At 43.3% G+C, this 282,369-nt stretch overlaps 1 protein-coding gene and 1 long non-coding RNA gene across 2 annotated transcripts; one reads left to right on the forward strand and one right to left on the reverse strand.

Moving 5' to 3' along the window:
* Nucleotides 1–28,200: 28,200 nt before the first annotated feature.
* grin2da (glutamate receptor, ionotropic, N-methyl D-aspartate 2D, a) lies at nt 28,201–223,560 on the reverse strand. The gene is made up of 19 exons (XM_037094042.1): nt 223,184–223,560; nt 147,662–148,331; nt 145,182–145,319; nt 139,897–140,163; nt 131,761–131,948; nt 126,881–127,021; nt 95,042–95,156; nt 86,806–87,011; nt 82,569–82,737; nt 77,129–77,282; nt 63,186–63,311; nt 61,022–61,134; nt 57,904–58,020; nt 57,102–57,262; nt 52,806–52,875; nt 52,037–52,154; nt 41,428–41,489; nt 39,363–39,533; nt 28,201–32,908 (listed from the first exon to the last, which is right to left on the reverse strand). The coding sequence occupies exons 2-19, from the start codon at nt 148,166–148,168 to the stop codon at nt 29,735–29,737; spliced, it is 5,997 nt and encodes a 1,998-aa protein (XP_036949937.1). The 5' UTR covers nt 148,169–148,331; nt 223,184–223,560; the 3' UTR covers nt 28,201–29,734.
* LOC119017377 lies at nt 185,084–186,366 on the forward strand. Its single transcript, XR_005074412.1, has 3 exons — nt 185,084–185,262; nt 185,363–185,499; nt 186,190–186,366. It is a non-coding gene; the product is annotated as an uncharacterized LOC119017377 (long non-coding RNA).
* Nucleotides 223,561–282,369: the final 58,809 nt, after the last annotated feature.

Here is a 282,369-nt window from a genome sequence, read left to right on the forward strand (position 1 = left end):
ACACATTCATTCAGGAGAGGAAGCAGAGGTGAGAATTACAGCCGGCTCGGTCTGTAAACAGCCGCGACTCCAGCTGCAATAAACAGTAATCTTGCTTTAACCCCTCCGTGACTCATCTCTACCCGTCTGAGGATCTCCGTCTGTCTGTCCGTCTGTCTGTCTGTCGGTGTGTGACTCAGCTGAGTGTTCGCTGCAGAATGAAGCTGACAGAGTCGTATACTAAACGCTGTGGCGACGCCGCGCTGCGGGAAAGTTTAAGTTAGATCTGTGAATTAAGTTAGAAGTTCAAGGACGCCGACACAGTTCTCTTCTCTTCCCCTGCACCCTCTTCCCCTTTCCAAACTTCTGTATCTGACCAAGACTGAGGGGGAAACTGAAGCTTAAAGACACGGAAACTAACCAACAAACATAACGCAGGTGTGCGGAATGGGAAGGTGGAAAGTCACAAGAAGACGGACGGTACGAGGATGAACCTACAAAATAAAACAGGAAACCAGAAGAGACGACCGCTGTCGTCGGTCCATCATCCATCCATCAACCCAGAATCCATCCATCCTCCATCTCATCCAAAATACACAACAACAATTCTACTTACATGATTTTATGACTGATTTTTATCGTCAGTGAGTAAGTAATTCATTAAGAAAAGGATATTTTTTCAGGGGAATCAGTCGTTTGAGTCTTGATTATGAAGTTGCAGGATATTTGTCGATAAATAATAATCTGTGGTTGCAAACTGTAGAAATGATGTTGAGTAGAAACTGTTGAATATAAAACATGTAAATGTTTAAAAAGATGTTCTTTAACTTGTCGGGCAGAAGTTGGAAGATTTCTGGAAATGTACTAAACAAATATTAATTAACTGCTTACTGGAAAACAGAAGAATGATTTTAAAATGTTATCACTTTTGAGGTAATTACTGTGATATTTTGGGAGTTATTTCAAAGATATTTGATGAAAATGTTCCTAATTACTGCCGACTAATCATGAAATTCGTTGACCTGTAAAATTAAGTGTCACCTGAAGCATCTCTGTAGGTTAAATATCAGGTATGAACACATTTACAAAAGGCCCATTTTCATTGGGTGACGTATGATGCTGCACGTCACACACACACACACACACACACACACACACACACACACACACCTCATTCTCTCTTCATTGTGACAAACCTGCATCCTGCTTCAGTTCGCTCCATCGGATTTCTGTCCGTTCCACTCGGCCGCGTCTCTCCTGCAGTCAGTCCGGTCCGCTCAGTCCGGCCCAGAGTAAAAAAAAAACAAAAAAAAAGAGAAAGCGAGGCGCGACAGCTGGCCAGTAATTACACTGCTGGCCCCGGTAATGTGATTTATTAGGTCAAGCTGCAGCAGTGAGTAAGTCACTCAGGCAGGTAGTCAGACAGAATCCTCCAGCCTCCGTCTACTGGATCTGAAAAAAAAAAATCACTGCAGCTGGCTCCCTCTGGTGGAGGGAACGCTGCAGTGCAACTAGCTGCACAAAACACAGTGTATTACATCAGTGCCTGTAAGTGAGATGGTGCCTTATAGCCACGGTGGTGACATATTGATTACTGATCTGAGTGAGGAGGCTGAGTTGTTACAGCAGGAAACATCTGACATGACGGACGGATAACAGTAGAAAAAAAGGTGCACACGGCATCATCAGCACCGTTATTTCTTGTGAGTTATTCTCTTGGGTGTTACTGACAGATGAAACTTAAGTGTTCGTTAAGGATTCCTGTAAGTCAAGAGAGGAAGACTTTACTGATGCAAACAAAGTGAAACGATGAAGTTCTGCAGCTTGTGAAGCAGCAGTACTCATGCGTTGCTCACCTGTCTCTGATTATAACTCTCTACAAGGTCTCAGCTTTGAAGTATATAGGAAGAGAGATGTTTATATCAAGGGTTTCTACCCAGGAGACCTCAGACTGAGTCCTAAAAACTTATGTTATGCAAATTTTCATCCTGATTTTACCCAAACGTGATGTTTTTCTAAACCTAACCAGGTTTGTGTGTTTGTCGCTCTCCTGTTAGACGTGATGATGATCAAACAAAGCGGCTGTGTTAAGAAGTGGTTTTCCGCAGTTTGATGTGGAGGAACTTGACCTCAACCTCCTCCAGCTCCTCTGGAACGGACTGTGAGCCGGAGCTGTTAGCGTTGGACGTCGGCGGCGCTCTCGCGGATCAAACCATCTGGTGGAAAGCGTGGCGGCACCGAGGGAGAGCAGATTAATGCTCGTGCTGATTCGTCCCGAGTCTCTATTTTTCCCCTTATTGTTTTGTTTCCCTCTCCATCATCGCGCGTTCGTTTCGCTGTAATTAGAGACGGATCGCTCGCGGTACATTTGCCGAACATCTCAGGCCACCACACCCCCATCGGCCGCCCGATACTTCAATCAATGTTAAATCAGCTGGCGGCTTTCAGAGGAGCGGCCGGGGTCGGAGGTCACGCTGAGCTCGCCGCCTGTACGAGGTTTTCAATCACAGGTGTGTGATCGGCGGCGGCGTGTGATGAAGATAAGTATGAAGCGCGGGAGGCTGTTAGTCATGTGCGCCCCGCGTGTGGAGGTGCATCACGAGAGGATTTCAATTACAGGTTTGACGGAGGATGTCTCATGAGGTTTTTCATCAGCAGGTGTGTGTGTCTGTGTGTGTGTGGTGAATCTGTCACTAGATGCTCTTCTTCATTTCACATCCTCGGCTGCAGCTGCGCGCCGTCACCCGCAGGCCAGCGAGGAGCTGATGGGGATCATGAACTCGGACCACGCCGGCCTCCGCTGGTCAGCGCGGGGGACGATTATCGGAGTTGTGAGGTCTTTACTGGACCGTAGCTCACAATGTGCGGCGGCCTGATAGCTTTATTGATCACTACAAATGAGTGAGCCTCTTTGAAATTGCACAGCGTGGTTTACTGTCCGTGTCGGCGATAAAAACAGAACTGCTGTCATGAAATTTCTTTACGGTTCATTCCTATTAGCTGCCTGCTTATAATGGGATTCATTAGTTTTAGCCATCTGTCATCTCAGACACTGTTTGTGTTTTGAAGTATAACTTTATTTCTTCTGTCTTCTTCAACAGTTTTAAAACGGCAAGAAAATATAAGTCAGTTTGCACGAAGCTGCGGGAGCCTCAAACGTCTGCTGCTCCACATTCAAGACTTTCAGTGGAAAACTCTAAATTGGGCTCAGGGACGGAGCAGGTTGAGGTCAAATTCAAGGTGGAGGCAGACAATCAGAAAGAGCAAACACACCCAGAGAGGGGAACAGATATAATCTAAAAAACAACCAACAGGCAAACAAGAGCAGAAGCTGGAGCACGATGGCTAACAAACAGCTGAAAAAGGTGCTTGTGAGAGACGGCAGGGAACAAACTGAGAGCTGCAGCCGGCTGAGAAGATACGAGATGTTGGAGAAAACCTGGAATTCTTCTAGGAGACAGGAAAAAAAAAAAGGATGTAAGGAAAGTGAAGAGTCAGAAAGTTTAGTCGAGTTGTAGATGAAGTTATTCTTCATCACATTAGAGGAATTATCGCCTTCACACGGAGGGAGAGCAGCTTGATGTTGTCGAGGAAGGAAAGAGCGCAGAGAAACCGACAAAGCCGACAACTTTCACTCCAAAACGAGCGATCCCACTATTTAACGACGGTAACACCTGCGGGTGCTGCCGGAGTCGTCTCGAGGTGTTTGCTGATTAAATGCTCGGAAGCAAACCTGTGCCGTCAACGTGAGAAGAAGAATTTCCTCACACTGTTTTTTAATTGTTAGAAACTGTTTGTATCTGAACTTTAAATAGTCTTCAATTTACAATTTCTTGTACTTCAACTTTAGACCATCTGATCCCTCATAAAGACATAAAACCACCTTGAAACACTTTGACTGTTTTTGACTTTTTGGCTTTCAAACAGGAAATTAAACACAATTACACACTTCTGTCCGGTTCATACAGCGTCAGGTTAAAGTGTTAATGATACAGCTTGGGAAATATTTCTGCCATTAACAAAGATCAATAAAATGTTAACAAGTTGAAACCAGCAGTGAGATGAGGGTCTTCAACGCCCACGAAGAGCCGAGGCTGGAAAATCTAATTTACCGACATGACGGAGCGTCTGTCTGATGAAGATACGGATTCTACTGACTTCTGTGGGACTGATTTATCCACCAGTTCATGCTAACATGCTAAACTGAGGCTAACGAGGAAGATACAGGCTACAATAATATGATTGCTAATAACCTGGATGTTTTCTTTTTGGGTGACACTTTCTTGCAGCGGCACCATCACTGCATCCTGTATCCTGTCCATCGTCATCCTGTCCCTCACGTCGCCCAAGATGATTCGTTTTAAGAAATTCAAACACAATCCAGAGTCTTTTTTCCTCCTCATACCAGATGTAGTGGGCGTCCGCCTCATTAGCGACTAATCTTACCCTCATTTAGCATCCGTGTGTTAGCATTGTCATTGCCAGCATTAGTATGCAACCATTAGCATTTAGCTTAAAGCAACGCGGTGCCAATGTGCAGCCTCGCAGAGCAGCTAGCATGGCGGCTGCTCTTATCTCGTTAATTAACTCCCAACCCGTCAGATTTATCTCCCGACCTCGGGGAGCGCGAGTCTGTATTATATATACATGGAGACTGATCAACTTTAGGTTCTGTCTTTAGGGACGAATTAACGGGAACGTCAGGGATAAAATGAATTAAGGAATTATTATCTGCACAAGTCTGGTGATCAATCTGACCGTCGTGGTGCACATTTAATTATATATCATTTCAACAAACCTTTGTAATGATTTAAAGACACAACCGGTGTGGTGTGGGATAATGTTGAAGCACACACCTCTTTATTTGAAGGATACGGAAGCCAAACATTTTAATAAACTGTGTCTTAAATGGTCAGAAAACAGACGGACACTCGCTCCGTGCTTTGTGTGAAATGTTTCTAAGTGCTGAGGTTATCAGGAGTTTGTCTCTGGAGTCTGAATTTATAAAACTTCTCTGAGAGCGTCCAGAAAAGCAAACCTGCACCGAGCTCCGACTACAGCGCTCTCCCGACACCATTAGTATTATCAGGAGAGGTCAGCCATTCGGTTCAAGCCGCGCACATTAAAAATTACAAACTGTCACGCAGAAGATGAAATAATTTTAGCGGACGGACGCAGTAAACCGGCGACGAGAGGTCGCGTCCCCTTTTTAAATTTATATGACTTGTGTAATCACGCCGGGTGATCAAGTGCACGAAACAGCAGATGTTTATCCAGCCCGGAACTAACTCTGAATTACTGAAGGTCACCGGTGAGTCAGAACACTGGAGGCAACGCGCCGTAAATATCATCCAGGTGTAAATCAGTGCTGCGGAGTTTAAGAGGAATAAAAACAACAATCAAAAACACGTCGTCTACTAGAAGTGGAGTCAAGACAAGGTTAAAGAGAAAAACACAACACGCTGAATAACCAGAATGCTCTCTGGTATCTGGGTGTGGTGTCAGGTTTCTTTAAATACAGTCCATCCATGAGCCATGTGACTTTTTAATCACTGTAATTACTTTTAATCAGACGTCTCCTTGCTAATTTCCCTTCTCTCTAAAGGAAAGAAACTGCATGCTTCACATCTGTGAACGGCGGCGCCACCGAACAGATCTTTACTTCTGTGTTCTGCGATTCTTTGCTGGATGGACGAAACGAATAAAACTAAAACTTCAGTTCTCCGGTGAAGGACAACAAGGTCTCGACAAACAAACGGTGACGAAGTAAAATAAAACAAAATCAGGTTTTCAGCTCATTTCCGGACAGATGCCGCAGAGGATTAACAGACTAAATAGCCTAAAGGTCAAACATCTGTTCTGTCCTGCACCTGAATATTCTGCCTGGACGTCGAACACACATGGTAACGAATAAAGAATGAAACAGTCCTCACACAGTCGTTGCTAGTACATCATATAAACAGGAGCAGAGGCGTGAAGGTTTTGGCTTTGCTTTCCGATCCAGGATGAAGTTTTTCTTTTCTACCCTGCAGAATTTCACACAAACATTCAGGGATTCAATCACTGGAACGTGTTTTCTCGACCCCCACGCATAATAATTCCACCAGAATCATTACCGGACTGACAGAACGACACAGAACAACAGAGACGTCAATTTTGATTTAACGTCTTCTCTCAGCTCTGGACGTCTCGGCCCCTCCAGGTACCCAGAGAAACCCACAGAGTGACAGCACCTTTACTCCTGCTCGCTGTTTGATTTATGATCTCCTCTGCTTATCGTCGGCCGGCCGCCCCGACGTGAAGTCCTGTCACCTCCTCACCGCGAGTCACCGCGTTCTGCTCTCTGCTGTCGGATCACTGATGTGTCGCTGGTTGTTCAGACCTCAGACGAGCTTCGGCACAGAGACTTCGAAGATTGCAAATCTTTTTCTTTTTTTTTAAGCCCGATAATTTCATAGCCATTACTTCAGGTGGAAAATAGTGTCCAGAAGATGAAAATTTAAATTGTGCTGCAGCAGAGAACTGGAGCTCAATATGTATTCGGTGTTGGTGAGCGAGGCGGTGCTGTTTGTTCGGCTCTGAATTTTAAAAGAAGAGGAGAAAAAAAAAGAGAAGAACTGAATAATCTTTAGCTCGGACGTTTCCTCTTTTATACTCTCCATTCATAAAAGATCTCAACATGCAGCGAGTGCTCCATGAAACGTGACACAGCCGAACATGTCATTATGGCCACTAGAATAGAAAGTAAAAAAAATAAATAAAGTGACAGAAAATTCAGTTATTACGAACAACACGGCCAGCAGCAGGTCGAGTCGCACAGCGGATCATATTTTCAGCTCTTTGTGGCATCAAAGTGTTTTTGAAGGAGAGCTGCCGACACGCTCAGGTGTGGGTTTTTTTCTTTGTGGCAACAGAACCGAGTTATTTTTCACAGGAAGTCCGACCATCCTCGAGCATGTTGTTAGTACCATGTTGACAATATGTGTCATGTCATGTTGACATTATATGTGCAGTATATGAGCAGCCACGTTTCTGGGGGACAAAATCAGGTATTGGAAGACGAGCAACATCTTTTCCAAACTCCTAACCACAAGTTTTTGTGCCTGAACTACAGATAACCACGTCAAACTGAAACGTAACACGTGATTTGTAGAAAACGCAGAATGCCAACATTTATTCTGCAGATTGGTAGCCGGGTCTTCTTGTTGCAGCCGTCTTCTTCGTGCACCTTCGACACCTGATGCTTTCAACTGAGCTTTTACCTCATCTGAACCGAATGTTTTAGCTCCTGAACTGAACCAGATCAGATTGATTAGTATCTCAGCATCCTCACTGGAAATAAAGTCCAGGAAGTGTTTTGATTTCCTGTTGATATTAAAAATACATCTTGATAAATGATTCAATGATCTTAATCGCCTGCATTCGTTATCCTACTGTAAATGTTCTGTATAGTTTAGGACATTCAGATACGATTATTTAAAGTCCTGCATGTTCGCTTTCAGAATTTCCTCAGTCAGACTTCTGATGTTTGTCGCTGCCTGTCTGTGGTTCTGTTTAATGTTCAGATCAGGTTCTGGTTCAACAGAGTTACCATAGAGACTAATAGCAGAAAAAAAAGAAAAAGAAAGATGAAACTCCAATGTGTCTGAAAGAGTGCATCCAGCCCATCTCTCTCTCTCTCTCTCTTTCTCTGAGTCTTCACCTTTTCACTCTCGCTCCTCCTTTCATCTCGTCCAGTTTTCTGTCCTACATTCATCTTTGGATCCGAACCCGGCACTCTCCGACCCCCGGCGCCGTCTCATCTCCGCTGCTGCAATAAGCTCGGTTCATTTTCCAGCTCTTACCGCTTTAGCTGAAAACTGCTTTGAGGAGCACTTTACTTCCTCGATCGCTACGTGTTTTGCTCCGCCGGTCCAACTCAATTGTGCATTTATGCGACGGCGGGTCGAGTCGAGTGATTGCTGACGACTTGGAATCGTATAAAAAAAAAGAGTTTGAAAAGATTTGAGCTGCATGAAAAATATTATTCTGACAGAAAAAAAACACGGATTATCTTGAATGTTTGCACCAAATGTGACATCAGCTGTACTCAGAGCGTGGATTTACTGTGACACTGACCAGAGTTCACAGAAAAGAAAACTACTGAACCCAAAAGTTCTGTTGTTGCATGAGACCCAGCAGATGTTTGACATACTACAGTAGTTAAGTTTCCAAGAATTTTGTCTCTATATCTTCCGTCTTCTCAAGCTTATTCATCAGATGGCAGCACTCGTTTCTCTGGGCAGTGCAAAATGTTTCTGTCTTGTTCAGGGACGGGTTTTTCCACAGCAGACTTCATGACATCTCCAACATTTAGTGTTGAGACTGAGACGAAGCCTCTCAAGCAGGACTGGTGACAGGTCCTCCAGTTCAGGTGGGTCCAGGACGTCTCGACCTTCAGCCTCCCTGAGACCTGCCGACCGGCCCGGCACTCGCCGCTGACACCTGTTTTTCTTGTAAGTGGTATTTTTTTTTGGATGGAGCACATCATGTTTCTGCAGTGTTATGACGACTGTGCACATTTTTAGTGACCTATGAAATGTTTTTTTAAAGGTGCCATTTGTGAGGAAAGTTGATTCTGTGAGCCTCATTCCCAACTCTATCACTTTGTACACTGAAATGTTCTGATTGGAAGCGGAGGGAGAGGAACCTTTCTTTTTGTTCTGACCTTCCTCTGTAAACAAATTAAATCCCTTCACATTCCTGAGATCCGAGGCCCGCGGCGACGTCTGTTCAATCACGTCTCGAGATGAACATTTCCTTTTGTTGCTGCGAGCGCGCCGTGGAAACACGAGCAGCTGCAGATGTTTTAGTGAATGATTCATGACGTGACGACAGGACGAGTGGCTGCTCGGGATGCAGGGACATGTATGCGCATTACGCCGACGCTCGGATAATTACTGTGAAAATAAAGCCGACACGTGTGTGTGCTCGCAGGTATATAACCTCAAGTTACACCTCCGAAAGTTCAATTGGTTTTTTTTGACACCTAAAACAGAAAAAATGTCTCCTGGCTCACTGTCACAACACACATACATCAAATAGAGGACAACATGGAGGACAGTTAAGGTGGAACTTCTGTCTTCCAGCAACAACTAACCACATGAGATCTCACGTAACTTTTCCAGCATTTGACTTTAGTATTGTTTCTTACATGAGGCTCCTTTTTCAACTTCAAGGTCAATATTGTTTTTCGCTAACAACAAAACAACACATTTTCCGCATTTATATGGAACTAAGCTTTAGGAGCGTTCCACCTTAACTGTCCTCCAGAGATCGACAGGCGGCAAGCGGAACAAGCTACTGCTAACATGAGCTGTTCAGAAACTTTCTTTTTAGTAACTCTGTGTACACAAACGATGTTGTCAGTGCTGGTGTTCATGTGTAGAGACCCTGGTGATGCTACCAGCAAAGTTTCATGTTGTGTCGAGACTTCTTACTGTTTTAAAAATGGAGATTTTGATGCTATTGTAAAAGTGCCCGTAGCACTCCCACTGAAAATGAGTTTGAGCCGAAAACGAAAACACGGTAAATGTTAAAAGTGCCTCTTTCGTCGTAATTATGCTTTTACACAAAGCCTAGGTTGCATTTTAGCGAGAGTTTCGCTTTAAGTACATTTCAGCAGAACCACAGATCAGTTAGAACAACATTTTTGGACGTCTGGTCAGGTTTTTACACCAAAAACCGCCTGGTTATCTTCCGACTTCCCCTGAAAATATCCTTTGAAAATATCAAGTTGTGTGACTCAGACTTGGATCAGCTGTTTGGTGGCGCTGTAACAACGCCGACACCGTCTCCTCCACCTCCTGATTTAAGACACTTCGGATGAATTCCCACATGATAATAATCAACTATATGAAATCCACGTTAGATTTAAAGTTTCCAACTCTTTCGTCATTAGATGGACACAAACAGCGGATACTTTCAAAGTCAACGCTGACATTTCATTGATAATAAAAGATAAAGAAATAAAAGAAACGCTGTGACACAAATAGACGGAGACGTGAGGGTGAAGATGAGAGGAAGGGCAAGGATGAGGACAAATAATAGCAATAGTTGGAAAAAAGGGTTTTTAAGAGAAGATGAGGAGAAAATACACGTCTCAATCTATCAGCCTCCTCCTTTTTCTTTCTCCCGCGTCTCGCTCTACCTCTCGTCCTTCTCACTTTGCCTCGGCCTATCTGTCCATCAGCCATTTCTCACAATCAAAAATATCTCTTTTCACTTCCCCTCCAACTCTCCGGGTCTATCTCGGTCTCTTTATTTCTGCTATTCCCTTTCCTCCCGTCGCTCTGTGACTCCGTCGATCTATCTCAGTCTCTGCCGTGGCCTGATTTCCTCTCCACTTTGTCTCGCAGCCGTCGAAAAACAAAGAACAGCATGTTTTCTTTTGTGTTGTTTTAACTCTTCGCTGTGGCACAGAACCGTACCCCCTCCCCCTCCCCCTCAAAAAAAGAATACATAAATATATCTTTGCCAGCAATGCATAATCTCAGAACGTCATTCATACGCTCAGCGAGGAAAAACAAGTGCAGCACAGTGGCTGTCGTCTGTTTTTAGCTGCACATGTTGTCGTTGGCAGGCAGAGTCTCAGAGAGGATGTGACAAAACTGACAATCACATTTTAAAAGTGGTAAATAAAGCCATCGTCACGTCTTGTGCACTGTATGTGCTGAGGAAGCTGTGGGCAGGAACAGTCGAGCGGCGTTAGTTAGACAAACATTTGTAGAGGCAGAACTAAAGAGCTGCAGTTTCTTGTTTCTGTCTCTGTGATTCAGCACAAAGTTGCTCTGTGATCCGAAACAAAACATGCTTTTTTTTTTTTTTTTTTTTTTGTCTCTTTCTTCCCGAGACCGCAATTATTTCCTGCTGACTGCAGAATAGATTTTCAACTCAGGATCACATTTTTAAAAATCTTTTTGGCTTTTCATCAGAAAGGAGCAGAGACAGAAGATGCAGGAGATGCTGATTTTTCTTCATGATTGCAGAGAAGAAAAACACGTTTGTGTCCATTCTGAGCTTCTGCACGGAGGTAGACCACTACTACCTTCAGATAACACAGTTTTTTTTCAATTAAGCGTCTGTATGAGAGTGTTGTAAACTAGTTTACCAACAATATGACGCAATCAGACCAACTTCTTCACCGCCAGAGGACGGTTGAGTGTTGGTTCACATCCAAGACCTTCATCCAGAAGACTGAGGTTCAGTGACCTTTTCCTAAACTTTCTTACACTGAGACCCGGTCACAGTCATATTTGATGACATCTGTTGCTGGCAGGAAGGCTTTGCACGTTGCTCACGGACTCTAAAGGCGCCTCATGTGTCCGTACGACGCTGAGGGTTTGTAAAGGTATTTGAAAACCTGTTGGAGTTCGACACTTTTCAGAGAATTTATCAACGAAGCAAGCTAACCAGTGAACTTCAACCAACGTCAGAGACGAGAGAGAAACAATCTATTACTTCTTAACTGAATCATCCATCTGGCGTGCATGTTTTTGAAAACTCACCAGGATATCTGCTGTATAAGCTCAGTGTCCATATATCCTAAAGTCTGGCAGTTAGCTGAAATGCACCAACTCAAACATTTCTCTCAGACAGGTTCGAGGTGAGACACTGATCCTCCTCCATGTCTGAATGAATGTGACTGACACCTGTAGATGGATCAGGATCAGTCACTTCTCCCAGCGGTCGTCGTCGTCCTGTGATCGCTGCATCCTCACGCTAAACATCTGATGCACCTGGAAACTACTTAAACCTATGGAGAACGGATGATTGCTTCTCCTGACATCCTCGTATTTTCATCTTGAAGGCTGGAAATGAACACAGATTGGACAAACCGAGAAGAAAACAGAGGCAACACGCCGAGCGATAAGTAGTCTATGATTGCAGCGGCTTCACTCGGCAGGCGAGCGTGAAAAAACCTGTCGGGACATAAAAATTCATACATCCCACGAAAACTCATAGAGACACAGGATTGCCAATTTTCTGTGTGTTAAAGGGGAAGAAACAGAGAAAATATCCTCTGAACAGACAGATGGACTGTGACACTCTGTCAGTCACAGCAGATCACAGCAACAAGTTTCCATTTGCCTCTAACTGTGTTTATTCACTTCTGCCATCGTTAAATCTGCAGAATCCTGCAGGACTTGATCTGATTAGTCATCATGATCCAATCATGTTTATAGTCTAATCAGCTCAACATGACGAGCTTTAACTGCATCAGGATGGATACCAGAGTTCATTGTTTGACTTTAGTTCATTATGAAGCATCTTTAATCTTTAATTTGTCAAGTGAGATTCAAACAAACCAAACAAAGTAGATTTTGCCTTCAGAGCGTCTGGACGTGTGTGAACCCTCGATGGTCAACACATCCGGACGGTGACAGTGAAGACACGCTGCAACTCAGAGATGTGATCCGTCCTAATGAGTCTGAACTTATAATGAACTAGAACTTATCTGTTTAATATTTAACTCTACACTTAATTTAATATTCAGGTCCACGAGCACCTGTGGAACCGTAGAGGTTCCGAGATCTCAATGACGAGATATGAAATCTGGTCACTCGCTCCTGAGTGATGGTTTTTAATGAACCTGTAACGACTCGATCATAAAAAAAGTGTTTTCTCAGGTTTCAAATTTATGAGTTAATATCACTTTGAATATATTAAGGGAGAATTTTGGAAGAAGTGCTACAACATGTGAAAGAGGAGGGAGGTAACGTCTTTAATGATTAACTGCTGTTGAGGTAAAATGCATGCAGGGAACATTATACCTACATTATAATTAACACATGAACACTTCTGTTTTTACACCAAACACTTCTTAACTAGACCTCCAGCAACTTTATATCTGTCTGTTTCCTCAATAAAAAAAGTTTTACTCCAACTTTTCTGCCTCTAGAGTTTTTTTTGTCGCCTGTGTGCATCTAAAACTGAACCTGCTGTTACAGCTGCTCTCATCAAACGTCTCCATCAACAGAATATAACATTTGAACACATTTAGAGAATGAAGCCAACACGGAAGAGACGTCAGGCTTCACTGATCTTCACCTCTTGTGTGTTCTGTTGGTACCAGAGTAATAATGTGGTTTGCTGAGCGGTTAGTTGTGCTAACAGACAGCAGCGGAGGGACGAGACGCTGTTGTTTTTGATTAAAATGAATTAATTGCTTTTGAGGCTGAGAGCAAAGAAGGTAGATGCAAATGCAAAAAGACAACAGTTTGCAAACTTAATCCTGCAAAAAACCACAGAAGCAGGTTAACAGAACAGCAGGGAGACGAGTCAGCAAAGACCGAGCTAAAGAGCGCATGCATGTACAAACTAAACTAAACTAAACAAGGGGATGAGGAGGTGATAACCTGGGGAAAACATTAGGAACATGATGTGGAACACAGGTGAGCAGGAAACAGGGAGGGAAAAGAGACAAAGACAGGAAGTTGAAAGTTCAACATGACCCGTGAGGAGAAACCACAAACTTAAACTGGAAACAACTGAACTGAAAAACACAAAACTTGACGCCCTGTTAGCATAAACCAGCAGCTGCAAAAGGGATTCAGGATTCAAAACATGAACATCCAGAGATGAGATGAGGGAATAAGAAGAGACACTGGAGGATAAAAGAACGTACGTCTCTGGTGAGCGCCGGCTTTGGTCAGAAAATGGTCAAACTTCCGTGAGAAACTTGAATAAACATGAATTATCCTGCAATCAAAAGGTGATGAATAATGCAACACGGAGAGTTTGTTTGAGCCTTGGCCGGCTGGGCAGATCGGAGCTGAAGGTGGGCAGGTTTTCAGCGGCTTCATTGGACTCGTCTCAGCTCCTGCCGCCTCTTTTCCCATTTTTTGATTACCCGAGAGTCGTGCGGGAGGTTCAGGCCAAAATGGCAACGACCAGAACCATCAACTGTGAGCATCATTCTGGATCTGGAAACTGTTACCATGAGGGAATTATTCCTGGAATTGGGTCAAATTAACGTGAACTTTCAAAAAAGTCTTTCCTTCTTCCGTCATCCCTCGTTCCGCTGCGCTCATTACTCCCACTCTTCTGCGCATCGCGGCAGCAAACAAGGTCAGATCTTCCCAAACAATCCAAACAGTTCCTGAAAAACTTCCTCCTCCGTCCTCCTCAGCTGTCAGGACGGCAAACAACAGGACATCAATTTACCAGAAAGTAGGACGCAGCGGAGGGACAGAAGAGGGATTTGTGGAGCTTTCAGACACACCCAATGGGTTCTCATTCGTCAAGTTGATCCAGCTCGTGTCCTCCGAGTATGAAGCGTGGTAGTAGTAGCACCTCGGCCCACATTTGTCAACCCTGTGACAGCAGGGGGGTGTTTTGGGAGTTCGGTAACAAAATGAGACGTACTCCATGTCAAACAGTTAAAACTGACTTTAAGGGTGACTTCTAAAATACTGGTTGGTACTTTTTAAAGTCACCTTATATCTTGATCACATGGAATAAATTTGTTATAGCTGCGTCACCTTTCCTCGTGTTCCTGTTGTTGATGGAAGTCTTTATCTGCAGATGGAACCTGATGGAACCTTGATGGGTTTGTACAAACTCATCGTAGTCTTTCCTGGAGGCAGATGGTCCACCTGAGATGAATTTGAATGCATTCAAATAATTAGCACGTCTGATTTTGGCACAGAAAGACAGTTTGTTGATAGCGTTCCCCGAGAGCCTGCAGACCTTCAGATCCACCGTTTGAGCACGAAACATGAATCAGTTCTCAAAATAAAGTTTGGGGATCAACGAGAAATGCAACATTTCAGCCTGAGCTAAAACTAATCTGTTTAATCAGAAAATTTAAAGTAGAGTGCTCCCTGTTTGAACATTTTATACATTATATCATGTTCACCTCAATATAAAACTTAGGCAAAGATAAAATTGACACCATTCTAAAGAGTTTTTAAATTAAATGACCGTATCTGAACTATTCTTCACACAAAACTGGAGTAAACCTCCCTCGTATCTCGTTTTGATGAATGAGATTTGATATCTTGGGCGACCGAGAACAAAACAAAACGCAAATGTTGTGAGATGCGTTTCAGACGACCTCTGGGACGCAGCGGAGGAACAGGATGCTGCAGTAAATCAGCTGGTATCACAGAACGCCTGATGTGTTTGTAAAAACACAGAAGTGGAACTTGTTCCGTCTGAACGCCACCCAGATGTAAATTTAAACGGCAGTCAGTTTCGAGGAGCTTATATTGAGCTGTAACGTGACGCAGTGATGTGTTCTGTCTTCAGAAAGCTCTCGGTACATTTCAGGAAAGAAAGAAAGAAAAATGTCTGGTCCGGTTCACTTGGGGTCAATAATTACTTTTTCTGTTCCCTTGAAAATTTAACTAATGAGCTTCCAGATGAAGGTAAAAAAATGTAATTTAAGAGACGAGGATGAAAAGACGGAGAGGAACAATCGAATACATTTTTCATTTGAGGACGATTCCAACTGTTTTGTGCATCAAAGAAGAAGAAGAAGAAGAGGAAGAAGAAGAAGAAATTCTGAGGACGAGTTCCTGTTCTGATGATTAGAGGAGAAACTGTATTAATCCTCAGGTTGTCTGAAACAGCTTCAGTGTTACGTGATTGACTTGGAGGGTGGAACACCTGACGGGTCCTTAACAGAGTCTCTTTAGTGACAAACCAAACACACTCTGTTGTTTATTTCTGGTTCATTTTGTCAAAGTGTGAGTTTTTTTCCTACATTGATTAAATCTATCGTTACCTCCGTCCTGTTGGAATTCAATTACTGCAATTCTGTGCACTACTTTCACATTTCAGCACCATGTTTGTATGTTTCTTTTAAACCTGCAGATCACTGCGGACTGGAACGCCGTCAGTCCTGCAGGAGGGAAAGAGTTTGTGTTGGGGGAGAACCGCGACCAATTTATGGAACTGTGTTCATTACGCCGTTGTTTATGATCGGGCAATCATGCGTCGCAAAGTGACAGAAATCCTCAGCTTTTTAAACTCCCGACTAATCAGACCACCAGGTGATTTCACTGATTAACGCATCGCCAACCAGACAGGATGAACTAATCAGTGAAATCAGCCTCCAGTGTGTGTGTGTGTGTGTGTGTTTGCACGTGGGGTGAAAACCTGTGTGCAGACACCGTGGTCGCCTTGATTTTTATGTAAATCTGGCAGACAAATGAACCTTTTCATTACGTGTGTGATGCAATGTGTTTTCACAAAGCTGTCGGGGCTGCTGAAGTCTTCCAGCGCGTCCCGAGGCTTAACGAACGCTGCAGCCAGTCGTCACCGACGCTTATCCTCCTGTTACCTGCGTTGCCCCTGGATACGGGAGAGGATCTCTTTTCTTCTCCTCCCATCATGCCCTGCCTCGTATTCCAGGCACGCAAGAGTGTGTGTGTGTGTGTGTGTGTGTGTGTGTGGCAAGTCGAGGGTGCGCGCACACAAACACATAGACAGTACAGTCACAGACACACAAGGCTTTAAATACACACACTCACCTGAACACAAAGACACACACACAGAAAAGGGAACAAAAAAAGCACACAGAGCCGAGACTGTCAGGTTGTTGCATCAGAACAGAGAAACACCCCCTCCTGCAACTCCTGCTGCTGAACTTAACTACATTCAGATGAGGAAAATGTGTGTGTGTGTGTGTGTGTAACTGCTGAAAGCCCAGAACATGAATACTTGATGGGCACACACACATCACACATGTGTGTGAAGTTCTGGGTTGTGGTTGAAATCCCAAACCGCGGGGCACGAGTGCACGCAGCAGCTGGCTCGGCTGACACTCAGCTGAAGTTGAAAGAGCAGAAACACGAGCGCGTTAAAAACATAGACGTCATCGATTCAAGATGTCATGCTGCGTGTCGGAGGGTTAAAAGCAAACAGCATATTCAGAGCTCATTATTTTCCTTCCTCGCGTGAAACAATGCTGAATAATTCAACTCCTTCTCATTCCCAGCTCGTCGGATACGCACAGTGTTTTGATACGCCCTCCCTCGGCGTCTCATGAGGGCGAACACGATACGAGACGTTCACATGAAACAGTCAGCAGTTTGTTTAGGTTTAGGAGAATATCGAGGTTTAGGTTCTTACATCCAACTCATCAAATACAGCAGCTCGGTCAACGGCCCTCTGCATCGAAAACCTTCCCGAATAGCAACAGTTTCTCAAGCGACGAGCTCTGAAGTCTCGTTAGTAAAACACGTAATATTTATCTGTTAGTCTTTCAAAATAAAGCTTGCAAATTAAGAGTTCACATGTGATGACATTGAAGACTTTTGGACTGTTACCAAACTTCACAGTTCAGGAAAAGATCGTACTAACTGCAAAACTTAAGCAAGTCCAAAAGTTACAAGTGATGCTAAGTACATCACTCACATATGTAAGGTAGTCATCTACGTACGTTAGCTAAATTGTGTAACAAAACTTTAAAAACATGAACTCTCCAGTGGGTAATTCCAAGACCTCCAAGACCAATCGAATGATCCCAGTTTCCCCTGACTTAGACTTTTATCGCTCTTTATACTACCAAACTCGAGAAGGCGCTTCAAGAAGTGACTGTAGAGGGAAAACTGCAGCATCAATCATCGACTGGCCAGGCTGCTGTATTTGACGCGTTAGGAGTGAGGATGGCCTGAAGTTTCTAGCAAAAGCAGATGAGAGTGGTCTAAACTTATTTACTTAAAGTGGGTGAAAGTAGATTAAAATATCAATAGAACACACTTTGACTTCAACCATATGTTTTGTAACTCATGTTCAGAGATTCATTTTCATCTAATTCTTCTCAGCACTTTCTATCTTCAGCAGGATTTTCTTAGATATCAGCTTCATAGGAGGAGTTTGTGGTTTGGTGATCAGACAACGTTAAATATGCAGAAGCTAAATATCGTTTTGGCAACTCTTGATGCAATGTTACACATACCGCAGCATTTGGAGGCACATGTGAGCCCAGCATCAACTCTCTTTTAGCTCCGTTTTTGTTCTCCGCTAACTCCTGAGGGAGCTCTCTGGCTCTTTAGCTGCTAAATGCTGCACCATATGTTCACTGTCTGGATGCTAACTTTGTCTGTCTGCTGGTTTCTGCTGTCTGCCTGCTGCGTCTCTGTACATACACTGATATGGATGAACTGAATATTGCACTGACCTCAATAACAAACTTTACAGAGAGAGGTATCACCTTTCTGACAGTGTCAACGTTAAACTGCTGTGGCATTAGATTGTACCTAATCACGTTCCCAGTGAGAGTTTATTGACTCAGTGCTTTCACACAGAAATGATATACGTTTCAAGCCAATCACCAGAATAAATGTTGGTTGTTAAACACACAGAAATGTTAAGTGGCTCATGCTCTGGTTAGCTTTAGGCACAAAAAACACTTGGTTAGAGTTTAAAAAACACATTTTGGTCGCCAATATCATGGACAGAGATTCTCCAACTTCCCATGAAAAATAGCCAGTTTTGGTCACCACAAAAATCCTTGAAAAAACACACGCTTATGATGCAACAAAAATGGATGTAAGTGTCCTCAGGTGTCCTTAAAAATACATCCAGTGGCTGTTTGGCAGACGTGTTGGCTGGAGAACTGAATCGAGTTGTGCTGGTTTGGACAGCATTTGGCCGCACAGCGTGATTTTAAAGACCGTCAGCAGGTCAGGGAGGATTAAAATCTGGTCATTTTATCTGTAAAATGATCATCAGCTGCAGCACACTGGAATGGAAATTGTATAGTAGAAGTCAGAGCATCGACTGTGTCGCTGTGAATGCCTGTGAGAATGTGCAAAGGAAAGAAATACAGAGAATGGATGCATTCACGAACATTTAATGAGCTCAAGACGTTTCCAAACAGCTGGCGACACAGTGGCAATATAATTCAACATGTGCTGTTTTCATCAAGCAGTGTGTGCTCTTATTGTGATTGCACCTATTGAGAGAAGATGGCAGTTTTTTTTTTAAGCCCCTTGGGCACATCACGCAAAATGCATATAAAAAGGACGAGACATGTTAAAAAACAGATTTTAAGTGTTGTGTGTGTGTGTGTGTGTGTGTGTGTGTGCAGACATTCAGATAATTATCACATATGTTTGTGAGAAGGTGCAAAGAAAAGAGAAACAATAGATTATGAATGCATATGCAGACGTTTAACGAGACGGCTACATTTGCAAACAGCTGGCGCCACAGTGGGATTATAATGTGACATACGCTTTTACCGTCACACAAATAATAAGTGAGTGCCGTTATTGTGATTGCAGCTATTAAGAGAATATAGCCGTTTATTTGCCCCGCGGGGATGAAGGGGGAAGAGCAGAGATTTTTAAAGGTAATGCATGTCATTGTTTTAACATCCATTCATCATTATAACAATAATTGTGGTGTTAGTATGATTAAAAAGAGCACATTAAACCATCGTCACAAACACTATCAGCCTCAGCCAACGACCACTGTACTGCATTACAGCACAGAAATTGTCTCCTATTTAAGAGGAAAGGCAAATATACAGGACTATTAGCTTGATTTTATTTCTGAACAGACCACACTGACCACCACGCTTTGTTTCCATCAAACATTCATTAAATATTCTTGACTGTGCTTCTCAAAGTCTTCACTAGGACCATTCAGACACTGGTAGAGTCGAGCATGCAAGGTGCCACCTGCTCATAAAGAACAATAACCATTCATACACACACTCAGGCATCGATGGAGGAGCCAGCTGAAGTAGTTTGGATTCAGTATCTCACCCAGGGACACTTCAACATCCAGGTGGGCGACCACGCAACGTCCTGAGCCACAGCTGCCCCACTAACACCAGAGCTACGTTTAATGGTGGAGTGGTGAGGATGAAACCAGGAGTCTTGTAGTCAGCTGGTCTGGTGCGTCTATAAAGCAAAGTTTATTTACTTTGATTTGTCTACTGAGGCCACAAGAATCAACAGAAACAGACACGACCATGTAGCAGCTTACTGTAGCTTACTGTCATGTACATACTTTAAGTTACTTTATCTGAATCTAACCAAACTGAAGATTGTGAGGTGGTGGACCTCGAGTTGAGAATATTTTATGGCATTTCCCTGGTCAAGAATGAACTCTCATGCCTTCATGTCCATAACTAGATGACTGAACATGCTTAGCTACATCTTTGTCGCGGTAGTAATTACAGTAAGTGCAGTCTTGACTTTGAGGACCAAACATGGACACTCAGAGTGTATTTATCTCTATTTCCTGACAAACTTCAGCCATTATAAAGCCTTTATTAATATAAATCATTAATGTAACACAGAGTATCATCTGTCTTGATGATATAACCCCAGTAATTACATGAAGGGGCTGGTGTTACAGGTTCAGGTCATATCTCTGTCCTCAGAGAACTGGACCTGAACTGACCACACACAGCAGTAAATCAATACGACGCCGAGCTTTCACCTGTAAATCAGACACATACACTCCTGCTAATGCATGATGCTCCGAGAGGTGTTTCATACATCAGGTTAGTGTGTGTCTGTGTGTATGTGCGAGGCCATTTCTCAGAGAGCTTCTTCTGTACCGGAGTCTATCACTCTAACTTACACTGTAATAACAGACCCCTCCTGACACTGATGGCAGATGGGAAAAACGTCCTCTTTATGAGTGTGAGTACATATGGTGTGGAACTGCTGGTGAGTCAAGGTCGATGCAGGAATACAACACGTGTTCCTGAGTGTGTGTTGCTGTCAGAAACCTTTGATATCCACCATAACGCCCCAAAAACACATGCATTAATCAGCCACTCCAACGGCTTCGTGGCCTTGTGATTTGAGACTCTTGGCTGCAGGGATTTGTTCCCAGCATCAGTTCGGTTGGCCACCGATGTTGGCTGATAATGTGTGGCGTGTAATTGGCGTCCCGTTCATCCCAAAGGTGTTTGATTGGACTGAGATCAGACTTTCGGTGCAGGGCAGTAAATTTGTTCACAGTAAACTTGGAAAACCATATTTTACTGGAGCTGCTTTGTGCATGGAGGTGTTGTCATATTGAAAAAGGGTCTTCAGACTTGGAAGGTAAACATTCTTGCATGCTGAGGCTTTTCTTTATCTAAGTTAACGCTGCTAGTGCAAACAATGATAAGTGACAACGACAAGGAACGTTCAGTTTTTGTTGTTTATAGTGGCGCCTTTGGACAAAAGTGGTACGAGATCTTTGCCAGCACGTGTTGCTATGATGTAATGTATTTACATGTGAGTTTATATGTTATATGTGATCAGACCTGAGCACAGATGTTCACTGATGGTCTTTTTTGCATTTCCAGGTCTTTTATAATCATCAGAGGAATCACCAGACTGTTCAAAAAAAGTGTTTGTTTCTAAAATGTTTACGTTCTTTTTTATTGATTTCTGCAGGACCAAAGTCACCCATAAAAAGTATTCGACCACCTTCAGAAGTTTTACAGTACAACACAATAGTGTCACTTCTAAAACCAAGTGGCTGCAGCAATGCTGGTTTAATTATGTCTAATTTATACTTATACAAACATTTATTTAGTGTTTTATGTTTGTAGTTCACTTAGATTTACCCTGAGTTAATGAGCGTGTGCTGTTACTGTGATTGCTTGTATTAAGAGCAGGTAGCAGCTGATTGAGCCCTTTGGGGGATGCAAGGTGCTGCATGGCTCGTTTTAACAACAATTCATCTTTACGGCTATAATTTTGGCGTTCTTATGATTAAAGAGAGCATTAAACCATCATCACCAACACTATCAGCCTCTAATGACCGCTATATCCCATTTACAACACTTAAAGTGGACAAGTAGATGGCAGCAGAAAATCTCTCATAGCGACGGTTGACTCGATTTATCTCTGATTGTTTCAGGAGCCTGAAAATAAATTAACAGTCTTGCAGTTATGTAGCCTGACTGAGTTACTAATATCTCCCCCCTCGACTAATTGTTACTATTTGTTTTCATGAAACGATCTTCAGATATTCTTGAAAGACAAAAAAAAAATCATCCAGTCGCTTCCGCTCACAAAACAGCCGTATGTTGGCCGTCCATCCAAGCAGCAGAACGTAGCTCATATTTCAGTTTATTGTTAGTCTGTGACCTCTGGTGTCTCTGGTAATTATGACGGGAGCAAAGGAGGAATTCAGGTGACTTTGTATAAAGATGGACAAAGTCAGAATTGGAGTAAATAGATGCTGATTGTTTCCTGTGTGAAACCTGAAGTCAGTGTTCCTAGTTTAACATACTGACTGTCGCTGTCCAGTGAAAACCACGTCTCCAAATTTGGTGTTTTTGAATTCTTGAGGTAAGCCAATTGACGCCAAATAAACAAAAGTAATTTAATCATATGAACAAATGCATTGCCACTAGTCTGAAAACATGGCTGTTCTTCTGAGCTCATGGAAAGTTTACATTTTGGAGATGAGCTTGTTTTGACCCGACAGCTACGACACGTTTGGATTTACTTCCGCGCTTTACTTTTTCTTGTAGTTTAACCGAACTATGATCATTTCCTGAACTTAGCCGAGTAGTTTTGCTGCCTAAACCTAACCTGACTACAAGAAAATAATAACATTAAGCACGTGTTTAAAGCTGGGACCAGTTCACAGTGTTAAATAGTAGTTAGAGGGTTAGTTTGACATGAAAGTATGAGGGGGTTGAATACGCCATAAGTGCGATATCTCCAAAAGTACATTACGTAAAGCTTTTGGTCCAGGTTTGGTCCAACATCTGCTGAGGTCAGCAGGGACTGCATTATCTCAGGGTGGCGTTTTCTTGTGTGTGTTGTATAAATGACAGTCACAACACGTCCATTAAGCAGTTTAACGGTGTCGCCTTGTAAAAACATGACACTGAGTGCTCCGGGGAAGGAGCTCCCATCCTGACAGACTGTAACCGTGACATTTTACTACCCTTCACATGAGAATGCAGAGAGTGCTGCAGGTTGTAGCCACACATGAACACAGGTGTGTATAACACCCCGGGAGAGACATTAGTGGGGACATTAATCAAAGAGATCAGGACAGCAGGGACACAGCGAGTCGCCTTTCATAAAGTGCGCTTTGTGGTAAAAGCTCATTCGGAGTTAACGCGTTTGAACTCCTGAACCTGCCGTCTAATTATAGGACTGTAAACCGGCAAGCAGAAGGAGTATTAGAAGGTAATTCCTGCTGTGTGAGACGGAGAAATCATGTGTGTGTGGCTGATTATGTGGCCGCAAGATGTTGGAGTGAGGGAGTGCAAGTGAGAGAAAAGCGAGGAAATAAAGGAAAGTGTGTGTGTGTGTGTGTGAGATTTATCCATATCTGCAGTGTTCCTGATACAGGCGGTGCTCAGCGGTGGCCCATTGTTGGCAGAAATGACAACCGGCTCTATCTCACCCTGCAGACGGCATGAAAACTGAGCTCTGTCTACCCTCTTTCTTTCTTTCCTCCTCCATACCTTTCTTTCTTTCTTTCTTTTCTCTGTCTGTCTCTTCTCAGGACTATCAGTGATTCTTCCCTCCTCGATTCTCTTACTTTCTCTTTTCTGCCTTTTTGTCCTCGTCTTTGTTAACCGTCTTGTTTAGCAGCTCGAGCCTTTTATTTCCTCTCCTTCAGCCACTTGATTTTCAGACTCATCATCATTTGTTGTCTTGGATTTTAAAGAGTTTTTATTAAGTACACTGTACAAATACATCAGCTTCTAAAACAGATCTCATTAAGTCTAATGAAGCCACCATTCACTGTAATTGGGCTAAATAAACGTTAATTAACAAGTAATTGAATGATAACCTTTGTCTAGTTCAGAAGTTAAAACAGGTCTGTGTACTTCGGACAGGCGGACAAAAACTTCTGTAACATTGTAGAGAAAATAAATAAATAAATAAATAAATAAATAAAACTCAAATTATCACTTGATTTTGGATGAATTCAACAACTATGGAACCAGCTTTTGTTCACAGCTACAAAAACAATTTGCTGCAGCACTGAGCCGCTCCTCTGTCAGACTGAAAGATAAATATTAAACATTAAGTAACTAAAACTGGTGGTCAGAACACAAACACAAATGATTGTTTCATAATCCACGAGACAACATTAAAGCAAACATTTGAAAATGGGGGGGAAAAAAAATCACTTTTAGAACCTGCAGCTCTTCACACCCCAGTTTTTATTGTGGTAAAATTTTAAACCAAAATAAATGTAATTACCACGATCAGTGGATTTGCTCGAGGAGTTAATACATGCAGATCTTTTTCAGACTAAACTTGATTAACTCTGACACCAAAGTCTCAGCTTTGACCACTTGCAGTGTTGACCTTTGAGGGAACAGAGTTATTCATAGTTCAAAATCCAGGAATTTTGGACATTCAACATTTTTAAATGTTGTGGCACATTTCAGCAAACCACAGTTACATGTTGAAAATTTAGCGTTTACTTTACCTACGGTTCAGTTTTTCAGTGTTATGTTGTGACAACGCTATGGTTCTGGTTGGGTTAAGGCGCAAAACCAGTTTAGTTGGGATCAGGAAAAGATCATGTCACGGTTTAAATATCTGGTTCTGTCCCCACAAACATGGCTGAAAAATGTCCCGACATCTCGTCAGAAATATCCAGAGTGCTGACATTTACAAACACTGAACAGAACCGTGGTCACTGTCATGGCGCCACCAGTCGCCACAACCTTCCGACATGAGAGCATCCTCATAGACATGGAATATGAACCTTACAAGACACATGTTGTAGAAATACCGATATGGTACATATGACGCTTCCAAATTTGGACGTATCGGAAACAACAACATCCAGACATTTTGTTCTGGTGGCATGACCAGGCACTTCAGTTCATTTCCTTTCCATCCTGGTGTTTTTTTTTAATATCCTTCTTTTAATCTTATTTCAATATTCAGCATTAACCTGCAGAGAGTTGCAATAACAACTATCATCATTCTACTTCCTGATATTGTGCTGCCCCTGACTTCAGCTTTAAACCTGTCTGATTCTTTGAAATGACCCTGATTAACAAACTGAACCCTAATCTGCAAGTGCATCCATCACCAGTCACTCAAACAGCAAAATAAAACTCCAACATTTGTTTCAGTTCTTTATTAAAATCATCTTTTTATTTCTGTCCTGCTTGCAGTACAGCACAGTATTGTCACGTCCTCACTGGTGGTCACATTGTCTTACCTGTGTGTGTGTGTGTATGTGTGTGTAATTGTGTGAATCTGTCAGTGTGTGCGTGGGTGTGAGGTGCTGACAATAAAGTGTAGCACGACTAGCCATTATCTCGTACAGTCAATACAGCAGTATTAATACAAGGCCTTGAGACATTGTTCAGAGGTGTACAGGCAGAAACTGTGAATGTGTTTCCACTGGAGGCTAAAATTGGGCTCGGGGCCGCTAAATGCTTCGTATATTCCCTAAAGGCTTCGCTGGAAAAGACTGACCCTTCTCACCTTACCGACTTACACAGAAATATCACCAGAACGTAAAAGTGTGAGCTGGCCAAGGAGTTCCTGTCTCAGGCTGTGTTGTCTCCATGTTCTACTCCACGATGCGTGCAGGGTCACTGTTGCACATTCAGGCAAAAAAAAGAAAGAGGGGATGCCCACTTTTATTTGTTTCATGTGATTATCAAAAAAACAAACAAAAACAAAGCCCAGTTTTGGCCTCAGTGGAACCCACACTAGCGAGCAGATTTAGCCCTGCCCCTGACATGTGTCATATTAGCTTTACCAGTTTTTGTAAAATTAAGAAAGAAACAGTGTGTTTGTTGTGTATAATTTTTTTTTTCTCTTTTTTGTTTTACAGCACAGCAGCTTGGCAGATACAACACACTATGTACGTATATCAAAGTCCTTATATATACCGTATAGGTTGGTTGGCAGGGGTAGCTGTGCATGTTTTTGTATAGTAATACAGCTACTAAGAGATGCAAAAAAAGGAAAGAAAGAAAAGCCTGTGCTGCTCGCTACATTGTGTTTCAAAGAGGTCACCGTACTCTTCACTGCGGTATAAACTCCAGGGTCCGATATGAACCTGAAACAGGGTCGAGAGTGTGACCCCGACACAAGTGAGAGTTGTGATAAAAGCTGCTGTATCCATAAAAGGTTTAATTAGTCGTTGATCTGTAGCCCAAACCAAAAATAAAGGCCCCTCTGGGTAGACAAACACACGCCACCACTGCTACAGTGACATGGTCGTAAGACACTCGCACGCCCCTCCACGTTGTCACTCGGTTGAAATCTTAGCGTTAGCTACAGTAGATAGCTAATGGAGGCGGATGGTTGGTCTTAAGTGAGCAAAAACACAGTTACATACTGGTCTCTGTTTTCGCTGGGGGGGGTGGGGAGTTGGGCAGGAGGTTCGAGACAAGGAGAGACAGACAAACGGACAAAAAAGACATATTCATTGAGATAAATAGCGAAAATTCAGTAGACAAACTTATATAACATAGATCTTAGCGCCTTGAAATATACTATCATATATATTTAGATATGCTTTTTTTTCTTTTTAAGATGAAATAAATATATCCACAAATACTCTTCTTTTTTAAAAACAGACCAGCTTTACAATAGCAGACACGCACCAACACAATGGATAGACATGAGGAAAAAAAGGCGAGGGAAGAGAAGGAGAGAACGGTGGCTCATTTCTCTGATGAAACACCCAAGCTTTGTGTTCACACCGCTAGCAGCTGCTGTGCTGCACGAATGTACAATTACCTGTTTATGCCAGCTCACTGATGCTGCTGTGTTCAGGGAGGGAACAGGTTCAACACACAGCAAGACAACTGGGCCCAAATGGTTTAACTGCAGCCAAGTTTTCAATGGCAAAAGCATCATTTTCTTACGTCACGGAGATTGTTTTTGGGGCAACAGACTTGAGTTGCTTGCGGTGTGAATGCACATAAACATGTCACACTTCACGCTTTTACTGGTTTTATTGAAATCTGTATAAACTCTTGATTGCTGATTGTGAAAAGAAAAGCACTGACCTGCCTCCAACTTGGCTTAATCCAGTCAATCGTATTTAAAGTATATTTGAACAAAATAGTTCCCCTGTTGTCGTGGATATGAGGGAATAAGTGTTTTAAACACATACTGTCATACTTATTATTACTGTAATGGACTTGGAATGAGAAAATATATCCCCAAATATCAAGATGCTAAACAACAATTTTTTTCTAACGCTACCCACCGCCACAAATATATATATATGATATATATATATATATATATATATATATGTATATATATATATATATATATACTGTATATAGAATTTTTCATAATGAAAGGCAAACAAACTTTACACAACAAGTTAATGTTAAAAACCTAAGTTCTCTTTTTGTTTTCTTCAGCTGAAGTAAATTATGGCTCAGATGCAGTTCCAGGCAAACAACAAGAGCTGACCAGACTGTTATGGGAAGGATGGCTCAGGCTTTATGACCGACTGAATCACACAAACTGTGTTGTGCCAGCCGTTCTTGCCTCTTCTCCGAAACTCCACTGATGTCCAGTGTCCTGATGCTAGATTCTAATGTCGATGGATAAAACTAGCTATTCTAGCTAAGTGCTTGACATCTGAGTGTAACTGCTGGTGTCAGCTCGGTCATGGATTAAAAAGCTATAGCTCTTGGTTACACATTTACAAGGTGAGAAATACCTTTTAAAAAACAAGATTGCACTGGATGTGCTACTATGTCTTTCACACACCATCACTCAGATCCAGAACTTTTTCCAAACTGTCTCATCTGCTAGCTAGCATCCAACACAGGCACAGTCTCTTTGACATCAAAACGGCACTCGCACTAGATCTAATTTCACTCCAATCAAAATCACGCCATTCTGATCATACTGTCTCGTTAGCATGAAGCCAACCTTAGGCATGTTGATTCAAATACATACTCATACTTTACACCAGACATATGGCAGGAGCAATTAGCATAAGGCTTTAAAATGTATTTCCCTGCAACAATCATTTTCACTTTCACTTTGTCTAACTGTATAGCTCCACCTAGCATGTTAGACACGCATCTCCTGCTTAACAGCAAGCAAACCTGGGTTGATTAGTTTTAGTTTTATTCAACGGTATTCTCGTCTTGGCACCAATTAGATCACTTGAGAAAAAATTAATAAAATAATTTAAACTGTATCCCATTACAGACCTTATTCTTTACTTAGCTTACCCTGCAAGGGTAGCATACCTCTGCTTACGTCAGGCTACATAAACAATGGACTAAAGTTAACTCTCTTCAAAGGCCTTTATGTTGTTACACATGCTAACCATCAGAAATGCTACAATTTCCATCTCCAAGTGTCTTAATTGGTGTTGCAGCGCACTTGTTCGGCAGCTGACTTTACATTCAGTCAAATACAGGAAGGGAAAAGACACTGCCTTCGTTGTTGTAGTTAGGTAGTTGAGAGAACGTTTCATGTGCAGCTCGAGTAGAATGGCACAGTGCTTACATTGTATTAGACTTAATACATGTTTTGATATATAGAACACCATCAATAACAACAAGAACAACTACAACACAGAAGTAAAATAAAGGTTTCAAAGTATAAAATTGTAACATGAACAGAGGGCGAATAATGTATGGCTCAAGAAAGAGAACAGGTGAATGGATTGTATGCAGGTTTTTTGTGTGCACTTTTATGTGTGTGTATATATATATTAGAATGTGCGCATATTTGGGAGGTGACTGCGAGAAAACAGGAAACACAGCGGCTAATGTTGTACAGATTGATGTCGAGCTCTACTTAAGTTTGGCACTCAGCTTTTCATTAAGCCAGTAGAATATCAGTCACAGTTGACTTACCCTGTTGTCAAGAATACAAACACAGAAAAGCACAGACACACAGAATAATCACATCAAGGAGAGGAGCCAAGAGGGGAAGGACAGGAGAGGAGATGACACGGGAAATGACAAGAAGATAGAGATGTGAATAAGGTGGGAAATGAGGTAGAAAAGGAGAAAAAAAGCAGGAGAGAAAAAAGAAGAGTTAGGGAAGGTGAGAAGAAAGAATAAAGAAGGTAAATAAGATGAGAACTAAACAGAAGAAAACAAGATAGGGTGCATGGATAGCAGAGAAAACAAGGTTGTTATCACCTTCCTCTCCCTCAAAACAAGAAGGTATTGATCATACACAACAAACGTGCCTCGGGTGGGCGTCACAGTTCTGCGGGGGTGTAAACAGTTTGTTAAGGGAATAAAGGAAAGTAGGGGTAAGCGATTTGTTCAAGGGAAAGAAAATAAGAACACTGTTCTGTGTTAAAGGCTTCTGAGAGCAGCAGGCATACAGTACTACAAAGTTCCTGAGCCCTCAGTAAGCATTAAGAATCATCTGAATACAAACTACGGCTCTGCTTCAACATCCAAAGCCCTTTACTGTCTATAGCAAAGGAGTCTCCTTCGGTTGTACCACGTTTAATGTCTGATTTGCTTTTAGTGTATTGGTTAACCCAGTTCAGAATGCAAGTTGTTGCTGTTGTGGTAGTCTTTCACATACTGAGAGGAATCGAAGGAAACAGTAAGCACAAGGTTGCTCCTGTTTTCCCTTGACCTGCCTCATTGGGTTTGTTTGGCTTTCTGGTTTGTTTGTTTGTTTGTTTGTCTGTTTGTTTGTGCAGAACTTTAGGAAAGGGCTCAGTGCGTATACTGTACTGACTTGGCTGTGCAGCTATATGATTGCTGCCAGACAGATTCAGATCCAGATCATCTGCTCAGGGTCAGCCTTGCAGGGCTCTCTTATGACTTTTGTTACCTTGTTGAACTTCAGACCTCACTCTCCACACTGGAAAAGTGGGCTGAGCCCCTTCGCGAGCAAAGGCTCTTGGCTTTTAGGGGTAAGTGAGGAGACTGAGGAAACCTCTGGGGCTGAGGTACAGAGCGCAATCTCTGGTACTGTAGTTTAGCACTTGCCGAAGCCATGGAGGAGGGCTGGGGAGCTCCTGGAGTGGACGAGACCACGGAGGGAGAGGATACAGAAGAGGAAGAGGTAGGGGGAGGAATGTGGATTGGATGAGATGAGGACGGAGGGGCTGGTAGGGCAGGAAGCGGGGGTGGCAAATTAGGTATGAGGGTCGGAGGTGGGGATGATTGCCGTCCTCGATCGCGATCCCTATCTGTTCTCTGTGTCCGCTGCTGGATACTGAGGTTTGACTGGCTGCCAGATTTGGATGGATTTTGTGAGCGATCAGGTTTGGAGGACGACGAGGAGTCATGTTTGGGCTTGAGGGGACCACCAAAACTCTGGCAGTGTTGGTACAGCTCTTCCTGGCTTCGAGATGTTATACGTGCCCATTTGGAAGAATGGGAGTGCAGATGGTGTCTGGGGGAATGACAGGAGGAACAAGCCGTGTGCCCTCTTCCCTTGTCCTTTGACTTGCGTTTACTCTTCTTCTCATCTTGTATGTGGAGTTTGTCCACCGACCAGTATCGTCGAGGAGGTGGTGGCGTGAGAGGAGGCGGGGGCCAGTGTGATCCTGAGCCCCAACCTCTCTCTCCATCTCCTCTTCCTCCTCCACCACCACCTCCGCTAGACCCCCATCCACTTTCTGCTGTCCCCCACCTCTCTCCCCGCTCCAGGAACAGGTCATCTCGACTGTTGATGCTGCCGGCTTTATCTCTGGAGGGGTAGGTGCTGAAAAACCAACCTCCCCCTCCAATTCCTCCGACTGCCCTTCCTTCATGATCCTCCCAGTACCTCTCAAACTTCCCAAACTCTCCTGAAGAAGCATCATCATCAGAATATATCCCAACTACCTTATCACGTTCCCGCTCCTCATCGGACATTGTCCTTCCTCCTGCACGCCTCTTTCCACGCTCTGCTTTCCTTCTCTCAAGTTCAGAATCCTCTTCCTCACGCTCTACTTCAGACTCCCATTCATGGAAGGACAATCCCTCCTTGGAGAGCATCTCACCTCTCCCACTCCGTCCCAGCAATGGCCTCCTCTCTCCTTCCATTCCTACAGCATCTCTGTCTGAACTTTTACTCTTCCTCCTTTTAGAGGAGACAGGCAACAAGGGCAGAAAGGCAGATGGAATAGTGTCAGAGGAAGGGTTGCCCCCTCCCCAGAACTTGACAGATGAAGAGGGCTTACTGCTGGAGCTTTGATAGTGCTTACTGTTCCTTCGCCTGTGGTGTCTTTCTTTCCCTCTGCTGTCTTCCCCATCATCCCTCTCTTTTTCTTCTCTTTCCTTCCTATCGTCTTCACCCGGGATGTTCCATCCATAGCTTCTGATTGAGCTTTCGCTCTTTTTCCGAAAAGACTCTCGTCTCAGGGGTGGGTATGAAGGGTAGTCTGGTGTCCCTGACTTGAGTTCCTCTCTCTTTTCAGCATCACCTCCCTCCTGCTCAGACCTCTTCCGCTCTCTCTTCCTTGTCTTATCCTCTTTTTTCCGTTTCTTCTTTGTTTTGCGACGCTTTCGCTCCCTCTCTCTTTCCCTTTCTTCCCTTTTCTTCTTCTTTCGACCCTTCTTCCTCCTCTTCCTCTCACGCTCCCTCTCTTTGTTGTGCCTTTTCTCCTCTCTGCCCACTGCTCCATCTGCCCGGCTTGATGTTCCTCCTCTCACTCGTTCTCTATCACCCCATGATGCCCACCACTCCTGTAGTTGGGCAAGCTGGCTGCCTGTTCTCTCTCTGCCAAGATCTCTCTGAGGGCGTGGCTTTCGGGGTGGGACTGGCGGAGGCGGTGGGCTGCATGGCAGTGAGCGTGATGACATCCGGCGTGAACGAATCTTCCGCCGTGACCCCAGGAGGAGGCTGGACTCCTCTGTAAGCAGATCTGAGTCATAATCATCATCCACCGTAAAATCCCTATCGCCTGGTCGATACCGGAAACTCAGTGAAGAGTTGCAGGAGCTGTCACTGGAGCAAGAGGAGGGGGAATTTGACCTAGAGAGTGAGACGGATGATGAAGAAGAGGATGAGGACGATGTAGATGATGAGGAAGAGGACGAGGCACTGGAGCAGGAGGAGTAGAAACGGCATGGGGAGGAGGGTGTGGTAGGGGTGTGTGTTGGGGAGGAAAGGGGGACAGGCAGAGGAGGAGGTGGAGGAGGACGTCGCCCTCTCCTTCCACCTCCATCGCCTGCTCCATACCTCCCACCTCCTCGCCTCCCTAAGGGGAGTATATTTTCATACAGGGGACCTCCTGAGCCTTTTCTCCTTGCCTGAACCAGGCTTCCTCGTCGCCAGAAAGGAGGCCTTCGTGGGGAGGATGGGAGCGGTGGAGGTGGCTTTGGGATTAAGTGCCCTGGGCCTGGTGGGGGGCCTTTTGGAGGCAGACGTGGCATGCCTGAGGCTTTGGGGCCTCGAGAATTAGCTTTGGGAGTCTGCTGGGGGCCAGCTGCCTGTTGGTCTGAGTTAGCTCCTAGCCCCTCTGGATCTATGGGACCATAGTAGCGCTTATATTCATCTAGTCCTGTGTCACCTGCTCCACCTGCAACACCTCCTTGCATGTTCCAGTGCTGTCCAAGGTTTTGCTGATACTGCTGCTGGGCCTGGAGTTCAGTGATACCTCCTGCTATCCCCCCAATACCCACTCCTCCAGCACTGCCTGCCGTCATGACTTTCTCTGGCTTTGGCCTGTTCCAGCGATCAACCACAGCAAGTCTGCGGTCATGCCGTGGCAAGAAAGTGGAGCAGGGCATGGGGCCTTCTAGCAAGGGGCTGTTTGAGGGTCCCAGAGCCATTGCTGAATGTCCTGTAGTTGGTGGCGTTCCAGGTAGCATGGTTGTATAAGTCTGCCCCTGTTGCTGTTGTTGGTGGTGCTTCTGCTGCTGTTGCTGCTGCACCATGGCAATGGCAGTCGTGTTATTTATCGTGGCTGTGACGAGGTGTTGTTGGGGTGCCGTAGGCATGCTGGTCATTGTGTGGTACTGGGGCAAAGTGCTGCTTCCCCCTGGTCCTGTCTCATCCTCAAACTGGCAGCAACTGTACATCCCCTGGGTGGAGAGATAAAAGAAAGATTGTAATTAGACCAGCAGGCTGCCAAGTATGATAAGCAGGAACTGTGTATGTGAGAGACAGAGACACAGAAAGAGAATGTCCAACATCCTCAATGTTGAAAAGGAAATCTAAAAAGCCGTTTCGTTCTGATACTAAAGCTATCTTCAGAGAATTGCATGTGTGGTAAGTAGAGTACATAAGCATCACTGCATCTGCTTTCACCAGTTTTGTCAATCAAAAATCACAATCTTTTGAAAGTAGCAGCTCCATTTAAACACTCATTTTCACTGCTTTTATTATGATTTCCACCAAAAAATACGGTAATAAAGCAAAGTTTCAACATATCCACGGTTTACAGAAACATACATTGACAACATTTATGCTGACGATTGGGTAGGCAAATAATATTTGGAGTCACACTGTTGAGAAACAAAAACAATTATGAATGCTATGCTCAAGGAAGTCTGCTTCACAGCTACGATAGTTACAGTTGACCATCCAGACAGAGGGACTTAACATTTGTCTGGACTACAACTTGTGTATTCATATTTTTCTTTATTCAGTGCATTGCATAACCATTGACTGCACAGCTTGTCTACTCAATATGTTTAACAAAAAACATTTTGAAAAGAAGAAAATAATCTACCTTTACTCTCTGTCAGCATGCTGGGAAATAGCTCTAGGTGGTTTCCCCCTACTTCAGGTTCTCTGAGTCACCACATCTCCAATGAAGACAAACTACAGGAGGACTGACCATTAAATATTGATGAGACTTTTGGAGAAACTTTGGACTGAGTTTACTAAGGTGCTTGGAGTGTCAGTTTTCACACTATCAAACCAAACAAAGCTTTCAGCAAACAAAGCATCTCTCAGCTTGAGCACGACTAGGTTTCCAAAAACACTGTGAAAAACAACTGTTGAGAGCACAAGGAGGATAAAGCTTCTGGAGCAGAGTCAAAACAATGGGGGAGCAAAGCAACAGAACCTGTTTTGTCACTGTGCAAATAAAACAACTGGTGACAGATAGTGCATTTTAAAAGAAGCACCTCTCCTCCTAGCTGCCATCTTACTTACTTCAATGTCTTGCTTCAACGTCTCCGTGGACTGTCTTTCCCAATGCACACATAACAAATGAAATAATGAACGATGATCTAAACTAAAGTCAAGTTTCTCCCCATCACATGAGGTTAGAGATTTTAGTGACAGCGAAAAAAAACAGTCCCATTTTCAGGTAGGCTGCACCATTCCTCACTGGTGATCATGGCATATGTGTCAAACTGATCCAGTAAAGGGCCATGTGGCTGCAGGTTTTCATTCCAACCAAGCAAGAACACACCTGATTTGGATCAGCCAACCAATCAGCCAACCAAGCAAGAACACACCTGATTTGGATCAGCCAACCAATCAGCCAACCAAGCAAGAACACACCTGATTTGGATCAGGTGTGTTCTTGCTTGGTTGGAATGAAAACCTGCAGCCACATGGCCCTTTACTGGATCAGTTTGACACCACTGAGAGAAACACTTTTCTGAAAGTCTTGTTTGCCAGTCAAGAAAGAATATTCAGCACTCAAAACATTTGAAACCAAAATTCTGGCCTTATCTTCATATCTGCCCCTATAACAGCCATGCAGTCCTTGCAGGGCAATTTCTGTAGTGACAGAAAGACCTAATGATGCAGAGGAAACTACTGTTTATCTGATGCAAAGATGTTTTTTCCAGCAGTTGGTTCTGATGAGGACATATCAGGACAGAAACTCTCATTTTCACATTCATGTTTCATGTTTTGGTGTTGTTGCTTGTTGCCACTTGAGTTTTAATATGATCACTCTCACTTGGATTTAATGAACTGCTCCAACCAAGCTCCTGTTGCGCTTTATACATCTCAGCTTTCAACAGTGTTTGCTATGAATAAAACATGAGCTGAAAGATTCGGGAAAAAAAGTAGATTGCTACCTTCTTGTGACATCATTTTATGTTTTAAACCCCAGGCAGAAGCAGTTAATTTAAAATCGTGTCACATAAGCAAATCTGTCTCTGCAATGCTGCTTACCTTTGTATATTTACACCTCCCTGTAGATAGATGGGACTCAATTAGTGGTACTGAGGAGAGCCATGTAAATCACAAAGACTCTATTATTCCTCATACGTGAAGATGATTCATAATATCCATCGATATCTGTCACATCTTAATGACTAAATGTGTGGGGCCTCCTCTAAATCTCTGTTCCCAGGCCGTGACACAGATCTGATGGAGAGACTGTAATAATGGCCCTTCCGGACACATGAATCAGCAGTCCCAGTGGCAGAAATGCTATCACAGCCCTCAGAGCATGGGGTGCAGCACACTGTGAAATTGAAACTTGGGTCAGTCGCTGATTGGGTTAAAGCAAGCCACAGAGGTTAGCTGCAGAGGCTTTAAGGCAAGCACAGCATATAGCTTGGGAGATAGAAGCTAACTGGTCTTGGGAGTGCCCTTTCCATGGAACTGATGTTTTTATTCTGCGAATGGGGAAGGCTACAGATAAGAGTTGTGCTTGCTCATGCAAAAAAAAAAAAGAAGTATGCTCTGAATGTGTGAAGAGAAGTGAAGATGCACTTAAAAGTGTCTACAGGGGAGCCAGTCGGGGAATCTCTGGATATCAGACACTGCAGGGGCAACAATAGGTTTTCATCCACATGAGCCATACAAATTATACAGTAGAGTGCATTGATGATGTGACTGAAATAAATATTTGGAAGAAAACCTGCTGCGCTAAAACATTTAGTGACTTCAGCTTGAACCATTAGCTTTTTCTTTGGTGAAGTCAATTCTTAACTGAACTTGAGGAAATGTGAAATATTACAGTTTTTAATATATTAAGTTGATTTCCTATCACATCTTCTGAGTTTGAAAACAAACAGGGAACAGTCGCAATACTTTGCTCCACCACTTGCACAAAAAGACAATTTGTAAAACTGCTCCCAGCTTTTCAGTTTTAAGCACAAGGGGTCCAGACTGACACTGACATGTCATTATTATTGTGAAAACAAACAACCATCATTTATCTTAAGTTTCCTCTCAAACAACTCTGACCAACTTTCAAACTTGCTTCATAAAATTAATGAGTTGATTGAATTCTGCACAGGGTTAGGGTTGTATTCATCCTACTCATCATTTCACAACAAACAAACTCAAGTTAGAACTCCTGTCTGTACATTCTGAAGTGGTCTGATGATACGAAAAATGTGTTGATTTTGCTAAATTCAGTATGATTTATACAGCGAACTCTGTCTGTCTGAGGATAGAAGTGCTTCTGAAAGAAAAACTTGTTTTTTGTCTTCGAGGCCACTTGACAAACATGTTGTCTATGAACTTAATTTCGTGACTGCCCTCTACTGACGTCAAAGAAATTGACTCTTTAGACAACCAAAGCCACAGTAAACCAAGGGTAACACTGTTTCTTGCAGTATTTCCTGCAGGTTCACTTTTTATGTAACGCATCACAGACATTCAGCTTTAAGCTATCCACCAGTTCATCATGAACAATGTACTTAGCAACAAAGACAGGCATAACAACAGTGTGTTTTCATATGAAATTATAGGCTTGGACTTGGTTTCTTCATATAAATGTTGTTAGCTGTTTGGCAAGACTCTGAATTAATTGGTCTTTGTTGGCCTCAGGCCAAACTTTCAGGCCTGTGATGGATTATAACAACCATGTGTCCACAGATACACACAGAAATAATCCTTAGTTATCACTGAGGACCTACAGAAGTTCCTGGTGGTAGCTTTAACTGCTGTGCCATCTGCCTACATTTTCATTTATTGTTCAGTATTTTGCTGTGTTCACAAGGTATCTAGGCATCTACGTTGGGGCAGTGGTGTGATATCCCCAACCAATAACAGCACAAGGTCTGGACTCTAGTGACCAGGTTGTTATCTTCTGTTCCTTGTCTTTCATGAAGAGATGAAGGTCTGTTTGACCGGGAGCAGAGGCTGAATTTTGTATTCACACAAACTCCAGCCATGTGACACCTGTAGTGTTGTGCTCCATCAAATAACCATTCAAATACAGCTCAATGAGCAGACAAACAGTAACATATCCTGCATTTTATACCTTTAATTGATTCATTTTACCCACTTTGTGCCAATTATACATTCATCTCAGACTTGAATTAACTTGTATTGAAATTAATGTCTTATATCAACTATAGAAATAATTAGAAACACTAAAATGTGCTTTAAGATTGATAGCTGAGGTTCTATATAGTGCATAGTTTGAACTGTTAGAATTTTCTCTTTGCAATAATTCTGTTTTTGTGGGTAAATTTACAGTTTTTCATTTAGTTGTACTGGAGTAAATTTCCTCATACGTTGGAAGCATAAAGTCAGAAGTAAGAGCTGTAATGTTACTTCCTCTCACTCCCTTTTTTTATAGTGCAATTAGAGCACTCTTCCGTTGTACATAAATTAGCCATTTTCCCTGCTTTGTCAGGCAGGAAGAGGTAATAAATCACAATCTTCTGTCGTCATTACAAAGTGATGGTGTTCCTCTCACAGCTACTCACTTTAGTTTTATAACACAGCGCCTGCTGACAAACAAGAATATCTCCCCACTGCTCTGTGAGGTTTGTTTTCTACTTCAACAGTCTCCTCGCCCCTCCACCTCGCCTCCATCCTCCCTCCTCCTATCTGTTCCTGTCACTCCTTTCCCCCTTCACCTCCTTCTGGCCTCTCCCCCAACACCTGCTATGGTCCACTGCCTCCACCCATCCAAACCCACAGCTGTCTCCTCAGCCAGTTCTCCTCTCTTCTTATCACAAAGTTTCCCTCCCCTATACCTTCCTACTTCTCCTTACTTTCCCTCCCCAATCACAGCATTCATCTCCTTTCTTGGTACTTCCACTTCTTACTTTGTTCCATCCCCACACCTTACTCTCCTCTTTGTTCCTATAAACCCTCCTCTTTTTGATGTCAACCTCTGTAAGTCTGTCTTTGTACCAGTACTTAATTATCCAGGACCCCGAGCCAAACTTTCAGAAACTGTTGTTACTCTAAAAGGGAACAGCTGTGCGTCAGCCAAGTGTTAAGTCTCCTCTGCAGCCTTTGGCCTTCTCTTGGTGTGATGCCAAGGATACCACTGATGTTCCTCTTTTTGGCTCTACTTCCTTGTCCCCAGCTGAGTGCCAGAAACGAATACCAATACCGAGTGTCACTTTCTCTTGTGCAATCCATACCTTGATTGTATCTGAAAAAGGTTCATCATTATCCATCTTTATTTTCCTTGATGAAGTGGCCCTCTTAGCAGCAATCAGTGAGGCGTCACCTTTTTGGGTTTTTCAATTTAATTCCACACAGGAAATGGGAGATCCTAAAAAACTTTTCAGTCAATCATAACATCTGCTCCGGCATAAATAGTTTACCAACGCTCCTCAACCACTGCATGTTATTTCGCTGATTGCTTCTCAGGTTGAGAGAGTGCAAATCAGGGAGATCAGCTGCTGTAGTGTTTGGTTGAAGTGAAAATGAAAATGTAAAATCTGTCATGCCTCAGAGTTCACTTCCTCCAACTCTCACATCCTCTTGCAGAACTTATAATTGTTTTATCTCTTTTGTATATTCCTTGTGTACATTTTGTTGTTCTCTCTTGAGGATAAATGCTTTTTTGTGGTGCACCACATGGCTAATTTCTTGTCCCCATTCTTTTCTGGTTCCATAGGCTGCGATTTACTTTGTGCATTTGCATTTGTTTCTATGCAGATGACATACAATTCTACATTTCTTTTCACCTCGGACTGTGACAGTGTCTGAATGGATAGCTTGTATTCTACATATGAGTGATGACAAAACAGAGATGTTGCAGTATTTAAACGCCAAATTATTCGGGAAAGATTAAAAGCATGAACCTCCATTTAAACCTCTTGTTTTCATTTTATCTGATTAGATTTTTTTTCTGTATTTCAGTTTGTTTTTTTTCTTATTCTTTTTTACAAGGTCAAATTGATTTCTACAAAGCTGCAGGCACGTTTGAGAGTTATGTTTTCTTTTAAAAATATCCATAAACTGCTAAAAAATTCAAAAAGTTCATTGGCCCTTGAACAAACTATGTACATGTACTACAAGTGTTGTGTATATTTGATTTTTCATTTTTTATTTTTATATTTTTTTAAAGAAACTCAACTTGTGATCTTCTTTGACTGCACAAAAGACACTTTTGAGCTCTTCTTTACTTCTAGATATGATCGTGCTGTTTCCACAGAGCTTATGTGATTCCTGTTTGGGATTCTTGGGGTTTGTTAGCAACTTTGTGATGCACCTACATGCATTAAACCTCCTGCCATTGTTCAGACCATCAAATCTAGAATTATATCGTTGCATGTTCTGTTCTTTGATGTGTTATCCAATCGCTAACAAATACACCATGTGGTTCGTGAAGGTGTATGTGGGGTATTTGCTGCCTTCACCCACCCTGCTGAGAGCCAAGAGGAAGTCCATCCCACCGGATCGCTTCACACAGTGCCGCAGTTTCCAATACACCAGGTGCTCCCAGGCGAACACCAGGAGGCTGAGGCCCATGGCCACCAGCAGCATGTAGAAGACCCCGGCCATGTTGTCTATGTCCAGCTTACTGCTCATCACCTGGAGGGGAGAGTGGATAAATAGGGGGAGACAGGAGGGAAGGAGAGTAATGGGAAACATTATAGGAGGTGAGAGCAAAGAGAAGAGGCGAGGAAAAAGAAGCGTGAAAGTGAAAAGCAGAAGAGGTAAAAGAAAGCATATGAGACGGGAGGCGAAGAGACGAGACAGCAGAGTGTATTTATTACTAACGAGGGACAATTTGTCTCCTAGACAGCAGATAAAAAGTTAATTACAACCAGCAGTAGGATAGAGAATCCTTTGCTGTCAGTGGATGTCAGAGCACCCATCTGTGATATTTTAGAGCCCCTGCACTCAGAACACCGATGCAAAGACCAAAACATGTCAGTCACCACAAAATATCTGGCTGGCATCAAACAAAAAGCTTTTCAGGCAATTTAATTAATTCAGTTTTCAACATAAATAGCTCTCATCTGCAGCCAGGCGGCATTCCCACTTGAATCAATAACTATTATTGTTTTGTATCAAGGGCTTTGGCTCCTGTTGGGGTATTTGAACCCAATATGTGTGCAGACATTAATTCTGAGATGTGTACTGCTTTAGTTTGATTTTGTTTCTACAAATGGCACCCCTCGACAAGCCCTGCAGTGCAGTTTTGTACAGTTTGTCACTGAAATCAATTTCACAAAACAACCCTCAAAATGCAGGGTGATGTTTGAGAGGCAGCAGTGTTTTGTGTTTGGAAACCTGAAAAAAAAACCCCAAAAATATTAAGTGATCGGTGGCAGGAGCGAGGATATAGAACAAAAACACAACTCAAACCTGGAGAGGTGACTACTGTTTGATTGCATGTATCTACTGCTGACAAGCTGTGGTTTGCGCTGGACTGTGTGACAACTATTTTCCACAGGAGAAATCATCCTCACGTTTGTCACTGAGGTTTGTTAATAAGCTGTCAGACGAGAATGATAAAATTCATCCCGCAACCGTGAACTGAAATGCGGCTTCATACACTGAAGTACGATCGCTTTAAGACTGAGGATAACAAAGAAGAGTATAATCTGGTAAATTGGTCGAAAAATGTTTCTCATCTCATCCAATCAGCCTCTTCAGCTGTAACACTCTGCTGAGGATTCTCAGGTACTTCATGTCAGTGGTTTTGTTATCGAGGTCATTCATGCCACCTGGCTCATTAGTGCTCCTGCCTGTCGCAACAGCAGTCGTCAGCGTCGCCTGAGGTGAAGTGTTAAAACGCCGACTGTGAATGGTTGTTACAGGGATAAAATAACAGAACTGTAGGTGAAGGAGAGACCACGTACGTATCCCCCTTTATTCACATTTGGCCTCATGTCACAACTCCAGTGATTGTTCACTTGGGTCCAAGTGTGAACAAGTAGACTTGTCCTAGATTCAGCCACCCCTGGACAACCGTTACGCCACTACTCATGGTAACGGCAGACCTGTTGATTGTGTGTCATCGCCCTGATACAAGCAGCTGAGCCTCGGTAACTGCGTCATTACTTTTCCCAACATGTTTTCAATCCCAAACTGTCAAATTCGGCAGCGTGGTCGGTTCCCTTCAGCCTCACAGCCACTACCTATCACTCGTTTAATGTTTTGCACATTAAGGGCTCGATGGTGAAGTTCACAACAACATGCCATGTCCTGTTACTTTCAAAATAAAGCATGCTGTCAAACAAGTATGTCACAGTAATACTTTTTGTTGTCAAATGGTTTCAGTTTGGTTGGGATTAGGCATCAAAACTACTTTGTTAAGTTTAGGAGAGGATTGTACTTGTGACACCAGTTTGGCTGGACAACTATCCAACTTAAGACTTTAATAACTAGCTGATAAACATTAAAGTTAGCTTATTCCAGGAGCTGACTGTGTGACAGGTTGATGAAGAAAAGCAGAGAAAGGTGTCAGATGCCATACCTCGATTTTATCATTGTGGCAGATACCCGACAGCCAGAGACGCTCCAACATATCGATCTCATCTGCGAGAGAAAAGATGGGGGGGGGAAAGGAGGTCAAAAAGTGGAGAAGCTGAAAGAAATAGAGAAATATGTCAGAGAGAAGCAAGTTTGTGAGGTAATCAAGAAAGAGAGAGCAAGATGATGGGTGATAGGAACAGATGAGACAAAAGAAAGACAATGAGGGAGAAGGAGTAAAAATAATACAGCACTGGAGGAGAATATAAAAAAGAACAATTTTTAAAAAGGGGATTACCGCCCCCTTTGTTATGAGAGCGAGGTTCCTGATCCCCCGAGGGAGAAGAAAGAAGCAGGAGAAGGAAAGCTTAGGAGGTGAAGAAAGGAGGAGGAGACGGGCTGAATCTGTTGTGTTACACCGAAAAAAGAGAGGGACAGATGATGAAATGCAGCGAGGGGGAGAGAAATGAGCGAAGAGGGTGAAACCTAATTTGTAAGATGTTAAAATAGAGGAGAAAATTAGATTGTTGTGAGGGAGCACAGCCAAAAAAAATCGATACAGCAGAGCCAGAGATATCACCATTTTTATTCGACGTGTTATCCTTCAGCTTCCTCTGAAGCCACAGAAGGCTTTATACTACTTTCCTCAAATACTCAGTCGAACTTCCACAGACCTGTAAACACACTGTAATGTGTGCAATTGGTGGAGTTATCCTTTAAAATGAAAGAGCAGCGCAAAGTCTTACAGATGCCGTAAGTTACAAGCACAGAAATATTGTGTTTGAATGGAAAAGTAAGAACTGCAACACCAGAGAGAGGAAGAGGATGCATGAGACAGAATAAGAGGCCATTTGCAGAGAAAGTTGTGAAACGGGGAGTTATCGGCGGCGACTGGGAGCGACAGCAGCTCTTTGATGCCGTTTGTGAAATGGCGTGGCATCTGAGGCGGGCACGCTGAGGACAGAGCGTCGCGACAGCGTCGGGGAGATGAAAGTGAAGGGGGACGCACACAAATATTACTCTTTGCTCTCAGACTTTCAGAATCAGGCGCACACATCTGATACACACTCTGAGCTGCGGCGTAATGGGACTCTCAGCGCTGCCCATTAATGCACTAATCACAAAGAATGAGTCAGTGGGAAGGAAAAGCAGGATCAAATGTACGGGGAGGCTGATGTAGACAGATGTGCACCGGCCTGGCTGCAGACGTCTTCTAACACCAGCACACACACACTCTGAAGATGTCGCCGTCAAAGGAAGTTTCCAGTTCCCACAGCTCGCAGTTACAATATTAATCGACCTCTGGGTTAATTATTGCAGTCTGGAATCCCCTCCGTGAAGCCCCGCCACACGGATTAGGCCACCGCGACTTGGCCGCGTTGACTTGAAACGTCAAATCGGTTCACGGTGAACACAGCTCTGACTCCAGCATGAATCACTGAGTGCCACATTTCACTTCCTCAACAGTCATGTGTGGGAATTCAAACGTTCCTTGACAGCTGAATTATACCAGGCTGCACCCCCCCTCGCTCCCAGCTCAGATCCTGACAATAGACGCTAAATACGCATGTTCCTTCGGCGTGCTGCTCACTCACATAATCTAATTCATCTGGTTTTAAATGAGCACTCAGTTGATTTCTCTCTCCCTGTCCGGCTCTCTGCCTCTCTCCCTTTATCTCCCTGTAAATACGTTAATCATGGCAGTCAGTGGCGCGTAAAGCTGCTCTTTGGGACAAATCTTTCCCCACAAAGAGCTGACAGACAGGCAGAATTTCAGCTATATCCTCTCTCACCTGCTCCGAGGAGCTAAAATGCCATGGAGTAAAGGCGGAACGATATGCACAAATGAAAGGAGCAGACGTGCAAACAGGGAGAGGGAAAAAAAAAAAAAAGTCAGAGCTTCCAGTTCAATTTATATTCCATTCTGTTGATTTCTGACAGTTTAGTAGAGATTTGGGAACATTTCTTTCAGGTCTATTGTAACCTCGAGAATGCGCCTGTCAGACCTTAATAGCTTTACATTGGTCAGCAGTGAGGATTTAAGGCCCTTCAATCTTCAGTCCTCTCAGTGGCATTATAAATAACGTCTCCTTTATCCAATCTGTGTGGAAAAAAAGCAATAAGGGAAAAGGTATTACGACCTACATCACCTGGAATACCTCCACATGCAGGCAAACAGATAAGCAGATGGCAGAAGCACCTCAACGGCTGAACGGAACGTAAAGCAGCGTTTGTAATTTGTTCAGAAGATTGAAACCGTCTTTCCCCTCGCCAACAACAGGAGCATAATGTTGTTATACCGCTGCATGCAAATCTCTCACCATGGAGTCACTGTGGATGGTTTTCCATGACAAAGCATGTGACTGCAAAACCAGACAGCTGTTAAAGTCTGCTCCTGTTCCAGCAGTGAACGATGTGTTCTTCCAACCAGGATCTTTAACTCAAACACAGTTTGTTTTAGTTGAACAAACTTAACTAAATCCAACCCATCCTCATCAGAAAAACAACCATACAGGACGACTGTGAAAGGATCTTATTGCATCCAATACTTGTGTTCACTGTTAGGCAGCGACCTCTACTGTTAATAGAATTTACTACGGAAGCAAAGGGAGCAATCAAGTGAAGCAGTACGAGGAGCAGATAAGGTGGCCTTGGTGGGATGTGGGGCTGGATGAATGGCTCAAACAAACACTGGACCTTCACCTGGAAGACATTCCACTCAAAACCACAACCTTTCTGATAAAGAATTTATTGACGAATAACGAAGATCATCATCAGCATAGAAGAGAAAGACACGATGGTGTTATCACTGCAAAAGTAGGTTGTCATCTGTTTCAGTTTCTATCAACCAAGATGCACAATCTAATCTACAAATACAAGTCAGGATTAAGCTTTTATTTTACTTTTAACAGGTTTTTATGTGTAATGGAAATGGACGCCGGCTTGTTGAACAACGCGTTGGTCGGGTCCTCTTTCCTTCAGAGTTGTTCAATTTCATATTTCATAAAGTTTATTTTACCTGTCATATTTAAATTGGATTTTTCTCGGTGACACTCTGAACAGCAGCAGTATTCAATACATGAATAACTGTAGATGAAGCAAAACTGAACTTTGCCGGGAGAGAAATATTGGAGGGGACAGAAAACACAGCAAATCATTTAAAGATATTGAGGCAGCTGTTTTGTGAGTGACAGAAGTAAATTATGAGTTTGTTCCAGCTGTCGTGTCGTTGCACAGTTCCCCTATCTCTGAAAGAAATTGCTTTGTTCAAACTGAGACTGTAAAAGCACAAATAATAATTGGACAGCGAGCCGGAGAGACAGCACATGTTTTCACGGTGGGCGAGGTGGTGTGCATGTGTGTGGGAGTCTAATTAATCTGCGAGGAGATGGATCCCTAAAAAATATTAATCTTTTCAAGGGTAGCTCTGCACGGCACTTGGAGTTATGAGGGTTATCAAACCTCCCGCGAGCCAGTGCCAGAATATTTTGTCCAAGTGCCAGAGCAATTTAACTTTAACCGTCCTCCCATCTTTTATTCTGCCCTCTCTTCTTCCAACAAAAAGGCTCTCAGAGAGGACCGGAGTGGAAGAGGGTGACGAAACATTGATGACTTATTAAAATCATGTGTGTCAAATGAGCCGGCGGAGGTTAATGTTTTAAAGGTCTTTGTTGTGTCAGAGGATGTACAAATGTGATAAAACCAGAATAAAAGGAAAAGTAATGTCATCAACAGGCTGAGGGGTCTTTCAAAAGAAAATTTCTCATGTTTGTTTAGGTTTATTTGTTTTTAGATGTTGATCCCAAGTGATCGGTGGATTTTGTTTGACTGTGGAACAAAATTGCAGGTTCAGTGAAATATCCACAGCTTTGTTCTCAGTCTATAAAATTAAAATCAACATCTGGGTCTCTAAAGACTTAAAGCCATCCGGAAAAAAAAAAAAAGCAACCAAAAAACAAAAAAAAGAGGATGTGAAGAAAAATCGATTTCCCGAGGGTTTACTACGCTGCTGCAGTGTGTTCCACCCTCGGCGCCAAAAGCTGTTCGCATTCACATTTTCCTTTTTTTTTTCATCATTCTTTTGTGTGCGAGGTGTTCTATTGGCTTTGCTCAGTCAGCATGAATCAATGTGAGTGACACAAAGGAGTAGTGGAGTGGAGGCAAACTTTGGATCCACGCTGCTGTGGGATTTGAGACCATATGCAACATCAGCAGTTGTATCAGTACTTGTTCCTGCATCTTGGCCCTTTGCAGCGTCACTTTGAAGACGGTTTGTTTCTTGGAAGTCTGCTGGAGCCAAGTGGGAGTTGACACGCCGCTGCCTCTTCTTCAAAAGCTTTCCTTTATCAAGACTACTGCTGTGCGTCTGCTCTCCAACTGGGTCTCTTCTTTATGTTCTAGCAAATAGGGCCAGCAGTGCTCCAAAAAAAGGGAGTTCGACAGGTAGTAATGACTATTACAGCTGTTAACAAGAGAAAAGTAGGGTTCTCATTAGGGAGAATTTACATTTTTGAGGGTAAAAACAACACATCCTCATACCTTCATGACAGAACAGGTTGTTAGCCAATGCAAAGAAGGCCCATAAACCGAGGCAGTGGCCCAACAGAGCCAAACACCTGTGGATTCATGATGGTAGGCATCTCTGGATCAATCCATGCCAGCCCACAATTCAGAACTTTAAAATTCACGCTGTGTCTATGACGCTCCGTTAGCTACGGAGTGAGATATCACATCTCTGTTCAATCTTTGGTGAGGCAGGATGACGCCAATCAGAGGCAGAGTGGGGCGGGTCATGCCAAACGAGGTAGTGTGATCCAAAATAACGCCACTGCAGCTGGTAACTATGGCTGTGGTTAAGCTGTATATGCTAAGTAACAAATAAACATTTATAGTCTCCGCACTCTGCACACAGGTGATCTGAATCCACTGCAATCAGTCCAGAAGGTTTCGGAAATTCAGCCAGTATAGAAAAAAGATAGTGAGGACTCCACAACGGGACTGCTTCAATATGATAAAAATACTTTCAATCAAAACAGAAATAATCCTTATTCGGAAAAACAATTTTCAGCTTCAGCTTTCACGCAGGACCAAATAACTTGTGGCTGTGACAGAACTATATTAATATTTCACAGAATCTAAATTTTCATTGCAAGAAAGTGAAAAACTGGAGGAGATATTACTTTCTGAAAATTAAAGATTCTTTGTTTGGGTAAAAAATGATTGAATTTCATTACTGAAAACATTCTGCAATAACTATTCAAATGAATTCACGTTGCCGAGTATCTTCAGGGTTTTTTTTTTAGGATGTTCAGGACAAAATTCAACCCAATCCAGTGAAAGCTAAGTGATTAGTGAGACACATAAAGATGATGAAACGTAGACCAGAGGGGTCAAACTTCAAAAATAATTACATTTTGCTCGGTCCAATTAAAGTTTAAACCTGATTTTTTTTTTTTTTTTTTTTAACTCTCGGGATGAAACTGATTTGGAATGAGCCTTAAAAATGATAGAAGGTCATTACTATCATTTAGAAATCAGCCCCGAAAATGGTGGAAAAAGGGGAATAAAAAAAAAAAAAATGAAAGGTGGGTTTGCTGCAGGGCCTTCAGCAGAAGCTTGAGTGTCTACGGTGATATTTTGCAGCAGGTGACAGTGAAGCCAGGGAACAAGAGTGAGCGAGAGAATCAGCCGGGAGTCAGTCGAGAGCGAGGGAACGCTGGTCCATGGCAGCCGCTGCTCAGCTTAGTTCTGGTTTGAGAGTATGTCTAGTTAAGACTGATGTAGTGGTGGGTGGTGTTCGACCACTTTTGGGGGGACAGAAAAAGGTGGATGTTCCTCCCAGTCCTTCCCTGAGGAGTGACGTACAACGACACGAGGTTAATGTTGTGAAACAGTTGGAGTTTTGTTGGATTTAAGCAACAAAAACACTTGTGAGGTTGAAGATAAGATCAATATACAGGTTCAAATTAACCACCATGCTTCAGATTAAATAAGTCAGTGGTACTATGGCCCCTAGAGGTCGCCTCCTAACAATAAATGTAAATATGAGTGTTGATGTCTTTTTGTACAAATGATGTGTACATCTGTTGTTGGCGTCACCCTATCAAATAACCAGATGTCTCATTTTGAGGGAGATAAACAAACCTCAGTTTCACAGTTTTCAGTCTGCACAGTGTCAGTACCCGAGCGCCGTCCTCCCCGAGGAGCCGCTGTCACCGCCGCCACTGAGGCATTTTCCACCTCCACTAATTGCGAGCTGACTAAATTGCTCCCCAGAGGAGCCAATTTTGTGACTGACCAGTCGAGCTAAATAAAAAAAAAAGAAAAAAAGAGAGAAAACGACGGTGCTCCGACAAAGAGACGTATTACGAGGAACAATTACAGGACCTGTTGAGGGCCACGGTGCATGTGCTGCACATAATCACTCCATGTGATGTCTTTGGGGCTCGTTGTCGACCGTCAGGGTGAACAATATGGAGAGAGAGCACGATCAAACCCAAAAGTATTAACTGAAAACATAAAATGCAATTTAGAAGATCATTCTGTTTTGTGCAGACAGAATAATTACTTAATTGAGTTTGGGGATTATAACATTGAACGAGGAGTTAATTCACAGCCCTGCATGATGATCTCAACATTATCAACACTTCTGATCACTGTGTGTGTCTGTACAGGTGTGTTTCACTTTTGTTTCAGGGCTGCCTTTCCAAATGTCTCATTTAAAGGAAGAGTTCACTAAAAAGTAAAATCTCAGGTGAAGTTTAATGTTCCACAGAACATTTTTCAGAGCATCACGATGACTTCATGCAGCTCGTCCAGTGTGATCCAAGCTCCCGAACTGAGCTGAAAAAACATTATATACATCAACTTCTTCACTTTAGCTGCTACGCTAAAACTGTTACAGAGCACAACCCAATTCAAGGGCTGTATATAATGTTTTAGACGAGCCGTGCGACACGCTTTAAATGTCCTAAAATCATTAAAAGTCCTGTTCTAAATGTCCTAAAATGGTCCTGGGGCTTAAAAACATACCTCCAGATGTTTAGGAGAATGCTACAACGCTGTTTCGCTGCCCTAGAAATGTTTTGTGGACGATGAAACATGGGTGTGAGTAGATAATGACAAGTTTTCCTTTTTGGAGAAAAGCTTTTCTGAGCCTCAGTTTTTAAAGTAACACACTTTGCAGGTGTTTCGTCCTGGAGATCATCCTGGTCAGACACAGATACTTTTTTGTTTACATTTTGTTTCGACAGAGGTAGTTATACACATGCATTTCTGATCATGTTGCTCTTATTATTCAAAGCTTGTTGACATCAGTGTTGCGAGGTGTCTGATGTTATGAATTTGCTACTAATTTAGTCTCAATGTTTCTTCTTTGAATGCAGATTGATCACAGCTGTTATCGTTACTGAGCACTGATGCTATCAGAGGATAAAAGAGCTGCTGCCTTGACAAAACATGGAGAGTCTGATCCAAACCACATGACTGGACGCTGTCAAGGTCGCCGTGTAAACGTTACTCTCCGTCTCTCTCGTCCTCCTGCTCCAACTCTTCAGTAAGTGCTTCTGGCATGAATGGAGGAAGAGTAAAGGAATAATGCCAAAACATTTCAGTCGATCAAAAAGAAATCATAATGTTCCATTTACTTTAGACGTTGGCAGCAAGAGAGGAACTTAAATCCTTCATTAAAATAACGTTAATTCATTTAATATCTGTGTCTTATTCGACAGGATTTTGAAGGTTTGAGGTTTCTTCCTTCCTTTCAGAAGCAGCATCGTGAGGTGCTCAGAGACGATGATTGACACGAGCCGACGCAAACAGACGGGTGAACAAAGCCGTCTGGTTAATTGTGCTATTAAAGGAACCAGAAGGAGCTGCGAGCACCTTCGCTCTGTCTTTGTCACACCTCCTGCTCTTTGTTTAACCTCCTCTGCCTTCTTTCTCCGACTGATCTGAACCATATTTCTTCATCGTCCCCTCAATTACTCACCACGGCCATTACAGACATGAAAAAAAAATGCGATTTACGTAATTTGGTTCTTTTGAAATGTGGAGAACCACCAGAAGAAACATCCAGGCAGAAACAGAACTGATGTGTCCATGTTAGTGTTACGCATCTAAAGAAGAACCTCTCCATTAGTCCATTATTAGTTTTCTAAAATGTTAAGCTGTTATCTGCGTCTAGCTACACATGAACTACGCAGATTCTATATGAATTAAGGTTTTATGTCCCAGACGTTGCGTGTTGTCTTGCCATGTTTGTGACTGTGTGTTTCTATCATGTTACCAGCTGCAGTTCAGGATCGTCCAGCTGTTTTCTGACGCAGAGACGTCGAGCTGAAAATGATTCTGCAGCTCTGTTGTCAGTTTGTGACTCTTCTCTTCGCTCATCGGTGGTTGAATAATCATCATTTCTGGTCCAAACTTTTGCAGGAATTGTTAAAAAAAAAATCCATCTGACTCCATCAAAGTCTTTTCAGATGATGGATTGTAAATAACGCATTCAACAAATAGACTTTTGTGTCCTCCAATCGAAGAAAGACATTCTTTTGACAGCCATTGTTGTCGGCACTTTGTGGCGTTATGTGATGAAAACAACCATTACTGAGCTGCATTTTCTGTCTCTTCTCAACTCAGTGAATGATAAATAAATGTAACACTTACTTTTGCTGAAGTTTGCTGATGTAGAAAGTGTTTCATACTTCTGCAACATGAAAATACAGCAGCCATGTAAACTTAAAATGAAGAAAATCTGCAGTGGAACGTTAGAACTCGGCTTGCCGGAAAAATCAAACAGCCTCATCTGGAACTGTGCGCAAAATTTGTCAGCTTGAGATGTGACATCAGTCAGAAGATGGAGGAAGTATGAAGCGTGGAGGTGAAACTAAAGACCTCTGAGGAACTTCTAAATAAATCTCACAGCTTCAAGTCGTGACACGAGTGACGTCTGTCAGACGGGAGGCGACAAAAACAGCCACACGCACGAAAAACAAACAAGTTAATTAAATTCAGAGGGAGTCGGGCTGTGTGAGAGCAATCAAAGAGGCACACATGACACCTCTCTTCGTCTATCCTCCCTTTAACCCTTCGTACTGATCCTCACCCCTCCTCCTCACCCTTCACAGCTTCCTCCCTCTTCCTCGTCTTTGACTCCACCCAACTTTGAACCTCGTCCTCTTTTATCCCACCAGCACCTGCATCACACCGCAGGCTGATCAGATCTACCTTTGACCTCGTCCACATTAATGTCAAATGTTTTCTTCCTTCTTCCCACTTGTTTTCCTACAATCCCTAAACAATATGAAGAACGTGGATCTTTCTATCGGCTGGAGGAGACATTAGAGACTTACACCTGATCACAAGACAAGTAAAAATCCTCCTCCGTCTTCCTCCGATCCGCCACTCGCTCTCCAAAACTTTCCCACTCAGCTGATTTGGTCACACTGTCGTTGTGAGACACATGCTCCCACCATAATGTGACAGCCAGACGTATTCTCTATGTAACTGGACGCACCGAACCGTGACGGTACACGCAGCGTTACACCCCTACAGTTATCACCAGCTGAGACAGAGTCGACTGGTAATGCCTTCCTCTTCTGAATGTGTGTGTGTGTGTGTGTGTGTGTGTGTGTCATTGTGGCAAAATGTGGTCTCGTAGAAACCCACTGAAGCGAAAAACCACCACAGAGGCAGTTTTGAGCATTTAGGTGTTTACGTGTCTGTGTGTCACAGCAGCACAAGCGCTGTGCACCTCGTACAATAAGATCTGCTCAGTAATATGCACTGAAAAATCACTTTAAAAAGTGTGTCCAAACTGCAATAAAGAAGAGCAGGAAAAAGCCCTCTGCCTCCACCTCCGCCTCCGCCTCCACCTTCACCTCCACCTCCACCTTCACCTCCACCTTCACCTTCACCTCCGCCTCCACCTCCACCTTCACCTCCACCTTGAGGAAAGGTTCACTTGGAAATAATGCAGAGAGGAAAATAAGGGAAAGGAAATTACTGCGGGTGCCTTTGGAAGATGATTCTGATGAAGTTTAAACACTAACAAAAGAAAATGTTTGTACCGTCTGTGCCAAACATTTCTTGATCACAAAACGTACTTTAAGCCGACGTTGCAGCTCGACGACGTGGAGATTTCAGGGCGCAGAACTGACATATATATTAAAAAAAAAAAAGGTAACGTCTGCACACAAACCTCGCAGCTTCATGATGAGTGTGTAATTACTCCTCTTTGACTGCAGGGGTCACATGACCTTTAACCTCCGACCTCCTTTGTGAGTGATTTTCTGTCTGACGGTATAATAACATCACAGACTGCCTGTTAATGAAAGACTCGGTCTATTCACCGCAGGAACAGGCAGCGCTGTACAGTGACTCATAGGAAGATGAGTCTTTCTTTTCTCTCTTTCAATTCAGATCCTTGATGAATGATTTAATGACACATGACTGAAATCTTCCTTTTCACTTAACCACACTGTTTTACTTGATATGACCTAAAGACCAGGCCGGCTTTATCTAGCAACAAATAGCTGCAACAGTTTACGACGTTCTGAGGAGTTTTCTTCCCAGTGAACTGCTTCATCCTCCTCCTCCACCCTTTTCAGCCTTACCGTCTCCAACCAGCTGCAGCAGAGCCAGATCCAGCGGCCGCTTCCAGCGGGAGTTCTTGTGCAGGGCGATGCCGTAACCCGTGGTGGCGAACACCTTACCGGAGCCGATGGTCATCACCTTGTGGAGTGAAAACGCAAACATGTAAATCACACAAACACACACGTGAATCTCCGGAACAAACTCAACGAGACTATCGGTGATCAAAGTTAGTTTCTTCTTTCCGCGGTCACTGTCGCATACGTGCAAAACCGTCGGCTCGGCTCTAATATCGACGTGGCAGAAAGTCCCCGAGCGGGAGTGCAGGATATTGTTTTGGGATTAATATAGATCCACATCAGTTGTAATAATTACTGCAGCAGTGGCTGTTGTATGAGGCTGCTGGGAGCTCCGGCCTCCCACAGACCTTATTACAAATGATCACTGGGTAGGATTTTCATTCTCGCTGGGGGAGTCGTATCAAATGCAACCTTATAAATAAATCAACACCACGCTGTCCAAAAATGACAATATTAACCAGCTACAGGCCGCGAGGGACAAATGTAAATGCATCAGACGTGTTTGATTCATTTAATGCAGATGTAGACGGGCTCATTTGCGATGCCTGTTGTGCTTCTGCCGCAGTTCCTGCAAGAAGAGGCTGAGCGCGCTGCAGCTGATGGTTTTGTTGCACTCGGTAGCCGCGGGGTGCAGAGACCTCAGCAGCAGCTGCCACTACGTATGAGCGTGTCACTGCACAGAGCTGTGAAATGACAGAGATCTATTTCTTACCTTGCAGCCTTCGTCCTTTCTGGCCATATAGTTCAGCACCGCAGCGTCATAAATGAAGGCATCCAGTTTCCTGCAGGGAGGGAAGAAAGAAAGGAAGGAAGGGGAGAGGAGGGGGGGAAATTACAACAAAGGAATGGAAATCACTGACCTGGAGCTGAATGACAACAGAGGAAGTGCAACTAGTGAACAAAATGACAGAGATGATGGATAAACCAGCGCTGAGACGACGACGGACTGAACAGAACACTGGGAGCAGAGGAGCGTCTTTCTCGACACCATTTCCAACAGTCGCACCGAGAGCAATTCATCACAGAGGAGGCAGAGATGTCAGAGTTCCTCCTGCAGGAGCCTCGATGGACCAGCATGCACTGCAGGAGGAGGAGGTGTGATGCTGGAAAATCTTACAACTTTCTGCCACCGAAAGTTTAAAGACCAGTAATAAATATTCAGGATATTATTCAAATGTCACATCAGCTGATGAACATGTGTTTCATCCCCTCGCTACTCCAGAAACTGAAGAGAGAGAGACGCCGTCACCTCCACCTCCTGATTTCTATGTGTTGGCTGTTTGCAGAAACATTAACCAACATTTTATGCTGACGACTTATTATGTCTCAGAGAGAGATTAAAGAGAGAATGTGAAGCTTTTTATTCTTTTATATCATTGAGAAACTTCTTTTGGGGGTTTGGTTTCTCTTCAGCGATATGAAGACTTGGCTTTGAGCTTTAGGAAACAGTGATGATACATTATACATTTGATGGATGAAAAACAAAACACGATTGAACCATAAAGGAAAAATATATCAAGTCTCATCCGTAGTTTTCATTTTGTGCAGCAGGCGCAGAGGAGGCGGGAGGAGGTTGTACAAAAGTGAGCTGGAACACCTCATCATGAAAGAGTGATGGGCTGAATGTACCAGCTCAGCTCACACTGGTGAAGAATATCTGAAGATACGATGATGAATCTGTAAGTACACCTGCTCGTCCACTTCATGTTCATTTAAATTCACACTTGGGACGCAGCGCTGTACAACCGAAGTCTTCCTAGAAAGAAAAAAAAAAAGGAGCGCGACTGTGAAACATGAAAGATGGAAAAGAGGTGAAGAGGAGGTTAGATGGTGCAGGAGGGGAGGAGGTGGGCGACAGGAGAAAGGAGAGAAAAGGAGGGGCTGGAGATAATGTTAACGCAGGAGGGAGGGAGGGAGGCGCAGAGCAGAAGCAAAAAGGAGTTGATGAGCTAGGAGCGAGGAGTTAATGAGGGAGGGTAGAGAGGATTATGGAGAAAGAGCGAGTTAGGAGAGACGAGACGGAGATGGAGAGGTGATGCTCGATACCTCGACAGCCAAATCAAACAGGGATCTTCCAAACGCTTTGCTTTGTCGGTGTACTAACTAATGTTTCCTCGGTAAATAATGTCAGGATGAGAGGTGGAGGGAGAGAGAGAGAGAGATGTCGATAGACAGCGATAATGAGAGAGAGAGAGGGTGAAGAGACGGAGGGATTGAAACGAGATAGAAACTGATGTGAGAGGAACCGGGATGAGTGAGGACGATAAAAAGGAATGCATCAAGGGAGTTTTAATAACACGGTACGTCAAATCTGCTAAAGACTGCGGTCGCTGCTTATCTGGATGCCAAAGTGTGTGTGTGTGTGTGTGTGTGTGTGTGTGTGTGTGTTTGCTTGTCCCATTAAACATTTGAACTTGGTTGCATCAACTAACATCACCCTCCTCCTCCTCCTCCTCCTCCTCCTCCTCACCTCCCTCTCCCTCCCACTTCAAACTCGATGAGCAAGTGTATATTTAATAGCAAGTGCTTCGTGTACTTTGTGGCCCCACAGGCAGATAATAACCCCCACAAACCCCCCCGGTGAAGACAACAGGCGCCTGAGTGGCAGCCGGTGCTGAGATGGCGGGATATTCTCACCCCCACCTGCACTGCGGGTGCTGCTAGCATGTATTATTTAAAAGTACTTCTTTTTTTCCCCGGTTCCTCTCTCGCCTCGTTCAGCAGCCGTGATCCTAATGGGGCTGCGCAGATTACAGCGGTTAGCCGAGGCTCCAGAGGCGAGGCGGATCAATGAGCTAACAAGTTGAAAAGAGACAAGAGGGTCCTGTAATTGAAACAAGGCGTGGATGACAACGTTGCCTCAAGTAAAAATGGTGATAAATAAATAAAAAGCAGAGGAGAGAGGGTGGGATGTCAGAAATGTGCACATCTGACTGGTGAATTTCAGGAGAAACGTAGCAGAAGGCTGAGGGAGAGTTCAGGAAAGGATTATGTGGCTTTCTCAGACAATAAACCCGTCGGAATAAAGGCCCAAATGTTAGTTTCAGAGCCAGTGAGAGAGCAGCCACCTTCAGATCCCTCCATATTTGTGTGTGAACGACCGCTCCGAGCGCTTTATTATTGAAAATCTCTCTATTTTTCAGATTGGCGGTGGAGTCGTCGCGGTAAGTATTTTTTCAGGCAACCGATACAACATTAGATTGAGTAAGACTATTCACTTGTCGCCCTGGTAACCAAGAAAATGGAGTGTGTGTCTACCCTGAGCGCTATCAGACAGAAACTATCTGAGACACAGAAGCCCGTTTGTTGGCGCAGATCTGCCGCACACCTAATGTTTCCGGTGAGTCACACTTCAGATTGTGAGCTTGTTAATAGCTGTGTGGTCGGCCCTCCGTTACCATAGCGTCCAATCAATCCCAAGCAATGTGCAGCGTTGTTTTCTACCAACGCAGTAGACTCAAAGCAGCGTTCCCACTGCCGACGCTGTTCTGCCGGAAAGAAACAGCATGTGGACGCGAGCACTCGAAGAAAAAGAAAGTGTGTAATCCTCAAAACACTTTGCTGCACGGATAATTGCAATCAGCGGCAAACTTTCGGGTCTTGATCGCACTGATCTTTAACAAACATCTCCTGTGAGTTGGACCCTAACACAAGGCAGATAGGAGCTCCAAGTGATGCTGCTATCATCCAGCTACAGAAGATGACAGTTGAAGTATGTTCTTAGAAACGAGATTTCTGTGGAAACAGCCTCTGGTCGTCTGACTTCTTTCACTTCAAGGGCAATTCCCAGTGTTTGCAACTGTTTTCAGAGTGTTTCAGACATTCGTTATATGTGATGTAGCCTCCATTGCTACTGACCAACTTCAAGAGATACATGTTTCTTTACTCTCCAAGTCTGTTTCATCTGTCGTGTTAGGTTTTTTTTTTTTAGTTGTAATCTCTGTAATAAAAAAAAAAAACTGTTTAAAACACACAAATCTACAAGTGTCTCTTAGTAAGAGACCAGGCAGTGTTGTAGTCATGATCCTGCAAACTGAGACAAAGTCATGACCAAGACCAGCGTGTATCAACATCAACACAACGCCAAGACTCTGAGGGTTTGAGACCAAGTCGAGACCGAGACAGGGCGAGACTGAGTCAAGAGCAAGAACAGATCAGTTCCATACCCACATAAATCTTAACTCACTTAAATCAACCACTGTTTGTGTTTCTTGGTTTTCTGGGTGACTCTTGTCTTCTAGTGAAAACATCTTTAAAGTACAGAATACTTCAGTTATTGAGTTCTCTGCAGTTGCGGTCTCGACCGTTCTTGAAATAAAACAATCCTCAGATTTTCTCCGATCGAGAGAGACCGAGTAAAAATGCAATTGATTCCACTATAAGGGCCAAGACCTTCACCACTACCACTGAGAGCCTCCTGAACAATTTCTATGCTTATTGACGCTGAGAGTCGGTTGAACTCGGGGTTATTATCAGCCAAGAAGAAATTGCTCCCATCGGGGTAGAAACGTTTCACAGCGGAAGACAGATTACTATTCAGGGTAACTTTGCTGCTGATTTGCAGTGACCATTCTCTCTGAAGTAACAAGTGAACCCAGACTGTGTTAATAAATCTGTCTTGCAGTATTGCCCATCTGTATATGTATGATGAACCCAGAGGGCCTCTGCCATCACTAAAACCAGATACTGCAGCGGCAGAGACTATTTTTTTGTCTGTTGAGTTTCTGATGTCAGTCAGCCGGGGCAGTTTGTCTGGAGTGACAGTAAATAGAGTTTGAAGATGATGTGCTGTAGATTGAACGGACCGATGGATTTTTTTTCGGAGCTTTGAGCACCACAATCCGCGGGGCATCTAGTTCCATCATATTCGAGAGCAAGCAGACATCTCCACGGCTGATATGTTCAGAACTCGGCCACCCACACCAAAACAATCAAACCTTTAATTCCTTTTTACTTTTCTTTCCCTTCTTGCTTATCACTGCTGTTCCCTCTCACGTTCTTTCCTTACCCAGTCTTGAGGTTGTCGATGGCCTCCTCCACACCTTTCTGGTTGTTACGGATCATGTACTGGTGCATGTTGGGATAGTTAGAGCGGATGTTTTCCTCTGTGCTGCCGTTTGGCACCGTGCCGAAACGCAGCGGCGGGTACTGCTCCGTCGGCTGCTGGAACTGTAAAAGACGGAAGAGGTGGGTGGAGATTAAAGCAATAGAAGGAGAAAGAAGAAAGTTAAAGAGAAGTAGATGAAAAAGTGGGAGGGGAGCTGATCCTTGCTGCAGGATGAAGTGCGACAAAGACTCAAAGTCTTCACTTTCAAAGAGCGGCCTCTCTTTTTCTGAGGAGCTGATAAAACAGAGGAGGTTTTAAATCGTCACAGCGGCTGCGGCAGGATTCAGGTTTGTGGGTTCTGCTGAAACTGCACTGAGAAATGAAAGCAGACAGCGGGGAGGGAACACTTCGACGGAGTCTATAAAATATTTTAGCTCTTTCGTTTAACTCGAGCTATTCTGAAGTCGGACACTTCATCGAGAGACAAAACAATCTCTGCCTCTCCCTCGTCTGTCTCTGTTTATTGTGAACAAAAGCTTTTCATTTGACACTATGTAAACTAACACGTCATTCTGATTGCTGAGCTACATTTTCTTCCTCATCAGTCCATCTGGCATCCCACCTGTTCATGCATACAAGCATCAGTCACCCCATCCATCCATCCATCCAGCCATCCAGCCAGCCAGCCAGCCAGCCATCCATCCATCCACCCATCCATCCATCCATCCATCCATCCATCCATCCATCCATCCATCCATCGTACCTTTTTATCTGACAGCCCTGACACCGTGTCGATGTACTCCTCCTGGATCATGAAGGCAGCCAGGTTGGCAGTGTAGGAGGCCAAGAAGATGACAGCGAAGAAGGCCCACACCAGCACCTGAAGGAGTGAGCGAGATCACTGAGGCCTCTTTCTGACAGGTGTGGAAGTATTTTAAGGTTCCAGCAACACTGTTTTTTACCTCTTGGCATTTTATTGCCAAAGCCACAGCTGAGGCCCCGTCTTGCCCGGAAGGTAGAGTTGTATTTGTCAGATTGACATCTCACCCTCCACAACCTCGACCTCGACAATTTTCCTTTTCCCACTTGTAATGTTGAAGTGACACATTGTTGAGTTCTGCTCTTATTTGTTTGGCACTTTCTCCTTCCATCATTATATTTGCCATGTATTTATATGAAGAATGGAAAATAAAGAATGTTTACACATGCACTGGATTCATGTACCAGTAACTTTTGGTTTCACACCTTCTGGGTAAAAGTCTTGTGTTTGTTTGATCCTTTTCATCGAACCTAAACTCCTAATGATGAGGCCTTTTTTTACTCTGACGTCCTCCTTTGCTGCGGCAACAATAACTACGGACACTAGAAGTCTCACTGCCTGACAATACATATAAATATGGGTCATTATAAGCCGCTTGCAGTCAACCTACAGTTTTTGTGATGAAGACGTATCATGGACAGGTGTTTTGGAGTATCAGGGTTTCTCTTTGAATCGATCAATTTTTGGTGCTTTTGTTGAATTTGTTGATGATTCTTCATCTAATCTAAGTAATTTCTTCATTTAATACCTTCAGGAGTTTTTGACAGGACCTTTACCTGTAATGGAGCCTTTTGACACTGAACCTTTAAAAAAACAGGTCTGATTGGGATTCCCACCACTGCGTAACACCAGCTGACCCAAATCAATGTAACACAAATAAAACATCCTTTGAAATGTGATTTAAGGACTTGGTGTGGAGACATTCAGCTGATCAGAAGTGCTCCTCTTATTGCTGTAAGATGCTGCACTGTTGACATTCAGCCAAGCAGAGAGTGAGAGATGTGGATTAGCCTTCGCACTGAATGATGAACGGGGCTATTTGCTTCCACAACACTCTGTGTTTATGCCAAAAGTTCATTAGCATAATTTTCTTAATGAATAAGATGAAAAATGTACTCTGGCAACTGAGGCATGATTTAAAAAATAAAGTAATCTCAGTGAATGGGGATTAAGGGTTTGTCTCAATGACGCTGCAGCAGGACGACTTGTCCTAACAGGAGGGTTGAAGGACGGACTCCTCGCTGACGATGACTCACTGGGGAGCTTCATGACTCGTGGGTCAATGCAAAACCTATTAAACCTCCAATGTATTATATCAGTAATATATGGTTGTCGATTATGCATGCAGTGCATGCTTGGATAGACACTGATGACCCTGAATGGGCTTAATAAAGTGTATTAAATAAAAAGATGAATGTGGTTTAGAGAGTAAGCCTTCAATAAATATTACATTGATCTATATTTCCTTCTGTTGTTGCTTACGATCAGTTGTAGTTGACTAATAAGGGAAAATGTGTCTTTTTAGGCTCGTGGATCATCATTTTTGATCTATATGCAAGGTGATGCACAAAATCTACGGCTTAACTAAAAACTACAACATTTGCAAAGAAAAGGGGCTGAAACTCTCTCCTCTGACCGCCTTTTGTAAAGCTTGTTGAGCAGCTAATGAGCGCGTCAGGTGATTGGGGATATTGTGAGAAACACTCGGGCAGAAAAGTGAGGAGAGAAAATACATCTTGAGTTTTTAACCTCCTGTTGCTCTTTACGCTGCAGTATCGGGGGCAAGCCTTTGACTGATTTATTTATTTATTCATTTTTTCATTTCACGCCATGAGAGCAGAAGGTAGGTAACAGCAGGTATTAAGAAGACCACCGTGGTGAAAACAAGTGAAGGGGCACTCTCAAACTGATTGCATCGGCTCATAAAGCTCACAAATTGTCATTTTTTGTTTTTTTTCTTGAAAATGCTAATTTAGGGTGTGTCACTGTGTGAGTAAGAGAGTCTCTATGTAGTTGTAGATAGAGTAGAGGTGTATTTTATTTTCTACATATCAAAGTTATCTACCCTTCTGTTGGCACAGTTTCTGCCCTGGGACTGAGTCAACAAAGAGGGCGGCTAATTAGCTAATAACATTTTTTTTTTTTTTTTGTTAGTTTTCATCAGTTTAGTTACAAAGCTAACAGTATAAGTCCATTAGGAATCTACATAGATGATTTCAGTATTATTGCTGGCTTCCATTGTTCTCTGAGGTTGCACACGGCTACAAATAGTAGCATCTGTTGACATAAACTAAGAACCAGATTCACCCTGGTCAATAAATGAAGTTATAAAGTTGTATTTTTGTAATACAGTAATGAACAGTCCAGACACATCCGACTCTGGCTGCATCCTTCTTTTTATAAATTCATAAGTCATACAAATTAATAGAGCATATGTTGGACTAAGCCCCAAGAGCAGGATGACTCATCAACATTTCATAAAAAATGTTTTCTAGGAAATTACAAACTCTAAAATAGCATAAAAATTTGAAAAGACTGACACTGGAGATCTGGAGTGAAAGTTTTTGTCTTGATTAGACGTCTTTTCAGCGTTGACTATTACTTACAATGGTCAAAATCAAAGTGTTTTATTATTAAATTCTAGACCTCTTTTCAACTTCAGTTACAGATTGTGCCCCAGACTTAATGTTTTTTAAGACAGCCAAATTTTAGTCCATGCAAGAAAAGTCTCGATCTCAGTAGCCTGCATGAAGCATGCACTTTACCTGGTGAGCTAGTTATCATCTTCATTTAATATCATGTTTTGGTCATGCACAATTCATCAGGAAGGTTAATGTTCCAAGACTGGATGACCAAACTTGAGATTCAAATTCTCCATGTGGCTTTTGTTTCATAAAAATAAAAAGTGGCTGTCGTAAAAACTTTAATTTTGAATCACACATAGTTCCTCAGATGTCTGTAACTGAAGCTGACAAGAAGTCACTCGGAAATCACTGGTGAACATTCGAGCAACCAGCCAGTCATCTAATCCATCCTTCAGTGTGTCAGTTCGATTGCTTACCATGATCTTGCTGGTGGTTCCTCTGGGATTCTCCACGGGCACAGAGTTGTTGAAGACCAGCGCCCACAACAGCCAGACGGACTTCCCGATGGTGAACTTAGATCCACCCGACTCTGAATAAAAGAGAGATCTGAAGTTGTTGACAAGAACATACACTGTATGTAACAGCAGCCTCTGTGATTGGTAACTATGTCATATGTTTGTCAAAGTCCAGGACTATCACACCAGGATCCAGAGTACCCATCCAGTCAGTGCTTAGGTTTATGCAAAAAAGCAGGTGCGATGTGTAAGATGGTTGATCTAAAGTCTCATTCCCATGCTTGATGGGTAACTCTGGGCAACAGGATTGAGCTCACAGTTTGTTTTCTATATCATCTTAAAGGTGTTGGACGGGGTTGAGATCGTTGGGAAAACCATTTCTTTCTTTGTGCACAGGAGCGGTGATAAGTTGAAACAGGAACGGACCTGCACCAAACTGTTGCCACGCAGTTGGAAACTTACTGTTGTCTGAAATATTATTGTACGGATGTTGCAGCGATGGCAAGGACAAACTGCCCTTCAGTGATCTGAAAACTGTCTGATGTTCGGAGATCAAACAGGAGTTAAAGAGGAGGCAGAGGAAAGACCTATATGAAATTACTAAAGATTAAACCTGGCAGCTTGTGCTGAGGACAGAATCATCAGAAGGGGGAGAAGGATTAGAGACAAAACTGAACAACCGGAGGAATCTGGGATGAAAGGTGGTGGTGGTGCACTGAAAGTATAGAGCGGTTGAAGAATGAGAGAGTTTTAACACTTTGAGTTGTCGACTGTTTTAAGTGCAGTTAAAGTGAATGTATGAATAAAAAGATGGAGGGGAAATAAATGTGCAGAAGAATCTATTAAAGCCAGTAGCAGAAATAATTTAGCCCAACAGCAAAATTAATAATATAAGTTTGAAACCTAAAGAGAGCTGGATTGATCTACTGTTTCTTTCCAAGAAAGTCGTCACAATTACAACTTCATCAATCCTATTTTGACATTTAATGAAAAATCTGATATATCAAAAATGTTCAGAATACATTTATTTAGAAAATATTACCAAAGAATTACCTTAAATAGAACTCTGCATATATTACTCAATGATGTATTTTTAAAAATAAGGTGTTCCTTTGAATATTTTAACATTTTTAATAATGTGACGATATTTAGAGATATATATATTGGTATATTCATTAATACATTACAAGTAGACATTTTTAAGCTTGTGTCACAGTTCATATCAGTGTATTATGGAATGACAGGTTGTAAATATTGTTGTGTAATTGACACAGATAAAGAAAAGAAACCCCAGAATGCTTTTATTCATGCACGAATCAAATTCCTGTTACCAGTGATATCCCAAAACATGGACAAATGTACCTGTAAATGGCCGACTTGACCTTTAAAAGCTATTTATAACCATGACTAACAGTGCTGAGGTGGTTTCTGATATCTGATCAGCTGTGTCCATCTTGTTACACCCCAACAGATCATGATAAAATGTTAATATGTCAGAACTGATTTTATTCTGTTTAATTCAAAAAGTGCAGGTTTATTTGAGCTGGAGATGAGGACTGGAGTGCTGTATGAACTTCTCCACTTGCTAAAACCAGGTGATCACCTACTTTTGACTCTTTTTAGTAGTTTATTACAATAAGAAGAAAAGGTAATGGTGATCAGAGGAAAATAAGCTACTGACACCAAGTGATGAATAAACACCTACCTGTTACTCCGGTTCAGTTTGACTCCACTTGTGTCAGTTTATTAAAAAGTAATGAATAACATTTCCCAGTGATTATTTGAAATGAATGTGGCAACAGAGAGAGGCAGCGAGGAAACAGTCGAAATAAGTGATGAACTGACAAGTACTGTAGAAATGTCAAAATCACCCAGCACCACCGCGCCGTCAGTGTTTGTTTCATTAAAAATAAATAGGCTGGGTGGTGGGTGTGGAGTGATTGTTTTGACTCGTGTGCGGACAGAAAAAAAAAACTGGGGCACTTTGCATAATTTGAGCAAACACTCTCCTCAAATCAGCCCCCCCTCGCTTACATAACTGACGAACTGACAAGTTGGTAATAATGTCATGAAATGAGCAGCGGGTTGATTGGCGTGCCGGCGCTGGGGTGACTCCGTCTCTTACTCTTGGCGCTCTGCAGGCTGCGGTTGTATCCCACGGGGCTGAAGAACTCGAAGATGAAGACGGTGACAGCCACCACCGACAGGCACATAACGAACATCATCACCCACACCGCCGGGCTGTAGGGCTCTGCAGCACACACAAACACACACACACACACACACACACGTACACAAATATCAGATAAACTTTTCAAGAAAATGTGCCCGTCATCTGTAAAACAGTCACGACTGGACTGCGAACAAAGACACTGTGTCCTGAAAGTAATCCGGAGGAAACATTTGTCATGCGCTGTTCTCTTGGATAATTGTTGGGTAAGAGTCAATCAGCGCTTCCACTCAGCCCTTCCTGGAGACCAATCAAATCAGGGCCTATTGATAAGCCACCTGTTGAACCGTGTTCAAGTGTGCTGCAGGAAAACAGACGTCTCGGGCCATTCTGCTTTGGTCTTTGTAGTACCTTCGTACTAAACGGTGCCACTTAAGCTACGATTGCTAACGTTGCAGTAGCAGTAAATTGCCACGTTTAAGAGACTCAAATAGTGCTTTTTGATGAATTGTACTGAGTTCACACAATCATGCAGTCCCTGTATTTCCGGCCAATTAGCTGCGTTTCAAGCTTTACCACAGGCTGCTGAATGACCCAAATGTTTCCCATCAGAGGTAAGACAAGAATTTAACCAGGAGGGCTCAGAAAGTCCAAGGTGAGTCCAAAGACCAGGTAACAATGAGGAACTGCTTTTTATTATGCCTACTGGCATTTCATGGACAACAACACGCCGCCATTTATCTTAATCAAGTTTAAGCAAGAATATCAAAAATTCAATCAGTGATAAATTGTGCTCTTTCTGGAACTCAGAATCTCAAGTTGATATTTATTTGGGTTTCATAAAGTGAGTCTTAACAGCGGAGGTGAACAGCTCTGTGAGAGGACAGGAGGAGACGTCTCTCCACATCTCAGGCATCTGAAGAAAAAGGCTGCCAGTCTAACTGCCGTCTGAGGAAATGAGCCGATACTTCTGAGATTTGCCAAATTAGTGAGGGATCTTCTGTCGACACTGACAACAGCAGCGGTGGCAGCTGTAACGCTAATCGAACAGCACCGGAGAGACGAGCTGAGCTGCCGGGTCGACTCATCAACACCTTCGTCTCTCAGTGTTACATCCAGAAAGGGACGTAAATCGAGCTCGACTGTGTGCTGATACACCGAAGAGTGGCGGGATCTGTTTACATATGAGGCTTTTTAGCTGCTGCTCCCCTGCAGAGAGACGTACGGTGAGGGCGCAGGTGGAGAGGCTCGGGATTTATCCATTAAACTTACCGTCAGACAGGGTCAATGTGCTTTTAAGGCCGAGCTGTCAAACTGTGGTGCACCGTGAGAACTGAGAGGCTGCAGGTTTTATTTCCACCTACGTCTGTCGCAGTGGACGACGATAAAACAGAACATAAGGCAGAAAATAGTTTCATTCTGTTCACACATCATTGGATTTTATTGTTTTATGATCAATTGTTTTATTTATCTAAGATACATCTTACTTTAAAAAAATGCCCCCCCAAAAAGTTTTAGTTTGAAAAATGCTGACTTCTCGTGAGGATTCATTAAAAACGCGTCATCATTTATGATTAATGACATGGTAAAAAAAATGTCAACAGACACACAAAGAGAGATAAAGTAGAAGAGAAGTCAAGATTTCAGCGACACTTATTGTGGTGCCCCGTGTGAGGGGGCATTGTTGAAACGTGACACAAACTACCTGCTATCCAGTTGTTGATGGAAAGTCTTGTGATGGACTTGACTGCTGACAGACCTTTGGATCAGTCCACCTGACACTGTGACATCAAACAGATTCTTGTCTGATGGGTGGACGAGTGCTGCAGGGGACTAATAATGTCTCGTCAGTATCGCCTGGTGTCATTGTTTGTTTTTTACTTTGTTCCACTCAGTTCTCAAAACCCCAGCAGAACCAGCATGTTGGCATCGGCTGACAATCTCTCAATCAAATCTATCAAACAATTCAGTCTGATATCAGGCAAGTGATGGACGCGACCATCGTTCCTGATACTGATTCTGCTCGATGTGGTTTCAGGTGACTGGAAACAGATATTCTCTTGCTCCATTTTTAAAAATGGTTGATTATTTTCTGCCTTTTCTGTGTCATAGAAACAAGAAATGGGTCGACATCAAAAACAGACACATCAAAAGGCTTTTTCCCGTCTTTGGGCTCCGTCCTCCAGCTCTCACAACTCACGAGCTTTGCACTTCCAGCTTTTGCACCTACAACGTCAGAAGTAGCACATCATTATAATATAATGACCGCACTCAGTGGTGCTGACTGAAAATAGCTGTTTCTATGATGTATTGCTATCCAGCAGAATAAAGCAGTTTCTGACAAGACTTAATTCAACTTGATGTATAAACTAAAGGCTCTATTTTATGTTTGTTCAGCCACTTTTATACAGACGGGGGGGAGTAATTTAAAACACTTGTGCGGTCCAATAAAACATTTCCACAGTCCCAACAATGACCACAGAGTTAAATCAACATCTGTCTCGCACAGTGTGAGCAACACATAAACAGTGTGTGTCTCTCACAGCTTGTGTATTAAATTGTACAAATACAAGAAAATTGTGTGCTGCCAAAAATACGCAACTGCACCACTGTGGCAACGTGTTCAGTGGCTCAATAAATGAGGGAAATCAACGTTTTTGTGGTCTTTGCTTTATTTTATTAGACATTATTGTCATGTTTTTAGATCTGGGACAATATTTGTTGAAATATATAAACTTTATAATCTATCTAAAATGGTCACGTGTGTTTTTTCTGATCTTTTCCTTCCTCAGTTTGTGTAAAACATTAAAGTTTGAGTGCAGTGCCAAGCTTCCTTGTTGCAGTGTAGCCTGAGGGAGGTCATTTAAAAGTGATTTAAAACATCTGATTTTTTGGTTTGAAGCCGTTTTCAACCAAAGATTATAGCAGCTTGCCAAATAACACAACATAAACCAGAGAGCAGCGAAAGAAAACACCCCCAAAAGGTCCTATCTTTCTCATTTCCATTATTCTTTTTATTGAATGTTAATTTCACTGAGGGATGAAGTTTTTTACGGTGCCCCCCAGCTCTGGACACAGCACGGATTTATTGAATTTCTCAGCTCATTCTGATTTGCACTTCATTCAAAATTGCCTTGGCAGAGAGAGAGTGTGTAAATAATTACATTGTGCACTCAAACACTGGAGGTTGGGTTTGATTTATTTGAGGAGTGTAAAGCAGCATCACGTTGTTTTCAGAGTCAGTCTCGTGTCAAGATCTGAGGAGCTTTACTGTTTGATTTCTCGGCGTGTGTCCGTGTTAGGTTTCCAGCAGCTATATATCCATTTTGGACAACAGCGGATCTATTTTTATAGCCACATTTAATCAGGGAGAGTCAAGAGAAGACACATGCTCTTTGTTAGTTTTAAAATTCACACCTGGGAGATGCCCGGTCCAATCGCGGTGTGCATGTACTGGTGCCAGTGGGCAGATTCACTGGAGCAGACAGGGTTAAGGTCGGGGTTAATGAGCTTTATGTGCCCTTCCTCAAGGGCATTTGAGCAGCATTTGCTAAGTAAACTGACAACATTACTTATTCATTGTGCTTGCCAGCATGTTCCCAGCAGGTCCGGGGAATCAAACACTTTGAGTCCAACCTCAGTACTCAGATACAGCGAGTGGAAGTGACCTGGAGAAGTCGACTCATGTTCATACGTCCCTACAGAGAGCCTGAGGCGTGAGGACACAATCTGTATGACATGTCACTACAGCTACAGCCTCATTTACATGAACATACTAATGTGATTATGGACAGTAATTATAATGAGGTTTTCTCCAATTAAGTCGTCACATGAACCCATGGATATACAGTTTCTTTATGGAATGTGACAACGTGATTATTTCCATTCTCCTCCTACTGTCATAACTCCAACATACCGTATGCTTTGAGCGCTTATTATGCAAATTTTATGTGCATATATTACATAATCTAATGCACACCTAGAAGACGTGTGCATAGGAAAATGGATTGTATGACTGCACTTAGGTCACAAGCACTTAATGAGGTGCTGATGAAACCTCTGAAACGTAGCCCCTTGAATGATTTCTTTGCAAACATCGCTGGAAAAGGTATAGTTGTTTGTCTGGTAGTTCTAACACAGTACAACATGTACAAATGCATTCACCCATAGAAAAACACCTCGCTTGTTAAATGTCACCACTGCTGCAAGAGGAGTGTTTTTTTTTTTTTATCACCTACTGAAAACCTTTTTAAATGAGAATTCAGAGGAAGAGGGAGTGAAGCGTTTTATCGTGAGGACAGAAGATCGTCGGCGTGTGTTGGAGTGCCACGCGAAGTGTGAAATGTGGTGATATCATTGTTAGACTGAGTAGTTTTACACAGAGCCCTTCAATAATGTGATTATATCTGAACTCTAACACTATCGTACTTCATGAGCAAATGATGTTTAACTGAGCTTCATTTTATTCAGCAGAGATACACAATAAAATGTTGTCAGTTTCTCTGTCTGCAAACCACAGATACATTTAGATTTGTACCTGTCATACCTACAATATTGATTTTTCAACAATGCATTTAATATCACATTCATATTAGACAGAGCTTTAACATCTATAACATTTTAAACAACATTTTATTTTTTGAGGCGACATCAGGACGTCATCAGCTGTGTTTGATGCACTGACATCTACACATATCCTGGCATGTTTACAGGTATTTTAAGCAAAAACACAATATTTTCCTAACAATAGCCAAGCAGATTTTTTACCTGAACCAGACCCGATATGTTTGACAAGACGTCTTGACATCTCTAGCTGCGTTTGTATTGACAAAAGCAGGTTTTCTACAAGCTCTGAGTAATTTTTCTGCCTAAACCTAACCAGACCGTAAGCATGGCACTGTCACAACATGAAATTGAAAAGTGAACAGAACTTACAGTACAAACCTTTCAACATATCTGTGTGTTGCCACTGCCGACATATATTCTTGCAATTTGGGTGCTTTATTTGATACATTGCCTTAATTGTATGTATGTGTGAACTTTCACTAGGATTTAAAACAGCCCGAGTTGCTCCTGACAGCTTTCAGAGCTAAAAAAAAAACAAAACAAAACACTCTTTTCAGGCGGAAAAACTCACAAAGCTACTGTCACTTCATCAAATAACAATAACGATGTCAGTCACGCTTATCTTAAGATCCATGTTCAGCAGCTGAAGATGTTTTTACCTTCTAACTGCAGGTAAATTAGTCAGCAAAGGTGACAAGATATCAGTTCTATAGACAGTGGTGTCACCGGCTGATTACACCTCTCGGTCTCAAACATTTTATCCCTGACATATCTGCCCTAATTGGAGGGTTAAAAAGGCTGCACAGAATCAGATATTATCTTTAATCCGCAAATCTTCATACCCTGCATGTGTTATATTGTAACACATGTGGGGTATGAAGATTTGGATAAAATGCTGCAAACTGTGACCCGACATCTGAATAGTCCTCTGTTGTGAAGAGAGCTGGCAGCCAATGACAGCGGAGCCGATGGCGAGCCAAGTCTGTTTGTCTGCTTCCTCTGTTGTTCTGATTAGATTCATGTCGAATCACATCAGTTCCTGTGAGATCAGAGGTCCGGCAGAATATTATGTTGTTTTGTTTGATCCTTATTTTACAGGGTGAGTTTATTAACAGCAAATTTGTTTTCACAGTCGCAACATTACAAGAGCCAACACGCGGCTGGATGATGACATGAGGGAATGAAGAGAAAAAAAAAAAACCTAATAAATAGAACAGAATAAACACAAGAAAGGAAATAGACAGAAAGGGTACGGGTGTATTAAGGGTTATAAATCCAGTCTGGCACATTAAGTTTTAAAAGAAAACAAAATACAATCACAGGATTGTCAATAGGTCCTTTTAACAAAAGGCATTTGCACATGTCACAACTGGAATAATAAAACATTGTTCCAGCTGGCTCTCGTTCACACTGTCATGACTTTCTGGGACGCTTGAATAGAACTAAACCATCACTGATGTTGTCAGTAACACCTTTGTTTTTGCAAATGAATACATTTCTGTCCACTAAAGTTGTTGGAAGTTGGTTCATTGAGATAAACAGCTGGGGGCCCTAATTCAGCTGGTGCAAGAAGGCGACTATTTAACGTACTTTAAAGAGTTTTTATCTGGTTATAAAATGGTCTCAGTTTAGTACTGATGCCTCAGTATAAGCAACACAGTGTTTTTTTCTAGTCATTCTTAATACCTGCCGCTGGGTCGGACTCCCAGAGAAATCCCAACATTACTTGGAAATGCAATGCAAATGTAATAACTTGTAATTACTTCTACCAGCAACTGAATCTGTTGGCTGTAGGATTACATGTTATCTAGGTGAATAAATGGCTGAATGACTAAATCAAAGTTTACTTTGTTTAGCCATCATCATATCACAGTAACCTAACACTGGAGTTGAGAACCATCAAATCCTTACTCTTGGTTGACTGAGTGGGTCGATCGTCAATCGCAGTTTGGTTTGGTTGAATGGTTAAGTAGGTTATGTACGTAGCTTCAGTCGCATGACGTGTCACACGTTCACCGTGTTGTTTGACCCAATGGACCTACTCTTCCTGACTTTCTCCTCTGCTGATGTTATAATACAGCCACCAGAGGTCGCCAACAAACAGGAATCCTGAATACGGGGCGTAATAAGTTGCTTTCACAGTCGAACTACATGGTTGTTTTAACTGAAAATGAGCACGACAAAAGGTGAACGGAAGGCCAACCACCTTCTGCTGTGATAAATATGCTCCAGGCCTTAATTTAACGTTAAGAGCACATTTTATCATCCTACCACAGCCTCACTGACCGCTCACTTGCCACACTGACCACAGCTGAATTCAGAGGGGTTCACAGAAACTCTGGTACAAGCACCAGTCGTCGGTTTGGCCTGAGAGGTTTTCGCTACTCTCTTTTGTTGGCGAAGGCTTTTATCTCTGAATTGCCAATATGAGTGACAGCTCTGTCTCCTGCAGCTGACCAGCCCTTCCAACACACACACATGCGCTCTCCCCTTCCTTTTTACTTCTCTGCACTTGTTCAATTTTCACGTCCGTCTTTACTGGGCCCCTTGACAGTTTAAGTGTTTGTTATCATCCAGGCTTACACTTTGTGTCCTGCCTCGCCCGCCAGCTTCGTGCTCTGTCTGGTTCTGTCTCTGCCTCTGTCTCGCTCTGTTTCTCATTCACTGCGTGATCCAGTGTCCTCAAGGCTTGATTGAGCTTGAATTTTGCAGCAAACTTTAAAATATAGAGACGTATAATGTGTCAATACAGCTAGTCTGGACATTTTCAGATGGACACAAAAACACAAAAGCACAGTGTTGGGCAGGAACAAAGTCTGATGAACTTTAAAAGATAGTTCCCTTGGCTTCCACATACATAGCTTGCTCTTGACTATAACTATTCTATTCTGCTGCCACGTCGGCATTTCGCCAGCATGATTCTTCTGCAGGGATACTTCTGTGGTGACGTACTGGTGGAAGTGATGTGGTGTGGATAGATTCTCACAGACAACATCAACACTTTCACTAACATGTTACTGGTCATAGCAACTATCATAATATTACCACCTGATTAGAAAACATGTATTACATGGACTATTAAATAAATTTAGAAAGTGTAGTATCCTGTATGTGAGACTTCTTGTTGTTTAAATTGTACTAAAAGTAAAATGACACAGGACAGACTAGAAACAGTTGACAGTGTGATGATGAAATGGTCCTTTTTAGCTGTGCAACACTGTCTTTGATGTTTTGGAGGAAGTCATTGTGTAACCTGTTTATATATACATGTTAACACTGAACACTATTGTCACTTTGCACATTACTGTGTGTTCCCAGTAAGAAAAGTTCAACCTGCAAGAGTTCATGGAAACTAATATGTTTGACATGAAAAAAAAAAAAAAAAAAATCCTTTGTTAACAAGAGTCCTGACGGCAGAACAAGACCAGACAGAGTCATCAAATGACTATCCATTGGAAAAAAATACAGTGTCACAGGATGTCAAGTAGGAAGACGGGGAGCTGAAAAAGACGGTTAAATATTTAAACAGTCGTGGAAAATGTTTTCATGCTCCGAGAGCTTGACAGGAGAGTATGTGACTGAAATCAGAATCTGGATCAAGGGACAGCGGGTACCAGAGCTGCTCTGCAACTCAGTGTGGACCACTAGGTTTGAGTTTGTCACGGTGAATAGATTATATTTACAGTATGGTAAAAAAAAGAAATGACATGTGGAAAAACATTTAGAATATAAATCTACTTTACCTTTATCTAGGAACAAAGGAAGTGTGTCAGCACTTCACTTCATTGCCACTTGTTGTGAAATAAACCCAGAAAAAAACATGCTGATGTTTCCCACCACTACTTATAGTTTGAAAGGTGATGGGAGAAAAGGTTTCAGCTAGCATAAATTTTGTCAGCCTTATTTAGCAACCTGCCTGCATCTGCAAAAAGCACATGTTGTACAACACTGTCCTCCGCCTCCAGAAACACTGACAGCTGGAGCCAAAATAATGCTCAGACGATGCAGATAAGACTTAGATTTCACCAATGTAAAACTAGATTCTGCAGATTTCTGTCTCATGAACAAAATGTGGTTGAAATGTCTCGTCAAAGGACTAAAATCAAATTCATGTGCAAAAACAACGGTCCAAGCTGAGAATGTAAAGTTGGCCGTGTTGGTTGTCATCATACCTCAGACTGACTGAGGCTCAGAAGATTAACACTGTGATGGCGTGTTGTGAACCAAAAATCAAAGCCGCAAAAAGACTGTGGTTGACCCAGACTAACGTTAAAGTAACAAAATGTTCCTTACTGGTCATCAAATACTGACACTTTCAGTTGGCATCCAACCTGAGCTGCCAACCCAAAGACACAAGTTGCTGCTGGAAGAGTAAAACTTTGTGGCTTTCAGCAGAATTTGTTCCTCCTTGTCTCAGTCTGATGCTTTATGTGTAGCTGATAAATTCCTATGAACAAACTGCTGTATTCACGCTTGTTTTCTTAATATCTCGCCTGTCTTTCTCTTCTTCTTTATAACCAGCTCTAGTTATACTCCTTGGAGGTATTTTTTATTTTTTTTTGGATGCACCTCCATCAGAAACAATTCCTGTTTCCTCTCGTTCTGCACTTCTTCTTTCTCACCTGATTGTTTCTTTCACCTTTAACCTTTCTTTCACATGTTTTGTTGCCTCTCGCCTCTCTCTGGCTGTGCTTCCCCTTTTTTCTTTTCCATCTCAACAAGCCACCCACCCATTCACTCACTCAGACCCACACACACACAATCGAGGCTACAGTACAGAGTCAGTGTCGGCCCCGTGGCCCGGCGGTGTTAGGATAAAGCGGCCTTGGGAGCCCTGCACCTCCGACCAACCATGACGTGTTTCAGATTGTCTCTTAAATCTCCTCTGACAGATGGATAGATGTACTGCTGCAGCTGTGTGAGTATGAAATAAACCCCTTAAGGAGTACGAGGAAAGATCAGGTCCACGAGGTGAGAATATATGTCGGCCACCGACGTGGACTTCGACTCATGTGCCTCAAAGGTATGTTTGGTTAGAGAGGCAAACATGCAGAAAGCTCCAATCGTCTTAGATTGTATGAGGAGCTTTTGGGTTTGAGGCGACTGTTCAGGCAAGAAAACAGCCTTTAAAATGAAATGAACTGACTCCGTTCTTTACCTAATCGTTCTAAACAACAGTCTGACATTTGGGAAGTATTCACAGTTGCTTTCCTGGTGAGGATTTAATGAATAGATCAATATAACTGTCATGTCTATTGAATATCAAGCTACTACAGCAGCCAGATGGCTTAAACACAAGAGCGCCAACAGAGGGGGAACACCGGGTCAGATGTCCGGGTCACTGGGTCATGGGAAGGTCCAAAACGGTCATTTAACCCCTGAACAACACCCCTTCTTTCCAACTGTTTCTCCAAGTTCAACTTTTCATTAACATATACTATAGGAAGAGCAGAAAATACACTCAAACTGTTGAACAGGAGACTTCTAATCACTACACATCTTGTCCATTGGTGGGTTGAAGGTAAATGTCGCTGAACTATTTGAAAGTTTCTCTTCAAAGAAAGCCAACATTGGTTTTTTTCAATTTTCATTAACTGTTACATAATTTAATAGTAGTACAATACATCTGAGCTTTGGGGTATTAATAATGCATGTGGGTTCATTTTCTATGTTAGTTTTTAATCACTTTCTCCTGCTATTTCAGTTTTTCTCCGTGTCTGTTTTGAACAAGTCTGATGTTAAGAGAAGATTTACTTTATTGCTTGTATTACAAATATCTTTCTATTAACTTATTATAAAAGGAAATCGGGTCAACAAGTAAAAACAGAAATGTCGACAGAAATCAGGATTAAGCTCTCCAATTGCAAACTAATCCTGCCGATTTGACAGATCAGCAGGATTGACAGATTTCCTGATGTTTGCCCGTCTTTGATTGACGAATTCAGCATGTTTGAGGTTGTGTAAAAGTTCAAAGAGGCATCCAGCGTGTCACCGATGTGAGCAGGATGCACTCTGCAGTTTATTCACACTGGCAGGTTTATACAGCACAGATGGAGGGTTCAAAAAGTAGTCGCCCGAGACGCTGCTCTGTGCTAACAAGTCATTTTGTTACGGGTTATCGTCTCATCTGTCTGCCACAATACATACGCAGAGAAAACACACACACACACTCACACACACACACACACACACACACACACACACACACACACACACACACACACACACACACACACACAAAGCAGCAGCAGCATGTCAACCAGCCTCTGCTCAGATTAAAACATCTGAGAACGTCTGAAAATATCTGAAGCAGCTCTATCGCTCGCTCTATCAAAGCCACTCAACCTCTCCCCCAGTCCTTTGTGTTTATATTGGTACATAACAAGACTCTCTCTCTCTCTCTCTCTCTCTCTCTCCCTCCAGCCCTCTCTCGCCCTCATCTCACCATCTCTTCATGCTTGGAAAAAGTCTGGAATTAGTCTAAGACGATTTGTAAATTAAGAAGGTGTTATCTTTAGGAGAGGCCAACTTTTTTCTGGAGCATAAAAAAGAAAATGGAAAAAAGAAGAAGAAGAAGAAGCTGCTTCACTGCAGGAGCTCATTTGGATACAGGGAATATTAAATCTAAAGTCCGGGGAGGCAGCACTTTTCTTTGAGATGCAAAGTCAGGAGAGTGAGCCTTTTTCAAGTGGGAGACAAAGCAACGGGGAAAAGGCCTTTTACATAATTTAAGATCATTTACACACACTGTACAGGGTTATGTAATTTATCTGGGCTGCTGCTGTACTACTGTACCCCTTCACAGGCCTACATCTGCAAATTATAGGACCAAGATCGAATCTCTAGCACTTCAACACTGCTGATGAACAGCCAGTGATAACATTTCTTTCATTTTTCTCACAGGTGATGTGTACTGAATGTGTATCTCCACATGTGATACGTTAAAAAGTTATATTTGATGTGAAATGTTAGAGATAACAATAAGTAGTTTTATGTGACAGCAGCTCACACAGATCCATGAGGTTCTTGGACTTCTAGCATTCGTCTCTCTCCTTACAGCTGCAATGTAAAATGTTTTAATGCTATTGAACATGAACAATACAAAGCCACATCCTGAATTTCCACCCTCTGCCGATTCTTTCTGAAAACACACAATTGGGTAGCGTTCAACAAACAGAAATCCGTTGCTGAGACCATTTTCCACAAGTGTAAACTAGAACACAAAAGAACCAAAAGACAAGCTGCATTTTAGGCGAGGGATCCGTTTTTTTAACTCCCTCATTTAACCAGGGACACTAAGCTGAGAACAACACTGTCTGTTTTAAAAAGGTCCCGTTCACACTCAGCTGCACATTTACACCTGGGAGCTGTCCTGTACACCACAATCTGATGTGTTGGCCACTGAGCTGCTCCACTGGAGCTGTTTGGGGTTGAGTGTCTGGCTAAAGGGCATCTTGGTGGTGATAATGGACAAGGGACAAGTGTTGGTTTTACTCTTGCTGGTTCAGGGATCAGGGTCAATTCACAATGCACATTTTAACTTGCTTCTCTGCAGACACGATCCTGCAACCTTTATCTTCACACCTCGCACTGAATTTAAGAACTGAACCCAATAAAACCCAAGGAGAATAAGGTAGCGTTACTCTGTCCGGGGTGGCCGTGGATCAAGAGTTGAGCCAGCATCTTGTTATAAGAAGGTGGCTGGTTCGATTCCCTGGTCTACATATCGAAGTGTCCTTAGGCAAGATGCTGAACCCCAAACTGCTCCTGGTATGCTGGTCGGCACCTTGCACGGCAGCCGACCACCATCAGTGTATGAATGTATGTATAAATTACTGTAAGTGTCTGATAAATGACCTTAATGTAAATGTAAATGCAATCCTACTGTGAACACAAAGTAATAAGAAAAGGGAACAATATGGAACAGCAGCTGCAATAATGTGTCTCTGCTCTGCAGTGGAGTTCAGCACTAATCCGCCAAGACTACACTCACAGCCACAGCATGTAAAAAAGAAACCCAAATAACATTAAAACAAACTCACTACAGTTTGTAACGGAGTTGTGACAGCAGCCATGTTGGGGAATCAGAGCAGGGACTCACTCAAACTACAGACAGGCAACTAAAATGTAACGTGAGATCATTGATCATTCAGGCAATTAATTTAGACTTTAAGCTGCACGTCCCAGTTATAAAAATAGTCATGGGGCCTTAATCCGAGCGCTGTCTGTCTGGGTTTGTGGTGCCACTGCGCACCGATTAGAGGAACAGGAATACAATACGTTTTTATCACTGTCTCTTCAGGATGATTTTTCATTAATAATCAAATCTGTTAAGTCTGAACCACCATGAATGATCATCTCATTTAGACTTTAACGTTTACATAATTTGGTTAAATAGAAAAGACAAAAACCCTCTGCACAACCTGTTGTTTGAGAAATAAATGTAAAACAGGTTGGGAATTGTTTTCCCCCTGAGTTCGAGCTTGTTATACTGTTTTGTATTTAGAAAACTTTAGTTTGTGTGAATACTTGGGAAACAAAGTGGATTTGCAGACAGCAGAATATAACAGTTTGGACGCTGCATTTACTTCAAGATTAGCTTTTAGAAATAGACATCAACTACATCAATGTAAGTTAAAGTTGACTTTGCATACCAGTAAGTATTTGTTCAGTCTCCACTGTGCCAATATATGTGAGATAATCCATATATCACATTATGTTTTTCACATCATGTTAATTCAGTTGAAGAAAGTTTTGACTATATACTAAAGCGACATGAGAAAATTACACAAAAACGATGGAAATAAAACCATGAAATTCTCTTTTGGTTTGATTCAGAAACACAGACACATAAAGTAGGACAGAGAGGAAGAGGACAACATGTGAACCAACTCTTTTTCCTTTATATTGATCATATTGTATAGAACTTCTATTAAACCTTATACTGAACTTTGTACAGTCAATCTCCAAACTCCCAGATTGTTTCACATCCGTCCACAGTTATTATTCCATCCACAGGTGACTGTGACTCTTTCTTTATCCATTAAAGTCCATTTTTACAGAGGCTCATCTTGTCTTAGAGAGCCTGATGGTGGTTGGCAGCAGTTGATGTTGGTCTGTAAATCCATTTTTGGTACTTTGTAAAATTATTTTTTTTTTTGAACTATTAATGACTAATGTTTGACACACAAGCTGCTAAACTAATTATCATAAAGGTGCAATCAGATGTTTTTTTAAAGGGAAGTTGTTTTTTTGTCACTACAAATATCTGCAGATAAACTTGTACTTCATTAAACGGTACAGGGTGAATACAACTCAAGGAAATGACTCACCAAGGAAAGCAGAAGGGGACACGGTGCCATTGCTGCGAGAAACCATGACGCTGATTCCAGTTTCCACGAACGGAACAGAGAACTCTACGACCTCCGACCTCTCTTCATTAATGGTAAGAGAACCGATGGCCATGTCGGCCCTGTTGGACACCACCTGGAAAACAAGACATCTGACGTCAGAGAGATCTTCTGTGACTTGGAGAGCTCAAAACAGAAAGATTAAAAGAGTAAAAGAGTATTTTTACCCAAAAGGACTAAATTTGAATATGATATCTTAATTTGATCTGATGAGTTCATATCCCTGCTATTGCTGTGTCCCTTTTATCTAATCACTGAAAAACATCATGACATCTGTGATCTCTACTCCCTCGCACAAAGCATTGCCTTAAAACTGTTCTGTGCATAGAAGTGGTGAACACAGAGAGAGTCTTTGAAAATAAAAATTCCAAAGTACTCGTTTCAGTGAGGTTTGGAAAAAAAAAATACTTCATAGGCTTTGTCTAAGAGTTGGATGAATGACTGACTGAATAAATCTGAGTGGGTTTCATTTTTATTTTGTCTGGGCATGTGGTGTGAAACTGGGCTGAGTTCCTCCTCAGAGCCCCTCTGACAGCTGTAATTGAGGCTCAGGTGGTCAAGAGGTGAGGACGTGAGGGGATTCACAGCTCTGTCGTGTTTCACCTGGCAGGAAACAGAGGTTACTTGACTGTGGTTGAGGGACTGTGGAGGTTAGAGAAGCTGGCCACAGACCAAAAGTTCATTAGTCTGAGTCCTGGCCTGGCACCAAATCTCTGTGAAGACAAAAGGCTCTGCGGCGCCTCACCGGACACCACTGAGACACCGTTCAGCAGCTCTTAAAGACACAATCCTGTATGTCTTCTTTTTTTCCGTTGACATCTTAAGTGTTCAGCGCTCGTTGATGCATTGTTGTGTTGATGTACTGCACCACGCAGTTATCACTTGTCAATCAAAAACTAGTAGCAGCGTGGTGATGTCTTTAACTTTGGATTTTTTTCTGTTGATGCAATTTGGGATGAAGATGCCACTTTTTTTCCTTTGTTCAGCTATGAAAGACTCTGCGACTCCTCCCGGAGAGCACAAATGAAACCTGTGCAGCCACTCAATAGATCAAATATGTCTGTAATAAGTCTGTAGTGATGGCAGAATACAGGGGGGCAAAATGATGCAGTCATTATCCATAGAGAGTTAGAAAAGTTACAGGACATCAGCAATTGCCCTCTTCTGCTGAAGCCATCGCAATCATTATGTGTGGTGCAAAGCCCAGCATGTAGTGAAGGTGACCCTGCAAAATAGCAATGGGGGACACTTGTTTTGGTCAAAAATGTAAGTTGAGAGGGTAGTTGTTGCATTAAAATATGCTAAATCCCCAGAAAAGTTAATCACAGGTTTTAGTTTTAACATTGGTGATTAAGCTAGGGTTAGGATAACTTGCCATTTTCAAAATTGAAGATTGTAGGTTGTTAATGTTGCTGTTTGCTGCAGCTGCCATTGGCCACGTGAACCAACCAACTAGACTGTTAAGACATCAACATTTAACACTGCACAGATGTTAAACCACTCTGTGCTCCAGACCTCTGAATCCAAGTACAAGTGTGATGACATTGACTTATTACTGGTTGTTATTAGCTGAATTACAGGAAAAACAACAATTAAAGTCAAGAGTAATGTTAACTGCTCCCGACAGCTGCCACTGCAACTTAACGTCAACCGAAAGTAATAGCTGTGTCTCAGATCAAGACAAGAGAAAATAAAATACGTCCCATTCTGAACACGAGATCAGCTAATGGCAACACAACACTGATTTCATCCCGCACTGAAAACTTGTTCGACAGGAATAATTATTTCATGTGAGACATTTAAATCCTGATGGAAATCTCTAAAAGTTAAGTTTCGATCGACTGCCTCTAAAAAGTGTCGCAGTAGCGGGCGATGATGTTGGAAATTATTATGGGGAAAACTTAACCAAGCATGTGAAAATGGATTCAGACCAGTTTCAATCATGTTACATTCCTCTGTGACGCAGAATTGTGTTACATAAATAGATTCTTCAAAGATTCTTAGTAATCGCTGTAAGTTGTATCATTAGATAGAAAGTAAAGGTAAAAGTAGAAAACGGTGCACCTCTCAGGATGTCTAATGAGCTAGAAGGGTATCAAGCTGGAGACTTTTCGAACAAATTCATACTTCCTCGTGCACTTCTATAAAATGACATCATAACGTAATCACATTATATAATTAAATATATGTTCGCAGTGATGGATGGTCTTTATTAAGCAGGTTTCAAGTCTTTGCATGTCATATCATTATTCATTATAATACCACAACATAACACAATCATGGGAATTAATGGCTGGCTGAAAGGCAGGAAAGGAGAAAGCTGTGGAGCCGAAACAATGTGCGCTCAGTTAACCTTCTCTGGATGAGTGGAGGAGGGAACTTTTTGCGTCTACTTTGCAAAATCGATAGTTTGTCTTTGAGGCCTCCAGAGACACTTTGAAGTTTCCACAAGAGTGTGATGAATCACAAGTTTTCACATTTTTGGTACTGTGTTGATTAGTTGCTGTTCTGCCTGTCGAGATCAATCAGTGTATGATAATTATTCCTTTTCATTCAACTGGGTCATTTAAATGATTTCAATACAGTCTGAATGCAACACCTGTGACACATTCAGGAAGTGCTTCATCGCTGCATTTCACACTGGGAACAAAAAATAGAATACCAAGGTGATTCATATCGTAGGGAGAGAAAATGTTAAGGATGGAAGTAATTACAGCCTTATTGGTACGCATTCATGTGATGAAGAAGGACAAAGAGAGCAAGGCTGAATGATAGTCTGAGAAATAGCTGAATGATCATCCAAGCGTAGGGTTTCACTGCGGGTAGAAGGACACGGAACAAGTCGGAGGAAGATGGGCCCATCAGCCTTGGAGAGATTTTACTTTGTCTGGATGAGACGGGAGTTTAGCTAATAGAGAAGAATAAAAACAAACAATGAAGGTAAAAAGAGGAGGGCAGTCAAAGGGAAAAAGGTGCTTCTTTTTTTCTGTTCATAACAATTACTGCCACAGGAAGCAACAACAAAGCAACCAAGGACTAGAAGGATGTGAGATCTCAGCTGTCCATCATGTTTGTCAGCCACCATACCACACACGTGATTTCACACAATGTAAACCTCTAACCCTAAAGCTGCATTTATACTTCAGAGGTTATGTGCTTAGCATTTTCTAATATTAACTATGCTTGTGCTAGCTTACACTCAATCCAATTATAGTACCATCTGGGGTTATGTCAACTAAAACCTCGGAAACTGCCACTGGTCAGCTTGGACTGTGATCTTGTAGTTCTAGTCTTTATAAGCAGATATCTGCATAGGAATGATGAATATGTGGGACAAGAATTTGGTATTGGGAGCATTTTTGTTTCGTTTTGCAGTCAGAGTAGTATTGCCAATCATGTTTGAATACCCTTTGGTTGCATGCTGGCAAACAGTCTGTGTGGACAGCAGAAATGGCATAACCCTCAGAAAATCTTGGTCCAGATATCCGTTATCTACATATCCACTGGCTACATTGGAAGCCCTCAAACACTGGCCGTCAGGAATCAACTTATTGATTTGCCTAATCACTGTCTTAACCTAACTTAAACCATATCTTTTAAACAGAGTCCGAAATCTTGAGTCTTTGAAGAAGTGAGCCCCACCATCACTGTCCTCTCCAATAATGTCTCCTTTGTAAAGGTCAAAAACTGAAACTGGTCTTCACAGTGACAGAGGCACAAGACCACGCACACACGCACCATTTGCATCCCCTGTCTAACCCATGTTAAACCAACTCCATTAATCCAGCCACCAGAGGGGGATTGGCATCATGGAAACAGCAGAGTATCTGCCAACACACACACACAGTCATGTACAAACAGTCTGTGTTGTCCTCTCCCTCTCTCAGTTTCTCCAGCACTAATCTTTCTGACAGCCTCTCTCCATATTTCCTCTCCTCTTCTTCATTTCGGGCCCAATCCTCTCTTGCTGGGTCGCGTTTTAAAGGATTTGAGGCGGGATAAAAAGAATTTCACAGGAGCACTTGGATCAGACCCCCTTTTTGTAAACACAAACGCAATGCCCCCCCCCCCAGCCCCCAAAACAACGAAAGCAGGATGAGGAAAAAGAAAATACTACTGTACAGTAAAAAACAGAGAATTAAAAACATAGCTACAATATCTCACTGAGACATACACACAAAAAAATGTCACGGTGTGTTTGTGGTCTAACCTTATGAATAAACTCCCAGAGGAGATGCAATATGCAAACTGTATCTTCTTTCAAGACCCAACTGAAAACAGTTTTATCAACTTGCGTTTAATCTCTCACCCAAGTTGCTGTCACTGAGATGTTTATTTGTTTGCTGTGAGTTCTGTATTGCTTATTAATGTTTCAAGATGGCAATTTTTTGCATTTTTCTCGAACTTGCCCAACATTCTGGGAAACATACTTGTTATCTCTCTGATAGAGTGAGATGCTTGATGGCAATCTTAGGTGTGTGTGCATTAAGTATGGAGGTGGGGTCAATATGAGGTTAGGCTAGCTTTGCACAACAGGTGGAGGCAGGGATAATGAGTCTTTCATTGTAACTTCAGTGGGCGAGTTGGATCACAGTGTTACATCCATGTTCACTTCAAGATACAAGTTTTCAACACATTGTTATGAGGTAATGAGTTAGCACCTACATTACATGTGACAAATATGCTGTGGGAGGTGCCAGACTGCAATGTTGCTTTGATAGATAGAATTAGAGCTGCAACTACTAACAAATCAATAGATAATTTGTAAGTTATAAGTTGCTAAATGAAATGCCTTGTATTTCGATTATTGATTAATTTGTTCAACACATTTTTTAAAGATGAGAACGTCCAAGTTGTCTGGCTTCTTTTATTTGCCAAATAATTTGCTTAACGCCAGGTAAAACCTACAAAAAAATGATATACAGCCTCATTTTATGTTTACTGAACTGAAAAGATCACAAAAAGAAAGTTGCCAAAATGTTGGTAATTAGAATTTCTGCACATCCCTTACATTCATAAGTGTCATAGGCCTACATATCAAATTTGTACATTTGTAAAATAACTGTCACATCATGTTCAGTTTACATATTTGACCTGACTTTCAAATCAGGAGAGATGGCGAGAAGGCTCCCAAGTCAACAGCTGCAGTTCAACAAACCTTAAATTTGCAATCATGACACCACTGGACATGTTTAAGGATATTTAGAACAGGTATCTCAATCCAAAGCTTGATCTTTTCCTAACCAAGTGGCCTTTGCCCCAAAACCCACCCACGCCAGGTGAACCTAAAGAAGTGTAAAGTTGTATTTATTCTGGGTGTTGATATGTTATTAAAATATCAAAATGTACATGAGATCCTCACCTCTCCGACCATGCCATTCCACTCCCCATCAATGTTCTTTCCATGCCTCCCGTTGGTCACCAGGTAAAGGTCATAGGTGAAACCCACAATTTTTGCCAGTCGCTTGAGAACGTCAATACAGAACCCTTTGCAGCAGTGCTTCATGGGCCCGTTGGCATCCACCACCAAACTGAGGAGACGGTGTGAGAAAAAAGACAGATGTGTGAGGTAGTGAGCAGGAATTTGAAGATGTATTATCAAGTACGCTTTGACCTTGACGGGCTGTTTGTCCGATAGAAGAGATTAAAGCAAACAGACAGATGAGTACAGAAGAGACACAAGCAGAATAGCAAGAAAAGGAAGGTATGAATTATGGGCGAGGGACTGTGAGCGGATCGATACTGACAGTTTGGGCTGTTGGGCTTGGAAATGCAATGCTTGACAGGTCAGAGAGCTCTGGGGGAAAATGGTTGCTTTATTAAAACTGCATTTTGTTCTTTTGGATGCCTTCTAAATTTGAAAAACTTGTACCCTGACCTCTGAACGCCTCTTTCCTCTGAGAATTCATCTGATAAACACTCAGGAACAGGTCACACATGTGAGACATTTAGATCATTATCAGTCAAGTGGCTGCAGTGTCCTCCATCAGCTGTCCATACCAAGTGCCTGTTTGAGACGTAGCTATGGCAACCTCTCGCCTCTGTTACCTAGCAACACAACACACTTGGTCTTTCAGTGAATTGTTTTTCGACTACGAGCCAACGTAACGTCAAACTTATGGCAGTGCGACACTTAAATCATCTGTACTGATTAAACATATTGTTCTGCAAAGTAGACTAGTGTTTTTTCTTTAGCAAAACAAGAGGAAATAAAAGTTTTGTTAATGTGAAATTTAGTTTTTTCATGGTTATGAATTTCTTCAACAATAGACTTGATTCTCTTCTTGGGTGGGTGCAATTAAATTTGCATTATTGGCATAATGTAAGTCTTGTTTTTTCTTGGTTGCTCCTCAGTCATGTTACGTCTCCCTATCTGGTATGCCTGGTTCATTATTTTCTGGGGGGTTTTCAAGCTTTTTCTGTGGGCAGCTGTGAGTTTGTTTCCCTCAATCATACTTTTAGCAATAATTTCTTAATTTTGCTCCCTCATTATAGATAGGTAACTAACCATTTTAAATTTCTGAAGCTGAAAACCACTTTGTTATAGACGTGTGATGCAGAGGCAAAGCCACTTTGACTCCCTGCATTAGGTCAACTCTTAATCTTGAATTCAGAAACACATAGTTATTTCTCTACAATGATGCACATGAAAATGTTTATCATATGCCAATTTGGTAGACAAAGCCCAGCCGTAACAGTAAGCGGATGCATAATGTCATAACATTGTTCACAAGAGAATAGATGAAAGCAGGTAAATAGCTGAACTCACATAGTTAAGTGATTAATAGATTTTGGACAGGTAAAGCAACAACATTATTTTTCTTAGTCACTTAAGAGCAGGTGAACAAATATATTCTCCTGCTGGTTGGTAACTGTCTGTTGCTGAGCAAGTAGTGACTGGTTAATCAGATTTGTTTTCAGTGAAGACAATTAGCTAAAATTAAATGCAAAGTGGATGATAATTTCGTGGTTTTAACTATGAGGGACTCCATTCACAAATAAAAGACTGCTACAAAAACAACTGCTGCTGTGTTACACTGTATTCTCATAAGGGAATTCATTTAATTCCTGCACGTTTGCAGAAGATGGGGGGAAGACTGGATTTAAAAAATATATGAACAGTTACATGGTCATTTTGAAGCCCAAGAGCATAGAGCTTCTTTTTTTGTTATTATGTGGTAAGGGATCGTCTGAGATTAAAACACAGTGCATGCATGTTGTGGTCCTCATCAAAAGTGGTAAATATTTATAGCAAAAGGCACTTAGGTTTAAGTGCTTGGTTGTGTAATAGTAATTTGTATGCATGTTTAATTCAAGCACTGAACAAATAAATCATGACCTTGGTCGTGATGACAGGAGGAAATAATAAAGTCGTTATCTCTCAACATCAGGGGACTCACTCGGTGTGAGGTAAAAAAAAAAAAAAAAAAGACAGTAAATCAATTAAACAGAGCAGTACAAAAAGAGAAAAATTACAAGTCATTTATGATGTGAAATTGAAAAAAAAGATGTCAAAGAAAGACAAGCACCACAGGGAGAAATGCTGGGTCAGAGGCGGTTGATTAACAAGAGACCAAAACTTCTGTCTCAGCCAATAAAATTGATGGAGGATGAACTCGTTATCTTCCTATTGGCCAGGTCATGCGCTGGTAGGAAGGAGGCTTATCTTGGATAGAGCAGGAGCCCAGAGCGCGCGCACACACACACACACACACACACACACACACACACACACAAAACACACTTTGTCTCTCTCTAAACCATATACGAACATAAAACAGGAAAATAATTGATAACAGATTCTAGATACTATATCAGTTATTAGGAATCAGTAATTAATCAGTATCATATTGTTCCTGTGGTTTGGTGACATAATGTGTGAAGTCATAGGAATGCAGCAGGAAGCTCTTGCTGCATGATTAAAAGTATATTGCTATGCTATGATGGTATGGATTAATTAAAATACAATTAACCTTACTTTGCTGTTTGGTTTCAAATTTCTGTTATGACATTATGGGCTATCATGCATGCTTTTAAATTGAAAATAGGATTTTGTCAGAACATACGAGGGCTTGATGGCAGTACTGTCCTTTATGTTTTTTTTTGTTGTTTTTTTTTCAGTTTATTCACTACAAGAGGGATTCGGCACCACAAACTGAGTGATATATGTGAGTTGAACAGCATCTAGTTATCGGAAGTTTGCTGGTTCAGTTCCCCCGGAAGTGCCAAAGTGTCTTTGTGCAAGATACCGAACCCCAAACTGCTCCTGATGTGCTGGTCGGCAACTGCATGGCGGCCACCACCATCAGTGTATGAATGTATGTATGAATTACAGTGAGTTGCTTTGGACAAAAGCATCTGCTAAATGTAAATGTATGCTTTTTAAGTGGCACCAAATGACTTTTTAATGTATAGCTGCTGTGGGGAAATGTTCTCCCTGAGATAATTAAGAAAGTTTGTGATGTTTTAATCTATTGATCCCACATGGTGCGTCTTTCTTTAAACCTACCCCTCTCTGGACACTGCACCCAGAGATGGTAAAGATTTACTGTCTTGGTCATGGATGCTTGGCCAGACATTTCAATTTCACAAAAGATCCAAGCAAGGAAGTTTCGGGTTTCAGGATGTTTTCTATTGAAGCACTTTTTGAAACTTCTTTCCCACTTTCCACTGAGGTTTAAGGGCTGTTAAGGGCTTAAAGGAGAAACCAAGAGGAGACATCAAGGCTAGAAATCACTTGTTATATACAAAACCAACTCCTGTTGTGGATACAACTGCTTCAGTCCATTCTCATACAGTACACATACAGTATATTATTATGTTTCTGTCTGCTTCTGGCCATAGTAAACTACAGGGCATTCTGACCTGTCACTTTTTTGGGGGGAGTTGTTAACACTCACTGCTAAATTCCTTTTTTTGTTATTTCTCTTATTTTTGCTTTTGTAATCCTGAAGAATTTGAAAACTCTCATCATCATCCTCTCAGTGAGTCATATCAAAATGAATTCTAAAGTGTGCTTTGATGGCTATAATGGATAGATAGGCTGTCATTAAAAGCCAAAAAGGTCCAAAGCAAGTGTTGTGAAACTGTCTTTTTGTAACACCAAAGGAGCTCTGCTGTGCAAATCTGAAGGAATATTTTCTGTTACTAAGAATGTTACTAAGAATTTCCTTTGACCATGTGCTGTATGTTTTGGAAGGCACTCAATTTTAACATTGCACAACAGTTTCACCACCAAACAATGGACTGCCAGTCAACTATTGGTAGGTGTGTGACACCCTCGGCACAGCATTAGCAATGGGTAAAAATGACAGGGAAGACAGATGAACGTATTATAAAGAGCTGAAGTCTGAGTCGGGTGGAGTAGGGAGGAGAGTGGCGATTTATTCATAGGACTGTAAAGCTGTACAAGAGTGGAACCTAATATCATTAACACAAAGCTGCTGTGTCAGTGATGGCAGAACCAGGCAAGCCAAAACATGATCTTTTCCTGACTCCTATCATTTGTCAGTATTTAACTAAAATGTGCAGTGTTTGAATACAATAAAAAAAGAAAAAAAAAAAAAACAGAATAGGAGCGAAAACAGCTATATTTTTACCTGGTGTTGATAGGCATTCGACAGGGTACAGAGTCCCGGATGCAGGAGCTGGTGCCCGGGTCAGCCGGTTCCACAATGACAAAGGGCCTCTCTTCCAAAGTGACCACTCGGAGGTGCTGGGCGTCATCCAGTGGCTTCAGGAAGGAGCCATAACGTGACCACGGATGGTAACGCAGACGCAGGTGGCCGTTCTCCCACCAGCCAACCTGAATGGATCCAATGGAAAATTTGGCAGTTTTAATACACATCTACTGCTTAAACATTTTACTTATCACTCACAGCCACCTATGTCATCACAAGTCTATATTTGAAAATACAAAACAGCTGGGGCAACTGGATCCAACACCTTGTCCCCAGATGTGATGTCAGTCCCCATAATGTAATGTGGAAAACAATGTCCCTGCAACGTTACTTATACAAGTACTCACACACACCCACAAAACAACAGACGTGGGCATCAATACTTTACATTTAACCAACAGAAAGACCATCACACATATACACAACTCATGAGAACACATGAACCCACACATTCTGAAAAAATACAATCAGGTGCACGCATGCACACACACACACACACACACACACACACACACACACAAAATTATTCATGTTGGCCACTTTAACACATTAACACAAGGACCACAGAAACAAACAAGGGAGCAGTGTAAATAGCAAATTCACAGCACCTGGCACTTTGGACCAGACCCACTGTATCTTTAATGCACTTTCTGTCTCCCTCTCTTTTTATTTTTTCATACTGTGTTGCTGCTCTCCTCTTTCACTCTCTCTGCTGCATAAATAATAACAGCCAGAACCAACAGTTCATCCCGGAACAATATGATAATTTACTCCTCTATGCTCATCTGTCCTTCAGTTTACCCCTCTAACCTGTTTTGCATTAACCAGGATAAATGCTTTCTGCTGCTCTTTAAACACAAAAAAGACATTTAAATGCACACGCACAAACAGAGACATCCTTGTTTTCATCACATGCAGGGACATTAAATAGACTTACATTCATTTTTCTGGAGCATAGTCCCAACAGTTATTTCCCTAACACTAACTTTTACCCACGTCTGAACCCATAAACTTAATGATATACGTTTTGGGGACCAGCATTTTCGTCCCCACAAAGTTGTTGGTCCCCACAATTTTATTGGACTTTCAAAATTATAGATAACAATACGACACACACACACACACACACACACACACACACACACACACACACACACACACACACTAGACGGGTTGAATCACCAATATTTAATCCATTTTAAAAAATATATAAAAAATGTAAATCATATTAATATATTACAATCAGCAAAGATTCTATTAAATGTTTATGGACCAGTGAAAAACCAACGGCTGTGGCTCGGGTGTAGAGCCAGCGTCTTGTTATCGGTAGGCTGCTGATTCAGTTCCTCTAATCTGCATGTAAAAGTGTCCTTGGGCAAGATACTGAACCCCAAACTGTTCCTGATGAGTTGTTTGGCACCTTGCATGACAGCCACCACCATCAGTGTATGAATGTATGTATGAATTAGTTGCTTGGACAAAAGCTTCTGATAAATGCCCAAGATGTGAATGTAAAAAACAAAGAAATTCCGGCACAATCAAATTGTAACTAACTTTGATCATCCTGTCAAAAATCAATAATACTGAGGTGCTTTCCATTGTGAGGGATTGCAGCATTTGGAAGAATAAATAATTCATTGTCCATTACTTTGTTTCCCAAAATGTTCTGTATGATCAATAATCTGTTCTGCTACCCTCCATCTGTCAATAATTCAATATTAATCATCCCAAATCAACCAATAGCTGCTTTACAGAATCCATCACTTTGAGAGGAGTGTTTGATTTTTCTGTGTATTTGCCTTCTCTGTTCTGCCACAGTGGCTGTGATGGCTCATTGTTACGCAGCTCCTCTTCTGTTTGTTACAAACAAATCACTGCTGCTGCTGCTGCTGCTGCTGCAAAGGTAAAACTCATCACTATCTGAGTGCCAGAGGACCTTTTCATGGGAAGAATAAACACTCAGTGATGAGAATGGCAATAGTAAAAACTGCTTTATCTGAGGAACATGCTGAATTACTATTAGAACAGCTTACTCTGAGGAGGTAGCAGAACGGATTAATCAACAACTTGAAACAGTTTTCTTTAGAAAAGGATTTAATGTCATTTTCAATCAGTGTGAATATGTCTGCCTGTGTAGATGCAACCTTTTATTTGTTAAGTACATATTTTCACAGTATATAGGATTGAAATAATGCATTTATTTCCTTTTTTCCCCCTATTTAATATCTGTGATCCTTGGATTGCTTTTAGTTGAAGTTGAAAACGTAAAAGAAATTAACCCAAGTGATGTCACAGAGATATCATTAATGTGCTATCATTATTTATGTTACAAACTGAAGGCATGGAGTTTGAAAGGCACGTTTACCGGGCAGGAACAATTGATTTGCTGCAGTAGCCCTTTAAATGCTTTACGATGGTCGCATGCAGTAGGCAGACGTGGAAAGCAGAGTTTACTTGATTATAGAGTTTAAAAAAACAAGACACCAGAACCCCCATGTTAGGCTTTTCTTCAGTGTATTCTTTTTTGTTTGTTTTGTAAAAGTTAAATCAACTTCAAAATAATATTCACTTATATTGTGTATCTGGCTGATTCATTGTGCTCATATTTTGCCCTCTTTACCCCTGTGACCTTAATCTTCGAGTAGGAATGGTACATTTTGTTCATTATTATTGGGAGTCTTCGGCTGTCTTTCTGTCTGCCTCTGTCCTTCTCAGTTGTTTCATTTTTCATTTTTCTCAGGCTTGGTGTGTCCTTCTGTTTCCAAGGAAGAATCAAGGCTCTTTAAATACCGATAAGACTAATGTACGTATTCGACCTTGTTGTTTTCCTGAATGCTAAAGTCACTATTAAAATGTCAGCGGGGAGAACCACTGGGAGTTGCGACCAAGAATTCCTTCCATCAGAACGGGCAAAAACAAAGCCGACCTCACCTGTTATAATTACGGTGGGACTGGCATCCATTTTATGGGCGGCTAGGTGTCAATAGGTGTGCATTCATCCGTGTGACTCCTGCCAGCAGTGGATTCATTACTACTTTTAAGGGAATTCTGGCTCTGTTTTCACTCTGCCATTCCATTCTGTGAGTGTAAAACAGCTGCAAATTGTAGGAAACAACTGAAGTACCAAATTGCTTTTAAACTCCTGCTGAAATGGAATAACTCAAACAGCAGGACGAGAAGTAGTGGCAACTGAATCGGAACAAATAAAGTTTGTTTAATAGTTTGATTTTACATTGACCTCAAAAGGGTGATCCTCTAACATCATGGTCAGTTTATCCATACAGCATTCAGAGTCCAGTCTCAGGCATCAACCAGGCTTAGCCAACATCCAGCTAAATTGGCAGCTATTGTATTGTTTTATTCTTGATGAATATGAAAACATGAGCAGCGCTGAATATGGACTTGGGGAGGTATGGGTAGTTTAAAAAACCTAAGGTCACACCTTCCGGCTGAGCTCCAGATTAAAAAATGTGGAGCAACGGACGAGATTTTGTCAAATTAGCATACTCCAAGAAATGCTGTATTATAAGGATTAATTTTTCTCATTTGTCACCAATTTGAAAATCCTTCCCACTCTGCAGCTTTAATGATGTGATATAATGATAAGCTGCTCAATCTAATATATGTGTTTAATATACAGTATGTCTTAGATAATTCCTGATCTCTGCTGATTATGAGTGTTATCATCGATCATTGTTACCATTATCATGCCAGCTCATCTATTTTCCTGTCTTTTTGCCACCTGACTTAATCTGCATGATATTTTAGGTGTTAATATTGATATTGATATATACTTTTTAAACAAAATTGATGATAAAATCTAATACCATGGTCACCCAATGCATCGGTTACCTTCAGAGAAACAGATCAAACAGTAAAATAGTGCAGAAATAATGCTGCTCAGTTACCTTGAGAACAAATTGTTATTTTTTCATGTTATTTGCTTGTAGAAGAGTCTTCTATCGGAAACTACTGTTGTTTGAAAAGTGCAGAGCGAGAATAAATCTTTAAAGCCTCCCTTCCTTGTGAAGTACCTGCTGAATTATTGTAATTGATTAACAACTCGCCATCACATTCTTCCTGAACATCCTTTGTGATTATTCCGTGTTGTTGGGTTGTAAAATACTTTCTGCATTTTCAAACTGAACTGAAATAGGATTCAGCTTTGTGTGCTTTAGGATTCCAGCTCTCTTGTCATGATGATTAAAAAGACGCTGCAGCTCTCTTGTCTTATTCGCTCATTGATCCACTGTGTACTTCTCCGCTTACACTCGAACAACAAACAAACGTAAGACGACTTGCTGTACGGTTGCATCACATAACATCCAACTTAATAAAACTCACAGATGTCAAACAGAAGAAATGAGTTCAAAAGCGTATATGAAGGAAGGCTCAGTTGGAGGCAGAACAACAAAAATCAATGTAATAACAATCCAACAACAACATAATTCGATTCAGGAAAAAAATGGCATCAAATAATATAAACAACATCCCTTTCCAGCCCAATTGCCCGGATATAATGTTAGCAGTTAATGTTTCTGCATACAGGTGACAGGTCAGAGGTTGACATTTGCACCAGATGTGGCACAACACATTCATATTATATGTATATTAGCTGACTTCCACATTTGGAGGTGGAGGGAAGATGAGGCCTTTATCATAAGTCAAAGGCTGCCAAGTGGCGCAGTTTGACCATGGGGATGTTTTCCAGACGTTACCATCTTCAGGTGTTTTTTTAGCCATATGACAAGGTATGTTTTTAAAGGAGATTTTCAGTTCTTTTTGTGGAGACCAAAACAGGCAATATGAAGCCGAACCACAATGTTTTTCTAACCATGTTATTACGTGTTGCTGATAAAGTGTGGATATCTTGGTGACACACACAATTGGTTCCAGCCGTGTATGCTTCTTTACCGAAAGGGTGGCTAGAGTCATTCCAATACCTGGTAGAGGAAGGTAGGGAGGTAGGAGGAAATTACAAAAGTATGCTATTTGCCTAAAGACCAAATTTTTTTGCTAGACCAAACATTCATCTCTCCATGAATTTTCTGCCTCTTGAGAGTCCTGACAATTACAGTACCAGGACTCTCTAAGAGCACTACAGCCAGAGCTTGTTCCACTGCCCTAAAGGTTGCTGTGCTCGGCAAATACACTTCACGATTCAGTTCAAGAGAGGTTAATTCAGCAGATATTTGCCTGGGAAATGGGATGTTCAGATAAATGAGGTTGGAAAGAACCACTGGGCAGTTAGGGTCAAGTGCTGGTCTCTCAGGGAGACGTACCGACGTGGTCTATCCTGTGCTTGGTCATTATCCCTCAGATCAAAAGCAGCTGAATACAACATTCTCTTCAAATTAGCCTAATTAAGGCCTTTGTCCATTAAATATGAGAGTCCTTGGCTCAAGCAAATGGATGGAAAGTTAAATGACATGGTCCAGTCCATTGAATTAGTGCTCTCATCCTTGAAAATTCTAAGAACCAAAGAAATATCCAGAGATGAATCATAAACACTGTAAAACAAGTCTAAATATTATTAAATCCTACAGTAGGATTTCATTTTTGAAACGTGACATGGGTATTCTGATGACTTCCTCCTCGTCTCACCCGAATGTCAGACATAAAAAGAGCAGCACGGGAGCCATGTTTAGAGAACAGCCGTGCAAAGTGAACCCTTATCTGTCACTTTTTCCGCCCGCTGTATCCAATTTTTTTCTCCTCTATCATTCCAAACCTGTGGAGTGCAAGACAGCAACCTATCTCCTCTGTCAGTATCTCAGTCTTTATTCAGTATGAATTCAATACAGTGATGTTGAGGTGCATCAGTATTGTAATTGTAAAATGGTACTATGAATCCCATAGATGGAGTTGTATGTGTTTGCTGCTTCTTGCACCTCTCTACTCTTCTGTAAGGTTAATTACTGCCGGAGGGGTTACAGCCTGGATGTGTTGAACTCAAGGAAAGACTGAGTGAGACATGAATAAAATAGCTGACACACTCCAAAAATAAATGCCCCTTGTTCCGCAATCAAATGATAAGAGGCAGTGCTTTTTTATTTTTCATGAGCACAGCCGATTTGTCAGATTTTAAACTAAGTATCACCAGTAACTTCAATAGTTCCCCTGATCTGAATCTTGCTTCGAGGCGTGTTCATCTTCTGCAAAACAAGATCGGGGTCAATTTGGGATCGTAGCATGCATGATGTATGAAACTTTGCAAACAGCAGCATTCAGTCGAAGGTTTTTTAGATGCAAATTGCCAACAGTAAGTCAGAATTTTATAGAAAGTCCAGAGGGAGAAATATTATGCGGTGCAGTGACAAGTTAATGTGTTTCATCACGGATGTTGACGACTGAAAGAGGAGGATTTAGAGGCCGATTCAGATCAAAGACGCACTGTGTGACACTGAGGAGGATTGAAACTGGTGACAAAAGAATGGCAAAATTAGATTTTTATGTCAAAATTGTCGAGCAAAAGCTGCTGTAATGTTACTCTGATATACAATTTCTTACTACAGCAGTTCCTTTCTGTTTCATTCTTCACTTTATGCATTTTAAGACACTGCAGCTTATCTGATCATGCAATCTGCAAAATTGTAATCAAAGTATGCCATCCTGCTTTTTAAGATTTAATCAAAAGTGGAGAACATTGTGTCAATTTGTGATAATAACCTATCAGTCTGTAACAGTTCCTATACTTGGGGTAATATTTTTTTCAGCAGGGTAAATCTCCCCTGAAGCCACAAGAGCGTTAGTGAGTCAGTGCTCATTCCAAATTTGTTGAGGCAGAGGATGTGGTCGAGGTCAGGCTGGTCAAGCTCCTCCACATCAAATTTAGAGAACCCTTTACTTTATCCACCTGGCCTTGTTAAATTGAAATAAGAAAGCGGCTTCCCCTGTTTTGTTGGCATAATCACTATATCAAAACAGAATATTCAGTTTTTGCCATTACTCTTTCATCCCTTCAACCACCTTCCTGAAAATGTCAGTCATTGTGATAATTATGGATATCCAAATACCTGCTGATGTTCAAGCCTCAGGGTAGGTTGTTCTGATATTTGTTACAATAGTTGGGTTGAGTGAAGTTTGAGAGCTACATGGGCGAGCCATTATTTCTCAGAGGCAGACAAACTAAGTGTTATAATGCCAGCTGACATTATGTTATGCTGTCTTATTTGTCCCTGACAGTCCCACATTTTGATGTATTTAAATTCTGAACCATAGTGTACACATAGTGTGCATGTAAATGTTGCCAATGTTGGAGGGAAATGATTGCCCTAAATACCATTTTAGGATGTAGATGTATGATTTAACTCACTTGAAATTATCCCAAACCATGAAAAACAGCCCTGAAGCGAAGATGCATCGACTGAGGCATCCACATAATTACACAGGTGTAAGAAATCTTGCTTAGATTGCCAGAAGTTGGCAATAATAGAGTTTACTTATTGCTTAAATCCCACTTAACGCACTTTAATCTGTGTCCTTCATCCATCCTTGTCTTCCACAGCTGAGCTGATATACTGTTACGCACTGCACCTTTTAGGAGGAGGTTCAGCTGTGACAAGGAGGTGAAGAACTAACACTTTAAAACTCAAGGACTCACGGTAATGGTGCACGTTTAATGCAGTGCTTTCTTTTTCCTTTTTTGGTTATCATCCTTAAGACGAGAGAGGCCCTAAAATCTGCGCTAACCAGTAAACACACTGAGTCAGGAAAGGTCAGGAGCAAATGGAACACAGCGGGATAGAACAAAAAGGTCTGCTTGTTTTTCTCAGGTCGAACGCAGTCCTGAGGAATTGAAAGTGCCCTCGTAGGGCAGGCCTTGGATCTGGAGCTATTACTGTACAACTGCTACACATGGCCCCTGACAGAGAGAATATTGGACTGTGAGTTAGCGCGGGCTAACAAGGCTGACAAACCCAAACGAAAGAGTAGAGGGTGAAGGAGGGAGGAGGAGGAGGAGTGGAGGAGGCTTTGGGGGAAAGTAATTACAACTGAGAGAGAGAGCGAGACAGAGCGAGAGACAGTGAGATAGCAGAAAAGGTGAAACTGAGCAGTGATGAGTTAGCATGTTTGATGGGCTGTGAAATTGCAGTTAGCCAGTCTAGCCGCTGCGCTGTGATAATTAGTGCCAGTTGCACAGCTGCGTACTGACCTCCTCCCAGCCTCTCCCATTGGTGTAGGAGATGACATCGAGCAGCGGTTTGGACAGGTAGCCGTCGCTGTTGAAGGAATAGTCCCGCCCACCGATGGATATGTTGGTGAAGTACCTGCGAGAGGAGACGGGAGAATTAAGTTATTTCATGGATGGAGTCCATTGAAACAGGTGTGCCTGTATCTCTGCAGGGTTATTAAGTAAAAGTAGTTCCATTTCAGCTGTGGAAGACATTTCTTCTCATATTATTTGTTTGTATGTGACTAAACATCATCAGAGTCGCTGCCGAGCTTGATACTCCGACTGAACCTTCTGTTTTTCCCTCATCTACTCACCCTGATATCATATGCATGTTTTACTTGAATTCTTGTCATTAGGAGGATTTATTCTGTGCTCGTTTCGCCCTCATGACTCAGTTCCACCTACATCAACTTCAGTAAACACAGGAGCTGCATTAGCAGTTCACCTAACACAACAACCCTGTGCAGATATATCCGCAATAATCACCATTTTCCAGATGCTATTTTTGATGGATGTAGCTTAGTGAGGCCATACTGACTGTCCACTGGAGTGTAGCTTATTACTTTCAACTATATGAACTTGGTTGAATGCATTTGGTGTCTTGTATGATTCAGTGTTGGACAAATATTTCTGCATCATAATGTCTAAAATCGACCAAACGTTAGTCATCTTATTGAGCTCTGTATGTACATTATCCCAGGAGATGAAGGTTAAATCCTCCTGATCTACTCATCCCTCACCGATCTTATGAAATAGATGTGCAAAGCATTTTTATCTACTTTACATGCATCCCAAAAGTTTCTGAAATTGTTCCAACACACAGAGAAATCCACAAGTTTCTTGGTCAGAGGGCGAGGAACAAAAGTGGCTGTTTAACAATGAAGAAGAAAAAACTCCCATGATCCCACACTGCTTATATCTGTCTGTTTTGTTTTTGATTGAGAGACCTCGAGCAGCTGAAATGACATGCTGTGTGTTTAAGGTACTCTCATATGATAATACTGCCCATTTTATTATCAACTCAGAGTCAAACGAAGTCTGTCTTTACAGAGGCTGCTAATTTTGACAGCTTTTAGGATGAGAAGAGGTTCGCTAATTATCTCCTTGCTTTGTGTTTAAATCAATAAACTTTTAGAGGAGTTGAATGAAAGCTGAGAGCAGACAGCAGAGGCTGATGGGAGTATGAGCTGAAGCTAAAAAGAAATTAGGGGAAGCTGTTGGACGCTGGGCTAAAACGAACCGAGCTGAGCTAAATTTAGGCTAATGAACGTTTTGCTCAGTCTGATGTCGGTGCATTGAGCTGAGCCTGACAATCTGAGTCCTACAAAAGCCATCAGAACCCAGAGCATTAACCTTGTTTTCTTAAATCATGACAATGAACCTTCACCTTGCTCCCAAACCAATAAACTCTTTTGATTTGAATGACCTCAGGTGGTCTCAGCAGCGCCACCCACAGGACAAAGTACCGTTACTGCTGGGAATCAATAAAACAGCGAGATTTGGGAGTTTTACCAGACGACACTATCAGTAACTCCCATTGGTTTGTTTCATTATAATGTTTCAACATTATGATACTTAATACTTAAATACACCCCATTATTATCCAAATAGAAAAATCAAGCTATGTGTGCCTTTTCAGAACGAATTAAAAAAAAACAACAAAACAGTAAAATATGGGAGGGAATAAAGCTCAGAGAAAAAAGGAAATGGTGTAATCAGAGCTGTGGAGGTAGAGCCGAGACCTTCACTGCAGGGAACAAACATCAGGGACCGAAGACAAAACACATTTCTGTCGATATGAGTGGAAATCACATCGGGGGTGTTGAGACCGAGAGGTGGGAGAAACAAAGAGCTGAGAGGAGGTGGTGCAGGCAGGCGGCCATGAGATAAAGAGCAGGATTCACAAAAAAAATGTTCCTCCGCGTCTTCAGATGCATTCTTGTGCCACACAACAGCGAGAGGAGAGAAAATGCGAGGGGACAGACGCTGATGGAGTGTCAACATCGGAGGACAAATACTTGAGAATATTTTTAAAACCAAGAAAGACAAAAGCAGAGAGGGAGAGACGGAGCTTCATCTTTGATGTCTTTTAATGAAACATCTACCTTAAAAGCATCGGGACGAAAAAGCACATCAAAGCTTCGTAATGAAACCGTCTCAGGCACACAGGCGACGCTGAGAGAGAGAAAAAAACCCTCAACAACATCTGAAATAACACTTAATCCACCGCAATCAGACTTCAGAACTACACACACGGCAGCACCACATTCAAAAAGAAGAGATAAGCTCGAGTTACTGCAGGGAGTAAGCAGCTAAGAGCACAATTAAAGACTTCTGAAGCACTAATATATCACATTTTCATCATCACAAAGAGAGACAGTCATTTAGATTCTGTGTCGAAGTGCTCGGATCTTATCTGCAGGTAAACATCACGACACCTCAGCGTGAGGATACCAGTAAAGATCATGCATCCAACAGTATTAATATAGAACAATGACATCAATCAATATCATTAATGTCTCCAGCACTTTGATGTGGTAGCTTGTAAATGTGGAGTTAATTTAATCTACTGCTGGACAATATAACTTCAATAATCCATCATAAGTATTCAGTAATTATGTAATAATAAATATCTTCTATCTATCGCTGGTTCGATTCCCCTGGTCTGCATGTTAAAGTGTCGGCACCTTGCATGGCAGCCACCACCTTCAGTGTATGAATGTATGAATTACTGTAAGTCACTTTGGACAAAAAAGCATCTGCTAAATGACCTAAAAATGCAAAGTTGTACCTGACGTCATGGCCCAGACACAGTGAAAAGCTCAACACGCTTCATGACGGCTTGTCTTTGAAGCCGCCGTTGCATTACACGTGAAAACGTGGAGAGTTAATTATGCGAAGAATAAAAGAAAAGAGATATTCACAGCGTAGAGATGTTATGAGGGAAAAGTTCCAATAATCAAATCATCTCCAAAATACTTGTAATACCGTTCTACTTTCCTCCTTCTTGTACAAGAGTTGCCAACAAATATACCACAACACCAAATTCATCAACCTGAACACTGCAAAGAAGACAACACTGCTCAACTTGAGCTGATCGATGACGTGATATGACAAATAATGATCCATATTTATGGGTTAAATATGGTAAAGACACCTTGTCTGTTAATGCACCACTGATCATCGAATAAAGAAAATAAAGAAAATAGAATCTAAACCAAAGAGTCGGGACAGTGTGCAACATACAGTGACTCTACTGTATTTAACGTTACGAGTTGAGCCTTTAATCCTCATTGGTCCAGTGAGGAAATTGCAAAAAACTCCCTCCAGTCATATGTTGGCTTGAAGGTATGTATCAAATAATAAAGCCGCTTATGGAAGCTAAAAGTCAGGATATTATATGCGTAACCCAGTTATCATATTCTGCTTACTAATCATAAGAACATTAGCTTATCCCTGCTGCTGTAAATGAAATATGATGTGCAGTATTTTTTTAAATCACATCGGTATTCTGAAAATGTACATTTCTATAGAGCAGAAGGAGTCGCAGAGTGAATAAAGCTGCAGCTGATGGAGAGTCGCAGTCTTTACTGCACAGTTGATTCACTTTGGCTTCAGCTCCCAGAGGGGGAGCCGCCGGGCTCATTCTGAATTCAAAAATAAATGGTCAGCTCGCTAATTGGTTGCGAGAAAGCTAGCTTTCCTTATAGTATGCTAATGTGGCCCCTGCAGTGTGCAGTGAGAGGGAGGACTCACGGCTGATATGCAACAGATTCAGGAGGATGTGAATAGTGAGCGCTGCTGTCAAACAAACAGTCTGATCCTGCAGACACGACGAGGCCGAGAGGCTCAAACTGCAGCACAAATGCAGCGTCGGCAGGAGAGTTGAACCTGAATTGCTTCCAGGTTGTGTTGATGTATGTTTTTCTACTCTATAATCACACTGCGGGTCTGTTCAGCAACCTCCCGTAATCCAGCGATCGAGTGTTTAGAAGGTAAGCAGAGTGATGATAAACACTACAGCAGCCATTATATCGGAAGGTGTGTGTGTGTAATCATCTCGGTCTGCAGCTGAAATACATAAAAATCCAAACGTGTGAGTACAGATGTAACACAACATGCAATCCCCCAGAGCCGCTCTGACAGAAAAGGTACCGGTGCCAGTTCACGTCCACCTCCATCGGGACTGGAAGGAGCTGAACTCTGACCTGTGCACACCAGCGCCTGATGCTGCTGGAGGTCCCGCAGGAGTCCTGAGGGTTTTTCTTTCACCTGGTCTCACCTCTGCAGAGCAGAGAGGAGCATCAGCCCTCGAGGCTCAGAGAGCCTGAAGGCAGAAGTGTCTCCTTCCCCTCGGCCGGGCAGCGCCAATCTGCAGCTGAGCGCCTCCATCCATCCCATCCTCCCTTGTTTCCTCTCACCTCCTCCACCCTTTTATTCCTCATCCACCCTTCTCTGCCTCCCCTGCAGCCTCACATTCTTTTGATTCTCCCCCCTCGGCAGAAAGTAGAGGTCAGTACAGAGAAGGCAGCGAGGCAGAGGCGACAGCAGCCAGGAACTGGAGGAGCAACAGCAGGAGAAGGAGAGAGCAAAAGAGCCGGAGAGAAGGTGGGAAAAGAGAGAGAGAGAGAGAAGCTGCCAGACACGGTGAGACAACGAGCTGCTTCACCGAGAGAGGAGGATTCAAACCACCATCCAACAGACGCACGTCAGAGATCCAACAGCAGACAGCATCATCACGTTAATGCTAAATAATCGATCATGAACACACGAGATCACCAGCTCATTGTCGTTGTTTTGCATTCAGAGGTTTTGTGGGAATCTGACTGAGTTTGTGGTTGCGTGTCGTTTGGCAAACTCCATCTCAGAAACAAAGTGTTACTCCTATAAACACCTAAATCAAAACATCTGTCCACTGTTTGCTCATGTTGCTGTTATCAGACATTCATATATACAGTGAATGTATGATTCAGACTCCGGCCCGGGGCAGCTGCTGGGCACAAATAGGAAAAAAAAACAGGCGCATAAGTGGCAGTAAAGTTGTTTTTCCTTCCTTCTTATCAGGAGGAGGACGGTGGCAGCGCCGTGACAGCTGGTGGTTTGCGGCCGCAAAACCTGTATTTTGATCCAAAATGTCTTTTCCTGAACTATAAACCACCTGATTTATGTCCCGTAAACATAAGCAGAACACAAAATAGAGACTTGGGACATAAAGACTCATAGTTTAAAGTATATCTTCCACAAGTTTTCACATTTTAACACGTCTGTTGTTTGCGAAGTCTGACATTTATTCTGGAGATCGAACACTGAAGTCACCTCTGATCCAACACCAGCGACAGCACAGCCTCTGTGACGGGAAGCAGCAGGAGATTTTAGGAGGTGTTTAATGTTTTGGGGTATTTTTAATTGAAAGCTGTCAAGTGTTTTTCTTCCTGCTAACTTCCCGCCCACTTGTCAAGCAAACAATGAGCCCACTTGTCTTGAGTACTGCGAGTTCCTTGGATCATTTCCATATTAGTATTGAAAGTTTCTGTAAGTGGCTCAGCTGTCAAACACCGACAAGTTCCTCTCCTGCTTTTGCAAAACAAATCATCATGAAGGCCCTGAATAATAACCTCTGTCCTTCTGTTATGATAGAGTTTATTCTCACCTTTTTCTCTGTTCTCGTCCACCGTTGATGGGAAATGAGTCAGTGACTTATTTTTAGCAGGTTTACTCAAGTTCATAAAACCCACATATTTGAAAAAAACACACTTATTTCTGTTTAAAATGTCATTAAATTATCTGTTTCTGACAGCGTGGAGCCGGCTGTTGTTTAAACGTTGGAAGAAATACCCCCCTTTAATTCATGAATGGAGATTGAATTTGACATCGAAATGCTCTCATGTCTGCAGCAGTGTGAAATAAACCCAGCAGTGATGTGGGAGGTTTCAGTCTCATTCAGGCTGCAACACAAACACGAGATGCGAGCCTGAAATCCCGACTCCTCAATTTGCATATCAGCTCCCTGTTTTTCTGTCTGAGGCACGGGCTCGGGATTTAAGAGACCGAGACATCGCTGCAAATTAGAGAGAGATGTGAGCAGCAATTAAAAAAAAAAGAAAAAGGTCTAACTGTTGGAATACATCACAGCAAAGGAAGATGTTTCAGATATTCACTGCTTCCAGTCGCACATGAGAAAGTTTTAACAAGCTGCAGAAAGGTCAAATATCTACGACTGGCTTCATGATCGTTAACTTTACTTCATGTGTTTTTGTTTTTTTGTTTTGTGGAAAATGTCGCCACAGATTATTACTTATTAAACCAACAGGTAGAGGGAGAGAGAGAGATGGAGGGGAGGTAAAGAGAGAGAGATGGAGGGGGAGGTAAAGAGAGAGAGATGGAGGGGGAGGTAAAGAGAGAGAGAGGGAGAAGAGAGAGAGAGATGGTGGGGGAGGTAAAGAGAGAGAGAGAGAGATGGAGGGGGAGGTAAAGAGAGGGAGAGATGGAGGGGGAGGTAAAGAGAGAGAGATAGAGGGGGAGGTAAAGAGAGAGAGATGGAGGGGGAGGTAAAGAGAGAGAGAGATGGAGGGGGAGGTAAAGAGAGAGAGATGGAGGGGGAGGTAAAGAGGGAGAGAGATGGAGGGGGAGGTAAAGAGAGAGAGAGATGGAGGGGGAGGTAAAGAGAGAGAGATGGAGGGGGAGGTAAAGAGGGAGAGAGATGGAGGGGGAGGTAAAGAGAGGGAGAGATGGAGGGGGAGGTAAAGAGGGAGAGATGGAGGGGGAGGTAAAGAGAGAGAGAGATGGAGGGGGAGGTAAAGAGAGAGAGATGGAGGGGGAGGTAAAGAGGGAGAGATGGAGGGGGAGGTAAAGAGAGAGAGATAGAGGGGGAGGTAAAGAGGAGAGAGATAGAGGGGAGGTAAAGAGAGAGAGAGATGGAGGGGGAGGTAAAGAGAGAGAGATGGAGGGGAGGTAAAGAGGGAGAGAGATGGAGGGGAAGTAAAGAGAGAGAGAGAGATGGAGGGGGAGGTAAAGAGGGAGAGAGATGGAGGGGGAGGTAAAGAGGGAGAGAGATGGAGGGGGAGGTAAAGAGAGAAAGAGAGATAGACGGGAAGGTAAAGAGAGAGAGAGATGGAGGGGGAGGTAAAGAGAGAGAGATGGAGGGGGAGGTAAAGAGAGAGAGATAGAGGGGGAGGTAAAGAGAGAGAGATGGAGGGGGAGGTAAAGAGGGAGAGATAGAGGGGGAGGTAAAGAGAGAGAGAGATGGAGGGGAGGTAAAGAGAGAGAGAGATGGAGGGGAGGTAAAGAGAGAGAGAGATGGAGGGGAAGTAAAGAGAGAGAGATGGAGGGGAGGTAAAGAGGGAGAGAGATGGAGGGGGAGGTAAAGAGAGAGAGATGGAGGGGGAGGTAAAGAGAGAGAGAGATGGAGGGGGAGGTAAAGAGAGAGAGAGATGGAGGGGGAGGTAAAGAGGGAGAGAGATGGAGGGGGAGGTAAAGAGAGAGAGAGATGGAGGGGAGGTGCAGAGAGAGAGATGGAGGGGGAGGTAAAGAGGGAGAGAGATGGAGGGGGAGGTAAAGAGAGAGAGAGATGGAGGGGGAGGTAAAGAGAGAGAGAGATGGAGTTGGAGGTGAAGAGAAGCTGCTGCTCTCCGTCTGTGTTCCACCTGCACTACAGCAGAACTCAGGCAGGCTGATTTAATCGATGAATTCATTACCGGGACACGTGGCAGCCGTGCATCAAACGAGGGGGAGTTCCCGGGAGAATCACTACCTGTTTTATTACTTTATAGACCGCAGAAGAAGAGAGAAGGGAGGGAGGTGAATAAACACAGATATCAAGAGGAGAGATAAGGAAGGAGAGAGGTGATAGAGGAGAGGAGAGAGAGAGAGAGAGATGGATGGACACCAACGATACAATCCAGGGTAAAACTCAGCTCACCTCAGTTAATCCTCCTTTTTCATCCGCAGGAATAAAGTTTACCCACACCTCCGTTTGCTGGAGCCCACAAAGGCCTGCTGCAAAAACACTGTGTCACAAAGAGCTGCAGATAATGAGGTCCATGGACGTCAGTGTGGCTGCAGCTGGAAACAACACTTCTGAAGGGGAAGGAATAAGTTCTTCAAACCCTCTTTTTTAAAAATCCCATAACCACAATCTTTCTCTAACACGGAGCACAGTTCACTGGCAGATTTTGAAGAAAGAAAGAGTTGAGTAAAACCAAAACTATGAACTAAAAGAGGCTGAAAAGCTCAGTGGAGAGTTGACCAATCACAGCGAGCGGCCTCTCAGTCGACAGCAGATGCTTCAGCAGATAGGAGGAGATAAAAACCTGGTGCTTTTCATCGTACGAGCAGTCGGTTCATCGATATCTCATCATGTTGTCGCTCGCCCAGATTATTTAGCGATTTCAAAAACACACCAAACGAGGACTGGGCACGTTGATTTATTTATTTGTGCTCGCGCTGATGATGATTAACGACGAGAGCCAGCGACACTGAGCTTGTATGTTGGCAAAAAATTGTTGGCCGGCCACCGTTTTTTATTAGCTCTCATTAATCTGATGTGATAAACAGAAATGGATTCAAACAAACAGACGAACGTCGTGAATTCCCCGCGTTCATACAAGAGCTCAGACGTCATTCAACGTGTGAGTGCTGAATTATTTCAAAGTGCTCAGTTTGGACCAATCAGAGCCGACAAGACGCTGTCCTTCAAATATAAACAGCATTTTTATATGAAAGAGGGAAAAAAAAGCAGATATTTCCATTACCTTTTGTGACAAATTGAAACGTTTCTAGCTATGAAGGATCTACATTAACCAACCGGTGAGGACGGAAATGATTAAATAACATTTTTCCATTAAGAAAAAAAAAAAAAAAATCCATAAAAGACGCCGAGCTGCAGCAGAAATACAGAAATCTGGACGTTGGACTAACAGATAAAAGATCCATTCAGGCAGAGTGTGTGTGTGTGTGTGTGTGTGTGTGTGTGTGTGTGTGTGTGTGTGTGTGTGTGTGTGATTCTCTTCGCCGGCTGCAGCAGGAACGCTTCCTGCGTAACCATGACAACCGCTTGAAAAAGCTGAAGAGAGACGGGAGTTTGAGGGGAGACGATGATGAAGAGGAACGAGAGCGACGGGGAGGGAGAAGTTAGTGCGACTGATCGGGAAACGTTTCACGCTTCTTAAAATGAAAGTGTGGGATTTGTCAGAATTCATCTTCTATCTCTCTTCATCTTTCCATCCTCTCACCTGCCACTTGGTTTTAAATGCAGGAATGCCACATTAAAGTTAAAGTGTTCAGAAATAAAATAAAAAACTGAAACTATATAAAGATAATAAGATTATCCTCATATATTTTACCTGCATTATGCTTTGACTGCAAACACTCGACGTCTTATCGAGAGGAAACTGCAGCGGTATGAAATGAAATCAGACCAGTTCAAATGTGAACGAGTGAAATGTAGAACGTTGGAAAGAGAAAAAAAAAAAAAGGCACGAGAGCAAATCACGGCATGTGAGTGATTTCTCTGAGCTGTGGAAGGAGAATGTGAAGCTCGATGCTGTGTGAAGGTGCGCTGCTTCACCTCAGTGAGACGCCGGTCCACCAGGAAACACGATGGAAATGTCATTTGTTTAAACCAGGTCGAGCAGAAACAGATTGCCTGAATTCGTAGTGGAAAATATCAAGCCAGAGAATAATGATTGTTTCTAGAGTAGAAACGTAGACGTCTGGATTCAGCTAATGTTCACATGAAGGATCGAGCTGACGGCTACGGCTGTCGAACATTCGGACACATTTCTTAGCCGTTCTTGACAAAGATCGTCACAAGATCCAAGTTCGAAAAGTCTGAATGTTTGCGGACACACGTCGCAGGAGCCGCTTACAGTTTATCATCAGGAAACATTTCATTCTTTCAGTTTCTCCATCTGCAGATCGTCTCTGTCTGATACGTCTGTACATCAGATATCTTCTGGTTTCTGACCCCTCCGGACAAAACGAGCCACAACTTGTTTGTTCTTGTACGAAGTGTGCTGCCGGAGTTTTCACCTCTGTGGAATTTATTACTTTTCCATGCACCGCGGTCTTAGCTTAGTAGTGCCATGAGCTCCACACTCCAGTTGGATGAAACAAGAGATTTAGAGATTACCTGGAGAAAGTGGAGAGTAAAATGAAAAATAGTTTGTTTTTTGAATTACGCTACATTTAAGAATGTCCCCACATGAAAGAAACAGACTCTCACATCGGCACTAAATGTTGAAGGAATCCAGTTAATCCGTATCCACTGTGGATATAATTCACTGAGCTTTTCAGGAAGTGGTCGTTTATTTTATATAACACATAACACAACGCCATTTTTTCTGCAAACGCCGTTCAATAGACTGATATCCTTTGACTACCTCGTCTTTATTGTGAGTCACCTCTTCAGCGAGGTTAACAACTGCACTGTGTCCTGCTGCGGTGTGGAGAAGTTGTCACACCGAGCGCAGCAGGAAGTCAGATCGCTGCTGTAATTACTACTGACGGACCTCTTCATTAAAACAACGTCCGAGCGGTCGGCGCCTCTGGAAAAGAGACGCAGCTGCTGTTCTGCGGTAATCCTGACAAAGTAGCCGCGTTTGTGTTCGATGTGGTGTTAAGCTACTTGCTGGTAGCGCGGCAACCGTTGGTGACGCCAAATCAACCGCTGCTGAAATTTAAAGGATTTTAACTTTTGTACAGTTAAGAGCACATTCAGAGCTCCGGTGCGGCACCAGTGTCCTGATGATGACCGTCCACAGACCACAGCGTTCAGGTCTGATCGGCGGTAATTATCGAATTATCTTTCGACTGAAAGGTTTTGTAATCGACACGGAGCCACACAAAGATCTGTGAGTAAACACTGATCGATAGGTTGGGGACCCCTGCAGTGCAGGCAGCGCTACAGACCGACTGAAAATCACAGAACGAAGGAGCACACAGGAGGATAAAGGAGAGCTCTGCTGGGTTTCCTGTTTGCTGCCGGATTTCTGGACATACTTTCGTGCAAGAACTGTCCTCTTAGGTCAGTCTCAAGTCTTCAAGCAGAAACGTTTGTGATCACGTTAGGGGAACTAAAGGAAAAGGCAAATTCAGACCATGTTCAGGGGATCATAAACATTCTGTAAATCATCACCAGGATCCTAAACTGCCTCATCAATCCTCTTCCGACTGATCATCAGGAGGCTGGTTCTGTTTCTGTGACAGGTTTTGCCAAATTCTGCTGACATGATTGTCAACATAGTATTTAAAGTACATTCCTCATGTAACCAGACGCCGAGGTATTTATATTGAGTAACTCTCACAATGTTTGATCCATTCGAGGTGGATACACACACACACACACACACACACACACACACACACACACACACACACTGCTACAATCAATATCTGTGACTCTGGTGAACAGCGTGAAGTTTGTTTAGCATTTAGTGCGAGTTTAAGATTGAACAGAGCATCTTGTATAAAAGGAAAGTGGCTCGTCGTACAGACTGACTCACTGTTGACCGACTGATTCAACAGGCTGTTGTGAAGTAAAACAGCACAGCAACACAAAACAAGACTAAACTACCATTACTGGACATGATTCAGTCGTCCCCAGTCATTGTGAGGACCTCACTGTCACATTTCCATTTATTGTCTTGACATCCTCAGATAGTGGTAGATAAAGACCTGTGTGTTAATATTTCGCTTTACTGGCATGAAACGCAGGTATTTTAAGCCGAACCATGATGTTTTCCTAACCCTAACCGGGTGCTCGTTGTGTGTAAACCTAACCAGCGATTAAGCAAAGCGTTCTGACCAGATCGAATTAGAAAAATCCAAGCTAAACGGACAGAAAATTGCAACATAAATGTGTAGTTTTGCAGAAATGTACTTTGCTGACATGTATTCTGGCGGCTGGGTTGGAGCGTAGGTGCCCCGTAGTGATGGCACTGCTGTAAAGCCGACTCTGAGACTTTTTATTTAAATTAAATCTCTGTGCACAAAGGTAGATAACGACCGCGCCTGCAGCTGCACACAGGTGAATAATCACCATCTGCTACAGGATATTTACATCCAACAACGTTTGTGTCGTGTTGTGGTCACGTCTGTCCAATAAGTCTCGTCTTTGAAACGGTCTGTTGGCGTTTTAAACTGCTGGCTGGTATAATGTGCGTTAACATGACACACGCTCCCACTCCATCTTCACTCCCGCGCTCGCTGTCCACGTTTCAGCCTCCATTTTTAAATTTCCCCCATTTTCCTTCATTTATAACGAGGCTAACCCATTAGAGAGTTAGATAAATAGATGGATGAATGAATAAATAAGAGCCCTCTGCAGCAGATACTCAATGGGCTTTCTGTCAGCGCTCCCCACCCGCCTCGTCTCTTATTGACTATGATGATTCATAGTTCATCACTTTCCCCTGACGGAGCCGCGGCGATTCTGAGGGCCCGTCCACTGGAAGGGAACGCACCGGCAGAGCTGTCTCTGCTCTTACACTGTGAAGAATAATGTTCGTTTCTCTCACACACACACACACACACACACAAACAACGTATGAAAGAGAAAGAGAGGCCTTTGGCTGAATCACACACAACAGAAATGAAAGGCTTGGAACCAGGAACACCACAGGAGGGGGAGGGGAGGCCTGACAGAGATGTAAAGGCTATCATGACTCCTGTGTGACTCATAGATTCTGCAGCTGAGGAGCACAAATCTGCAGTGTGTTTTTAACTTGTCTACATGTGGCGCTTTAATATTCATAAATCCTTACAAGCTCCATCAGGAGACATTTTACGTTTGTCGTTAAGAGGACCGTGTCGGTCCGTCCGAGCCTCAAGTGCTGCATATTTGAAAAGCAAATCAATGGGGGAAGATGTGAGGAGACATTTGTTGGAGGACCACAGGGAAGGACGAGCTCAGTCCAGTCGAAGTTACCAACCAGGCGAACAAGCCAAATAAGTTGTGACTCTTCTGGCCCGTAGAGTGTTTATAGATGAGATATCAGCAGCGTCTACACATGAAACCATCTCTGAGAATGTTTCTGTTTGATTGAACCTGATGACTCAAGTTCTCACGACAACTTTGGCATGTTTGTAAAACTTTACAGTAATCTATTCAGTGTTTTGTTGCTGTTTCTTTGACCATAAAAAGTCATGTGACCGGTAGAAATGTCTTTTGGAGACAGGAAACATCAGAATTTAAGCTTTTATTACATTAATATAAACTAGGGTGTCATTTGCATATTATATGACATGTTTTTTGAAAAAGTGTCAAAGGAGTTGGCAATGATTCAAACAAATGATGGTATAATAGTGCAAATGACATACAGCAGGGGTCATCACCACCCAAGGCCCATTATTCTATGTGGTATGTGGGCCAGAACTGGGTCAGAACAGTCGGGTCAACTAGAATTTCTCACTTTTTTGCCCAAATCAACAGTATCTTTCAGGTCTGGCCCATTAACGTTCACTGATGGACAGTGTGTGTCCACAGTGGTCGATATTAAAAAAAAAGGTTTGAGAGCCTTGACCTTCAGTCAGTTATTCTCCTGAGTCATCAAAGGCCAAAGCAACAGTAACTGCTGGAAAAGGTTACTCAGAAAAAAACATTTTTTTCCTCGAAGAACTGCCCAAGAAAGTCCAACCAAAATTCCCTTTCTAGGAGGATGAAGTACGTATTTCATGATGGACATTCTTTCTCAGAGATGTTGATGAAAGATGTCAGTCTCAGTTGGTTTTAAGACGTTTCGCCTCTAATTCAAGAGACTCCTTCAAGTCGAGTCGCAGGGTTTTAAACTCTGTGTGGGAGTGTCCTGACAGAGTCCATAAGGACACGACTGAGCACTGAGTTTTAGAGTTATTAATTGTGACCCTTGTGATTCTGATTATTAGGAAGTTATTTATAGTTGTTTAGAGTTCAACACAGCCTGTCCTGACAGCATCTCTGCCTCCAAATAACACGTTCTGATCCCTTCAGGCTGTGGAGGTCTCTGTCCAGTCAAATATATAAACCAACATCCACATCTGTCCAGTCTCGCCCTTTTCTGAAGGCAGTAATGGGCAACATGGGTGCAGAAGCAGAACGAGGGAGTCTATCAGAGAAAACAAAAAAATGTGTTTTGTTGTTTTGTTTTGTTTTGGTCTCAGCTCAGAAACCCGATCAATTGAAATGAGGGCGCTCCAGTTTTCAACCGGAGGCTCGTCGAGGCGTGTGATGGTGCAGAAAACATATTCAAGGACGTCCTGCTGACTACAGAAGTATCGACTGGAGTCATTTTTTTTTAGTCGTCATCATCAACAGCCTTCAGTCTCCATCACAGGGTTGGAGAGCTGTTCATTGGACAAAGCACTCTGGGGAGGTATTGCTTTCAAGGCTAAACATTCATCTTTCCAGTAACTTTCAGGGATTTCCAGACCCGTGTGGGCCTTTACGGAATAAATGCACAGTCACCAGTGTAACACTCCGGCATTTAACACGTCTGCAAACTGCAGATGTGTTAAAATTCATCCGTGTGTGAGTTTACTTACATGTAAGGAGGCAGATGGGATGGCAAGGAGACTGTTACTCCTGTGACAACTGGTCAGGTTTTGCATTTCAGTATTTGTAAGTGTGAAACTTGATGTTTATAAAAAGACGTCGGGACATTTCCAGCTGAGCTCGTGTTAACAAAACAGGACGTCTCTCGCTGTTTTTAAGGCAACAAAACTGAATATTTTTGACAAGACATGCAGACATTTCCAGCTGTTTTTTAATGGCAACACGCCCGTGAGTTTCAAGCCTTAGCACGGTCTCTCTGTAACTCTAACCAAGTTGTTGAAGATGCAAAACTAATTTACTCATTGCCAACATTTATTCTGGTGATTTGGTTGAGTGTAGAGCTTGACTTTGCTCAGAGAATGTGTTTCTTCTGCACGTATGATGCATGTTTCTTGTAAGCCCGTGAGAGTTGGGTACTGATGGTGCGTGACGCTGAAATTAAATCAGTATGATCAAAGATGTGCAGTTCGCTGCTGCAGCCCTCGCAGTCTTATGAAAGAGGAGGAGGAGGAGGAGGAGGAGGAGGCGCAGAGGGGAAGCTGTGCTCGAGAAATTAAAGGGAGAGAATAGAGAGGAATGATGAAAAAATAAAAGCGGAGATGTTGAATGAAAGGAATATGCCCTTGGTCTCTGGTCCGTAGCAGAGTAATTATTTCATGCTCTGGACTCAAGAAGAGATGGAGGATAAAAAAAAAAGAAAAGAAAAGAAAAAAATTCCTGCTGACAAATAAGAAATAATTCATCCAGCTGCGGCTTTGATTCCTCTGTGGAGCAGAAACAAAAAAAAAAAAAAAAAAAAACTAAAGAATTTGGCTTTTTTCAAACAGGATGAAAAAGGTGCCGCGTATCAATGGAAGCTCTCAGTTCGGCGTGCTGCTTCCTTATTTGTCTGATTTCCACCTCAGATTCTCTTCTCTACTGTTCACTCTCTCCTCTCTCTGTCTCTGAAACCCTGACTTCTGTAATTTCCCTCGAAGTCAATCCACCTCTTTCTCTCCCCTCCTCGTTGAATTCCTGGTTTCTCTCTCTGCCTCCCTTCCTCCCTCTATCCGAGTCTATCAATCTCCCTCTTTTTTCGCCGCGTCTTTCGTTTCTGTCGCTCTCCCTCGTCCCGGCAGGGTTGTCATGGTGACGCGGGCAGCTTGGCATTACACGTGGTTTTTCATTAACGGCCGTACATGGCCGAGGCCTGCAGGACGCGACAGTGCAGCTCCGTCCTGACGATGTGGTGAAGAGAGGGAAGGTAGGAATAAAGTGAGGAACGGAGGAGGAGAAAGAGACATCAGACGCCTTTGTGAGGTGAACAGGTGATCGTGTGGGGTAAATATTGTAAATATTCCCCTGACAGAGTCGAAGTGCGTCTCCAGCTGCGACAGCTAACAGGCGGATAATCTGTGCAGCCGCGACAGGAGTCACTGCAGTATTTTGCTGATATCAGTGGAGGAAATCCTCAACACCTCGTTTTTTATGATGAGTTATGATCTTTCCTAAAGGAATCACAAAAAGGTAGGAAGGAGGAGCATCAGTATTTCTTAAATAATAATTAAACTATTACACACAAACACTACGGTTATGTCCAGATGTTGTGGTTGTTCTCAGCTCAGCAGAGCGTTTCAGTGTCTTTCAGTGTTTTGTTCTGGTTTTACAGCCATCAGCATTTTCATCAGTGGAGCATTTGGCAGCTAAAGAGCCTCTGAGTTCTTTAAGGAACTCAAGGACACGAACACAACTCCAAATAAATGATCAAGCCGCGTCTCCTGCAGGCAGATGTTCATCAACATATCAACCTAAAAGTTTAAAATATTGGTGGATAATAGCACTGATGCGACAGGTTCTTCTGGGTCATGGTTCGTTTCATTCACTGGCCACAAGCAGACTGACTCATGAGTCTTTCACTTCTCTTACTGAGCCACTGGGAGTAAGTTAGTGTTCAGTATCTTGCCCAAGGACACTTCAGCACAAAGACTGCAGGCGTCGGGGATCGAACCACCGACCATCTGAGCCACAAGTTGGTCTCCATCAGTCTTCAGCTCGGAGCAGAACAAACCTTCAGTCTCAGAGCAGCTGGTGCAAGATTTCAGATTCACGTTTGTTTGTTTCAGGGTTATTGATGAAGACTGTTGATTCCCAAATCCAACATCACAAGTTAAAAAAGCCACTGAAGGCGTAGGAAAGTAAATAGATGGCAGAGGAGACACATTCCTGTCATTTCTACTTAAGCGGCTCAGGATTTATTGTAATTCCGTCTTTCTTTAAAATCCTTCTGGCTTCCAGCTTTGCACCAGCAAATACCACCACACTACATATTGGTATGCAACCAGAGGCCGAAAATATGATAAATGTCAAAAAGTTTCACTACGTAACCTTTAATAAAATGTCAAATACAGGGCTGGGTAATAACTCGACATTTTTAAATAAATCCAATTACCGGGAAAAATAAAAAAACTAAATGAATTAATGGCTGTTAGAACGTCTGTCACTCAGCACAAATTTTTATAATTACCCCATCAAGTGTTTGAAATACAGCAGGGAGAGGATGGAGGGAACGATCAGAAAGTCTGTGAGGGAGAAGAGGATGGAGTGAAGGAGGAGCAAGAACAGTAAAGATGGGGGGATGATTGACGAGAGACAGGGAGAAGGGAAGGATGTGAGCAGAGATGAAGGAGGGCGAGGGAAGGAAGACAGAAGAGGAGAGAGAGAATCTGAGGGGGGGAGAAGCAGCAAAAATGAGAAGTGAGACAGACGGAGGAAACAAGAAGTGATGGAGAGGCAGGAGGAGTGGGGAGACAATTAAAGATGGAGGGGAGGAGGAGGAGGAGGAGGAGGAGGACAGAACAGGCAGGGGAGGGAGGGAGGAGGAGGAGGAGGAGGAGGAGGAGGACAGAGCAGGCAGGGGAGGGAGGGAGGAGGGGGAGAGCGAGCTATTCCCACATCAAAAAGCATCGAGAGGAATTTAATGTTCCTTTTACTGCTCCATTTGCATGTTTATAAGCAGGAGTGGCAGCTCTTGTATTAGACACACATGCACACACACACGCACACACACACACACACACACACACACACACACACACACACACACACACACTCTCATATTAGCACATCACTCCCATCATCACACTGATGTGACTGCCTTCATTAGCACTGATAGGACAGGTCGCAGCGAGGATGCAGGGTGTGTGCAAGTGTGTGAGAAACTGTGTGTGTGTGTGTGTGTGTGTGTGTGTGTGTGTGTGTGTGTGTGTTTCAGAGTTGACAGCTTTCATCGCCGGTTGGCAGCAGAAGTCACGGAGCCCGAGAAGATCTGCTCGCCGGCGCTGACAAACCGTTGATTTGAGCATGCAGCAAATGCAGCGAGTCAGCTGCACATCAGGAGACGCCTGCTGTCTGAACCTGAGACAGCGATTAAACAACGTCCCAGGTAACGTGGGCATCTCCTCGCGCTTCCTCCTCCACGGGGAGGTCGAATTAGGCTGCGTGCGGCTCGAGGTCGCAGGAACGTTGTGAAGTGAGCGTGACAGAAGGAGGCAAACTGTGGAAACGATCGTATGAAACGAGGCGCAGCGGTGAAGAAGCAGCGTGATGGTAAAGTGGAAAGAACGGATGTTTTTAGAGAATAATTTGCCCGATGCCTTACGTTTAGGAAGTTTAGACTCGTTCACTCGCCTAAAAAGTAAGAAAACACTCAGTCAACATTGATCTGCGTATTGCCTCAACCTCATGTGGATCAATCAGTCCTACTAAGCTCTTATTTTGAAGACAAATTCGACCTGCTTCACTGTTCACGCCCAACTTCCTGCTTCACGTCACGTCACATGTTTATGCCTACGCCAGTGGCGGCCAAGTGGCGACTTTTTGGAGAAGGAGGAATATTACCTCTCCCTTTTAAATAGACAAGGCAGCATATTGCAGCCTTTACCGTGCTGCAAATGTTCCACAATCTAAAAAGGGGCCAGTAACGTGGCCTGAACACGACCTCAGACAAAAGCTGTTTTCAGTCGTTCCCTCTGACGCCTCAGGACAGAGCGCTGCGCCCAGCGGCTTTTTTCAGCTCACCACGCATGTTTTCTATGTGGCCGCTGCAGAAAGGCGCTGAAGATGTCACCGTCGCTCTTTTTAAAGCAATCAATCACATATTAGATCGGCTGCCTGGTTTGTCATCCGTCACCCTGGTAACCGAGAAAATGTAATCGGAGCTTGTCCTGGTCGTCCGTCCTGAGCTCCATAAGACAGAAACTGACACAGAGACAGAAAAAGCTTGTTGAAGTGAGCAGATTGCGCTGAATGCAGCTAGCGAGTGTTACATGTGTGTTATTAGCCGTATATTCAGCCACTCTGTTACCAAAGACACAGACACAAGAGGTAAAACTGCACTTTCCAGAAAAACAAAAACAAAAAAAAAAAAAATGTGAATCACTACAGTTTGGAGTTTCTCTTGTCACACATTACCTAAAAAAAAAAAGGGAAACACTTTTGCTGCAGAGTAAGAAAAGGAAAAACCTCCCTAACAACAGATGCTGAGAGTGAACTTAATGCTCACGCACTGAATAAATTGTAGGCTGAGTCACTGTTGGTTCGCTGCTCCTTTCTGAAACTGAAGAAAAACACATCAGATGGAAAAATGGCAAATCATTACTTTCAACAAACGCTTTTACCCGCTGTTTGTGGGAGTGTCTACACCCTGAAACACACACACACACACACACTTGTGAACAGCGTCCATGATCGTAGCCCCTGTTTGGTATTCCCTCGTTGGCATGGTGGTGTGATTCCTGCCCCCTCGACAGAAAGAGAGCACCATCAATCGATTAAGCTTCCGGCGTAGTCAATGCTGGTGATGCATCTGTGTCTTATGGTCTTTGATGTATCGGAGTCTATCTGTGTATTGACGTATTTATGCATTCACATGCCTCCGACTGTGTGAACCTGCAGAAATCTCTGACTCCTCCTGTCGCTCTCGATACCTGCCCTCGCTCCCTCGGTCGCCGCCTTCCTTCCTCTCTCTTTTTTTTCTTCCTGCCTGCCACCGTGCAGTTTAATGCGTCCGAATCCAATTATCCAATTTACATGCAAAACGACACATCGGATGCCTTTGTGACCGCGGCCGAGATGGGAGACAAGGATGGGCAGGAGAGCAGAGCAGAGCCCAGAGGTAGATGGATGGAAGGAGTGCTGGATGGAGTGAAAGGGGAGGATGGTGATGGGGGGGTGATTTAATAAGTGAGGAGGGGGGATGACAAATGAAAGAGATGAAGGGGAAGAGGAGAGCGCGAGCGATGGGGGGAAGATTTGTATATGAATGGAAGCGACGGATGGAAGGAGGGAGCGTGAGAGAGGAATTGATGGAGAATGACAGATTGAAAGACAAATAACCAGCTAACCGACTGAGCTAATGGGTGACGGAATGAACGTATCAATCAAACGGTAACTCAATGAATCCATCAATCAGTGGGAGATTGTGAATACACACGAGTGGGCTTTTCTCTGAGGTTAGTTATAGAGATCTTGAAACGCAGCTACAAGAAAGAAGTGTGACAGTAAGACGATCAGATGAACAATAACCCACAATCATCTGGATTTTACTGTTGGCATTTATTCCTGAATTGATCACAGCTGCGGCAGAAACATGACGTCAGAGTGGAAGCGTTAATTCTCGCTCCTTTTTCCGAGGCGATGCTACGACACTTGTTGCAGCTCTGAAAGCTGCCATGGGAGTATTTTTTATCAGTCTCCATTCGAGCTGATGACAGCTTTGAAAAAGAGAGACTGAAGAGAGGGACGTTGAAAGGCGACCACGGTGACCTCGCTCCTTTCTAACGTTTCCTGCTTCGGTGACACGGTCATTCATGATGTGAATGTGACACACAGGAAGAAAAAAAACAACACGGGGACAAACTTGCAATCTGAAAGGAGTCCATTTCCAGTCGTCAGCCTGCAGATTCATGATTCATTCAGGGTGTGAGATTGTGTTATTCAAAAGAGAAAATGACGGCACGGGGGACATTTCAGTCCACGGCAACTTTTCCAATCCGCGACTTACTCGTCAACTGAACCGTTAATTATATGTGGGGTGAGCGATCCTGGAGAGAGTCTCATCGATCAGACTCAGCGATTGACTGTCTTTCTCCAGAATCTCTCAGCCAACCTTCAAAGGATGTATTCAGATTTTTGCAGAAGCATGACTCAGTCTACCAGTCACACGTCACTGTTGGCTGCAATCACTCTCACTCTGCTTGTGTTCCTCGACCCACATCGTATGTAAGCAGGGAAATTATTTCCAGGGAATCTAAAAAGTGAATTCCACATCAAAAAGTGTAACTTTAGAAGAGAAACCCACTTAACTCAGACTCCCAGAGCCTTCGATTAGCCTCGGCTGGACTTTGAAATACATTTATGCACTGAACAAGGATTTTTGTTTCCCCATGTCTTACATTGGAGCCATGCCTGAAAAACTCACCTCACAGCTAGTATGAAGAAGAGGAGTGATTAAGAAGAAAAGGGGAATGGGATTAGATTTATTGAACTGTGGGAAAAGCCTCAGATTCTCGGAAGAGCGAGCAGGAGAGGCAACTCAGCAAAATCAAGTGAAGAAGGGATGAGCTTTTATGTGGAAATGTGTAACTAGCAGGCATCTCTGCTTAGCATTCATGTTGATCCGACCTGTTTTCTGTATCAGGGCCATAAATTAAACAAAAACATACCCTTGAAAGTTAAAAAAGAGGCCTAAAACTAAAATAATAGAGTAAAAAAAACACCTTAAACCAAATGATAATATCTATAATTTATTAAGAGTGTGTGCGTGCTGCATATTGGACGTAGGAGGACAGGTTGCTACATGTATTCTGGAAGCTCGTCACATAATTGGTCAGAGCGAATGGGTTGGAGGGGGGGAACATTAGAGCGTCCATTACCCTGGGCAGATCCATTAACAAAGTCTTGGCATAATTAGGCAGTAAAGTCAGCCCTCCTTTTTAAAACCCCCAAAGCACACATTACCAAACTCATTGCGAGCCTGCCCTCCCATTGGCTCGTACCAATCTCAATAAATTGTCCTGATTGTTGAGGACACGAGTCATGTAACTTTTACTCGCCTCCCGGGGACGAGCGTCACGTATGTACGCAGCGGAAGGCACGACCCGACAGCTAGAGGAGGACGGAGAGACTAAAAGATGCAAGTCTGTCTGCTCCCGGTACATTAAGGTGTCAGCTCTTCAGGAACATTGTGTGCCAACACTCAACAGCTGTTCGGGTCAGAATCAGAGACGGTAAGAGCAGACGGCTCAGGAGAGCAGCCTGAAAACACGCCGAAGTCAAGGAAGAGCCGAAACACTGGCCGGTACAACACAACCGTTTAAGCTTCCTGCGACTTCATATATTGAATCCAACAAGCTCCCAACGGTACTGCATGTGCTCCTACATGGTATCCTGGGAAATATAGTAAACCAAGAGTAAGAGGCGTGAAAAGCAGAATGTTTTCGGAGCAGCAACAGCAGCTTCAACACTGATGGCTGCTTTTATAACTCTACGGTCATTGTTATGCAACAACCTTGAGCGGCTGTGGTAATAATTACAGCAGCAAATGAGGCAGTCAGGTGAAGAAGATTATTGAGCAACAGAATCTGTATATGAAGAAGGTTGGAGTGGATGAATGGGTCAAACCAGCACAGGACTTTCCCCCAGGAGACCAGCGTTCATATTCAGCATGAAAACTAAAAGTCAGTGTCTTTAACTTGACATTAACTTCCATTAATATGTGTCATTTCAAGTTCACGTTACATGTGTATTAGCTGCCAAGCCACTGACCACTGTTCAAGACAATGTTTAAACCCTTGGGATATTTTCCAGATATGTTTGTGGTGACAAATCCAGTTTTACAAGCAAAATTCTGATTGTTTCCTAACCCCAACCAAGTGTTTTTTGGACCACAAGCATGAAACTGTCATAATATACAATTTAACATCGACCCATTCAGGTTCTGGTTTCAGTGTGAACTGTACTGACTCTGTACTGGACCTTTGTTTGGCTGGTGTAGCTGGTGGCGCAACATGCTGCTCCCATCGCTGGTTCCTTTTGTTTCCATTTGGGTTTGTTTTCACTGAACGCATGTTGGAATGAGGCCAATCATCCTCGGGTCGTATTCGGACCAGTAATGACTCAAGTAATTTTCAGAGTGGGTTCTGCTTTATTGTGTCAGTTAAAGGGAAGGTTTTTCTACAGGTCTATTTTGGATTATGTCCCAAAATGTCTTACTCATACTGCCATACAACAGAAAGATGGTTTTAATAAGCCGAGAGGGCTGCTTTCCATTCGTTGCTCCTCACAGTAAAAGATAATTAATTTGTTCATTTTATTCATATTTGGAAATAAAGAAATTCATGTGAATAGAGGAAGTAAAAAGCTCGACTGAAAGGAAAGGAAACCAAGGTGATTCACTCATAAAGAAGAGAGAGCGAGAGAGGAAACACGACAGATGGGAAGGTGACAAGCAGACATGTTGATGAGCAACATGGGAAGGTGTGAAAACGAGGGAGGGAAAAAAAAAAGAGAGACGTTAAGAAGTCCTGTGACCGGATGTAAAGTCCTGAATCTCCTTGATCAATCTCCCAATCTAACACTGTCATTTAGTTCTTTATAGAACCAACCGATGTTAAAACATTACATGATGCTGAGGGCGATAATGAGCATTTCATCAACGGAAACTGGGAAAAAAAACCTGCATGGGTAAGAATTTGGGGACAGTAAAATAAAGTAAACTTAGTTAAGTGTGATTGCAACTGCTGGTAATACTAATTACCAATTTGCTTTTATGCAGTCTGAGGTCCCAAACTGACTCATGGTCACTCTCAGTGTCCTCAGTCTGAAACACTGGCGGTCCTGACATTCACGACATAATTCTCACCTATATTCTTACATGTATATTTAATGTTTACACCAGAAAAATACGACTGTCAGCTGTTAGCACCGCGGGTTCAAGTGTTGACATGAATATTTAATATTTATGGTTTCGACTGAAATGCATCGTTCAGCACAAACACTGAACACACCGAGTGACTGCAGTGAATGGAAGCAAAAGCCGTCCTGCTGACACGATACGATACGATACCACACAACACAATATGATACGCCACGTCACGATACGATACAACACGACGTGATACGATATGATAGGAAGATCAAAACATAACAGAAAAGGGGGATTTGGGAGATTAAAATTCCCAGCGAAGGACAAAGTGACGCTGTGTCTGAACTTCCAGAGAGCTCAGAGGGAGAATTCAGGCGTTTCTGGTTTGTCCTGGATGAATTTCTGCTGCTGGAGATGACCGTGGTGTGGTTATTAAAAAAAGTGAGACAGAGAGAGCGGGTGGTGCGACACTCCTCCACTCCAGATGAGCAGTCGGTCCCCCGAGGGGTTTGAGGTGACTGGCTGAGCTTCAGTCTGACTCTCCTCCTCTTCCTCGGTCTCTTTCCGCCTTATCTTCTTCCTTCTCTTCCCTTTTACCTCCATCTCCCTCTTCCTCCCCTCTCTCTCCTCACCTTTAACTCTCTTCTCCTCCTCTCCATCTCCTGTTTCTCGCCTTCTTATCCTCATTTCCTCTCCCCACCTCTTCCTCCCTCCTCTGTTCTGTCTGGTTGGGTTTTTACATTAAGCTTTATCATCTGGGTAAAGAAATAAAACGCAATATTCTAATTAACTGTTAATAATAACATCGTCTTTTCTTCCCTGTCCTACATTCTGCATTGTCATTCTTCTATATTTGAGCTAATGCTTCAATCTGGAGAGAGCTACAATATGCAATTTTAAAATACAAATAAAACAGTCAGATACAAAAAGACCAATCCCTTTTTCTAATTCCAGCTATTGGCTGTTCTGTCTTCGTTCTGTCTGATGTGTCGCCTGACTTTCTCTCTGCGTTTTCAACTCATTCAGTTACACTGAACTCAGAGTCTCAGCTGTCTGAGGGCATTAAATCCTCCTTAAATCCGTCTCGCCTCCCTTTTCTGCATGTCTGAGGACTGAAGTAGCTGTAATGATTTCAATCAGGGCGTGACGGAGGCTTTCACCTGGACACGCCTGATCAGTGACTTCGTTGAGTGGTTTTTACCTGATACGTCTTATGGTTTGTTTCACACCTGGAAAGTAGCTGCAGGAAACTGATGGGTAAAGGGCGGGCACTTTCAAAAACTATTTAGCAGGTGATTGGATGAACCATCTGTCTATCATCGTCTATCAAGGGCTAACTTCAACCAATCAGATCGACTGTAGAGCCAGCGGTAAATCAAACTTCTACTTCTTGGTCAAGAGAAGAGCAAAAACATGTTTTCCGCTGGGAAAAGCCTTCTGTTGCTCTTCCTTTTACTAAATATGCTCTCCAGTTGCGATATAACGGAGGCTATAGGAACTATAATAACCTCTTGAGGTGAAGCCATTGATGCCATTGATCTTTGTTTTGGAGGAGGCTGAATCGAAAATGTGGCAAAAGTCTAAAATCAGGAGAAACAATGCTTCATCCTGGAAAACCATCCTGACAGCAGAGTATCGGTGCCCCATGTACGTAAATGCAGTGCCGTAATCACCGGAAAAGCTGTGAAAAGTCGAGCACAAAAGCTCGACACTCGCTCGCTCGTCAGGTTGACTTTGGAGGCTTCAGAGGCAGAGATGGATGATGGATGAATGGATGATTAAAGAAAGTACAGCCGTCCTCAAACCCATACAACGTCCTGAACCTCTTTGGTGGCATAATCTTCCTTCGGTCTGTTTATCTGAATGCTCAGCGCCACTCGGAGTTTCACCAACATGTTGCACCATCACCTGTCATCCAAAGCTCTGGGAGTACAACAGGAAGCAAAACTGCCAAGAACAGGAACATACTGCGACTACAGATAGACTTTGGGGAAGCAGATTTTTAAAGCAGGAGCGCTTTGAGACATTTCTAATGATATTTTGACAGATTTGGGGGTTTTTTCCCCCGTCCATGAATACATGTCACTGCTGGAATCCACCGGAACTGAGTGAATCCAAGCTGCATAAACACACTTAATGTTGCTGGTGCTTTTCTCACAGCTTAACAGTTAACAGGATGCATGTGGGGGGAAAAAAAGCAAACCTCCCTGGGTTTTACAGCTCTGTGTTGGTTGAAAGTCATTGTTATGTGATGCTGCATGTGTTAATTGATTTCATTGCACCGGCTCACATTGTGCTCCGCCGCTGTTGTCTTGTAATCTGATGGCTGGAAGCTGCTAAATTCTCCAAGCAGGCAGCCAAAATCACCGCCATCATCGCCATCATCGTTATCTCCAGCTTCCATTTTACTCTTTCTCTCCATCCTCTCAGCTGTCCTCCAGCTCCGCCTGCCAAAAACCTCCATCTCACACATTTCCTGCCTTCTCCGCGTCCTCACATGCATCCCCCTCCTCCTCCTTCCCCTTCTGTCCACACATCCTGACATTTGTGCTGCCACAGTGTGTAGACGTGAGCAGCTGGTTGTTCAGAGGATTTCTGGCTATTTTTTTTTTTTTCTTTGGTGAATGCAGTCGCGCAGCTATGCTGGTGTTTTTATGTTTGTCTTTGTTAAATACACATCTGTCTCAGCTGTCGGAGGAGGGCACAAAGACTGACTGATGGAGATCATTAGGAGGCTCTAAAATGCGTTTTGTCTCATCTGACTTTTCCCAGTGAGTCGTCGTGTAAAAACACGATCCCTGACGTCTGTGTGAGGTTGTTTTAACTGTACATTACATCTCAGGGTCAAAGATTTATGAGCTGTGACACACAACCAGGTAAAAGCTTTGTCTCGTATCCCAATGTTTCACGTAACGTAAAGTCCATTAATCCACATGATAATTCATAATATCAACTCAGTTTGGCTGTCTGTGGATGATTAATTATTCAGCGGGAGATTTGCTGAGCATGCATTCGCGCTGCCTCCCACTCATTCAGACGAGCACCGCCGGCGAGTGTGTAGCCCCGTTATCCAACACCATTTTACTTCAGTGTGTAAAAAAAAAAAAAAAGGATGTCATGGATTTGAAAGTACTGAATCACTACCTCGTGTTCAAACCAAAAACAAAGAGCTGCATGGAATCGTTTTTTTTCTGTAGAAGCTTCACAACAGGTAACAACATCAATCGCGTGAAGCGTTTAGTTCCATAATAACGAGCTTTATGTGAGCTGGGAAACAGAAGAAGGGTTAAAATCAATCAGCCTTTCAAACAAAACTCTTAAGGAATACACCGCTCGATTTCAAACATGCCGGCAGCGTTAAAAGAAGCCTCTTAAAAAGGATGTATTGGTTTTCTTCCTGGAGGAGAGCGGCCCTGCAGAGAGACGTTATAATGGACTCACAGCACAAAACAACACAAAACATGGATGGGAACTTCTGAAAGCGCTGCAGCAGCATAATCCACTACCACCATGTGTCATTATGCAGGACGTACATGTACAATACCGCAGATCTGTGGACAAACTTCAGCAAGATGCAGGAAGAAGGCGCCCTTAATGTAGAAAGACTCAAATTAAGGTCATTGGAGTCACATCTCTGCAATTAACACTTTCATGTGAACCGTAATCATGAATTTAGTTATGTACGCTCTACCGCTACCCCTTTATGTGCCATAATCACAATCTTTTCATATTCCTATTCATTAACCGCGTTGACCTGCAGAGAGCACAAATTTGTAATGCCGTAGAAACGAAAATAGTTTATGATGAAGTCCATAGTGTTGGTCGGCCGGCTGAAAGGATTCCAAGGCTCTCTGATTATAAGTTACAAAAATGTAACCTCCATGAAGCTACATGAAGTGGAAATTAACATTTTTTGCCAACAGTTTCTGAGCACAACATCGCTCTACGCTGGTACGTTTATAAATGTCACCAGACATTAAAGAGGACGAAAAAAAACCAACAAGGTTTTACAGAACCAGTCTCTCATGACATTTCTCGTCCGGAGGATCAGGATTTGGAACAAAAGTCTGTCGAGTAGAAAGACTAGTAGCAGGAAAGTCGACCTTTCTGTGGATCAGATTCAACTTCTCGGCTCTGAAAGGTTTTTTTTTTTAAACTCGCTTCTTTGTGGCGTAATCCAGAGCCACCGAAGAAAACGTGTCAAAACATCCAGTGACTTCTACAAAACAACAGTCAGAATGTTTCTAACAATCAATACTTCCAGCTGAGGTTCAAGAGGGCGAAAGTTTAACACGTCATGTTCTGAACGAGCTACGAGTGTTTGAAACATACAGATTTTTGGTTTTTAGGGACATAACGTCAATATCTACACTTTCCCGCTTCATGCCCTTTGGCTGTATCAGATATCTGATATCTAAAGTTAAGCATAGATGCCAAGAAGGCTTAGAGATGAACTGACATTCATCTCAAACTGCCTCCTGAGGTGCCACTAAAGGACTGAATGCCACCAACTCACTCCTCTCCAGTTTAACTATGAAGGAGTTACTTGTGGGGACTTTTTTTGTGACGTTAATGCAACAGGGTGAGAGCAGCTCCAGCAAATTTAACACATGTAGTCAAACAGAAGGTGTTAGCTGATCCCTGATCAGTACAAGCACCAGTGAGTGGGTGTTCAGGATGCTGAGCAGATCTTTAGTCTTGCTCTTAGTTTATCTTTGCAAATTATCCAGAAGTTTGTTAGCTAGCATGCTAAATTAAACTGCTTCAGGTGAACCACCACAGATGTTTTATTCAGACTTTTATAAAGGATCCACTCTGAAGGCAGGTTTTCCGTGAAGCAGTCATGACTAATTATGAATTGAGAAGCTCCGACTGTTCCCAGAATAAAAGATGTTTACATGTAAACGAGGCCACACCGTCGTTAATGACACCCACAGATTGATTCTTATTTCTGTGTCAGCTACACTTCAGTCAAGAGACGAGTCATTTCTGCGATGTGCTCATCTCCGCAGAGAGTAAAAAACCCTTCACGTGTTACAGGTGTCATTCATGCTGCGGTAGCGAAGACTATCACTGCCACGCGACGAGACTCCCATGAGCCTCGGCGCCTGTCAGCGTGACAGACAGCCCTGCTGCTGATTGAGAGCATTCAAAAGCCAGATTCTGAAGGGCATGAAATGTTTTGCCGAGTTGAAAATGAACCTCCTCACTTCATTAAAGAGCAGCAGGCAGGCAACCTGCGGTAACCATCCATCTGCAGTCGCACTTGTTGTCTGCGCGGGGAAGATTTCACCGACGCCGCCATCAATCTGTCATATCTGCACCAATCTGTTATTTTCTGGTACTAACTGTTCTAATTGAGCTTCTCTGTTGTGGCTGCTCTCACTCAAACTGCCTCATCTGCAGACATTTCAGGAGGAACTTTGCTACATTTCTCTGAATGTCTTTCAACACCCGTTTAATGAGCGGAGACGGGTGCACAGATCCAGTTTTCTCATCTAACATTAAAGGGAGATTATGTAACATTTTCAAGGAAGAAATACAACTTTCTTCCCATCAGAAATGAAAGTTGAATTCGGAAGATATTAAATGCACATTTGTTCAATTCGATACACCCAGTGATTTCACTGATAGAGCCCTAATGGTTACATTATACCAGTAGCTTATGGTGGATTATGCTAATGTTAGCAAAGTAGCAAATTATCCTGTAATTACCACAAGTCGCCACAGAGGGAGATTTACTTGAAATAGCACATTGGCTGACTTTAAACCTGCAGTGTGGGACTTTTGTTCCGACCTTCAGCTCTGGCGAACCACTAACTGCTGGCCGACGTCACCTGCCAACGTAGGAAAGTCACCACACGCAGCCAACACTTTCAGGTACACTATGAAACTCAGAGAGATTCATCTGGTGGTGAACGGCTGTGTAAACTGATTCTGCTCAAATGTCTTTGATATGTAAATGTCTCACACTGCAGGTTTAAGTGTTAAACTCAGTGGACAGAAGAAGATTTGGATAAAAGAAGAACCAGAAGAATAAACCAGTGTGTTGTCTGTCTACAGGTGTTCAGACTCAACAGGGAGTCGATTTTAAAGCAGAGTATGATCGAGTTTAAAGACACAGTAAATACCTTCAGGCTACAAATGCTCAAACAGAAGAGATACATGCAGTAAGTTTCTTGAGTTTTGAGTTAAGTCTTAATCTGAGCTGTCACACAGAAATACATATTCCAATAATCAGTGCTAACACAAAAATCACTGCAGCATTCAAATCTGTCATGATGGGATCAGTCATGATCTATCTGCAGATGTTTCTGTCTGACTGACCGCCATGCAAACAGATTCCCCTGCAGATTTGTCTTCAACGGGCCAATCACAGCCGTTTATCTTATACAGGTAAAGTATGATTTGATGACGTCATTGCTATTAAGTTTGTGTGAATCAATAAGACAAACACGCAGACGCTCATCATCACCATCATCTGTGCTGCTGCACATGAACAAGTGCAAAGTTCCCAATTTTAGCTTCAGCTGTTTCCCTTTAAATTCCAGATTAAAATGCCAGTTAATGTCACGCTGTTGTTTCACGTCTTATTTGTCCTGAGGGGTTCGGTTCTGTTTTCCTTATCCTTCCAGAAACATCTGTCTTCATATTGAGTTCAGTGTGAGGTCTGTGAGCCAGCACAGCTGCAGTCCTCACAGTTCGCATGAAGCAGTGAGGGATTTAGTGCCTTGCTCAAGGGCATTTTTGACGTCAAGAAAAAAATAAAAAGTGTTTCTCATTCACTTGTGCTTCGGTCTCCTGACACAGACGTTTTTTTTTTTTTTCCCTGAACATCGACGTGACGAAACACATCGCACAAATATATTCTGCATCCCATCCTGCAGATAATTTGTTTGTGAGTGCTATTCGGCACAACGGCACGAGAAAATGTGAGCACAATTCTCCAGAGCCGGTGTAGCAGCAGGTTCCCAGACAGCTCCTGTAACCCTGACAGCTGAGAAGAGAGAGAAACCTGACTCCTCCAAACAGTTCCCACAGGGGGCCGAGCCAAAGAGCAGCAGCAGTCAATCAAGCATGCAGTCAAAACTTCTTCTGCTGCGCTGCTGCTCTGCTCATCGTCCCCGCCGCGTATTTAAAGTCCCCCGAGGTGAATGCGGCAGATTGTCTAAAATGTAAATTGGACGTATCGGTGGTGCTGTACCTGGTTTATAACAGTGACACAGATCGGAAAAAATGTCTGGAGGCTGCAGCAATTTGTGGTTAAATATCTGCTCTGTCTGTATTCAGGCACTGCCTCATGAAACACACTCTAACACAAGCCAGACAAAATAATAAAAGCTCTGATTTTGGACACGACAAGCATTTTATTTATGATCCTCAGTAAACCACAGCTGAAGGCGCCAAAAAAAATGTACATTAATTCACAAAATGAGCCAGTTTGAGTTGAATTTATACTTGAGGAACATCAGAAAACGTTGAGGGTTCTCAGTGCCCCGTGACATCACTGTTGGGTGAGGTTACCACTTTTAATTGGTATTTTTTAATAAGTTAGCACGTAATAATCACGTGATGTCTCGTAACAGTCAACCTGTCAGTCTGAAGAGTCGTGCGTTTTGAATGTTGGTCTGGACGTTTATTTATTTACGAGGATACGTACGGTGTTACGCGGGACTGGGAGGAAATACTTCAATACAATCACGATACTTGGGTGCCCTTTTTTTACAAGAATTGCAATTTCTTGCTTGCTTTTTTAAACACAAAGCCGTGGGGGAAAGATGAATCATGCAGCTCCAGAGACTCTGTGCCATGACTCACAGTTTTAAAACCAGTGCACGTCACGTCGGTCACAGGGGTGCTCCCTGAAAAAGTGTCCAGAAGAGCAACACACGCCAAACATCTTAGAATCTGCATCTGCATTAATTCAGAGACATAGCAGCAACCTGCGGCAGTCCTTTCCTACAGCACTTGAATGCACCACATTGTTGCTGAATGTGACCCTGAACTGTGCTGCTGAGTCGCAGAATCAACAAACTCTCCTGTGTTATGAAATATGTGGCAGTCCGACATGTAACGCCAAAGCAACTGTAAACAGAAATCAGCCCTCTGAATCCAACAGCATCAGCAAGTACAGACAGAAACCCACCAGCAGCCACCATGTGGACTCTCACCTGTATCACACCAGTACAGAAACAGCCTGGCATGACTCAGCGCTCTGGATTTGCTCTGAATGTGGAAGCTTCGTTAAAGCTGCCTGCCACTGTTTACTTTTCCACGCTGCTCACTGTTTGCTCGCTCGCTCTGTCGTCGTGTTTGAAGCCGGCGTGAATGACATCAAAAATTCAAAGTCACCCTCCGTCACCCTTCCTCTTCCCCTCCCCCCTCTCACCTGATTCTGTCTGGCACTCTGTGGGTCTGGTTGCCGTCGCTTTGGCAGTTGCCGGCGTACTGCGAGCGGCTGGTGGATCCCTGGTCCCTCCGCAGTGCCATCGCCCCGTGGGTGAGCACAGAGACACCTTTGGCAATGCGCCTGCAGGATTAAGGAGAGAACAATGTGAGACAGAGACAGTGGGACATTTTCAAAAAAAGGTCTTTTTTCGACACTGCTGATGTCCAGGAAATATTCAGGACCGTCAGGGTTCCTCGCTGCTTGAATGAGTGCATACACAGTGACAATGGAAACGCAACAAGGCTAAAAGTTAACAGCACCGAACTTATGCAGAGAAATGAAAGCGCTCCTCTCCGCGGTACCTTAAAGCTGAACTGGGCAAATTTTAAAAGAACTCTCATCTCTGCAGTTTAAATTATGTGTGACTTCAACAAAATGAAAAGTAATTACGTCTCCACCGACTGAAACACTGTAGAATTGCCCAATTTCTACAAATGAGGTCCTGGTGGTGGGTGTGAGCGCTCCTCTGCTGCTCAGAGAGAGAAAAAAAAAGTGATGAATCGGACTAAAGAGCAGAATCCAAACTGTCTAATCATCGGCTCAAAAGTGGACTCATCAGAACAAGATCTTTCTCCTCTGGTCTTTGCTTCTGTGTGAATCCAGACCAGCTGAGTTGAGTGTGCTGAGAGGATTTCGGGGTATTAAATGGATACTCTAACATTCTGGGAAATGCATTTGTCTGATGTGTTGCTGGGAGTTAGTAGCTTGATGTCTGTGTGGTCCAGTGGAGAGAACAGAGCCACTGAAACAGAAACGAGGGGGGATATAGAAGCGATGGGAAATTCATATCTCCCAAAATCTATAACAGCTAACAGGCTGGTTAGCTATTCGTCCAGGTACCATCTAGGTTTCGATCGACCAGGTGAAGGTTTCGAAGGGTTGAGCAGAGACTTCAAACGTGTACGGAAATGTGAAAGACTTCCTGCGAGCTGATCAACTTGTTAGGGAAGAAGGTTGAGGAGATTTGGATGTCTTACGCTGAAACACTGATCGAGGAGATCAGAAGAACCGTTACAAGTGACAACATCGTAGTGCCAGATGAATTCTGAAGGCCAGGTCCAGATCAGAGAGTACTTAAACCCCACCAGACCCACAAGACTTGGTCGGACAAAGACATTACCACACATTTCTAATATGCCTGTCTTCTGCTGCGGTGATTTCTTGTGTGTTCTCTGGTGGCAGTCCTGGAATGATCACAGTTCCATTTGGACCATGTAACCCAAACTCTTCACCCTGTCCCAACAAGAATCTGGACACCATGCATCCGTACGTGAACCTGCAAAACAGTGAGGTGTGGCTGAGTTGTCATATTTCAGCCACTACCCATTGAAACTCGGGCAAAGGAGGCACTCAAAAACAAAAGGGTTAGGGGTAAAAACTGGTAATGGGGTTGAGCCCAAATGTCCAAACAAGGCTGCTCTTCACGAATCTATACATACGTTAAGATTCTTCTTGGTACTGGAATCTAAACAAGAAACAACCCACCCAAGTACCCGAGTACATAATATCTGTTAGAGACTACTTGTTTTGGGTTCGGGGTCAGATTGAAGACTTAATATTGGACTGGACGACTATAAAATACTTCATACTTGGTGAATTTTTAGGAAGGGGAACTATTTTTTGGCAAAACTCAAATTTTGGGGGCCAACAAGTAGAGAGCTGCAATATGTTGGTAAGAAAATGTCAAGAGTAGGGATGACTTGTATCTGTTCAACCGGTGTCTGTATCCATGTCCATCCCCTCTGTCCCAGCGTTTATTACGACTGAATTTACTCTAGTGAGCCTTAGTGTCTTATATATTGTATATATTGTATATGAGGTTATAAAGGCCACCTTGCACACCTGTATTTATATGATTGGACGTTACTTCTCAGCCGGTGAATGAGCTCCTGATGGAGAGTCATAAATAAAGCAGCTGTTGCCAGTAAACTAATCCGAGCACAACATCAATACAGCGCTGAACATCCCGTTTCAAGACGTATTTATGTGTGAAGCATCTTCCATTTCCAATAAATAAATATTAGCAGACTCTCTTGCTGTCTGTCTCTGAACAACTTAATAATAGATCAGGCTTTGATCTGCAGGAAGCTTTCGCACAAGCAAGAGACCGTTTAAAAGGCACTGCTTCTTAATATGGCAGTAAAAGTCGACTGTGATTTGTTATTCACCGCATAAAAACAAACACCAAACACTCCTCACATCGAATTATATATGTCGCTAAGATTAATTATGTAAAAATACACACTTAAGATCATCAGTATGATTCTTGCCGTAGCTCTGATTATCCGGCCGGCTGCAGCCAGGCAGGAAACGCTGTCTAATGATCTCATATCATAAAGCATTTCAATGGAGTCCTGCTTCCATAATTCAGCGCATTACCACTTCAAACAAGCTAACAGGACAAGACAAGAAGTGAGGCAGGACTGCTGAGAGGAGTTCAAAAGTTCAAAAGTGCCCTGCACTCGAATTCAGGGTGCCAAAAATTCTGTCTTCTTTCACGGGGAATTCATTCACAGTCACGGTGTCTTCAGGAGGAGCGGCAGGAGGTTCACAGCTTCCCACATGTTGCAACCATTTTTAAAAGTTGTGATGCTGCTGGTACCGAACATGAGCTGATGAGGCGGCGCTGCTCTCCAGGAGGGAGAACTAATGAAGGTGAGATGTGAATAAAAATGTTCTCGTGCATGCTCTGATTAATTTAATTTAATTTCACATGTGACCTAAAAAAGCTGACAGTGGTGCAGTGGAGTAAGACTTTACCCTCAACACAGCCAGCATGTCGTTAATAAAAAACTGCTGGTCCACATTATAAAATGTTTCTTGGCTCTCCGGAGATTCAGTCAGCAGCAGCAGCCGTCATAAAGCCCGCAGCAGAGAACACGCTGCTGCTGCAAATCAAACTGACTGTAATATAATATCCCAATAACATCCCTTTCACACTGGGCCTATTTTTAGCACTTTTACATGAACAATGCCTGAATATACATTCATGTTAATTCTGTTTGGAAAATGGCAGGAGGGGAGGCCGGGATCACGACGCCAGACTCATTTAAATACTTAATTGTAGGAATTTGGAGGACACAGCTGTCCTGTCCTCAGTATCCAATAATCACTGTGCGCTTGTCAATTGTGTAATGGTGCGTTCAGGCGATCCTTCATCAACTCAAGTTGGAAAACACCATATGACCAAGAAGAAGAGCCAAAACCAGTCTGTGTTTTGTGGGAATTAATCTGGGACTGGGAATTCAACGTGCAGGAACTGCTCGACTTGACTGTGAGTAAAATGCTCCATCAAAAGTTATTCACAAAAAGTGTTTCATCTCCCATTGAGCACTTATAAAAAGAGCAAAAACAGCTTCAGCTTTCTGCAAAATTATTGCTTTTAATCTTGACATTTCCATGAAAGACTGCACCTCATTCGTCTGGTGACGAGGGACCCATCTGCACCGGTCACATCCCTTTAACTATCCACCCTCGGTGTCCATCTGTGTTTCACAATGAACCGTGACGTTCTGCATGGTAGTGACAAGTATGCTGCTTTATTTGGGCTTTTCCTTACAGAGCATGGACGCCAATTTCACAAGCATAGATGCATTCTTCATGCTGCACCTCAACGAGTACGTGATGGTCAGTCGACAGCGATGGTGTGAAAACAGACTCTGCATGGAGCTGAGTGAGTAGCTTGATTGATTGTATCACCTTTTTGTGGAAAAGCTGAAAACTTGACGAACAAAAACCTAAAAGTCCCCCCGCTGCTTCAGATTTCTGTCGGAATAAAATTCAACAAGTACAAAATGTTCGTCTTCAAGCTGCATTATTGAAGAGTCTTCGTAAAGTGTCAAAAAAAATCTCTTCTAACCTGCCTCCCTCTGTTTTCTGTCATGACAAGGGTTGGATGTAACAGCAAAAATCAATAAATGATTCTACCTTTCACCTGGATTCACACAGTCAGTCTACTTAGATTAGATTAGATGAAAATTTAATGATCCCCGCGGTGAAATCAGGTCATCCCTGCAGCAGAGCACACATCACGGGGAGAGCAGGTGGTCGTAAAATGTTACCGTGCTGCAGGAGAGCCACACAGGAGCTGAACGCAGTGTGTACTACAGGGATGAAATAGAGAATGTGTATTTTCTCTCTGATGCTCATGTATTTTTAAAATCATGAGGTTGGATTTTCTGCAGCTTTAGGGCTCGGCACTGCAGAACTCAATTCAACTGAGAGAGAGAGAGAAAAGAAAGTAACACTGGGAACAGACGGGTTAACAGCTGGAGTAATCACACAGCATCCTGCACACGTGAACATCGATCAAAGTGGGACTATTATTATTATTATTATTATTATTATTATTTTACATTTTCTATGAGAAAAACAAAGGTTCACTGACTGCAGATCTGCAGGCGTCAGACAGACGAGCACTGCAGGTTCGGTGAATGTAGCCGTGAACTTTACGAGAGCGGGTGGAGTTGTAAAAGAGTGAAAAGGCCATTAAATTTACAGCGAGGCTGTGTTATCTTTGATGGAATAAATACTGCTGGCTTCGTTTCAGGGACTTTTCCAGTCAATCAGAAAACAACCCTGGTACTTGTAGGACACTGAGGGGTTTGGTTGCTGTGGCCTTGAGGAGTCCGGCTCATGTTAGCTAATGTTTGCAAACTTACAGAGATACAAAAGGTGGCAGTCGGGCCGGGCCAGCAGTACAGCGGCTTGTCAGCTGCCGAATGCTTGTAACTTTGAGGCTGTTGTTCTGTAGCAGCAGATCCTGAACCCTCTCCAGGCGAATTGTGGTTGCATGAATATAAATAAAAAGCTGTTCATACCGTCGTGGCTCGTCCCTCCAGCCCTGCGGCCGGATGGCGAACAAGGCCTTGGGCAGCCCCTCCAGGCCCAGGCCGGACAGGGCCGGTCCCACGGCGAACCACATGTGACTGGGCCCGGCCTGACCCGCCGCCCAGGCTGCCTTGAAAATCAGCTCAGCCTCCTCCAGAGAGCAGTACAGCAGACGGACCTGCAGGAGGAGAGGGAGGGAAAGGGACAGACGGAGCAGGAGAAGGAGAAGAAGGAATAGACAAGAATAGATTTGGGATCAATCAAAAAGAAATGACAGAGGCATAAACGAATGATTGAGATGTAGAGGAAGAAGGTGTAATTAGCAAAGAACGGATGTGATGGAAGAACAGCAGAGAGAGCAGGAAGAAAAAAAGAGAGGAGGGATGGAGGTGGAGGACAAAAGAGGCAAAAAAGTGAACATCCATCTCATTCCTCACCTCCTTGTTGTACGGTCACGTAATGTTCCCCCATGATTCCTTTACAATTATGGATTATATTCATTTATACATCAAAACACTTGGTGCACTTATAAATTAATGATTCTCTTTATTATTTCTCTTCTCTTTTTTTCTATTTCAACACAGGCAGCTGCACTTGAAAAATGGTGCCTATTGGTCTGTGTGCATTTCCCCTTCATACATTATTAAAAAGGGGGGGATTGAATGTGTGTGTGTGTGTGTGTGTGTGGGGGGGGGGGGGGTTAGATTAAAAAGACAACAAACATGGAGCCAGAGGAGGCTGAGAGGGGAGGAATGAGGCTGCAGTGTGTGTGTGTGTGTGTGTGTGTGTGTGTGTGTGTGTGTGTGTGTGTGTGTGGTTGCTGCTGAGGGTGCTTCAGATGATTGCTCAGAGGAAGCACTTGAGGGAAAATTTGCGCCACAGTTTGTAAGACAATTGCAGAGGTTATAAAACTGAAATTTGTCAAAACGTGAAATGCCTCGCTAACGGCGCTCTGATGGCAGCAGACGTGCCGTGTGTGTGTGTGTGTGTGTGTGTGTGTGTGTGTGTGTGTGTGTGTGTGTGTGTGTCCCGTCTCACGCCGCACATTCACTGGCGTTACTCGCGTCAGAGGGGACGGCGAGATGACGCCGGTGCCTCCCACTCAGCCGACAGCAGATGGAAGCGGGGTCGGCATGAGGTCCGAGCGAGCGCTCGATCCCTGTCAGCCGCGTCCTCTGAGCAGTCAGTATGTTTAGACCTCTTTGCACACAGAGATGCTGTTTGTTTGGCTTGAAGTTTGTCGCTCTATGAAATAAAAAGTGTTCCCCTTCCTCTCATCCTGAGGCAGAGGGAGCTCTGCTTCCCCCTGAAACAGGAGTGATTTGTTATAATTCCGTGCCATCAATCACTTCGTCAGTGCAGGTGACTCATTTCTCAAACGTTGGACGTCTCATTTAGGAAGAAAACATTTCATTTAGATCCTCGCGAGTCTTCATATTTTATCGTGACAGAGCTTAATCGCGTCAGCATCCAGGTTGAAATGACGGAAGTCGAGAACAACTACGATTCAATCTTTGTTTTTGCATGTTTTTAAATAAGAAGATATTTTATTTTCCCACTGGATCACCATGATTTCTACCCTTGACAGCCATCAGTAACAGAGATCTTGGATGTGTTTGTTTAACACACATGAATCCAGAATATTTAAAAACGGTGGACCAGACTCGGACCTGGTGGGATTTGGAGATGAGGTCATTGACCGAGCTGCCGTATGTGAGCAGCTGGGAGTGAGAACGTGTCGACACTACCTGACCAGAACCAAACAACCAACAACAAAACAGACACACAAAGTGAGGAACTTTCAGGTGAATGTATGAGCCAGAGTTAAGTCATTGGACCTGAATGCACCAGGTGGCGTCTGAATCAATGCTAATGTTGCGTTGTGTCTGCTGGATGTGTAAATAAGCCACTGCTCGCTTCCTAACGTATTTGCTTTACAAGGTGACATTATATCACTTTATAAACTCAACATTAATATCAAAGTTTGAATGAAAACGTTACATAAGTAGTCTCTGCACAGCTTGATCTGTCAAACATTTGTCCTCCTGTGATGATGAAGTCAAGTCATTCAGACATGTAGGAGAAAAACAGCACGCCTGCTATCTTGCGTACCAGTTGAGATACGAATCGTCAGCTGACGACTGCCTTATGCTAATTGGTGTAGGCAGACTTTGAAGTAAAATAAATGGCCCATGCAGCACTGCGGCCTCCCCGGTGACTCCCACATTATGCATAAAAGACACGTAAGATTAATAATTCTGCATGAGCCGGGACAGAGAGCCGTCAGGTCGCCCGGGCATGTATATGTTCTGCGAGGAGGTCTTAGGAGGAGCGGTGAAATGTAATTCTAATATCAGCTGTAAATGAAACACAGATTGTTCTGATCCAGACGCTGCTTGTGAGACATGCTAATGTACGATGAGAGAGGGAAGAAAGAGACGACGAGGGGGAGGAAGAGATGGTGAGATCGGGAAAAAAAGTCTCGGCGGGGAAACGGTTCCCTCCGTCTGAATTATAGTCACATCACAGAGCGGCTGAGGCTGAACCAAATTTAATCAATGATTCCAACATCAAGAGTGTGCTTGCGTGTGTGTGAAGAGGGGATTTTAGCATACACTCTTCAGTGCAAAGCTTGTCCAATTCACAAATGTCATTCAGCACTAAACCGACAATATTATGCTTCTACAGATACATTATGAGACTGTATCCTTTGGCTTTTTTCATCAAAGGCCTGAGCATCATGGGAGGATTTATGCAGAAACTGGCATGCAACCCCGCTAGTCTGAAAACAATGACGAGGTGTAAGAAAAACCCCAACAACAACAAGCTGTATCATAGCACAATGGCGGATAATTCACTGTGGAGGTCGCTGGCAGCACATGTGCCGTCCTGCAACCTGAGGAGCAAACACAACGTGTGGATAAAAGTTCTCTCTCGCCGTCAAGAATATAAAACAACTGGGCTCGACGGGACCGGAGAACAGCAGGCCACATCTTATCCGTCTTAAACGTGGTGTAATTTCTGCAGCTAGGTGTCTCTCGACCTGGTGGGGGAGCTGGATTAGCGAGCTCATGTGATTACGTGATCTCGAACATCCTTATCGCCAGGCTTCAAGCTGCGTGGCCGCGGCCGAAAACACAGCGGTGTAACCGATCGGCGTCTCACAAGGAAAGACTGACGAGAGAGGCGACTACTGGTTTGAAAACAACAATGGTGGCTGGTTAGCACATGCTGCTATAACATCAGTGAGAATATACCAAGAACCAGAGCAGAGCTGGAGACTTTTCTCAGATGAAGTGAGAATAACTTGGTTTGGTTTACTGGTAGCATCGCACCTCAACTGTAGATCTGATTGGTTAGAAGTTTGAGGTTATAGACAGATCGCTCGCCCAGTGACCTGCCAGGTATCTGTTTTCATTGTGCTCACCTTTCCCTGATAGTTCTGTGTGGAAAACCATCCGGCACATCAGGTTAGGAGTTAAACAAACAAACCACTGCAGATGAAAGTCTGCCTCACGTTAACTCAGAGAGAAACGTCCACAGATGAGATATTGAAGATTGGTAATGTTTAGGATAATATAGTAATAAGTCTGGTCGTTTTAGGACATTTTACTGTGGAAATGTTACAAAATATACCTTTAATTTTCTCCATTATAGTCTAGGAAGTTCTTTCCATGAAACTTCTGTTGCATGGATGGTTTCTTTTATACTTGGACAGATTTGGGGGATATTGATAATGTTTCCATCTTGAAATTAAAAAAAAAAAAGACAAAAAGAAAAGACGTGAGGATTAAGACAAATGTGGAAAGACATATTTAGTGAAACAAACGTGATGCTTCCTCTCAATCTCTATCAGAGGAAACATCAGCGGTTCTGTTGCTGCAGTTAAATCGCCTGTCAGTTTAACTGCTCCGGAGCACCTCTCGGTCCCTTGGATCCAAAGCTGAAGACGCATTTTTCATTTAATCTGACAAAATATTCTCAGAAAAATGTCAGTCTAGTAGCTGCTCTAAAGCTTTCACAGATGAGATAGAGTCTGACAGGTGTCGCACCGTGGTTTTTTTTATTTATTTGTATTTGTACACATAAAGTGATCTTCTGCCCCGTTCTTATTATCAGGACATGACAAACACGACAACGCTGTCAGTTTCTTTTTATTGAATTTAGCGCACGTGATAAAACAGAATCTGATATACATATATAAGTCTGTTCTTGTTATCATGAAAAATAAACAGTTTGACAAGTGTTAGCAGGCACACAACAAGCTTTTACTCACACTGAGCACCATCAAACACACCTGAGTGTTATTTATATCCATTATTTAATGATACTATAATACAGAAACAGGGAAACAGTGTGTTCTGAAGTCTCTGCTGATGCGGTTTGAAAGCAGCCGGTGCGGGATGTTGATATGATAACAGACTCTTTCATCGGACGCTCTGACACTTCCTCACTGACGCCTGCAGCCTCACTGATCTCTGCACCTACAGAGCAGACTGAGAAACACTGGAACGTGTTTTATGACACAGCAGCGGATCAGATAGATTTTCCCGGATCACCCAAAGATCGAGTGCAGAGACGGAAAATAAAAGCCAGATGAAACCGACTCCAACACTGACTCGGGCTGATTCCAAGGCACGTCTGTCCCGAAGGCAGGAAGCCAACAATGCAATGAGATTTTTTTTTATTTATTTTTTTTTTTCCAAGGACGTTCTCATATATTGTTGTTAAAAAATGCCAAACACAGATAGATGTCACTGACCTCGACCCACAGCGGGCAAAAAAAAAGAAAAAATGCATCTTTGTAGACGGTCCAAAAACTGTGCGTGACTTCCTGTTGTTTACAGTCGCAGATGTGGAATCGGCGAACATTTAATAATAGTTCAGCAGCCGCAGCAGTTCTCGCCTGACAAATGAGTTCTAGCAGCAGCATATTGAGGTAGTTTAAAGCACCACCTGACATTTCCAGTACATGTTGTACCTTCGACAACAATCAGTGTGTTTGGAACATAAAATCTGACACCTGCAGCCGAGTAAGGATTCGATACAGCCTCTCTCTCCCTCTCTCGCTTCAGCACCCCACACCTTTATATTATACACCAATGGCATTACCAATTAAAAACACTCCATGTGATTGAATTCATCTTCAAATTCATTAACAGGCGACCAAACTTAATTGGTTTCTTGATGTGGATTCAGAACACAATCACATTTCGAGCACTCCCTTGCCAATCGGAAGACAGCTCTTCATACGTCATCAGCTGTTGTCAGAGGTGGGAAGTATCAAAGTTCGAACACTTTGCAACTAGATTTTACTTTAGTAGACTGGAACGTGGAGAAAAGGCGTGTTAGTGTCTCGTATCTGCAGAGAGTTTCTGATTTTCGCTTTACCAACCCAACATGTGTCTGTTTGACGTCCTGGGAATGAGACTCAACAATCAACTGTCTTTGTGGTGCGTTCAGGAACAGCTGGGACAAATCCTACTGATTCTACCTTTAACTTTAATAGTCTTTGAATTCTATTAATATGATGTGAGCTTCAGTTAGCTTTGAGCACAAATGTCCTTCAGAGGGAGACTTTTTACTCTGATACTCTGAGTCCATGTCAGAGTCTGAACTCTGTTACTGGACTGGAGGAAACAAGCTGGATCAGAACTTCTACTGTCAGCAGAGTCTGTTTTTACACAAGTCTCTGAACTTCTACTGGAGTAAAAGATGTGTGTAGCTCACATCCTTTACTGGTTGTTGAAGGCCGTTTATCATCCGATACATCATCTTCAACTGTGGTGATTAATCTTGTATTCTCACAATGCCGCTGCCATTTATCTGATGGAGACAGAAGAGTATGGACGCTGAGCTTCGGTGTAAATAATAATATTAATCATGGCTCTGTTAACTGTCCTGGAGTCCAGGAACTGACTCATCAATGATCTGACTGTGCAGCTACAGCTCCTCATCTGAAGCCCAGCAGAGAGTTCGTTCAGTCTTCTCACTGTTCGACATTTCATATCACGTTCATTACATTACATCATGTTCACTCCGGCCCCCTTTTTTTTCTTTTTGCTTTTGGTCCATTCTCTCTCCCCCCTTCATTCTTTCTTCCCTTTCACAGACTTCGTTTTTGACAAAGGTCATTTAAGCTGACAGCCGTAAAATGATGAGAGCAAGGAATGAATACGAATCAAAGGGGAACGGTGTGAGAGAGAGAGACATGCGAAGCAGAGAGACAGAGGAGATATTGTTCATGTACAAAGCCAAAGGGCTGGAGAGAACGAAGAGAGAACAGATCCTGTGGCACCCACAGAAATCCTCTCGTCTCTATCAGATGTGTCAGACCGGATAATAACGCCCGTCCTGCCTGATCCTGCTGGACCACGTTGTTTGTCTGCAGCTTTTATGTTTAACCGCAATTACGAGGAAAAGGAGCCCATTCATTTTTAACCTTTTATGTTGTTAAAGGTTAGAACAAGTTTGCTCTCAGTGGGTCACTGCTCAGTCTGAAGCCTGAGGCTTGTTTCACTTTAAAGCTGCACTTTTAGGTGCTGCTAATCAAAAAAGCCCCCAGAGCTTTATAATGCTCAGCTTAAAAAGGCTTCTGAGGGACGGTACTTCTTTGTGTAAGTGCAGTGGAAAAACCTTAAGAAATACTATCTGCTAACCAAGGAGGTGTATTCACGAGCAGGGACAGTATGAAACAGGGACAAGGGCGACTGAAAACCTAAAAAACTGAAAGAGAATGTGCAGAAAAACTAGTCTTACCTCAGTCTAAACCTTTTCCCTCCTTCACCGTGATTGATGTGATCGTTAGCAAGTCAGAACCGCTCGAAAGAAACGGAGCTGTTCCGATAAAGTTTATTGAAACAGCTTAAAACTGTGTCGGTTTATGTTGCGACGAGCAGGTTTGGCGTCTTAATGTCGTGAAAGCTGCAGAGCTGCAACGGTTAAATGCTGCGATCACACTGCGAAGCTCCCAGGTGTGTCTGATAACTGTGTGTGTGTGTGTGTGTGTGTGTGTGTGTGTGTGTGTGTTTGTGTGTAAGTGGTCCCCCAGGATGTCGTCGTAAATGAATTGTGCGTCCTCAGTCAACCTCCTCTAAACCAGCGAGGGGACAATCTTCCTCCAAACCTTTTCCTCTGGTTAAAACGTCTGAGGGCGTTAAACTTATAAATGTTATAACTGAGTGCAAAGAGGGAACTCCAAATATATCGATCCGACAAAGCAGATTAACCCGGCGTCAAGTTATTTCTAAGAGCCCGACGGAAAATGCATGTTGTCTTTGTGCAACAGTACAAAAAGGGAGGCATTTATATTTACATTTCTTTAGTTTCATGCACTAACCATCAATTCTGTTGAGATGCAAAAAGCACCTAAAGCCTCCTCCAACATTAGCTTTCCTCTTTGTATCTGCAAACATGGACTCATGCGCCTGCGACGCATCTACGACAATCCATTATTTAATCTCAAGACTCGATAACGTGGCTCCTTATACTCCAACACTAACAAACAAAATCCCAAAATTCACTCATTTCGTCAGTGCATCATTATCTTGCCAGTTTTGTTTGAAGACACCAAACCAGTGAAGATTATTAAGATTAACACCAGAGTCTGTCTGTGATCCTGCGAGTAACAACAACTATCTACACCAGAACACGGACTTATAGGCTGTTTGTGTGAGCAGCTTGAGCTGTTTGAACTGCTGAAGTACAAAGAACGACACTTTATAAGTTTGCTGTAACTTACATAATGTAATGTAATGTCTTTTATTGTGTGGTCACTGGTCATATGGTGTTCTGGGAGTCTCTGGCAAACAGGTATCATAATGTGTTGCCTTCAAAAGAGTATGATTATCTCTTCTGTGGGACTTATAATGTACAAGTTGCCACTTTCAAGGTGAAGCCAGCAGCTGAGGGCTGGAGGTCAAGGTAACAGTGGAGAGAAGGGTCTTTGTTTTCACAGTCATGTGGAGCCTTTACAGCTGCTGTTTTGCTGAGCCTCAGGTGTGAAAGAAGATGTCTGAAGGTGAATGGGTGTTGAAATGCTGAGTATTGAATATTCTAACTATTCTAAGAATCATTATAAGAACTGACAGAAGCAGAATGAACTGAAGTGTCTTTGCTCCCCTCACCTGGGCTTCGTTGTCTTTGAGCAGCCGTTTGGTTCGCGCCCCACCAGGGTCGTCGGTCACGTTCAGGATCACCACGCTCTTCTTCTCCCAGCCAATGAACGAACCGTCCGTCATTCCCTCCACCATGGCCAGGAAGTCCTCGTAGCCGTGGTGCCGCGTGGTCACCACGGAGAAGGCGGTCCAGTCGTACTCCTCAAGCACCTCGAAGATGACCTCGAGCTGGAGAGAGGTGGAGCAGGTGAACTGGAGGTAGATGGAGCCGCTTTCCTGAATGCAAAGAGACACACAATGAACTCAGGTTTGAAGATATCAACTCTAAATACAGTTTCTAAAGATTTGGAGAAAGGTAAATCATCAGATCACTGATATCTGTCCACCGGACCTGTTCTTCTCTGTCACATTCTGAGATTTCAGCATTTGCTTTTTCTGGGCTTAAAGCTATCAAAAGCATCAACATGAAATATAAAAATATAATGCAGCTATAATTAACCATAGTTTTGCTTTAAGGTTAGTATAAAAATACAAATCTGGGACAGGAAGCAGACGCCAGTCTGCAGCCTGGAATCCAGACATGCATATATCCACGAGCCCGTCAGAACTGGGGAGAGAATACAGAGTTATAAAGAAATGATATGAAAATGTAACATTTTTATATGACCACGCACTTTTATGTCGCTCTTTCTATCTCGCCTCTTACACAAATCTCTGCACCGGCACTGATTCACTGTTAACGGTCATTAGCGTGATTCAGCGACTGTTTTCTGAATGCTGTAGGACTTCCACTTGTCTTACAGTGTAAGGGCGGATCCATACAGTCGCAGTCTGAACTAGTTCTCACTCAGTTCAGCTCGTCTCGCCTTTGGTGGATGGCTTGACTTCAGTTTTATTGAGAGGGGGAACACTCGGAGGGATAACGCCGTCTGTCTGTCAGAAAAAGTCCTTGGCTCTCTTCTGAATGAGGCTTTCAGTGTCAATGAAAGAAACAATGATCGCCTTCCTCTCCGCTGCTCCAGTCACACTAAATCTGGATAGACGAGCCGCTCACTGTTCGAGAGAGGAATTCATTTCTTTGGGCTCTTCTTTCTTTTGTGTGTGTGGTTTTTTTTTCCTTCTTAAAACTTAAAACAAAAAGGGAACAGGGTGGAATAATCCGTATAGGTTGAGAGCTGGAATGAATACTGAAATGAATGATGGACTTATCTTGACAATGTGCACGCCTCTGCACTTTTTTTTTTTTGACACTGTCCAAAACTTTTCCAGCCCGCGCTGTTAGCGATTAATTATTCAGCTCCTTCTGAGCATAAAACAAAGCGGCAGTGAGCATGTGTTTAAATTAATGATCAAGAGGAAAACTTCAGGGAGTATCGCGCTGCCTTCCCACGTCGACAGGGCTCACCCCGGGTTACGCTGCGCTGAACTAGGTCAAATATCAAACCGGCAGCGGCCTGATTCATGATGTAAGCTCGTCTGCGGTTCTTAGTGCAGGTTACAGAGGAGTGTACAGGGAGCATGCTGGGAGCGATCGTGGTGTCGGCTCAAACATGAAACAGAAATGTTTCTCGTCCCGTTGGAAGTTGGAGCTAAAATACTCTGCAGACGGTCTTCAGGCGAGCACTCACCAGAAACAACGAGCGGCTGACGTCGTGTCCCAGGTCACAGATGTAGAAGCACTATTGACACAAGCTTGATAGATTTTTTTTCTTTGGTGTGTATCAGGAAACAAGCTTTGACTCTACATCCCAAAGGCAATTAAGAACCGATTAGAGTTAATTTATACAAATATTTCTCAAACGCAGAGTGACCCTGGAGGCAAAAATGCCAATTAGTTGTGGTAAACCCCAACGGGCAAGGTCAAACAACCGGAGCGTTGCTTAACAGAACGCAGTGGAAAAGACTAACAATCAACCAAATCACAGCACGCTGCTGGTAAACCATTATTTTTACCCAGAACACCCCTTGATTTCGAGTCTGTTTTCCAGTCCAATAGAGTGAAAGTGACCCTGGATCAAATCTGGATGAAAGCGGTTCTTGTGAAGCACACGGGACAAACAGGTGAAGTTAATACATTTAACTGTCTTTTTGCTGGGACCACCTGACGTGCACGATTCACCCAACAGCTGTGGGGCCTCCCTGCACGACAATCCACCCCGCCACACCACAAAACTGCTCAGTAAAGACCCGAAAGACTGACGTAGTTGACCTGGCCACCAAAGTCTCCTGATCAACCATTGCAGGGATGTGCATCTGACTTGGATCTGACCCATAGACACAAGGACACAAGACCTCTGGGACCATCCTGTGATATCTGGCACCAGGACTTTTGCAGTGGATTCAGCTGGTTGCAATGACGGTCCTTCTAGATCAGATCGAGTTCTTGGGGTCGATGCCTCAAGCGCTTTGCCACATTCCTCGGCTATTTCTGAGCAGGTAGTTTGTGATGTAGCTGGTGTATCGTCCTTCTGGAGAGGCCAAAGACGTTGTTACCAGGCGGTTTACTTGGTTTGCAGCGTTGTTTGGTAGTTCAGTGATTAAGCGTCCTCCACATGAATACCAGCAACCAAAGTTTCCCATTTTATTTGAACATCATTACGTCATCTGTCAGTCGAGCTAGCAAGTAGGTAATTGGCACTATCTCATTCTGGATACGACCCTTTTATCCCTCGCAATCTCTCTTCTGTGATTATGGAACCAAAAATAACCCCGGAGTCTGTAGAGGCAGAGGCACATTGTATAAATGTAATCAAAGGGACTTCACTGAGTCTAAAAGAGCAACTGTGGCTCTGCACCTCAAAGCAAACTCGCTCCATCAACACAGCTGCGTCTGATAATGAATACGTTCGCATGCGGTGACGGTTCAGTTCAGTGTTACATCAACCGTTAGTGTCGCCGAAGTTACAGTTATGAAGAAATCCCCATTAACCGCATCATGCTGTCAACTCCAGGCCACTTAAAAACAAATTGTCCCACTTATTGAACATCGCACCTGTCACGCTAAACTGCTTTGTTAGCTTGATCTACTTACCATTAATGTCTGTCAGCAAAACATTACCTTTTGTCGCACACAGATTAGCCACTCGAAGCGCTGATACCCGTTAATTAGTGCGTAACAATGTGGAGAAGATCGTTTAAAAACGAGGGAGGGGACACATCAGACATTTTGATTAACTGGATTGTGAGTTTTTGACATTGAACTCATCTGAAAAACAAAACAAAAAAAAAAATGATAAAGTTGATGACATGTAAAAATATGTTGATTGCAATTACTATGAGACCTTTTCTGCTACGCTCACAGTGCGAGTTAGAAAACGTCCGGCACGTCTTAGCAGCAGTGACAGAACTAGAGCAGTTCTGACAAAAAAATCATTTTCCTCTTCTTCATTACTGCTTAGCGACGAGGTCAGAGTCACATATTTCCTGATATCTTTAGCATTAAGAAAATGTACTGTATCCTACGAGGGACTTCAGTCTGAAATAAAATATAAGATTCTCCTCTCAGCTCTATTTTCTGGCACCAAAACTATGAGCTTTAGCGCTCCGTGACAGAGAGCGACTGTTTTACATCAATTATACTCATGGACCTAAAGTATGTGTCACATCCAGAGCTGATAAGTTCACTTTTGTGCAGAGTAATGTCTGGAAAAAAGGAGCAGAGTCTGTGCCGAACCTGATGTGTGCAGTTTAGAGTTACTGCTGCTCATTTTCTACTGACAGATATTTGCATTTGAAAGCAGAATCTGTAAGTAAAGGACTTTTGGGATTCTGGTAGTATTGACACGCTCCACTTAACCGAGCTTTGGTTGCATGCAGGTAAACAGTCATTTTGGAGAGCAAAAGAGTGGAAATCCCAAAGAGACTCCAGCTCCACTCCCATGTCTTAAGTTGTAAATCAGACTTGAACAATGGTCGACGCGTGGCAACGCAAACGCCAGAATAAATGTTAGGAACGTGTGTTTCTGCAAACCACAAATATGTTGAAACTTTTCTTTTCTTTAGGTTAAATTTTCAGTTCTATGCTGGGACAATGCTGTGCTGGTTGGGTTCAGGCAACAAAGCCACTTTGTTACGGTTCAGTTAAGATCAGTTTCTGCCTTAAAATACCCAGTTTTGTCGCCACAGACAGAGACAGAATTTCATATGAGTTCTCCTTGAAAATATCCACCGATGTCATGCCTACAAATACTGAAGAGACAGTCTTTAACTGCCTTCTCACTTCACCACACATCCCACCATGAAAGTCAGCTCATATACACGTAAGGTGGATGTTATATAACACATATTGTGGAAATGTGTCAGTGGTTTGCAGCGACTTTACCTGCCAGCGTCTTATTCTTGCAGCTGCACAGATGAAGAAGTTTTCACTGTGTTCACTAGAGGCAACATCAGTGTCAGACGATGGCCGACAGGTTCTGAGAGTGTTTTTCTTCTGCTGGAACAGTCTCACAAAGTTCTGTGTCTTAAAGCTGCTCTAATTGATATTTATATAACGGACCTGATGACTACCTGTAATGTGTCAGGGGTATCACTGTACACTTCCTGCAAGCAGGTGAACATATAGGAGCGTTTAGGATCTAAAGAACCAGATGGAGCTCAGTGAACGATATGGTAAAGTTTGGACCAATAGTGGAGTTTTAAAGACAAATAAAGTACAATGCACAAATATAATTACTGTTCCTGCAGCTCCGTGACTGATAGATCTGTAACCACATCAACTCAAATCCTTATATGTTAATATTGTGTTCACAGAATGTTCCACTGGCCCTAATTGGTCAAATAAATCAATTAATGATGACTTTACCTTTGAAGGAATTGTACTATTCTGGCCTTTGTTTCTCGTTTGAAAATTAAAGCTTAATTATTTATTATTCAAATCAAATATTCATTATAAACATAACCCTGTCAAGAGTGTAATTCTCCTGAGGAATCAGGAAACAGCAGGAAACAGCTTCCCTCCACTACTGGACTCAAGAACACTTGAATTTCTACCCACTTCAGAAGAACTCCAACAGGACAAAATGTTCAGAAATGTACTGATATAATTACACGATTGGGTCGATCGCAGTGTACCCTGTGATTGTAAGCAACATTAGTCATATCCAACCTTCAGAAGCCTTGAAATAGAAGAACAGGTGAACATTTTTCAGTGGAGCTAAATCTTCGAGCGTTTGGCTCATTAATTTCGTACAGTTTGATCCTATAAGCTGCAGATATTCTTGTTTTAGTCCAAGTGAAATGAAATTAAAAATGCTTGATGATGCAACGTTCAGTAATGCGTTTTTATTCTCTACCTGTGGCTCTCGCCCCAGGCTGGCTCCTCCCCCTACGGCCACCACGGGAACCCCCGTCTGGGCGGAGACGAACTCCAGCATGGGGGCCAGGGGGGCGCGGTTCGGCGGCGGCGGTCTCTCCTCCTCAAACACCAAACCCTGGAAGTAAAAAAAAACAGGTCGCACAATGAAACACAAAAGGCGTTACATCAGCCTCATTTCATGAGCTCCTCATCAGACTTCTATTCATCAAAGCTGCAGTTTATTTCATTCTTATGCACCACGAGAATAAATTAAAGGCGGAACGAGTGAGCAGAATGTCCTGGGACCGCGAGCACGTTCACATCCTGTTCACAGTCCTTCGGATAACATCTCATCTCTAGTAAAGACTTTATTTCCTCACCCTGCTAACAAAAATCTGAAGAGACTCTTTCTAAAGAGTTTAATGAAGTAATGAAACAACTGTTGGAGGCTTTTAAAAAACGGGACTGTTGGGCTGCTTTGATTGCCAATCAATGCTCACGGAGATAAAATCGGCCTTAAGTCCCTGCAGCGGACCGCCATCCTGTCGGGAGAGGAGTGTGTGTTGTAGCTGTCCAGCTTAAGCTGCTTTACACCACAGAAACAACAGATAAGCTCCGGGCTTATGGGCCACCTCAGCTCCTACATGGGCTTACTAACGTGCTGGAAACATGCCGAACCGCTGCCACAAACAAGCAGAGTTTTTGGATGAATGTTTTGGTAATTTTGACGTGATTACTCTTCAAGAAAGATCCGTCAGCGGCGGTAATAAATTACGGATAAACGCGTGCAGTTCTGGCAATTGCCATTACTTTTCTGTAATGATACGAGGTGGAGCAACTGTGATTTGAGGCTTGCTTGATGACTTAACGCTTGTTTTCCTGTTTGCAATTCAGAGGGAAGCAAATTGAAGTTAAGTGTGGCTGACAGCTCAATTCTCGCAGGGAAGCATTTCATATGCAAATAGACACGACCTGGAAATAAGACTGCAAGTGTTACTTTAAAGAGTTAACGTCATATATGGTCGTTGATGTTTTAGAGCGAGACTCTTCCACTGTTCTGCTATGAAGACAAATAGACAAAATGAATGAGTGAATGAATGAGCAGTGGTGCGTTTAGTTACCTCTGTCAGCATCACATGCAGCTCTCACAGCTGCGGCTCAGATCTGCTCCTCTTATACGACGAATGAATGAATGAATGAATGAATGAATGAGGGAGTGAGAAGACGAACAAACAGGACAATGAACATGAACATGAATAAATAAAAGGACAGTTTGCATTTTGGCAAAACAGCTGAATTAACAAAAAGAAAGCAAACCTTGGCAACAACAACATGCTGAATCTGTGGAGCAGTGTCCTTCAGTCCTGGCTCACAGGTCACCGCCCTGCAGTTTTAGACGTTAACACACCTGATTCAAATGAATGGGTTGTTATCAGGTGTCAGTAAAGGGAAGTGACGAGCTGATCATTTGAATCAGGTGTGCTGGAGCAGGGAAACATCTAAAACATGCAGGGCAGGTGTCCCGAGGACCAGTGGTGAAGGAGATCCAAACATGGAGAGTTTCTTCAGTGAGCACTAGCATGCTATGTGGCAGAGACAGTCAAGCTGATGTAGCGTCGATGACATCCAAATGCAAACACAGAAGAAAGATGAGAGCGAATCCTCCCACGATGTTTAGATCCAACGTATGGGAGCGTTACAGGTTCCCGATTAGCTACGGCAACAATGGAGAATAATCAAGGGAACAAAACAGTAACTAATGTTGTGAAGTGTTTAACGGTGCAGATATGTGAGCGTACTCAAGTGTACAGAATACAGAATTTAAGCAGCGATGGAAGTGCTTGAACTCTGCTTCCATGTCTCACGTCTGCTTGTTAGTCAGTGTGTTGTGGACGAGCTGCAGCTACCAACAGGGGTGTAATGTGTGTTTTCTTATTGACAATGTGAGCTTGAGTGCCTTAAGATTAATTGCAAGTCTTCATTTTGTCAAAATAAATGACAGAAATGTTGTTTTATTTCCCCTTCAGCACCGAATATGTACAGCAGGGACACACTAAATCAGGACTTTTGTGTTTTGCTGCTGCAGTGATATATAATGATGGGCGACACATCTCCGTGTCCTTTCAAAAATGAAGCCAAACTATAATGGAGACGAGCGCTGTCATATTGTGCTGATGACATATTAAGAAGGCAGAGTGTGTGCAGTAGCGATCAGGGCCGGAGCCAGCTCATTTCACAAGCAGGCCTCGGCCGTCAATCATCATGTTTTAGCCCCTTTTTATAGCATCAAATAACTAAATAAAACCAAACGCATCAGGGAAACTGGATGGCTGAACTTACATAAGCTACTGAAAACGACAGAAACCATCCAGAAATGTTTTGGCTTAGTCTGTTTGTATGTACAGTCAAGTCACCCAGATCTGTAAATGCTGATCCAGCAGTGAGATCTGGGACAGGTGTGGGTAGTTGGAGGTCTACCTGCAGAGGTGTGGTGGCCAGCAGCTCACACAGCTGCAGCAGCAGGCTGCCTGGGCTGCTCTCGTTCACGGTCAGGTAGATGACGTTGGCCTGTCCCGACGGCGTCATCACTGTCTCCCCCACGAGCGCAGCCAGTGACAGGGATGACGAGGAGGAGGAGGAAAACGAGGCCATCGCAGCCACCCCTTCCAGAAAAGCTGAATCTGTTACTCCCTTTCCTCCTCCTCCTCCTCCTCCTCCTCCTCCTCCTCCTGGTCCGTTTCCCGGACCCGGACCCGGCCCCGGACCCGGCCCCGGCCCTGACCCCGGCTCACCAACCCCCGCACCTCCCACCACCGCCGTCTCCGGGAGCAGGGAGGAGCCCGAGTGGACCACCGCGATGTTGACGCCACCAGAGTCCCTCTCTCTCTCCCGGGGCCGGAGCAGCAGGGGGGGCGAGGGGCGTGCGGGCCCCGTGCAGGCCAGGACAGCCAATAGCAGTGAGAGGGCGGGCCTTGGGGCCACCATGGGGTAAAGGGAGGGCCAGTGGCAACTGTCGGATGGGGTTTGGCAGGTGAGGCCAGGTGGGATTCGGGGGATTTTTTTGGGGGGGGTAGTGGGTGACGTCTGTGGGGGAGGAGGGAGGGAGGAGAGGGGCTCACAGTGCTTCACCTGATGAGGACAGGAGACCCTGGAGAGGAAACAGACGAGAGGAGAAACTGTGTCATCATTCCGCCAACATACCTCAGTGAGACAGGTGATTTATGTAGCTGTTTAAAAGCACAGTTCTCCAGTTAACAGTGTAAATAAACGACACAAGCTGCAGCTACTCATCTGTGTATGCTCAGACGTCTTAATTGTGTTTATTTTCCTAATAATTAAATCCGGCTGACATGAAGGATTAAACGGGGCAACTATAAAAGTTAACAGATAAGGATTTGTTGGAGCGCAGTGCACAAACTTCAGAGCGATCGCTGTTTATCAACGAAGACGCTGTCGGAATCAAAATGAGGATCCTGCGGATTAGCACTTTAAACACACGGGTGATACTGTAAATACGAGGCGGGGTCTGAAGTGTCGAGAGGAGCAAGGCGACTCTTTATTCCTTCAGTCTTACCGAGGTGTCAGAATTAACCTTCTGGGATGATCTCAGAAAATGACTGAATGAAAATGTGTGAGTCTTCAGAGCGATGGGAAGATGAAAATGTCCCGGGAAGTGACTCGCATCTTTCCCGTGAACATCCCTCTCCTTTCCATCGATAGCATTAGGGAGGTTTGTCAGATAAAAGTAGTTTCAAACAGTTTCTTATTGTGTGTCAGCTGTAATGAACACTATGCTAGATAAGCTAAATTGCTACGAAACCCCAGTAATCCAACAAATGTTCAGATGGATCGAAAGTCCATTTGTCCAACAACAACCTGTTATCCTGCAAACAAACGGCCATTGCTCTGAAAACAGACACTCTGTTGCCGTGTCTCAGTTCAGGGTCTGCATCCTCTGAAGGACTCGGCCTTTGTGGTCTTCGAAGGCGAGTCCTTCAGAGACCTTGTTAACCTTGTGACAGTCTCGCCTTTGGAGCATTTCCTGGTTGCATCACCAGATGTTTTACCGTTATGTTAAGTCATTTCTGCCGCCCAGGCCTGCGAAAGTGACGATCTACGCTACGCCATGTCGCCATTTTCTCTCTTTCTTTCTTCTTTATCGGGCTCGCAGATAATCTTGGGACATGTGAGGCCACGAAGGATTGTAACGGTGCATCCTCCAAAAAGAGGGCAAAGAAGGAGCATCTGGAGGAGCCTTCAGATCGGGACAGCCTTCACACGGCGTTGTGACGCAATTGGACTTCAAATGCTCCTCTGAAGGATGCAGACGCTGAACTGAGACACAGCAACAGTCTGTGGTGCTGAATCTGCTGGGTTTGATTCCCTTGATAGGCTGTCGTCCTGGTCTTACACAGAACCACAAACCCACACTTAACATTATTATATCAGTGGCAGCAAACAGGATTTTGGAGCATTGGGTTTTGTTTCCTGGATAACAAGATTCTGGGTTTCCGAATAACGGGCCTGAGTAAAAATTTCACTTGAGTCAAACACTCTGTTTAGCAGTCGTTTGCAAAATGGGTGCAGAAATGTATTGTTGTGAAATATGTTTTGGAAAAAACTAAATGTAGGAAATACAAAAGAAGGAATTATACAGAAATTAATACCTGAATAAATATGTTTAAAAGGCAAATAGCAGAACAAAGCTAAATATATACACCCAGTGAAAACAGATATATCTGTTATGTCATTTTTTTATAGGTTGATATAAAATGATTGAAAACTGGTACAACAAGTGGACATTTACTGTGTGTAGTATAGAATTCAGACACAGCGAGTGTCTCTAAAGAAGTCAACAGAAGAGAGAAAGAGGACAGTATGCAGGTCAGGTCACATCCTCTGAGAGATAACATTCAGAATGGTTGTATTCATTTCTTTTTCTTCCACAATCCCGCTCAGCCTGAGGTCTGAGTCGCAGCACGCCGGCGCACAGATGGACCCAGAGGAACCGGCAGGAGCAGGACCGCAGAGAGTGAAGTGGTGAGTACAAGCAGAATGAAGAAGCAGAGAAAGCCCTGCAGGTGACGAGGGGATAGGAGATGAAGAAAGGCGTGGATGGAGTGTAGGTTGAGCTGCAGCCGGAGGACGGATGCAGTGTGTGTTGGTAAGGGAGAGCAAAAGGGAACAAAATGAGACCTGCATATGTATGAGAGTGAGGCTGAGCGAGAGGAAGGTGGAGAGTGTTGGTGTGCAGCAGAGACTAAACAGGACCGGCAGCGTGAGTCTGAACAATGAGACTCACACTACAGTATAAAACCATTCCTCTGGACGGAAAACAGTCTGTGCACAATTTGACATAATCGGCAAGTCCAAACGTTCTGGCTGAGCTCGAGATGCAATGAAAATAAAAATTACTGAAAAGAAATGTTCTGCAACAAATTCTTCTTCCTGTGGAGATTTCATGATTCCCACCTTCATTTCCAACCAGTTGCTTATGATGATGATGTCACCGCAAATGCTGTAAAGTCATTCTTCTTCAGGACGTGAGCTTAAACTGCAGAATGTAAATGTTAGCGGGTCTGTCTTGTTTTGATTATTTGATTTAAAGTCTACATTATTAAAACACAGAGGAGTCGGTGAATATTTTGTAGAAGTGATTTAATTATTCTCAGCCAGCCAGCACTGCCAATTACTTTGGACAATTGTAAAGTATAAAGATTGTTAAGGGAATTAAGTCTCTCTCTTTTTTAAATATAAGTATATATTTTTTGCAATTATACCATCACCACCACCACTAGCAGTAATCCACGATAAAATGAGTCTATACGCTGACGATGTAGCCTTTTACTTGTCTTGTCTCATAGCAGGATGTAAGAATGACACAAATGCTGCTCGATTTAAAAGTGATCTCAGTGATCAGAATTGAAGGCCGATCATCTTGATTGATGAGTCAAATCTCAAAGTTTAGTGACTAACTTTAAATTTGTTGTTGTTTAGTCTAATCAGCTGACATGGAAGAATTAAAGACTGAGTTTTCTTTGATACTTATTTTACTATTTGTAATTACAATGGTTAAAAAAAAAGACAGTGCGGGCTGTTTAATCGTTCTACCATAAATTGTTTGATATCTGTTGTGGTCTGTAATTACATATGAAATGTTTTAATTTCTCTGTGGATGTGAAAATCCACCCAGATCGATTATCAACTTTCAACACGTCCTGAACAGTATCCCTCAGAGGCTGGATGGATATCCAGACTTGGTATTATTAATTTATGGTGTCTTGTAAGTTCATGTCGACTGGACAAACATTAATGACACTCAGTAGAGCACATACCTCCCCCAGTGCCAATCAGCAGCTATTAATTCAATCAAGCCTAATCCAACATTAGATGAAACACGTGAAATCAGCCAGGATTTGTATTTGATTTGCATCACATTGTACTCACTCACAGATACCAGACACCTAAATAAGCAATTTCAGCAATTCATACATTATTAAAGGTCCTATTTGTAAGAAAAGTTGATTTTTCACTCTCAATCCCAACTTGTCAGAAAAAAACTGGCGCCATGGGATTCTGGCCGACCGGTCCTGCAATCCCAAAGCATCAATTTTTGATGAGTTAAAAAACCTACTTTTCTTACAAACAGGACCTTTGAGGAAAATGTTCAAAAGCTCCCATCTTGCACAATAAAAAAAGCCAGAAAATGATAGCTGGATTTGTCCCATTATTACAGATCCACAATAAAAGTTAATTAGGTCTATTTGGGTCGAGACCCATCACTCACCAACAGTCATTGGGGAAAACGTAACAACCGAGGTGGAGGTAATAATGAAAGAGCCATCATCACCACCATCTTTATCATGTAACACCAACCATAACCTGGATGTACCTCTACATCACTTCTACTCAGTGAGAACCACCAGAGGTCTGCAAAAACAAGGTTTCCTGTTAAGTTTACATTACAGTAATCGGGCAAACCTGACCAAGAACACATCTGTGTTGTTGGAAGCTGCAGTAGCCTAAAGGGCTCCACACTCTCACACATCTGGGAGCTGCCCAGCACTCGCACAAACTCCTATTGACTGCTAACAGCTCAGGGTAAACCATCTAGCTTGAGGGCGCTTTATACAGTATACGTTACATTACAGGCTGCAAGAATAGAGCTGTTTTGGTAGCAGCGATATTTGTGAGTCTCGGGCGACGACCTGTTGAGTCGTATGAGGATGTGTTGTTAAAATCTGATTGTGACTCAGAAGGAGGAGGTTGGGGTTATGGAGGGAGCTGGGCAGTAAAAAATGTTAGCATGTGTCAGGCAGTAATGACCATTCGGTACTCAAGCACGCAGATGATTGGACGCTGTTACTCACTCAGCTGAGCAGAGAGACTCTGGTTGTAAAAGCATGAATGGAAACAGCTGATGAAAGCGACTTTCACTGCTGCAGAGCTGGGCTACATTTGTGCTTTTGTCTCATCAGGTGCTGCTGAGTGAGCTCACAGTCACAATGTGGCCACTGAAACTAACTTCAACACACACTCTGCCAGCACAGGGCTGATACAACAACCGACTGATGTCAAGTCATGTCACATCATGTGTCAGAGGAGATTCAGTGGCTGGAAGCGCATACCAACAAGCAACATCATCTAAATACAACACACAGGCAGAGCAGAGCTGTCAGATGTGCTGCGAGATATCTTATCTGGACAGCTTCATCATTAGCTGTCCTGAAGAAGCTCTTTGTCTCTCTCTCTTATCTCTACTTGTACTTTTTCCACCGTTCAAAGGCGTTTAGTTCAGAAACCTTTTGCACCGTTGACAGGAACCTATCGACTTCAACGGAAATTGCCAGTGTACCAAGACAGAATGAAGAGTGCCAAAACACAGAGTCGAGTAAGTAATTCTAAAAGGTGACAAAGTTAATTCTGGAGACAGATCGTTTTCTGATTCGCGGGTTGTCAAATTCCAGCACTTTGGGTTGGTTATTCGGTGTGAATACCAATTTTGGTATTTGAAAACCTTGACTACAGATGTCACACTATTCTGTATTGTTACAGTACACGTATTACTATAAAGTGTACAAACTGAAAAATTACACACTTGAGCATTAGATACTGTTTCAAAGGAAAAGTTCATCCAAAGGAACAGTTTTTGCCTTCTTACCCCCAGGTCGATGGAAAGTCTGGTAGTCCACCAAACATTAAGTAGCTGGGGAGTTTGAAAATGTGAGAGAACACAATAGAAAGAAACAAAAATTACCAACAAAGACAAATTATGTTTCCCTTTGGTAGCTGTAAAGTTTAAAAGCAAGTCCACCTCTATTTTAGGTGCTTGGAAGAACGTTGCATTGTTGTTTTTCCCCCAAAGCTCCAGAAATGTTTTGTGGACTAAGAAAGTTCAACCAACTCTCCATCGCCATACGGGTGAGAAGATGTTTTCATCCTTGGGTTCTTCAACATACCTCAAGAGCACCAATATGAACTCTTGAAATCAAAAACCTTGGTGATCCAGGTCCTAAACATTTTCTCAGTGATTAGAAATGAAAGCAGGAACGTTCCAGTTGTATCTTGAACACTTTCAATCACCATCAGTCTGACACGCTCAGTCCCACAAGGTTCACGTTGTAGTTTGTTTTCCCTCCAAATAACCTCATCTGTGTCAGTGATTTCACCAGTTTCCATCAACATTTTCATCAACCTCCAGAGGAAAAAAAAAAGGTTTGAAATGTCCTTTCAGCTTTAAGCTTGGAATTGTGACGATAACAGCGAGAACAAGACAGTAATCTGGTCCATTATTGTCGAGAGAGAAACTGTGATTTCTGTCGCTGAGGTAAATACAGACTCATGTGAAATAATGTGAAGAACAGTGATGGAAAGAGCAGAATCTAATGGATCATGGAAGTGAATGACAGCTTTAGAAGCAGCCATATGTTTGTCTCAGCTGGAGGAATTGACAGAAGCGAGGGTGAGTCAGCGCTCATTGTTCATGTACAATATGGAGAAAATCAAAAGAAAAAAAAAGACCTGCAGCTCGGCTCAGCTCAGCTCAGCTCAGCTCAGCTCAGCTCAGCTCAGCTCAGGGTAAACAGCTCATGGCTGCCTGTGAAGATACAACGCTGGTTGTTTTAGAAAAACACAAAACATGGCGTGCAGGAAGTCGACCCTTCCGGTGCCAAGAACCTGCCAGCGATAAAGAAACTTTCTCCAAACCATACTTGCCAACTCTCATTGCCTTTCTTCCAGTTTTCTCCAGGGGAATTAATTTTCCTGTATTTGTCCTCATTTGTACATTTTTATTTATTTCTTAGGAGTTATCACAACCTGTTTCTGGCACTGTACAGTGTGTGGTCTACTGTTGCTCCTCAGTGATCCAGACACTGACTGATTAATGGAGAAGAGAATGAAAATACTCAAGTAAATTTCAGATGAACTGGAAAGAAGAACTTGCGTTTCTCTTGGATAGCTTTACAGGGAAAGGGTCAAGCTTTTTGTAAAATCTGTTGCATAATTTTTGATAAACATAGGAGAGTGATGTGGCCTGGATAAAACATCCGTTAATGTTTTAAAACCACAGACAGATCCAACGTTTGTACCAAAACGTGGTGTATCGCGTTCACCTTTAATGCTTAATAGCCACCTTTCTCAGGCGTGGATGGGGCGTTATTACCAGCCAACAAGGTTCCAAATGGTTGACGGCAGTTTGAGTCACACCTGCGGACATTTCCAGCCGTTCAAAACCAATTATTTCTCAGTGGAGGTTGGACCAACTCCATCTTTGCCAAACCATGATGTTTTCCAAACCTAACCAAGTTGCTTTTGTGCCTAAAATCAGAGATGTCACCAGAGAGAAACTGAAAATTCAATCTAAACAAACTGAACATTAAGAACTTATCTTCTTGACTTATTCTTATTATTCTGCATATTCCCTGTCTGTCTGTACTTAACATAAACATGCAGTTGCAGTAGTATTTATTATTTATAAGAATGCAGAAAGTAAAGTTTATGAAACTCAAACAAAAACCCAGCTTTGGTTTCAAGCCTGTTCCTGAGGTTTGATGTTGGGCCAGTTTGCTCCAGACCTGAATGACACTCCAGCATCAGCAGTCAAGTTTTGAATTTCTTTAAAGGTCACTCCTCTGATAAATGTCTTTTCACAGAATAATATCAGGATGAAACCTAAAAGCTTTCTATTCCACAGGCTCCCCAACTATCTGTTCCAGGGTCGCTGAATGAAAAACGCAGCAAAACAAGCAACCGAAGACGTAATGTCCTCCGTAAATAGCTGAACGAGTGCGTTAGGAAATAAGAAGAAAATGGTATTTTTCCATCTTGCAGTCTTGACCTATTTCAAGGATGTTGAAGCTCTTCTGATGCAGAGAAAGAAGGCAGGCTCTAAAAACTGTACGGAGCAGTGTGTTCCTCCTCGGTGGAACAAAACTAAAATACTGCATTTCAGTATTGAATGGGATATTACAGTTTTCTTTCTTTACGTGGAAAAGCATTTCTTGGACACATACATGGCTCATACATGTGTTTGCCATGTAATCAGACACATTCTTTGCAACAAACATAACAACTCAAAACTCGATCCAAGAATTTCAGGAGCGAAGCAGCTGTAGACGTCTGGTGTGATTCAACACAAAGGTGCAACTGAATGTTGAAGAACAGAAGATAAAACAAGAAAAGAGCTGCAGTAATTCCCATAACTGCTCTGCGCCTCAGCTGACCGATGCCGAGGACGATGGATGATTGGATTTTTTTCTTCACCGCTCACCACGAAGTCGCTGAATTTCTCAGAAGAGGTACATTTTTTGGATCGTCGGAGGAGTGGGGGGTATTTCTCTGAGGCCTGCAAAATATGCACTTTAAAGATTCTTCTTCCATTCAGCACGGCGTACCTGAAGGCCTCATTCATGAAACAGACTCCAGATTCAGACTGGTGGTCAGAAAACACCACTCGTACCTGCAGACCTTGGTGCTTTGTCTGTCGAACATTAACATCCTGCAGCTTCAAGTACTTCTGTTATATTTTTCTTCTTCTCCTTTGTGTACTGTTGGCTGTTTTTTCATGGTTTGGACTGCAGTCGGCTCCTCGAGCTCAAATTCATCTTGAACAGAAAAGTTTTGGACAGACTGGGTTAGACTTTCCAGTTTCAGAATGATACTGTGCTTCCTTGATTGATTATTTGATGGTCTGTAGTTGGAGAAGTATCCTTTCATTCATGTACATACAGTAGCTCTAATAACTAAACATTAGTCTTTATATGTATTAAAATACTGTATATATTTATTAATGTACTTGCAATGTGCAATTGAATATGTGCACATTAAATGGTAATTTCTTTATATACTGTATAATCAACAAATATCGACTTTCTCCGTCTTCATACCGACCCTATAATGTTTCCATCTATATGCATGAAATCCACTGAAGTTATGTTGTTGATGTTTTCAAGATAGGAACGTCCATATTTTACCAAGAAACCCCACAAAGAAAAATGGAAATGTAAAGAAAGTTTGCACCGATGTTTCCATGTGTACCTGCGTCAGAGTCAATATAGATGAGAACGTAATGGAGGCTGAAGAGTCGCACACAAAGCCTGCGTGTGAATCATACCTGTTGTGCTACATAGCCTTAATACCAGCCATTAGTCATGCGTTTGGCCTTGGCTGTACGCTCTGTGCAGGCTCAAGCTGTTGACACTCATCAGCCTGGGAGAACGGAGGAGCAGTCTGAGCGCTGCAGGCTGCCAAACAGCAGAGCCAGACAGCTGGCAAGGTGCTGGCATCGCTCTCCGCCTTCAGTGGTCCGACGTCCATTTGGAGGAAACGGTAAATGCTGCAACCAAGAACGTCCAGGTGCCGTTTAGACCCTGTCCTGGTTTCCTGCATGTCACCTATTCATGTATTTTTAATTCTATCCCATAAATACCAGCCTCTAAATGAAATATATTCTGTCAGATATTTTCAGACTGATCAATGATGATAAAGGTTGCTTATTATCTTTTGCTCCAATCCTCAGAGAAACTGTTATCTTCTCTTCAGACCTCGCGGCTGCATTGACCCAGTTTCCCCATCAGCTATTAAAATCTCATCTTGTTGTTTATCTTTTCACAGGACAAGATTATCTTCTCTGTATCGATTAAAGTTTACACATGTGCCGCAGAATGTTTTCTCTGTTTGAGTAGTGAAAGCGCGAAGCTATTGAAACATCTTTTCTGCCTCTAAGCAGACGTTTTTTTTGTTTTTTTTGTTCAGCGTTGCATGGTCCTGAACCTGCTTTCAAACCGACAACAAGTAGCTGCTGGGTTTCCTTTGAGCCGACAAGTTGCGAGTGGTGACAAAAGTAATATAGCAATGACCCCCCACAACCTCAGCATGTTCCACTCTCTAAAAAGAAATCACTTTTCGGACTTTTATCTGTTTTTATCTTGCAAAGAAAGGCTCTACATGAGGCCTGGGATGGTTGTGCTTGTTGACATGTTCACTCTTTCTTTCAGTCACAGCTGATTCTTGTTGTTATCAAGTGTAACTACCGATAGTTTGGTAGAAAGTTAGTAAGATCCTTCATGCGGTCAAGTGTTGAACCTCGCCTCATCCTCGCTTGTGAACAAATCTTTCGAGGATGCCTCTTTCATACCCGAACCCGTTTGCAATCAGGGTTGTACTACAAGTTCCAGAGTTGTATCCAAACATATCAGTACCAAGAACTCAGGACAAACAATTTTTCTTTTCCAATAATTTACGCACTGCATCCATCGTTTCCTGTTCATCTATTTCCTGTATTTTGTTTTCATGAATCAGTTTATGCTCCCTTCACATACAGATCCCTTCTTTTGTAGGAATCTTTCTCTCGGACCTCCAGAAAAAACAATTATCCACAGCAGTTTGAACGTCACCATTACTGCCAAAATGGCAAAATTCTATATGTTGGGGAACAACAGTAGTTCTGAGGCGTCACATCAGGTGTTAGATGAGTTCAAATCTGCATTCCTGGGTGGCAGCCATTTTCTGGGCTGGAGTGTTGCCTCGGAGAGTGCTGACTTGCAATTTTCAAATATCTGAAAACAGCATTACGACAAAAGGTATCAGCTCCAAACTTTCTGCACCATAACTCAAAAAGGTGAAGTGTGTGTGTGTCGAACGAGAGCTGCACGGCTCCTCTCCTTCTGCCTGAAGGTGCCTGAACTTATTGATCACCTCTCGTATGAAGCTTTTCCTATTTAAGACGGTTTGTCAACACGTTTGCAGCCCAAACTAGCTTGTCAAAGCTCACTAAAAATCATGGTGCCATCGAGTCATCTGCTGTACATTGTCTTGGTGTTAGCTGATGAGTTTTGGAGATATCAGCTCTATATATGAACATTACAGCACAACCGAGGAGGACGCCATGTTTGTTGTTCTCAGAGCTTTTTTGTTTGACTAACTGGGTTGTCATTCCTGGAAAAAAGAGATTGTGGTTGAGTTTTTCAGATTGTATTCTTGGTGCCATCTAGTCCCACATCCCTACAGCTGATCCCTCCAAAACTAAAACTAAACTGAGGGGACAAATGATTGATTTTGGGGGTGAACTGTCCCTTTTAATGGTTCTAGCTGAGGCAGAGATGTGATCTCTGAGCCTGATTGTGGCCTGAGGGTTTTTTTTTATAATCTGGTCTGTTGGACTGGCATTGCTTGATGGACCTTAATCAAAAACCCAGTGTGAGGAATCTGAAATGAGCAGCTGTGGTGATGGAGAGCGTGTCAAAAAGCCTTCATGCAAATTAAGCTGTTGCTGGAAAAACAAAATGCATCCTACACAAACAGCCTCCGGAGGGATGAGAGCAAGAAAGCACTGAGAGCACGGCTGCTTGTGGAGTAGATGCTGGAGCATATTGAGAGTTTAGCACGTTGCAGTGCTGGTGAGATGGATTTTTTTTTCTCCCTCTCTGCTTGTGTGAAGGCTGCTAATGCATGATTGATCATCAATCAGTATTCTGCTGCCTGAGACGCACAGGGATGCACCAGACCTGGAGCATTTAAAGCATCTGCAACTGTGAAAGCGAGTTGAAAATCTTTTTTTTTTCTTTTGTAGGTGCTGTCACACGGCGTACACTTAAACGCCTCAAATCCACTGTATAAACAGCTTAACAGCTGCACCAAACAACGCTCTATAGGTGCACGTGTGCCAAGTCGATCCTCTAATGTTCCTGCATGTGATGTGTGGCGCCCGAGTGGTTCGAGTGATTTGTGAAGGAGGGAAGGAAGTAATGGCCTTCATCAACAGTCTCTCAGCAACAAATACGAGGCTTAAAGGTGCAGAAGAAGAAGACGAGGAGGAGGAGGAGTGAGGGATGAGTGGGATGAAGACATGCAGAAATGCAGTGGCAGAGATATTCCTCCAGACGGGGGGTAGATGATGTAAGGGGACGAGGGAGCAGTCGGGAGTCTACACTCCGATCAATCAACATCAATTTAGGTCGGCTTACCCACAAAGCCGAGTACAGTACACATCCTCAGGAGCTTTGAGCCTCCTGCTCGGAGGGCAGAGCGAGCGTGGCCGCTCCCCCGCGTATTAATTACATCTACTTATGGTGCCCAGGAGTTTCACGTTACTGTAGGTTTTTCTTTTTAATGTGTTTTTCTTTTATGGAACCGGCTGCTCTCACGCCGGCACTTCCAGCCCGTCTCCATCCTCCCGCCGAGTTCTGCAGCAACCACGTGAATTACCTTCGCTGTGTTCCGCCTGCTGTTCTTAGGCCCGTCATAATGATTTTTCGAGGGTTGTTCAAGTGAAGCTCTCTGGTGAATCCCTTTCAGAGCTCATTGTGCTGTTCTGTTTGGAAACCCTGAGCCACAAGGTTTGTTTTCTTCATCCTGTTTTTCGCCGTCACGGAACAACCGTCTCTCTCAGATGTAAATGGGCTTTATACTCATAAATGTTGCCTTGGTTATGTTCCCTTGTGCATTACTTTGTAGGATGTGCTTCATTTGTGAACAACAAACTACTCGTGGTGAGGAGGTTGAGGTCGATGGTGGGCGTATGACGTGCAGGACGGCAGGGACAGAAGTTCATGTTGACCGCAGTCCTTTGTGTGGTGAGCTAATTTAATCAACATGTCTTGTGTTTTCATAAATGTCAACTGCATTTTTTCAGCATTTAGTCAAGTACACATCGAGAAAATCTACTTGTTACATGGTTCTGACAAAGAAAATTAAAAGGACAGTTGACAACAACAGGAAGCGACATGGTTCCTCTTCCAGTAACCGGAAGATGGCTCAGTTTATAAAGCGAGCTGTCCACAAACTGTGTCAAACACAAAGGTATGATTTCAACATCTGTGTAGATAAAAGCCGACATCACAAATCTGCTAAAACACCGTCAGTTAAAGACAGAAACATGGCGTCTGTCAACATTCAGACGAGACGATACGACCGTGGTGTAATCACAACACCTCCCTCCAGCTCTGCTGAGGCGCCTCCTCCTTCCTCCGCCTCTCCCGACCGCACATCACTGGATCTGTGTCGCCTCCTGTCAAGTTTGACAAGATCAAGCCGAACTTGACGTTCACCGCGAGGGATTAGACTTCCGTTTCATTTTTCACACGGCAGCTCGGACTAGCGATGAATTAAAAACCAACAGCAGTGAGGAAAAAGGTGAGTAGAACTGAATGAGAGCGTTTCTGAATAGATGCATTCATTCAGGCCGTGTTGCACCTGAACGTCTCATTCATGGTTTTTTATGAAACATGCAGATGTCGTTTTTTTCCGCTCTGACTCAAACACCACTCTCACTTCACGTCTCTGGTGTTTAGAAATACCAGCGACACGAGACAAAGTGGTGTAATGTCCCTTTAAAGAACGAAGCATGTGACTGAATGGTGTTTCTGGCGATCGATCAATGAACCCACAGCTCCGCTCATCGCTCTTCATCTCCACTTTGTCCTTCCTCTTCCTCCCTCTCTCTCTCTTTCCAACCTCTCCTCATAATCCCCTCTCTTCATCCTCCTCTTCTTCTTCCTCGCCTCTTTTTTCTCCTCTTCTCTCCTCTACCTGCTCCTCCAACCTCTCCTTGCCTCTTCCTCCCATCACCCTCTTCTCCCTCTCCTCTTTTTTCACCTCTTCCTCCCTCTCCTCCTCTTCCTCTCCATTTTCTCCTCTTCCTTCTTCTCCTCTACCTCCTCGTCCAACCTCTCCTTCCCTCTTCCTCCCTCTCCTTCTCTTCCTCCCTCTCCTTCCCTCTTCCTCCCTCTCCTCCTCTTCCTCCCTCTCCTCCTCTTCCTCTCCTGTGGGCCATCAGAATTCATTACAGGCTGATCTGATTCATGGCTCAGTCCCACATCATTGGAGAGCATGGAGGCATGCCTATAAATCTGCGGCTACACACTACTGCACACACACACACACACACACACACACACACACACACACATGCACACACACAGAGTGCACCACCAGAAGTACGCTGCCTGCATACATAGCATATCAAAGACATGGATAAATGAACATAGTGTACGAAGCAGAGCATGAAGGTGGACACACATATACACACTGTGCAATTACACCCACACATCACACACACACACACACACACACAGCGTCCACCCTGCGAACCATCATTACAGGCAGCGACCTGCTGTGCGTCCTGCTCTGTGTGTTCGCGGCGAAATGACTCCTGGCTTTATAACGAGCGCAGGAGGGCTGCAGTCCCCTCGCTGTACTGACACTCTGCACATAATGATTCTGTGTGTGTGTGTGTGTGTGTGTGTGTGTGTGTGTGTGTGTGTGTGTGTGTGTGTGTGTGCGTGTGCGTGTCTGTGTGTGTCTGTGTGTGTGTGCCGAGAGATCAGCTGCTTCATTCTGCCACTGTCAGGCTCACGATCATCTGCTCAGCTGGTAACATCCAGTCATATTCATACAGGTGTTCATGTGCAGCCTGACAGCCCTCAACATCACTGCTGCAGCTCCTCCACCAGCTCCTCCACCAGCTCCTCCTCCAGCTCCTCCACCAGATCCTCCACCAGATCCTCCTTCTGCTCCTCCTCCAGCTCCTCCTCCAGCTCCTCCACCAGATCCTCCTCCAGCTCCTCCACCAGCTCCTCCACCAGCTCCTCCTCCAGCTCCTCCACCAGATCCTCCTCCAGCTCCTCCACCAGATCCTCCTCCAGCTCCTCCTTCTGCTCCTCCTTCTGCTCCTCTTCCAGCTCCTCCTCCAGATCCTCCACCAGATCCTCCTCCAGCTCCTCCACCAGCTCCTCCACCAGCTCCTCCTTCTGCTCCTCCTTCTGCTCCTCTTCCAGCTCCTCCACCAGCTCCTCCTCCAGCTCCTCCACCAGCCTCGTCAGGTGTCCAAGCTTCCCTCAACAGATTGAATATTCACTCCCTTTTGATGTCAATTCTCCTTCTCCTCTTTTTTCCTCCCTCTCCTCCTCCTCCTCCCTCTCCTCCTCCTCCTCCTCCTCCTCCCTCTCCTCCTCCTCCTCCCTCTCCTCCTCCTCCTCCTCCTCTTCAGCTCCAGACTATGGTGGTGCCACTGGTATACTGGTTCATCCAAGTCTTCAGAGGAGTTTTTAGCAGTTGTCATCTTCTGAAGTTTATTTTATACGTCAGTGTGACCCAACGTCAACTATCCTGGTGATGTTACCGAGCGGCAGTAAGGACAAAGGTAACGTCATGAGCGAGAGAGAGAGAGAGACAGAGCGTCACTGACAGCATACAGTTCTTAAAAAGGATCTATTTATGTTTCCCGTCCTCGCTGCTGACGGCCCTGAAGGCCGTTTGAATAGGCGCTTAAATGAAAAGTAATCTGCGCTCGAAAAGGAGGCGACCAGAGGTAAAAGTGGTCAAGTGTTGTTTTATATCCGACAACTCAAGTTCACAACATCCGTATTTTAAATGGGTTAGAGTACATACAAAATGTGTTTTTACACTTGGGTCAAATGCGTAGTGACACCTCGCGGTGACGATAGCATTGCTTTCTTTTCAATCTTTGCGGTGTTGCTACGGTCAGTTTCTTTCAGGCGACCAATCACAGATGAGATTGGACGAGGCTTTTCAACCACTCCAGTCAGGAAAATGACGGGGGAGCTTTTTTCACGTCTATTGTGAGCTTTTTCCTGACAGAACCGTGTCGGTGAGCGCGGTGCTTTTATCACCCTAAGCATTGTAAGCTCGTTGTTAGCTGTGTATTCAACCCTCTGTTACCATAGCGCTCGCTAATCAAAACCAACGTGCAGCCAATTTCTTTTCTCTCTCGCGAACACTTTAAATGCATTTCTATGAGCTTGGATCGACGAGACTCGGCTACACAAAGGGCGGTTTCCTTGAAGAAGGCGATACGCACGGTCGCAGTGAACAGAATAATAACCGGAAATTGATGCAGAAGATGTAAAGAGATGAAGAAGGAAAGGAAGGAAGTAAACAAAGAAGAAGAAGAAGAGCAGTCACCTTGACCATCTATGAGGGAATGTGGGGATTAATCTGGGACATTTGTGGGATTATCTTGACTACATCTTCTTCTCTTCTTCTCTCAGAAACTGTTTTTCAACCTTTTTTTTTTCCGATGCGACACCTCGTACACTGCGGCAGCTGACTTACTGGAGACGCGTCGATGGCGGTGACTCATCTTTAATTGTATTAGTTTCCACCTGCGCTCCTCCTGCTGTGGCAAGTCAAAATGTCCTCCACGGGAAACAGTGTAGTGACATTTTTTTTTATTATGAAACCACAGGCCGCTGGATGAAAATGACTATTTACCATCTTTCACTTAAAGGTCAGTCATCCGTCAGCGGATAATGGAAGTGGCCGCATTACTCAAAAAAAAAAAAAAAGAAAAGTGTCAGGCTCTCAAACGGATCATCCTCGGAGACAGGAGGGTGATTTAAGTATCCGTGCTCTTGTCGCTCAGCAGGTAACTTACAAGGATGTTGCGCGTTTTGTGCGTCGTGTTTCTTAAAGACGTGCGTGCATCCATCTCGCCCTGTGAGTGAAATATGGGCGAGGAAAGGAGCCGAGCGACCGAGGCCTTGACTGGGCGAAGAGGAGCGTAAGGAGATGTAAACAGCACCAGTCGATGTATCATCCTCAAGTCACTGTGCTCACACACACACACACACACACACACACACGCTTCTTTAACATTAGCTACACACACACACTCCATCTTTGCTTCCTCTCGCCTCCACTACCCTCCGTTACACACTCCCTCATTCCGCTCACTCTCTTTAATTAACCCCCTCCTCCTCCTCCTCCTCCTCCTCCCTGCTCCCCTCAGGCTCACACAAACGAATGCCAAGGCACTGAAACACACACATTTTCCTTACTAAACACACCACTTGCATCTGTGAACACACACGCACAAGGCAAACACGCTGTACTGCAACAGAAATCTCCAGTAATTAGCAGCACGCTGCTAAAAATCATGTCAAGCACCTCTTATAGATCATTAAATGTTTCAGGGTAACTCGTCCTGGTGTGTCTGGGTCATGTATTTAATGTGTTCTCCAATCAAAGCTGGAAAAAAGACAGCATCGCTAATCATTTTGTCTAGTGGTGGATACTTCTGTAGCTCTTGTCAGACCGGCTGCTCGGTAGACGTGCACAAGGGCGTCAAAGTTAGTTTTGACTTTCTGTTTTTAAAGGTCACGATCTGTCAGCACTGACGGCTCCGCCATCGCTGTCGTCAGTCGCATCAACAGATCGTTGGTTTTTACGGCCTGACATTTTTTTTTTTTGAACAACAGCGTGACTTTATCCAGCCTTCAGGGATTCAACGATAAACAACAGAGGATGGACATTCAGTCGGTCACATATGTCTCAGATAAATCCTCCGTCCCAGACAAATCAAGGATAAATAAACCCTCATCTGCAGCTGCTGGAGTCGCCCATCTGTTGATCGTGTTCATGTATTTTGAAGTGCAGCTTCAGGTTTCCAGAGAGCTTACAGTGCCATCTTTTAGCTGAGGAACATTTAAGTCACATGATTAACGAACCTCATGTTTTTTATCGACGCACCAACTTTCAGTCCAGTCTTTGTCCAACAGGAGTGTGACATCATAAAATACAATCTTCGCTGGGTGTTGGAAGACTTTCACCCAAGTGAACCGTGTTCAAGTCCTGTGATCATTGTCTAAACCTGACCAGGTCCTGTTGGTGCCTTTATTTTGGCCAATATAACCAGATGTTGTCTGGTTGTTATTGCTAGTTAACAGCAGAATGTAAAAGGACCAGACTGAATGTTGTGTGATGGTAGTTTACACAGGTCAGTGTGATACTTGATTCTTTTTTGGGAGGCAATGTTTTGTATATTTTTTACTTTTTTTTTCCAAAGTTTAAGGAACTTTTTCAGTGTATTTAATATAACAATGATTGATAACTGATACGTGATTGATACCTATTCGAATTTCCAGCATTTCAAGTTGATTTTCATGTGCAAATTTAAACTGTGCATGAAAACAGATGAACTGAAATGAAGTCTGAAAACACCTGTCGCACCGTAACATGGTGTAGGGATTATTTACAGGGCAGTACTTGTGGATTCCTGCACTAGAATCGAGCAAAACTTGAATAATTATATATAATCCTTCTGCATTTTTCTTGAACAGAAATAGCCTGACGACACGATGGATACTCTGAAGTGTGAGTCTCAGTCCAACATATACAGAACACCCACCACTGACAAACACAGTCGTATGGAGAGTCTGCACACTCAAACACATGACACACACGCCGACACACACTCCACTCAAAGCTGTCACTCTTTCGCCAGATTGGCTGCTTTTTTCCCAAACACCACTTAGTAATGTCGCCGCTTCGAACCAGAAGGCTTCCTGACGTAACGCTCGCTCTGCCGCCTTCTCTGCTTTTTCTGCCTCTAATTTCATTTCCACTTTTCGCTCCTGCCTGCGAGGAGTCTTAAGAGCGAGGCGAAAACAGATGGGGGAGCGGGATTAAGATGATGAACGCCGCTCATTTTGGGAATGAAGAGAGCTCACCTCAACAGACGAGGAGGAATGGTCTGCAGCTTTGTTGGAAACATAACCATCCACCACCCCCCAGAAACTGAATATACAGAGTGCCTCGGAGCAGGAGAGTGATTGAGTCAGACTGATGGGGAAGCATGAGCACATGGTCTACATTTTCATCCACACCTTCTTGTAGAGAAGAGGGAGTGAGCCCGAGAGCCAGAGGGGGGAGACTCGGGAGTAATAAACTACTGTAAGTGCAGCGTATAATGAGGGGAGCAGCGGGGGGGAGAGAGGGGTGAGATACAGGAAATGGAGGCCAAAGAGAGGAAAAACAAAAAGGGAGAGAAAAGAGATATTAACGGGAAACAGAAGTGGGAGAAAAATAAATATTCCTGATATCTCTCGCTCGGGCTGCAGCAGGCGGAATGAGCCGAGGAACGATTCCCGGTTTGTGAAACGCCGCTGCATAATTCAGGCAGATATTAAAGGGCCCTCACAGCCGTCGGCCATGATGGGAGGTGTGTGTGTGTGTGTGTGTGTGTGTGTGTGTGTGTGTGTGTGTGTGATAGAGTGTGTGTGGAAGGAGGTGGCTTGTCATTTCCTGCCTGGCAAAGACGTTGTTGGCGATTTCGCTTAAATGGAAGCAATTTTCCAGCGACATTTCATCCACAGTGCTGAAGTGCGTTTTATTGGCAGCGTGCTGCGGTGTGATTATTGTGCAGGTTCGAGTAAAGACAAACAGCTTCTGTCTTTTTTCTCTTCACCATACATCATTTGCTTCTTAATGTTTATCAGAGACTCTCCTCCCCTTCAGGTTTGAGCTGCACGATGGATGATCTCGTTGAATATAAATCACTGAGAAAACGCTTATAACGCTGACTTGTGCCGCCAACAGTGTGCAGTCGGAGGGTCATTACAAAAGCTAACTTAATTAGGCAGAACTGCAGTAATTTGATGGATTGCAAATGCAGACTTCCACAACTTGCAGAACCAGAACCCGTCTCAGGTCGTTAAATAATGAGGTTTGGTTGATTTCACACCAATCAGCGTTTCCTGAGCCCCCCTTTTGTAATAGAGACAAAAACCCTCTGACGTCTAGCTTTTGTCCACAATCAGCATTCACTCCCAGGTCAGATGAGTCTGCAGTATCGCGAGTACGACTCCTGTTCCACATGTCCGATACCGATGCCATGACCACCATCATCCGCCTCCACTGAAGCACCACGTGGACACTTTGTCACTCAGAACTGAGTTTAAAAAGAAAGACTGAGACTGTTTCCTGCCACCGAAAACAGGAACAGAAGGCAACAGAAAAAGAGTCAATCGACTATTTTAGCAGGTTTACCAACATTTAACACTTTCATATACATGCTTATATTGATGTAAAATGGCAAACCAGACATACAAGTTAGAAGTTGTTCAAATAACTCCACTGTTAACCCATCAGCAGTAATATTAGACGCTCGCACAGCCATCCATTAGCAACTATATCAACCCGATGAAGTCTGGTCACAGTTGTCTTCTGTCATGACACTGGAGGTCCTGGATGTTTTGGGACTTTCAACCACAAGATTTGTTTGTTTGCCGTCTAAAATCAAGCGTCCACAATCTTTTCCTTAACCTAACCAAGACTTACTGGTTATCTGCGTGTTAGAGAGTCTCTCTGGCAGAGAGTCCTAAAGGCAAACACAACGCAGATGCTTCAGAGTGTTTGTGTGTTTGAGATGATCAGACCGAACATCTGACTTCCACTCCAGACCACCACAGCAGGACCGGCAGCGCTCTCCTGCCGTGCTGTAAACATTTCACTCTGTGGCCATTTTCTTTTCCTGCCGCAGTCGTTCTGTCGACCCTCCGCGCTGTAAATAATAAAACAAACAAGGAGCCCGACTCGTCTTTGTAATCTCTGTTTGCACCGAGGCCACGGAGAATACTTTGTGTTTCCGTTTGAGCCGCCAGGACTCAACAAAAATCATTCTGAATCATTAAACTGTGAGTAACCATGGCAACAGCACTGAGGTTTTAGTTAACGGGAGTCATTACTGCTCATAAAATAAATAATAATAAAATAACAGAAAAATACCCAAAGGTTGAAAGTTTGATTGTTGTTCTTCACAGATCACAGATCATGAATCTCTCCGCGGTGTCCATCCACGTCATGTCAGCGGCTCTTTGAACATTTTCTCTGTTTGTTTTTTTTCCTCCGTTGGCTCCAAAAAAAAAAAGTGGGTCAGCTAATCAATACGGCAACATCCCTTAGGCTGATGAAAGCAATGATAGATGTACCTGCCAAAAACTGATGAGAAACCTGACATAAAGGGGTTTTTTGTTTTTTTTTAACAGGACGCTGGGCGAACGTGAAACCACCCATATGGCCTCAGCGAGTCCTGACAGATGTCGTCTCTGATGGCTGCCTTCAGAAGATGAGCGAGAAGGCCGGAGATCTCACACAGAGCGCTGAATTAAACACCACCAGGACCCAAAACACCTTGTAGGGTTTGTCCCAGGCTGGTACGATGGACTTGAGTTTGTTGATTTCCTTTTCGTTCAGGAGAAAAATGGATATTCTCTTCGTCTTCTAGGCGGGATATGTTGTTCCAGCTGCTCCTGACAAAAACAACTGACTTTATTTTATCCTTTTCATCCTTTTTCATATTGCGAGGAAGTAATGAAATATTTCTTACATTATACTTACTTTTAAATCATTCTAGCACGTGTTGATGCAGAACCACAGACGTTTATTTTGAAGCAGCAGCTGCATTATTAACCTCCCGCTCATATTGGATTTCTCCTCCGATCGTCACACAACGTATCTCCTCTCTCTCTCTGCGTTGATCGTTCAGGAACAAATCTTTATTACTAAGATCTCGAGCTGGGCCGTGTGCACTGAGTCATCAGCGTCACTCGCTCACTGAGTGGGTTCTTCTTGCTCTCGACTCACCGGTGACGCCTGTTCGCCGGCTCAGCTGTGACGTGCAGAGCGTCACTTCTCGGTTGAGGACCGAGCGGTTAAAACACCCGTGATGTGATAATTGCTGCAGACAAACCATCAGCTGATTCTGGTCCAGTCGTTTTATTCACTGGCAGAAACTCTACGAATCCACGTATCGATTTAAAAGCATTTCCCTTTAAAAACATATGAAGGAGCTCCAGATAAATCAGGGTGTTAAGTTGTTCTTTCACTTTAGAGATTGAGCTCATGTGGACCTGTTTAAAGCAACGAGCCGCAACATCACAGTATCATGAATCACTTTCTGATGACTGCATTTAAAAAACAGCTTAGCTCGAAAAAAAAAAAAAAGAAATAACGTACACCTTCAAAAACATGTTGATGACTTCTGATAGATACAAGTTTTGCGCCACACGTCGCTCACAGGACGAAACGAAGGAGAAGCTTCATCATGAAAGAGAAGTGTACTTCAAATTCATTTTATTAAACAAACTCAAGTGCGCTTCCCCACTCTGCTGTGTACTTGTAGCTTACTTGCAAGTGTACTACGTCAAGAGTCAACATGTGAATAGTTTTGAGGAGCTATCGTTGGTTGATGAAGCTTCAAAAAGAGGAAGAGGAGGGAAAATATGATGATGGACTGCAGAGTGAAGACAGGAGGATGAGCGAAAGAGAGAGAAAGGAGGAAAATACCTATTTCTTTTTCTGGTACATGTTTCATCGGTTTTCAGACACAAACATGTGTAAGTGTTCTGTCTCTGGGTCGGGTTGCCAGGTACCACAACAAACATCCCACTATACAACCAAATATTAGACTGAGACCTTCCTGTTTACTTGTCAGTATAAACCGAGTACACTTCAGTAAGAGACTGTTCAATATATGTTAACATTAACATAAAACACAACAATTTATGCCATTTCTGCCAACATGTCCAGTAAATCCTTCACACTGCCTCTTTAAGGCCGACGAGGCAGGCTGAGAAAGTATCTAATGAGTCGTTTAAATCCGCTGCGGGTTTTATGACCTTCCTCTCCAGTGTGCCATCGTACCGCACATGTTGACTCACTTCATTCTCTCGCTGCTGTCGCTCTGCAGCGCGACACAACAAACCCCGAAACCAAAAAAACAGCCAACAGTTACTCGTCTCCTGCTGGCTGTCAACTGCAATCCATCGCACTTTAACTGTGAGGTCTCTCCCCGACTTGCCGGCGTGATGAGACACTGTAAGCAAGTGTGTATGTGTGTGTGTGTGTGTGTGTGTGTGCGTGTGTGTGTGTGTGTGTGTGTGACTGAGGAGTTTGAGCATCATGCTGTGGGTTGTGTGTCTCTGTGTGAGCTGAGATCTGAGCCTGCAGTGAATCCTGATCTGCGCTCGTGACTTCGGTGCTCCTTGAAGGAGGAGCTGCAGCGAGCGGCGAGCCGAGCGCCAGCCGCCGCAGGGGGAGGAAGAAGAGGAGGAGGAGGAGGAGGAAGAGGAGGAGGAGGAGGAGGAGGAGGAGGAGGAAGAGGAGGAGGAAGAGGAGGAAGAGGAGGAGGAGGAGGAGGAGGAGGGGGAGGCGGCTACGATCAGGTCAGGAGCTGAACCTGCGAGCACGCTCTCACACGAACAAACACATCACACTTGTTGAGCGCATAATTAACTGCATTCATCGCTCCAACCTGTGACCACGAGGACTGCAGCTCACAGATTTACCATTTAGTCTCTATCATAACATTTGAACGGCTTAAATCCCCCTAAGTGGATTTAAATGGAGGTACTTGTTTGCCTCGGAGCCACTCTGCGGTAGAATAAGCAAGAAAAGCCGGCATTAAAACAAACAGTGTAGTCTTCTAACGCAGCGACACAGCAGTTCATGTACGAGGAGAACCACTCTGTTCATGTGTCGATTTGTTGAGCCTCTTAATGCAAAACTATGATTCTGCTGCTGTAACAGCCTCCAGTCTTCTGTAAACCTTTGCTCCCATTCAGCCACAGGAGTATTAGTGAAGTCGGGCCCTGATGTTGGTCGATAGGACTCACGGTCGGCGTTCCAGTTCAATCCCAAATTTGCTGGGTTGGGGTGGAGGTCGGGTTTCTGAGCCGACCAGACGAGTTCTTCCACAGCAAACTGAGAAAACAGTCTTACAGCACTGACTTCGTTCATGAAGACTGTCAGACTGAAATGCTGCTCACTACTCTGACAAATGTTGGAAGTCTGTGAAGTGCAATGCTGTGTGACAGCAAAGGAAAAACCTGAGTAAATGAGTGGAGAAACACAGCAGAGTCATCGGGATATAACGGCAGCAGTCAGCGGTTCTGCAAACCACAGATCAGTCCAAGTGAGTACTGTACGTCCCACAGGCTAGCTAAAGGATAGCATAGCATTGTATGATAATGAACTTACTTCCACACTGGGAGGTGGAAGAGATGTGGCTGCCACATGGCTGACCGCAGCACGAGTCTGTGCTTTGGTTTGTACGTGAGAACTCGCTGCATATTTTGACCTCGAGACGTTTCCAGCGGTGTTGGTGGCAACTGAAAGGTATTTTAAGCCAAATCATAATGTTTTCCGAAACCTAACCGGAGCATGAGCACAAGAGACCAATACTGGAGCTGAACAAATGTAGAGTTGCAACAAAATGAAACATACAGCTTGAATGTCTCCGTGATTTTTCAGAAACGTACTAAGCTAACATCTATCCTGGTTATTGTGTGAGAGAAACAACAAACAGTGACTTTGTTAATCTGCTTTGTGGCATTTTGCAGCCGTGTTCTGGGTCCATAAGTCCAGGAAGAGCAAAGAGTCTCAGTAAGTCAGTAAAAAGTGTTCACCTTCATCCTGTGACGAAACTTTTCTATGCTGCTGTATGAGTTCTGCCTTGAACCTCCAGAATGATAAAGCCCTCTTCCACGAGGGCGCGAGGGGTCGCTGATTGTTTGATTGGAAGGAAAACGTTGTGAATCGTACGCTGTGGCCTTCACGGTCACCGAATCTCAACCCAATTGAACGTAACTACCGGAGATTTTGACCGACCTCTTAGACAGAACTCTCAACCACCTTCATCATAACAACACATGAGGAAATGTCTTTTTGGACACTGCAGTGCAGTTGCAGAGAATCAGCGTTACACGTCCAACAAAGCATTTATTATTTATGGATGAATGTTTGTCTGTTGTCAGGCAGATTTGGTTTGCAGGAGAAAGACGAGGCAGACGATGAGAACTCATCTGGCAGCCTGATCCTGAGCACCACCGAGGAGTCCACCTGAGTCGGCTGCCTGATGAGCATCACACCTCACCTCACCAGCCAGCTAGAGTTTCCCTGCTCGAGTTCAGGGGATTCTCTCTCCACGGGGAGTCCGTGACTCTGCCCTTCTCCAAAGAATTAATTCCCCTGGGAGCAGCTAGCGCTTCGGGCCACACAGCTTTCAGGGTCAAAAAGCCACGTAAACCTCTCCACAGTGAATCGGCATCTGAGAGGAAGAACTGCTCCTACAGGACGAGTTTTAAGAAGCTCGTGACTGATGACTGCACAATGTTTCTTTACAATAGTGGGGATATAGTTTAACTATCGTCGGTCAAAGTGTGTGCATCTCATTCTTTCGTTAAAAGACAACAGAAGTAAACAAGCTCTGGCAGCATCGCAGATCTCTGCACCGCAACTCAACCACCAGTCGCCTGCTTTGAAGTGACAGTCCGTCCAACGAGAGGAGACAGCAGGGGAGACCCGGGACAGGAAGCTGGACCCTCGAGCTAAAGTGAAGGCAATTTAGTGATTCACCAGGAAAACCACCCTAATATTTGTCTACAGGAGCGACCAACAACAGCGTCTCTGTTTCAACACTTTGCACAACACTGTAAATGAAAGTGAGGCTCTGTTGGACCTGATAACTGCAGTTTTGATCATCTTATTCTTTACTTTTTCACTGTCGACAAAGTCATACAATATAAAAGATATGAAAGGGTCCCTGTTGTCAAACCTTCTTTCAAACCATCATTGAAAGAAGTTGTAACCATCACTTTTATTTAGTCAGTCTTAACGCAAACTGTACAGGGAAGGTTGGTTTAATAAAAGAGCCAATAAAACGGTAAAGGGCTCAATAACAGAGTCACAGGCAGTCAGAGGATCCTTACGGAGACCAGTGTTTAAGTTTAAAAGAGGTATTTGATATTTTCATGACACGTCCCCAAAGCAGCCTTTCATGAGCGATTAGAGTCCTGGAGCAAATGCTTTTAACTTGAAAATCCCCCTGTGGCAGGAAGTGAGATGATTTTTTTTTAACCTGTGCTTTCAAAACGGATCCTTCAGGACGACCAGATGGTTGTGATGTCACAGCTAAACAGGCTCCGCCCTCCCTCAGCACGCCTGCTCAGGCCTGTGTGAGCCGACCAATCAGAGCAGACTGGGCTTTAAAGAGACAGGCACTAAATACAGGAGCGTTCAGACAGTTTCAAGAGTCGCTGCACCAACAACAAACAACAAATCATGAAAAGTAAGAACCAACAGACGTCATTTTGGACTTTTATCCCAAAACTGCAGGCTTATAATCGCTTTATAGATAAATTAGGTAATAAAAAAAAAATTGCCTGAGACGTCAGTATGAACCGAAATGGCTTTGAAAATAACTTTCTCATTACACCCTGACACAATCGTCTCCAAACGGATTCTCATTAGGATATAAATACTCACACAGCGCCCACAGTTTCACATATTACAATTACCCTTTCGGTTCTGACGCGCGCCACCTCCTCGTCTCTGCCAGGCTGCCAATGACAGCTGAGATATCTTGCCAATATCTTGCCAGCTGTCTGGCTCCGGGCCGTGCCAGCCCGCGGTCCGAGCTTATGAATACATCGCGGGGTTTTGATGAATACCAACATTATGCACATCGTTTGTCACAGTGCTGCACAATTGATTTGTGAAAATGCAAAGTGTACGTTTAGTTTTGCATAATTGGTAATTTCACAATTCCGCCTGATGGAAATAATACTGGATGTGATTTCACTCGACTCACAGCTGCTGCGGTGGAAAGCCGTTGAGATGTCGATGTGAGTGTCACACATTAATGTTGTGATAATTCAGACATGAATAATCATGTTTGGAGCTGCTGCTGCTCAGTTCAGTCATGAATGTGTAACATGAGTTCCAGTAATCAGCTGTTTCCTCCAGAGAGGATCATCATCAGCGTGAAAACCAGTGTGGGATCTGACATTTCATCACGAAGGGCTCCGGTCGGTTTTCTGGTGATTGTAATCAGGTCTGTGAGAGGAAGGTTGCAGGTTCAATTCTCAGACCAGGTGACCTGCTCTCCCAGAACATCAGGTCACGTTCTCCTCTATGAACCGACATGAAAGTCCAGGAACTAAAGACAGAATATTGTTAATTCATCAGCAACTCTGTTCTGAGATTTGGGTTAGATTTCTTCTTTCACACTAGCAGGAATAAATACTCAAAATGTGCATTTAGGGTTTTTTTTTTAAAGCTCAGATTTCATGTCTGGACTTTGATGAATGGTCAGTGCTAACTGACACCAGAACCAGAACATTTCCCAGTTCATGTGATGGATTTTCTTGTAATAATGAATGTGTGAAGTTAATTTAATTAATGGGACATTTCAAAGTCTTATTGCTGTACTCAAATTTCTGTCAGACTGGTGGAAAGTGAAATGTTCAAATGAGTGATAAAAAAAATGCCAACGTGAACAACATTAAATAACACCACCACTCCTATATACAGAATGAATATTACCAGTACAGCCATTTTATGCAATTTTAGGCATTCTTGTAGTTGTTTTTTTTGTCATTTTTCATCTCATGTTGTGTTATTTTTTCCTTCTTTGTGGTTGTACAGATGTTATGATTGATTCAATTGGAATTGCATTACTGTGACCTGTATGTGAATATCTTTCAGGAAACAGACACGGTTACTGTAATGTAATACTGTCTAGTCTCTGTGTATCTGGCAGCAGCAGGTAAATGTCTTCAGATTGTTTACATTCTGTTTGGAAACTGAAGTGTGTGTCGGCTTTATTCTGAGTGGATCAACAGTCAGAGACGTCGGCGCTGAAAGCTGCAGACTCACGTTGACATGACGTGTCTCTGACTGAGAGCTCTGGAATTATATTTTCAGCGCCAGCTTGTGATAAAGAATTATTTTTTCGTTTAACTGATAACAAGTTTAGCGTGTGTGTGTGTGTGTGTGTGTGTGTGTGTGTGTGTGTGTGTGTGTGTGAGTGAGTGCAAGGATGGTTATAATGGATTTTTTTCCATGTGTTTACATTTGTTTACACTCCGGCATAATTGGTTTCGATGATTTGCCCTGAACCTGTTGAGACTCTCCCAGCAGAGCTTTTTTTTTTCTTTTTTTTTTTTCCAACGCCGTCTTTTTGCATCCCGATAATTCGGCCTGATTGTGATAAAAGCGTGTGTTAGTCTCTCGGTGTCCTCCGGGGAGAGACAGCCAGAACTGAACTTTCAGGTGAAATGCAGATCGACGAGGTTGATTGAAAATACCTTCTCAAACCACCGTGACAGCAGCAGCAGGCCAATCAGACCTCTGTCCTGCTCTTTATCTTCAGGTTTTGGACTTGTGGTGGAGTAAAACATCTATCTAAATTATTTTTTTTAGTTAATAACATGTTAGAAAATGTTGCATCCCTCAGCCAGATCGATCTGTAGATCAGGATTGTCTCTCTGACCACCAGGCCGTGCTGCTCCCCAAATATTGACCGCTACACGGATTTGCTCGCGAGCGTTGTGTGGCCGGAGTTAATCTACTCAGCATCCGCCGGCTGTTTGCATATGAGCTTCATCAGCCTGGCAGCGGCCACAACTAAGTTAACAAAAACTGCTGCACAGTTGGGCTCGACACACACACTCCTGCAAGAAACCCAAACAGAGAGCAGGAAACCGTCACCATAAAAACACACACTGGTGCTGATCAAACTATCGGATCTCACTTCCCGGCTTCATATGACAATGAGCTAAAACCCAGGTATCACTGGGACAAGGATAGAACTGGCCGAATACACAAGAAGACCCATATAATAATGATTTTGTCATAGTCAGTGTTTTAAAACATTTATAAAGATCTTCTGGATTGAACAACTTCCAAAATTGTGTGATTTCTTAAGCGAGTCTGGAGACTTTCTCAAAATTATACACGTTTACCATCAATAATACGTATTCTCTCATGAATGTAGTGTAAATGGTGAAATTAGTTGAAACTGTGATCAACAGCTGTGCAGGTCAGATGCACTTTAGACACACGAAGGTAGAAACAACCTGAAGTGTTGAATCGAATGCTGAATGTACGCGACGGCACGACTGATTTAGAATTTTCTGTTGCCATTTCGTGACCTTGTTGATGTGTTTCTCCTCACGCAACAAGTCTTAAAATTGTGCAATTTGTTAAGGGAGTCTGGTGGTATTGCAGGTTCCAGTTCAGTGGTTGGACTGGTTGAATCAGCGCTCCTCCACCGCGGGGACTTCCTCAGGTACACCCCGGCTCCTGGCTGTATTTCACTTAAAACAAGCCTCCACACACACACATTCAATCATCTGACAGCTACTCCACTGTCTCCCAAACACACACACACACACACACACACACACACACAAATGTGACAGTCAGGGAGTCTCTGGAGGACCACTGCCCGGCTATAAACCCAGAACACACCTCAGCAGCAGAATGGATTAGAGCTTAGCAAGCAGCCTGGCCTCCCATACGCTGAGGCAGCTGTTTCTGGATCTGCATGCATTCATGTGTGTGTGTGGAGATTTATAGCAGTGAAAAAACCATAAGTGAAGCTTTATGTTATTGACGAAACAATAAAAAGTGTGTGAGTGTGTGTGTGTGTGTGTGTGTGTGTGTGTGTGTGTGGTAATGTCCGGGGCAGCCGCGAGGAGGAAGAAGCTCCTGTTCGAAGGCGATCATATAGAAATCAATACATCTCTGCACCCTTGACCCCCTGTTACCTGTCAACTGATGGTTCAAAGACGTGTGGACGCTCCTTTAATGTGGGGAAAATCAATTTCCATTTAACCGATTGATTCATATGGACGGTTCGATAAAAACGGTGACGGAGGAACAACGAGGAGAAAGAGAGTGTGAAGGAGAAAAAGTAGCTGCTGACAACACAACAGTCTCACCGACTCCTCTCCGTATGATTATTAATATTATTTCCTCATTTTCATTCAAATGACTTCCCCGTGTAGTCTCATTTGAACGGAAGCCAAAAAACTCTTGCGAGCCAGCCTCCAGGACGCGGCAGGTTTATCATTTCCTGCGTTTGTGTATCGGCAGGGGGAAAGACGGGATCGGCTGTTATTTGGGAAGTTGATCTTGCGTGACAGTTCAATATTAAATCCTCTGAGAGACACATTATTTTTATGGTTGGTTTGGCTCCTGGAGCGAAAGTTGACAAAAAAAATAAATAATAATAATAATAATAATACAGGAGAATTGTTCCAGCGGGAGAAGGATCAGGAGCACCAGGAGGAGACGAGTTCACCGGAGATAATCTGACCGGATCGTCTGAATAATCCGGCAGCTCCGTGTCTCTGAGTCTCTGGAGGTCCGATCGGTACGTTCAGTGTCTCTCCTGACCTTATTGATCTGTTCCTGAAGTATGTGGCTTTCAATAAACCCACGAGAGCTAGTCTCCAAAATGTGGAGCGCTTCAGATGGATCTTGAAAGAATAAACATTGTTATTCAGCCGCCTGCTCCACTGAAAATGGATGAAACTGGTCCCAAGAAGAAAAATATCAGAGGCGTATTGTTGTTGTGTTTTGACAGTCGGTAAAAATATCGATCCTCACTGTGGCTAAGTTTATTGATTTTAATTTCAGTTTAAACATCTACTTGTCAAAGAAGGACTCCATAAACTTTACTGCAAATTTGCCGTATGCAATTTTCCTCTCTGTTATGTAACTTAAAGCCTCCAGTACAGGCAGGTGTTTACACCACAGGGTCGATAACTGCGTCCACTCACGTGTGATGGACGCAGGAAACAGCAGCATCACTAAAACAACCGTCGTTAGTGTCTCGACCGGAGCAGGTGACCCACATACCGACCGGACTGCAGCGTTTCAGGACCGTCTTGGACTCTGAAACAACACCATCATTTTTAACGACCTGAGACTGAGCTGAATTCTTCTGTGATCATCTCCGGACTGTGTTTCTCCTCTTGGTGCTGGGAACGTGCTCGTCCTTCAGCGTCGATGTGTTTGCTGGGGGACGAGCCAGCTGCATCCTTGACCCTCTGCTGCTGCACGACCATCCATCTCTGTCTCCGCCAGCAGCCAGACAGTCGGGCGGCTCCACTGCACGAGCACATGAACACACACACACACACACACACACACACACACACACACTCCAGCACGTTGAGTGTATGCAAACATAAGATCGCTGAGAGGCATATCGCTCTGCAAACGGCTGTCAAATGGTTTCATGTACAGACACACACACACACACAACATGTGTCAAGCTCTAACTAACGAGCCGTCACACTCCACTCGAGGACCTCTCTCCTCCCTGAGGCCGGTGGATGAAGACAGTCGCAAGGATGGAACAGAAAAATGTGTCCACCCTTTAATAAAAAACAAACTGCCGTCTAACGTCTGCTGCCCTGACTGCAGGCGGTTAAACATGCCGAGCCGGAGACACATGACGCCGAGGCCCGAAGCCGACGCACCCGGACGCCGCGATTATATCCAGTATTTCTCCCAGCGAGCCTGTCGACACACTGGCAGACGCTCTGCTCTCGTCCAAAAGAGCAATAGGAGCTGTCTGCCTGACACACACACACACACACACACACAGATGCATGCACACACCCTCAGGCAGGGATGGTTGGCAGTGTTAAAGCACTTCATAATGTGTGTACAAACAAAGATATACACAAGTTCGTGTCCACTCAGTCGTGGACACACAGGTCATGTAACGACCTGCATCATGGAAGTGTCACATATCAGCACCTGCTGGTTACAGAGAACACCGGCTTGTGATTGGCTGCAGGGAATCAATCATAGTAATGAAACCAGAAAGCGCTCTCAAAATGATAGTCATGCCTGCGAGGCTGCTGGGAGGCTGCGTCCTCTTCTACTTGTTGGAGTGATAAACAGTGTTTCCACGCAGGAAGCAGACCGCCTCAACATGTACGACAACAATCCGGATGTCTTGTGCGTACAGAGCGTCCACATGTGACAAACTTGTCTAGTAACAAACAACCTCCACCTGCTCCTCATCTGGAAACTAAAGATGAACTCGCCGAGGCAACTTCCTGCCTAAATGTTGGTAGAAATATTGAGCAATAATGAACACAAACAGAAAAGCAGACACCCAGTTCTTTGCGGTCTTACGTCCAGACGCAATCACACAGCACAGAGCTAGGATTCATTAGCTAGCTCGCAATGCGACTGGGTTATTCATTTCAAGATTCAAATCAAATTCCTCCCTGCTTCATGTCCCAGTTGCCTGTAATCTTTAGGAAATACATCATGACAACACACAAAGAGCTGCACATCCTCCTGAACACAGAAACGTCCTCAACTGACCAGATAATGTCGTCGCTGTTCAACATCAGCGTCAGAAAGTCTCCTGAGCAGGCGCCACGGTAGATGTGCAGGTCTGAACACGTGGAGAAAATCCATCGACATGTGTTCAATTATCATGTTTACAGACCAGATGAGATGTTCGCCTCAAGCTGCAACACACACACACACACACACACACACACACACACACGGCCTGCGACAGTGAAGGGTAGCCATCAGTGCTGTGAGCTGATGAGATGAGAGGACGACGTGTCACGATCCATCATCCACTTCCCCCGACCCACCAAAACGCCAGCGGCCTCCTCTCCGGCCCCGCCTCCTTAATAACGTAGCGAGACGACTCCGAGCCGCCGCCCCTCCCCCTCCCCCGCACACACAATCACACATAACATCACACATGGAAGGTCACACGGTGATTTAAACATCCTCTCTCTCTCACACACACACACACATAAACACACTGACAGACGGAATTCAATTTCGTCACAGCAAACTGCTTTTTCACGGACGTTCGCGGCCCCGCGTCTCCGCCGTAAATGGAAATTTCATGCAGTAGAAGAAGTCTTCCTCCGCTTTCAATAAGACACCTAACCACATTTCTGACCCATTACAGACTTTTTAAAAACCTTCATTTATCCGAGACGGCTGACGGGAAACAGATATACGCCACGTCAGCAGCAAACTATCCCCGAACACCACAGCGTGTGTGTGGGGGATGTTTAGTGCTTGGCTCAGAGGCACATTGGCAGCTTTAACCACAGGAGGAAAGAGCATGTTTGAAGCATGTTTCCTGGGGAGTCTTACTTTCTTAGTTGCATTGTGGGTAATGTAGGCACTAGGTTTTGAAATAGAAGGAAGAACGAGTGGAATCGAACAGCTGATATTTTGATATTTTTGGTTTTCTGCTTCATCATTTGTTTTTCAGACTGTCCATGATGAGCCAACAGTCTTAAATTACCCACAATGCCACTTAGCGACTGAGTGACATCACTGAAGGCATCAGTATCGACTCGAGACGGCGTCGTAATCAGCAGATGTTCCTCGTGATGTGATTAGATATTAAATAATGATGTTGCAGTTTGTCCAGTGCTTCCTAATCAGCCTCAGCTGTCACTTGTTTTGGTGCTAATCAGCTAGCGTTAGCATGCTAACATGCTAAACCGATCCCGGTAGCATAGCAAACATCACACCTGCACCTGTCTTAGTGAAGTAGCTCGACAACATGTGGACTCGCAGAAGACAATATGTCATCATCTACATCTCGGCAACGAGCCACGGCGTCTCTGCTTGCTGTGATTGGATTAATTACACATCTCTTCCACAGTCAGCAATAATTAACGCACCGACTCCATCACTTCCATCACTCAAATCATCCTGCGCTTGATTGCTTCCTACACACAACGTATCGTCAAGAAACAGCTAATGAGCCTGTCACCCGCTGATCCGCACCTCCAGGCTAATTACAAAGTGCAGACAGTGTTTTACTTCTGCGCATCAGGTCAGAGGTTTTCTCTCAGACTGTAGAAACAACAGCTGAATGTTTGCGTAGCCCTCTTGACCTCATCGCCATGAGTACCGATCATATTCATTAAACATCTCCTCAGGCGCTGTTTCAACATCATCGCTTCCTCCTTTTCCTCAAAGGTTTCCCTTCAGTCACTGGAGCAAAATGTTGGTATTTTACATTTCTGCAAACCAAATCTGTATAATTTGAACAATCTGATCTGTACATGTGCAGATTTTCATATCAGTAGGTTGGTGATGTCAGAGAGAGATGGAGTTCCACTATTTGTAAAGGTGATACGACTGGACATTTTTCCAGCTGTATTTCAAGCCAAACACGATCTTTTCCTCAAACTAACAGAGAGACTTTTGTGCCTAAACTTAACCAGACCATAAACACACAGTTGTCAAAAGATAAAGAATAAAAATGTAGATTTATTTCTGGTTTGCTGTAACATAAATGTTCAATTCTATGCTGGCAACTGGACAAAATGTACTTTAGAAAAATAAAAAGATCAAGGCTTTTAACTTGTCACATGTCTGAGAGTTTTATCGCTATAATATTTAGCCCAGACAATAAAGACGCTCTGTCCTTCATCTCACTCTAATCTTACGACTCATCATAATTACAAAGTCTGGATACAAACAGGAGTCTCTTCCCAGTCGTGATTTGCTTCTGTAATGTGTGACACCTGAAACTGATTGGCTTCCAGTAGCTTCAAAACGAACCAATGGCTGCATGTAACCCCCCCACTGACAAAACCACAGAAGAAGACAGCGACACCAACACTTGATTTATTACCAGAGAAGCACTGGAGGCTGCAAATGCTCATTATTTGACAAGCAAACAGGGGTTTTTTTCCCCCCCACAAAGGATATGAGCGCATATGAGAAATGTAATTTTTCACATTCATTAAACAATCTTTCGACCACACAAAAACCATTTAGTGTCTGCGGGGTGTGTCGAAAAGCCCGGCGAGGAACCACAGCCAGTCTTTTCTCATTACAACATACTGTATATACACACACTGTGTCTGTATTATTGCAGATAGCGATGATAACAAGATACTCTACACGGTGAGAAGCTCTGAATCATAAAAAACATTAACATGCAGCGTCGTCTCGATCTCGTACAACCGCTGAAAATCTGCACAAGCAACGACAGAAACGAAACATGACGAACAGCGTGTGGGAAACACTTGCCCCATTGACTCATTCGGCAAACTGATGCTCAACAAACTGAACATCCATCGCTATCTCTTCTGTCGTCCCTGTGGAGGCTGCAGGCTGACGTATTCTCCCCCCTTCCAGACACCTGTGACTTGTCTTCACCCGCCTGAGCTTCACTGGGAGGTCGTGACACATGAGGGAACATGATATCTCCTGCAGTTACACCCCTCACTGTGCAGGTGACATGAGCAATCAGACGGAGGTGGCGGCACGGAGACAAATATGTCCGAGCATCTGCTACGTAGAACAAACTGCTCCTGCACTTCATTTATGTACTTGGATAAGCAGGATGTGGGATTTCTTAGAGGTCTAAGAGGCTTTTCTTCAAACTGAGGGGACCGTACACGACTGTTTTTGGGAACTTTCCTCAACAGATAATCTGGCAAAATGTGACTCTTTCTAATGACACAGATGGAAACACAACAGAGTTCTTGGAGAGAGATCAGTGAGATGCCAGCAGGAGGAGGAGGAGGAGGCTTTTCTGTCCCGCGTTCCAGCGTCGCGACTCAGATTATGTATTAAAAGTTTGGCCTTCAGACGTGGTTGGAAGACACATTGTACAGAGTGTTGGCGTCAGTGCAAACACTTATATACAATTATGTTCCTGTTACAGTCTGCAGATTATGTCCCTGTAACCTGAGCATCCGTGGAGGTGAAACACCTCAGATTATTTAAGTTGTACATTATTTACAGTGGGTGAAACCAGCAGGAAAACATAATCTATAACCACATTTACAAAGAATGGAACCACAGCACACCCACAAGAGCTACAGCCGAAGTCCTAAACGCTCTTAATAAGATCATAAATCACAGAGAAGTGCTGATAAAAGATGTAGAATCTGCGCGGCTGGACACTGCAGATATTAAACCACCAGTCTTTCATCTGCGCGCGGACCTCCCGTTATTTCACATCGCTTACGTTCAAACTGCTGACGGAGGCCAAGAGCTGCGTGCCCGAGAGGCATAAAAAAGGCTTTTAGCAGTGAAGGACAGTTTAAACACATATCACCTCCTCGTTCATGGCTACTCTGACCGCTCGCTGCTTTGCTGATGCGTGCAGTTTCGGCTTTCGGCTGCGAGATCTCATCACGTCTTTAAACACAGTCGTCTCTTCAGCGTCGTCGTCGCCCTGAAACCTTCCACAGAGCCGTCGGTTCATCAGCTCAATGCGGCCTCTCCTCTCACGTAGAGAACCCTTCCAGCGCCTCACATGCAGGGCAATTAGGTAATTATGTCATTTCTTCTTAAGTAGAGACACTGCAGGTGAAAAAAAATCACCACTTATTCCAATTCACCGGTTAATGTTGAGAGTTGGGGCCACAAAATGTCTTCGTTCTTCCAGACGGGTGGAATCAAAACGTCACATGAAGGTGTTTGTTTTAGTCCAGATTTCATTTATGCAGATTGCTTATATTTAATTGGATTTGGCTCATTTGCACATTTAAAAAGAGATAAACACCCAGAGACACACTGACATGAAGCGCAGTGTTACCTTGAGTTAACTTGTGGGTTAGAACATTGTTGAAAGTATTTAAAATCATTTATCAAGCGATGAAAAGAGAAAGAACGTCCCTCAGGAAAAACCTTTGACTGGAACATGTCGCCGAAATGAGTATTTTGAACCTGATTTATCGTCTGTTCGGTGTTGTCGTCGTCTCCGTAGTGTTGGTCTTTGCTTTCTGGGATAAAAGCCTGAAATTCGGCTCAGGTGCTTTTGCAGATCCCAAAAATACTCTGAAAAGAAAAAGTCAGAAAAGCAGTGAAGACCAGCAGGCTGAGCTGCAATTTTCATGTCAAAATACGATAAATCGACTCTGCAGCGCCGCAGACAGAAGAGGAGGACAGAGGATTCACCCGTGATGGCTGCTGTTGTCCTGAAACACGGCGCTGCGTGGAACAAAGGCGGCGGGGTCGACAGTGAACACGCTTCAACACATTTCATTTCCCCACAAAAGCCGCGTTTTCCCCAATCGGACCGGTCCATGAACGCATCAAACTCAGTCCAGAGGTAGAAACACCGACACGTTTGACGGCGATATAAAGACGAGAACACGCCCCGACTCGGTTGCGACATCTTCAATTTGCAAAATTGATGCTGAAATCATGTTTTTACAAGTTGTCAGACGAGAACGGAGCTGATTGTTGTTAATGAGACATTCAGGGAGCGACTGTTGTTGAATAAAACATTCAGAGAAGATCTCGTGTGGTTTGACTCCAAGAGGTCAGCTCTGAAATACACCCGGTGTCTTTCATTCCATCCGTTTCTTTACAGGGAACTTTAAATCAAAGCTCGTATGAATAAAAAAAGGTTTCCTTCATTTTGGGATGCGAGTGACAGCCGGACTCAACAAGGTCGTGTGCTCTCCGATAAATATTCACAAGCAACAACCGCAGGCGACAAACGCATTCAGATTCAGAAATAAAGCCGAGTCATGTCGACGGATGAGGAGAATATTTCGATGTTTCTGCTCCTCCTGCTCCTCCTGCTCATCACCTGTGTTGGTTCACCTGACTGCTCCGGCTTTAATGACTCATTACTTCTCTCCAGTTTTAAACGCGGGATCAATTTCCATTGTGTCGCTGCTACCCGACCGTGTCTCCTGCAAATTAAGTTTGAATACGACTAATTTAAAAAGAGAGCAAATCCATTTTGTGAGAAACTTACTGCTCAGCTGAAGTGTGATGAAGATACCGAGTCTGAGAAACTAAAGCACGACCGGGACAAACGCGGTTCTGACTCGGGTCTGTACGTACGTGTCGGACTTTCCCTCAGCGCAGCATGCTGGGTGACTACAGGTGCAGCTAGTCAGCCATAATTAAACCCACATGAAGCTAATTACCAGCAGGTCGTTACAAACACAACCACTGACGCGGTCGAGGCGATGAGACGAGTCACAGTCGAGACGTTTCAGGTTTAGTTTAGCGTTTAATGTAAAAGATGCTCCATATTTTCACCACAGTGAGTCTATCAGCAGCTGGTGGCACGTTGTGTTTCTGTGCTTTGTGTTCCAGAGTTCTGGGCGTGGCTCTGCTGCTGGACTGAGCGGTGCCGGTCCACAACACCTGCAGCGCGTTGGATGTAATCAGCACCTGCGGTCACACCTGGATCTTCCCTCCACACGGGGCCAGATTCTTGCCAACAGTGTCAAGTTCGTACTCGTTCTTAGTTGCAAAGGTGTTTTTTTTTGCAATCATACGGAGCAGCGAGGGAGAATTCATTTTATTTTTATTTCTGCTGCTCCATTTTGTTAGTTCTAAATTTAGTTTTTAATGTGTGTCAGAGTGGAGAAAAGAAAGTTTTTTGAAGAAGAAGAGGAAAAAAAGTGAAAATGCACCACCAAAAACAACAAAAAAAAGTCTCAAACGTCCCTCTGGGCTCCTGCACAATCAGAACACACAGAACAGTTTTCTGGCAGGAAAAATAGTTTGGACACAAATATGTGATACTTTTCACGTTTAGGCACAAACGAACGAACGATCTCTCACCAACATAAAGACACGAAGGACTCAGGATCAAACCCACCTGTGACTGAACCATCCTGTCTCTGAGAAATGTGGCTTTTATATCATCTTCTATACTATATGATGTGTTTTTGAATCAAACATGGCAACTGGTTTTCCAAAAACATGATCAAATGTTTAAAATGTTCCCTGCCAGATCATTAATTTTCCAGCTGTTGCAGAACAACATCCTCTCTTAGCGACTCCGAATCAAATCTAAATCAGTTTGTATCTTTAAATTAACTTTCTGAATAATATCATCTTTAGTCACCATCTTTCCTAACCTTTAATCAAAGTGTTTACTTTTTTAATCAGCGGGAGCGTTTTTGTTCTTCCAGGATCACGACGCTGCACAAACCTCGTTCTTCATATACGAGACAAAATATCCCCAGAGAACATGATCCAAGCTGCAGTTACGAACCCCTCCCACAGAGACAAATCAGCACGAGGCTTTTTAAATGTAATGTTCTGCTAGATGAAGTTGTTCTCACCTACAGAAGTTAAATTAAACTGCACTTCCCTCGTTACATTTCCAGGTTTCTCTCTTTCTTTTCAGACTGAGGATTAGTGGATGTTTTACATGCTTCTTCAGCACGTCACAGAATAAAATAATAATAATAAATAAAATAATAAATATTTACTTTTTTTTTAATGCTGTAATCAGCGGAGGATTGTTGCCGACGACTCATTCTGGCTGTTGTCAAATAAACAGGCGGCCTCGGGACAACGTGTCGCAGCAAATAAAACTGATTATGAAACATGAGTTCATTTGCTGTTACAGACAGTCGCCTACATTATTAAATATCTGGTGAATATTTAACATGGTGCCCTGTGGTGCCGTGTCGTAGGTGTGAGCTTCTGCAGCAGCTGCAGCGCTCGAACATCATTTTCTCACATATCTGATCAAGTTTTAACGACGTGGACGATGTTTCATGTGCAGTGCAGCGTCACGGTTTGAATTATCATCCAGAGGTAATGTAACTGTACTGAAGATGAGGGGAGGAGCTGTACGTTGCTTTCTTCTGCTCCTGTAGGTGCAGAAATCTCCCCGTTCCAACTTTTGTAAAGGTCACCCGACTGGAGTTTATTTCAGGTAACTCTGCGGGGGGCGCTCAGTGTTTGGTGCCTGGAGACGTCTCCAGGGGACGTTACTGAGTGTTTTTGGGACAATTTTTAGCTCCATTGGTAGCAACAAAAACTGATATTTCTGACAGGAAATCAGCACATCTCCTCCAGCCACGATGTTGGGGATGTAAAAATATATATTTCTGGCAGGAAGTTGGGACGTCTCCAGCTGTGTCTGTTGTGACAAATCCAGGTGTTTGTAACAAGACCTGCGGACAATTTCCAGCTGAGCTTGTAGCGACAAAAGCTGATATCTTTGACAGGAAGTCGGGACACATCCAACTCTGTTTGTGTTGACAAAAACTGAATAATTTTTTGATTTTTTGACAATTTCCATCTGTCATGATGAGAGCAGACGAGGTGGACCCACATGCAGGAGACTACTGGCAGATCGATTCCAGGATGAATCACAGGAACTGTCGAAAACAATATCAAGACAGAGGAAACAGAAACAGGTGACGCGACAGAAACTGAACTAAAGATCGGGCTTAAAGTCAAACTAATCTGAGGAGGGGATGAGGTGGAGGAACCAAGAGAACTGAGAAGGAGCTGAAAGGAAACAGCAAAAACAGATAAAACACAAATGAACTGTAACTGAATTGAAACCAGCCTCGCTTGTGGAGACAAAAGCATGTTGAGTTTGTGATGCCTCGTGTTTCTAGACGTTTGTGGTGACCGAGAGACAAAGATTTGAATCCCAAACATCATCTTTTCCTGGTGGTTTCGTGTCTAAACCTGACCGGATCACAAACACGGCATTGTCACGAGAATCAATCCTAAAAATAAACGTCACGTTGAAGCACACAGATGTTTCATCAAATCTGTGGTTTGCAGAAATGTGCATTGCCATCAATTCATTCTGGCGAGTGGGTTGGAATGATGATATCGCTCTCGTGCTCTGAAGGATGGATGACAAAACATTATGCTGCAGCTGCAGGAAATACCTGCAAGTGACGCAAGAAAAACACTCAGAATCGCTTCTGATTTTACTTGAAAGACGAGGAAACGCCAAAAGTCTTGTGAAGAGAAAGTAAATATTTGTGGATTCTGGACTTTATTCTCACTTTGTCCTCACCAAAGATCAAGAAGAAGATGGGAACTAAAGGAAGTCGGTCTTCAATCTGAGGGATGAACGGACAATATCTGTAATTCACTCACGAGGTCGAATGATTTCTAATCCTCTCCATCAGCAGCCGCTGCCATGCAGAGGCCTACTTTCAGCCATTTAAGCGTAAATGTCACCCAAATTCATCTTGATGACAGGCGATCATTAGTTTACGGGCTGAGACTCCCTGCAGGTGTGTTTCACCCGCTGACTTAAACACCTCGGCTTCCTCCGTCTTCTCCTTCCATCTCTGCGCTGATAATTCTCCAGCGGGGGAAACGCCACATTTCCTATTTCTCTTCAGATAAATGCGCTCAGCCTTTCATGTTTTCAACATATTTGCATGAAACCAATTTTGGTGCCGGAGCCATCGCCGCCGCCGCCGCCGCCGCCGCCGCCGTGCACAGACAGGCATGTATGTATCAATCAGATTAGTAATTGGCTGAGTCTGAATACACGGCTGACAGCGAGGGTCAGCCAGAGATTCTTTATTTTCTGGTTTGCAGACAACAAGGCCGTCCGGCTGATTGCAGCTAAATTGATCTGAAAATGAAGTGTAGAGGCTAACACACACACACACACACACACACACACACACACACACATTGACAGCTCCGCCTTATGAAACAGCCTCGTCGCTGCTGATACAGTTCGTGTGTTTATTACTTTGGAGAAGTTTCCACACGCTGCATCACATGAATCCTAAGTCGTTAAAACTGTTGTTACAAACGTAAGAATGACACAAAACAACTGAGATTAACTGAGTTCATTCACAAATACACAACCAGAAACACACACACACACACACACACAGTTTCATTCATATAATTTCGTACTGAATTAACCTGATGTTAATTTTCTCTCTCTCTCTCTCATGTTTTGTTACTGGCAGCATTTGGAAACTGTTGTAATCACATCAGAGATTCAAAAGATTCTTGACGAGGAAAGTGATTAATTCAAACACACGTTCTTTCATGTTTCTCTCTTATTATGCTCCTGAATTTACTTTTAAGGTGTTCTCACTCCGTCAGACCTCCAACAGGAACCATCAAACTGCAGAACCGCCTCGTAATCAGGCCCGAACGAGTCGGGACGCGTCGAGAACAGAATGCAAATCCAACAGATTGTGCGAGGAGAGAGCGATGAGATTAATGAGACGCTCAGAGCACTTCGGCCTCCCGCAAAGTAATTAACAAAGGCTCGTCACTGACCTTACAGGTGCCATTTTCAATGGTCATTACCTTAATTGTGTTTTAAGAGACGGTGCCGTGGATGGAGGAGGCGGGCGGAGAGGAGAGGGGAGCGAAGTCAAGGTGAGAAAATGTCACCCTGCTTCATTTGGAGGAGAGAAAACGAAGGAACAGCGGAGGGAGGAAGGTGTTTAACCGCTTTTCACTTCCTGCTTCTTAATGACTCGTGGGTACGCGGCTCAGGATGCTGAACTTTGACCTCGAGGGAGTCGAGATCACAGGTCGCAGAGAGCCTCCGACCTCGGCGTGTTTGGTTTAAATCCCCGACTCCAGAGAGCTCCGCTGTTAATGAGCCGCACTGGAGAGGTTATACAGTAACGACAGTCGTCACAACTAATTATTCCACAATTACAGTCTCTTATTTGCGGGACCAGGCTGCTGTTTAAGCTCCAGTATCCATCTGCTTCTTTATATTACATGACAAAAAGAACAATAAATATAATTTATTATCACGCTTTGGTGCTGAGTGAGGCGGGAAAAGAAATAAGTGACACAAACAGGAAGAAATGAAGCAGGAAGACGAGTAGAAAGGAAGGAAATATGGGAAGTGTGGAGGAACGGATGAGAGAAAGGGACAGAGTTTAGATTGAAATATGGAGAAAGGAAGCAGGAAGGAAGGAAGGACGTTTGGTTTTGAGCTGTTGAGCAACCATGAAACTCGTTATAAAAGTCAAACACCTAGTTTGAAGTGAGTCATTACTGGTGTTAAATTCATCGAGTGGGTCTCAACACGACTCTGATGTGTTGTCGGCCTGTTCCACCGGCTTCACTCGTCTCTGGAAACAACTTAGACCTTCTTTTTTTTATACCTGCTGGTGATGCCAACGTCAGAGGAACTATCTTCTCTGTTTCGTTCGTCTTCAGAGCTGCAGCCAAGTCAAACACAGAACCAACCTTCAACCCCTCGTAACTTTAGTTTGTGTTGCTGCGCGGTCGTTGTCGAGTCACCTGTTGTGTTTCCTGCTGCCTTTTCCACTGATCTTCCTTCCTCCTGCGTCTGGATCCTCCTCGTCTGCTCATCTCATCTCATCTCATCACATCTGCAGTACAGATTTATTCTGCGTGTATTCATATATTACAGACTTCAGGTTCGCCTAGAACACATTTGCTACCAGGCACACAGAAGTACTTGAACTGTGCACAGTCTCGTTTCCCCCGAGTGATGCTCAGATGTTGATTATCGACATTGGTATGCAGAAAAGGAAAAAGGTGATTAAAATGTTAACTGACAGAGAGATCAGCTGATTGGTTTGGGATGCTGGCTGACGGGGTTAAAATCCTTAAAGAATAACCCGATAAATAAATAATAAATAACTAAAGCACATGCCCTGCAGCGCTGGAATAAATATTCACGACTCCTCGCAGCCGTCACGTTGCCTCGTTCCTCCGCAGGAGATTAAACACCTGTTGCATCACAATGAAACGATCCCAGTGTGAGGTGAGCGTGTCAGCGCTCTTATCGACTCCGCTTTCATTTCTCACAAAAAGAAAAAAAAACAGCCGTGTCTGTGTGTTTGTGTTGCATGTTTCGGGACAGAAAAAAAAAGAGAAAAGTATGAATTGCAAATATCTGCTGAGCTGGTATTAAAAGACGGTGAAGTGAAGCAACGTGTGCACGGCCGGGCGCGTTTGTGCTGCAGCGAGGAGGCGCGTCGATACAGAACGCGGCTGTAAACACACGAGAGCCTGGAATAATTTCTACATCTCTGACATCCACTGCAGAGAGAGGGAAGGAAAGAGGGAGGGAGGAGAAGAAGTGAAAGAAAGGGAGAAAGAAAGGAAAGATGTGAAATGTGGCTGAGAGAGGACGACATAGCTTGAAGGAAAGGAGGAGGAAATAAAGCAAGAGTGAAAGGTCGGAGGGAAGGGAAAGAAATGGAGAAAGGAAGCAGGAAGAAGAGAGGAAATATAGGAAATGTGGAGGAAAGGATAAAAGAAAGGGAAAGAGGTAAGTTGATTGAAATATGGAGAAATTAAACAGGAAGGGAGGGGAAAGAAAGGAAACAGATGGAGGGATCGAGGAAAGGAAATGAAATGGTAAAGTTAAGACAAAGGAGTAGGAGGAGTAGAGACAGGAAGGGAGGAAGTTACAGGAGTTACAAAGGGAAGGAAGTAAGATGACAGTTAAGGAAGGAAGGAAAAACAGCAAGTAAGAAGGATGGAAGTAAGGGAGGCAGGAAGGACAGCAGGTAGGAAGGAGGAAAAAGATGCAGATGCTATTGGAATTCATCCACATGAGCAATACCATAGAAGATGTAGTGTGAGTGAGGACAGAGGACAGAAGGAAGCAAAGGAAGCATAGACAAGATGAAGAGATGAAGGAAGGAGGAGACGAGACGAAAGGACACATAGAGGGAGTGTTTCAAACAGAGAGGTTAGGAAGGATGGAAGAAGAGCAGTTAGGAGAGAGGACAGGAAGGAAACAAAGTGAGGATGGAAGGAAGTGTGCAGAGAGCGACGGAGAGGACGAAAGAAGAGGAAAAAGCAAAAATAATCTCGAGGGGGAAAACAACAGCTTTGCTATTTCGGTCTGTGTGATACAGTCGCTGCTTCGCTCCTGTCACGCCACCTCGACGTGCCGCTGCTCGTCTGTCTTTCAGGTCGAGGAAAGAGAAGACGAAGAAGAAGAAGGAGGATAAAAAAAAAAAAAACAGCAACAGACTGATTCATCATTCAACACTATTCATCGTCCTGCTGTCAGATTTGCCCGCGAGGCTGCCAGTCAAGAAACAGGCAGCCAATAAACCACCTGGCACTCGGCAGAGGAGGAAGAAAGAAAAAGAAAAGAAAAAAAAAAAAAGGAAGCCGGCGTGCCATAACAAACTGCTCTCAACTCTTCTTCATGTCGGAGGAAACCGGCAGTTGATCCGGGAGGAAGAGCGATGAGACAGCTGCGGTGGCGCCTCGCAGAAGGTCGAGTCAAACGCGAGCATCTGCCAACGGAAAGTGATGCTGCTCTTTTTCCTCTTTCTGCCTTTGACTGCAAAAAGGGGGGGAGAGGAAAAAAAAAAAAAAAAAAAAGCCATCTTTACACCATCGACTACCAATGTCACCAAACACCAAAAGGTCGTTTTAAATGTGGGAAGAGACGAGCTGCCGGAGGAGGAGGAGGAGGAGGAGGAGAGGCTGTTTACAGTCTCCAGCCAAATGTTCAAACTGTGGCTCCGATAAGCAATTTACAGCCCTCGATTAAAGCGCAGCGTTCAAACAGAGGAGGGGAGCCATCTGCTCGCCGCTCTCCAGACCTCTTATGTTCACATGTGTCAGAGAACAAGGCCATTAGAGGCCATACGCTGCCAATCTCTGGCACAGACGAGCAACTCCAAGCTGATTGTTTGAATTGGAGCAGTGGGTTGGTGTGTTTTTTCGGCCGGTGCCGGTGATGGAAGCGCTGTTGGTTTGAGTCCCTGGATGGATCTGAGCAAACACGCGCGAAGAGGCGGCGCCGTCCAATCATGCAACTTCAGAAATGTAAGTAAAGAGGAGCGCAAGTGGGAGATGGGCCCTCTCATCTGAAGAGTTCCTATAAGATCCCGTCTGTTTACAGCTAGAAGTTAATCAAATATCTGTACTGAGGTTTGGATCCGCTCCTCAGTACAGCCTCTCTGCTGTCAGTCGATGCTCGCGTCCGTGATAGAAAAGGAAAATGGTTCTGACTTGAAACTGTTCCCAGTGAGGTCCGTGGATTATCTCGAGGAACCAGGTCATGATTTCAGGCCAGAGACAGACTGTTGAGCTCTTAAAATATATATTTTCTTGCCACCACAAGCGAGAGTGTCTTCCATTAAACTGGAGAGAGGGAAGACATCTCTGCAGCTACAGGAAGGAGGAAGGAAGGAGGAAGGAAGGAGGAAGGAGGAAGGAAGGAAATTCCTTCCTTGCAAATTACTCCTGAAACACCATAGATCAACTTCATCGCAACAACACAAAAACTACAAAATATGTCTGTCTAACTACTCAGTGAGGTTTATGTAAAGATCATCGTCTGGGTTGAAATAAGTGAGATATGTGAGTAAAACATACGTTCAAGTTACAAGAGCTCACTGATGAAGGTCGGCAGCCTCCTGGGTAAAACTCCTGCAGGAGTTGTCTTGTTTCTCCGTCTGCCGCTTACATACGTAACCTGATTTCCTCCTTTGCTGCCATCATAATAACTACAGCCACTAGAGGTCGCCGCCTAACAGTAAACATGAATATTGATCTACACTAAGCCGTCACTTGTCACTCCGTCTGTGGAAAAAGCCATAAATGACGAGTGAAAACAGACTCAGACTGTTCAGATTCTCTTTCGTGGACATTATAAACACCGGACTCGGGCCTTTTCTTTTCGAGCAGCTGTGCATCTGGATGCACTTCCTGCCCTCACATCCTCCACCGACTCGTGGAGGGAGGAGGAGGGTTAAAGCTTCACGAGTCCCTGAAGGCTGCAGCAGGAACCATCAACCACATCCTTGAAGATTGTCCAGCCGCCGTGGTGGCAGCCGGCTGGCTCGCCATCACAGCTGAACCAGATGGTAAAGGTGACAATAGGTGCCAGAGGGGATTATGCTGTGTGTGTGTGTGTGTGTGTGTGTGTGTGTGTGTGTGTGTGTGTGCGTGCAGGGAGGACGAGGGCATATTTTCACAATGTGTTTTGTGTTTGCTCCCGTATGTGACACCTGCTTTAACAACATAATATCCATTCTCTATGTGACCCATCTGTCCACCTGTGGCGAGGGGGAATTTCATTTTGGTCACACAGAGGCGCACGCACCGAAAGTAACGCCGACCTCAATGCAGTAATTTGCAGGATGTTGCATTTGCATACAAACAAGTAGAACGCGGCCTCGATCCTCCCGGAAAATTAACGGCAGACAGCAGCTGAATATTCTGCAGCTGTGCTCCGCTGGTAAATAAGGCTAATCTAGCAGCCGCCACGACACCTCGCCATCCATCATCTACTCGTTCTGTTGTAATAATCAAGTCAGAGGGCAGAATAATAAAAACAAGACGGCACGAATCTCCATTGTATCGACTTCATTTGCCCCAAAGTTTGTTAGTTTTTTTGTCTCAAAACAAGCGTGAGAAATCGTGCGAGCAGTGAAGTAATTTACCGCAAATCGAGCTGTTTTAAGACATTTACAGAATCTGGTGTCAATGTTTTGTTTTATTCCGGTGCTTCCCTGCAGGCAGAGACGCACATCAGGACCGCTGGGCTGATTTTTAAATATATTTGTGCGTGAGGAACAAAAGTTGCGTCGCGTCAGATCCAGATACTCAGTGGGACGTCTCGGGAGTTAAAACTTGACGCTGAATCTGGACCAAATCTGGCAACGCGGCGTAAACTCAGGTCCTCCCATTCACTCGAATGAGGGGACGTGTTCTGGCCGCGGTGGTGCAGACAAACGTGTGTAATTATGAGTAAAACCTCATGAAACAAACGTCAAATAAGAAACCCTACATGTAGTTTCAGCCGTGGTGCTGAGAACACGGGTCAGCAGCCTGCAGACGTGATTGGAGGCAGAGCAGGTTCGAACTCGCTGTGATACGACGGGGTCACAGTCCAGCGGTTCTCTTCCACACATGGAAACACAGCGACATGAAAACATGATATTGGTTGTTGGACTGGAACCGAAACACGGGAGGGAAGCAGGTGAGAAGCAGCTCGGCTCTCATTTAATTTGTTTTTCCCGCTACTGCAGAAGCACGTCGAGTCTTAGAGGATGAAGATGATGTTTTTCAGCACATTGTTGGTGGATTTATACTTAATAAAACTACTCAGGCAGTTTTTTTTTTCTTTTTTTTTCTGGCTGATGGGAGGCTGTCACATTTTCTGAGCTCAGTCCCCTCAGGAAAATTACCCATGAGGCCGCTGCCTCCAATGTTATTTCACACAAAACGACTGCATTCAGCCGCCCTCGCACAGGAAAGAAAACACAGCATCGAGGGTGTTACTGTGTGTTCAGCTGTCATATACATGCTTAACTTCTTCTTGTAGACTCACTCTTTTGTATCCCTGTAGCCCCTGGTGGTCTTACTAATGCATGTCAGTGTAGAAACAGAAATATTGAAATGATCCTAAAACAGATCATGATGTAAAGAATACTCAGACCTCAGGAATAAATAAAAGAATGAAACGACTGGAGCGAGAACAGCTGGAAGTGAAAAAAAGGCTGAACTAAGATGTCAAATTGCCCTGAGGATTAAAAATGAGGTGAGCTTTAGATTGTTCTGTATGATATTCACAGGCTGCAGGTGCACTATAGACGCAGCTGCGACACAATCACACTCGTCAATAAGAGCCCGCATTAAAAACAGGCTGTTCTACTGGTACTTTACCTCATCGGGTCACTAGTGGAGCAGAACCATCTGGGATTTTCCATATTTGTTCTTTCTTTTATATTTATTGCAGAAAGTCTTGTGTGTGTTTGTGAAATGATTATAAGTTTGCCTCTTCTGTATTGATAAGAGCCTGCACATGATGGATGGCGATGGTCTGTATGTATGAGCAGCGGTCTGCAGAACAGCCTCAGGCGTTCGACGTGATGCAGCAAATAAAAGTCCTTCAAACGGGAGCTTTTTTCACTGGGTGGACGTCTCTCTTTCTTTTTTCAGAACGTTGCCAGTCCGCAGTGGCGCTCAAACACCTGAATATTTGACAACAGGTTTAAATAAATTACGAAGCACGAAGCGGCCCTGACTTCGCTTTTCATTTCACTTGGATTTATTAACTTTCGATGGCACTTTGGGTCAGAGCGTCGATCTAATTTCCGACTTTCAGAGCATCATGACGAACCAGTATCAAAGAGACTTGATATATAAGAAACATTATGAATTTAAGAGATAACATCAGGACATCAAAACATTTGTATCTCTGGCTCCAGACCAATCGGTGGACTGACTGTAGATATGATGCAGCTTTATGTTTCTCCTGGTTACAACACTGTGCTCAGCCTCTGGTTACATTTAGGCACAAAATGACTTGATTGCCATTTGATTAGGGTTGAAAAAGATCCGATTTTGGCTTAAAACATCTGTTTTTTTTACCACAAACACAGCTGGAAATGTTCCGAAAGTCTCTCTTCAGAATCACAGTTGGAGGTGTCCTGAGGTCTGGTTAAAAAAACCTGCTTCCGTCACCACAAACACACCTGCTGATGTGCCGACTTCCTGCCAAAATATCCTGGAAATTGTCCCGAGGAAACATTTTGTCACTAAAAACATGTCTGAAGACGTCCTGAGATCCAGAGGTCAGCTCCACCATCATCCCCTTCACCGCCCGGATATGAAAGTCAGGTCACAAACACACAACGTGCACATGATATACTGCGCTGACACGAGATTATTTACACATGAGGAACCACAGCAGATGTAATGTAACCTTTATTGCAGTGGTCCTCTCGTGGACCCTTCCTGTCTCGGTATAATATCTTTCTCAGCCCAACACGAAGCGCTTCTATCCAGGTGTTTGCACAAGACTTTAGAAGAAAAAAAAATCAATAAGCAGCAAGGTTATTTGTTCTGGGTGAGGACGGAGGCCTGTGTGTGCCGTCAGACAGCCAGATCAACCCCAGTAGGAAGTGAAAACCATGAATGTGGCGACATGGAGTCGTACTGTAAAGCTCCACAGTGTCTGGATCTACGACCAGGAGGTGACGAAGGTGTGAACTGTAAATTTAAACACAGCTGACTGTGAGACAAACTCCAGGAGCACCAAGAAAGTCATATAGGGGGAAATATATAAATATATATATAAAAATAAAAAAGTGAGTGCGTGCTTTTGTGTATGCATGTTCTGCCTCCGAGCCGGTTATCATCACAAAGTCCTCCTGCATTATTTACGAGCCTGTCAAAGGACGTGCAGAGCGGATAAGACAACACAGAAAAACAGCTCGGGGTACTTCAGTGCATTTGCGGAGTTAATCTGAGCTCGCCCGCCCGCTCGATGCTGACTGAGACCAGCCAGGCCGCTCAGACGATTGCAGCGATTGAGAAAGATAGGAGGCGGCGGAGCCCTGTTTGATTAGTGTCACTGTTGTTAATAACAGTAAAAGTACGGCGCTTCTCTCTGGAAGCTGCTTCTTTAGTTTCATTCATTACGGTGAGAGCAGTGTCACTCAAACTCACCATGGCACCAATATATATATATATATATATACATATATATGAATATATAAACAGTAAGATCTCCTCCCTGCAGAGAAGCTGAGTGGCTTCTGCTTCTATCTGCGACGTATATCCAATCTAACGCGCCCCTGCGGTGCATTTAGGCTCTTAATGCTTCACTGTGCCCGCTGATGCACTGCTTACCTGAAAAAACTCTGCCGTACCTGCTGGAAACACTGCTGATGCTCTTCATGTGGCATTTCATATTACACCCCTGCATGCACATGTAGATGAGAAGTTATTACTGTCACTCCTCAGCCTCCGCTGTGTGCCAGGCACGATGCATCCGTGGAGCCTATAGACGATCAATTCTGTGCATATTCTACATTAATCGGCTCAGTAAACAATGAGATCGACTGTGATGAAGACACATGGCGTCCAAACGTCTATATCGGACGTTTTCGTGTTCCTCGAACACACCGTGAAGACTCAGACGTTCTGCACCCGCCTGAGTTCAACTTTAAACTCCTCACTGCGGTTGAACACTGGAGGAGGTGACTTACAGCAGAGAGCAAACAGAGAACTACTTCATTTGTTTCCACTCTCCCCTTCGCCACCAAACTCTGTAACCTGGCAGGACATCAGGTCACCAAACTGTGTCCGGTACACAGGAGAGTTACTGTGAGTGTGGTTCACTGGTCCCAGGTCTGTTTGTGATCAGACAGTGTGGACCTTAACAAGCCAAACATAGAAATAAAGCAAAGTCGACTCTCTTTGTTCTGTTTGGACCCAAGAAAACAACATGTAGGTGTAGAGTTCACTCTCAAACTAGGAGGAAGTTTTCTCTCTGCTCCTGAAAGTTTTGAGGTCAAGTCCGTTATGATCCTACAGATCAGTGTAGGCTGTCCCGGCTGTCTGACACGGAGTGACGTTCAGGTGCAGATTCCAGGCCCAGACTGCACAATTAATACCTCAACAAGACTGTAAAAAAAAAAAGGAAAGAAAAACTCGGAAACTAAAGCAGGCAACATGTTTCATTAAACTTTAAAAGGTCTGTCTGAACAAGAGCCAAAACTGTCAAACGGCCTTGATATCACAGAGCCGCCATGGGGGGCATCCACAGTGAAAGCTGAGCTGTTTGAAGTCGGCCGCTGAGTTGTCGTCTAAACTTCCCCTGCACACCGAGACCTGTCCAGTCGCTGCAGCACTTTCAAACCGGCTCTCATTTGGCCATTTTTTTTTATTCTTTTTTTTAAAAGGAAGTGTGGACGGCTCCTCCGGGGTTCAGCCAGTACTCAGCTGAAACAAGCATCCAGCACAGATAATGTACTTTTTTATGGGTATACCGACTGATAAAATGTGATATAATAATGACACATTTCTGATTGAGACATCAATTTCAGGACTTGGATTAGAAAATTCTGGATGTCAGTCAATAACAAGAACTTCTAACAAGATCCTAGAAACGTTTAGCACCTTAACAATACAATAAGTGTTTGATTTTGGCCCCTTGGCACTGGATTTCAGTTTTAGACCTCCTTAGGAAAACTAGTTGGGCCCCGAAACCCGGGGGGAAAGTTAGCAATGCTCTGTTAGCCAGCTGCTAATCAAGAGCAATTTGGAGTATCGGTATCTTTGACATGCAGCCGGGGGGAGCCGGGGATTCGAACCAGCGGCCCTTACCGATTATTGGACGACCCACTCTACCTCCCAAGCTCCAAGCCAACTGTTTAATGAATGATAACACTGAGAAAACCCAAATATAGGAAGACAAATCTGCAGGAAAAGAGAAGAAAAGCAAGAAACAAAAGGAGACTGCAAATCACAGTCGGCCTGTTAGCTTCAGTCGCGTCGGAGCGCCGCCAACGTCGCTGCTTCTGAGCATGTTAAGGCGACAGAGTTCACCTGCGACTCCGAAGAGACGAGTAAACAAACCCCAAACAATTATCCAAAGTCTTATAGGACTCTTTACTCTGCAACACCTTTGAATAGTGTGGAGTAAGCAACGGGGGAAACTAAATGCTAATTGTCTTTTGTCTGGCCCAGTCATTTTCAATAAGGGTTGTTTAACTCCCCCCGTCCCGACCTCCCCCTGAAGAGAAGCCGCTTCCCCGCAGTACAACCATTCATTGATTTGCAGCACCGTTCCACTAATTAGGACAACACACTGAATCTGGGATGGTTCGGGCTTGACATTCACAAAGAGACGCCACCAACACTGGCGGGGACTTGTGCGGGAGCCGAGGTAATTAGCAATATAACAAGGTTTGGGACTGGAAACCTTATCAGCGCCACTTTGTTAATGCATAAGGTGACAAAACATTGGAAAGCTTCTCTTCTGATCAAGCCCTCAAAGGCTCGCGGCGCCTTTAGCTTTTCATGCCAGGTATTCAGCTCACATGTTCTGGTCGAGTGTTACAGACGAAGGTCCAGTTCTTACATCAGCGGCACTACAAGCATCGAGAAGAAAAGGGAGTGGGTAAAGGTCAAAGCCACAAGAACATGATAATATTCCTGCTGCCATGAAATGATCTGCGAGTAAAAATAGTCCCAGAAAGAAGCCGTCTGAAGGTTTCGACCGTGTAAAGACGAGACACGAGAGGAGAGCGTTACAGGTTTTGTTTTATTGTGCCCATAAACAAAAAAAAACGTATCTGAAACTCCTGAACAGAACTGGGAAATAAATATACGCACTCACTTCATGCCTGAATAAAACAGGCAATTTTGGGCAAATTTGAATGATGGAAGCTGGTGCACGATCTGTTAAATTGCTTGAGCGCGAGTTTGTGGATGTTGCTGCCACTACTGAAACAGACTTCTTTTAAAGGCACCTGAGCACCAGGTATGACATATGAAGTGTTTTGTGTTTGTGTCTCTAAATAAACAACTTTATTGGACAAATTGGAGAAATATTATCTGTTGCTTTGAGCTCACAAACAATTCTCGATTCCACATTGTATCTCTGATCTTCTGACAACGATGTGATGAAGTTTGGCTCGTTCGGCCATCTCTGGTCTATAGACAGATAGATAGAAAAGCCTTGTTTATCTGAAAGGGAGGCGTAATATTCCTTCTTTTCCAAAAAGCATGTGACGTGACGTTTAGCTTGACATTGCACCCCGCTGGAGTTTAGAACTGGGTTCTTAGTGGGGGGCTTTTAATTTGAAAAAATTAGTAGCTTGCCGCTACAACATCAAGTGGACAACGAAGACAGCTACAGAGACCGAGGAGGCGCTGCTCATCTTGACGTCTGTGGATGAAGTGATGGACTGACTGCTGTGATCAGCTGTTTCCTGGTTTTAGAATAAAACTCCCCGGCTGTGGGTCGCACAACAGTGCAGGTCATCGACACCTCCGTCCACCTCACGCAACTGCCGACACATCGACGGCATTTGGGGACCAAAACAGACCCCCAATTTACCGTCTTCTGTCTAAATCCACGGACCTAGCAGCAAAAAGGACGGCCACATTGGCAGCTTGCTGCCCAGTATAAAAACGGCTTATGCAACAGTTGGTGGTGGAGCCTCCAAGACCTTGTGGGGCCCAGAGGCCTTAGATTTTAAGTCAGTGCCTGGTGGCAACAGAAACAGGATTTATTTATTCTTCCCCTAATCCTACACAAGTGGTCTCTACGCCTAAACCGAGCCATCAACAACGTGTTGTTCCAACATAAAAATAGGAAATTACACCGAACGCAACATAGAGAAATGTTAAGTTTACACATATCTGTGGTTTGCAGACACTTGTTGTGGTGATCAGGTTGGAATCCTGTGTGAAATAATCTGGCAGATGATTCCTTGAGTTCTTGCTCATGTCACTGCAATTAGTTGGGAGCTGATTGGGGGAAAAAAAGTCTTTCAGGGCCTTTAACTCTGCACAGATGAAATGCATAAGAAGCGATCTGTTCAGTCAGCTACTGCTGAGCTTTTGTACCCTTGAGCAATGCGTCAAACCTTCAGCTGCTCTTCGCTCTACAGGAGAGGACTGTGCAGACACGAGGAAGCGGGTTGTTGCTGTTAAAGAGCGCGATCGCTCTGCAGAACTTCCTCCGGACACGCGAGTCTTTAGAGCACCTGAGTGTCGCTGTCATCCGACGTATTCTAACACCGGTTCTGTCGGGCCTCGGGCTGACAAACGCTGATGATTACAAACCTCCTGCATGCTCATTTCGTAGTCGAGACAAATGGATAACACATGCATGTTGCCTTGGTTATGAGCCCACAGCACAGCCCACACTGCTCCGCTTGAATCTGAATCTCACGTCTTTGAGTCGAGCATGAGTCAGCAGACTTACATTAGCTGAGCAGAAACATATAGCCTGACATTTCCAAACATGAACCTCTCAAACAACAACAGCATTCCTCTGTTTTTATTCATGGAGCAGCAGTAGAACGATATATCAAAAGCATTTTCTATTTAACAGCACATCAGTATAATTAAGCCGAATGTCCCCCGAAAGCAAAAGTAGGTCGACTTCTACTATTTGATATTAATGTTTTCATTACGATGAAATATAAAAAAAAAGAACAACAGTTTCAGCTCTGAAACACACAACTGGGACCAGAACTGACAGAGATGTGGGAGAGAAACAGGAAATACCCGCAAGCAGCATAAATACTCCACACAGAGCAGCGATCAGTCCTCTGCAGCCGAGCTTCCACATACATGCACCGAGTCATTTTTCACATCACTTCAGGGAATGTTAACAAAGAGGTCCGGGCCGCCTGCGAGGACAAGAGCCAAACAAATTACTCTGTCTCTGGCAATCAAGTCGTGTCGTCTTTTAGCGTGACCTTGCAGCCGGACGCCGCCAAAGCCCGGGCCGACGTTTGAAGCTGACTCGGATGAGTCGCCGCCGTTCTCATTGTCTCCCGTCTCGTCTCAGAAAGCGGGATGAACATCCTCCCTGGCAGGTAGTTTGGGCTTTTTATTTATCATTCATTAAATCTGAGAATAGGGTCTCACCCCCGAGCCAAAAATACTTTAAAGTCAAGAAGACATTTGCCAGCGAGTTTGACAAGACGAGACGAAACACAAGCTCAACACTGCTCCAACGTCCTCTGAAGCACTTTGAGGCCTTCTCAGCTTAGATTTAGAGCAAAGTCACTCCTGACCTTGGAAATATCACTTCGAGTTTAAGGTCCATTTGCTGACAAGTTTAAGGTGTACTTCGAATTCAGGGACGGGTTTTGTAGTTTCTCCACGAAAGTCAAAGAAACTTTGCTCCGCATGTAAAAACTCCTGAACCGAAGGTCAACACATAAATAAAGTATCGCCCTTCTTGTTAAAAGTCAGGTCTTTCTCTCTTATTCCAATGTGCTATCAACATTTTCGACCCGGTGCCGAGGTCACAGAGGACGTCCGATAGATGAATAATGTTTCTATTAAAAGGAAAACGATTTCTTCGGGGACGTGAATGTGTCGGGGATGTGTACAAAACAGCAGTGTTGACCTCTCTCCCCTTTAAAAGTATCTCGTCTGACATTCAGCACTTCAGTGACTTTAAACACTGTGGAGGACAAACTGCTGCTGCTACATGCTTAATACAGTGATGTTTAATTCCTGTAATGTTCCAATCGAGCGCAAATTTATGAAGTTAGCATAAAAAAAATCCACGGGGAGCCTCCTGCTTTGGTCTGTAACTGATGAGTTCATCACAAGGATGCGTTTTAGAGACGTATCGATTAGCTCATAAGTTATGATCTACTTATGCTAAAAACTGAGTGACATCGAAGGAGCTCTTCAGCAGTTTAAATACTTGAGAGTGTAGTTAAAAATACATAGATATAAAACCGGAGGAACGAGGCTGCACAGAGACGGTTTGAGGATTTCAAGACAAAACTGAAGAGGAGTGTTTCAGGACCAGCAGGCGGACGACGGAGGTCGTCTGTGCATCTGGAGGTGGAGTAAGAAGTCGGGAGGGCGAGGACAGTCTGGTGTTTGTTTGCTCTGTAGTAAACACGAGGAGAGGCTGGATGTTAGAGGAAGGGAAAGGTGAAGACGACGTCTTACTGCAAAACCGACAGAGACGAGATAAGGCATACAGAGAAGTCAGAGGAGCGAGATACAGACGGCTGACATTTTGAGTTATAGCGGGTTATTTCTGTCCGGCAGACAGATCTGCAGCAGTCAGCTGCTCGCCTTGTTTTCATGAAGTGGCAGTATTTTTTTTTTTTTTTTTTTTTTTGCCATTTGTTTGCTGGAATCAGAGGTGCACAGGTGGCGCCGACTTACTGGGCTGTTTTACAGAGAATGACCGCAGGCTCGATGTTAACAGTGTGCAGGAAATGAGACCGAAGTTGAAACAAGACCTGCAGATTTTATACTAGAAAGAAAGAGTAAACAGTTCAGGGTGTCAGGTGGTTTCCCAGGACGAGGGAAACAGGTTATAGGTTGACTGATAAATCAATCGTGTAGTAAAAGATTTGGGGGAAGATTGCATTTCCACGAGGATCTGGCATTTCCTATATTTTTCTCACTGTCAGCAAATCCCATGAAAAAGATCCGATCCTGCAGCGAGTTTCTCTCTCAGCACTTTCCAACTTCCCAACTCTGTCTGCGGCTCCCAGTTCAAGACAGTAATCTTCAAAACACCTCACAAATATATAATTTTTTTTTTTTTTTTTTTTTTTTACATGTCCTGACACTGTATTTTCTTTTTTAAACATTTCTCTAAAGATCCCACGTACACAAATCCTGCTGCCACTCACCAAAGCGCTGAATGTGGATTAATACGACGCTGAAAATAGTCCCTCTATTTTAGGAGCTGTTGGACAACAGTGGAGCTCGGTGGTATTTACGAAGGTTTCATTTCTTAAATAGGATTTGTTGACAATAAGAAAAAATAGAATATAACCTGCCCTGACTGTTGTTGATGTTCGCCTGGCAAGAACAGATGCAGGAGGTTCAGAGAAACTTCTCAGCAATATAACCACTGTTGTGATATGTGTTTATTTAAAGGTAATCAGGCCGTGTGTCCTCTATAAGATGTTTATTAACATTAATAGAACAATATAAATGTTAGTAATAGCATCTTAGGAGACATTTATAGGCAATTAAACATCCTTGTAAAGAGGAAGCATAGTTAACTGCTAATAAATGAATAATACAGTAAGTATTAATCCAAACTAGGCAACAAGAGAAACTTGGTAAAGGTTCATAAAGGACATTACTGAGCAATCTATGAAATTAATCATTTATAAAAGGGCTCATAAATGTCTCCTAATTTAACATAAATGTGTTTATGAAGCTCTTAATATGTTTATCTGGGGTTATTAATAATATCTATAGGCCTTATTATTTATTAATGCTTTTCACAGCAGCCTTTATAAAAAGTGAAAATGAAAATACGTTCAATCTTAAAAGTGCCTCTTTCACTGTAATTATGCTTTTACATGAAGGTTTGACTAATATACATTCATTAAAAAAAAAGCTTAGGTTCCTTTTTGGTGAGAATTTCACTTTAATGTCTGAACTCATCAGCCACACTGAATGTATCACCGATATTACAACATGGACTCAGGAGCATTTAAAAAAAACTTCCAGCGTTCCAGCTTTTCATGGATCAAAGTTGGAAAACAGAGTAAGATTGTTTCGCAGAGAGCCTCCTGACTGCAACAACACACCTCTCAGTGGTAGTTTTTGTGTCAGGAGTAACAGTAAAGCTGAATCCTACAGAGAAAATAGACCCAGTTCACCAGAAATAAACTGCTATGTTGCTCGTGATGCACTGAAAGTTACTCCAACATGTTTTTAGGTCAACGCATCCAAATTCTGCTCAGGAGTTACAGGGGGAAAAAAATTAAAAAATCCCCAAAAATACAAGAGAAGCATCATCAGAGGGGAGCGAGGAGAAGCGGTGGTACTGGTAGGGGGGGACATGCTGAATAGATCATACACATTTCATACACTTATTTCTTCCATCTGCTTAATATTCACAGCTGGTCTCGACTCGTGGCGATGATTAAACCTAAAAACCAGCGTTTGCCCCCCCTTCCAACACGCAGGAGCCAATTAGCTGCAGCTGTGGCATGTTGCTCGGGATGCTGACCACCACTCTGCAGGCCAAGACATGATGCCAGCCAGATTAACACTAATGATGACCAAGCTGTTAGCGGATGTTACCGGACCTGTTATTGGGTCACATCGTCCAAACATCCACAAACTGATGATCTCCAGATTGAAATTCCAGTGAGGAAAACAGTAAACAGTCTCTATCCTTACTCGACACTGACTACAACCAAAAGTATGAATGTTCCTGCTTGCAAAGTGAAATTACTCATCGTGGAGAATATTAAACAGTGTTATATTATTCATGTGTTAACCCGCAGGCTGTGTTTTAATACTGTAGCCAGTCCAGGTGGACTCGCTGCTTTATACTTTCAAGGGGTTAAGACCAGAAACCCTCCATCACTGGCTGTATCTCAATTCAGGGGCTGAATCCTTCGAAGGACCAGGACTTCGAAGGCGAGTCCTTCGGAGAAACTACCGCCAAATACCGTCTCCGAAGGACGACTTGCTGTGTCCCAATTTAGAGACTGCATCCTTCGAAGGACGAGCCTTCATGGAGCCTTCGAATTGGGTCATCCTTCGCGTGGCATTGTGACATAATTGGCCTTCAAATTCTGCCTCTGAAGGATGCAGATCCTGAATTGGGATACAGCCGCCATCTTGGTTTTCTGGAGGCCAGGCATGACCATATTTAGAAGAGGAGGAGGCTCCTGATTGGATCTTACGTGGTAGCATCTTATAATTCACAAGGTGGCAAAGCCTTAAATCATACTGCGCTTTATAGTCTATTTCATGGCAGGGATCTAACCTGAGTAGCATATTAACACCATGATATAAAAACACAAAAGGTGTTTCCTGCTAAAAATATCTTGAAACCACAATACTAAGAGTCATTGTTGCCTCCAGTTCAATAACTTGCCACGGGGTGTTTAACGTCACCGAAAAACACTTGATTTCTTCAGTGGAATCACTGAAAATCCACAGAGGGACGAATGAAACCAAAGGATGCCATGAAAAATGTGCAACTATTTGAATGTGAAACAGTGCGTTGCTTAAAACAGAGCTTGCAAGCTCAGCGAAAAAAACCCTCCCATGGATAAATAAAGGCTAAAAAGAAAAAGAAAAAGAAAAATCAGTGAGCCAGATTCAGACTTGAAGACGGAAAGTTAGAAGACAGGGAGGCAGGTACAGGCAGAATAAGGAGAGAGATTTGCCACGGGTGATTCTGGGACTGAGATCTCCTTCATGCCGTCTGTTGTTGTCATGCGGCGTCTCTCGCTGTCAGAAGACAGAGGAGGAACAGTCACAGACGTGAAGCTTTGAATAACAAGTCTCAGAAAAATAGAGCACCAACCGAAAACTGCTCTAAAACCCGACACTGGGAACACGCTTCATACGACACTGACATCATGAATATCACGCTAACGTCACTTCAACTTGCGTATACGGTTGCATACATGCCGACTTCCTCATTTAAGCTCGGAGGGATATTGGTGGGCATCCATGTTTGTTGGACGGGCTTTTCAAACTAAACCTTACTGGTTGTTTATTCAAGTAAAGTCAGAAAAAAGCTTCTTTTTTTTTGAGTCTTTATATCGCTAATTGCGTTATTCAAATTCCTGTCAGAGATGTTTCTGTGGTTGGTAAAGAAACAAAAATGACTTTGACTTCAAATGCAAAACCCTGCTTGATCTCATCAAATAAGTACCGTATGAATTAATTTAAGAATAATCGTGCTTAACTCTCATTCTATCTCAGTTGGTGCGGTACATTAAATTACACACCTACTTAGATTTCTCTCTACAGGAGCATCAGAAGCAGTTGTTTAATTTCAGAGTGCTATCTGGCATCGACTGTTCCTTCCTCTGCAGCGTGGTCTCGCTGACGAGCTGCCCTACAGCCGCCGAGCTCCTCCGCCGGACCGAGAACGTGAATTATTTACCTCGCGCGCCAGATAATCACACCGGATCCTCCCTAATCAGGACGCAGGACACGTCGTGAATGCACACAAACTCGCAAGGTCATTTTTATCTGAGGTTACAAAATGGGAGCTGTCGGCCGAGGAACCTTGAAAACAAACACTGAGGAGAAAATGGAGGCGAGGAAATAAAAGCTTTGATATGCATTTTAGCTTTTTTTGCTCAAGTGGAATGTTTTTATTGTCACAGTGATGAATGTACCGTCTGTTTGCTCCCAACCTTTTCTATCCATGGTATGTTTCCTGGATCTAATACTGGCCGTCTGGTGGTGTATCTGCTCTCCACAGGATATATTATTCATACCTGTAGGTATAGTCCTGTGGTGTATATTACTGGGCTGGTAGTTGTCAGGTCAGATGAGTAAACTTTGAAGACCTTCCACTCGTCACCTGTCCACTATCTGTTGAGTTTTTCCATCTAAGCCCATCACTTGTCCACCCAGCTTCTTCTAAATCCCAGCTCAGAGGTCTGCAGGATTATTTACTTCTGGTTCACCTCAGCTGTTTATGTCCGTACTGTATGTTTGTGCTGCCCTGCCTTTCTATAAGCCGGTCACGCCAAGTCATCTCTCGTTAGGTCCTACGGGGTACGGGCATTTCCATCCACCTTTCACTCATGTCCACTTCCATTCAAGGGAGTGATGATGAATGAGGAAGCTCTTTAATTGGGCATTAAAACCCGCAAACTGCTGGCCATGCACACGGTTGGCCGCCCCTGGTGTAGTGGACTCATCAAATTATATCAGGAATCAATCGCAGGGGGGAAAGGGAGAGAGTGAAAGTGGATCTTAAGACATCTTTTAAAGGAGCTGGAGGAGGCTGCTGTGGATTTGACAACAGTGTTCACTTGTTCATCAGATTTGAACAGTGAAAGAGATACAGTGGTCATAACTAACACAAACTCTTTGACTTAGAATACAGTGAAACGTTAGCGTACATAGATACTGTTGTACCCAATTATCTTTTTTGTTGCCATCGCTCAACATGTGTCCGATATATAGACCGATCAGCCATAACATTAAAACCACCTGCCAAATATTGTATAGGTCACCAATACAGCTTTGACCCATCGAGACATGGACTCCACAAGACCTCTATCTTTCCTTTAAGTCCTGTAAGTTGCGAGGTTGGTTGGGCCTCCATGGATCGGACTTGTTTGTCCAGCACCATCCACAGATGCTCGATTGGATTGAGATCTGGGGAATATGGAGGCAAAGTCAACGCAATGATGAACCCGTTGTTGTTGTGTTGTGGTCATGGGAATCCACGACCCTGGTGGCCATTCACCGGTTGTCCTTCCTAACCGATGCAGACCGGGACACCCAAAGAGATCTGCAGTCTTGGAGACCCAGTCGTCTTCCCGTCACATCCGCCCATTTGTCTGGCTTCCATCACATTATCTTTGAGGACGTGATGTTTAATTGCTGTCTAATATTTCCCACCCACTGACAGGTGCCACTGATAATTAATTGTTAATTGTTGTTATTCACCTCACCTGTCAGTGGTTATAATGATGATATCTTGCTGGATTCTGGCGTTGGTATATTAAATAAATCTGTCCGCAAACATTCTCTTATGAAATCAGTCATTTGATCACATCACTACTAGACCAACCTGCCGCGTATCAGTCAGTGCAAGTAAGAACTGCAATGATTAGTCAGGTAATCAATTGGTTTATAAATGATTCTCTTTGTAATTCATTATAGTACATGATGAGTTTTTGGGATTTTGGCCTGTTGGTTGGAATAAAAGAAGCAATTTGAAGACATCACTTTAGGCTATAAGAACAACAACTAATCAGCAATTATTGTGGAAATAAGCAGTAGATTAATTGATAATGAAAATAATCATTAGTTGCAGCTCCAGGGCGTTTGTATCCACGTTTAAAAATGTGGATAAAAAGCCTGACAGAAGCTGAAATACTGCAAAATAAACTGCTCACATATTGCTGGTTCATCTCATCATATTTCCAGAGAATTGGCACATCCAACTTTTTTTCATTTTCTTTCATTTCACAGAAATTCGATTAAAAAAAATTGTGCAACATTTGGATGGAAACCCGATCAGTGTCTGTATTCAGATCCAGTTATATCCACCCCAGTCGATTCAAATGTGACACACATCAGTGAGGTCACATAATATCATGTCATCCAACACCTGTAGCTAACACCTGTGCCTCACAGATAGAAGACGTCGTCATGGTACAGAAGCCTGAATGCTGGAGAGGCGACGCGCTACAGATGCTGCCAGTGTGTGGGATTACACAGAAAAACAAAGAGCGGCGGTGTTTCGACAACTGTAACACGCTGCAGAGGAACAAATCCAGAGGAACATCCAGTGCATCTTCCTCAACGACTTCGTCCAGGGTGCCTTTGAGCAACACACTGAGCGACAAGTAGCTGGATGACTGTGTGTGACAAGACAAACTCCTTGTTCAGCACATCTTGCCTGTTTACAGAGGATTTTAAAGGAGAAGGCGGATCAGCATCACAAGCAGAACATGATGCAACTATTACAGCAATGTCACCTGAAGGTTCAGGCATGTAGGCTGACACTTATTCACTGATATCACAAAGAACAAGTTATGCCGGAGTGCACGGGTCACATCAGCTGCAGGGGAAGCAAAGAAAGCATAACCTTGACTATCCGTTTTTGAGTGTGAGAGGCAGGAAAGCCTCTGCCTGAATGTGACGATCAATTGTACACAGCTGATTGATTATGCAATGCCGTCTCCATCGCCGCCTCCAGTGAACAATCGGGTGTTACTAAAGTGGGCAAAATGAGCAAATTAGAGGGGATTTAGGTAGAACTAAAGAGATCTTCTCAAGCGAATGGTGCTTATCATCCTAATAGCGTGCCGGACTGTTGGCAGATACGGGGGCATCTGCAGAAACTGCTTTGGGCAAGAGGCTCCGAAGCTGCTGAGGAAGAGGTCAGAGAAATTAAATTACAGTCACGACCAACAACGTCTGCAGGAAGTCATTTTTATTCCGGCAGAAGTGAATGAGTTATCGTCTCCACAGCTGCTTGAACACGTGTTTTCTGCCGTACGTGAGCCGTGAGCTCCAACATACGTGACGTGAACGATACCGTTGTTTTTCTGTGTTTATGTTCACGGTGGCACGAGAAGCTATTCATGTGGTGTAAATGTCAGAGCAATTATTCACTTCCGTGGACATAAATGCCACAAGCCAGCTGTGTGGCAGCGAAAAGGGACTTTTTTTTTTTTTTTTTTATCCTACAGATTTTAATGAGTTATTATTTGTTTGTGGCAGTGTGCCATATTATCAATCTATTAGTCCGTCAGTGTTTATGCAGCTCCTCACAGAATGAATTATGAATATTTTATAATGCCTCAAATTAATTCAAACACTCGCACTACAATATATTCTAAGCGTCTTCTGGCTTTTGGAATTACAACACAGCTGTACAATATATAAATCTGACTTTAAATGTGTTCCAACCCCTCATTTTAGCCCGTGTCTGTCAGCTAATTAACAGTATATTAAAAATGACTGTACATTTGCTTTATTCGCTATATAAGAAAGGTGTTATTAACCTGCTTTTGTTCCCGAGCGCTCGGCTGGAAGATGCCCAGAGCGGATCTGAGGGAACAAGTCGAGCTCGCCATCGTTTGAGGGAAGACCTGCGTCCCTGTTAGCTCGTTCATTCACACCCACAGCGTTCACTGTCTGCTGTGGCCTGTTAGCAGCTGATACAGCTGAAAGGCTTAGTGGTAATTAATCCCCGAGACCAAACAATAAATCATTTTAACAATACTACCTGTGCCGTGACATTAAAGAGAAGCCAAGAGAAATAGATGTGATTTAAGCTGTCACTTAGAATTACAATGGAAAGTGCGTCTCCTGCTCTGACTGCAGCTCAGACCTGCAGAGGACGACAACAAAATGTCTGCACATAAAGCTGTGAATGAAGGAACAGGCCACAGTGCAACTGAATGATAAACTGGAGTGTAGCTCAGCTGCTGGAGATGAAAGACCGCTTTTTTTTTTTTTTTATTGGTAGCATCTGATTTGTTCAAGGAAACCAGAGATCCAAAATACTTGGGAAGTGCATCTCTGTTGGCCGCCGGGGCCAAACGTCTGGAACGCTTCTGCTTTATTTTCTTTAGCTTTAGAAAAGAAGTATCGCTGCTCCATGGTTTGATTGTCCAGAGCTGTGAGCAACTTACCCGGCTCTGCAGAAATGTACAACTGTGTGTCATCGGCGTAAGTTAAATTATTGTGACGACGGACGCGCTGCCATCCAGACTGACCCAACATAAAACTCTGATGAATCATGTCGAGTGCAGCTCTGAACTGTAATTATTTTCACTGTGTGCACAGATTTTGTTCTGGACAGAACGCGCAAAACATGGAAATATAGTAATTTTCACCTTTTCAAGTAAATCACTTCCATCAAACCAATATATAATTATACTTATTCCCATGGGGCATTATCGAATATGGTTTTTAGTTTGACTCAAATATGGAGTTCTGGCTCCAAACAGATTTTTGTAAAAAGGTGCAATTAATGAAGTTTTTTTTCTCTGTTTGTCTCTGTCACTATCTACATTCTGCACAGGATGGACATTTGAACCTTTGTATAATTTCTTTTGTTCTATCTCCCTAATAGCACCGAGTCCATCAAAACAGTAATTTCACCGACAGAAAACTGCACAATTACACAGATATACAATATAATCAGCGTCGCCCTGCAGCCACCTCAGTGGGCGTCGCTGCGTCGGTGCTGTTGGCCGTCGTATCGACTTATTTTAAATCACTATGACCATTTATGAATCCCAAGATCAGCTTATTGATCTCGTTGTAAACTTAACTCTGGAAGCCGGCTGCTTATTTTTGCTTCGTCTGTGTTGAGAGAAAAGAGATGACTCTTGCTGGCAGTGACACAAATTACACCGAGTGTTTAGCTTGCCGTGGGCAAAATTGCTGCTTTGACTTGAAAATAGATGCAGAGATCGATGCACCAAGTGCCATTAGAGGGAAGGAAGCGCACACAGGTCTGACTACCAAAAGCTTTTTACACAAAAACTTCATTTATTTTCTCTGCAGAAAGAAAGAAAGAAAGAAAAAAAAATCACCTTGGAACTAACGTCTCTGTTTGTGCAGATTTGGCATCACATCTCGGATCGTTACGGAGAGTTCCTGCTGCATGCACTCGTTTCCACCACCACCCTGCTTCACATTCAGTCTCTCATTGCGGCCCAGTGTAACCACAGTTGTCCTCTGACAGCCGCAGAGCAGCTGGGGGCTAAGTTCCTGCGTGCCTGCACCTCTGCGGTAGTCTTTAAGCGAGGGGGGGAAAGTGTTACTCATTCGGTTTCCCCCACTGGGCTTGTGCATGGATTCGAACCCTGCCTAATTGACTTCATTGCATTCACTGCGCCGTAGTCACTGCAACCTTGAGAGGCTGCGTGAGGCGAGGATCTCATCTCGAGGCCCTGAGCCTCTGACTGTCGGGGGAGAGTCACACGGGTGTTTTTTCTCAACGGCATATCAAAAAAAAAAAAAAAAAAAAAACGCCTCCCTCTCCCAAAAGCTCCTCTAACAATATTCAGCCTGGTGAGAAGGGTATTCAGGCTGGCTGCAGGCTAATAGCCTACAAAGTCAAACGTGTACAGTGGCTGCAGGGTAATAGGCAGCCGAGGCTGAGCTGAGCTGAGCTGACGGGATGGCTGAAAAGGAAAGAAGGAGAGGGAGAGGGAGGAAAACCGAGAGGAGAGGGCAAGGAGGGAGGAGGACGAGGAGGAGAGAGTTAAAAGACAAACAATCCTCAGGTGATGCGGCGCTACAGGTGCAGGATGTCCCTTTACCTTCCTTTCTTTCCTTCTACTCTCTCGCTCACCACTCACCCTCCGTTGCTCGCTGGTGCCCTTGTCTCCGAGCTCTACATCAGAGGTGGGGTTACAGGTGCATCCCTCCCTCCCTCCCTCCCTCCCTCCTCCGTGGACTCCAGCCACATTAACCAGCTGATGTAGATTTACAGCGACAGGCCGGCCCGGTGAGCCCCTGGTTAGTTCACTTCCATTCCAGAACGTTCTGCTGAATGTCCTGTTGTTTCTCTCCTCCCTTCATCTTTCTCCTCCTCCTCTCACATACCACAAGCTGCTTCCTTTTCCTCACCGCCGTTCCCTTTTTTTAATATTTTTTTTTTACAACGTGAGCCCCGACACGTTTGTTCTTCAGATATCTCATGCAGCTGCTCAGATAATCCCAAGTGAGAGATTACTGTGACACCTGACCCAGACGGTAAGAAAAACTAAAAGAGGCAGAGCAGCTCCAGTCTGCACAGACCTGAGACCAGACATCTTTTTCCTCTGAGAGCATATTCTGTGTTATCTGCTGTTTAAAAAGCAGGAAGCACAGCAGCAGCCGCAGAGTTTGTGTTTGCTGAGAAGCTGCAAAACCCCAAACAGCTTTCAGTATTATGCAGACATCATTACTTCGCCTCCATTTTTTTTGTTAATAAAACAGCTTGTGTCTGTCGGTTGAGGCGCATAATGCGCCGTGTAAATGTGATGTCCCGGTTTTAAATCTGGCCCAGAAATGTTTCTGTGTGTCATCCTCTCCTCTTCCCCCCATAATCCTTCACTCTCTGTGTCTACCTTTTAAAATATGCAGCAAAGGAAAAAAAAATACCATAAAGAAAAATGTAACATCTCACAGAACCTGAGAACAAGGTTTTTGTTTTTTTTTATCATTGCCGGTGACGGCTTCTCTGCAACTGTTGTGGATGTGACGAAACAACGAAGCTGAAACTTAAATATGTTTGTAGAGAAAGTGTCAGCGGCTCTCAGAGGAGCTCCTTCAGTGTGTAATCTTAAATACTGATAGTCATTTCTAACAGATGCACTGATCTGTGATCTGTGGTCTGGGAGCAGGCGATGGCGAGCTGCACAAACAATCCAAGCTGCTGCTGATTGGGCGACTCACAGGTCAAAAGGTGTCCGTGCGTGAACTTGATTGATTCCCAGCCTCTGTTATCCTCTCCACAGTTGTCAGGCACTACTTAGTGAATCTGTGGAATGGAGAGACGGCTCCTGCTTGGAGCTAAATGTCATCAAGACCAAGGAGAAGTTTACAGAACCGCCTGTATGAGTTCCTGAATCAAACACTATCAAGGAGTCCAGACACGTCAGTACTTCAAGGAAACTCCTTCCACACCACATTTTATATCCTCCTTCACTGAAAGCATGAAAACCTTCAGAGTCATCTGCTGGTTTCAGTCACAATCCATGATCAGCACATGCTCTGAAAAGCCCGCTCCGTCCTCCAGAACCACACTTAGGTCCTACATCGGGCTCTGTCAGAAATTACTCCACATGGATAAATAGTTTGGTTTTTCGGAAAAGCAAAAAATAATCAATTTACTAAATTGTGTAGATGCTGATTTCCTGGATATTTATTGTTTTTAATAACCAGTAACCTTCCGACTGGCTGCATCATCAACATACTTTCCCATGTATAACACAAAAGCCCAGACAGACCCACTGGACCCACCCAGCACCAATCAGAAGACAAAGACAGCGACTAGCTTGGGAACGATGTGGAGCGTTCAGCAGGTAAACAGACAGATATTCTCCTCGGGAGTTGGTGGAAAACCAAAACAGAGCTAAAAGGAGACGTGACTATCGGTCAACAGATGGACAGAACCAGAACTATGACGTTTATGTGAATCTGTCAAAGGACACGTGATGTAACACCTGATCCCGTCTGATCGGGCTGCGAGTGTCTATATAAGAAGTTAAAGACAATCATGTTTAAATTTGAAGCAGGTGTGAAGTGACGAATACAACAGAAACAAAGTTTGGATGCTGATCAATGACGAGCACGTTCGTCCAGACCGCCGTGTTCAGACTTTATCAAATCAATCACGTCTGCGGGCGTCAAATCAAAGAGCAGATTTAATTAACCCCAGTTTGAATCCACAGCTCGTTAGATCCACATCGTAAAGATTCACGTCCGTCTCGCGTGAACTCCTCTACGAGAGAAGAAAAGAGGCTGGTCGTGTGTGTTTCCCTCTCAATTGTGTTTTTTTTCCAGCCTCACACCGAGTCCATGCCTGCTGGACACACACACACACACACACACACACACACACACACACACACACACACACACACTCCTGACATTGTACTGCCTCCACCAAATGGCATATGTTAACTCTGCATGCATCGATTAACTTTGACACTGCAGCATCTTGTCTCGCACAGTTCCCAGCCACTGGCTTCTTTCCACCACCATCTCCTCCTCCCATCTATCTTCCCTCTGACTTTCCTTCCTTCTTTTTATTCCACCCTCATCCTCTTTCCTTTACCTTCTCTTGGATGCCTTCTGCCTTTATTCCTACATCCGTGCTTCCCTCTTTGTTCTTCCTCCTCCACCTTAATACCAATCTCTCCTGAGCTGACACTGCAGGCTGCCGCTCCACTTAGTTTCCTCTCCACACTGTTGAAACTGGTCTGAGACCTGCTGAAGGAAAGTGTGTGTGTGTGTGTGTGTGTGTGTGTGTGTGTGTGTGTGTGTGTGTGTGTGTGTGTGTGTGTGTGAGGAGGAGGAGGGGAGTCATGTCCAAGCGTGATGAAACACACCTCGAGATGAATGCAAGTCCATTCATCTCCCTGTTCTCAGGCATCCATTCACAGAGGCTGATGGAGCGTGCCGATAAAGAGAGAGAATGAAAAGAAGGGAAAAAAAAAAAGCAGCAGATATGAATGGTTCGACCGAGGGAGGGAGGGAGGGAGGGAAGAGAGGAACGAGCGAGAGGAAGAGCAGGAGAGATGGATATAAGAGGGAGGGAGGGAGGAAATGGAGAGAGGAAAGGCGTAGAGGACAGCGATGTGGAGGAATCAAGGAGATATGGATCAAAACTGGGAGGGAAGAAGAAGAAGAGAGGAGGGATTTATATAAAGAGGTGAGGAAGGATAAAAGAGGACAGCAACCGAGGAAAGAGAGGTTAGGAGGAAACAATGTGGAGAAATGCAAACAGCATAAGGTTGGAAGAAAAAGGTAAAAGACCAGAGACGGAATAAAGGGAACAAAGAGGAGAGGAAATGGAGGAAATAGTTCAAATATGAAGGGTACAGGGAGGTAAAGAGAATCCAAAATGAAGAACGGCAAAAAAGATACTAGAGGGAGAAAGAACAGGACATAAAAGAAAGAAGAGAGGAGAGCAGGACGGACAGAGGATGGACGGAAGGAAAGATAAAAGGGAAACAGGAAGTACAGGGAGACATTATAAGATGAAAACAAGGAAGTAAGGAAAACACAAGATGGAGAGAAGAAAGGAAGATTGAAGTGACAGGAACAGTAGAAGGTGGGTAGGAAGTAGGAAGGTGATGCCAGAGGAAGAAATGAAACAGGAAATAAAGAGGAAGGAAGGAAGAGCCTAGGGAAATAGAGTTCAAAAGGAAATGGAAATAGAAGGGGAGGAAAAGAGAAACACAGAGGGGAGACAGGAAGAGGATGGGAAAAGCTGAAAGGTGAAGGAAGTTATTTGGGAGAAGGATGGAAGGAAGATGGGAAGCTACACCAGGAAGTAAACAGATACCAAAAGACAACAGAGGAAGAAGGAAGTAAAAAAGGTAAGGGCACAAGGTTATAGAGGAAAAAGACAAAAGAACAAAAAGGAAATAAAGGCTGTGGCAGAGGAGGGAGAAGAGGAAGCTCACAGGAAGTGAATAAACAAAATGAAACCAGAAGAAAGTCCAGCCGACTCCTGAAAAACGACCCAAAATGGCTGAACTCATTTAGCCTGCCGCAGCCCTTCAGTGGATATGATGTCACTCTCTCTCCCTCACACACACACACACACACACACACGCACACACACACATGAAAGAGGAGAGTGTGTTTCAACAACACTTGGGGGATTATGTGAATGAAATGAAGTATTCAGACGGCTTAGTGTCACAATTAAATGTGTGTGATTGTGGCGAGGAGACAGAGACAAAGAGGCGAAGGGGCGAGCGAGGACGACTGACAGCAGGAAGACGAGAGAGAGAGAGAGAGGCAGCGTCAGCCTTCAGTCGCTCTGTCTGCCTGCCTGTCGCTCTGCCTCGCCACTCGCTACGCTGTGATGGATTGTGGGAAGTGATGACACATGACAACTTCCACTGCTGTATTCAAACACAGGGAGAGACACAGCAGAGCGGCCGGCAGGTTTCACACAGCAGGCGCCTCTTCGTTCCACCTCTCCTTCCATCTCGCCCTCCTTCCCCCCTTCTTCTCTCCCTCGCCTCTTTCTTTTCTCACACTGTTGCTTCTCACGCTCGTCCCTTCTGAACATCCAGGCATTTTATAAGAAGCAGCACATCCACATATGTGCATCAAAATCTAATTTCTTACAATCTGTTGACACGATCTTCCCAGAAGTCTCAGCAGCCTCACGGCAGTTTAAAATGACACCGCTTGTGTTGGTTTTTCACCTCGGTTTCTATCAGCTAGGATGACATTTTAAAGTAAGTGCCAAGATCTGGGGACACGCCAGCAACACTAGAAGGAAGAGTGAAAGGACGCGACACATGACAACAACTGGCTCGGCCCAACACAGCTTCAAACCAAAACTACATATGTTTGTGTCTGGTGAGGTCGATGGCCTCAAACTCCCAAAAGTCCTGTGTTTGTTCAACACGACTCTCCAACCCGTCTTCCTCTCTCTGTGGACGTCATCGCTCTTCACACTACCTCGCCTCACTCCCTCCTTTGCAGATGTTATAATTAGTACAACCACAAGAGGTCGCTGCAAAGCAAAGAAACATAAACATGGTTCGTAATAAACTGCTTCTGCAGTCGGAACTATTCAATCCTTTTTCTGATGATGACGTGTGAGCCCCGAAATCTAAATCAGTTTTTACATGAACACACCTGAAATCAATCCTTGCAAAAACAAATATTAGTAAGCAGAGACGACAGAAGTGCACACATTCTTTACTCAAGTAGAAGTAAAGATACTGTAAGAATCAAAGCCTCTGAAGGACATTTCTATCAGCCATTTCTGTGCAAAGCAAACTGAACCTCGTGTCGTATTTTACGCTGTTTCGTCTCGCTACGTCTTCAATGCTTCATGTGCACAGAGAGGTTGAAATCAGACTTGTGATGTCAGGAAGTCGGCGTGCGATGGTGCCACATAAAAATAATCCATAATTCAACTCAAATGCATCAAATTATTGAAAATGTGTGGAGGAGAAAGTTCAGATGCTTGTGTTCAGATGTTGGAAGGAAAAGTCAAACGTGAAGTACAGCACAGTCTGTTTTATAATTCTCTCTTCCACATACATTTGGCTCATCTGTTGCCTGATCACTGAACTGACTGGGACTGTGCTGCAGCTTTCACCACTCTCAGCAGTTAACGTGGTGTGTAAAATGTTATTGGGTTCGATGGAACAGTTGGACAAAACCACACAAATCCAGACTGAGACTGACATACCATTGGATCGATCACATCGGGCCTCAAACACGTCTGTAATCCTGTCTACTATCACTTACATGTGCACGAGGCGACAGTGTTTCCTACAGAACTGCACACAGGAAGTAAAAATCACAAATACAAACTTAGAATATAAGTAAATCAACTGCAACTGATACCAGACACGTGTCCATCGAACCAGTCTTTGCAGGACATCGTGCGCTGAGATGATTCAGTCGAGCATGTGACAGCAGGAAAACACGAATCTGCAATCCACCTGAGCAGTGGTTCAGTCAGCCTCCTCATATAGACCTGAATATTATGTAAATGTGGAATATAACAGCATTAATGTTTGTGTTCCCAGCAGGGGAGCTTCACAGGTGGGTGTCGCTGCGGAGGTGGGAGCGCTAGCGGCATTAATGAAGTATAGATAATCTAATATGTTCAACAATCAAATCGTTATCTAATGATACATGCGTTAAATCAAGTCCATGTTCCCGTCTGACTCATTATTACCGCGTCAGCACGAGCGATGCAAAGGTGGATGAGTTTATACGTTGTTTATTTGACACCAGCAGGCTCAGAGACGAGCAGCTTCGCTCCAGTAATCCTTAAAACTTGAGTTTAAACGACTGTTTCGTTTACAGCGTCCTTGAAAGCAGTCTGCGGCATGAATACTGTAGGAATGAATGATCGCATTAATTTGTAACTGCTGAACTTTACGATCCTGCAGCGTGGAGCAGCGTCGTCCCACAGCTGAAGAAAATGTTGTCGGTTTCAGTCGCCTCTTTGTTTGGGGTAATCTGTCTGCAGCAACTGGCTTCATCTCTCAGAAACAGTGAACGAGTATCTTCTTCTCAAAGTTTACTCATTAACTTTCCTTCCAGTGCTCCATATGGATAATTGATTGAGGGAAATATAGATTAGGAACCAATTAAGGGGTAAAAAACCAGGATATAATGTTGGCAGTGGAGGTTTCTGCAAACCACAGATACACACTTTTTACATCAGGAGGTGGAGGAGAAGGAGGCGTGATTTGAGTCTCCAGGCGTGATGTTTCCCTGAACCTAACCAAGTGGTGTTCGTGCCTAAACCTGACCAGAGAACAAGCAAAGTGTTGAGACAAGAGAGGAACAGAAAAACTGAACTCAAACAACCCAAAACTTATCTGTGGTTCTGCAGTAATGGACGTTGCTAACATTTATTCTGAAGTGTTGGTGTCAACAGGAGCCTCCTGAACAGCTCCAGGACTATTCCATCCTCACAGATTCATCAGTTTCTCTGTATATGATGTCTAATATGCACTTTTTTTGAGATTACGATGCCAATAAAGGTGCTTTAGGTGATTCCAGTGGAGTTAACGCTCACTGCGTCGATGTCTCTTTTATGTCTAAACTGTATAACAACCTGCCTCTGTTAATGTTTGAGAACCACAGTTGAGGAATCGATGCATAAAATATGTGAACGTATATGTTGCTATTGGAATCTTTTACTCTGTAATACCTGTATCAGCAGGCCAATAGCTAGTACGGACCTGCTGACTGTGAAGGTCACAGCATCTGATCCACATAATCACATACATTAACCCACAAACAGGGAGTCAAACATGGGATTTAAAGGCTTAAAGAAAAGAAGCAAACATGGAGCAGCTGCTGCTGCTGCACGACGTGGAGAAGCTGACAAAGGTTCGACTCTAATCAGATTTCTTCTGATGTTCAGGAGCTCGAGCGACAACCTGAAAACAACCAGTCGTCCCGTCTTTTGAATCCCCGAGGGGAAACTGAAGCTGAGCTGTTTTCTGCTGCAACTCAGCTACAAGAAGAACTTCAATTAAATGTGGAAAAAACAAAAAAACAACAATACAGGAATGAGAAAGTTTTGCACCACCATCGTGATAAAAACAACTGTCCATCATTCGGTGCAGCTCCAACACCACACATGAACTTCAGTACTGGATGATGCTGCAAAATCCCAGGTGACAATCCAACAGCAAACGTTCACAATATCAGCACATCATGTCCGGGGAACGATTGTGGTTATGTTTAACACAAATGTGAGACTCTCACACTTCTACAGCATTTTTAAACGAAGAGCAACCATCTGGTCCCAGCTGACGACTTGATCAAGCGTTGTTTGGTATTAAATGTCAGAAAATGTTGAAAAATGTCGATCAGAGTTTCCCAAAGTCCAGAATGACGTCCACAACCCAAAGATATTCAGTTCAGACACAAGAAAACATTCACATTTAAGAGACTAGCTTAAAGATGATCAGACCAGTACAGCCACATCCACTGTATCTCAGCTAAAATCGATTCCTGGTGACCGGTGCTGGTTCTGCTGCTCTCAGGTAACTAACAAGCAGCTCAGAGAGAACCAGGATCTTTAAAATGCCATCGTCGAGATCAACATGTGCAGCTCCAGTCGTGCTTCACTTCTCCTCCTGTTGAAACACTTTGTCTATCACAGTCAGAGCCACAGCGAGTCTGACAGCAGCTCTAGTCGCCATCTTTATCCTTTCATTTCATTTTAAAAGGCGCCTGACATGAAGAGAGCCACCCAGATCCGCAACACTCTGTTTTTTTTTAAGAAAGACGGCGTGGTTGACCCGAGGGCTGTACAGACGGCCTCAAAAAAAAAAAAAGAAAGAAAGAAAAGGTAAGAGAAAGCGAGAGTGAATATTGAATAAGCCTCGCAGCCTCTGATGGTCTCAGCCAGGAAGCCACCGTCTTTATCCATCACACCTTGTCCGGCTCAAGTATCTAACAAGAGATAAAAAATGCTCGGATCGAGCCAAACAGTCCGCTGGCCTCTGGAGCAGCACCACCAGAACTCTGCTGCCTCAGCAGTCTGCGGCCTCAAAATGGTGGAGGCAGGACAACAGTGCAGCCAAGATGCTGTTTTTTTTTTCCTTCTACTACTAGCAGGGGCACAAGGTCACACAAACATGTCCAAAATGTCAATCAACGCAGAATTCAGATTGTCGGCATGGTTACTATCAGCTGAGATGGAGAGCACTGCACAGCTACTGACGCAAAAAAAGGGGGAAACTGTGGTTTATATTTCAGAGACGCTGGATGTCAGATATCCAAGCAGGTGGTATTTCTCAGAGGAGAGAAGTCGGAGAGCATCTCTGCACAGTCGTTTCTGTGCATTCGCAGCACTTAACAGGTGAGCACACCGAGAAAATAAGAGTGTTTTTCTGCTAATTTCACACACTGACCGGCAGCTCCCACTCTGCCATGTAACTCCATTACAGGCTCCACCGTATATCAGCAGGAAACACTCATACAGGCCGCCGTGTACAGAAGCACTACATGACTGGAAATCCAATTCAAACTGTTGAATCACTCACACACACACACACACACACAGAAGTGGAACTACACCATCATCATCATCAGTGTTTTATATTTGCTTTGAGGAATTGTGTTGTGGTGGTGGCAGGAGAGGAGGAGGAGGAGGAGGAGGGTGGATGGATGGATGAAGGGGTGCATGCTCCCAGCACTGAATCCCAATTTCCCCTGTCTGTCCTGGGGAGTGATCTCCACACACGCAGCCTGCTGCTTGCTGGTGCACCAGCTGCTGATGTGCGCACACACACATACAGAGAAAGAGAGAGACTGATCCTGGATCTGATAGCTGCCCTACAGCTAATAATACTGAAAGGGGGAGAAAGAGGTGGGGGAGGTTTGGGGAGGAGGGGAGGAGGAGGAAGGGAGATGTGAGTCCTCTCTGTGCGGTCAAGGCAGCCGCTGGAGAGGGCAGAACGCACGTATGCGCAACAACCGGTTGGGAAATTGCAGAATGCAAATGCCTGCACGCTGCAGTCACGTCTGCGGCTGCTCGCACAAAATGTCACATCCGAACCAGAAACACATCTGGCTGCAAGTTGTGCTCTGACTTGGAGCGCGACAGACGGGCAGATGCGAGGCGGGATGGAGGGGATTGCGCACCGGTCCGCACATGTGTGTGTGTGTGTGTGTGTGTGTGTGTGTATGTGTGTGTGTGTGCGCGTCTGGGTGAAAAAGACAGCCACACACACACACACACACACACACGCGGCCATGTCGGCACGCACGCGCATCAATGACAGAGGGGTCAAAGCCTCGCGCACCGGCCCGGCTGCGTCCTGTCCGTGACAGCGCGAGCCCCCGGTGAGGGAGCCCGGCGGTGCACATACATGCACGGCCGGCACCTCCGAGAGAGGCAGCGGCGGCAGCCCCGGGATGTGAAGGGCACCGCCGGAGACAGTTTGTCTGAGACGCGGCGCAACATTTTCACCTTCAGCGTGAGACACAGAGCAGGAGACGAGCGGAGGGTCCAGGATGAGACAGGGGAAACATTGTACTCACTGTGTTCAGGAGCCCGGCTGCACTCTTCTTCCTCTTCTTCCTCTCTTTTTGCTCTCCGCGTCTTGTGTCCGTGCACCACAATCCATCCGTCCATCATCCTCCCTCCGCTGGACATTTCCTGCGGCATAAGAGCCCTGATCGATTCTAATGTTGCGGGGTAACGTCCTCGGGATGAAACGAAAACATGTCACCACCTTCCTCCCTCCTCTTCTTCACCAAAAAAAAAAAAAAAAAAAAAAAAAAAAGGAAAAAAGAAAAGAAGAAGAAAAAGGGGGGGGGGGGCAGATAATCACGCGCGCAGCACAGTTTGGACCTTTTGCTCCACTCGGAGAGGCTACATGTTGCTGCCTGCTGCCTCTCTGTCCCTCTCACTCACTCTCTCCTCTCCCCTTATTTTGTTAAAATTCAGTATGTACGCTCTGTCACCTAGCAACGTCTCTCTACCTCTCTCTCTCTCTCTCTCACCCCCTCCCTCCCTCCATCTCTCTCTCTCTCTCTCTCCCCTCATCACTTCCTCGCGACACGTGTTGAATGCTAAACTAAGTTGCCCGTGGTGGGATGCTTCCTCCTCCACCTTTTACGCACAGGCTCCTTTATTATTTCCCTCCTGCTGTCACTCGTCGTCTCTCCTCACCCACCTTGTCCTCCGATTCCTCGCGTCCTCTCCCACCTCCCTCTCTCCTCATCCCCTCCCCTGAGCCTGCCCTTCCTTCTTTCCTCTTCTCCTCCTCTCCCTTCTTTTCCTCCCCATATTTCTCTGCTCATCCACTTCATCTCCTGCGTTCCTCTCTCAGGTCTGACAGTGGACATCAGAGTCTTGTGCACTTAATGCTCAGGTGCGCTGGAAACAATTAACTAATTAATCAATCAGCTGGTCACCTAGAAGCTGACTCTAATCTTTAAAACAATCCATGACTCACTGTTACAGTATGAACACTTGCTGACTGCTTGGCTGAATCGGTTAATCTTTTATTTGTGAACGATTATGAAAAAAAAAAAAAAAACTCTTGGCGGCTCATTAACCTGCAGCAGAAACACAATGTCAAGCTCTTTTGTCTGGCTTCTCTGTATTGTTACATAATGTGTACAGAGTTCATGCACAAGCTTGGAAAATATTTTTACTTTAAAGTTTTAGTGACTCGAAGATGCATCATCAGTCGGCTGTGTGATGAAGTTAAAGGTGCATTGTGTAGTTTTAGGAAAGCGATGAATGACTGAATAACTTGATAAACTAAATAAGCAAAAGAAGAATGTTTTCATGCCTGAGTGAACAAACAGACCTTTAAAGGACGACTCAGTTAAAACTCTTTTACATGTGGCGGACCCCGCCACCATTCCAGCTTCAAACAGTGTTCTGGGACCTTGTTTTCCTCTGAGAACAGCTTGTTTATTCACCTATAGAAGGAAGAAAACTGCCTGTAGTGTTATTTATCCATCTGTCTGAGCGATGGGCCGTCCAGGAATGAGCTGCTCGGAGCAGAGTTTGGTGTCTTGCTCAAGGGCATCTTGGCAGTGCCCGGCAAGTGGCGCCTCTTCAGCAACCAGTCCACACTCCGTACTGACCGGTCCAAGCAGGCCTTCAACAGTCAGCCATACAGCCCCAAAGCCAAGTCTGTACAGACCGAGCTACTGCCGCCCTGTTGGGTTTTGGACCTTGACTGGATTATCACTAAAAGTTGAGGTTGTTTCAAACATGAGACCTTAAACTCACATTTGTTAAAGTTTTGTGGTGGTGAGGCGTCACAGCTCTACTGTGAAAGAAGTTGATGTCTTGAAACTGTGTTCTTGTGTAGTAGAAGATTAATCTGTGGTCAAAACGTGTTTCAATCCTAATTTTCAACTTTCAACTACAGACTAAGTTTGAGTTGTTTGCTGTATTCACAGAAAAATAAAACAGTGTTTGATAAATGGGGAGTGAAGCTGCTGTGGGGAGTGAAGCTGCTGTGGGGAGTGAAGCTGCTGTATAGTCTGGCGGTAAGGCAGCTGATATTTCTGTATCTTGTCAGATGGCAGCAGGGTGAACAGACTGCAGCTGGGTGGGTGCTGTCGTTTAGTTTATCTGTCCAGACGTCTCACTTGATGACGATGGTGGTCTGTAGATGGTACCCGTGATGTTCGGGGTGGTTTTAATCGCTCGCTGTAGAGTCCTGTCCTTTTCAGTGATCAGCCATATCAGCATGTGATGTTTCCAGTCAGGATGCTTTCTATTGCTCCTCAGTAACATTTAACACAAATCTGTCTCCAGAATTTCACCTCCTCAAAAAGTAGAGCCTTGTATGTCCTTTTTTAATCAGATTGTTGATGTGTGATAACCGTGATCAGTTCTCTGTGATGGTGAATCAGAAAACACCTCAGCTCCACTGATGTAGAGACTTTGTGAAGGAGATCACGTCCTTTTAACTTAGATTCCATCATGGCCATAATACATTTAAAATGCTGTTTACAGATTTAGTTTTATAACAGTAAGAGAGTAGACAATAGAAAAATGAAAGGACACTTTGAACAATCAGTACTGACTTACTCACTCTTGACACTTTGAGTATATTTTGATGCCAATTCTGCACGTTAACAATAAAACTTTAAAAGCATCGTGTTAGCTTGACGGATGTGATGTTCTGTCACCACTGACCATGTGTGGTTGAAAAAGACGTGTCACTGATAGGACTAAGTTAAAGCTTCTTTAATGACTCACTGAAACCAATTATATGTTTATTGTAAGAAAAAAAATGCAGCATTACGTAGTTGTGTGTTGTTAGAGGCTAAAAATATATGTTAAAAGATAGTTTCTTCTCTTATACGTCAGTTGAAAATGATTTCTCTTTTCTCCTATTTACCTCCACTTCACCTCGCTCTCCCTCCTCCTTCTCCATCTTCACCACACTGTCGTAAAAAATGAGAACAATTCATGTCCCACTTTGAATCAGCATCCAGCGCCTCTGAAGATGAGTAATGAACCGCTGTGAATAAACATGTAATTCATTCCTCTCGCTGTTGCTCGAATTCACATTTCATAATTTCTCCTCCTAATTGTGGCAAACAGCAAAACTTTTCATTTCCCGCCGCCTCCCTCTGCTGCCCGGAGGGGGATGGATGATAATTACCGCTGGGGTTTGTTCTTCACAAACGTGTCTGCCAACTTTTTTTCCTCCTCCTCCTCCTCCTCCTCCTCAACACACATACTCCATTCACTCATTCTCCCACTGAATTTAATGACAGTTTCAGATGGAGCTCTCAAAAGAGGAAACTCTCTGGCCAATTAGACTTAATCTAAAATCATTTGTATCTCCATAAATTATTACCTTCCTCCGTTGTCTAAATGACTCTCCGCCACGTGCAATTACTGCAGAGCGTTCTCTTCAGAAGACATCTGCATGGAAAGCGCGTCGCCGTTATCGCTTACATGATCGTCAGAGTGCTCGAGAGCCGCTGCTTTTTAAGATGTCGAGTAATCGTCAGTGCTGGAGTTTATTTTTAGTGCTCTGTTAAGAGACAGACAGCAGTAATTTTTAGCACTAACGGGTGAGAAACGTGCTTTCATCTATCTTTATCTGACTCAAATCCTCCTTGTTCGGGACAGCAGAGTGTATGAAATGATCTCTCAGCGCTTTTATCTTCCACCAGCCCGTCATTGTTAATGGACCTGTGTGTGTGTGTGTGTGTGTGTGTGTGTGTGAGCGACCCACAAAGATGAAGACAAGACGAGATTGTTGTTGTTGGTGTATGAATTTCCTTCCTCTCTCCTCTAAAAACACTTGTTCCTCCCCCTGCTGCCGTGGTACATGTTTTTTTCCCCGGGAATAAATATAGAAAAGGCGAGCAGCGGCGGTCCAGCCAGCCGCTCGCCCGGTCAGTCAGAGGGATCCGAGACATTTAAAAATAGGTCCTAATTATCAGAGAAAGCCTCGGACAGACAGACAGGCGGCCATCTTGGTTCTTGTTTACACTGCGGTGCTGCTGTTGTAAATTGGACACCGGGAATCAACTTCTGGGCTCTAAAAAGCCTGCCTGCCAGAGTCCTAATGCACTGGAGAGAGAAACTGGTGAGGGGAAAATACAAAGAACGTGCACACATACACACATATACACACACACACTGCAGATTAAGATGCAGCACATAGTGGCAGGCATGCAAACACAACAGAGTATGCGTACGCTCATTTCTGCACAAGCATTTCATAAACCCATACATCTCCTTTGTAGTGTGATTACTTTAAAAGTTACTTATGGATCCAGTAAAACTGATCCCTTCTCGGGTCAAGTTGTCATGTACACAATCATACACAGTGCAGGAAGTCACAAATCCTGTCCTGTCATTTGTTTCTTGTAGATTAAGAGGCATTGAGCACAAGACAGAGGGTGGAGTACGTGTCGTGAGTGGGATGATGAAGGGGAATGAGCTCAAAACAGGCAGAGGATAAAGCTGGATCATGGCGGAGGGCTGGTGAGGCGTGAGTGTGGCATAGCAGGGGAATTGAGGGTTGGTTTGGAGGCAGGTTGACAGGTGAGATGATGATGATGATGATGATGCTGCAGCACAAAGAAAGCAAGCATTAAACATGAGGCACCATGAGAAGAAGATGCTAATTTTTGGCCTTGACTTGTTTTACAGCACAGGTGGAAAAAGTAAAATTCTGGTGGTCTGAGCGGTTGGAGAGCTTCACTGCAGTCAGATGGACTGATGAGGAGCTGGTGTGCAGGTGAGAGGAGCCATGATGTGATTGCAGACAGGTGTGTTCACTAATCAGAGCTGTGGGAGCTGCAGGAGCTGCTGTAACAACTCCCACATTCAAATATCTAAAAAAAAAAATAAAAAAAAGACAGCTGGGTACTTATGTTATCCCCAAAGTTCTTAACGACTGTCGAAGGGAGGAAATAGGTGGTGAATTAAACAGATTTTCATCAGCAAGGATGGTTGTTTAACAAGGAAGACAGAAACTCCCATGATTCCACTTTGTGAAACACAGGATTGTATTAAAGATCTCTCTACATGTGCTCAGGAGCACGGCGTAAAAATCTGTACTGAACAGATTGTTTCGAGCATCACAACCTTTCTGGAACAACACAAACACTCACTGAAACCCTGGAATGACTCAAACACACAGGAAATCCTCACAGTCTTCACACTGGTTCACAGGTTTCCAACAGGTAGAACGAAACTCAACATGCATTCAGAGAGAGAGAGAAGGAGTGTGTGTGTGTGTGTGTGTGTGTGTGTGTGTGTGTGTGTGTGTGTGTGTGTTTTCCTCTCCTGCGTTCATTCAGCCGCTGTGAGAAACAACTGTGAGAAAAAATCTCCACCGCGGCCGAAGGCGATGTGAGAATAAATCAGACTCAGCTTTAAATCTCCTCCCAGCGTCGACGACACACGAGGAGGAGAGGCCAAAGTCTGGAATTGATTTGAGTTTCTTAAACATCAGCGTTTTAGTGCTCCAACTGCTGCAGGAAACAAAACCAGCGGCGTATGTGTCAGAAACGGTAATGTTACGGGAACCATCGCTTTCATTTGGTCTGTCTGATGTCCGCTGTGTGTGTGTGTGTGTGTGTGTGTGTGTGTGTGTGTGTGTGTGTGTGTGTGTGTGTGTGTGTGTGTGTGTGTGTGTGTGTGTTCTCCACCGCTGACGTAGTGTGTGTTGATGGTCGAGCACCTTGCTCTGAAAATAGAGCTTCCCTCGGACCTGCAGGATGGTTCCGTAATAACATAGTACGCTGCCGTCACACTCCTGCAGATGATGTATCAGCGGCTGTCGGCAGAGGAAAAGGTTCTGGAGAGCCTTTTTACGAAACCCTCCTGGTTTTATGGACGGTCAGAACAGAGGCCAGCGGGGAGATGCATCATCAGCCAGAGTTGCGGCGGTTCAAGTGGTTGTTCCCTCGTTGTGGCTCTGAAGATGTAGTTGAGATATTCAGAGGTCTGACGTCAGTGAAGCACAGATGCTTTGTAGGTCAAATAAATGTTTGGTAGTGACTAATTGGATAAATGTGTAGTAAAGACAGGAATGCTTTCAGGTCAGAAGACATTCAGACTCAACATGAGGTGAGCTGGTACATTATTGTGGGAGGAGCTTTACGACTTGTGTTGTTCTTTACCTCGGTTTTATTGGAGCTGTGAGGCCAAAAACTTCTGATTAGGTGAAAGAAACTTTGGAGATTTTCCTATAACACCACCAGGAGGTTGTTGGTTTTCAACTCAACAACAAATCTGGAATGAATTGCCCCTGAGACAACCACTCAGGATGTTATTTTTTAAAAATCTACTGTAATTTCTTAAGATGCCATAATAAGATCAAAGTTTGATCAAAGCATGCTAACATGCTTAATTAAAATGTTGTAAACCTGCTAAACATCGACGTGCTAGCAGCAGCAGGAAAATATCACTTCTTAGATGCTTCACAATTCTCTCTTGAAAGATTATGTCTCAGTGCAGAAACGTCAATAATTGGAAGCCTAAAACCAAAGTTGTCAATATCATAATCGCCTGAAACAATGTTGTTTAACTGTGCGGTTCGTTTCTGACGACTAAACCGATCGGATGGGGAAACATAATGTGCGTGTCGTCTTTACATTTTCAGCGTCTTCTTTGGTGAGAATGGCTGAGCAAAGACATCAGAAAGAAATTCAAATGTATTTACTAAAATCCTAAATTTCAATGTATCACCAATGTATCATCAAGATTCAGTTTGTAATCACATCGTAGCCCTCAGAATCATGATGTGCGGTCAAGTAGAAGCAGTTAAGACACTTGGAGAGAGAGCTGATCCGCAGAGATGTTGAGGTACAACATTTCGTGAAGTATTCATCACCCTCGCCGGCTGCTGACATGATATTTAACAGTGTTCAAGATGATCTGAGGATGTTTTAAATGTGTATTCTGAGCCTGACACCATCAGGCCGGGTCGGAGTCTTGTTCCCCGAGGCTCCATCGGGTCAAGTCTCATTTTTATTCATCTTATATTTAATTATTTTATTTTTAAGTCAGGAGATGTGAGCTTGTGAAATCACGGTGTCAAATAAGTGGCACATGGCCCCGCCTCCGGCCCCCTCGCCAGCGCTCGGTGTGACATTTAGGAGCCTGTCAGCTCGCCTCCCCCCTCTGTGGACTGGAAATGAAGTGAAGAGGAAATTAGCACCGTGAGAATTGTCCTCGCGGCGGGAGAAGTCTGAGGTATGGAGCAACTTTTGACATTAGTGCCGGTAGTGACAGGACGGCCACGGGGTTTGTGAAATGTCAACAGGGTGAAAACCTGCTATTAAAAAGTCTGCAGAAGCATATGTGACGGGAAGTATTTAAGTTTTAATCACATTCAGGCTCTTTACATGCTGCTTGAGTCTGTCCTGATCTTTACATATATATGATTTTATTACGGTGAACTTATCGACATCGACAGGAGACAAACATTTGCAAAGTTGAGCTTCTTTGGCTTTGCAAGTTTCCATCCACTGATGTGTAAAATATATATATATATATATATATATATATATATATATAGTATATATATATATATATATATATATATATATATATATATATATATATATATATATATATATATATATATATAGTATATTTACATATTAATGCATCTAAAGTTATGAAGCACCCTGACAGAGTGAGCAGGATGAAACAAAGTCGGCTGCTAACAGAGACGTAAATAACATGAACAAACGAGACGAGTATGAAAGAAGTCTTTCTACGTGAGACTGAATCAACTTCTCAGTTTTCAGAAAGTCTGACTCAGCAGGTAAACAGTAACTTCGACAGTTCAACCCAGCGATGTGAATAATAATCGTTTCTGTATCAACATGAAATACTGCTGACCGTCTGTTAAATCAACACTCTACATGTTCCTCTCGTAGCAGCACAAATATACATTTCTTTTCTCTTTAAGCTGTAGTTCTGGACTGATTGCAGAGGATTCAGATCACCTGTGTGCAGGCTGTGGACACCGGCTGCTGATTAATGAATGAAAGCAGCTTGGCGGGTGATTCCCCTCTCAGCCAATCAGGGCGTGACGACGCCCTTTAGCGAAGGCTTAAGAGAGGTGGATAACGGGGCACCTGGATGATCCTGAATTCTGAACCCTTCTGTCCCTGACGCACTGCAGACTTGGTCCCAAAACTGAGATCTTTGCTGTCCTTGCTCTTCCTAGTTGACAGAAATTGTGAGAAGTCACTATTTAATCAGATCACTGACATCGGGGCTTACTTCCTTTGAAAAGCCTGATGCCTGCAGGTTTCTTTTGTTTTCTGTCTTAACTGAACCATTTGATGTCCAAGCTCCTCTATACACCTAATGTCATTCCACTGGGGACTTTAGATGCGATAAAAGACATATCTTTCAGTTTCATAATCCCCTGAAAAGACACTTTTAAGTGACTGTTGGCATTCCTTGTAAATATATTTCATTAATATTTGTGTGTGGTCCGGAGGTATATTCCTGCTCTTCACACTGTGTCATGATCGTCCTTTTAATCCCAGCAGAGCGCTTCACAAGAACGGATTTATTAGCATCTTACACAAGGAATGTTTAATTAGTTATGAAACTGTTTAAAATGTATCAATGTGACCTACATAAGAAGACTATCTTAATTCTATAGAGTTATTCAAACGCCCGTCACCAGGTCGGATTCCCACTTATCCGGATGGTATAAGTCATAAAATGTCGCTGTATTTATACGGCAGAGTGCTGAGGAGGTACTGAGGACGCTCACAGCCTGAAGGAGGAAGCTGCTACGTGTCGCAGTGGCTGTTAAACAAAGTCTACTTTGTTTCATCATTGTCATATTAAAGTTTAGAAAAAGTAGAATTTAGTTGTTTTTCTGTTGCTTCTTAATCTTTGCTGTTTCCAAAACAAATGCACACACTTGCCTGATCCAGATCTCTACGACGCTGGAGGGCTGTGCTCGTACCGCTTGTGGCCACAGAATCAACAAAATAAGTTCTTTGTTGCAGCTTTTTACACGGTTGAAGTCACAAAGGACAGTTTGAATAAACACACAAAAGCGTTGCAACCAAACCTCAACCATCAATAAGTCAGATTAGGGTGCGTTAGTCTCGTAGGTCCTATAACACCTAGATTCTACCAGATACGTACTGTATCTTCTGCGTTACGTCTCTGCAACACCAGCAGAGCTGATGGGTTTCCCTTGAGTTTGAGTTAACTTCCAGGTCCTGTGTGTTGCGTATCAGCTCCGTCCAGCTCCGGCAGTCAGAAGCCCTCTGGAGCAAATATGCAGGACTTTTATTTCTGGCAGATGCAGGAATTTAATGCCGAGCAGACAGGAAGTCACACACCGAAATAACAATATGACATCTGGTTATTCTTCAAAGTAACACTTTGTGTTGACACAAATCTCAAGAGACCAACACGAGCTCTTCTGCTAATCCTTCGGTCGGGAACACTTCCAGTTGTGTTTATAACACACACATGTAACTGTGGTTGCAAGTGATTATGTGACTGTCGCGGGAACTCCTTGGTTTCATGCGGCGTGGCAGACTCGAAACACAACCAGTGGGGGTTGCCGGAGGGCAGACAGCAGAGCAACACCAGATCAGAGCCCTAACGCAGCGGACATGTACCTGGTGGAATCGCAGTGTTATCACCTCTGGTCTGGTAAAGCCAGACTAGCTCATGAAGCCACCTGTTGTTGTCACGTCCTGCTGTGCTGAGGTTGGTGTTTCCCTGCAGGGAGTGAGGAGGTCAAAGCCTAACACTGTACGTTTTCTACATTCACTTACTAACCCATTCGATGTTTGTTTGTTGGCTTGTGCTGTAAAACACCCAGACAACAGGAGAACAGTGTGGTGATGCTGCATTTTTGGAGAACTCACCAGGCTGAGCAAGCATTCAGCCGGTTTGTGAGAACTCAAATTGAAGCTGACCAAAACATTTAGGCTGCTGCGGGGGATGCCCGGCGAGGAGGGGAGATGCTTTCTGGAAGTGTAATTCAGTGAAACAACTCGTAGATAGTCTCTGAATCCTCTGTAACACAATAGGAACTGGGCTCAAATAAATCATCCTGGGTATAGATGTGTGTGTGTGTGTGTGTGTGTGTGTGTGCCTGATGAATAAAAGCATCACATTTCCATAAACTAATCCTAAAGCTGCACATTTATCATCTGGAAAATTTAGACAGCAAAGCGAAAGTCAAAACAATCTATTCAACTAAAGGGGGAAATGAATTACTTTGGAACTCTGCCACGGAAACATGAATGCCTCCGTGGCCTATTTTAAAGGATTCTTTTTTTTTTTTTTTTTCCTTCCAATCTATATGGAGGATTACAGAGGCCAAATTAAAACAAGCATTTGCATTTTTTTCACTTATAAAAAGCCTCTTTGAACACTGTCGATATCAAGACGTGGTGCAGCTCCAGAACATCTGTTTTTAGTCTCAAACTGTTTTTTTGGTTCTGCTCTTAACAATGTGAACATCTTGGCCGGAGAGGACGGATGGTTTTGAAAGAGGAGTGTGAGAATCCATCTGTCAAACTGGAACGACCGTCATTACTTATCACCCACATACAGTTGGAGTTCTGAGTTCCCTCCCCAGACAGCTTAACAACCAGTCACACCTGGGCTCACCAACCCACATGAAGGCCAGTTGGGTCAACAACCTACAAGTTGCCCAAATGACTCTGCAAGGACACTCCCACACAGAGTTTAAAACCCTTGTTGGGTCTCAGTTCAGGGTCTGCGTCCTTTGAAGGACCCGGCCTTCAGATTTTGATGCTGCTGTGGAGGCAGAAATGATCACTGAGACATAATAATTGGTTTGGAGTCAAACTTGGGTGCAGTTGCCAGTAAACACAGTGATAGAATGAAGTCCTGCGTGCTCCGTTAATGGTACCTTGTGGAGTTTTTGTGTTTTTTGTTTTTTTTTTGTAACCAATGAGTTTGTCAACCAGTTCCTTGAAATAAAAGTGCATCCTGGTGCCAAGTGGTTAAGATGTTTTTTATTATATACCTGCAGCATTCTGGATAGAGCCAATGTGAAATGAATGTTATCGTCCACTTCCGAGCAAACTGCAAAAAACAAACTCAAATGCTGCGTTTATCACAGTTTTCAGCCTCCTTGTGTGAGCATTTGTCAGCAGTACAGTGTATGTAGGGCTGAGTCAAAACAAACTAACAGTGTTTGTGTTCATAATAAAGGAACATGTCACCCAGTGCAGCAGCGGTGGCTCATTGATGTGTCTTTAATAAGTTTGGAGCAACAGCAGCTCTGTGGAACAGAAGATTTATCTTTGGATGCACACAGAATGATTGTTAAAAATTCAGTGCACCGGACTGTAAAATAACCAAATAGACGGCTTACGACGTCTGGTGCACCTGTCGCTGGTGCGGTCATGATTGGAAACCAACCATTTCAGTCTTTAAGTTATAAGGATGCATTGACGACATCAGCAAACAGCAGACGTTGCCATCTGTGGTGGATCTAAAATCATCCTCACGCTTCTTCACAGACGGTTTGCAGTCATGATTATCTGTACAGAACAACTCCATAGTCTTCCACGCTTTTCATGAATGAGGGGACAACAATTGACTATTTTATTGAGGGAGCAACAGGAGTGATTTATTTTTACATTTTAAAAACCAGCCCACAGGAGTACACGACACAACCTGCTGCACGTTTTCATTTTCCAGTGATCAGATTTCAAATTAAAAGTGACGGCCCGAGGAAATGCTGTTGCATCCCGATCACAACTATTCAGAAGTTGCTCCAAAGTGCCACTGTCGACCCAAAAGTCCAAAGGAGACTTTTTCTTTTTTTTTTTTTATTTGCTCCCTAAGAAATTCTTCTATTGTGAAAATGTGGTTATTGTAAGATTGCATTGTGGATATGTAACATTTTCAACAAAAGTCAAAATGTACCATCTTAATCACAAACACAAACTGGAGTCACAAACACTGAGCATTTAGTGTATCAGATATTTTGCTGCGTTGCATCACATTGGGTGCTTCCGCTTGAGTGTGAACGTCTTCGTCCAGACACACTTGGCTAAGAAATCAATGACGGAAAACCATTTGTGAAAACAGCATGTCAGCCCTCGGAGAGGCGGCAGCAGGGCAGAATGAAGCCGAAGTGAGTCCCAGCCAAACCAAACACCGACAGATTCTCGTCGAGTCTGCCTGGAGATCCTTTGTAATCACTTTAAACTCACCACGGGAGCGTCTCCAAGAATACCACCATCGCTAACGTGCTTATTCACCAGATCATCTCCCATACCGCTCTGATCTATAGGAGTGTCAACAGTGTGGGTAACATGTCAGTTAGCAGCCGGTTGATGGATTCTACATTTTCATTCCTGCTCCTCTTGGTTATCAGCTGCTGTGATGAACGGTGACTCCAGGCTTCATGTTTTGCCTTGTCAATAGTTTTTGAAGTGATAACCTAAGTGGATGTCGGCTTCAAATCTGCAGCTGATAAAAGACAACAGGCATTCAAATCTGATGTCCGTTTTGGTCTGTCCTGGGGAAAATCCTGTTGTCCTCGCAGAAGGAACTCATTACATAGACTCAAGTACTAGAAGTTCCGATTTGTATGAAATCTGAGTCTCATTCCAAACTCAGCAAATTCTGATGTTTTGACGAAACCAACCCGAAGTATCCAGTAAGCAGAGGATGAGTGGACCACTTTTGTCCATATCTATTTTTTTTATTTTTTTGTAATGATAAGCAAAACATGCAAATAAGTTCATTGCAACATTTGGAGTTGGTTTGAAATGCAATGTAAATCAAATTTTACACAGACGTGTCCATTCAGATCTAATTTGAGAAACAACTTTGATTTGTTGGCAGACTGAACAAAGCTTCAGTTTGTCAGACACTTGAACAGCTCTTGACTTTGAGCGGCATCACTTCAAATTGAAAATGACTGACAGATGCTGAGCGTTGGACCCACATCTACTTGACAACTCTTACATCATGAAACTTGATCCACTTTACCAGTGGGATTTCAACTTCCTTTTTGAGGTTTGATCTCAACGAGTAGACGCAGACCATTCTGGCCTTCTACTTCACTTGCTATGAAGTTTCCTTTTTGTTTTGTTTTATTTTGAAGGATCCAGTCACGTAACCATGTGTGGCTCCTAAACTTCCCTCAGCATGTGACAAATAAAACTGGTTTGTGTTGATGAGGGTCATGGTAATTCTAGGTGCTGTAGCGTAGGCAACTGGACTTGTTTGAGATTGTTGAAGACGTTTCACCTCTCATCCAAGAGGTTTCTTCAGTTCTAACTAACTGGAAGGGAGTCGCAGGCTTTCAAACTGTGTGTGGGAGTGTCCTTACAGAGTCGCTAGGAGCTTTTATCCTTTTAAATATCTTATTAGCTCAAATATGCAGTTTCAGATAAATGTGTTTTTCATTCTCAAGTTAAAGTGGCTGTCGCAGACCGGTTTGTATACAGTGTGTGTCTCATGAGCAACTGGTGAGTTAAAGGTCATCAAGCAGATGGCTTGAAGTACACACTTTACATAAGGGACTTTAGAGCCATAAATATGCTTCATATAATAAAAGCACAGGAATCTGTCCGGGTGGAATTGGCAGACCTTCATCCAACATGGCTTCACACATACTATAACTGTACATACACTATAAACAGAAGCATACACGGTTTCTGTCTAAGCTGCAAGAAGTAAGAAATCTGCACTGCGAATGAGATCTTTTGTTTCTTATGTTCAGTTTCCTCGAGCAAGAAAATTAATGACTTCTGGTGCATGAAAACTGTAGTTTGATGTTATTATATAATCAGTTTGGCTCTGTAAATGAGATTTCTTGTAGTACATACCACAATGTTTAGTAATAAGAGAACAAATGAATAATTAAAACCAAATCTGATCTCATAAGCTCAAACTATAATGTGATCGTAAACACAGCTGCTTCAAAAGGACTTAACTTTTTTATTACGTGCCAGATCATAGACCAAAAGTTCAGATTTGCATGTAGGTGACACACCGGTCTTTCCCATTAAGTCCTGTCCTAATACCAGGCATTAGAAATGTCAGGTGATGTAGTTCAAAGAGCTAAAAAGACCAAGCAGGGCAGAGGTTGGGGATGATGGATGGGTTGGACAAACACCTAAGAGACCAGCGTCCATCAACACTGACCTGCTGCAAACATTTCCATTTTTAGATTTAGCATTTTTCCATCAAAGTTCAAGAGTTACATGTTTTTTTGTTATGGCTGCTGAGGACACCAGCATGCACAGGAACACAGTGGAGGTCATTGTTACCCAGGAAAACTGTGAAAATGAAACCCACAAAATCAGAATTGTTCATGTCATTGATGTTACACTCGAGCCTCTGTGCCGCTTTGAATGTCGGCCCTCGTCCTGTTTGTAGTTTGCAGGAGGAGAGCGAACATGTGATCATTTCATCCAGCCGAGCTGTTCCCAGGCGTGACTGCATGTACCTGCATTAGAGTGAAGCAAGGCACTGCGCTGGAAAAGTAAATATATGCTCAGTCAGTCCCCCTCAGATAAATGAAGGATAATAAAATAAAAAATCTATCTGCAGTCTGACCATAAAGTACCTGTATATAATCATCGTTATTCAACACAGTCAGACCCAGGAGAAAATCTGTAATTCAGCCAACTTTGATGTGGACCCATGACCGGCGCGCTAAATGAGATTCCCTCCAGGCAAAAAAAGGAGATTTTTGGCCTCCTGAATCCTCAGACGGGGTTACTGCGCTACTACAAGTCAACACGGATCAATCGCTGTGGGCGGATGACAAGCATGCGTCTAGTAAAAGAGTGTTTTTGCAGCAATCGCCAAAGGAGTTCTTCCACTTTCTCTCACAGACGTGTGTGTGTGTGTGTGTGTGTGTGTGTGTGTGTGTGTGTGTGTGTGTGTGTGTGTGTGTGTGTGTTTTTGTAAATTTACCCAGTGAGGTTTTGTCTGATGGCTTTGAGGATCATAAAATCTGGTGTTGTAGGAGTTTGGTTTTTTTTTAGGTACTTTTTTTTTTTTTTTTTTATGATGCCACAGGTAGCGCAGTACGTGTTTTTTTGTTTTGTTTTTTTTCTGAATCTCCCAGCCTCAGAGGACGTATCGTACTTCTGGTGTGCACTCCAAGGCGTCTCTAATGAGGCAGATGGCTTCAACAACTCTCTCCAGCTTGACTGTGATTTCACCATGTGGATGGGGCTCAGAGATGCTTTAATCACAGAACATGACAAGGTCCTGGAGCACAAACGCTGTGGGTTGTGGAAGCGGGCTGTCAGATTTCTAACTTCAATGTGAATGTGAATTTTTAACCTGTTAATTGTGTCGTTCCTCCTACCTTCCCCGCCATTCTTAAATTCTTTAATTACTTTTCTACTCCTCTCTTCCACTGTTCCTCTTCTAACTTTATGATTATACTTTTCCTCCTGTTTTTAATATCCCCCCCTCTATATATCTTTGTCTATCTGTGAGGGGAAACTGCACTGGCTGCGTGAGTTTTAATTTAATAATTTCTCTTCGGTCTAAGGAAAACAAATTATATGTAAATTACCTCTTGGTGTGTGTGTGTGTGTGTGTGTGTGTGTGTGTGCATGTGTTTGTGTAAAGGCCTGCAGTTTCTGCTTTCACATTCCCAACATGTATATCCACTTATTGAAAGTGGAATTCAGTCGATTCGGGAACCAAATATGAAAATTAAATCCACTGCTTTTTTGATTTGTGTGTACATGTGTTCTTTTTACATGTGTTTTTTTTTTTTTTTCTGCTTTGCGGGGAACAATTTTTCTTACCTTCAAAGTGAGGACATTGTGTTTTATCAAAATGGGCTGTTTTTATAAAATGAAGATTTGGTTTAAGAGTTAAGATGCTGAGCTTAGATGATGATGGCTGAAAGTAATTTTTACAAGTATCATCCAAGTAAAATGTGTCAGTATCCGTATTTATGATCAAGCAAAATCCTCAGTGGGTAGCTGGCTGAAGTTCATTCATTTACATTTTATAAAAAAGATTGATCTGATTCTGAATTATAAATATCGCAACTTCAAGCCCAGTCTCAATCCAAGGCATTTCATGGAGCCGTCAATCCACTAGAGGGCAGTATGTGTCAGTTTACTTTGCAGAGGCGCAAAACGTAAATGCACGTACGATGATGCAACACCAGCATCATTCTGAAAATTAATTCCAGCGCTAAACATGCAGTCACATGGTTTGAAGATGGTGGTCGATTACACCATTTGGCATGATCAACCAATATCCATTCCAGGCTTGTAAATACCACCTGGTTGTGCCCATCCGAGGCCCAGGTACCGATAGATAATGTTTTAAACAGAAAAACGGTGTAATTGTTCCGCTGAAATAAACTGTTCCCACAGTCATATTTTGGGGACTCATTTATCATCCAGGGATGAAAATAAGGCTATTAATAATTTTAACGCTGATGTTAGAGTTTAGTTGTTACGGTTGGGTTTGGACCAAGGTTGGGGTTTTCATGATGTACTGGTGGCCAGGGAATAATGATGTAAAAGTGTGTGCCTGATTAAGATGTGAGATGCTGGAAAAAAAAAATAACCAGTTTGAGAATTATGCTGCGAGCAAACTCCATCAATGTCTGTCAATTAACCAATGGCGCTGCCTCTTCTTTTAATGAAACTCTCTCTATTTCCCCTCCAGCCAGCGTCAGGGATGATGGATCTGATTTCCAATGAAGTGGTTGTGTGCCTGACAGATTGGCTCCAACGCTCTTTTTTTTTTTTTTTTGTAGTACTCGGCCAAGATGCGGTCACAGATGTGCATCTAGTCCAGACTCGGGCGAAAATGTACTTGCATGCGTTTTGAATAAAACATGAGGTCGTGCTTGATTTGTCTTATCTTGTATGCGGACACATGCACGTTATGAAGCCGTTTTGGACTTGGCCAGAGTCGGGGGGCGAAAAAATGTTAGTGATGCTTTCCTTGTATTGATTTGCACGGTCTTTGCATAATTAAAGTCCCACTTGTTTATCGGGGCTTGATATCCCTCTTGTAACGGATCTGCTGTGTTTTGTTTTTTATCCGAATAAGCGAGAATCACAGATTTTACTGGAAAACACCGGATAGGTTTAAACGATTCTGAGCAAACAGTACACTCAGTGCATTTGTTGCTCTGAGTACAGCAGTGTTTCATTTACAAAACTACACAATAAACAATCACAGCTTCTCCTGTTTTCATATTTACCTTTTTTTTTTTTTAAAAAAAAGATCAACTGAAGTCAAAATGTCGGGACAGTAGTTTCTGTTAATTCACTGGACAATTCGTGGTCATAAAGTAAGAAACTTCAGTTCACCTTCAACCTATTGTACCATTATTCAGTACAGTTCAAAAAAGTCTTTAATTGGATTGTTTCAGGAAATCTGACACAAAATATTCTACATGACCTTTATGATTTTTGAAGCGTAAATAAAAATGCCAGAAGTAAAAAGTGAATGTTAGGCTATGAATAGACCAAGGTGTGTCTTACTCCACTAACACTTTACTACTTGTGGCTAGATCAATTTATAGTAAAGTCTGAGGCTGAATAGTTTTCAATTAAGTTGGCTTGTAAATTAAAACTAGTGAGTATATTGTGCCATGCTTTCAGGATTGTAGGATGGGTTGGCCACCATCTCGAAGTGTCAGTTTTTGACAAGTTGGGAAACCAAGAACAAGATGTGAAAATCTCTTAAACCTTTTATTTCAGGCATTCAAACCAAACAATACATTCAAAAGACCTGTTGACATCGATACGAGGGAACTTGAAGTGCTAAAATGCCAACTGGAGCTGTGGCACCGGATAATTTCCTCAACTACGTCCTCATAGAAAACTTTGTAAATTCCCAGTAACTGAAAGAAACTGTTGGTTGACCGACTGGGACACCAACAAAAACTTAATTTTAACCCACTCCTTACACGACACTATACTTTCCTCGTTTGTCTAAGTACCACTTGATGTTAATATCACGCCATGTTCTCATCCCCGTCATGACTCCACCTCTTTCCCTCATAGAATGGCTATGGTGCATAGGTTAGACCATATAGGGATTTTATTTATCCAGTGAAGAGTGTGTGTTTGTGCACTCGATACAAACTGATGTCCTCTGAGCAGACTGGGTTCACTGCACCGCTTAGTAGCACGGCGACAGCTTTTCATTGTGAATAACCTACATTCTCATGACTGCTCTGGGACTCAAATGGACTCTTTCAGTCATGAGCTCGCCTCTCTAACCTCTGTGACAACTTAATAAAGATGAATTGAGCAGGAAAGAACAAAGGGACTCCCAAAAAAAAACCTCTTCATTTCCCTTAAGGAACATGTGTCTCTGCCATTTCATTCCTGCATTCTCACTTGATTCCTCCTCTCGGAAAAAGAAAAAGGTACCCGTCACTGTTCTCTTCTCCGCTCTTTGGTTGCTCGCTCCCCTGACGCCGCTGCTCAGGATGTTTATAGATCTGAGGGGATCTGAGGGGACTGTGTGGAGCTGACAGCCATGAGGGGATTCAGACTGCAATGGAGAAGTCCCGACTGGAGCGACGGCTATAATGAAATCAGTCACTGTCTCCGTGGAATAATGATCGCAATTAGTGGTGAATAAAGGAGATTACTGAAGGAGCTGCTGCTCTTAAGAGGATGGCTCATTTTCAGCAGACTTCTGTGAGTTCAGCACCCAAACGTGATGAATCAAGTCCACATGTCCTCAAAGTATTTTGGGTAGTCACAGATTAATCCTCAGTTTGAAGTCCGGTGGTGTCTTCACTTCTCTGACCAGTAAGAAATTAGTCTAAACGCTGGATACTCCATCCAGCAACATCTCTTTCCCCTCGGGGGGGTTTGTTTCTTTTTTTGATGTGAAGCATCAAAAAAAACTAAGCGTGGAGTATTGAAGTTAATTTTCAAACAGTTGCTCCTCGCTGCCACCTGGAGCTGCTAGTGTGTGAAGCTGCCATGTATCCCCAATCCACTCAGCCCCAGTGGATCAACAGTGGTAAACTCAACACATCAAATAAAAGAGGTTAAATCTTGCGTAAAAGTGCAGAAAACTCACTTTGAGAGCGTTTAATGTGATGCTGCAGTCATTAAAGGTTTTACTAAAGATAAGCATCCTAATAGACATCCAGGTCAGTATCTGGTTTGTGCTGTTTAATTCCAAACTTAACCAAGTGGTTTTCTTGTCAAAACTGCGACCATACGACAAAGGTCAGGTACATGTGTCGCTGTAATGCTGCGGCGGCCATGTTGTGTCGGTAACAATGATATAGGTCTTCTTTACATATGCTAATATGTGACATTTTGGAAAAGATTGACCTATTTGATCGTCGAGAGGATGTTGTGTCCAGTCCAGCACAACACCCAGGGATTTATATGATAGCACTATTTCCACATTTCACTATTTTGTCATGTGTGGAACTTTTGAGGTGTATTTTGGACGATTTTAAAGCAAAGATGAACAAAATCCAGCCATGACCTCTTCTTTGGAGCTACAGTTGGTCCCTGACATCAGGTCTTGCTGCGCCTCCTGAAGTCTCAGCAGTGAGCGGAGTGATGACAGTACTTACTGGTTTTCTGACATCTCTTCTAAAAGACTTCAAGATTCAAAATCTTTTTTTTTTTCTTCCACTTCATATCCAGGCAGCTGCAGGCACTGAGAGCAGAGGAAAACCCTGCAGCTGTGTGGGGAGATGAAAATGTCAAATGTGCACGATGACGTCTGCACAGCAGTTGCTTTTTCTGGCTCATATTAACATAATTTCACTTTCTCTGCTGATATAATTTCCTTTTTATTCTATCATTCAGCACTACTACAACAATTCTGTATATGGAAACAGCTTGAAATAAAACTGTCAGTGGCTGTATTTCTGTGCGATGACCATCGTGATACAGATTGAAACTCACAAACCATGTAAAACCTTACAGCATATAAAATGATCAATCTCAAAAGATCAATTCTGATGGAAAAAAGACAGACTCGTCACCAGAGGGTATAATCCATCACACTAAAGAGCTATGGTCATAAAGGAAGGTTACTAGCATCTTATCCTCAGGTTCAGCCTTTGCACTGACCCCAAACACGTTCAAGGGATGTCCTTTACAGTGCATTGATCGCCTGCTCCGCCAAGACACAAGCGCCTAATTCATAGTTTATTCATGTACAGTCAATAGAGCACACAAGGATGTATCAGAGGAATGACAAAGACTGGATTAAAATGGCAAAACAGCTCAATAATGTGCAATCATTTCAATTTAATTCAATTCAGTTAAGTTAAAACTCTGCATTGAAATGTCTACAAACAAAAAAGACCTTTGTTGGAAACATTTGGGATAATGCAAGCACACAACCCAACAAAATGACAGTTAAAACCAGAGAATTCCACAAGTTTACTCAAAGTAACGTTGTTTCATTAGGTCACTTCATTCGGGATGTGTAAGTGGGCTAACGGGACTAAATGTAAATTGAATAAAACTTTAAAACATTAACTTATCAGTCACATCAGATAGAAATTAACCTGCAATGGTGAAGCAAGTTTGACATTGAGAACATGAACACCGAACGAAGGAGGTCAGCTCCATGGATCACTGCTGCAGTCAGGTTGATAAACAGGAGTGAAGATAAATCAACTTTTTTAATCTCAAAGGTTGAAAGGTAAATGCTGAGGTGACTCCAGGTGTTTATTCTCCAGAAAGTCTGGTTCTAATCCAGACCCTCGAGCCGGCTTTGAGCAGCTGATCAGCCACAAAACTCTACAAACATCTTCTGTTTTTTACCATATTCTCAACAATTTAATTTAAAATCAGTTTTCTTCATTAGCACTTTAGCTCAGCGCTGTTCTCTGTGAATAGAATAGGCAGAAAAGGTAAAGAATGAATATTCATTTAATCAATAAAGTCATCAGTGTAGCCTACAGAGTAATCAAAAATGGCTTAAAAATAAAAAAGAATAAGGTGGTGATTGAACGGAGCACACACAGCGGTTTGTGATGAGGGCTAATGGAATGAGCGACTCTCGGGCATTTAGACGAGCCGCGTCTTTAATCAGAGTACGAACTAATAACACGTCTTCTGCTAAAGACACAGGAGGATGAAAGCCACAACACCAACCTCCTTTTGTTTTATTCCATCACTCATCTCGTCCCCCAGCACATTAAGGCACTCGACGTCCCTAACAAGCTCTCCCACGACATTTACTTGGGCTAAATGGATAAAAATGCAGTGCTTGTGTGTTTGCTTCCCTCTAATAAAGAAGAGAAACCTGGTTTACCTTAATACACTACAAGCAACATCATTTTAAGGAAAATTACGGTGTTTGAATTATCCTCAGACGACCTTTTGATGTGCACATAAGAGGCGCTACTCATGGTACAATTAGTCTTAATATGTAGGGAAGACCATTTCTGAATTCACATGTTTTAATATGTGATTTAACAGTAAATTCAGGAAAAAAGTAGCAGATATTATTCCATTCAAATGTCATTTTTACATGTAGCTTATGAATATTTCATACAGCGAGTGGTCTTCACCAACTGTTACCGTTTTTTGTTTAGTTTTTTAAATCATGTTTTGGGAGATACAGAAGGCGTAAAAGAATGTTCCTTCCAACACCCCGTTTCAAAACTATTTTATTTGCACATTATATCTTGTTTTTCAAAGTTATTTCTTGAAAAGCGGCTGAACCAAGCGACCACATGTGACGTTTCACAAGGTCCTTTTCTCTCTGAGGAGTTGCCAGATTTGCACATTTTAATATGCCTGAACAAAATCACAGAAGATGCAAGACACAGCAGAGTTGAAAATCCCCCCTTTTTTTTGTCAGAATAAAGCAAAACCAAGGATGAGCGTTTCTTTATGTTGCCACTTTACACCTTTTCAGGATACATTTTCCATTTCTCTCATCACAACGCTGCGCTTATGCTCTTGTTAGGCTTACACATAAAAAGAACTCTTGGTTATGAAAAACATCCATGGTTTGGCTTAAAAATACCTGTTCTCATAGATTGACGTGCCACTTTTGGTCGCCAAAAACCAGCTGGAAATGTCCCCAGGTGTCCTTAAATATATCCAGTGATGTGACTCCAACTGCAGTCTGCTGTCTGGAAGCCTTGTTGGTTGTAATAACACCACCACCATCTCCTCCATCTCCATGATGTGAAAGTCAGCTAATAAACAAATGTGAGTTTAGTACAAATGTCAACCTTGGACACATCTGTGGTTCACAGAAACGTTCACCGCTGACATTACATCCTGGAGACTGGGCCATTATTTTTCCCAGATTTTTTTTGATGAGAGCTAAGCTAATTGTTTCCTCTCCCTTTAGGCAAGGTTAAACATGTTCCAGACTGAGTGCATGTCGTAACTTATTCAAACTGGAATTTGCGAAGTTTGCTTAATAAGAAGAAAAGGATGAAAGTGGCCTTCATTGACCCAAATCTATACAAAATGAAACCTATTCTGAAAGGTACCCTAGAGCAGGGACACCTAATTATAAGAGAGACCCAAGGTAAATAAATTAGACCGTATCCAAACTGTGTTCAACCCAAACACAGGACGAATACCAACACTTGGCAGGAGGGTAATGCAACTTGTGCCATCAAAACACCCTGGTCTACCTGGTTTTGAAAACAGCATGTTCACAAAAACCAATAAAGGTGCTCAGTCTTTGGAACATGTTGCTGGCATCAAATACAAAAGTCTGGGATAGTTTTGAAATGCACAAAAACACCTTGGATTTTTCCACAGGTGAACAGGTTCTTTGGTAACAGATGATGGTATGAAATGCATCCTCAACTTCTTGTAAAAATCATTGTTTAAACAAGTTGTTTTGCAAACGATTGCATTCTGTGTCTCAGAGTTTTGGAATTTGGGATTGCAAATATCAATTTACATGGCAGGTTGGGTCAGCGTCCATGTGAAACCACAAACACCTCGACTATTGGGATGAATATCAACCATCTTCTACAACTATGGTGAAACTTCATCTCAAGCTAATTTTCTCACCGTTTGTTGACAGTGCCCATGAAAGAACGCTCCACCAATTTGCAAGAATTCGACACCAGCTAAACACGATACCTTTGAAGGACCGTCAGAGCTTTATACTGTAAAGTACACTTACTGTTTGAGTATTCCTTTAATGATGCAACAGCTCCTTCAGTGCACGTAGCCCTCTAACAACCTTTATTACTGGAGAAATGTGGAGCTGATGTCTGAAACTCAAGTCAGCTGTGAGAACTGCAACACTACTACTAAAGTGTGACAAGCTGCGTAAACCTTACGATTTCAATAACCATCACATTTTCATGTCAAGCCAACAAACCCCATCTGACTGAGGCTTACAAAGCATTTGACACATTGTAATGGCAGCTTGTGCACCACGGCGCGTGGAAACATCATTTCTTTTCATTCACAAAGACTTCCAGCTGGCAAAGCTGCCAGTGAGAAATGTAATTTTCCAAACCTCCCCAATCTGAGATCCGCTATCAGCCGGTGATAAGCTGGAAAGCTGTTTTCTAGGATCCCCATTCAGGAATAGACGTTCTGGCTCCCGATTAATCACTTTCTGCTCCCTCAGATGGCCACTGATAAAAAAACAACCAACAAATTCAAATTTCTCTCTCTCTGCCGTGGAAAAAACCCGGAGTTTGTGAATTTGAATATGAAGGAAAAGCTGCACATAAAGACAGACGAGTGGGTTGAAGAGTTGTGGACAGACAGGCAGCGGCGGAGACAGGAAGACATTAACGGGGGAGAGACGGAAACCAGCAGAGCGACACCCAGACGATGGAGCAGCGGGGGGGAGGCAGACAGTTTGACAGACTCAGAGAGACGGACGGGCAGACAGACAGCTGCGAAGGTCGACAGGTTCGCCTACAGTGAGACCACATTACCCCGGCAACGGACAACCGATCATTCATTTGCAGACCGCAGAGTCCAGTTCAGTCAATCTTTATTGTCCCCAGGGGATAATTAGGAAGGGCAAGCAGGCAGACACATGAGCAGAGAGATGGTGAGGACGGACAGGACGACAGAGGTACGGCGCCTCGATGCACTGCTGGACTCTCAACATGGCCACGCTGCTGCCATCACAACAACTGAAACTTTAAGCCCTCTTCAACATCATTACAAGTAGAAATCGTTTTTTAATTGAAAGTGAACGGTCTGAATGTTTATTTATGGGTTAAATGCTCCTCTCAGTCACTTTATACTCGCCCCCTCAAAATACTCTTGAGCTCCACAGCGAAGCGTTGCTGCCTGAACAACTGAAGAAGCCGGGGGCTAAGCTGTAAAAAATCACATCGGAGTAATCACATTGAATTAAAAAGACATTATTTACACCCATTTCAGACGGGATGCAGGCGAAGGCTTTTAGCTTAGCAGCTACTGTGAATGTTTTAGCTGACAAATGGGTTTAAATAACATCTTTTAAAATCAGTTTGGGGTCTCGAGGCGTTCAGAGACTCATGGTGACACCTGGAGCGCTGGTGGTGCATTAAGGAGCCATTTTGCAGGATTTTTATTTCTGTTGTGCAGTTTAACGTTTTAAAGAAGCTCCCCATCTACTTCTGTTCTTTAGGACAACAAAACTCTGGTTCTGTTGCTTTGGCTGCACAGTGAACTCAAACAGTCGAACAACATCTGGAACTGAACTGCAGTCGAAACATGAATTGTTTGACAAACTGCTGCCAGCAAGAAAATAAGAAGCTGTCTATAGCCAAGCTAGAGAGCGTGGCTGTAGGGATGTCCACTTAAATATTTCAACCAGTATTGGATGGACTGCGATTTAATATTGTACAGACATTCATGGTGCCTGGAGGATATAACTCCCTCTAACTTTAGTGATCCTCACACGATTTAAAGTGAAACATCTCGACAACTATTTAATGGATTGCTGTGAAATTTGCTACAGATATTCAAGGTCCCTTCAGCATGAATGCTAAAGACGTTTGTTGTCAAAGTGTCTCAATGTCTAATGTCTAAATTTTAAATGTGCATTCATGGTCCCCAGAGGATTTATTCTAATGACTTCTGACTTCACCTGTAGCTCCACCATGAGGTTGTTTTATTGATTAACTATTGGATGGATCTGCCTTCAATGCACTGTCACATCATCTTCTTACAGCTCAGTAATGTCATTGTTCATTGCAATGACTCCCTGTGGACATTGCCATATGCCATTTTAGTAAGCATCGCCCAGCCCTATTGTTCACTCATGCAAAGGTCAGTAGTATTGATCTCCAGCTACGGCTACATGTTAAACCGTCCTTGGGGAAGATACTGAACCCCACATTCGCCTGATGGCTGTTCCGTTGGTGTGTGACTGTTTGAGCGTTGTGATATCATTGGGTGGTTAGGATAAGGTTTGCTGTACCGCTCTTGATGAGCAGGTCGACACCTTGCATGGCAGCCACTGCCATCAGTTCAGTGGTGTGCGTGCGAATGCATATATGTGGCGAGGGTTATCAGCACTCGGTCGGTATATAAATGCAGGTACATGTACCATTTACCATCACCAGGCTTTAGTGCTGGGAGGTGTATCTTGTGCATACTGTAGATTTGATTCAAAAACTGTGCCCATAAAGGTTTAAGCTCCTCAAAAAAAAAAAAAAAAGTTAAGCCCACAAAGGCCAGCGCACTTATCATCAAACATGTCCATGAATATGTGCAGATGCAGAGAGGTCGGAGGGTTAATGTGGGACCTGACAGGCGAGACGAGTCGATGCCATCAACAACCACAATGAACAACCAGCTGTAAATACACAGTCTGACCTTTAACCCCGGCTGCCTGCGAGTGTCCGTGTCATCTTAATGCAGCATGGAAATGTGATCCCTCTCATTAGCAGGCTGCTAACACACACACACACACACACACACACACACACACACACACACACACACACACACACACACACACACACACACACACACACACACACACACACACACACACACACACACAAACGTAGTTGAATTTAAGTAGATGTGTGATGTGATGCACACAGAGGAATACTTCCACGCTAACATTTGGAGGAAGCGCACACAGATGGTTCAACTAAACACACACAAGCAAAGGCATAACTGCAGACGCGCGCACACACACACACACACACACAAACACTACACACTCCTTCCCACTTGATTAGCATGAGCACCTGTCCGCCTACAGCAGCACACGCTCCGACGTCCATGTTTACTGCTGCCATACGGGCAATACACAGAGCTATTACAGCAGCTCGCTGACGAGCGACAAGGTAATTTCCTCCTCCCTCAGGCCTCCTGTGAAAGGAAAAATAAACAATGCATGGATGCCTCAGGGAGCGGCACAATAGACCGGAAACAGTGTCTCATTCCATTCGCTGCTTGTTTTCAACATGCAATTGAGTTTGGATGGTTCTTTTTCAAACTCTCTTTTCAATTTTGATCATATCACTGGATTAGACATTGAAGTTCATTGCAGAGTTCTTCGTACTCATTCCGGGGACAAAACAAGATGTGCGCCACCAATCCCAGCTCAGGACGAAGAGATGCCAAATTACACAACTAGTATTTACAGGGCAACAAAATGCAAAGAAGACAGAGATTAAATGCATTAAACTGATGTGTGCATATACAGTGAGGTCCAAAACTCTGAACCTTGAAATTGAAAAGTTTAAGGATTCAGAAAATGAAATTAAAGTGTCACTCTGAGCGAGGAGGAGCTCAAATGGTAAGAGAAACTCTGAAGCTTTGGAGAAACTGGATCAGGAGTATCCAGAGTACGATCAGGCAGACCCAAAGTGGACGATACATCAGGTTTAGTTCCCAGAGAGACAGGAAAGCAACTTCATCACAGAAACATAATTTTCTAAACAAGCAACGCAAGAGTCCAATCAGCAGCCGTCCTGTCAGAACCGGACTGTTCTTCCCTACAGCTCCTGTGGGATCTCCTCTCCTCGCTGATATGTTTCTGTGTGAAAGATTTAAAAGAATCCCTTTTTTAAAAAGTGCTGCAGATCCTTTTATTTCTGATGTTTATTATAAGTCTCATCCGTCCATGGTGCATCAGGGATTCTCCTCCGCTGGGTCATAACAAATTAAATGTCATCAGCAAGTTGAAGATTTTAACATTTATTCAGCATTTTTTTATTTACACATGGACGGATTTTTGTTGGAGGTCATGTGGACATTTTTCTGTCTGTGTCTTTTTTCCTTCTTTGCAGTGAAACTCAATTCCACTGAAGTGGCTCTACAGCCAGAACGTTGCAGGGAGTACAGTGGGGATTATTTCTCTTAAAACAAAACAATCTAACCTTTTCGTCTGTGTTGGTGTTAGAAAACAGACAAGGACTGGTTTGGTACAAAAAGCTTCAATAAAAGAAGGATCCAGTCGCATCTTGTGGGTTTATAACAGGAGAGGAAGCAGATATTCTGTCCTGGTGTTTCCCCATAAATCTATATGATTTTGAGTTTTTGATATCTCTGATGGACCCAAACTTGACAAACGGATATATCTTCGCCTCAGTCATCCAGAAGGTGCCATGTTGCTATCTCAGTTGGAAAACAGATTTACACACTCCGTCAAGCGACAGTCGACGATTCTTGAAACCCAGGAGGGGCGTCGGCACGTCCGTCCTTGGCCGGTCAAACTCCCCCGCCGAGCGACTCTGCGTGGACTTTGTACCGAGGCCGACGTTTGCCACACCTGGTCGGTTCGTTCTATTGTCAGGCACCGCTGCCTTCTGGCCCTTCTCTCTCGTTAATCTTGATTAACATTCTGCTGGAAGCCTTTCATTACTGGCTACCTCCCAAACACCTGTGGTTCTGGACCCCTGACACATCTCCATCAATTCCCCCCGGCTAACAGAGGATGAAAGGAGGAGAGAACAGAGAGAAAGAGATAAAAGAGGGGAAGTCATCGCACATCATTTCTTGGTTGTTACAGTGACAGAGGAAAGGTTGACTAAACTTCAGCTTCAGAGTAGGTTTTTTTTATTTGTTTTTTTTATTCCATCATGTACAAACGTAGGAAGAATTTCACCACAGATGTTGGACTCCACTGTTTTCCCACAACTGTTTTTTCTTGTCAGAGTGGAAAATCCTCTGAACACGTCTGTCGTGGGACATCAAAACTGTGCACTGAATCCCAGATGAAAGAACATCTGGAAGCAAATTTAAAACTCATTAGCATTTTACAAAAATCTGAATTTGTCCTTGTGGACAATTGTGCCATCACGGACATCAGTACAATTTCTGAGTCGTTCTCTGACACCTCACTGTTGCCACATCTTCCTCCTACATACATATGAAAAAAAAAAATCCTCTGTCTATTCAGTCGGTTTTAAAATGATGCTGCACATTCACAGTCAGTTTAATTGGCAGTTGTGTTTGAGGTGTTGAGGTGTGAGAAACAGTTTGACACCGACTCACAGAATGATGGATTGCAACAAAATTCTCAGGGACACTTTGAAAATGTGGCAAATACTGTGTTTGTTTGTTTTTTTTGTACATGTAGGAGATGCAGACTCATAACGTCAGTTCAGGGTTTTTAAATGTGCGAGAGCGCATTTGTGAGAATCTGTGTTTTGTCTGACTTGATTTGTTTTGGTGAGAACATTTTCTATAGCGTGTCTGCAGCTGAATATTGAGATAATGCCAGACAAGAAGACTAACCAAGGCTTTTTATTCCATCCATGTTTAATCAATTTTTAATGCTGCTTGTCGAGGCCACAGTCGCAGCAGGGCAGGCAGATCAGCAGGCGCCCTCTTCCCCCTGCAGCCTCCACCTAATACATTATACAACATATACAATAAACACGGCAACACAAACTGACAGCGCAGATATATTTTGAGTTGAGCGGGAATGTGCCGAGGTTTGCACTTCTCGGATGAAAAGAAGTTGACAGTAGCGCGTTACTTTTGTTCTTTTTGCTGAAAAGAAAAACAAGTTCAACACACTCACACAAGAGGATACAAATCTCTCGTTTGCGATGCGTCCCGGAGCCCAGTGTTGCCTGTCAGAGGTAAACCAAATGAGACACATTCCCGTACAAACCCCTGTTTAATCTTTGGGAATAAAGTGCTGATGTGGAGTGCTAAATGAATCCGATACACAACAGCTCTCCGGCCTCTGAAGGATCTCGTGTTTTGTGCCAGGAATAATAACTTCTAAGGAAAAGATCGTCTGTAACCTCATAACCCCCTTGCAGCAAAACTTTTATAAAACTCATGCACATAAATCTGCAGCAGTCTTCTCATTAGGTTAACAGAGAGCAGGAGGAAGTCTCACGGATGGTCAGACAGGGGAAGAGTTACACTGTCTGGGTTGTTGCTTCACTTTAAATGACTGCAGTAACGCCACAGAGAATTGTTAGCTTGGCTAATTTCTGATTTTAAAATATGAACCCACAGAAGTCCAAAGGCAGCTACATGTTGGTAGGTTGAGGATGGGAACCGTTAATTTATTGATACCAATGCTTGTATCAATTCTGCCTGTTCCTGAATCCTGGTCAGTTTTCAGTGTGGTGCTGATGCTCAGAACGATAAAAAGTACCCAAAAGTTCTACTTGAGTAAAAGATCTGTCTGTCAAAACGTCAAGTCTGATCAATTTCAACTTCGGTCTGAAGTCTTATGTAGTCATCAAGTCCATCTTTGTGAAACCGGACCTGAACCCACGTCTGACTTAAAGCTGCTGTAAGTGTTTTCATCATTTTAGCTAACTTCCTGACTGCAGTTAGCATTCTCCTCCCTCATCTGGAACGCTCAGTGATTCATGTTTGACTATAGAGCTGTTTAACACTCATTTAAATATAAAAAATATCACTTACAGCAGCTTTAAAGTCACTACATTGACTCCCTAAACACATGACTCATCCTTACTCTCCAAAGCTAATACATTTACATCTCAACCTTTCGGATTTTTATAACATTTAACACCTAAATTAGAAGTCAGCAGTCAGATCTTCAGTATCACTAAACTGTATTTATGACCAATCCAAAGAAAGCTACGTTTAAAAAAACAAATGAGAGATTTGAGTGTTGTGTTACTAAATTATTTGCATCTTGCACCTCTCCACTGGACTTTTCTCAGCCCTCAGTGCAAAACTCGATTTCAATCTTCCAACTGTGCCAAACTTTAATTGATGTAATCAATAAAGCCACATTTTCAAAAGAGGGCAAGCGTGTAGTTGGGAATTAAAGGAAAGTCTAGAGGTAATTTATCACCACTTTTTAAGTCAGAAATGTCCAGTTGTAAAGTAGGGAAACTTTATTTGAATTGCACATTTAATCACAGGTGCTTTACATTGTCATAGTGTAGTAAGGTGTAGAAATATAACATAGGAGAAAGTGAGGGGAAAACAAAATAAAGCAGTGAAATAAGATCAAATAAAGGATTACAGTAGTAAAAGAGTAACTAAACGCTTCAAGTTTAACAATAAAATAAATAAAAACACCCTCTCATCATTGAAAACACCAGCTGGAGAGAGAAGCTGACTCCAAAATGAATAAAAAAACAAAAATAAACCCTAAAGGCTCTGAATTCCATCACACCCCACAGATGCAGCCATTTTGTTTGTTGCTAAGGGGCAGTTTAAACCGTTTTTATTGCTCTTTTTATTTCCTGCCGACGTTCTTGAGTGGACGTCTTTCTGTGACGGGAGGCGGTCGTGCCCGGCGCTCTGAATACGTGTGATAAAGGGGAAAATGCCTCTGAGGGGACTCCGCCATTTGCAGCCGATTTGGGGATTCCAGTTAAAGTGGAGGGGCATGTGTGTGTGTGTGTGTGTGTGTGTGGTAATGAGTGCAGCTGCCCCGGGCCCGGAGCCCAGAGGAGCACCTGACGCAGAATCAAAATCACTTGATTCGACAAGCACAACTAATGAAGAGTTTCACTGCAAAGGAAAGACATCTGTCGTCTGAATTAGCGCGAGCGTTTTGCTCGTTCTGCTCACACATTAGTAAATCTGTTGAACAGGCACACGGCTACAGCGCGGCACACTTGATCCACTCAGTTCCACTTTAGCCACCCTGAAAAACTTTCAAGACCCAATAAGGAAAGGAAAGTTTGTAAAATCCCCGCTATTGACACATTTTTTACCCCAAATGTGAAATCTCCCACTTCCTCATCCAGTTTCCAACGAGAGCACAGATTAAATTTCACCTCGGATGAGAGATTCATTGTGTGGACAGTTTAAGTCTTCATGTTTAAGTGACCACAGCGAATGTGAACAGCATCAACTGACATAAAAGACGTTGGGAAATGCTTCGCTTCTGTTCACGGCCCAGTCAGATGTAAGACATGCTTTCCCTGCTGTACTGAATATGACGATCGTCTGTCATTTATCATCTTAATGTCACTACAGTCGATCTGGCTGCACAGCTCTCATTAACCTGTACTTTTGTTTGTTTTGTCTGACGACTTTGTGATCGTTAAATAATGATTTTATGTGCAGCTCAGCAGCTCGGTAAAGACTGCTGGCCGACATGGTATTTATGAACCGTGATCAGATTTCATACTGCAGAGAGAGAGAGAGAGATGGAGCAGAAGAGGCCGTCATCCTCCATGTAACATTTCTGTTACTGTTAAATACCTCAAACATTCGACTTGATGTAGAAGAATGAGAGTGTAACATAACAACGCATGCAAGATTGTTGTTTTATCTATTTAACTCGTTTTAGAGTGTTAGAGTGCCCAAAAAAATGTATCCATTCATCCATTTATTACCCTGTTGTGCTTTAACATAACTGTGTTTAAGTAATCAGCAGTTAATAGTAAAATTAGCTATTGCAATTTATGTAGTAATTAAATTATGTACAGATATTAATGGTGTATTCAGCTCACGAATCATTACTCCCCAACATTATGTTTGCTGCTTCCAATGCTACCAAAATCAATATCTCTAGTAGGGTTGATGATTCTTGCTTGGAACTATTTGGTTACGGATCAAAATCAGGTGATTAAAACCACCAAGAACATCACTGGTACCATCTACAAAGCTTCATCGACATCAGTACAGAGCCCAAAAAGATGACGCTCACACAGCTACAGTCTGCCCACCCTGCTGCCATCGGACAAAAGATACAGAAGTATCCGCTGCTGTAACATCAGACTACACAGCAGCTTTACTCCCGAGGCAGTGAGAGTGTCCAAAATGGATGTAGCAGGACTCAAACATCATTTTGTTGTTTTAAAATCCATGTGGTTTAAAAAAATGCCAATATATGTACCTTTACCTTGTTTTTTTTTTTTCAAGCCGTGATTTATCGCTGCATAATATTTTCTGAGTTGCAACGATTAGTCAATGAACTGATTAACTGATCGAAAGGGAATCATTTTAACGTTTTGGCTGATTCATCAATTGTCAAACATTTGCTGGTTGTTTGCGCGGCTTTTCTGTGATATTCAAAACAGTAAATGAATAATCTTTGGATATTAGAGTGTTGGAGGAACCAACACATCCTCATTCATAAATGATTGAGTAGGTCGATTGCCAGTCGTTTTTAAAACATTTATCAACCTTCAACATGACCGTAGCAGCGAGAGCAGTTGTTAGTTGCAGCCCTCAAGTTAAGATCATTAAACTTCTTGGTAAAGACTGTCTGAGGCTCATTTTAAGCTTGTTAACAAACAAAGGATGCTGTTGTTCATCTGCACTGACAGTCTCAAACCCACCGGTGTGTCCCGTACTTCGGCTCAGCCTCCCAGCTCTGCTTCTTCCCCTCCCGGTTGTATTTCCCAGCACACCTGTAGCAGTGAGTCGTGCTCAGAGTCCTTGTCCTACCTGCTGTATTTACCACCAGTGTTGATTTACAAGGACATCAATACTCCACAGCATGCTAATGCTCTCAGCAGAGATTTACACTGATGTCAATACACAATGCTAATGAGCTTGGGTGATTGTTAGCCGACAGCGTGTCATGACGGCTCGCAGGAGATTATTTCGGGGGCAATTTATCAAGGTGTCCTCTGCAGCTAACCAGGTGAAGCTCGACAGTAACACTGCAGGAGCGTAAGCTTTAATTTCCTCCGAGGCTCAAATGTTACTGTATTTTCTCCCGCTGCCGAACCGAGCATGTGCAGACGTGCCTGGCGAAGCTGTACGGTTTCCATTAAGCACTACTTGAACTGTACATCTGAAAATAGCTGAGAAATTAATTTCTAAAGGTCAGCAAATGGTCCCAATTTGCTTCTCCTGCAGCTACTTTTCAATTCAGTTGCAGCGGAAGATTGATTTTTCCATTTCACGTTTGCTCCAACAGGGACTGCTGCTGGAAACGTTCTCTCTCGTTAGCAGAATTACTTCACCAGTTTTCCTCAGAGAGCTTCTTATTACCATATGTATAATGTATGGTTACATCAAGAGTATTACTACCATTAAAAAGTACATTTAAAAAAGAGAGATTTGGATTAGCTTCTTGAACATCTCTGGCATGTAGAAATAATTTTAATGAACTATATTTCCAGCGCAGGAGTTCTCAAACTTAAAGATGATGACATTTTGGGCCAATTTAGGCAAAGTACACGCCGCACCTGACAGGATGTCAGTCCACAAGACGAGTTTACTCATTCCTACCCGACTCCCCCGGCCCTCATCTATTAAGGTGAGGGCTGAGCAGACAGGCGGACAGTCCCGTCTCTCCCAAGTCTTTGCCATAATTTGGTAATGTTTCCATTTTGGGCCAGTGTCAGTACATGTGCTCGATGTTAGACAGTTACTTTAAAGCTGCCCTCGGAGATGAACACCTGTCAGTCCTCCTACACAGATGTCAACCGCGTCAGGCATCTCGGCGCTCAGGGATGGATAACTCAAACTGAAATATGAATTCTGCTCAAGCACACGTAGACTAAAGCAGCTTCATAAGCACATTTTTCCACTTCTCAAAAGGGGACAAACTGGTTTTGGATACATTTGCAGAAACGGTGTCAAAGCTTCAAGTTTTGGAAAGGACCTCTGCAGTTATGTGACATCTAAATAGGAGCATATCAGTCCTATTCACACGTGCAGAGAACCACCAGGGGACCTCCTGATTTAGATATTATCAACCTGTGTTTGTGTGTTGACTCGTGCATTTGCACTGAATAGGCAATTAAGAGTGTTTGCTGACATTATCTCCTGGATATGATGTCGAGGCTTCATGAAACAGCAGCTTTCAGAGGTGAAGCATCTGTTCTTCAGCAGCCACATTCTTAATATAGCAAACCACTCGCTAGAATAACAGTTGGATAAGTGCATTTCTCTGATAAGTTACAGTTGAATGTTTCTTTATGTTGCAATCTAATTTTCTATGCTGCGTTATGCTCTGGTTTAAGTCTAGGTACGAACAAAATCACTAGTTTAGGGTCAGAAAAACATCATGTTTTGGCTTAAAATACCTGTGCTGATCTCCACACTCATAGCTGGAGATGACGTTAGAGTTTATTCTATTCATTTCCAGTCTTGCTCAGCTGTTTGCCTCTTTACCATACACGTGCTGGCTTGGCGTGGCCAGATGTGCATCTCCACCATCCTACTTTACTGATAACATGCTCGTCTTCAGTCAGTGACGTTTGAAGGCAGCGCTACTCATCGTCTCATCATCATGGATTTCCCAACTGGTGTTTGTTTTTTTAAAGCAATAAATAGTCAAAGCCAAGAAAAATCAGAGAAGGGATGCCGACATGGATTCGGAGGAGGAAGAGGAAGCCACCATTTGTCCGTAAATGTAAATGAAACCCTCTCGGAGGCACTCGACTCGGCACAATTTGGCACTTTTTAAACTGGTAATGGAAAGACAAATCAGCATGGCGTGACTCGGTGCAGCCAAAAGTACCAGTGGAAAAGCCAAACTGGCAGCTCATTGCTGCCTTCATCCAAAGAGTGGGAGTCCAGCTAGCATCAGCTGTGTCTTACATGGTTCCAGATGTACTGACGGTAAATTACCAACATGGTTTTTTGGGAAGGAAGTCTAAATTATTTGTCAAACTTAAAGCTGTGATGTTTTTAAAGCTTTGGTGCCCTCGGCGTTCTGAACAAGACATCAGTGTCATTAGTATTCAGAGAGCACGGAGGATAATTACCTCAATCATTTGGTCCAAAAGTTATGTTCATCTCCACGAGTAACACACACACAATAAATCACACACACACATCCTGTGGCGACAGCTTAATTCAAATATTAAATCTCAAACGTAGTCTCTCACACTCCCACACACACACACATTCCCCGGCTGCGGTCGTCTGGTAAACAAAGCCATCATCTCCCATTAGCATCCTGTTGACCTGCTCATATCTGATATTAATCAGGCGATGATTATGTGATCAAGTGAAGAGCGCTCTCCTGCCAAAACAAAAAACAAAAAAAAACTCCTCACCGCTCTTTCGGGGTTTTGAAGGTTGCTTTACCAAATGTTATCTGTTTCTATATCATCGACCAGCCACAGGCTGCTGACTGTGCTCTTATTTGCAGCACCACGCTGGTGGTGCATTTATACACTTTTATACATTTATACATAACCCACATAACACTCACAACTGACGTGCACGACCCAGTGGTGGGAAGTAACTTAAATTTAATCTTGTTCTGTCCTCATGTACAGTTTTAAGGTGCTTGTACTGCAGTATTTCCATTTCCTGATACTTCTAACAGCTATTAATTCATCTTTCAGCTACTGGTTCCAAGATTAAGATTGTACAGAGGCAATATGATCATCTTATCATATCAAACCCAACCAGAATAAATGTTGTATTGATTGGCAATGTACATTTTGGCAAACCACCGATATGTTGCAGCTTTATGTCTCTGTAGCTCCAACGTTATGTCATGACACCTCTGTGATTAAAGACTGGTTAGATTTTGGCAAAAAAAATCCCTTGTTTAGGTTCAGGAATAGATGAGATATTGACAAATTCCTGGTGTTGTTGCCACAAACATGTCTGGGAAATGTCTCTAACATTCCCTTGAAATACTTAAACCTAAATACTTTAACACTTACAAATGTTCAGACCCCCACAGACATGTGACGTGAACATGGTAGTATACATATTGTGTAAATTATGACACTCACCAATTTGAACATTGTTTTGCATTAATGCAAATTGGTAACATTCGTGTCGGCCGGACTTCTAACAAGAAGATGAATCTACTTCTGGCTGCTGTTATCTGTTTTATAAAACTGCTTTGAACTCAAAGATCAGTGACTCCAGTAATGATCACATCACCAACCCACAGATTTATCTTGTGATCCCTTAAAAAAAACTCATTTATGCTCAGTGACTTTATAATTTGAGCATGTTTTCAGAAAGCTCACGGATGTGGATGAAATTGAGCAGCAACAAAAGGAAATTGCGACGTCTGGAGAAGTGGAAATGACATTTGTCGTCAGTTTCTCTCATCCATGATGGAAGTCAAGAAAACGTTTCATCTTGTCAGCACCTCCCGACTCTTGGCTGTCCTCTAGTGTGTATGTGTTTGTGTGTTACGTATATTTTGCTGAACATCCGTGCCAACGTGACGATCACATGGAGGTGTGTGGGCAGTAACTGTTTTTTCTTCAAGATGGAAACAAAGTTCATTGTTATCTTGGTACTTTTATCACAGTGAATGGATCTGAACACTTCTTCTGCCTCTGACAATCACAGAGCAACTTCTCAAAGTGTCTCAACACTTGTGTTTTATAATGTGGGGTAATAATCAGCTGTAATTTCATGACTAAAAAAACGCTTCCATCGCACAATCACACACTTCTCGTCCCGTATTGTTGATGAATCCCTTTTTTTTTTTCCTGTAATCCGTTTTGATTGCGGATGTAATCACGTCAGATGCAATCCACTGCTCGACGACGTGGAGAAAACACAATTGGGAAAGAGACGCCACTCGTGCAGCTCTTTATTCTTAATTTTAAAGGGCCGTAACTTATTTACCGTGATATAATCAGTCTGGATGAGTTGGGACAGAGAGCGGTTCTGTTGTTTTTAGAGTTTTATGGTTTCTATCTATGCACTGAACCTGGATGGAGAACACCTTAATATATTTAAATGTAATCATTTCTCCCAAATTTGCACCTTCGCTGTGAGAAACATGCACATTTCGGGTGATTTTTAATGTTTTTTGAGTTTTTCTGTCCTATATCAGCCTCAACCAAAGCAGCGTATTACAATCCAGTAATTTATCTCATTAGTAAAACTGTTACAATTTTTTTTTTAAATATCTAACACAACACCTTCACCATGAACCACAGTCCTGCTCATCACATTGATTCTTGACATATAACATGTTATGTAACCGTTAAATATTAGATCTCAGGTCTTTCACCCGCTACATTTGCTGGAACGAGTTTCCATCTTACAGTCGGCACAGTTACACACTGTACAGCCTCCACTTGAATTTTTGAATACCAAAAATAAAATAAATAGATCCCAGAGCTCCCTCAGCCTTCTATTATTAATTCTTCCCCCGGCTGCAGGAATCCTCCTCTTTTCCTTCTCTGAAGCAGAATCTCGTTCCACCCGGCCGTCTGTCGGCAGGAGTTGTGGCTGCTCCTCCGTGTAGCTCAGGCGGACTGCAGAGAGTCCACATCGATGTTTTTATAGAACAAAGTTAAAGAAGCACCTGCCCGGGGGGCTCGGTCAGGAAGGGGCTTGTTTTTTATCAGCATGGTGTACTTTTTCTGTAAGAAAACACAAGCAGCCGAGAAGAAACAACAACTCAGTGCTGCGGCCGGCTCACATTCAACCCTCTCAGTTACAGAATATTAGCGCCTTGCATCAATATTGCATCACGCAAAAAAATCATTCAGGGATTGGGAATAACTTTTGGCAGTTGCGTTTTTTTCTGGTGGTTCTGGTGGTGGCACACTGATGATAAATATTCATGGGCGTAACATTGCGAAATCATCTTGTACTGGAATAGTTTTATTTTACTTTACTTTTACTTTTTTCTTTACTCTGAGTAAAGCTTTGTTTACTGGAAGAGAGTCAAGATTCACTTTGTTGTCCCACACTTTGTTTTATATTTCTGTTTTAAAATTTTAGCTTTCTGGCGTCTCCTTGTTGCCTTTTTGTTACGTGTATTTTGATTTAATAACTTTCGATTTTTGTTGTTTGGGTCCTTTTTTGATTGAACTGTGACACACAGCATGCCAGAGTGGAAGGGAAGCAAGAATTTTAATGTGCAGAGAAACTTTTTTACTTGTTTTTTCAGTTGTGCATATAACGATAAAAGCTTTGACTTTGAAGTCTCATGTTTAGATTCCCAGCCTGTCATTCTTTGCATCTTTAAACAGCTGGAAACAAGAAATATTGACAGAGACTCCATGTAGGGAAATTATTTCAAGTCAGACAACAGAAAGTAAATTACTTACTGCGCTCTCTTTCATTTGGTGCAAAAGGACTAGAATTACAGACAGAAATGACCTGATGGAAATAAAGTTTCTGGAGTGGATCTCCGAACAAAACTAGCCCAGATATTTGGACTAATGTGCAGCAGATTATTATAAATAGTTGGGTGTGTGTGTGTGTGTGTGTGTGTGTGTGTGTGTGTGTGTGTGTGTGTGTGTGTGTGTGTGTGTGTGTGTGTGTGTGGTTGACGGTATTGGAGAGGTTGTGCAGTGGCGGGAGGACACCAGAGGGTGGCAACACTGTGCTGCAGAGCCACCAGAAGATATGATCCACAGGCTGCCGTCTCCTGTGGTTTGGTGTGTGTGTGTGTGTGTGTGTGTGTGTGTGTGTGTGTGTGTGTGTGTGTGTGTGTGTGTGTGTGTGTGTGTGTGTGTGGAGAGATTTTGACAGACATAAGAGTATGTTTATTTTCCAACCTTTCCAACTTTCTCCCACCTGCAGTTTCTCTCTCTAATATAAACACACACTTTCTCTCTTTCTCACACACACACTTGTATATTTATTCCCCCGTGTGTGTGTGTGTGTGTGTGTGTGTGTGATGTCTACACTCCATGTGGGGCAAGTGTGTTGGGATTTATGCACCTCCTGCACCTCCATTCATACATATTCCTGCATAGACGTGAATACATAACCGAGCCCCCTCCTGCAGGATTGATCCGGTACAGGTGGACTGGTTCTGTTCCACATCGCTGTGAGTGACTCTTCACACCCCGACACATCCACATCTGTGTACGCTGGCAGCAAACTGACACCAGCACACAACCACGATACACACTCCCCTCTATATCTGTGCTCTTTGTGTGTGTGTGTGTGTGTGTGTGTGTGTGTGTGTGTGTGTGTGTGTGTGTGTGTGTCAGCTGCCTTCCCTCTAACAGATGGGATGATGGGATGCGGTCGTTTGCCAGATTCAGCTTCCAAGCTGAAGCCTGACAATCAGAGAGGTGTCAGAGATGAGAAATATGGCTGTGAGAGACGAGACAGAGTGACAAAGTAGAGGAACGACGGAGAACATGGAGTGAGATGGAATGAGAAGGTTATTTTAAAGGTTTTGAAGGTAACTTGCTGCGTGTTTCCGTCCCTCATTTTTGAAGCATTTTGTTTTTTCTAAATCGTATCATGTGTAAACTACACACTGATGTTCACCAGCCTGGCAACCTCATGATTCCAGGTGACTCTAAAGGTTTTATCCTGATGGTCTTTTTCTCCACCCAAAGAGTTTTCCAATTTGTAAACTTTCGATTTTTCACTTCCAGCGGGCGCAGGTAATTTCCCACCAGCGCTCAGACTTTGACGTCAGCGTTTAATTTGGGCAAACAGAGCAAATCCACAGGGTCTCAATTACCTCAGAATGGACAATCGTTGCTGCTGGAGCAACAGCCTGTGATTTACGCCGATAGGATGGGTGTTATTTTGAAAAACACATCCCGGCGTCTGCAGGTGTAGAGAGAGAGAGAAGTGAATAAGAGGCAGGAGGTAGGAGACAGAAAGTGAGGAGGGATGAGTTGGAGGTTGTTGTTGTTGTTTGTTGTTGGATGTTTGCTGCTGGTGCCGAGTCTCCTGGAGGCTCCAGACACATTAGAGATGATGAGAGGAGGCAGAAGATGGACAGACGGACTGATGGAGGGAGAAAAGTAAAGTGGGAGTCGATGAGGAGAGCAACCGTATGGGAGGCAAAATGTAAGAGAGCTGAGGATGGAGCCTGCTGGGGGCCTCAAAACGGACCAATAAAGTCGTGTTTACTCTCCTTCAAATGCTTTCTGTAATTTCACTAAGTGGATATTTGTTACGGATGTCCATCACTAAAGTATCACTAAGTCAGGTCCTGTATCATTAATATAATATCGGTGTCCTACGTCAAATTATTTAAAACTCCAACGCCAACACATCCTCCCCTCCGCATGTACAGTAAGTTAGCTATTCTTTACTTATTCCAAATTTAAAATAAAGTCACCTTTGTCGTTCTTTATACACCATCACTTGACGTCCTCCTTTGCTTCCATACTAATCACTATGGCCACCAGAGGTCGCTGCCTACAACCCAATCACCTGAATAAATGTTAGCTAACATGACATTTATAGTGTGTTTTGGCTTAAACAAGGCTTGTGAATGTTCGTAGCTAAGTCGTAAATTGTCCAACAACAGTTTTGGTCGCCACAAAAATGGATGGAAATATCCGCAGCTCTCCTTGAAACAAATATCCAGTTTTGTCACAACTAAATTGTTGGAAATGTTGCCATGGTGGGCCGCATAACCAGGAAGTAAAGTTAGGAAACTTTTTTGGGCAAGGCGAGCAATTCTCATTGGATGAATAGCAAATAAAGATCTTTCTCTTGGAACCTGGCGGAGACCAAAAACAGAGCTGAAAGGAGAGAGAAGATAAACTTTTATTGCTTTTGCCCACTATGATGAGAACAAATTAAGAACATCTATCTACAAATACTTAATTTCTCAGACAAAACTGTTCTCCTCAAGCTAAACCAAGCACTTCTAGTTGCTTAGCTAGAAAAATTCACAAAAATGGAACAAAAAACATGCTCGATCATTGTTTAGTTTTGGTTCGGCGAGCTAAAGTGACAAAATGCAGCGTTCGAAGAGGGGCACGGATAGCTGACCGTTCAGAGGCCCAAACACCTTCATCTTCCTTTCAATTACCATGTTAGCGACGGGCTAATGGCTTTGAAATGACAGCCTCTCTGACATGCTCATCACACAGTCATTCAGCCACAGTTTGCAATGCAAATAAGGGAAGGTAAGCGGGGGGTTGAGAGACGGAGAAGGGGGGTAATTTACATACTAAAATGTTCCCGATTGTCGACATGTAGAATATTTCACCGCGCCGCAGACAGAGATGCAAGTGATGGGAGGGTGGAAGGCAGCTTAGCTTCTGAAAAGCCCAAATGAGCACAATTATGCGCAGGCTGGCGCTGTGCATTAGCAAGCAAATGGGGAGAGACAGAATTTATGCAAAGAGGGGTCGGGGAAATCATGACGCTTTAGTGAGGGAGAAATACACCGAGGTAGACTGTGTTGACTGAATGTCAGGAGTGAACGAGGGAGAGACGGTTGCATGGAGATGTTCTGAGGACCCTGCAGTGCAATCAAATCAGTCTCATCACAGTCAAGTCACAGTGGGTCCGTAAAACAATGTGGGACAAAAGTGCTGCGACGTGAAGGCGGATTAATTGTGTTAACAGGAAAACTCTCACTGAAAAAGTTGAATGAAGGAAGTGGGAAAACGGACTGCAAGACAAAATGAATCTGATGGTAAAACTAACTATATAGTCACTATTCTGCATTAAGATGTCTCTCTCGTTCCAATGTCTACTTTTATTATCAAACAACAATGCTCAAACCAGAGAAATCCACATTTAGTCAAAGTAACAGTTCATTACTTTCTGGTCATCTGACACTTTTTGAGTGCAACACTGCCGGACAGCTGGAGTTGCAAGACCGAGGAGTTCCTGCAAAAATTATAGACTTAATCGTGACCAAACCGAAGGATTGGAAAACATCTTTGGAATTATCCTTTTTTAGATGTTTGTGCTGGCGTCAACACACAATTTGTTTTTGTTACGAAAGTTAACCGGATGTTATGTTGTTGTTTGGGTATCTGACTTCCTGTCAGATGAATTGTGGTGGTGAATTGATGCAACGTGTTCGTCCAACATCCGGATCAAAAGTTTTCTCGATTAAGCGATTAGTTGTTTGGTTCGGCCAAACTGGCAGTTGGGTCATCTAGTAATTGGAAGGTCGTTGGTTGGAATCCTGGCTCCCCCTAGCTGCATGTCAAAGTGTCCTTGAGCAAGATACCAAATCGCACATTTCTCCTGATGAGCAGTTGGCACCTTGCATGGCAGCCCCTGCCATCAGTGTATGAATATGAAAGAATTTGTATGTCGCTTTGGACAAAAGCGTCTGTTTACTGACGTTAATGTAAATATAAAGATGACCTCCTAAAATGTATTGTTTAGTCCACAAATCAATGGTTCACTGTCTTCAGAGGAAGAAAGAAACATTCACATTAAAGAAGCTGGAAAAAAACACAAAACAATTCATCAATTATCAAAATAGTCGCCAATCAATTTAGCAGGTGCGGCTGTAGTTAGCATAACAACTTGTAACGCTTAGCTCCGTCCAGATGTCACTGCTGGTTTAAGTTTTTCATGGCAACGCTGTGAGAACAACAAGATGGTTTTTATCTACAAATGACTGTAATTAATTTCACGTCCGAACGACAGAATTAGTACCTGGATCATTTGTCAGGTATCCTCTTTGGGAAAATCAGCGAACAAAGCACCCAGTCCGCCAACTGAGCCCACTCTGACCCACACACAGCTCAGCCATTATTTCCATATTAATTACATGAATCGCTCTCCCACTGCCGTCACACACTGTTCATTCAGTTCAGCTGAATAGGGAAATGATGAGGGTGACGAGAAGGTGAAAGGAGAGGGTTGTATGTGCGGCGAGGGATTATTATTAGGGGGTTTATGTTAAAGCAGGAGGTGAAGAAGACAGCATGAAATGAAAAGAGGAGACTACAGAGAGCAGAGAGAAGCTTCTGAGTCATGAGGGGAAGAAAATGAAAGCAGAAATAGCCAATAAGACTGAGGAAGGAGAGGGAACTCAGCAGTGTGGAGGTAAAGAGAAGAAAAGGCCACAGCGGGAGGAGGATCAAGTAATCATCTGCTGTGACATCTTCATCGTGAAGCCATCTCCTCCAGATTTCTGCCCAGCTGTTTCTGTAGTAGCAGATCTTACAAAGCCATGAAGGTATCGGTACGCTTCTTCAAGAGAGAGTCATCTTCTTGTGTCCAAAAACCAACAATCATGACGACTTCTTGCAGAGATTGGCGAGTCGTATGAGACAGTGAAATGATGTACAGCTTCAAATACTTTTTGTCTGAGTTGCGTTTCAAGCATATCTCAGCATCGTAGTTGTAGTGTTGCCGGATCACACAGGACCACAAGACCGTCTGGCCATCTGGTCTGCAGTAGCCTGTTGGAGAAGCTAAGAGCCAGAATAATCCTGACCACGGCTGAGAACTGGGCACCGGATCGACCACCTGTCCATCTGTCTCCGCTGAGCGGCGGCTTCTTAATAGGTGTGTTAAAAATCAATAAATAGTCAACTGTGAGCAGCACGTAGACGGATGTAGACGCATCAGTCAGAACCCAGAACAAGGAGATTTTGCTGTGATCAGACTAATAATAGAGCTTCGTTACGTGTGACAGATAAACAACAAGGAAACTTTTAAAACACCCTCTCGAGTGGTGTTATCATTCAGCTCCAGGTGTCTGCAAACGGCCACTTTTGGTGATTATGATCCTCTTTGGGACATCGGCAAAGTTAACGCCATGACAGTGTGTTTTTAAAGGCCTCAGTCTCGACTCAGTTTGTGTCCATCTCAGCTTTTCACTTCCAGTTTAGCTGTCAGGCTGCATGAAGCCAGATAGAGAACTGTTCAGTCGTGGGGAATGAGCATCACAAACATGTGTGTAACATCTGGCAACAATAGGCAAACCCCCACCACCTCCTCTCATCTGGCACCAGGCATCCCTTGAATCCTCCCCACGCTCTCCACTCTGCCACCCTTCCTCTTCCTCTTCCTCTCTCCTGGCGTTCCTCCCCCTCTGCTCCTCTTCCACAACCCCACATCTTAAATCCTGCACTGGACAGATGTAAGCAGAGGGGGGAGTGACGTAGCCAGAGGGAGGAGGCTGTAAGATGAGGGCTAATGAGGCAGCATGATGAGAGGAAGATGGTGAGAGTGAGGAGTCATCGCCCCGGTGGAGGGCGAATGAGGAAAGGAGGGGGGAAAAATGGCAAAATCATGAAGGGGAGATGTGAGGAAGTGGAAACACTCGAGGACGGGAGGCACTTTGTGGATCACAACGGGAGGAAAGTGGTGGTGAGATGAGGACACACACACACACACACACACACACACACACACACACACACACACACACACACACACACACACACACACACACACACACACACACAAATCCCTTCGGAGGCCAGCAGCAATGCAGCTCAGCTCTCAGCCACTGGATCCTCTCGCCATATTCCAAAATCCCATGATGGTCTTATTACCATAATCGGCTCTGAAGGGAAACACAACAAGAACACACACACACACACACACACACACACACACACACACACACACACACACAGTCTATAGAACCAAGCATCCAGGGGGCCAGTCATCCACGATGTCCCTGCTGCACCAGGTCTCCGAAGAAGTCGGTACATGTTGGACCATCTCCTCGTGTTTCTCACGCTGAGCTCCACAAACTCACCACTGTTTCCATTAACCTCTGCAATTACACACTAAACACACTCATCTGTGGTTGTCGCAACCGTGTCCCCTCAGAATTATGTTAATATACAACTAATTTACAACAAATAACTCATTTTGTGCGAAACAAAATGCCCAGTGAGTTACATTTTCTACAAGAAAATGTTAATTAAAGCACCTGGAAGGTCGCAAAAGCTTCTTATGGTCACGTTTAGGGCATCTGGGGCACTAAGTTAATTTATTTTTATAATGTATTCATAAAGAGAGTCAGCAGTGTGTTTAACATTTTAATCACATCTTTGCTGCTGTTGCCACCTCCTTCCGAGAGCAGCACAGTTCAAGAAACGTCCAGGCAGCAATTTTGTTGTTCAGCATAACGTATTGTAGATGAAATGTAGAAATGGGTGAGCTTAATTTTTACAAGACAGGGTACTAATGTGTTGAAAGCCACTCATCATGCTTTGGACTGTCAAGGAAAATCCACCCGAGTCCTTCAATAAAAGAAATCCACAGTCCAGCAGCATTAAACAGCTTCAAGACATCATCCACGGTCTTGTAGAGGCGCCAAGAGAGACGAGGAAGGTCTCATTTATCATGTCAGTTTACATCTCATTCACATATGGCCAATAAAAATGTGATTCATAGATACAAACTGCTATAAACTGCTGCGTAGATCCTCTCTGCAGACGAGCAGAATGAGTTTTAACTAAGCTAGATCATGTGCGGCTTCTATTTCTTGAAAACAAATTTCGAGAGGCCACAAAAAGCTCCCGCAAAACTTTCTTTTCTGACATAATGTTTTGATTTAATGAGAAAGTTAAAGTCTTTAAGGACCAAGAGTTTTGACGAATATGTATCTGGATAACTTTCCCCAGCTGGTCGTCAGAATAAAATGTTGGTGTTGCTGAGCCGGGCGAGACGACGGCCCAGTGAGAGAGAAGCTTGTGGTCATTTTTGGAACCATCTTGACATTTTTTGTGGTGAGTCTTTTTTGAGTGTAACCAGAGTGTAAGCACGGAGTTGTCAACAGCATAAAATGACAACTGAATTATAAAGTGTCAACATATCGATGGTTTGCAGTAACAATTGGATTGCACAGCTGCTTCCATCAGCTTTCTTTCTCACATCGGAGGCATCCACGTCTGTCTTCCAGGCGGTGGACAAGACTAAAGGACCTTCCAATTAAAAACCAACCAGCTGACACAAATCACACCGGAGGTTTTTTGGGCACCTGGTGGTGTGTGTCGCCTCGGGCAAGTTGCTCCCCGGTTGGTAATCCGGACCTGCTTATCTCAAGTACACAGACAAAGACAGACAGAGCTCGACTTGTCTCAAAAAGCTCACTTACTTCAGATATTACAGACGCACTGTACAGCACTGATTGTGAGTATAGAGGCAGGTGCAGGTTTGCATCTTAATGAGGAACGTGGACTGGGTTCAGATCTGTGCATGCCACATTTCAAGCTTCATTTTCCTGCCGTGTTTTTCTCTGCGGTGGATCGAATCACGGGCTGATTCACGACCTTTTCAGTCAGTCAGTCAATTATCTTTCTCGGGCACCATGATAGCCAACCAACTGGACGAGCAAACTTTGCTCCGGCGAATCTCTCTGCTAACTGCTAACCTTGTTACACCTTCACCTCGGTGACACTACACACACAAACAAACGCTCACACAGACTTGGCTCGATAACAAGGCCCGCAAATGAGGCTAACCCCGTGTAGCGGAGCAGCCAATTAAACCCCAGCAGCCTCGCACTGCACCGCCGCTGCTCATAATAACGATGATGACGGTGATGATGGTTGCCCACACCGCCGAGACCAAACAAGACGTGAAACATCACCTCCCTCTAATCGCTCTTTGATTCCCCGCGGAGACAAAAAAAACATGAGCCGAGCGAGAAGAGGAGGGGTGAAGGGAGAGGAGTTGAAAGGGTTTACTGAGGCTTAGTTTAAAATATGCTTCTTTCTGTCTTCCCTGAACTATATTTAGACGCTTGCAGAGCTGCATGGCTCTTAACACAGCAAGTTAATGAAGCATACGCACCACCACCAACAACAGCTCCCCGCTGTGTGATCCTGCGGTAGCCTTTGGTGTATCCATTAAATGAAGTTAGTGGGTTACAGTCGGGAGCTGCGAGTGACCAAGATCACTCTAAATACTTCAATCGCCCTTGTTGCTTTTAGAAACATGTGGTTTTGTTTTACTAGTCAGACATTTCCTAGTTCTGGAAATATACAGGGTCGGTCACTGGCTTTTTTTTACAGACTGGCTTACGTTGGGACAGTTCTGGAGAAGCTCGCCTCCAGACTCGGGTCAATTTGTTCGGTCCAGTTCTGGGATTTTGTTGGGGCTTTAGTTGCCATGTGTCCCCCACCGTTTGCTGTAGTCAGCCCTTGTTGGTGATGGATTGGTTGGGTTAGAAAGAGATCACAGTTTGGCTTAAAATACCTCTGGAATGGTTGGAAATTGTCCCGATGAGGGGAATGAATATGGGTGTACCTCCCCTCCCGACCGCCCCCTCGTATAAAACCATCATCTCCTGACCCAGCAGACTGCAGGAGAAGGAGTACCATCGAAAGAGTAGTTGGATAAAATATGCCTACGGTAACAGCTCAGTCTGGAGGACAAAGTGTTGGGAGTTAATGACTCTGCAAACCACCAACACGCTCACACCGTATTGACTTTACTATGAAGTGTTTATGACCTGACTTTCATATGGAGAGGTGGAGGTCGTGGCGGTGTAAGAGCTGCCAAGTCAGTGAGACAACGAGGTCATTTCCAGCCCGGTGCTAATATTTTCCTCTCCACCTGCTGACATGGAAGTTAGGTCCAATACATGTGGTACAAATACAATATGGTGGCTTACGTTATTACTCTGGATACAGATGATTCCACCTCTACTTGGACGTTGCATGTTGGTAAACACAGGTGACAAAGATGAAGACAGAAACAAGAGGATCTAAAAGATTACCACTTCAAACACTATTTCTGCTTTATTTCCTTCCTTCCTGTGTTGCTGTCTGGACCAAAGGTTCCCTCAGGGGATCAATAAAGTTAATCTGAATATTTCACACGATGACTTCGGTGTTGGGAGGGGTTGGTTTATTTCTCTGTACCTCAAGGCTCTCCTAGTTCTATCCTTAACAAAAATATTGGTGCACCTTTTGAAATTATCATTCATAATGTTTCCACGTTATTGAGTTCTCGCAGTGTTAATATTGCATGGCCTTCTGGAAATGCATTTGGAACACGGCGCAAATGAGGTTTTTTTTTTGTTGTTGTTGTTTTGTTTTTTTTTTAATTTGTCCTGCACAGACGGTTTCTCACTTTTAAGGATTAAGGATGTTTGTGTTGTCATTCGCTGCACTTCGCTTTAAATGTTGCTTTTAATCCAGTGGAAGCGTGAGGAGTGCTGTCATGCTCGCTTTAATTCCTCACACAAGACATTCTTGGCCAGATTTGCATTTTTGTCTTTTTTTTTTTTTCTATCCGTCCTTGTTTTCGCAGATTGTCACCTCATTCATCCCCTGGCTCTTCTTTGGCAGCTAAGGGCAACGTTACGAACATGAACACACACTCTGACACACACACGCACACTTAAGCTCCCTCTCCACATCAGGGAGCAGCTGGGAGTGTGTGTGTGTGTGTGTGTGTGTGTGTGTGTGTGTGTGAGCTCATCTTGCCTTCAGCTAATGCCACACACACTCACGCGTGCAGAAAGTATGATTAGGTAGGAAAACTTCAACATCGCACCGCATCGTCACTGACACGCATGAATATTGATGGGCGAATAGGAGGCTGCTGTCAAACACACACACACACACACACCCACACACACACACACACACACACACACACACACACACACACACACACACACACACGAACAGAATACACATGTAAAGGGATGTTGCTGTGAAACGCACACACTCATGCATACACAAACACAGCTGAGCATCCAGAGGTGTTGGAAAGGCAACACACACACATATATGCACGCACACACACACAGGGTGAAAAATCCATTTAACGTGCATCATTACACACACACGCCACACAAGCACGTCAAAGCACAGCAAAGTTTTAATACGCTCGCGAGTACAAATATGTCTGAGCACTTAAGCCTACACACACACACACACACACACACACACACACACACACACACACACACACACACACGTGCTCAGGCGTAGCAGAGCATCACCTCCTCCACCTCTGCAGGACCAGCGACCCCCCACCCCACCCTTCCCCTCCCCCTCCGGCGGCCGTTTCCATGGCGACATCCAATCGGCAAGCTTGCGCAGAGAAACAGCCAGTCACCTTTTTTTAGAGCAGACCGAGTGTGATGAATTCCAATGGAGGGAGGGAGGTGAGGAAGTACAGATGGGAAGGGGGGGTGTGAATCAGGAAGGAAGGGGTGAGGTAAGGACAGTGAGAGGGAAGGAAGTGTGGGAAGGTGAGGAGGAGGAGAGATGCAACTGATTGAGAGAGGAGAGGAAGGAAAGAAGGGTGTGAGAATAGGATAAAGACAAATCAGGGAAGAAAATAAGAAGACGGAAAGTGAGACCGGGAAAGTAGGGAGGAAAGACGAGGTTAGTAGGAAGGAAAGACGAGGAAATTAGGGAGGAAAGTAGGAAGGAGAGACAGGGAAATTAAGGAGGAAAGATGAGGATAGTAGGAAGGAGAGACACGTAAGGAAAATTAATGTTGAGAAGAGAAGGGACGGATGGAAATGACTCTCAATGACAGAAACAAAGGAAACAAGGGGACAAGGAAGATATCAAGGCCTGGACATGTAAAGGAGAGAAAGTATGGAAGTAAATCCAACAGGAAATGAGGGAAAGCGGGAAGGAGGAAGGGTGAGAGAGGAAACAGGAGGAACAGAAGAAGAAAAGAAACTTTAGGAAAAGGTAAAATAAAGATCGGCTGTAAACAAATCAAAGTAATCAGTGTTAAAGGAAAGAAGAAGTGCAGGGAGGGTGGAAGGATTTGTAGGGAAGGAGGGGAGAGCAGGGAGGAATTCGGGCGACTGCAAGTATTAAGGATCAGACGGAGAGCTGGGGAGGAAGAAGGGAGGGAGGGAGCGGCGGAGAGGAGGAATGTCGGGTCAAAGGTCACGTAAAAGCTGGAACAGGAGAGGGAGAGTCACATACATGAAGGGGAACAGATAACCTGTGATGTAACAGGAGCGAGGCATGACTGGCAAGAACATAGGGTCCTGTGTGTGTGTGTGTGTGTGTGTGTGTGTGTGTGTGTGTGTGTGTGTGTGTGTGGTTCACCATGTGATGTAACACAGGCTTATTTATAGGGGTCCCTTTTTTCCTAGAAAACCTTCGGCCTTAAAGCTCTGAGAAAAGTAATTTCAGGAAAGCTTCCCCCTGGCCTGCTGCATGTGTTTGTGTTCACCTGAGAAAGTCTTTACTACTTTAACACAACGATTTCTTTATCTACTGTGGGATTATGAGGACAGAAACACCGTTAACGCGTAAATCATGTGACTGCATCAACAACAACAACACTGTGTATGTTTTATAATTTGGCTCGATGTTTCTTTACGTGAAATATAAAACAAGAAGAAGACGAGAGCTGATTATTAATTTTCAGATAAATCTGAGAGCAGCTGTTGCTTTGGAGCAAAAGCCAGTCAGACGTGCAGATCCAAGCTGCAGCAAGTAAAAAAAAACTTTTTTTTAAGTAAATTTTTCTTTTCAATTATTTCGACACTGATCCAGAATCTGAAAAGCTTAAAACTGCTGGTTGTTATCAGGCGTCTACGAAATGTCTTTTAATTCAGCATCAGCATCACACAATGATTGGATTCTTGTGAAATACACACGAGGAGTCAACTTTCTTACATATTTATATCCACAGACTTGAACCTTTAACCTCTCAGAGCATCAAATAACAGACTCGTGGTCAGACGAGGGAGACACTGTGAAACTCACTGCTGATGCAGCTGACTTTACGCCTAAATATAATTTTCCTGAGTGTTTTATAAAAATGTAATCCCCAGCAGAGACATCGAGACATTTTCCAGCTGTGTTTGTGGCAAAAAACAATAGATATTTTGGATGACGTCAGGCCATTTACACCCATTTTAGCGGCTATAAGTCTGATAGTTTTGACAAAATGTCAGTACGATTTCCATCTGCGTTACAAAACCAGCTAAAATATATTTTTCTAACCCTAACCATGTTGTTTCCATGCCTAAATCACAAGTTTTAACATAACCATGGTTTGTAAAAACTTTAATTTTATTCCTCTTCCTCTGGTCTGGTTCAGGTTTTCCATGTCCCTCCAAAATAAAGCTCTTATTCAGAGAGTTTAATGTTTAAAAATAGTGACATCTACTCTAAAATATTATATTAAATTACAAACACGACATCTGAAACATGATGCATGTCCACGGATAACCAGTAATCAATTTTTGGGGACATGTCTTTTCTTTCCAGTCTCTTCTGCATATAAAACCCATGAAAGAAAACACGTCAACCAAGAAAACTGGCTTCTTATCCTCCCTCTGATAACATTTTTAACCGTCAAATATTTTCACCCCACGACGATGACGATGATATGCACAGTAGATCTGGAGATCTTTTGTAACAACAGAAGTCTTGACCTGAGTCGCTCCTCGTTCATAACGTCGTGCCGTGACGGCGGCTGTAATTAGCCACGGAGCACAATGTGGTGATGTGGTCGAGGCCAACGACTCTCTCAGAGGCAACGCAACGTTAATTAGTGTGTGTGGAAAAGAAACAACACGATACACTGAGAGACACGGATCAGCGAGCAAATGAGAAGGCAAATGGGGCATACCAAACTGGATGACGGATGCTCGGCGTGTGTGCGTGTGTGTGTGTGAATCCTTGTGGCAATTTCTTTAAAAAAGAATTAAAAGAACACATTTGAAGTAATAAGTAAGGAGTGTTGTTTTATTTCAAATTGGCCAGAAACACACGTCCCCTTTTAGATACTGGAGACATGTAGTTCCCAGTTGGCAATATAGACGTGTATGTATGTTTTTGTTTTTTGGTGGGGGTTTTGCTGGATGTGTGTGTGTGTGTGTGTGTGTGTTACAATTTTTAAAAGTCAAGTATCTGTATGCAGTTAGCTCATGTTTTCTGTGTGGATGCAGAAAATGTAACATTATGTACTGTATATACTCATTTATGTCTGTGTGTGTGCGCGCAAAAATTAAAATACACATTTAAAGTAACATTATGGTAAAAGCTCTTAGAATAAGCTTTTCTATTCCATTTGTGTTTTCTTTCCAAAATGACCAAAAACAGACGTCCCTTCTTATAACTTGGAGCGATGTAGTGCCTGTTGGCAATATAGACGTGTATATATGTGTTTGTCCTGGAGGAAGGTGTGTGTCAATTTTAAATTGAAGCATCCATATGCATGTAGTTCATGTTATCTGTGTGGAAGGAAAAAAAGGAACATTGTGTATCGTATATACTACTCATTTATATATATTGTGTGTGTGTGTGTGTGTGTGTGTGTGTGTGTGTGTGTGTGTGAGGGGTAAAAGCCAAGCTGTGCTCTTGTGTGAGAGCCCTTGTGCTTATAGGAGCTTCTTCAAAAAGCTTTTCCCAGAAAGCCATTAACATTCATTCACACAGGCAGCCTTCCATAAACAGTCATTAGAGGAGGAACACTTAGTGTAACGCAGGATCACTGAGCCTCTTCACGCTTCACATCACCGCCTTATTCCTCAGCCACCAATTTAATTTGAAAATCTATCAAACGCTGGAAGAACGAAATGAAGACTTTCAGTCCGGGTGGTGGTGGTGGTGGGTGGAGCTCGAGTTTGAAAACTTTGTTTTTCTTAAAAAAAAAAAAAGAAAGCCGACGTCTCCGTTCCTGCATGGAGACATTTCACGGTGTGATCACACAGCTTGTGTTCTTTGTTTTTTCCAGAAGGGAAACATTTATTTTGTTGCGTTTCTGTTTTTAGGCTCGTTAGTCTAATTACTCCCTAATTTAGAGCTTGTAAACAGAGATTTGGTGATCTCTCATCATGTCAGATTTCAGCCATGACTGATGCTCTGAGGTCTTTTCTCCTCTGGTGTTTTTACATCCAGTTAAACTTTAGGAATAATAAACATTTTTCTTGCTGTCATTAAATCCCACGAGGAGGCAAAAACCATCCCTGAATTCACGCTAACAAATATTGAGTGAAGCCAAAGACTGATATATCTTCTTCCTCTGTGCCAAGGGAGATCCATTGTTTGCCTAGAAACTATTAAAATCACATTAATGATCCACGCTCAACACACACACTTCTGTTCATTTTGACTCAATCTCACACACATTGCTGCCCCACAAACTCACCGGAGCACCAAATGCGAATTATTATGCTGCAATAGTCTCCAACACATTTTTGCTATTTCCTCCGTTTTTATCATTCTCCTGAGTCACACTTGCTAAAACTATTGTGTGCAGCTGTTTAACCGGACGTTAGAGAAGAAAGAAATCACCACAGCAGCTGAATGTGATCGAGCTTCAGGCCAGATTATCTTTATTCTGTTCAGCTCTCTGAGCATATGGACTGAAGTGTCAATAATCCGTCTCTTTCTACCCTCAAACTCTTATGTTTTGGGTCATTTCCTGCAGATGGTATGGATTATTTTACCATACCTAACAACAAACTCCAAAGTTGTTCTGTTGGAAAATTTCTTCTGCCCTCACATGAGCCCAACTACCTTAGTGAAGGTGACGTACCTGACCTTTAACATTTATAATGTTCAAGAGTTGGATATCATCCAACAAACTAATGACAAAATGAAAACCTAAAGCCTTCGAGGCCACGGGGCAGATTCCTCCTTAAACCAGGAAGTAATCCAGCTTTGATAAAAAATGCAACCAATTCACTGACAGAGATCAAAAATAAGAAAGTTTACAAGCTGACAAAAGTTAGCCCAAAAGTTAGCATTTTACATTTTCGCATGAGTTCAAATTTTAATATAGCATATTGACATTTCTACAAAACGTTTCATAACACAACAATGAGGCGAGAAAGCTGCAGAACAGGATTTCAATTTTAATGACCAGAGACTTGTAGAGAACAAATCTAATCATGGATGGTGTCATATTTCTGCCGCTATTACTCAATTAATCAGTATTTTCCGCAGAATAAGTAGAAGCAAGAAAGTTTTACATTGCCGGTTTGAATTAATTCCATTATCCCTCCAAGAGGAAAATATCACGTCCAGACATGAAGGTAATTAATTTACTGCATCGTCTGTAATTGTGGATATAAACAAATAACATTTAATGAAGTGTTTTATAAGCAACATAAGCCTCAGACAAAAAATATTATGGTAAGTGTCAACTGAAATACCTAAAAGCTTTTTCTTTCTCATTCACCTGCATCAAATTAAGCTTCAGTTGGGTGTGATTACATAATTTAAGATACTGAAAACTTCTCCCACAGCTTCCATTTGCTATGATCTGAGCTGAGATTCAAGGAAACATTTTTACTGTTCTCAGAAGGAAGAAGAAGCCAAATTCAACACCTTCCCCCAGCACCATGAAGCAGCCCCTGTGAGTCCCTCTCAGCATTGTTAAAGCAGGTGAGTGTTTTTAAAAGATGTTAGAGGTTCCTCTGTTTTTCCTAAAGCTGGTTTAAAGGTCTCTTTTTCCACATGAAGCGCCCTCGGCTGCTCCCAGCAGACCAATTAGACTCGAACTTTGGGGAGAGCGTCCTCCCTCTCTGCTCAGAGCGATCCCACCAGCCCCGTTTACTTCCACTTTATTTAACCCGGATAATCCAGATGGTGTTAAATCGTTTTTCCCAGGGAGAGCTGGTCGGCTTGAACTGAGAATCTGCAGATGTGGTAAACAGGAAAATATTGATGTGTTAAATCCTTCTGCTGGATAATCGTTCACCTGTCATTATATCAGTTTATCACTTTTACTTTGGGAGGCAGAGTTTATAACCCATCGTTCACTGATCCATGCACCAAATGTTGGCTTATTATAACATCATCAAATATAGTTTTAGCCTACAACATACTCCTTTATTTTCATATTTGGTCGCACATTAACCTAAAAACTCAACAGTGTTTTACCAAGACTAGTCACTTTAAGAATAGACTAACTTTATCCTGAGCATTCGCACTAACTGACACATGACACATTGATATACCTAAGGTATATAACAAGGACATTTTAATGTTTTTATATATTTGTCATGTCGATGAATTACAGATAAAGAATACAGGTATAACAATGATCGTGAATGTGCCCCAACCCTGTTTAATTAATCAAAAAAATCAATATTTATGAATTGGTTAACAATTTTAGCTGCTCTAATCAGTTTTTGTATTAACAATACATCAAATGATAATGTTGAAAGAAAGAAGAGTCACTCAGAGGGATGAAACCACAGAAAAGTGTTTTAGTTTTTAGTATTTAAGCTCATAGGTTTGATTCTCAAGCTCGCAACTTAACTATTTTGGCTTTCCTGTGTGTTGTTTCCAGTTGCATCACAAGCCGATTTTCAGCACTGAACCACTAGACAAAACCAAAACCATATGGATAACGTTAGTGAAGTTAGCAAAGTGACATTTAGCTGCAAAACAGCCAGATATTTAGCACCCACAGTGGTGACAACCAAACACTGAGCTAAAAAGACAGTAAACTGTTTGTACTATGTCATGCTCAGCGTTTAAACTTTAAAAAGGCACTAGCTTGTTTAACTGCCCTGAAGTGGCCCAAAAAAAGTGCTTTATATTTAGAAATCTAGGGTTTAATATCTATCTTGCTGACACTGCCCTGGTCATCAGAGGTCTTCAAATCTTTTTAATTCCTTCAGGTTTTTATTCTCACTGCAAGTTAATTGAGTAAGGCTGGATTTTCACAGCAGCCCCACTCTATTATACTCACGCTATTATATTTAATTACACTATATATAGCTTAAACCAGCCTTAATTCAATACACTGTAATAGAGAAAAGTGAATCTAATTAAAGAGCTCCTCGCTGCTGGTTATTTGCACACGTGTACTTCGACGCGCTTGATTTCCCCTGATTTTTCCTGTGTATAATAACTCTTGTTGACAACCAATATTGGCAATATTCACTATATTTGGAAAATGTTCAGCCGCGGTATTTCCGCAGTGCACCTAATGGGGATAAATCATGCAGAACGAAGCCTCCCACAGTTCCAGCGGCCCCACAAGTGAGCGCTCCATCACATCGTTAGCGGTCTCCGAGTCACACTGAGTCAACGTCGTCATCATGCTCAGGGGCAAAAAGTTAGAGAGCAGGAGAGACGGGCACAATTGATTTATCTGTGGTTACATGGACGGACAGTATAGGGACTATTGACTGCATGAGACTGTATGTACGGGTCAGTTTCATTCACTGTATGAGTGTCCGACCCGGCTGAAGCACTAATGAGCTGTGGATGAAACCTCCAGGGGAAGTAAAAGCAATCTCTTCTAGAGCCGAGGTAACTTTCATCTTTGCCGACTCTTTAAAGGTGGCTGACTTTAGACCCAGGTTAAATTAAGATGGTAACGTGTCTATGCTGCTTTGGATGGCTCAGTTCAGGGATCAGATCTGTGCTTGGACTGGAATAAGAAAGTCAGAGACGAACATAACAAACAAATGCAGGATTTTGGGGGGCATGAATCCGGCACACGTTTTTAAATTGTCGAACACAAACTGACGATTTAAAGTGCAAAATTAAGAATTAATGTGAAAATGTTATCAAAACAAATCACTCTAATACATGTCAACCATCGACTGGACTGTTGATGAGCAGAAATCTCTTCATTTATCCAACAGATAACCAATAATTACGTTTTTCTATTCCAAAATGTGCCTGTGGGACCAAGCTAGAAGACAAGAGGAGCCACAGGTGGACTTTATTCACCCAATAAGGAAAATAAATTAAGGGAAGTCATGGTTCACAGTCCCCCTCAGTCAGTGAGGCAATGTTGTCAACACTGTTTAAACTTTCAGGTCCACACTTTCTAGCTTTCAGGCCAGCCTTGTTTTGGAAAATCAAAATTCATGACCCATTCTAATTTTAAGACACAGATGCTCCCAAGAGTCAGACTGCAGCTGAGAGCATCCGGAACAATGTTTAGGACTCATAATGAAACGGCACAAACATGCAAAACTGAGTTAAAAATGTGTAACATCCCTGAAGTTAAATTAAGTGTTAATTGCATTAATGTAGCTACAAAGGCCACATTTCCTTCAGGCTGCTCTGTCAAAACGAACTACAGCGATCACATCCGTCTCCTTCTTCTGCACATCAGCCCCCAACGCTCTGCTCTTTCAGGTTCACCCCAGCGCCCTCATCACCGCTGCCACCCACACCCGTCCATCTTCTCATTAATCACGCTTCACCTTTTCCGTTAACTCTCATCCCCACCGAAGGAACCAAGAAATGTCAGGCGGCCCTGTCAATGCCACATCATCGCAGGCCGAGAAGGAGAATTACTGGACCGAATCACAGGGCAGTTAGGACGCTTTAAAGCTGAAACTCCACTCTGACAGGATGTTTTTTTTATCAAGATCTGAGCTGAGAAAGGTTTATTACACCTAGGACCTTACTTTTATTAAATTGGGGCAGTTGCAGCCACAGTTTCTGTCAGTTATGATAACATTTTATAGACCAGGCACCTATTTGATCTCAGACAACACTCAATCAGATCAATTTCTTGAGGAGTTTCCTCAAGCAGCACTTAAGAGCAGGAGTACTCGCTAGTGTTGACGATGATGCTGAACTTGTGAGCGAAGCTGCTGTTCATGACAGCGACAGCCACCCTCCTTCTCCTGACGACTCACAGGTCAATACAGGTACACTTTAAAATGATTGCCCAATTTATTCATACCCATGGGATGTAACCAGCCTCATGCCAGGAGGCTAGGCTCTATTTGGACTTCTCATAGAAGCATCACAAACTGGTACCGTTCATCACGGCCCAGGACAGGAGAGCTGATTAAAACTGCCCACAGCATCACTGGTACCTCATCTACATCTGACATCCCGCAGACATCTGTGAGGTGAGATGAACTGATTCACTGATACTGAAAGGCAACACCCACCCCAACCACTGTCTGTTCACCCTGCTGCCATCTGGCAAAAGATACAGAAGTGTTCGCTGCCGTAACACCAGACCAGACAGCAGCTTCACTCCCCAGGCTCCTGAAGTCATCCTCAACAAAAACACTAAACACTCCATTAAATAAACGTGACCTGTTGAAAATGTATGACAAAGAATTTAATTTGCTTATTAAGAATCAGGGAAATAAGCATCATCAAACATAAAAAAGAACTTCTTGAAAATTTTGAACCTAACCCTTTAATTACTTCTAAATCTAGACTTCAGTGCATCGATGTTGCTGTGCTCAGTGATCTCAGAGAAATGTTTTCGTTACACAGAGAAATAAAGAAATGATAATTAAGTAATAAGCCACAATTATTCTTAAAATATCTTCTACATCCTGAACTTGTTTCTTGATTGTTGCAATGAATTAATGTGCTTGTTTTTTTGTGGTTTTGACTCTAAATAATTTGCTCCAATTTGAAACTAGTAATGTTAACCCAGTTTTTATCATCGTCTCTTCAAATTAATTCAGATTCAAGTCTTTATTGTGCAGAACAACGAACCGGTGAGGCATGTCCCTGAGCCGCACGGTGCACAATATGAGATAAAAATAATTGGAAAATCGAATAAACTCGAATAAAATTGGTGCTGACGAGGATGCCGAAGATAAAAATGTAACTGAGAATAAAATCGGCATCAAAAAAGGTTGTCAGCACTGATCAGTTCTGTCTTGAAACATAAAAACAACCGATAACAAGAAGAGTTATATGGATTTTATGTAACCTGTCAATAAGCACCATGAACAGTACAGCACATTACATCACTCGGCACTCTGTGACGCTGAATGCATCGCGGCATTCATCAGACTGATATTGGAGTTGGAGAGCCACACTGAAATCGCTGCGATCGAGGCCCCACAATGCATTTCTGTCTAATAGAGACCCCGCAGAACCTCAGCAGCAGCAGCCTGGAGACAATTAGATCAGAGCGCCTGATTCTCTCATCAGTATGCTGCCACTGACATTTCACTGCCCGCCTCATCATCTCACACACACACACACACACACACACACACACACACACACACACACACACACACACACATACACACACAAACACCAGAGCTGTCAGGTGTGGAGGAAGGTGTGTGTGTGTTTTAGAGATGAACTGATGCTATTCTGTCTGTCTGTTCTGTCAAAGCTAACTGAAGCTCACATCATACTGCTATAATTCAAAGACTATTAAAGTTATAAAGGTAGAATCAGTAGGATTTTGTCCCAGCTGTTCCTGAACGCACCACAAAGATAGTTGATTGTTGAGTCTCATTCCCAGGACGTCAAATAGACACATGTTGGGTTGGTAAAGCGTCCCAAGCAGCAACAAAGAGAGAAAATCAGAAACTCTCTGCAGATACGAGACACTAACACGCCTTTTCTCCACATTCCAGCCTCCCTCTCTGTCTGTTTGCGTCTTTTACATCAAAGTACAGATACCTGTAAAATCTG

The sequence above is a fragment of the Acanthopagrus latus genome, chromosome 3, assembly GCF_904848185.1.
Source record: "Acanthopagrus latus isolate v.2019 chromosome 3, fAcaLat1.1, whole genome shotgun sequence".
Classification (NCBI taxonomy): Eukaryota; Metazoa; Chordata; class Actinopteri; order Spariformes; family Sparidae; genus Acanthopagrus; species Acanthopagrus latus.

What these genes read in the sequence shown, in the direction of transcription:
- grin2da (XM_037094042.1), bottom strand. Translation starts at nt 148,168, where the DNA reads ATGGTGGCCCCAAGGCCCGCCCTCTCACTGCTATTGGCTGTCCTGGCC. An exon ending in CGAATGCCTATCAACACCAG is followed by an intron (nt 82,738 to 86,805) that starts GTAAAAATATAG and finishes CCGTCTCCTCAG; the next exon opens with TTTGGTGGTGGATGCCAACG. An exon ending in CAGCCTGCAGAGCGCCAAGA is followed by an intron (nt 61,135 to 63,185) that starts GTAAGAGACGGA and finishes TCTTTTATTCAG; the next exon opens with AGTCGGGTGGATCTAAGTTC.